The following is a 227,814-nucleotide window of genomic DNA, read 5'->3' as shown; positions in this document are numbered from 1 at the left end:
GATTGATTCTAAACAACGTTTGCCATGTTTCTGTCGATATTATGGAGCTAATTTGGAAAAAAGTTTGGTGTTGTAGTGATAGCATTTTCCAGTCGATTTCTCAGCCAAGCATGATGAACAAACGGGAGCTATTTCGCCTACAAAAATAATATTTTGGGAAAAAAAGAACATTTGCTATCTAACTGGGAGTCTCCTGAGTGAAAACATCCGAAGTTCTTCAAAGGTAAATTATTTAATTTGATTGCTTTTCTTATTTTCGTGAAAATGTTGCCTGCTGCCAGCAGAGCCTAGCATAGCATTATGCCATGATAAACTTACACAAATGCTTGTCTAGCGTTAGCTGTAATGCATATTTTGAAAATCTGAGTTGACAGTGTGATTAACAAAAGGCTAAGCTGTGTCTCAATATATTTCATTTGTGATTTTCATAGGAACATTTTCTAGGGGTATTTATGTCCACTGCGTTATGCTAATTCGTTTGAGGCCATGATTACGCTCCCGGATCCGGGATTGCTAGTCACAAGAAGTTTAATACCAATAGATTTGAGTTCCTTTACAACTTCTGAAAGCTCAATCTCGGTAAAATGAAAAAGATTAACCATTGGCCGGCATGTGGTAGTTTCATTCACAGCCTCATTTGAGATGTTAGGAAGGACTTCATTATCAAATAAATGCCCAGCTTTAGCAAAATGTGCATTAAACATGTGAAGCAGTTTATTCTTGTCAGCCACATCCATAGAATTAAAGATCATATTCAGCGAAAGACCAGAGGAGTTTGTGTTAGCATTCAAGGATTTAATTGTTTTCAATAATTTCGTCAGGTTATTGAGATTTGCCTTGGTAGATTTGTAATATAAGCTAGATTTGCATTTCCGTACTAACTAGGTGCACTTACTTCTCAGTTCCCTGAATAACTCACATTCAGTATGGAAATTACCCCTTCTGGCTTTGGCCCATTGTGTATTTCATTTATGGATCAAATCAGATAATTCACCTGTAAACCAGGGTTTGTATCTACCTCTTACCTGGTACTTTTTGAGAGGGGCGTGTTTATCACAGATAGTGGAAAACATAGAATGAAAATAGGAGAATGCCTCTTTGATATCTGGAATATGTGCAATCCTATCCCAGTTGCATGCATAAAGTTCATGCAGGAATGCCTGCTCACAGAACTGCGTAAAATTTCGTTTGACTATGAACTGAGAGGGAACTTTGGGGATTTTGGTGTCTCTAATGCAAGCAACTGTACAATGATCACTTAAATTGTTAGTGAAATACCAACAGCTGAGTATTTATGCGGATTGTTTGTTAGAATAACGTAAATAAGTGACGACTTAGAGATGTCTTTTGGATTGAGTCTTGTGACTGCATTTATCATTTTAGTAAAATGTAATATATTGCACAGTCCTCTTATGGCCTCAGAGTTCAGAGATAACCAATCCCAGTTTAAATCTCCCTTAAGGACCATTTCATTTTTCCCCCAACCACACATCAGTTTAACCAGAGAATCAACGGATTCTACTTTTGCAGATGGAGGTCTATAAAATCCTATCAAATCGAAGTGCACACTGTTGATAACCAGTTTCAATGCTAAGGGCAAGTACATTAGAGTGCCTAGTTTGAGAAACAGATGCCTCACAAGTCCTCAACTGGCAGCTTCATTAAATAGTACCAGCAAAACGCCAGTCTCAATGTAAACAGTGAAGAGGCGACTCCGGGATGCTGGCCTTCTAGGCAGAGTTGCAAAGAAAAAGCCATATCACTCACTCAATCACTCACTCAAATCATCAAGGAACCCACCAGGTACAACCCTAACTCTGTAAACAAGGGCACCCTCATTGACGTCATCCTGACCAACTGGCCCTCCAAATACACCTCCGCTGTCTTCAACCAGGATCTCAGCGATCACTGCCTCATTGCCTGTATCCGCTATGGAGCCGCAGTCAAACGACCACCCCTCATCACTGTCAAACGCTCCCTAAAACACTTCTGTGAGCAGGCCTTTCTAATCGACCTGGCCCGGGTATCCTGGAAGGACATTGACCTCATCCCGTCAGTTGAGGATGCCTGGTCTTTCTTTAAAAGTAACTTCCTCACCATTTTAGATAAGCATGCTCCGTTCAAAAAATGCAGAACTAAGAACAGATATAGCCCCTGGTTCACTCCAGACCTGACTGCCCTCGACCAGCACAAAAACATCCTGTGGCGGACTGCACTAACATCGAACAGTCCCCGCGATATGCAACTGTTCAGGGAAGTCAGGAACCAATACACACAGTCAGTCAGGAAAGCTAAAGCCAACTTCTTCAGGCAGAAGTTTGCATCTTGTAGCTCCAACTCCAAAAAGTTCTGGGACACTGTGAAGTCCATGGAGAACAAGAGCACCTCCTCCCAGCTGCCCACTGCACTGAGGCTAGGTAACACGGTCACCACCGATAAATCCATGATTATCGAAAACTTCAACAAGCATTTCTCAACGGCTGGCCATGCCTTCCGCCTGGCTACTCCAACCTCGTCCAACAGCTCCCCCCCCCCCGCAGCTACTCGCCCAAGCCTCTCCAGGTTCTCCTTTACCCAAATCCAGATAGCAGATGTTTTGAAAGAGCTGCAAAACCTGGACCCGTACAAATCAGCTGGGCTTGACAATCTGGACCCTCTATTCCTGAAACTATCCGCCGCCATTGTCGCAACCCCTATTACCAGCCTGTTCAACCTCTCTTTCATATCGTCTGAGATCCCCAAGGATTGGAAAGCTGCCGCAGTCATCCCCCTCTTCAAAGGGGGCGACACCCTGGACCCAAACTGTTACAGACCAATATCCATCCTGCCCTGCCTATCTAAGGTCTTCGAAAGCCAAGTCAACAAACAGATCACTGACCATCTTGAATCCCACCGTACCTTCTCCGCTGTGCAATCTGGTTTCCGAGCCGGTCACGGGTGTACCTCAGCCACGCTCAAGGTACTAAACGATATCATAACCGCCATCGATAAAAGACAGTACTGTGCAGCCGTCTTCATAGACCTTGCCAAGGCTTTCGACTCTGTCAATCACCGTATTCTTATCGGCAGACTCAGTAGCCTCGGTTTTTCGGATGACTGCCTTGCCTGGTTCACCAATTACTTTGCAGACAGAGTTCAGTGTGTCAAATCGGAGGGCATGCTGTCCGGTCCTCTGGCAGTCTCTATGGGGGTGCCACAGGGCTCAATTCTCGGGCCGACTCTTTTCTCTGTATATATCAATGATGTTTCTCATGCTGCGGGCGATTCCCTGATCCACCTCTACGCAGACGACACCATTCTATATACTTCCGGCCCGTCCTTGGACACTGTGCTATCTAACCTCCAAACGAGCTTCAATGCCATACAGCACTCCTTCCGTGGCCTCCAACTGCTCTTAAACGCTAGTAAAACCAAATGCATGCTTTTCAACCGTTCGCTGCTTGCACCCGCACGCCTGACCAGCATCACCACCCTGGATGGTTCCGACCTTGAATATGTGGACATCTATAAGTACCTAGGTGTCTGGCTAGACTCTAAACTCTCCTTCCAGACCCATATCAAACATCTCCAATCGAAAATCAAATCAAGAGTCGGCTTTCTATTCCGCAACAAAGCCTCCTTCACTCATGCCGCCAAACTTACCCTAGTAAAACTGACTATCCTACCGATCCTCGACTTCGGCGATGTCATCTACAAAATTGCTTCCAACACTCTACTCAGCAAACTGGATGCAGTTTATCACAGTGCCATCCGTTTTGTCACTAAAGCACCTTATACCACCCACCACTGCGACTTGTATGCTCTAGTCGGCTGGCCCTCGCTACATATTCGTCGCCAGACCCACTGGCTCCAGGTCATCTACAAGTCCATGCTAGGTAAAGCTCCGCCTTATCTCAGTTCACTGGTTACGATGGCAACACCCATCCGTAGCACGCGCTCCAGCAGGTGTATCTCACTGATCATCCCTAAAGCCAACACCTCATTTGGCCGCCTTTCGTTCCAGTTCTCTGCTGCCTGTGATTGGAACGAATTGCAAAAATCGCTGAAGTTGGAGACTTTTATCTCCCTCACCAACTTCAAACATCTGCTATCTGAGCAGCTAACCGATCGCTGCAGCTGTACATAGTCTATTGGTAAATAGCCCACCCATTTTCACCTACCTCATCCCCATACTGTTTTTATTTATTTATTTTTCTGCTCTTTTGCACACCAATATCTCTATCTCTACCTTTACATAACCATCTGATCATTTATCACTCCAGTGTTAATCTGCATAATTGTAATTATTTGCCTACCTTCTCATGCCTTTTGCACACAATGTATATATAGACTCCCCTTTTTTCTACTGTGTTATTGACTTGTTAATTGTTTACTCCATGTGTAACTCTGTGTTGTCTGTTCACACTGCTATGCCTTATCTTGGCCAGGTCGCAGTTGCAAATGAGAACTTGTTCTCAACTAGCCTACCTGGTTAAATAAAGGTGAAATAAAATAAATAAAAAAAATATCCAAGACTGGCCAATATAAATAAAATATTAAGATGGGCACAGACACTGGACAGAGGAACTATGCCTAGAAGGCCAGCATCCCCGAGTCGCCTCTTCACAGTTGACGTTGAGACTGGTGTTTTGCGGGTACTATTTAATGAAGCTGCCAGTTGAGGACTTGTGAGGCACCGGTTTCTCAAACTAGACACTCTAACGTACTTGTCCTCTTGCTCAGTTGTGCACCGGGGTCTCCCACACCTCTTTCTATTCTGGTTAGGGCCAGTTTGCGCTGTTCTGTGAAGGGAGTAGTACGCAGCGCTGTAAGAGATCTTCAGTTTCTTGGCAATTTCTCGCATGGAATAGCCTTCATTTCTCAGAACAAGAATAGACTGACAAGTTTCAGAAGAAAGTTCTTTGTTTCTGGTCATTTTGAGCCTGTAATCAAACCCACAAATGCTGATGCTCCAGATACTCAACTAGTCTAAAGAAGGACAGTTTTATTGCTCCTTTAATCAGCACAACAGTTTTCAGTTGTGATGACATAATTGCAAAAGGGTTTTCTAATTAACCTTTTAAAATGATAAACTTGGATTAGCTAACCCAATGTGCCATTGGAACACAGGAGTGAATGTTGATGATAATGGGCCTCTGTACACCTATGTAGATATTCCATGAAAAATCAGCCGTTTCCAGCTATAATAGTCATTTTCAACATTAACAATGTCTACACTGTATTTCTGATACATTTGACGTTATTTTAATGGACAAAAAATGTGCTTTTCTTTCAAAAACAAGGACATTTCTAAGTGACCCCAAACTTTTGAACGGCAATGTAGGTGGCTATACCTCCCCGCGTCACATCAGTAAACATTATAACGATCCAAGCCTATAAACTGATTTATAACAGATTTCTTAAGCCAGGTCTCGGACAGTACTAACACATCTGGGTCAGCAGTGTGACTTTTATCATGTCCAATTTCAGCATCAGACTCCTCACATTAATGTGCATCAGTGCCAACCCTGATCTAGTTTTTAAATCATTTGAAGTGGGAAGTTCATCCATAGCCGATGGGCCTGGGTTTGGATGAATGTGTCCAGACACCAAAAGCAGAAGAATAATAAAACACCTTGATTTGTTTCTAGCCAGACCAAACCGTGTAGATGAGAAAGCTTTATGAGCATGTCACAGTAGGAGTCAAATGATAACACAATCGGATCCCTCTGAAAGATGAAAATTGCTAAACCATCAGTCAAGTAGGGTTTAGCGGTATCTCAGGGATAGGGAGATGAGATTTTTACAAATCAAAAACAGAAAAATTGGGCGTGCAAAATTATTCAGCCCCCTTAAGTTAATACTTTGTAGCGCCACCTTTTGCTGCGATTACAGCTGTAAGTCGCTTGGGGTATGTCTCTATCAGTTTTGCACATCGAGAGACTGAAATTTTTTCCCATTCCTCCTTGCAAAACAGCTCGAGCTCAGTGAGGTTGGATGGAGAGCATTTGTGAACAGCAGTTTTCAGTTCTTTCCACAGATTCTCGATTGGATTCAGGTCTGGACTTTGACTTGGCCATTCTAACACCTGGATATGTTTATTTTTGAACCATTCCATTGTAGATTTTGCTTTATGTTTTGGATCATTGTCTTGTTGGAAGACAAATCTCCGTCCCAGTCTCAGGTCTTTTGCAGACTCCATCAGATTTTCTTCCAGAATGGTCCTGTATTTGATTACACACAGGTGGATTGTATTTATCATCATTAGTCATTTAGGTCAACATTGGATCATTCAGAGATCCTCACTGAACTTCTGGAGAGAGTTTGCTGCAATGAAAGTAAAGGGGCTGAATAATTTTGCACGCCCAATTTTTCAGTTTTTGATTTGTTAAAATAGTTTGAAATATCCAATAAATGTCGTTCCACTTCATGATTGTGTCCCACTTGTTGTTGATTCTTCACAAAAAAATACAGTTTTATATCTTTATGTTTGAAGCCTGAAATGTGGCAAAAGGTCGCAAAGTTCAAGGGGGCCGAATACTTTCGCAAGGCACTGTACATCTGGAAATAACTACATTTTCGACCGCTTGATCAGTTTGCACTCTGTATATATGAAAACAATAACTGAGATATGACCATTGAATCTACAGCAGCAGATGTCATTTTCAGGATATGTTAATAGAGCACAGAAAGCTTAACTGTCACGTGTGCTCCCTCTCCGGTCTCTAGGTCACCAGCCTGCTCGTTATGGAGCACACCTGTCACCATAATTACACGCACCTGCACGTCATCAGACTCCATCAGACCTGGACTCCATCACTTCCCTGTTTACCTTTCATATACAGTTGAAGTCGGAAGTTTACATACAGTTAGGTTGGAGTCATTAATATTTGTTTTTCAACCATTCCACAAATTTCTTGTTAACAAACTATAGTTTTGGCAAGTCGGTTAGGACATCTACTTCGTGCATGACACAAGTAATTTTTCCAACAATTGTTAACAGACAGATTATTTCACTTATAATTCACTGTATCACAATTCCAGTGGGTCAGAATTTTACATACACTAAGTTGACTGTGCCTTTAAACTTTAACTGATGTCTTGAGATGTTGCTTCAATATATCCACATCATTTTCACGCCTCGTGATGCCATCTATTTGGTGAAGTGCAGCAATCCCTAATGCAGCAAAGCACTCCCACAACATGATGCTGCCACCCCCGTGCTTCATGGTTGGGATGGTGTTCTTCTGCTTGCAAGCCACCCCCTTTTTTCTCCAAACATAACAATGGTCATTATGGCCAAACAGTTATATTTTGTTTCATCAGACCAGAGGACATTTCTTCAAAAAGTACGATCTTTGTCCCCATGTGCAGTTGCAAACTGTAGTCTGACTTTTTTATGGCGGTTTTGGAGCAGTGGCTTCTTCATTGCTGAGTGACCTTTCAGGTGACATCGATATAGGACTCGTTTTACTGTGCATATAGATACTTTTGTACCTGTTTCCTCCAGCATCTTCACAAGGTTTGCTGTTGTTCTGGGATTGATTTGCACTTTTCGCACCAAAGTACGTTCATCTCTAGGAGACAGAACACGTCTCCTTCCTGAGCGGTATGACGGCTGCCTGGTCCCATGGTGTTTATACTTACGTTCTATTGTTTGTGCAGATTAATGTGGTACCTTCAGGTATTTAGAAATTTTTCCCAAGGATGAACCAGACTTGTGGAGGTCTACAATTTCTGAGGTCTTGGCTGATTTCTTTTGATGTTCCCATGAAGTCAAGCAAAGAGGCACTGAGTTTGAAGGTAGGCCTTGAAATACACCCACAGGTACACCTCCAATTGCCTCAAATGATCAGAAGCTTCTAAAGCCATGACATCATATTTCAAAAAAATTCCAAGCAGTTTAAAGGCACAGTCAACCTAGTGTATGTAAAATTCTGACCCACTGGAATTGTGATACAGTGAATTATAAGTGAAAAAATCTGTCCGTAAACAGTTGTCGTGCACGAAGTAGATGTCCTAACCGTCTTGCCAAAACTATAGTTTGTAAACAAGAAATTTGTGGAGTGGTGGAAAAACAAGTTTTAATGACTCTAACCTAAGTGTATGTAAACTTCTGACTTCAAGTCTAGCTATGTACCCTTAAAGGAACTCCCAGGCCAAGATCCAATCAGATCAAGCATTAACTGGCGATAGCAGACAGCTGCATAGCGAATGTTTTTGCGGTGTTGGAAGTGGAACTGTGTTGGAACATTCAAATCGGTGTGCTCTTGCAATAATTGTCAAGAAGCCACACCTGCCACACCTGCCACACAATAATTACACTCAAATTGAAAAATCATTCAACTAAATAATGAGGGTTTCTATCAGCCTAATCTAGGTGTAGAGTAAATCTCACATTCCAGTGTTAGAACTTGTAAACAAAGCTGCATGGAATTTCTGTTAATGCGACTCTATGCAGTTGTAAAAGCAAATTATTGTTAATATATGTCATATTCTTATAATATTTTGTAATTCCAGTTCAAATTTGATGACAAAATTCCTGAGATGAATATTGTACACTATATAATGTTATGGTTATAATAGCATGATAAAACTTGCACTTTGTTTTCGAGTTTGATTCATATTATATCACTTGTTCATTTCTCTTCCATTTGTAATATGTTTAGGTGCATATACACCAAGTGTACAAAACTTTAAGAACACATTCCTAATATTTATTTATTAACTATTATTCAATCAGGGGAGCCCAAATGCGACCAGGGTGTCTTTTTCAATGGTGCCCTGAGACCATAAAGTAAATTAAAATATATATATAGCACAATACAATAACATACAATAACATCACATTAGAACATCACTAACATCACATCCATCATAAACAAGTTTTTACATCAACCATTCAAAACAATTGCACACCTCGGTGAACTAATTTATCATCAGAGTTTTAAAATGCCCTAGTGGCACCAGGGAATCCAAATGTAATGAATTTTGTAAGTGATTCCAAAAAAGAAGCTTTAAAACTTAAAGCGGGTGTACCTAATTCCGTGGAGACCTAAGGAATCGGAAGAGTTAACCAATCCTTTGTTGTGGTATTTATTAGGGATCCCCATTAGCTCCTGCAGCAGCTACTCTTTCTGGGGTCCAAACACATTAAGGCATTTACATCCAACATAAAAGAAAAGATAAAACAGTACATCATATAACATTATTGCACCATCTACAATACTAAATGTATAATACCACCATACAACAATATTACAATGTAAGTGTGTACAGAGTGCATGTGCTTGCGTTTGTGTGTGTGTATTTTATACGTTAGCAACAAAGTTAGGTAAGTTGGTAGCTTTTGAAGTAGGGCTTTGTAAACAAAAAGGCAGTAATGAATTGATCAATTGGACTTTAATGAAGACTAGCCAACCTTTTTATACAAGATGAAGTGAGTATTAAAACTCTCATTCGTGATAAAACCAATGGCGTTATGGTAGACAGCATCCAAAAGTTTAATAGTAGTGGCTGCTTCAATCTGACAGGAAACTGACAGGAAATTAGACTGTACAATCTGCTTCCTGCTATTTAGGGAGAGGCAATATCTATTTCTAAAAAAAGATGCCCACTTTAGCTCATCCCTATGTTTTCTAAACATGACGTTTATGTCAATCCAGTTGCACAGATATTTGTAGGCGGGAACCCGATCAATGGGGAACCATCCGATGAATTAATATGTAGTCCATCTGAAAAATGTTTGTGAGAACAAGTTTTAAACCAACCAGGGTTTTCTGTAATGTAACAAGGTCAGATTGCAGCTCTAACAGCCTGATCAACAGTTTGGACAATGGCATACAACGGTGTCGTGTGCATACAGGTTAATATTTCAAGTTTAAACAGATAGAGGAAGATTATTTATATAAATAGTAAAGCGTACAGGTCTCAGTTCTGACCCCTGCGGTACACCTTTTGTATATCCAGAAAATTAGACTTAACAAATGTGGTGGTTAATTTCTGTTTCATCAAATGAGGAGAGACACACATCACACAAGTCAGAGTTTTACTTAAACTGAATCTTTATTAGTGAGAGCTCTGCAATAGCGATGGCTGGTCAACGAACCACTCTCAGATGATTCGTTGAGAGCCACCACGCAAAGGCTACTGAGATCTTTTGTAGCAAAGATCCACCCCCTAGTCTACATAACAACCAACAGATGTGTAGAATGGGTCACAATGTGAGACTTGATAGATGAGAAAGGAGTATCCCGCAGCCAGATAGCATTTGCTATAAATTCTGTTCTTATTGTTCAGTTTGGCCCCTAAGACAAGGCTCCGATCTTGTTCCTGGTACTTCATGGCACATAAACACCAGCTCATTCTATGGCATAAATCAATTGTCAACTCCAGATACTGCCATCTCAAGTAAAACCCCTTCTTGACCACACGCAAGCTCACTGAGGGGAGGGAGCCTCTAGGTCATACACTATCCCAGAAAAAAAATGCAACATCAGACATACAATGGTTCCAGACACTAACCCACACATCTGTTGTCTCAAACCTTATCTCCCCCAAGGCCAAAGGAGGGAGTGACTGGCGCACAGACATTGTGGCGACAAGTAATTGGTTCCCTATTAATCACGCCATCCCTTCACATGGTTTAAGAATAGGTAAAAACACATTCACATATGATGACAATCCGGTGAATCCTAACCCGAGGTCCACTGGCTCAGGTGTTGTCTCTAGGTGTTGTCTCTACAGCTCTAGTTGTCTCTACAGCTCTAGTGGACTCAGATGCCGCAGGTAATTTCATCTACTAGGCCCTCGCCTCCTCCAAAACATCCCCTCGTATCTGCTCTCCTCCCCTTTTCTGGTTCAAGACACAATCACAGCACCCTTCACCCTCACTGTGGGACCCATGCACCAAGAAATAATTAACTTCCTCATCATCACCGCACCCATACACAAAGTAATCCTTGGCCACCCGTGGCTCCAATGCCATAATGCCCACCATCTCCTGTTCGAGGTTGACAATCACCGCCTGGGCACCAGGATGCCAGAGGACCTGCTTTCCCTTACCCTGTGGTTCCACGTCAGTTGAGAATCCTGTAGGTGACCTCCAACCCATCATTCCATCCTCCTGGATCATTGGCCCCATGTTTTGGGACGTAAATGTGGACATCGGCCAGGCTCTGGAGAGGGAACCTGCCCTCCTGAGCGCACCTATGTCCCAATGGGGGTAAGGGATCGGCTGTTGACCTGGACGCACACATTCCTTACCGCTGGACACCCGGTATCAATCCATCCACGCAAAGTAATGGTGGCCCACCTTGGAGCAGGGCGTCGCCTGCTATGCCAACTCCTGCTCCATATGTGCCTAAACAAAATCTCCCTGGCACGCTCCAGCAGAGAAACTCCTTCCCCTTCCTGTGCCTCAGTGGCCTTGGTCCATAGATTTAATTACTGATCTCCCTCCGTCTGATGGTTTCACCACTATTATGGTTGTTGTGGACAGATTCTCTCAATCCAGCCATTTTATCCCTCTCTCTGGTCTCCCTAATGCTCTCCAGGTCACTGAGGCAGTGTTCCAGCAGGTCTTCCAGAGGACATTGTCTCCGACCCTGGCCCCCAATTCACGTCACGGGTATGGAGAGCCTTCATGAAGAAGCTTAGGGCCCTGGCCAGCCTCACATCCGGGTACCAGCCTCAGTCCAACAGGCAGGTGGAGAGGATCAACCAGGAGCTGGGGAGGTATCTTAGGAGTCACTGCCAGGACTGGCAAGGGGAGTGGGCCCGGTTCCTTCCCTAGGCTATTATAAACAACTTGCAGATTGGTTTACTTTGCTACCTGACAACTCTACTTTTTTTCTTTTTAACTACCGTTTATATTTCTAGTTTTTCCCTCACTCAACTTTTTTTAATTAAACTTTTTCACTCCGGACGCGTTATCTGGACAAGATAGGGCTGACTACTGCCCCCTTTGGAGGAATTGCGTGCCCATAGTAAACAGAAAAAAAATCTGTCAAAAAATTATAATATATGCATATAATAATTATTATTGAATAGAAAACACTCTAAAGCTTCTAAAACCGTTCAAATTATGTCTGTATGTAAAGCAGAACTCTCAGGGCAGCCATTCTCCCAAACTCTCTCTTGTCATCATGAAAGTTGGGCCAACTTTGACGTCATCGCCCACACCCTTCCCAACCAGCTACAGATCTGGGAACAGTTTCTATTTGTTCAGCGCGGTGTCTTCTTTCAGTGGGGCCTGTCTTTGTGAGAATCGCGCGCTCCCTCGACTTTTGGCGGGCTGAAACCTTCAGGTCGTGCGAAAATATGTGTACTTTCATGCGCGCGTCGGGTCCGGCTCTCTCTTTGTTCCAGGACTGACCAAACGATGTCGGGTTGTCTGTTCGAGACAAGGATTGTTTTGCACGTTTAGAATATGCTAAAGCTTGATTCTGCACTTAGTTTGACCAGTTTAGTCAACATATAATATGTAATTTTGAAGTTTTGATGCGCGTCCACTAGAATTTTGGTTGCGTTTCAACCGGAATTTGTCGCGTTTGATAACCTAAAGACACAGACTTGAAAACCAAACGCATTTTTTGGTAAGTATAACTCCTTCCACGTCTTCTGATCGAAGAACATCAAAGGGAAGGGAATATTTCTGTGGTTATTTTGGGTTTCTGTGGACTCCAAGATAGAGGAGACATAATGCTAATTTCTGAGCGCCGTCTCATATTATAGCCTAGTGAACGAATTCTGTAACGTTAAAAATGAATGTAACACAGCGGTTGCATTAAGAAGAAGTGTATCTTTCTATCTATATGTAGAACATGTATATTTAGTCAAAGTTTATGATGTGTATTGCTTGTTATCTGACGTTATCTGCCTGAGCTATCATAATTTCTCCGGACATCCGAGTAGCATTTTGTGAACATGGCGTCATTGTAAACAGAGATTTATGGATATAAATAGCATATTATTGAATTTTTTTTAAATGTACTGTGTAACATGTCCTATTACTGTCATCTGATGAAGATTTTCAAAAGGTTAGTGAATTATATATTTTTTTATTATTCTTTTTTTTTTTTTAACATGTTGATAGCATGTTTTGGCTATTCAAATGAGCTGTGTCTTTGGTGGTGGTTTGACATAAATATGTGCTATGTTTTCGCCGTAAAACATTTTAGAAATCTGACTTGCTGGCTAGATGAACAAGGTGTTTATCTTTCATTTGAGCTATTGGACTTGTTAATGTGTGGAGGTTAAATATTTCTAAGAATATTTTTGCATTCCGTGCGCCACCGTTCAAGCAGGACGTGGGAGGGGTTGTTCCCAAAAGGGAACCATATCCTGGAGAGGTTAGGAGTCACTGCCAGGACCGGCAAGGGGAGTGGGTCCGGTTCCTTCCCTAGGCTATTATAAACAACTTGCAGACTTGTTTACTTTGCTACCTGACAACTCTACTTTTTTTCTTTTTAACTACCGTTTATATTTCTAGTTTTTCCCTCACTCAACTTTTTTTAATTAAACTTTTTCACTCCGGACGCGTTATCTGGACATGGTTCGTCAGGACCTCCAACAGCCGGAGCTAAGTAGTAACATTAACATGATACCTTCTAATTGCAGTCGCTGTACTCATAATATACAGGAGAATGATCGCCTTACGGCGAGGATTGCTGTGCTGCAAGCCCAGCTTCAGACGCAATCGTTAGGCATGGGTAATTTCAGTGTAGGAAAGGATGAAACAGTGTCTGTGCCACCAGTAAGTACAGATAGTAGTATAAATCCCCTCGCACAGTCCCTGCAGCCGGACAACTTTCTCATGGCTTCTGAGGGATTAGTGTTGTTCTCCACTTTCTGGAGGACCGAGTTTTGAAATCAGTGGAAGTATGATAGCTAAGGAGATGGAGAAATGGAGAGATGGAGAAAATTATGCAGAGGGAGTCGAAAAGAGAACACACAGAAGGCTATTGCATAAAACACCTGTCTCCGGATTGCATCTTCAAACTAAGGTAACCATGGCATCCGTGACAGAGAGGGAGAAGCGTCCATCCATGTACATAGGTAAGATAGTCTAGCTGGCTACATTTTCAGATATTACACGTTTCGAATTTTGCCAGAAAGTCATTTTCATTTCAAGTTAAAGTGTACTGTTAGCTATCTACATAACGTTAGCTGGCTGGCTCGCTAGCTAATGGTACATGTATGATCTGTGTCGTAATATTATTTGTATCTCAGATCCATTTGCATTGTAATGATAGCCTAATGTTAGCTAGCTAGCTAACAATGAACCTGGTGGGTTAGCTACATGCAGTTTATTTTTTGGGCTCCAGAGACGGGCAGTGGTCTAAGGGACTGCAGCGCACAATTGTTCCAGCGTCGTCCGGTTTAGAGGAGGGTTTGGCCGGGGTAGGCCGTCATTGTAAATAAGAATTTGTTCTTAACTGACTTGCCTAGTTAAAAAAAGGTTACATAAAAAATAAATACAATTCATGCAGGGTAGTAATGTTATGAGCTGGGATTATGGTTAATTGTTTAGCTAGCTGTCTAAACAAAAGACTCCCCAATGCAAGTAACCAATTTGAAAGAATGTCCATGATGTCACTGCGACAACTGTCGATAGATGGACTGTAGCTGGTAAATTTGTTCTGGCTAACTACTCCGATTTCAGAGCACTCTCGTCTGAGTGTGAAAGAGCGCAGAACAACTGACGAATAACTGACGAATTTACAAAACACCGGTTGAATATGGCTGATGTCAGTAAACATTGGCAAAAAAAATCGTAATTAAATTGTTGTCAGCATTACAGTAACAGTCACCAACACTCTGGATAAAATAAAAACAGCCTAACCAGCTCTGCTAGGGCAAATAAAATAGTCAGTGTGAACTGTTCTCTAATTTGTGTCTGGAAGTAGCTAGCCAACGTTAGCCAGTTTGGGTACTTCAAATCAAATAAAATCAAACTTTATTGGCTACATGCGCCAAATACAACAATTGTAGACTTTACCGTGCAGTTCAAGAAGAAAAATATAAGAAAATATTTACCAAGTAGGCTAAACTAAAAAATAATAATAAAAACACAGTAAGAATAACGAGGATATATACAGGGGGCACCGGTACTGAGTCAGTGTGCAGAGGTACAGGCTAGTTGAGGTAATCTGTACATGTAGGTGAGGGCGAAGTGACCATGCAATGTAAATTGTCCGGTGGTGATTTTTTATGAATTGTTCAGTAGTCGAATGGCTTTTGGGTAGAAGCTGTTGAGGAGCCTTTTTGTCCAAGACTTGGCGCTCCGGTACCGCTTGCCATGCGGTAGCAGAGAAAACAGTCTAGAGCTTGGGTGACTGGAGTCTCTGACAATTTTCTGGGCTTTCCTCTGACACCGCCTATTTTATAGGTCCTGGATGGCAGGAAGCTTGGCCCCAGTGATGTACTAGGCCTTTCGCAGTACCCGCCTTACGGTCAGATGCCGACCAGTTGCCATACCAACTTGACTGCTGTTGTTAGGTCAGAACGCTCGGATCAACCCTCCTCCACAGCCAGAGCATCCACTCTGCATTCTGAATTCTCAGAGAGTGAAAATCTGACAACTTTCAAAGCAGAATTACTTTCCCATTGTTTCCTCAACTGTAGTGTATGACATAACATTCTCTAGCTCTGAGTCTCTACTTTTATTCAATATAAAAAACACAATTTCAAACTTTGCATACATATTACGGAATCGAGCCGGTCGGTCACAAATAATCTATTGGCTGAAAACATTTAAGAGGCATCAGTTAGAATCATATGTAATAGAGTAGATTTTTCGGGGTGTTTGAAGTTGAGGCTAGTTGGTTTAGTTATCAGCTGAGTTAGATTGATCTCAGTACAAATATCTTTCAACCCAGATATTGGCATCAACCAATCTCAATTAAGATGACCCACTATCAGTAATTCAGATTGATCATTGTTCAACAGTAGGTTAGACAATTTTGTGAGAGCACATATGGAGGCCGTGGGAGGGCGATAAAGTTTCACATTTAGGACTAGACATTCAAATTGCTTAAGGACAGAGGTGGTGATGGATATAGAAACATTTAGATAGCTTTTTATCTATATGGTGACACCCCCACTCTACCAACTCTATGAGATCTAAAAACATTCTAACCAGTCAGATACACATCAGAGTCCTGAAAATAAAAGAGAGCCGCACACTCTAGGAGCTCAGATGCCAAAATGTTAATACCAACGTTTCGACAGCCAAGCTGTCTTCATCAGGGTATAATCACAAACACTGCGGGATGACTCATTTATATAGTGTCAAAAGACACAGGTGTCTGTAATCATGGCCAAGAGTGGCCTAATATCATTGGTTAATAATCAAATATTAAAATGTCATACAAAGAACAGCATACAAACAACAAATGGATAGCATACGATCATAGATTCATTTGACTACACAAGTTTACAAACAATTACAATGGCAAAGTCAAAATAATCACAAGAATGGCTTCAGATCAAAGTCTACGTTGAGACCGAAGGGCGCAAGGGTCTTTAAATTAAAGATCCAGGCAGCCTCTCGTTTTAACAATAGATTATCAAGGTCACCCCCTCTCCTAGGGAGAGACAAAATCGAGTGGCCTGCCTCCAAGATGTGGGCCGCAACTGGATAAGTAAAGTTTTTACACCTAATGGTGCTATGATGCTCTGAGATACGTATTTTTAATTTGCGCTTTGTTTTACCAACATCATTTTCCACAAGTCTGCAATGTTTACAGAACATTCCATAGAATTCTAGAAAAATACCACCGGTCAATAAAACTGCTGTAACTCATTCACAGTAAAAGGAATTATCAATCCATAGAAAAGAAGGAAGCCTCAGTATGCTCTTCATTAGGAAGTTGTGTAAATGGCAGTTGTTTTGCAAAAAAGCATATAAGATGGTGTTTTTTCTTGACTGATTGCCATTTGATTGATGTGGTGCTATTATATGCCATATCATTTGAAAGGGCTGTTTTTCAGCGTTACAAATATGTATAATGTTTTCATATGTGGTTTGACACCAGAAAAGTATGCTAATTAATGTACACAGAGGTCATGGTCTCAGTAAATTCAGGAATTCCAAAACTCTTCTACCGATGATGCAAAAATACCAAAATGGCGATTTACAGTTAGTCATAGAATTAGGAATTAGAATAAAAATATATATACAAAAAAGGTAATTTAATAGGATCTCTATGGTTACAGTTAGCTGGTGTTCTAAAGCCTAGTATTTCCATTTCCCTTTAACAGAAATTCTGCAATAACCTTCATGACCTAGTAGTGGACCAGAAGAGAGAAAAGCCTAAACATTCCATATATTAAGAATGACATGAGGCAGGTTATTTCACTGACAGAAATCTATTGAAAAAGTACATATTGTAAATAATGTGGTTGAGGAACATTCCTGATTAGTATTTGTATTTGTGTATTTATTTTTTGTATTTATTATGGATCCACATTAGTTCCTGTCAGGGTCAGCTACTCTTCCTGGGGTCCAAACACACCAAAGCACCCACATTGCATATAAAACAAAAGATAAAGCAGTGAACTATGTTTGTACTGAATGAGCTAAAGATAAAACAGTACATCATATAACATCCCTACACCACTACATATCCACAGCACAAAAAGTTTCAATACCACCATACAACAATATCAAAAATGTGTGCCTATGCATGTGTCTGTACCTTTGTGTGTGTCTCTCCACAGTCCCTGTTGTTCCAAAAGGTGTATTTTGTACCTTTTTTTTTTTTATTTACCTTCTTTTTACATTTTTAAATCTCTACTGCTTGCATCAGTTACCTGATATGGAATAGGGTTCCATGTAGTCATGGCTCTATCTAGTACTGTGCGCCTCCTATAGTCTGTTCTGGACATTGGGACTGTGAAGAGACCTCTGGTGGCATGTCTTGTGGGGTATGCATGAGTGTCCGCGCTGTATTTTCAACAGACAGCTCAGTAACGCTTGATACATTCAGCTTGTCACCTCTCACCTCTTACAAAAACAAGTAATGATGAAGTCAATCTCTCTTCCAATTTGAGCCATGAGAGATCGACATACATGTCATTAATGTTAGCTCTCCATGTACGTTTAAGGGCCAGTTCTGAGCCAAGTCAGTGCAAAGAATTCCTCATCAGTAGCTTTGATTGTTTAATAAATGTTTAAGATTGGTCTAATAATAACCAAGTTTTTGAAAATTACAAGACTTATACAAAGGAAATTAGCACTTACATAGAGTATATCACAATAGCAAATCTACCACACACAATGTCCTAACACAAATTAAATGGAACTTATGATAACAAAGTACATTTCTCATATAGATGTTTCATTCTCCGTCTGATCCTTATGCACTTGTTAACTGTTCATCCATTTACGATGAGCGTACTGATCTGTCCAGGGAGCGTGTAGAGGATGAGGATGAGAAAAACCAGCAGGATTGCCAGGATGAGTAGAGCGATGATGTACTTCTTGTATTTTTTCCAAATGAAGAAGATGAAGGTCTTCATGGGGTTGATAAACCAGTTGAAGGTTGTCTTGGGGCGACTAATATAAGGTAGAATGAGGAAAGAGACAAAATGAACAAAAAAGTTAGTAATGTTTCCCAGTTTCATGGATTTGTTTAATTACATTTTTTAATACAGTAGGCAATGACATAGTGTGAGCAGTAGGACTCATTAATAAGGCATTAAGGTAAATAATAAATGAATAGATGTTTAAGCTTTGTTTTCAGTGTAAACTTAGCGAATTGCACAAAGTGTGCCCACGGATCAGATTCAATCAAACCTTCTAAACTGTATCAATGTTTAAATGCAGTCTATGACCCCCATTTACAACTTCTATAAAAAATGTGAATGGTATGTCCATTTGTATTCACTTAACAACAAACACATGTTAATGCAAGATCAAATGCACTCAATGGCCCCGATTAAGCACAAGTAAATGTAATATTATTCCCTTTTTATGCACTCTATACGTATTCTGACCTTGATCTTAAGCTATTCACCCGCTATTCGTTCAGGGTGGAGATCTAAGAAATGAAGATGTGGTAGAGGTGTCTTCAGATAAGCTGTATTCTGACTTTAACTTAATTCCACCACCTTTACGCACAAGGAAACCATGAATAAGGTTTTGCGAACCTACCGGTTCCAAGTGGAAAAAGCATATACTTTATATTTTTTTACGAAAGAAATAGCATTCTCCATGCACTGTCATTTATAAATGGTTAACAGTTTGGAGAATGGGGATAAAAAATACACATAGCAATTGTTTTAGATGATTTTTCCTTATGATCACTGTGAAACTAGACATATGGAAGCAAACTGAAAATCATATCAACACGACATGTATTGTGGCCCCTTTTCTACAGTGAAATTGGCAATACAGTGCCTGTGGTCAATTCAATTGATTGGACATGATTTGGAAAGGCACACACCTGTCTATATAAGGTCCGACAGACGACAGTGCAAGTCAGAGCAAAAACCAAGCCATCAGGTCGAAGGAATTGTCTGTAGAGCTCCAAGACAGGATTGTGTTGAGGCACAGATCTGGGCAAGGGTACCAAAACATTTCTGCTGCATTGAAGGTCCCCAAGAATACAGTGGCCTCCATCATTCATAAATGGAAGACGTTTGGAAGCACCAAGAATCTTCCTAGAGCTGGCTCCCCGGCCAAACTGAGCAATCGGGTGAGAAGGGCCTTGGTCAAGGAGGTGACTAAGAACCCAATGGTCACTCTGACAAAGCTCTAGAGTTCCTCTGTGGAGATGGGATAACCTTCCAGAAGGACAACCATCTCTGCAGCACTCCACCAATAAGGCCTTTATGGTAGAGTGACCTGACGGAAGCCGCTCCTCAGTAAAAGGCATGTGACAGCCCGCTTGGAGTTTGCCAAAAAGCACCTAGACTCTTAGTCCATGCAAAACAAGATTCAACAAAGATGGAACTCTTTGGTGTGGGGGCTGTGCTTTGGAAAAGTGGGTGGGGTTATATCCTGCCTGTTTGGCCCAGTCCGGGGGGGATCATCGGATGGGGCCACAGTGTCTCCTGACTCCTCCTGTCTCAGCCTCCAGTATTTATGCTGCAGTAGTTCATGTGTCGGGGGGCTAGTGTCAGTTTGTTTTATCTGGAGTACTTCTCCTGTCTTATCCGGTGTCCTGTGTGAATTTAAGTATGCTCTCTAATTCTCTCTTTCTTTCTCTCGGAGGACCTGAGCCCTAGGACCATGCCTCAGGACTACCTGGCATGATGACTCCTTGCTGTCCCCAGTCCACCTGGCCGTGCTGCTGCTCCAGTTTCAACTGTTCTGCCTGCGGCTATGGAATCCTGACCTGTTCACCGGACGTGCTACCTGTCCCAGACATATTATTTGACCATGCTGGTCATTTATGAACATTTGAACATCTTGGCCACGTTCTGTTATAATCTCCACCCGGCACAGCCAGAAGAGGACTGGCCACTCCTCATAGCCTGGTTCCTCTCTAGGTTTCTTCCTAGGTTTTGGCCTTTCTAGGGAGTTTTTCCTAGCCAACGTGCTTTAACACCTGCATTCCTTGCTGTTTAGGGTTTTAGGCTGGGTTTCTGTACAACACTTTGAGATATCAGCTGATGTACGAAGGGCTATATAAATACATTTGATTTGGCCTTGATGAAAACCTACTCCAGAGGGCTCACGACCTCAGACTAGGGTAAAAGTTTACCTTCCAACAGGACAACGACCCTAAGCACAGAGCCAAGACAACTCAGGAGTGGCTTTGGGACAAGTCTCTGAATGTCCTTGAGTGGCCCAGCCAGAGCCCGGACTTGAACCCAATCAAACATCTCTGGAGAGACCTGAAAATAGCTGTGCAGCGACCCTCCCCATCCAACGTGACAGAGCTTGAGAGGATCTGCAGAGAAGAATGGGAGGAACTACCCATATACAGGCGTGCCAAGCTTGTAACGTCAAACCCAAAAAGACTCCATGCTTTAATCGCTCGATGCTGTAAGGTGCTTCAACAAAGTACAGAGTAAAGGGTCTGAATACTTATGTGATATGTTTTTTATTTTTAATAAATTAGCAAACATTTCTAAAAACTTGTTTTTGCTTTGTCATTATGATGATTTTTGTGTGTAGATCGATGACGGGAAAAAGCAATTTAATCAATTTAAGAATAAGGCTGTGACGTAACAAAATGTGGAAAAAGTCAAAGGCACTGTAGCTGTGCCGGTATGGAATTTTTATTGTGTGCCCTCATAATTTGAATGGATGAAATCTGGACACCCAAGCTATAGGCTTCTGTCGGGCTGAACCTGCCAAATTGATGTATGCACTTTAGAATGTTTTAATAAGTCTACAGTATGCCCAGGCTTTTCTCCATTTAATTTTACAATTTGTATCATACAATTTGTTAAATACTAGCCACCATCAGTAATACCCACATATATTTATAACTGTCACTTTAGTGTTCATTTTCTTCATTTTGTAGATTACATTTAGCATCATTCCATTCTGTTGACCTTTTACTTGCTTTGTCACTTCCGTGTAAATTATTCCTGTGGATCGCTAGCATTACTGGATTATATTAGGCTAACGTTGTGCAATAATTTGGGACAAGTAGCCTATTTGAATCATTACGGAATTCAAGATCACATGTAGCAGGTTAAACCTGAAGCCTGGTTTACCACAACTGGACCCTTGTCCTATAGTTCCATGATTAGTGAGAATTAGGGCAGATTTAAATGACTATTGTACACTTTTTTCCATTTCCAATATTTAATGGATTGAACTTGAATATGACAACTTTCAGGATGAATCAAACCACTGTTTTTGATTCAACAATATATTTAGTGCGTAAAGGCTCTGCAAACCAGTTTTTTTTTATGATTCATACATACTTTCCTAACCCTAAAATGTGCGTAAATAATCTACAAGATCAGAGTATTTTTGTTGGCTATTATGCCCGTGTGCAGTGAATTTGCATGTTTGTACAATTGTGTTTCATTGGGCTAAGCCAGGTTTACAGTGAATAGTAGTAGAATCTTGGATGTTTTATTACTTTTTGAATCAGGTGTGGGTCTCTGGTCCGTGTGTAAACTTCCATGACCCTGTGTGCCGTGAATTTGCATTTTTTTTTTTACAATTGTGTTTCATTGGGCTAGGCCCGGTTTGCAGTGAATAGCAGTAGAACCTTGGATATTTAGTTCAGTTCTCCTTAACACACTGATGTGCGTAGTGTCACTTTTTAGCACCTTCTTTGGGTCATAGCAGCACTTCTGATAGGGTTACAGAGATTGCAGGAATTTAGTAGGTCGTCTAGTATTTCATGCATGCTTTCTTATGAAAGTGTTTAGTTAATAAAGATAATTGTTTGTTGTATCTGTATTGAGTTTTGGTGTCCTATACTTTGATGCTGGAACCATACCGGTCAAACAAAGGTGGTGGAAGCATCACTCTGCTCAATACAGTACTTGCCCCACCTCTTGGGTGGTCTAGTGAGCTTTCTTACAACACTTTGTCTTCACATTATCCGGTAGGCTATTGGCAATGTAATTTCAGATATTTCGATATAGGCATTTTTGAAAGAGTATAGACTAGGCCTACTGCAGATGATCTTGTCACAATAAAAAAATATCAGATTATGAAATGACAGGTGCATTGTGTGAGGTCTCCAGGCTGCACTTCCAGACCGATAAAACTCCCCTACTGATTAGGCCTACGTTTTTCGGGACAAGACAGTTATCCTACCTATCCTACCTACAACAACACACTGCAATGAATATTAAAATATACAACCGGTTGTGATAATTGCGTTGTTTTCTCTATAATACATTACAATTGCATTCATACACCACAGTGATAAGTAAGGCCGACAAGCCATACATCATCTAGAGACCTATCTAGCTCTCAGTCTCACATCAGAATTAGATGTTCATCCATGTTACTCAAATTTCAAAGTTGTTGCAAACGTCACATTTTGTAGTGTTCAAGCTTAGGTTTAGGCATTAACTCCGAATTGTTAAGGTAAGAGTTAGGTTTGGGATAGACTTAAAATAAAAATCTAAAAAACAACTTTCTTTTGCTGGATTCAAACTTGCAACAGAGGCAAATGCATCCACCATCCCTGTCCACAATGCCCTAGCAAAACCAAAACCTACTTGAAGGTAACAGTGCTTACTGTTGCCCCTACTGGATTGTTTCCACATAATTTCCTGACATCCACAGGCATGGATGGACATCGAATACTGACTTTTATCACAGGTAACCTGGCTTTTACAGACACTGTTCCAGTTGGTCTAAACAGTGGCGGAATAAATTCAACCACATAGACTAGGCTATTTGTGTATATCACAGTTAAAACCGGAGAGAAAACATGCAAATATTGCATGTAACAGTTACGTGACCTACACAGCATGATCAAATGCAAGATCATATAATATTAATATTGCTGCAAATGTCACTATTGGTTTGCTTGTAGGCTAATAAAGTCCTCACTAAAATGTTTCCAAAGCAGCAAGATTATTATAATGGGAAATACAAAGGCAATGCACTTCAACTTTGACATGTTGCAGACTAAGTATAGGGAGAAGCACCCAGATTACTGATGGTAACCCTACATTAAAAAGGCGCACACCTATTATGTTAGGACCACAGACATTTCCGCACCATCAGCTGGGCTGGGTACTGCGCGCAACGAGCACGTTCATACTCATCACAATAGGCAATAAACCTATGCAGAATATATGCCCGCAGTTTAGTACACAATAAGTAAATAATTATTGCAATATTGTGGCGAAGATGGTAGCATGTTCATTCCGAAATAGCCCAAAATGCTTAATTGAATTAAATGTATTTTAATCAGGACAGTCAAAGGGATGTTGGAAATTAGAAAACAGTTAATATGAATAAATGAAATAGCACTGGAAAATGACATGTAATGTCGCCAGTGCACTTTGAAGAAGAAACAATGTAGCCTAACAAAATTTCTCGCAATAGGGGGGGTGGGAGGTGGTACATTACAGCACAGTAGAGTACAGTAAAGAAAAGTAGTGTATAGTTCAGTATGGTAAATAAAAGTAGAGTATAGTTCAGTACGGTACAGTCCTGTAGAGTGGAGTTCAGTATAGTACACAGTGGATCACACTAGAGTTTAGTACACTATAATGTACTGTACTGAACTATACTGTACTGACCTCTACTGTACTGAACAATACTGTACTTTACTGTTCTATGCTGTACTATTCTGTGCTGTATGTTGATGTCAAAACTTGTGAAACATGGACATCTATGATTGGTTCAGGTTTGGTTCGGTCTGTACCAACCAAATTTGGTCTTGTTTGGTGGCGGAGCTCATTAAAATAAACCATTTTGTAGAATAATACCCAAATATGCAAGGAGGATATTGCAGATTTCTGCCTTGGTGTACCCATTTATGACATTCCTATCCATAATTATGGATTACAGATCAGGGACCCATGATGAAATTCCGTTAATGCAATTCGGTTACCCGGGTGTAAAAATTACATTACCATGGAATTGCACGGTGGCCATACAATCATGCCAAGCATAGGGTTGTCTTGGAATATGGAAATGGGAAAATAACAGACCCGTGAAAAAACATTGAAATAGCACTACAATACCCTGATGAAATATGCTATATTTCATTTGACTTTCTAGAACTGTGACCACAAACAAATCTGCATCAAATTGAGATCCGAAAACAATGCAGACACAATGCGGCCAGAGTGCACGCATTTTAATACCAGGAGTAAGAGGCCGGTGTTCGGAATGTCATCCTATCACACCTGTTAGGATAGGGATAATACAAGGTGTAAATGCTTGTTTCCAGGTAGCTTGGGTCCTGGATGCTGATTGAATGAAACAGCATTCCAGCCATGTGTACATCAGAGAATGTACCATGGGTATTACGCAAAACTACTTGTTTACAGTTATATTTAGGTTGGTAACCAGTTTATAATAGCAAAAAGGCACTTCAGGGGTTTGTGGTATATGACCAATATACCATGTCTAAGGACTGTTCTTACACACAACGCTACACGGACTCAGCCCTTAGCCGTGGTATATTGGCCATATATCGCAAACCCCCGAGGAGCCTTATTGCTATTTTAAACTGGTTACCAACATAATTAGAGCAGTAAAACTAAATGTTTTGACATACCACGGCTTTAAGCCAATCAGCATTCATGGCTCGAATGACCCGGTTTATAATGGCCGCTTTGTGTCGTTCCTAAGAACAGCCCTTAGCCGTGGTATATTGGCAATATACCACACCTCCTCAGGCCTTATTTCTTAAATATACCACACCCCCTTGCACGTTATTGCTATAAACTGGGTGTTTCGAGCCCTGAATGCTGACTGACATGGTATATCAGACCATATACCACGTATATGACAAAACATATTTTTACTGCTCTAATTAAGTTGGTAACTAGTTTATAATAGCAATAAGGCACCTCTGGGGTTTTGTGGTATTTGGCCAATATACCACGGCTAAGGGCTGCCTTAGCCGTCGTTCCTAAGAACACGTTGTGCCTAAGAACAGCCGTGGTATATTGGCCATATACCACAGCCCCATATACCACAGCCCCTCAGGCCTTATTACTTAAATACACAACATCCCCTCTGGCTTTATTGCTTAAAGGTCTGCCCACGCACTCAGCACTCACACATTCTAAAAAAGGAAAGCATTTAATTTTTTATGACCATGAGAACTTCTTGCACAATTATTTTGATTGAATAACATAATTTTAGTCACTTACTCTGGTTTATCAAGTGGCTCAGGTTCCTTGCGGGCTTTTCCCACAGGAGTCAGCTCTGCCTCCTCGAGTGTCACCAACTGGAACTCTGCCTCCACTTTTCCCTAAACAAAAAATAAAATACAAAGAGTTATCAAATAGGGCCCTGTGTCTTGCACAATCATGTGACATGCCTGGATTTAAAGCTTTTTCCACTTTTCATTTTATGTCTGATGGTCCAGCACCATCCTCAGACAATTGGTTTCATTTTTTTGTGTAGTTCAAACTTTTGGATAAGGCTTAAAATACAGGATACAATCTTACTATGTCAGATGATTGTGCAAAACACAGGGCCCTAATCACAACACGCATACAGAAAGATTATATTTAAGTCCTACACTTATCACTACCACCAATTCGAGACTAAACCATACCCTCACTCTAATCTGATTCCACTATAGTCATTGGAGGCTCAAGGTGCTGGAAGTCATTAACATTCAGCTATTTGATTTGGAATTTTCGGACCATTTCAAGTATAAAAATATATTTATTTTTAATTTGGCCTTTACTACACTGAACAAAAATATAAATGCAATATGGAAAGTGTTGGTCCCATGTTTCATGAGCTGAAATAAAAGATCCCAGAAATGTTCCATACACACAAAAAACTTCTCTTAACTTTTGTGCACAAATTTGTTTACATCCCTATTAGTGAGCATTTCTCCTTTGCCAAGATAGTCATGCTGAATAAACTGATGGATTTTGATGTGGATTTTTAAAATGATGTTTCTTAGAATGACGCACGGGTGTCGATAGACTCTTAAGGATAACTGCCATGCACTTTAAAAGTGTCTGGAAAGTTCAACAATGGCACAATTAAGTGGACGACAATTAAGAGGAAGGTAATGTATAAAATACCAAACTTGCATGGAGTTTGGGCTAACTAGGATCTTCCCCATAATCTCAGTTATTAATGTGTGACCCACACCAGGATTTAATCCTGCCCAACCCTCCAGGTCAATTATAATCTCATAATGCATTACCATGAGGAGATAAGTGCTCCCACTGCTGTCTACAAACTGAAGGTCCTCCGGCTTCATGTTTCTGTGCTTGCTATTTTTCTTTTTCTTCTTGTTCTTCTTTGCCTCTTCAGCCTCCTTCTCCTCCCTCTCAATGTCCTCCTGACTCTTGAGCTTGATGAGGGGCCACCATCCTTTCATCCTTTTGTTAAGGAAGATAGAGAAGCGGGGACTGGCCTTGTCCTCTGCCATCTTTATGCTGCACTGCCCTGAGGTCTTGGCTGCCCGCACCATGTCGTTCAGACGCAGTTCAATGGAGCCTGGGAGAGAGGTGACAGAGAGGCCAGAGCAACCTTTAGCAGCTGAAGAGTATCAAGCTAAGCAATAGTTTTCCTGCCATTTTAATATCTACACACCCCAAAAGGAGTCGACATCACAGCAATAACGTCCGGCTGGATCGAACCTGTGTCTCTAGTGACACCTTAAGCATGCCTTAGACCATTGCGCCACTCGGGATGGCCCAGAGGTCATGTTTTTAACAATGGTTTGTTTGTGTGTAAGCCTAACGAAGCCAACAAGTCGAGGAGTGAAGTCGGGGGAGGTGCATTTGCGACAGCCATTAGTCGGACACTGTAGTGGTTTTCCAACAGCAAGGCTCAGTTCAATATGGCAGTTTCAACATATCTGCTATTGTTTATAAAAGCGTATCTGTATAAATGTTGAAATAAACTTTTCTATAGCCCCATATCACAAACTGAAAACATAACATGTCTACAATGAATTGGTTAGAGAGAGGTCTGAAATATCACTTTCATTTGGATCTGCTGTAGCTTTAGAACAGCTGCAAAGTTGGTTCCTGTTTCAGTCACCTTTTTGGCCACGTTCGAATGGGTCAAACAAAACACACTAATGATTTGGTTGACAAATACTGCCTCCCACAATATAGGTGATGGGTGCAGTTGGTGAGAAGCACCTTGGCTTAATCGAAAACTGCATGACCTTTGATCACATGACTTTTGTAAAGGTCATGCTGGACAATTTTTATAACCATAAATAAACCCACTTTGAAAAGGGGTGACCAACGATGGTCACCAACGATGGCCTTTTCAAAATGTGTTGCATTATGGTTATAAAAATTGTCCTACCTTAAAAGACCTTCGCTTCAAAAATTCAAAAAAAGTGCCAATAGTACTGTTTGTCCATTTTGAGACGCCGTAGCCAGTATACACTTCCTCAAAATAGTCAGAATGAATCTAAGATGACTCAAGAACTGTATCATTAATTGCCGTTTTTGCCAAAGAGATCTTAGTCGTGCAACTTTATATCTAACTAAGATGTTTGGTGCAGTATTTCTCAATGAAAAAAAGTTGCTTGAAAACTAGTCATCTCTCGTTGAATGACAACAGAAGAATCCCTACTGTTGACCAATCACTGACAAAGGGGTGTTACCTCCAAAAATTATGTTGTGTGCCTGAACAGCCAAAAAGGAAACTTCACAAAATGTAGTCATAATATATACACGAACACAGAGAGCCTGTTCTAACGGAAAAAGAGATATAGAAAGCCTTTATTACAGCAGACTGAAAATAGTTGCATGCATTCGTGAATTGCGGTTTATTTATTGTGTAGGCTAATTATTCAAAGCTCCCTTTATTATTTCATTTTAAAACTAAAATGCTTGATTGCATTTCAAAGCATGAATGTCTCGTATGCTGTGTGATGGAATTATTGATTGATACAGTAGCCTATATATTGAAATATATGCCTAAGTAAGTTACAGTGTTACAACTAAACAGGACACGCTCTTTGGCCTACAGCTCGATGGTGGTTATACAAGGCTACTATACAAAGCCTACTAATGATAACGACATGGCCTATTATGATTATCATTATAATAATAATAAGTCATCTTAAGAATAAGATGGAGATCAAGGAAAAGGAGGGGTTAGGAGCGAGAGCTGCATGTATATTGTGTGCGACAAATAGGTGCTGTTCGATTACAATATAATTTTTCTGATTGTTTGGAACAGTGTAAACAACACTAAATAAATTATAAGTAATACCAGTCTGTTGAAAAGGAAAACATTTGTAAAGCCTTTATTGCAGCTAGGCAAAGGTTGATTTTTTGTACACGTTTTGTTTTAGTAGTGACGTGAATGAATGGAAACCAATAGGATGCTAACATTCAATGTGTAACAGGGTACAGTAAAAGCAGCCTTGTGCCTTCGTCAGTGCCAGGTGTGTGAGATTGCAATTAATAAGAGTGTGGCCTTCATTATAAAAATTGCTGTTTGTTCAGCAGATCCCATTGCTGGATAGGTTGGCGTGCACAGGGGAAACAAGAGAGGTGGTCGATTGAGTATGTTACCATGCACACTAGTAATTTGATATTAAACTGATAATGGCAATAGGCCGAGTATGGCATTAGTCATGTAAACCCCTTACTTTGCTTATCTTAAATCGGCATAATGTCATAATTGAATTAAGCATACACTGATAAAACCTGTTTTTCTGAGCATTCTTTCTTTTTATTAGGTCATGTAAACACCTTACTTTGCTTATCTTAAATCGGCGTAATGTCATAATTGAAGTAAGCATACACTGATTAAAACACCTGTTTTTCTGAGCAATCTTTCTTTTTATTTGGTCATGTAAACAGCTTAATCGGAGTTCAAGCGATGTCTTTGATCTGCGCATGTGCCAGCACCAGCAGCGCAAGCCTCCGTCTTATGCATGATTGAAGTGAGTTCGGGAAAAGTATGCATTTTAGAATATACAAAATGTATATTTACAGTACCAGTCAAGACTTTGGACACACCGAATCATTCAAGGGGTTTTCTTTATTTTTACTATTTTCCACATTGTAGAATAATAATGAATACATAAAAACTATGTCATCAAGGCAAAGGTTGGCTACTTTGAAGAATCTCAAATATAAAATATATTTTGATTTGTTTAACACTTTTTTTGGTGACTACATGATTCCATGTGTGTTATTTCATAGTTTTGATGTCTTCATTATTATTCTACAATGTAGAAAATAGTACAAATTAAAATAAAAACCTCAACTAAATATTGAAATGAATAATGTGGAAATTGGTGACTAAACTGCCTCAAGTAACTCTGGATCAGTGGTAGAAAAAGTATCCAATTGTGATACTTAAGTAAAAGTATAGATACCTTAATAGAAAGTTAGTCAAGTAAAAGTTAAATTCACCCAGTAAAATACTAACAGAGTCAAATGGAAATGGAAAATGTATGGAGTAAAAAATACATTATTTTGTTTAGGAATGTAGTGAAGTAAAAGTTAAGTACAGATACCCACTACTTAAGTTGTACTTTAAATTATTTGTCATGGTCAAAACATGTTGATGCAATAGTAACTAAGATGGGGAGAAGTCTGTCCATAATAAAGAGCTGCTCTGCCTTCTTAACAACACTATCAATAAGTTAGGTCTTACAGGCCATAGTTTTGTCGCACCTGAACTACTGTCCAGTCGTGTGGTCAGGTGCCACAAAGAGGGAAAATTACAATTGGCACAGAACAGGGCAGCACGGCATTAGTAAACATTACAAGTAACATTAGTAAAACGCATGTCAATCTCTCATGGCTGAAAGTGGAGGAGAGATTGACTTCATTACTACTTATTTTTAAAGAAGTATTGACATGCTGAATGCACCAAGCTGTCTGCATAAACTGTATAAACTACTGTCACACAGCTCGGACACAAATAGGTGCATACCCCACAAGACATACCACCAGGGGTCTCTTCACAATCCCCAAGTCCAGAACAGACTATGGGTGGCGCACAGTGCCCAGACTATGGGTGGCGCACAGTGCCCATGGATTTTGTATTGTAGATATGTGGTAGTAGAGCAGTGCCTGACTGCAGAGACTTAATGTGTTGTGAAAAGTGTTATGAAATGTAATATTTGTAATTGTATATAACTGCCTTAATGTTGCGGGACCCCAGGAAGAGCATACTAAATAAATACAAATGTCCAAACTCAGAATCAACTAGGCTTTCCAGCTTGGTAGAACGGTTTTTTTTTGACTGGCGATTTTCTGCATTTATCAAAGTCCCATCAGGTAGCCTGATTTCAGATGTGTCCATGTAAACAGGATTATTAGAAAATGTGTTATTCTTGCAAAGCTTATAAACCTTTAAATATAACTATTATATTAATCTGACTATTCACACTAATCTTAATATTGTGTGTATGTGAACGTACTCAATGTTGCATAGTCCAAACAGAGAACTAGCCTAACAGCTGTAAGTATGTCTGTATATGGTGTAAGTGCCCATATGCCATTGACCTTCCCACCTTCTCACTGGGCACACCCTCCTGTGAATGTGAGTGCTGCACAACATATTGATCTGAGTTACATATACTGACCGGTGATTTAATTGTTGATCTATATGCTATGTTTTAATATTTGTCCTGGTTATAGGCATATGTACCTGGAGCTGAAGATGAAAATATTGTTCTGTGTTGTGTTACTCAGCAGGAAAAAAAATACTGTTGTTGATCGCTATTCCCATGTGCCACCTCCAATTAAAAGAACCTGTGTGTGTTAGTTTAATCCTGAGGTCACCTCATGAATAGAAAAAAGTGGCGTAGTATCGGCAACATGTTACATTTGGCGTAGTCGGCAGGTTGAGCTGACTGTCCCGGGGTAACCCTGACTGGCTTGGCTGTGCAAACCCTGGATCTTGTGGAGTGCTTTTCCTATATGCTGCCAAGGCAGCAGCTACTCTTCCAGGGGTCTAGCAAAATTAAGACAGTTATACCATTTTAAAAGCATTACAATACATTCATGACAGATTTCGCAACACACTATTGTGTCACACATTTAACATTTCCTAATGGTATTGAAGATTTGATTTCTTAATATTTTGCATGCATATTTTATTATTGTCCAAAATGTGAGGACACATTTTGAAATTGCAGGGGGAATGTGTGACAGGCGTCACATCTAGACTGATTGCGCTCATTTGCATCTTATTATTGGGTAGTGGGGTTTGCCTTAGAAATGCCAGTGTTTCCATGTGCTCAGCAGTTTCACTTTACCTGTGAAGGTTGACGTGCCTCGGGAGGACAAGAGCGGTGACTGTGCCTTTAGTCCAAATTCCAGTGTGGCAGCTTGGTAGCCTAATTGTATGTCGAGTATGTGGTTGGCAAGATTGTGCCCTTCAGCCAGGATCCGCTCACCTTCTCCTTGGGCACTTCCTCATCTACTTACTATGTATAAAGTTAACTATGGCGATAGAATAATTGTGCGCATGACAACACTGAAGATGTGGTTATTTATGCTTATATGCTGAGCACTCCGATGTTGATTATTGATGTGGGAAACTATGAATCTATTGAATACAAAGCTGATGCTAAAACTATTAATTGCTGCTGCTGAAAATAAAATGACTTCTATTGCAATCTCGTTGTGTGCTTGTTATTCCCACGTTCCACCCCTGTTGATAAAGAACCTGTGTGCTTTATAGTGTTTTAGATCTTTATGCAATTATCAGAGGACCGATCACCTCTCCAAAAAGGTGATGTAGCGGCTACAACCTTCAACGGGTCACATTATGCTAACGTGACAAACTATTGTAATTAAATACATTAGTTGATTGCTGAGATAAATCGTTCTTGGTCTCCTTCTGAGGTAAGAAGATGGTTAAGATGTCAGGAAGCTGTCACTTTAAGGACATTTTTTTGTATAACTATTTATGAATTTCTGCTTGGACAGTATGAAAGAAGACCAATGTTTGTCATGCCAACACTCACGACTGAGATCAAAACCTTAGCAGCCTTTGCCTTAATTTCTCTATTAGTATATGTTTACTTGTAGGGATATTCTGTGTTGAATTCTACTAAACAATCTAGAAACAAACCATTATGTATTATGAAAAACATACCCTAGTTAAAGGATTGTGTGTGATTGTTTTTGTCATCAGCACCATTAACTCTTCATATTTGCTTTTGTTCTTCTTCATTACAAGCAGATAATACTTGATTAAGTCATCATTAAAAGACCTGGGCCAGTGAATCATTTAAACTGGATACGTTAGTGCCTGGGCCAGTGAATAACTTAAACTGGATACGTTGGTGCCTCTCGGGCAAATAAAAATGTAGAGGACCTCTGTATTGAGAAATGTGATTGTTTTTCTTGAATCCATCTATACTTTTGTATTTTCCTGTATTTTGTAAAAGGTGTAACATTGTAAAATGCAGGGATCCCTTGTGAAAAAGACCTTGGTCTCAACTCCCTGTTGAAATAAAGGTTAAAAATAAATATATACAAAAGTGAAGTGCTAATTTATAGTTCATGTTTACTAGCAATTGGTACGTTCATCAGTCGTTCTGGTATTGTTTTCGTAGCCAATATGAACTGAGAAGAGGAAAACTAAAAATCTAAATAATTGAATACTTATGCCATTTAACAGGCACTTTTACCCAAAGCGACTTACAGTCATGTCTGCATAAATTATACGTATGGGTGGCTCCAGCGTAATCGAACCCACGACAAGCTCCATGCTCACACAGTACAACAGAACCACAAAGATACAAACTCATCATGACCTCTCACCCAGGAAGTCGTTTGCGGCGATGAGGTCATAGTCCCAGACCTGAAGCACAAGAACGGCAGGCTGGCGGAACTCAGATTCCTCCAGAGAGAAGATAGACTCCTTTTTTGTATAGGTGATCTCTTTCTCTGTGGGGAGGTAGTCAAACCGGAAGACAAAACGCCAGTTGAAGTTCCCCTCCCCAGTCAAGGAGTTGAAGTGGACATCAGTCTCCTGTTTGTTCCCATCTAAGCCTTTAATCCAGCTGTATTCAGAGTGACAAACAATTCAACGTCAATTCACACAACATCTTTCTACAAATAATCTTTATATATTATCCATAAAATCCGAATCCAGTTACTGTACATCTTGAGAGGCACATCTGGTAAGAACAACTCAAATGTCCCCATTGTTACATCTGGCATTTCATCACCAAAATGATTTACAAAATAATTAATCAATTTGGTTTTCTAGGTTGTGTGTGTGTGTGTGTGTGTGTGTGTGTGTGTGTGTGTGTGGTTTTTACCAACCCTTTCATGTATATATCACTGGATTTATTTCCAGTGAAGGGGTTGACATCATCCAGGACGACGTCATCAGTATTCCATATGATCACGCGCAACTCATAGCTTTAGTGAGAGAAAAGTGGGTGTTGCTGAGTTATCTTTAGGTTGTGGATCCTAGTATGTAGTAGTATGACATGGTGTCTCACAGACACTAACTTTGAACACTAGTCTGGATTACCTTACAGGCAGCCGTGGTTTGATATCGATAGGTGGAGGTGCTGGTACGTCCATTGGAAACATATCGATCCACATGTGAGCGTAGCCCTGAAAGCACCGGGCACAGAGCAGTCAAGACAAGGACTCGTGAAAGAAACCTGAACCAGTGTTCAGGGGTAATCACTGGAACACCAATATTGCCATGTCTAAAACTTGTGGTTACATTAAACACAAATCAGGACATCCACTACCTCTGGTCCAGGCTGTCATGTGCAGCTTTGTAGCTGTTTCCTGCAGCCAACTGGCCCTTGGCCTCATGGGTGTAATTGTATTCATCCTTTCATATTTAATAAACATATAAAAAATGTAAAACGCCAAAAATCTAGTGTTTCTATGTCAAATGGTTTTGTTATATTTCAGTCTTCTGTGATGTATATAAAGTGTAATATTGGGATGCAAACTAAAAATTCAATATATTTCAACTCTATATCTGACATGGTGCAGTTGTCTTCTATTTTTATCCCATAACCATGTGTGTGAGGTGTATACTTTTGTTTCAAAATATACATGTTTAAGACTACCAAGAAACACTGTGACCCTGATTTAGCCCACTGCAGTAAAAGGTTAGTCTCCCAGGCAACATGAAGCACCGAGTGTGATGCCCCATAGAGGAATTTTGTTTTGGGACTGAATTCACTCATAAGATACTGGACACTGTGTATCACGGGACGCTTAGATTTCTAACAAATGCAAGACCACACACCCATCACTGTGATCTATCCGACATGGTGAAGTGGCCCTCCCTTCCCACAAGAAGGACTACTGCAAGAAGGACTCTTTCACTGTTCCTAAGGCCAGGACTAAATATGGGACAAATAAAATGTTCCTTGCTGAGTTTAAAGCTCTGATTGAAGAAAAAGTTGTTGACAATTAAGACCATGTATTGTATTGTGTTCTTGTGTTAAGTACACCCTCAAGGGTTTTTTCTGGTTAAATAAATAAAACGTTGCTAGAGTGCTGACAAACTTTTCTATCCAAGCGCTGGGGTGTCATTTCTCAAAAATACAAAATAAACAACTTTTGAGCACTTTGTATACCGCCTCCTGGATCTGTTCATGTGACCAAGCAAGGCAGCCATATGCAAAGTTCTTAAAAATAGTTTATTTCTGTCACAAAATTCCCAGAGAAGGCTTATTTGCATTGCAATTTTCACTTTGTTTTCGTGGGAAGAAAGCACACCAGCACTTTGTTTCAAGATGATGTATTTGAATACATGTCTGATATGCTTTAGTTACATGTGACCAAATTGGATTTGTGTGTGTTCAGACTGTAGTAATTTGCTGACATGGCTACCCTACATGTCATGGTACCTGGTGGTGTGTGCAGTGGTGTAGGCTGATTGATGGTGGTGCTCTCACTCAGAATTTGTTGTGTAGCAAGCTAAGGTGACAACAATGCCTGCCATGGAAGTTTCCCAGTTGCGTTGCATGTTCGAAAACATAGTGTAAAGGCCTTTGCAGACTGTATGATTTTTAGCCGTCTTATGCAACATTTTGCTGTCCCAGCCAAGATGTCTCTGTCGTAGGCAAATCTTGGCTGGTCAGTGTAGGTCTGCCGACGAAGTACCGACACGTGCAGTCGTAGGCACCGACAAAGTTATAGCAGTGTCAGAATTTTTTTGCATTTTATCGTGTAGTGTGGCTGGTGTTGAGATCCGATTCCAGTGACTGACCAATAGGAACACGGTCGGCACTGAGTATGCGCACAATAATACGATTAAAATGAATAGTCAGATTAATATAATAGTTTGATTTAAACGTTTAGCCTACATGCTGTGCCCGAATAACCATTTCCCTAATAATCTTGTTTACATGACCCATCTGAAATCAGGCTACCTGATGGGATTTTGATAATGTACAAAATCAGCAATGAAAATAAACATTCTACCACATGTTATTTTGGAAAAGCCTATTTGATTCTGAGTTCGAACATATAAGATGCATACTTTCAGTTTTTCCAAACTCATTTCACTCACCCGTAAGAATAGAGTGAGGCTTGCACTTCTGGCACATGTGCAGATCAAATACATCGGCTGACGTAGCCTTGCAAGCCAATCGCCGACAGAACTGACCAGGTTGATAGCAAGATTTTAATTTGGTAGCATTGCAGAGTGTGATGTGACAATAGTAAAAGATTGAATCCGACATACAGTCTGCAAAGGTCTTAAGATCACTTTTAAAGCTAGCTATTTAGCTTGCTAGAACATTCACAAATAGTTAGCTACCACATGTTCTTGTCAAACTGTCGACAGAGTAGCTAGCAAGATATGCCAAATAACAGTAAAAAATTTAAAAAAAAAACACAAATCAGATTTGACAGTTCAGACAAATCGTATTGACAGGAATCAGACTTGTATTTGATTTCAAACCACCTATGAAGGTAGTTTAAAATGTGGCTTGAAATATCTGATTACATGTGCGTTTTGGCTGTTCATACTGCAGGAAAAAGTTCAGATTCGAATCAGATATGCAAAAAAGATAGGATTTGAGTTACTTCAAACTGCCAGTGTGAACAAGGATTAACAGTGAGCTCCAAAAGTATTGGGACAGTGACAGATTTTTTTGTTTGTTTTGGCTCTGTACTCCAGCACTTTAGATTTGAAATGATACAAAGACTATGATGTTAAAGTGCATACTGTCAGCTGAGAAAGTTAGACACACAAATATCATACCCCCAAGACATGTTAACCTCTCACCATTACAATAACAGGGGAGGTTAGCATTTTTGGGGGGGTGTGATATTTGAGCATCTGTAACTTTCTCACTCATCATTATTCATGATTCATTCAGGATTATCCGTAATCATGGTAGCATCCACATAATTGTATAAGTGTTTAGAAACATATTCCTATTTTGAATAAAAGTGACTCCAAAATAATTTACCATTCCTTTCTATTGGGCACAAAATAATCTGAAACAAAACCAAAACAAACAGCAAATACTTTTGTAGCTCACTGTACGTGCCTAGTCGGTCCCTCAGATCCCCTGACACTGAATTTTGTTTTTGTTCCAAAGCCAGAACAAAAACTTTTGGTGAGGCTGCCTTTAGTCACTATGGTCCTAGCCTTTGGAACAGCCTGCCAGATAGTCCATGGGCCAGCCGGCCAAATTTCACATATTGGTTATCCCCCAAAGTGGACACATTTTTCCACTGGCCCCTGGACTAATGAGGATTTTGATGGCTTCAGAAACAATAAAAAATAAAAAAATAAGAACAAATAAAAGCTTCTCTTTAGCTGTGCTTTTACCAAGGGTGTTCTTAGTTGTCTTAGCCATATTATTTACTTTATTGATTTTATCCCATACTGTATATCTTATTTATTTTATCCCCTTTCATTTACTGCTGCATTAGTCTCTCATATTCACTGTTATTTTACTATTGTTATACTATTGTAATCTTGCCTATCTTAATTTTATATTTGTCTAGAAACGTAAAGCTTTTGTTATATTTCTCACCTTTTATTTTATTTGTTGAACTGCATTTGTTGTAAGAAATGTGCCCTCACCTGAGGCAGTCCTGGTTTCTCAGGGTTGAGGAGGGAGCGTACCTCCACGTGCTCTGGTACAAGGGGACAGGCTCCCTCACAAAACTCTCTCATCTCCCCCCACCGGTGCAATACACTCAGGGCCTTGTGCTCATCCAGCTCATGCAGATCCTCTTCTGTCTTCTTGTTCTTCTTCAGCAACTCTGAGGACACAAAGGAAACATGATTGTGATAGTGCCACTTGTTTATGTTATGGATTAGTCATTAACATGCTTATAATGCAGCTGCAAATATTGTCAATTGGCACATGATTGCTATCTGTGTAAATCAGTTATGGGTTTTTCCACACGAAAAAAAAAAAAAAAAAAGCAAATTACTTTTTGGATCAATCTGAAATGTAATACATGAAAATGTCCTCTGGAGCAAGGATATTTGGTATATGCTGTATATTTGATGTTTGGATCTAGACTCTACAACATTTAATTTCCTTACAAGTTTGAAAACTGGAATGTGTGATGTAATCCTTATTATAAATCCTTATTAGTTTGTCTAATGATTTTCAATATGAGAATCATTGTCTCTATATAGCCTACACTTTCTCGTTCTAAACTTCTAACACTGGTGGAATATAAGGACGACTGTGGTTTCGTGACAACGACCACAAGAGCAACTGCTCACCGATTTGACAGTTCCAACGCAATTACACTTCCGACACTGCCTAAACAAAAGCAATGAAAAGCCATGCATTTGTCGGCTAACCCGGGTTACCGCTGATCTGATTGAATCCTGGACACGGTCTTTTCTTTTCTTCAGTTTCGTACAGAACGACCCACATGATAAAGGAAACATACCTTCAGGAAACGCTTCATCAGGCACTTTGAAGATCTTGTTTAGAACTTTGATTTCCAATTCACGGTATTCCGGAGAGGGAATCGCATTATTCCTGCAGAGCTCTGCCAGAATGGCAGATGGTTTCTTGGCATCTCTCCACTTATTGTATCCGTCTCTGCAATCACAGAAAACAGCTGCCTTAAATTATGCTGCAAAGACCAGTGATGAGGTTATGCCAATCTGATGCACCTTAATATCTTGTGCACATTATTGAGATGTAAGGTCCTGTATGGACAGGAATATCAGACACACTTGTCATAGTAGAGGGCGATGCCACAGCCTGCGTGGTGGTGGCTGTAGAAACGGTTCTCCAGGTCGATTCGCGTCTCTCCGATGAGGTCATCAGAGCCCACCAAGTTGTGGTCAAACACCATCAGAGTAATTTCCGTCTCCAGTGGGAAGGACACGGTCAGCTCAAACACTCTACAGGAGAAGTGCAACATGTAAAAACTCCATACATGCAGAAACGGTCGTAAAATAACGCTAATCATATTGTCACACCTTCACAGATTTTTCAGCTATTGTACAAAGAGGATATGAATCTGAATTTCACTGCGCTGGGCCTTTAATGTGTTTGTTAAATAGTGATAGTTTCTGCAATACTCCTTGCAAATGGTTCCGCCTTTAAAAAAACACAATGACATCATTCATGTCGGCTGTTCGACATGCAAGAGTTTTTGGTTTAATGTTTAACTCTGCATAATCATATTCGGTAGTTGAATGTTTATAATTCTTCCTGTTGCCACTCACTCGCCAAACACTGGGTTGAGCTGTTTGGGAATATAGCTGTCCTTGTTGTCCATGCTCTGTCCACCAACTTTCACCACCACATAGGGATCTGCCTTCCCATTAGGGTCAGTAGGGGCCAGGTTGGTGGCCTGGAAATTCATGGGGGAGATTGATAACATTGTTCCTTAATTTGCTCTTATGTAGTAAGGTTGCTATTAGAGTAATAACATTGTATTAACATATTAGTAATTTATTAATTACTTTGAAATTGCATAGCAATGGAGTTGTGCTGAGGTTTTTCGAATTCAGTTCACATGTCTTGAAAACATAAGCAACAAAAACATGCTAGCTTATAAGCCTACCTTCACAACATACACCCGCACTAGTACTTTAATGGGTGTATTTTGGGGAATTCCTTTGGTAATCTGGCGCTCTGCATGTTCGTCCTCAGGTGAGATGGGATAAATCAAAAAAGAACCCTGTGGTAACAAAAAACACTTTTTTACTAACACTGTCTCAACCAACCACACAGTATCAGTACTGAAGACTGGTTTGACACAATAGTGTGACTCTCTAAGACACTTATGACAGTAAAAATCGCTCTGATTTTTTTTTTTGAGGGAGACACATTTCTCTTAGATCTAGAGTAACAATGTGTTCTTATCTCGCTCACCTTGTATTTCCCCATGCTTCTCTCCTCTTCATCCTCATCCTCTTCTTCATTGGCTTTGCCTTTGTAGATGGGGAATGTGTGCAGCCAATCCATGAATTCGCTAAACTCATTCTCCAGTTCTGATTTATAGAGCTGAGAAAACACCCAGGTTATTAATGTAGCCTTACTGTATTTTTTGCTCACATTTTCAAGTATATTGGACAGACACAATGAGGAGATAGAAGAAAGTAAGGAGGAGGTATGGTGTGCGAGAAGGCGTGGACCGGATTTGAATCTACACCCCCATCCACACCTGCCACATAGTGCCGTACAGGTTTCATCCAATTCTCACAGAGAAAATTCTCACCTGGAGAGTTGCTATCTTTTTCCGTTTCGGTTTGGGCGGTGGCTCCATCTCCACTATCACAGCATCCTCCTCCTCTGCCTCTAATGTTCCAACATCTGTTGAATAAACATGACCTTTAACTCAGAGATTACAATTGCTCTGTGCATTGAAGCCTTCAATGAGATACAGCGTGTGCAGATTTCCACACTGAGGTGGGGAAAGGATCACTTGGCACACGAGGCTGATGCATCACTGCTGTTGGGTTCTGAGAATATGAAACATACTTATTCATGTCACTGAGGGAGAGAGGGTAATGTATAACGTTTACATTATATCAGCGATCTTATTGAAATATTGAGTGCTTAGGGTTATATATCTTCCTCTGTAGGAGGAACGTACATAGTGTGTGCAATTGAACTTGGAATGTGCTGAGTGCAGGGAAACGATCACGTGGCAGGCATTGATAAGGGCAGAGAGCCATGGATTAGTGATGAAGGGGGTCGAGGTCAGGTCACGTTATTAAGGGAGAAAGAAAAGTTTAGGGCCTATTACTTAGTTTACTGCCTAGCAGTAAATATGTTTGTTCAGAAGGGTAGGAGGAGACTCACCCTAGGAGAAAGGGTTAAATATCAGTGCTTGTATGAACATGTTAGTCTAAAGCAGCTGTTTGATCCTTCTGGAAGAATAAACATGGTTGAGTTTTCATAGTGTCCGTAGAGTTTTTACTCTGAAAACATTGTATTAATGGATGCTGGGAATGTCATTATATTAAACTCTTGTATAAAAGATTAGAATCCCCAAAAATGTATGAAGAGCAGGGCACAAGTAAGAAAGTAAAGTATACATAGAATTATTTAATTTGAAAAGCTCTGGGGTGATTTTACCAAAAGCTTCGTACGTAAAAGGTACTGCTTTTCTTGATGAACCACACCTACATCACTGGTAGAGCAGCAAAGTACTTAAGACTTCATTAAGATTGACAGTCAAATATTGATTTTAAAATGGTTGCATTTTCCATTGTAGCTATGAGGTTTTGGGAAACTCACCCCAGTTGAATTGAACAATTGTAAGGAGGAGTTCACACAATATAGACTTGCAATTCTGAGCATAAGTGGTACGAATAAAATCAAATAGTCTGTGATGATTTTCATTCCCCTATGCATCTAACTAAGACCGGGCCGTAGACATCTGTATTAGACAGACAACAACTCTCAGCTGTGTGGAGTACCTGTTTCCTGTTGTTCATCCATGTCCTCCTCGTTCTCAGTCTGGAAATAATAAAAAATATGTCTCACTATCATCAAAACAGATAAACATTACTGTAGATACACAGATAAACAGTACTGTAGAAAAACCAAATATTGACATTTCCTATGAATGAAAAATGTATTGCAAAACAAATTAAAATAGTGATTTGATTGTAATGCTGATGCTGTATACAGTTGCAACAAACCTGGCCCTCAACAACACATGTTGGTTTGGCCCACCAGAGACTTCCAGAAACAGCTGATGTAATTATGAACCATGTCTTTTTTTTGTTGGATTACATTTCAGCACACCAAGCCCACCCTTGGTATAAAAACATTGCTTAGTTACACTCACTATATACTGTACCTGGTTTCTAAGCTCTTCCAGTGACGCATAGTACTTGGACCACCAATCCAGCTCCTCTTTCTCTGGGGTCTCCTCTTCAAGCTCCTCCACTTTGTTCTTCTTGAGTTTGTTCAGTGGAGACTGAGGATGATAAAGTTGATTTGAAATGGATTTATTCTGTCACAAATCTCATACTGCACTATAAGACCCCATGCCTTTTCAGTAAAATATGTACAGAGGAAATATACAATACTACAATATTGCTGCTTTGTATTATTCAAAACAAGCAATAGTTGGAACATTTAACCTTATCAGTCCCAGGAAATCCCAGTGAAATTAACTTCTTTCATTCATTGCATTGCTTACATTTCACCAATGATGTCAGCAAAAACCTGATAAACAAATATACATTTATAAGAATGCCTTACGTAAATACACTGCTCAAAAAAATAAAGGGAACACTAAAATCACACATCCTAGATCTGAATGAAGGAAATATTATGTTTAAGTACTTTTTCCTTTACATAGTTGAATGTGCTGACAACAAAATCACACAAAAATTATCAATGGAAATCAAATTTATCAACCCATGGAGGTCTGGATTTGGAGTCACACTCAAAATTAAAGTGGAACACCACACTTCAGGCTGATCCAACTTTGATGTAATGTCCTTAAAATAAGTCAAAATGAGGCTCAGTAGTGTGTGTGGCCTCCACGTGCCTGTATGACCTCCCAACAACGCCTGGGCATGCTCCTGATGAGGTGGCGGATGGTTTCCTGAGGGATCTCCTCCCAGACCTGGACTAAAGCATCCGCCAACTCCTGGACAGTCTGTGGTGCAACGTGGCGTTGGTGGATGGAGCGAGACATGATGTCCCAGATGTGCTCAATTGGATTCAGGTCTGGGGAACGGGCGGGCCAGTCCATAGCATCAATGCCTTCCTCTTGCAGGAACTGCTGACACACTCAAGCCACATAAGGTCTAGCATTGTCTTGCATTAGGAGGAACCCAGGGCCAACCGCACCAGCATATGGTCTCACAAGGGGTCTGAGGATCTCATCTCGGTACCTAATGGCAGTCAGGCTACCTCTGGCGAGCACATGGAGGGCTCTGCGGCCCCCCAAAGAAATGCCACCCCACACCATGACTGACCCACCGCCAAACCGGTCATGCTGGAGGATGTTGCAGGCAGCAGAACATTCTCCACGGCGTCTCCAGACTCTGTCACGTCTGTCACGTGCTCAGTGTGAACCCGCTTTCATCTGTGAAGAGCACAGGGCGCCAGTGGCGAATTTGCCAATCTTGGTGTTCTCTGGCAAATGCCAAACGTCCTGCACGGTGTTGGGCTGTAAGCACAACCCCCACCTGTGGACGTCGGGCCCTCATACCACCCTCATGGAGTCTGTTTCTGACCGTTTGAGCAGACACATGCACATTTGTGGCCTGCTGGAGGTCATTTTGCAGGGCTCTGGCAGTGCTCCTCCTTGCACAAAGGCGGAGGTAGCGGTCCTGCTGCTGGGTTGTTTCCCTCCTACGGCCTCCTCCACGTCTCCTGATGTACTGGCCTGACTCCTGGTAGCGCCTCCATGCTCTGGACACTACGCTGACAGACACAGCAAACCTTCTTGCCACAGCTCTCATTGATGTGCCATCCTGGATGAGCTGCACTACCTGAGCCACTTGTGTGGGTTGTAGACTCCGTCTCATGCTACCACTAGAGTGAAAGCACCGCCAGCATTCAAAAGTGACCAAAACATCAGCCAGGAAGCATAGGAACTGAGAAGTGGTCTGTGGTCACCACCTGCAGAACCACTCCTTTATTGGGGGTATCTTGCTAATTGCCTATAATTTCCACCTGTTGTCTATTCCATTTGCACAACAGCATGTGAAATTTATTGTCAATCAGTGTTGCTTCCTAAGTGGACAGTTTGATTTCACGGAAGTGTGATTGACTTGGAGTTACATTGTGTTGTTTAAGTGTTCCCTTTATTTTTTTGAGCAGTGTATAAATATCCAACTAGTCAAAGACAATGGTGGAGTTTGTGACAGCAACTAGGTGAACTTAAAGACACTCTGTCCTGGGATTTCCTATGATCATCAAAAAAGGTTAAAGGTCAAATAGGGGGTGCTCATATTTTAATTGTGTACTGTCGAAGAACCTCTAACCTAACCTGCTACAGGTGTTAAAGAAACACTTGAAACTAGATCGCCTACATAATGGTCTTGACAAGAAGGGGAAAAAAAACTTTTGTTGGAGGTTCTCTGCTGCACTGATCAGCCAATCCAGTAAATGTGGAAGAGGAGCTAAGATTGAGTGTCGCCTTGTTAATAACAAGCTCTCTTTCCATTTCCCCTGAAAACAGGAACTTCTGGCTGTGGGTACTCGCCTCTGCCGAGTCCCCAACAACCGGCAGTGGTGAAGTACTTAAGTAAAAATACTTTAAAGTACTACTTAAGTAGTTTTTTGTGGTATCTGTACTTTATATTTTTGACAACTTTTACTTTTACTCCACTACATCCCTAAAGAAAAGAATGTAATTTTTACTCCATACGTTTTCCCTGACAGCCAAAAGTACTCATTACATTTTGAATGCTTAGGCGGACAGGAAAGTTGTCCAATTCATGCACTTATTAATTACAAGAACATCCCTGGTCATCCCTACTGCCTCTGATCTGGCAGACTCACTAAATACTAGAAAGTCACCCATTTAAATAAGTGCTTGAAAGTCCCCCAGTAAAATACCATTTGAGTAAATGTCTAGAAGTATTTGGTTTTAAATATACTTCAGTATCAAAAGTAAATGTAATTGCTAAAATGTACTTACGTATCAAAAGTAAAAGTATAAATCATTTCAAATTCCTTATAATAAGCAAAGCAGATGGACACATTTTCTAGTTTTTTATTTATTTACAGATAGCCAAGGGCACGCTCCAACTCAGACATAATTTATAAACAAAGCATGTGTTAGTGAGGCCACCAGATCAGAGGCAGTAGGGATGTCCAGGGATATTCTATTGTAAAGGTTGTGAATTAGACCATTTTCCTGTCCTGCTAAGCATTCAAAATGTAACTAGTACTTTTGGGTGCCATGGAAAATGTATGGAATAAAAAGTACAATGTAGTGAAGTTAAAGTAAAAGTTGTCAAAAATATTAATAGTAAAGTTAAGTACAGACACCCCAAAACAACACTTAAGCAGTACTTGAAAGTATTTTTACTTTAGTAAAACCTAGCAAAAACTTTTTTTTTGTAAATGATGTCTGAGTGCTGGTCTAAGGCACTGCATTGCAGTGCAAGCTGTGCCACTAGAGATCCTGGTTTGAGTCCAGGCTCTGTCACAGCTGGCCGCGACCAGAAGACCCATGGGGCGGTGCACAATTGGCCCAATTGGTCCGGGTTAGGGGAGGGTTTGACCGTTAGGGATGTTATTGTCCCAACTCGCACTAGCGACACTTGTGGTGGGTTAACGGTGTTTCCTTCGACACGTTGGTGCGGCTGCCTTCCGGGTTAAGCGGGCATTGTGTCAAGAAGTAGTGCGGCTTGGCTTGGCTGGGTTGTGTTTCGGAGGACGCATGGCTTTCGACCTTCGCTTTCGACCTTTCAGTCGAAAGTTGAGTTGCAGCGATGGGACAAGACTGTAACAACTACCATGAATACCATGAAATTGGGGAGAAAAAGGGGTAAAAACAAATTATATTTTTTGTATATATATATATATAACATTTATAAAGCAAATCGTGCTGTCTTGTTTGCTTAATATAAGGGATGCGAAATGATTTATACTTTTACTTTTGATACTTAAGTATATTTAAAATCAAATACCTTTTGACTTTTACTCAAGTAGTGTTTTACTGGAGGACTTTCACTTAAGTAATTTTCGACTAAGGAATCTATACTTTTACTCAAGTATGACAATTGGGTATTTTTGCCACCACTGAAAACTTTTGAGCGTTCATGAGTCTCAGCTTTTCATAGATGGGTCATGATTGTTTGTAGCTTAAACCGTTACGAATTTACAGATGTTTTTGGGAGAATAATAACTGTTTTTGGGATCCGCCCTTCTCTCAAACACGGCTCTAGCTCAGCCCCTGTTAATCACACATAATGAAATCAGTGGATGAAGAAGTAATAGCTAGTCTGTAGCTCAAACACACAATGTTAAAAAGGGTTAGAATTCCAAAATGTGCCAGCGTCACGGTGGGACTACCAAAGCTCCAGTAAATAAACAAGCATTGACAAAACTGAGCACAGATACCCAGCCGAGGTGCAGGGCGGGAGAGTGTGAAACAGATTGACTGCTCCTCAGCAGGGAATCAACAGGACACCTGCTGTGAGCATGTTGTGCATTTAATCCAACAGTAATCAGTGGCCTCTGAGACAAACGTCTGGCACTAGTATTACATCAAACCCCATTGCACAACGTTTGCCTGGCTAGCTCAGGCACACGTTTGGGCGCAATCAGAATGTGGACAGGATCAGGACAAAGGATGTATGTTAGCACCAGGCAGAAACGGGGCTTTAGCATAAATGGAAACCTTTGTCTTTTTAGTCTTTATGGAGGAGGGAAAATGCATTTGTAGGTGGGTTGATTGATCAGTAAAGAGAGGAGCTGCAGAAGGCTCAGTTGAGCAGAAAGATGAGATAGGCTAAGGTACAACTACTCACGGTGAAGTTTAGGGGGTTGATGGGAATCTTGGAGGTTTTGATCGGAAGGCCTCTCAGGTCCATTTGCTTCACTGTATTGAGAAGGGATGTCCTCAGGGGGGGGTTATTTTCTGAAGGCAATAAAGAGAGGACATGGGACTGATTATTTTTATTTATTATGGATCCCCATTAGCTGCTGTCAAGGCAGCAACTACTCCTCCTGGAGTCTGGCAAAATTAAGGCAGTTATGCTATTTTAAAAACATTACATTACATTCATTACAGAATTCACAACACATTAATTGTGTGCCCTCAGGCCCATACTTCACTACCACATATCTATAACACAGAATCCATGTGTACTTGTGTGTATAGTAAGTATGTTATCATGTGTGTGTATGCATGAGTCAGTGTCTATGTTTGTGTTGATTCACAGTCCCCCCCTGTTCCATAAGGTCTATTTTTATCTGTTTAAAAAAAATCTGATTCTACTGCTTGCATCAGTTACCTGATGTGGAATAGAGTTCCATGATGCCATGGCTCTATGTAGTATTGTGCTAGTCGTTTTAACAGAGCTCGGTGCTTTCAACATGTCAATAACTCTCACAAATACAAGTAGTGATGAAGTCAATCTTTCCTCTACTTTAAGCCAGGAGAGATTGACATGCATATTATTAATGTTTGCTCTCTGTGTACATCCAAGGACCAGTAGTGCTGCCCTGTTCTGAGCCAATTGCAACGAACACTAGTCCAGATGCGACAAAACTAGAGCCTTGCCTTGTTGATAGTGCTGTTAAGAAGATAGAGTAGCGCTTTATTATGGACAGACATCTCCCCATCTTAGCTAGTCAATATGTTTTGACCATGACAGTTATCTACACAATGGAATCATGTAGTAACCAAAAAAGTGTTAAACAAATCCCAAAATATTTTAGACTCTTCAAAGTAGTCACCCTTTGCTTTGATGACAGCTTTGCACACGCTTGGCAAGCTTCACCTGGAATGCTTTTCCAACAGTCTTGAAAGAGTTCCCACATATGCTGAGCACTTTTTGGCTGCTTTTCCTTCACTCTGCAGTCCAACTCATCCCAAACCATCACAAATGGGTTTGTGGAGGCCAGGTCATCTGATACAGCACTCCATCACTCTCCTTCTTGGTCAAATAGCCCTTACACAGCCTGGAGGTGTGTGTTGGGTCATTGTCCGGTTGAAAAACAAATGATAGTCCCACTAAGCACAAACCAGGTGGGATGGTTTGCTGGTTAAGTGTGCCTTGAATTCTAAATAAATCACAGACAATGTCACCAGCAAAGCACCCCCACACCATTATACCTCCTCCTCCATGCTTCACAGTGGGAACCACACATGCGAAGATCATCCATTCACGTACTCTGCGTCTTACAAAGACAAGGCAGTTGGAACCAAAAATCTCAAATTTGGACTCATCAGACCAAAGGACCGATTTCCTGGGGTCTAATGTCCATTGCTTGTGTTTCTTGGCCCTAGCAAGCCCTTTCTTCTTATTGGTGTCCTTTAGTAGTGGTTTCATTGCAGCAATTCAACAATGAAGGCCGGATTCATGCAGTCTCCTCTGAACAGCTGAGAGTTGAGATTGAGATGTGAGATTGAGAACAGTTGAGATGTGTCTGTTACTTGAACTCTGTGAACCATTTTAATTGGGCTGCAATTTCTGAGGCTAGTAAAATGAACGTATCCTCTGCAGCAGAGGTAACTCTGGGTCTTCCATTCCTGTGGAGGTCCTCATGAGAGCCAGTTTCATCATAGCGCTTGATAGTTTTTGCGACTGCACTTGAAGAGACTTTCAAAGTTTTTTTCATATTGACTGACCTTCATGTCTTAAAGTAATTATGGACATGTCATTTCTCCTTGCTTATTTGATCTGTTCTTGCCGTAATATGGACTTGGTATTTTACCAAATAGGGCTATCTACTACTGTATACCACCCCAACAATACAACTGATTGGCTCAAACACATTAAGAAGGAAAGAAATTCCACAAATGAACAAGGCACACCTGTCAATTGAATTGCATTCCAGGTGACCACCTCATGAAACTGGTTGAGAGAATGTCAAGAGTGTGCAAAGTTGTCATCAAGGCAAGGGTGGCTACTTTTAAGAATCTCAAATATAAAATATATTTGGATTTGTTTAACACATTTTTGGTTACTACATGATTCCATATGTGTTATTTCATATCTTTGATCTCTTCACTATTATTCTACAATACAGAAAATAAAGGAAACCCCTGGAATAAGTAGGTGTGTCCAAACATTCCATCATTGGTTACTCAGAGTTCCTCATACTGACATTGGCTGCGGCCTCAGGCCCCATTGGTGCCAACCTTGAAAAGTAATTTCAATGTCTCCTCTATTACAAATAGGAATAAACCAAATGGTGCAGTTGCATGCAACCTTATAGCCATACCAACATTATCAATATCAACCATCATTAAGTTGGAGACTCCATGTGACTATAAAAATCGTAAAGAACTTGGGTTGATGCATTTGAACGTTAGGAGCTTACTTCCTAAACTGGATTACATCAAGATCTCGGCTATGCAGACAAATCCGGACATTCTGGTATTGACTGAAACTTGGATATCTGTGGATATACTGGACTCTGATATTAATATTGAGGATATTCGTGCGTTCAGAGCTAACAGGGTAAAATAATTTCTGTCTCTTTACTGAAATCCAAAAAATGATTAGTGGAGCTGACAGCGTTTTAACTACTTTGCAGATATTAAACATAGAGACAATCATAATATCAGTAAAAAAATATCAAAAATATCAAATTCCAAATTTCAAAAGAGGTTTTAAAAATAGGTTGTATCAGACTTAACATTCCATGACATACACTAAGGCATTGTTGGCAGAATAGATGGCTGCTGTTCAATGCATGGTTGATATAATTCACCAATACATATCTTGGAATTCCAAAAATTATTGCTATCAGGTTGCAAATCACAGCTGGCCTGGTACATTGTTTCCTGCCTCCATTCGGGATGCACTGTTTCAGTTTAATTTACTCAATATTTTGGACAAAAACAGACAAATGTGCAGTAAATAAGGCTGAGAATGTCAATACAATCAAACTAGCAAGGGCAATGATCACAAGTCAGTCATAATGTAGCTAATCAGCTAGCGTATCTATTTATGTAGCAAGCTAAAAACACGGAGCCTAACATTAGCTAGCTATCTAGCTGCTAGGAGGATCATGTCATGTCATTGGAGGAGTGGGTGAGTTACTGACTTTTTCCCCTCATTGTTTTTCGGTGGCTATACACAGCTAGAGATGCAGATGTCAATTGGTCAGCTAGCAAGAACTTGAATGACTTATCCAGATAGCATATCTCTTGCATTCACAAATTCACTCTGGCTATCTACTCGGATTTCAGAGCACTCTCGTCTGAGTGTGCCAGAGCCTAGAATCATTTATACATTTACGAACATGCAACATCCACTGAATATGAACGTGTCAGTAAACACAGGCAAAAAAAGTTATGAACGTTCTAGATAACAGTTGGTAGAGCATGCCACTTGCAACACCAGGGTTATGGGTTCAATTCCCATGGGGGACCACAAAAATGTATGCATTTACTACTGTAAGTTGCTCTGGATAAGAGCATCTGCTAAATGACCAATTTTTATATTTTTATTAAATGTAAACAGCCTAGCTAACCAGCTCTGCTAGGGCGAGTAAAATGGCCAGAGTGAGGTGTTCTCTCATTTGTGTCTAGAAGTAACTAGCTGGTCAGTTAGCTTGGTTGGTTAGCTGCTTGGTTGCATGCAAGCTGCAGAAGGACGAGTAGGCTACAATTCCCCATTGTTTATTAGTGCAATTTTTACAGCCAACTAGCTGAAAAAGTTTGAGAGGTTTCATCTAATGTTCCTTCGTTAGTTTTTAGCTCATCTTACTCTGGCTAGCATTAGTTGTTGATCTTGTTGATGTGCATACAGGAAAATACATTTTTATGGTTGTATGGTCAGTAGGACTTTAAAGTTCCCAAATGTAAGAGGACTCCCATGGTATTGTGGCTTTTGGCGAATGCGTTCGAATGATCTAAAGTCACGCAACTGTGTGGCAAATGGCTTGCTTACGAAAAAGCCTACTTTAGTTCTGGTTGGCTATGGTGCACTGGTCTGCGTAGACTCCGGTAATGGATGAGATAGATGTTTTTATTAAGTTTTATTTACTGCAGTGTCTAATAATTGTCCAAAATTCATGGCCGCTTTCCCACTTCATACTGTGATAGAATTTTCACAAATGCCTTACTATACGTATGTAAAACCCCAAATTCTAAGAATTTCTGAAAACGTGAAAATTAACATATATAAGTGCTCGCTTGTCAGAAAATGATCAAAAGTGTCTTGGGGGTGTATATCAACAGATTTTAGGGGTTTTATACTGCAAAAATGCTGTCAGTTCTACTTTAAGGCTGTGTCTGGGGAAAAAATAACAGTTATAGGGGTCTTACCATCCTCCCTCGGCTAGCCTTTGTCTAGTTCACTAACCTCAGCAAAGTTCACTAACCTCAGTAAAAAAACAAGTGTCCCTTTTCCAGGACCCTGTCTTTCAGAATAATTCGGGGAAAAAAACAGAAAAACTTCACAGATCTTCATTGTAAAGGGTTTAAACACTCTTTCCCATACTTATTCAATGAACCATAAACAATTAATGAACATGCACCTGTGGAAACGGTCGTTAAGACACTAACAGCTTACAGACAGTAGGCAATTAAGATCACAGTAATGAAAACGTAGGACACTAAAGTGGCCAACTGACTCGTAAGAACACCAAAAAAAAGATGCCCACGGTCCCTGCTCATCTGCATGAACATGCCTTAGGCATGCTGCAAGGAGGCATGAGGACTGCAGATGTTGCCAGGGCAATAAATTGCAATTCCCGTTCTGAGTGACACCTAAGACAACGCTACAGGGAGACCACGTGTAACAACACCTGCACAGGATCAGTACATCAGAACATCACACCTGCGGGACAGGTGCAGGATGGTAACAACAACAACCCGAGTTACACCAGTAACGCACAATCCCTCCATCAGTGCTCAGATTGTCCTCAACAGGCTGAGAGAGGCTGGACTGAGGGCTTGTAGGCCTGTTGTAAGGCAGGTCCTCACCAGACATCACCGGTAACAATGTCGCCTATGGGCACCGGACAGGACTGGCAAAAAGTGCTCTTCACTGATGAGTCGCGGTTTTGTCTCTGACTTGGATTCGCGTTTATCGTCGAAGGAATGAGCGTTACACCGAGGCCTGTACTCTGGAGCGGGATCGATTTGGAGGTGGAGGATCCGTCATGGTCTGGGGCGGTGTGCCACAGCATCATCGAAATGAGCTTGTTGTCATTGCAGGCAATCTCAACGCTGTGCTTTACAGGGAAGACATCCTCCTCTCTCATGTGGTACCCTTCCTGCAGGCTCATCCTGACATGACCCTCCAGCATGACAGAAATGTCAGTGTTCTGCCATGGCCAGCGAAGGGCCCGGATCTCAATCCCATTGAGCATGTCTGGGACCTGTTGGATCGGAGGGTGAGGGCTAGGGCTATTCCCCCCAGAAATGTCCAGGAACTTGCAGGTGCCCTGGTGGAAGAGTGGGGTAACATCTCACAGCAAGAAATGTCAAATCTGGTGCAGTCCATGAGGAGGAGATGCACTGCAGTACTTAATGCAGCTGGTGGCCACACCAGATACCAGGAGGTGTGGACTCGAGTCACATGACTTGGACTCGAGTCACAAATATGATGACTTGCACCTCGACTTTGACTTTAACACCAATGACTCGTGACTTAACTTGGACTTGAGCCTTTTGACTCGACTTGATACCCTCCCCAATCACAAATATGAAAAAGTATGCTATTTAAAAAAGTGTGCAGTGCATCAACTCTTTATTTAACTGATTACAGTTTGAATCTGACAGCAGCCAATCAAATTGTGCCAGCTGAGAAAAACTTGTGCATGGCAGTGCAGAGGTACGTCGGCAGGTGAATTCAGATGGAGCCCTTGGAAAGATAATACCCCAAATTATTATTTTCGAAGATAAAGACAAAAAAACAGATTGCAACTTGCAAAACATGCGGGAAGAAAAATATAGATTGAGGGCAACAATTTACAACTTTGTTTGACATTTGAAGCTGCACAAAGAACGGTAAGTCGTGGCTAATATTGGCAAAAAAATGTATAACTTTGCTAGTCTAGCATGTAGACTAACATAACGTTAAATCAATGAACCTCCACACAGTCAGTCAGTGAGGGAACGTGATCATTTCACCCAAGATTGAGCTACAAATGGCTAGGCAGTTGGTAGCCTAAATCCTGCCTGATGTTACTGCTGTTCCTAAAAACCATTAACATACGTTAGCCTACTGTAACCACACACAGAGAGTGTGTGTGTGTGTGTGTTAAGGTTGGGCGATTGTGTACAAGCCTACATCTCCCGATTGCACCCCATAGCAATTCTCAATAGTCGATCACTATTGGGGGGGTCTTTCAAATGGCTACCCATGTATTTCCATGGAAATATAACGTTTAAGTAATAAATACATAGATATTTTTAAAAGCATTCATGATTTGCATTAATGTAATATTCTAACTATTATTTAAATATGAAATGGTATTACATTTGGTGAAGAGCACATTATGACTTGTTTCGAAACTCAAAGTTTAGGACTTGAGACTTGACTTAATACTTGACGGTCTTGACTTGAGACTTGACTTGGACTTGAGTGCTAAGACTTGAGACTTACATGTGACTTGTGAAACAATGACTTGGCCCCACCTCTGCCAGATACTGACTGTTACTTTTGATTTTGACCCCCCCTTTGTTCAGGGACACATTATTAAATTTATGTTAGTCACGTCTGTGGAACTTGTTCAGTTTATGTCTCAGTTGTTGAATCTTGTTATGTTAATACAAATATTTACACATGTTAAGTTTGCTGAAAATAAACAAAGTTGACAGTGAGAGGACGTTTATTTTTTTGCTGAGTTTAGTATGTTGTCTTTTTTTTTACTAAATCAGAAGTTATTATCCTGGGTGACCTAAATTATGATTGGGAAATGCAGGCTTCAGACAATCTAAAAGACGTGTAATGACCTAAACCTAACCCAGCTGGAGACTAAGCCTACACGGCCCAACCCTAAAGATCCTTCAAAGTCAACTCTGATTGATCTGAGTCATTAATAAAATAAATTATGCTTGGGTCAAGGCTAGGAACACAGGCTTAGGACGGGACTGGCAAGCTTTTAAGCAACTGAGGAATAATTGTGTAAGACAAATCAGAAAGGCTAAATGTAACCGCTCTTTCGTATTGTAATGGGAACCCTGCTAAGTTCTTGAAAAACTGTCAAATCACAAGGTTTCTACTTCCTCCTCTCTGCCACAACAAATTATTTCAGACACAGGCCTCATTCTGGACAAAAATGCCATCATTGATGCATTTAATAATTTTATTTCAGCAGGCTCTCTTAGAAAGAACTGCTAAGTTCACAATGATACTGGGCTGGATGCTGATATGGGAAACTTGTTGAATGATCAGAGAAATGATAGTTAAAGCTTTTTTGGGGGGGGATATTTACAGAAAAGTAAGTCATGGATGCTTTGCTAGCAATAGACAACAAGAAATCAACAGAGAACAACCAATTGGATCCGGTCTGCTTAAGTGTGCATCGTGGTTGGCTCAATAACCCATATATTTAATTTAACATTGTTATCAGGAAATATTTCCAAATGATGGAAATCAGCTCTTGTGCTGCCACTCCACAAGGGCGGGATAGTATTGATCATTATCGTCCCATTTCAAGGCTTTCCTGTCCAGTTAAGATTGAGTCCTTGGTAAATATTCAACTTTGCCCTCAATCAGGGTTTTGGCATGGGCATACACTATTATAGCAACCACTTTAGTTATTAATGATCTTGTCAGTGCTTTAAGACACTAAAAATAAATGTGCTGCTTTGTTTGAGGGCCTGTCAAAAGCTTTTGATATTGTTGAATATTTTGATTGAATAAGTATTTTTTATTGTGAAACAAACAAGAAATAACACAAAAACTGAAAACTTGAGCGTGCAATACTTTGTAGAGCCACCTGTAATAGCAATTACAGCTGCAAGTCTCTTGGGGTATGTCTCAATAAGCTTGGAACATCTAGCCACTGGGATTTTTGCCCATTCTTCAAGGCAAAACTGCTCCAGCTCCTTCAAGTTGGATGGGTTCCACTGGTATACAGCAATCTTTAAATCATACCACTGATTTTCAATTGGATTGAGGTCTGGGATTTGACTAGGCCATTCCAAGACATTTAAATGTTTCCGCTTAAACCACTAGAGTGTTGCTTTAGCAGTATGCTTAGGGTCATTGTCTTGCTGGAAGGTGAACTTCCGTTCCAGTCTCAAATCTCTGAAAGACTGAAACCGGTTTCCTTCAGGAATTTCCCTGTATTCATGATGCTGCCACCACCATGCTTCACTGTGAGGATGATGTTCTCGGGGTGTTGGGTTTGCACCATACATAGCGTTTTCCTTGATGGCCAAAAAGCTCAATTTTAGTCTCATCTGACCAGAGTACCTTCTTCCATATGTTTGGGGAGTCTCCCACATGCCTTTTGGCGAACACCAAACGTGTTTCATATTCTTTACTTTAAGAAATTGCTTTTTTTCTGGCCACTCTTCCGTAAAGCCCATCTCTGTGGAGTGTACGGCTTAAAGTGGTCCTATGGACAGATACTCCTATCTCCACTGTGGAGCTTTGCAGCTCCTTCAGGGTTATCTTTGGTCTCTTCCGTGAGCTTTGGTGGGCGGCCCTATCTTGGCAGGTGTGTTGTGGTGCCATATTCTTTCAATTTTTTAACAATGGATTTAAATGGTGCTCTGTGGGATGTTCAAAGATTCTGATATTTTTTTAGAACCCAACCATGATCTGTACTTCTCCACAACTTTGTCCCTGACCTGTTTGGAGAGCTCCTTGGTCTTCATGGTGCCGCTTGCTTGGTGGTGCCCCTTGCTTAGTGGTGTTGCAGACTCTGGGGCCTTTCAGAACAGGTGTAAATATACTGAGATCATGTGACACTTAGATTGCACACAGGTGGACTTTATTTAACTAATAATGTGACTTCTGAAGGTAGTTGGTTGCACCAGATCTTATTTATTGGCTTCATAGCAAAGGGGTGAATACATATGCACGCACCACTTTAATGTTTTTACATTTTTTTAAAGTCTTTTTTTTCATGTCGCTTCACCAATTTGGACTATTTTGTGTATGTCCATTACATGAATTCCAAATAAAAATCAATTTAAATGACATGTTGTAATGCAACAAAATAGGAAAAACGCCAAGGGGGATGAATACTTTTGCAAGGCACTGTATATACTGTATTCTTTACTATCTATTGCATCTTAGCCCATGCCGCTCTGACATTGCTCATCCGTATATTTTATTCCATTCCTTTACTTTAGATTTGTGTGTATAAGGTATTTGTTGTGGAATTGTTAGATATTACTTGTTAGATATTGCTGCACTGACGGACCTAGAAGCACAAGCATTTCGCTACACTCGCAATAACATCTGCTAACCATGTATGTGACCAATAAAATTTGATTTTGATTCATCCCCTATGTATTTTTACCTGCGTTTTCTGTTTGTCTGTTGCCAGTACATCTTGTATTGTCAGGTTGTCCCAGCGTGTTTCCTGTTTTCCCTGCTCTCTAGTTTTTTGTTTCTAGCTTTTCCGGTTCTGACCTTTCTGCCTGCCCTGACCCTGACCCTGAGCCTACTTGCCGTCCAGTACCTGTCGGACTCTGATCTGGTCACGAACCTCTGCCTCTTCGACCTGCCCTTTGCCTGCTGTTATAATAAATTATCTGAGAACTGAACCATCTGCCTCCTGTGTCTGCATCTGGGTCTCATCCTGAGTCCTGATAGGTTTATCTGTAAACAAAAAAAGACCTAGGGTAAAAGATAGGACTAACATGTTAGTCACTCGTACCCCAACTTTCAGGCTCCTCCTCATCGTCTCCCCATTCCTCCAGGTTTTTTGGTGCAAATTGCATCAGACTTTGGACCACGTGTGTGCCCACCAGTACCAGCCTGCCGAATGCCCGCTGCTCCATCACAAAGATGGTGAGAGGAGGGTGAAGGTATGTCAGCTCTGGAAGGTCCTATAGGGGGATAAAACAAGAAACTGGAGATCAGGGATGCACAACTCTAGTTGGGGGCTCCCGAGTGGCGCAGCGGTCTAAGTCACTGCTAGAGGCGTCACTACAGACAGTTCGATTCCAGGCTGTATCACAACCGTCCGTGATTGGGAGTCCCATAGGGCGGTGCACAATTGGCCCAGCGTCGTCCGGGTTAGGGTTTATTTGTTCTTAACTGACTTACCTAGTTAAATAAAAGTACAAAAATAAATAATCCCTTGAGGGCCACAGTTCTGTTTGTCATTTCTCTATGAGACTTAATTGATCAATTTGTGTCATTGATCGGTATAATTTGGTCTCTGATTGAAAGATGCCAGACGGGGACAAAAACCAGCATACATTCTGATCATCAAGCATCAGACTTTTGTACTCTTACACTAAATGAATGGCTGGACTAAAGGCAGCAAATGTGTCCAACCCCCCTTGAAGTAATCCTTCTGGTGAATTTAGCTTGTACTACAAGTACTCATGTTAAAAATTCACATCTAAAAACTGGAGCTACAGTTCAATATTAAACACAGTGGGCCAGTTTTGTCAGTGGAAAATAAGTACTTACCACATCAAAGTGTTTGACAACCTCTTTGAAGTTGGGAAGGACTTTGTAGCCCTCGATTTCCTCTGACTCGATCCTTTGTCCCGCACACTCCATTCTCACTTGAGGCCTCTCCACTTCAAACAGGTTGACCCTCTTCAGGTCTCGCACACCCCAGTACAGCACCTGAACACAATCAATCAATTGTATTTATAAAGCCCTTCTTACATCAGTTGATGTCACAATGAGCTGTACAGAAACCCAGCTTAAAACCCCAAACAGCAAGCAATGCAGGTGTTGAAGCACGGTGGCTAGGAAAAACTCCCTAGAAAGGCATGAACCTAGGAAGAAACCTAGAGAGGAACCAGGCTATGAGGGGTGGCCAGTCCTCTTCTGGCTGTGCCGGGAGGAGATTATAACAGAACATGGCCAAGATGTTCAAATGAACACAAGCATCACAGTGGTTTCAACTGACACTCAACACACCATAGCACTGAGGCAGCAGCATCACATGATAGGAAACACACTCAACATACTGTAGTACAGCAGCCATCAAAATGTATTGATATAGTTCAGTTGGTAAGTGTTGCGCTAGCAACACCAATGTTTTGGGTTCATATCCCACAGGGATCACATACACATAATACTGTATGCACTCACTGTACAAGTCACTGGATAAAAAGCTTTTTTAAAGTGACATATGTTATAATGTCATACACATTTTATAGAGGAAAGGTTTTCACCTACTTCTATACGAAATTTCTTCAGTACAGGCCTAACCCCATCTGGGATGATGTAATACTTCTCTTCCTTTAGATACTCAGGCTCCCTGGGGTACACATCAGCAGGTAGTGATGGCTGGGTAGATAGAGAGGAGAAAAAAAGTCAGAAAGAGTATACTTTCCCAACCACAGCAGCAATGCTACCTTCGTGGAGCCTATATACATCTAAATTATTAATATATTTAGCACACCATAAGTGTAAACATAGTGGCTTAATAACGTATAAGATAGTCTCTATTTGCTTTGACATTCCAATCTCTCTCTCCATCTCCCCTGTCCAGTCTCACTCACTCATTCACTCACTTGCTATATTGTTTTCCTTATAAAGCAGGGCTTCTGACCTTTCTATTTCCATAAGAAACTAATGCTTTAAGTGTCTGACCTCTCCAAAGCTTGAGTAGTCCAGCTCTATCAGCTCAAAGGCCGCCAGGAGCTCCCCCGCTGAGGCTTTGCCTCGGCTAATGTCAAAGAACTTCAGCATGGGCTTCTTATATGGCTCCTCCACAAACTTCAGCTCCGGCTCAGCGAACGCTCGGCCCAGGGGCTCAGGACTCCCCTGTGACATTGTTAACACAGAGAAATACATGAGACCTGGGTGAAGTGCCTGATGACCACCTGTGTATGCATGTTTTCAACTGATAGTTATTTTTAAGGGATTTTATTGACAAACTGTTGTCCTAATTGGATATTAGGATAACTTATTTGGCATCATGATGTCCTGTCATTTTAGGGTCAGCAAATGGCCTTGTATATGCGAAAGATGTAACAGGGTAGAACTGCTGAATTGTCTTGAACCCATAGAGATCCTATTCTAATTCCTAATTGTATGATTGAACCGGTCTCTTGGCCTGTTGGTTCCCAGGTGTGCCCCGTTGTAATTAAGAACGTGGCCCAAGGTATAAATGTTTGTCAGTTTCATTCATTTAGGGAATCCCCTTACTATTTGCAGGCTGGCGTGCCTTGGAAGGACAAGTGCGGCGACTGTGGCCTACACCTGGGGTTATCAAACGTTGAGTCCTTTTGTGATAACAAATTCATTAGAGACCCCTCAGTCATAATCAGTACACAACTCAAATGAGATAAAAAATAGCATACAAAAAGTTTTACCATGACTTCGGCAGAGCATGGCCAGACAAATCAAGTCTCGGGCCCGGGAAAGAAACATTTTAAAGACCCACCTCTTGACATCAGAGAGAACGTTTTGCAGTTTTCAAGCTAATTTCCTGCAATTCTACACATTTTGCCAGGGGGCAGAGATTTTTTGTTGTTGCAACTTTAAAGCTAATACCCTGCAATTCTACACATTTTTCCACGAGGCAAAGAGAAAACGTTGCAGTTTTAAAGCTTAAATTACAGTGCATTTATGTGTTAAAAAAATAAAGCCAGTACTGTGGAAAGCAATATGCCTGTGAGCTTCCAAGGCCCATGTTGCCCAGGGTTAATAACATAAATTGTAGATTAATATTACATTGTATTACACCCTCTAAATGTATTCCATGGATACATTTGTTTAATATGTTAGTAATATTCATTTAATAAAGTATATATATATACTGAGTATACAAAACATTAAGAAAACCTGCTCATTCCATGACATAGACTGACCAGGTGAATCCAGGTGAAAGCTATGATCCCTTATTGATGTCACTTGTTAAATCCACTTCAATCAGTATAGATGAAGGGGAGGAGACAGGTTAAAGAAGGATTTTTAAGCCTTGAGACAATTGAGACATGGATTGGTGTGCAATTAGAGGGTGAATGGGCAAGAAAAAATATTTAAGTGCCTTTGAACGGGGTATGGTAGTAGGTGCCAAGCACACCGGTTTGTGTCAAGAAGTGCACCGCTGCTGGGTTTTTCACACTCAACAGTTTTCTGTGTGCATCAAGAATGGTCAACCACCCAAAAGACATCCAGCCAAATGCCAACTACACACAACTGTGGGACCCATTGGAGTCAACATGGGCCAGCATCCCTGTGGAACTCTTTCGACACCTTGTAGAGTCCATGTTCTGACAAATTGAGGCTGTTCTGAGAGCAAAAGGGGGGGGGGGGGGTGTTCCTAATGTTTTTGTATACTCAGTGTATATTGAGATCTGGCCACAGACCCCTTGCAGTACATTGTACACGGACCCCACTTTGAGAACCTCTGGCCTAGACCAAATCTATGATGAGAATGAATTGTGATTATGTTTATGGCACACCTCCCTAGGTATGTTGTGTTTCAATATTGCTGAGCCAGAAACCATAGTGTTTATTGAAACTTCCTGATATTGAACACTTGAATAAGTTACTTATTGTATACCTTTCTGTGATGAAGTTGATTTGTGATAACAAACTGTAACCTGTTGAACCCAAAGCTATGGTAGTTACTGACAGAGAGAGCTCTCCTTGAGTTGCTCCAGTTTCTATGAATAAAACGTGTATTTTTTTATCATATCTGACTGGTTATTCCAATGCTTCCCTCCCTGTGTGAAAGATAACCTGTGTGGTAGAATAGTCCAGAGAACCTCCCACCTTGTGTAAAAAAAAAGACGGGGTAGAATCGGCTTCAGGAACAGTAAAACCTCAGACATACTGGTAGGATTGTCAAATGTTTGCCTGCCGACAATAATTAGCACTTCTGAACAGAATGCATTTTGTGTTCACACAGCAAAGACCTTGGAGGTCGTCAGCCTTGTTAAAATACTCCAAACCAGAAGGTGGCAGTAGCGTTTTTTGGCAATGCATGTCTGTCTGTATTTCTTATGGTCTAGAGCACGTGTCAAACTCATTCGACAGAGGGCTGCGTGTTTTCACTCCTTCCTTGTACTTGATTGATGAATTAAGGTCACTAATTAGTAAGGAACTCCCCTCATCTGAATGTCTAGGTCTTAATTGAAAAGGGGAAAAACTCAAAGCCGCAGACACTTGGCCCTCCATGTAATGAGTTGGACACCCCTGGTCTAGAGATTCCAAGCTATCTGAGATAATTTTGCCAAATGTTTAGCTAGCTAGATGAGCATTGCGAAGTAGAAACAGTAGGTTCGTCATTACCGGGTCGGCATGCAACAGGTACCGCTTTTGTTCTAGCAAGAGAAGAAACGGCCTCCGGCTGTGATTATTGCTTATCGTCAGTCTATCGACAGTGAGATTCTCTGTGTCTTTCATGCTTTAGGCTATACAAATCCCCCATGTTACATTTGAAGATAGTCGCCAGGATCAGTGACCGGAAACCGGAACATGATAATGTTATTGGTTTTAGTAATTAACTTATTTATTGGTACGGGCTCTTTAACACATGCATTGGTGCATTTAGTTTTAGTATCCCACCCTGGATAGTCTTAGTTTTAGTGTAACCTCTGAAGCCTGGTATGTTTTTTGGGTAGGTGGGATGGAGGTGTGAGAAGGGGCACTCGCCCGGCACTATTGTGACCGCAATGGCTGTGCCCTCCTCTGCCATCCCGGTGTATGTAGTGTGTGGCATTGCTGCTGGATAAGTACAGTACCAGGCAAAAGTTTGGACACACCTACTCATTCAAGGGTTTTTCTTTATTTTTACTATTTTCTACAATGTAGAATAATAGTGAAGACATCAAAAGTATGAAATAACACATGGAATAATGTAGTATCCAAAAAAGTGTTAAACAAATCTAGATATATTTTATATCTTAGGTTCTTCAATATAGCCACCCTTTGCCTTGGTGACAGCTTTGCACACTCTTGGCATTCTCTCAACCAGCTTCATGAGGAATGCTTTTTCAAACATCTTGAAGGAGTTCCCACATATGCTGAGCTCTTGTTGGCTGCTTTTCCTTCACTCTGCGGTCAGACTCATCACAAACCATCTCAAATTGTGGAGGCCCGGTCATCTGATGCAGCACTCCATCACTCTCCTTCTTGGTAAAATAGCCCATACACTAAGCCCAAACCAGATGGGATGGTGTATTGCTGCAGAATGCTGTGGTAGCCATGCTGGTTAAGTGTGCCTTGAATTCTAAATAAATCACAGACAGTGTCACCAGCAAAGCACCCTCACACCATAACACCTCCTACTCCATGCTTTACGGTGGAAAATGCACATGTGGAGATCATCCGTTCACCCTCAACGCATCTCACAAAGACATGGCGGTTGTAACCAAAAATCTCCAATTTGGACTCCAGACCAGATGACAAATTTCCACGGGTCTAATGTCCATTGCTTGTGTTTCTTGGCCCAAGCAAGTCTCTTCTTATTATTGGTGTCCTTTAGTAGTGGTTTCTTTGCAGCAATTCAACCATGAAGGCCTGATTTTCACACAGTCTACTCTAAACAGTTGATGTTGAGATGTGTCTGTTACTTGAACTCTGTGAACCATTTAATTGGGCTGCAATTTCTGAGGCTAGTAATATGAACTTATCCTCTGCAGCAGAGGTAACTCTGGGTCTTCCATTCCTGTGGAGGTCCTCATGAGGTCACCCTAGGTGTTCTAAAACTTTTGACCGGTAGTGCATATAGTATGTATAAACTGGAAGAATAAGCCTAAGTGTTGTCCATTAGATTAAAGCCACGATCTATCTGCAATATTGAAGCTGACCTTCCCCCTAAAAAACATCTTAGTTGGTGGTTTACGTGCGGCTGTGCGTTTTGTTGCTAACCTTACTTCGCTACCTGACAACTTTACGATTTTTACTTTTAATTACCGTTTATATTTGTAGTTTTTTCCTCACTCAACTTTTTCACATTCAACTTTTTCACATTCAACTTTTTCACTCCGGACGCTTTATCTGGACGTGGTTCGTCAGGACCTCCACCAGCCGAAGCTAAGTAGTAACATTAACATGATGCCTTCTAATTGCAGTCGCTGTACTCATAATATACAGAAGAATGATCGCCTTGCGGTGAGGATAGCTGGGCTTGCAGCACGCAATCGTTAGGCAAGGGTAATTTCTGTGTAGGAAAGGATGAAACAGCGTCTGTGCCACCAGTAAGCACAGATAGTAGTATAAATCCCCTCGCACGGTTCCCGCAGCCGGACAACTTTCTCATGGCTTTTGGAGGGAAATGCTGTAGGAATGCTCAACCGGTGTCGCTAATTCAGCCGACAGAAACTTTCAACCAGTTCTCCCCATTAAGCAGCGAGTCGGAGTCAGAGGCCAAGCCTTCTCTGGTCTCTACTCCTCCCGTTACGGGGTCTGAGACGCCAAAGCTTCCCACCATTAGCTCTGACAAATTGAAAACCCTAGTCATTGGTAAGTCCATTACCATCAGTATTAGACTTAAAACAAATCATCCAGCGATCATACATTGTTTACCAGGGGGCAGCGCTACCGACGTTAAGGATAATCTGAAGATGGTGTTGGCTAAAGCTAAAACTGGCAAGTGTAGAGAGTATAGGGATATTGTAATCCATGTCGGCACCAACGATGCTAGGATGAAACAGTCAGAGGTCACCTAGCGCAACATAGCTTCAGCGTGTAAATCCGCTAGAAAGATGTGTTGGCATCGAGTAATTGTCTCTGGCCCCCTCCCAGTTAGGGGGAGTGATGAGCTCTACTGCAGAGTCGCTGGTTGAAAACTTTTTTCTGCCCCTCCAAAAAGATAACATTTGTAGATAATTGGCCCTCTTTCTGGGACTCACCCACAAACAGGACCAAGCCTGTCCTGTTGAGGAGTGACGGACTCCATCCTAGCTGGAGGGGTGGTCTCATCTTATCTACGAACATAGACAGGGCTCTAACTCCCCTAGCTCTACAATGATATAGGGTGCGGGCTAGGCAGCAGGCTGTTAGCTAACCTGCCAGCATAGTGGTGTCTGCCACTAGCACAGTCAGTGTAGTCAGCGCAGCTATCCCCATTGAGACCGTGTCTGTCCCTCGACCTAGGTTGGGCAAAACTAAACATGGCGGTGTTCGCCTTAGCAATCTCACTAGAATAAAGACCTCCTCCATTACTGCCATTATTGAAAGAGATTGTGATACCTCACATCTCAAAATAGGGTTACTTATTAATGTTTAGACCCCTCACTTCCAAGGCAGTTATTGTCAATGAACTAATCACTGATCACAATCTTGATATGATAGGCCAGACTGAAACCTGGCTTAAGCCTGATGAATTTACTGTGTTAAATGAGGCCTCACCTCCTGGTTACACTAGTGACCATATCCCCCGCGCATCCCGCAAAGGCAGAGGTGTTGCTAACATTTACGATAGCAAATTTCAATTTACAAAAAAAACAAAACGTTTTTGTCTTTTAAGCTTCTAGTCATGAAATCTATGCAGCCTACTCAATCACTTTTTATAGCTACTGTTTACAGGCCTCCTGGGCCATATACAGCGTTCCGCACTCAGTTCCCTGAATTCCTATCGGACCTTGCTGTCATAGCAGATAATATTCAAATTTTTGGTGACTTTAATATTCACATGGAAATATCCACAGACCCACTCCAAAAGGCATTCGGAGCCATCATCGTCTCAGTGGGTTTTGTCCAACATGTCTCCAGACTTACTCACTTCCACAGTCATACTCTGGACCTAGTTTTGTCCCATGGAATAAATGTTGTGGATCTTAATGTTTTTCCTCATAATCCTGGACTATCGGACCACCATTGTATTACGTTTGCAACAAATAATCTGCTCAGACCCCAACCAAGGATCATCAAAAGTTGTGCTATAAATTCTCAGACAACCCAAAGATTCCTTGATGCCCTTCCAGACTCCCTCTGCCTACCCAAGGACGTCAGAGGACAAAAATCAGTTAACCAACTAACTGAGGAACTCAATTTAACCTTGCGCAATACCCTAGATGCAGTCGCACCCCTAAAAACTAAAAACATTTGTCATAAGAAACTAGCTCCCTGGTATACAGAAAATACCCGAGCTCTGAAGCAAGCTTCCAGAAAATTGGAACGGAAATGGCGCCACAACAAACTGGAAGTCTTTCGACTGGCTTGGAAAGACAGTACCGTGCAGTATCAAAGAGCCCTCACTGCTGCTCGATCATCCAATTTTTCCAACTTAATTGAGGAAAATAAGAACAGTCCAAAATGTATTTTTGATACTGTCGCAAAGCTAAATAAAAGCAGCATTCCCCAAGAGAGGATGGCTTTCACTTCAGCAGTAATAAATTCCTGAACTTCTTTGAGGAAAAGATCATGATCATTAGAAAGCAAATTACAGGCACCTCTTTAAATCTGCGCATTCCTCCAAAGCTCAGGTGTCCTGAGTCTGCACAACTCTGTCAGGACCTAGGATCAAGGGAGACACTCAAGTGTTGTAGTACTATATCTCTTGACACAATGATGAAAATAATCATGGCCTCTAAACCTTCAAGCTGCATACTGGACCCTATTCCAACTAAACTACTGAAAGAGCTGCTTCCTGTGCTTGGCCCTCCTATGTTGAACATAATAAGATTCCGTTTTAGGACAACTATTGTTTTCACTATATATTTTACCTCTTGGGGATGTCATTCGAAAACATAATGTTAACTTTCACTGCTATGCGGATGACACACAGCTGTACATTTCGATGAAACATGGTGAAGCCCCAAAATTGCCCTCGCTGGAAGCCTGTGTTTCAGACATAAGGAAGTGGATGGCTGCAAACGTTCTACTTTTAAACTAGGACAAAACAGAGATGCTTGTTCTAGGTCCCAAGAAACAGAGATCTTCTGTTGAATCTGACAATTAATATTGATGGTTGTACAGTCGTCTCAAATAAAAGTGTGAAGGACCTTGGCATTACTCTGGACCCTGATCTTTCTTTTGACGAACATATCAAGACTGTTTCAAGGACAGCTTTTTTCCATCTACATAACATTGCAAAAATCTGACATTTTCTGTCCAAAAATGATGCAGAAAAATGAATCCATGCTTTTGTCACTTCTAAGTTAGACTACTGCAATGCTCTTCTTTCTGGCTACCCGGATAAAGCACTAAATAAAATTAAGTTAGGATTCTAGCAGCTGTATTTAGCACTGACTAGAAGTATTACTCCAGTGCTAGCCTCCCTACACTGGCTTCCTGTTAAGGCTGTGCTGCTGCTCCAGTTTCAACTGTTCTGCCTGCGGCTATGGAACCCTGACCTGTTCACTGGACGTGCTACCTGTCCCAGACCTGCTGTTTTCAACTCTCTAGAGACAGCAGGAGCGGTAGAGATACTCTCAATGATCGGCTATGAAAAGCCAACTGACATTTACTCCTGAGGTGCTGACCTGTTGCACCCTCGACAACTACTGTGATTATTATTATTTGGCCATGCTGGTCATTTATGAACATTTGAACTTCTTGGCCATGTTCTGTTATAATCTCCACCCAGCACAGCCAGAAGAGGACTGGCCACCCCTCATAGCCTAGTTCCTCTCTAGGTTTCTTGCTAGGTTTTGGCCTTTCTAGGGAGTTTTTCCTAGCCACCGTGCTTCTACACCTGCATTGCTTGCTGTTTGGGGTTTTAGGCTGGGTTTCTGTACAGCACTTTGTGGCATCAGCTGATGCAAGAAGGGCTATATAAATACATTTGATTTGATGTACTTTTGCGCGACTAAGACCTCCTTGGCAAAACTGTCCAAATGTATTACAGATTTCTTGAGCTATATTAGATTAATTCGGACTTTTGAGGAAGTGTACAGTATACTGGCTACAGTGTCTCAAGAGGGACCAACAGTACTATTGCATTTTTAAATAGTTTTTTAGGCAAAGGTCATTTAAGGGTTATATGAGAGGCATAGGTTTTCACTTCGACTCACCGAGTTCTGCTAGGAGCAATCCAATCTAGTATGCAGGCACCTTTACTATTTTGGTTTGGCTTAGTTCTTGGGCATAATGTATTGCTTTTGTTCCTGACAATTGAACATAGACTGATAGGAGTTATTCAGGCATCATACTGTCATCAGTTTTGTCTGTGTTGCAGTTCTTTATGCAGATGTTGCGGGTGGTATAGACGCGTCACCCATAGAACTCTTAACTCTTGCCACGGCCCATTCCTTGAGTGCACTACTGCTAATCTTGACCACAGCCTAGATTACAGTGGCAGCGTCAACAAGGATTTAATATTATTGTATTTTCATTGTTTCATATAATTATTTTTCCTTTGCCAATCATTGAAATACTTTCTATACATTTCATGAAGAGACATTCTGTATAATAAATATCAGAACGTCATTCCAGTCTCAGCCTCTTCCCTCCCAACAGATCTAAGAACCTGTATTGTATGGTTAGGCAAAGCTCCCCATTCTCTGGTTTAAATATGGGGTGGCATAGGATCGGCTACACTTATTTCTCTACCACCTCACATATACAAAAGAGGTCAGACATTTAGCACTCAACCCAGGCAGTAGAACAAATAATTCACAACAACACTAGTTTACAAAAATAGCCATACTTGATTCATAGCATAACAGAGTTTACCATTGTGTCGTAATCATAGACATTAATGATGATTATTGGGGGGTCGTCTCTTAATTGGTCCTTACTACCCTCCATGAGGATCTGGTCAAACAGGAGCAGCTCACACCAGGTCGGGGAGAGAGTCTCCTCCATCACCTAAAATACAACCACAAAAAACAATGAAGGAAGTCATGTAAGACCTACTGTACATACATGGGTACTTATTTGTGCATGTTTGCATTTAATTAATAAAGAGATCATTACTGTATTATTATGGGTACTGACAGACTTCAAACACATCGTCCAAAAGCAAATTGTAAACTGCATTGTTCCAGATTGTTCCATTGCATGTGTGACAGGTGATTTTGAAGGTTGATTTGGGATTTTGTTAGTGCACGAACTGTTGCTTTTCTATGATAATCCATGATAGTAGATCATGATAGTAGATGTAATGGGGAATATAAAAAAAGAAAGTTCATATTCAGTTAAGAATGATTAAAACTTATTATGGCTGCAATCCCGTTGACGGGATCGATATGACAACAGCCAGTGAAAGTGCAGGGCGCCAAATTCAAAACAACAGAAATCTCATAATTAAAATTCCTCAAACATATACCGTTTTAAAGGTAATATTGTTGTTATTAATCCCACCACAGTGTCCGATTTCAAATAGGCTTTACAGCGAAACCACCACAAACGATTGTGTTAGGTCACCACCAACTCACAGAAAAACACAGCCATTTTTCCAGACAAATAGTTGAGTCACAAAAAGCACAAATGGAGATAAAATGTATCACTAACCTTTGATGATCTTCATCAGATGACACTCATAGGACTTCATGTTACACAATACATATATGTTTTGTTTGATAAAGTTCATATTTATATTAAAAAAATCTCAGTATACATTGGCGCGTTACGTTCACTTGTTCCAAAAACATCCGGTGATATTGCAGAGAGCCACATCATTTTACAGAAATACTCATTATAAATGTCGATGAAAATACAATTGTTAGACATGGAAATATAGATATACGTCTCCTTAACTTGTTATGGCTGCAATGCCCCTATCGGGATAAGTGTCATCAACAACCGCTGAATAGCATAGCAATACATACAATAAATATTACTATAAATATTCATATTCATGAAATCACAATTGCAATATAGGAAAACACAGTTTAGCCTTTTGTTAATCCACCCGTCGTGTCAGATTGTGAAATTATGCTTTACAGCGAAAGCAATCCAAGCGTTTGTGTAAGTTTATCGATCGCACGATAAAACATTAAGTACACTTAGCATCAGGTAGCTCGGTCACTAACATCAGAAAATAAATCAAATTAATCGTTTACCTTTGATGATCTTCGGATGTTTTCACTCACGAGACTCCCAGTTACACAACAAATGTTCCGTTTGTTCCATAAAGATGATTTTTATATCCAAAATACCTCTGTTTGTATGTCGCGTTATGTTCAGAAATCCACAGGAAAGAGCAGTCACGACAACGGACGAAAATTCCAAATAGTTTCCATAATGTCCACAGAAACATGTCAAACGTTTTTTATAATCAATCCTCAGGTTGTTTTTAAAATATATAATCGATAATATATCAACCGCAAATGTCTTTCACAGTAGGAGAGGGGAAAACAATGGCTGTCCAAATTCTGTTGCGCAAGCAAAACTCATGTGACCACTTGAAGCGATGTTATCGTTCTGGCTCCTTTTTCAAAATAAAAGCCTGAAACTATGTCTGAAGACTGTTGACACCTTGAGGAAGTGATAGGGAAAGGAATCTGGTTCATATCCCTTTAAATCCAGCAAAGGGAGGCTATGGAACATGGGGATTTCAAAATAGAGGCCACTTCCTGTTTTGATTTTCCTCACTGCAATATCAGTTCTGTTATACTCACAGACAATATTTTGACAGTTTTGGAAACTTTAGAGTGTTTTCTATCCAATACTAATAATAATATGCATATATTAGCAACTGAGACTGAGGAGCTGGCCGTTTACAATGGGCACCTTTTCAACCAAGCTACTCAATACCCCTGCAGCCATATGAAGTTAATGCAACTGCTGTGTCCGATTTTTTTTTTACTTTACGGAAAAAGGAAACCATGCAATAATTTGAGACGGCGCTCAGAAAAAAAAAAATACCTGCCATGTTGGAGTCAACAGAAATCAGAAATAACATTATAAACATTCTCTTACCTTTGATGATCTTCATCACAATGCACTCCCAGGAATCCTAGTTCCACAATAAATGTTTGATTTGTTCGATAATGTCCATTATTTCTGCCAGACACCTTCTGCCAGACACCTGACTCATTCAGCTCCCATTCAGCCCCACACCACAGTAGATTCAAGTTTCTAAAGACGGTTGACATCTAGTGGAAGCCCTAGGAAGTGCAACTTGATCCATATCCCACTGTGTATTCAATAGGGGCTGGGTTGGAAATCGACCAACCTCAGATTTTCCACATACTGTTTGGATTTCTTCTCAGGTTTTTGCCTGCCACATGACTTCTGTTATACTCACAGACATCATTCAAACAGTTTAAGAAACTTCAGAGTGTTTTCTATCCAATACTAATAATAATATGCATATATTAGCAACTAGGACTGAGGAGCAGGCCATTTACTCTGGGCACCTTTCATCCAAGCTACTCAATACTGCCCCTTCCAGCCATAAGAAGTTATTAACACAATGCTAAGCATATTTGTTTTCCCTTTCTGTAATACACATGATTTCCAGAGTTCTATTTGTGATTCTCAGGGTTGATGTTCACTAGACTCGATGCAGTATGTTATGTATTAAACTAATATCTGTTGATAGCGATTGACGCCAGACTGTACAAGGACACCGATTTGTGATTGTATTGATGACCTTGTGTGATTCTGAACACTCTGATTCTGTAGCAGCTGGCAAAGTTGTCAGTGTCTTTTGTTTTGATTGTGTTCAAACCTCTCGGGCTGATGTTTACAGAACATTGGTACTGTGAGATTAAAATATAAGGGCCTGCTGAAAGAAGGCGAGTTAGACATTTTCTCTGCTTCAGTGCTAGAGGTGTCTCCCTGTTGCAACTTGTATTAAAACAGGTTGATTTATGATTTACAATATATTTTGTTCACCTGAATATCCCCTTTACAGTAGATCATGATAGATCATTTATATGATAGTAAACTGTTAAATTATTCCTCTATTCTGTCTAGCCCTCCTATAGGTGTATGTTCCACAGTATATTATCTTCTATCCCATAAGTATATCAACTCCATTCCTCCCATTGAAACCCAGGTGGTACTCCAGTGGTGGGTTAACAAGTGCCTCCAGTTTGTTACTCACTCACCCGTGAGACCTGGCATTGTGTGGAGAACACCACCTTGGTGAAGGGGTCAGACAGTCCATTGTCATCTGCTGCCACGATGCCACGCGCCTGGTAGATATGGGCACGCAACTGGAAATAGCGGCTGTCTGGAAATACAGAAAAGCCGGAGAAACTCATTAAGATGTCAGATTCAAATAATGGGTGTGTAGTTTATCCACTTTGTGAGTGACAAATTGCAACAGGTTTGTGTATATAGATATGGTATTTAATTTGTTTTACTTTGTTGTTGCTGAGAATTTTCCTGCACCACAGTTCTCTTTGTCTCAATAGATCTCAAACTATAGCCTACTATAGCCTATAAAAAGTAATTTCCAGTTGTTTTAAAAAATAATCAAATCCTACTGCAGGATTATTTTACTTGTGCAACGAAACTGGTCAAATTAAGAGCCGACATCTGTATGTGTGCCCATCCGTGCATGCCAATGTAAGAGTGTGTGGGTAAATAACAATATCTTGACCATTACTCCAAGAGGGAATTCCCCCTTAGGCCGAGGGTGACACTGATTTTGAAGTCGCAAGGCGGGGCTACCTCATCACGAGACCAACTCATGTCCACTACATGTGTCAGGCTGCATATGTGTGTGAGTGAGTTTGAGTGTGTGTATTGCATCCGAGGGAGACAGAGGTAAAGGTGGAACTCTTACCCTCGCAGGAGAGTTTGATGGGGGCCATGTTCATAGGGACAGGGATGATGCCCATAGCCTCCTCGTACACAGGCTTGAACTCAGCTGGCAGGCTGGTAACACAGTTCTTGGAGTATTTGGTGATACCAAGCCATAGATACACCTCCAGCTTAGCAAAGATCTCCCCCACTGGGCAACCTGGAGCCTAAAGACACAAGAGAACTTTGATTTGGAGTTTATTCCACACAGGAATACAAAGTTCTCGAAATTCCATAGAATAACATTCAAATGTAATATGATACTTGTATGAATTAAATTAACCAGTGATACATATTGTACATTAATACAGTTAGTATAGAACACCATATAGAGATTTGGGAGATACCTTCAAGTACATGGTGGTGAGTTTCCCACAGTCTTTCCCCCTTTCCTCCTCCACCAAAGAGAAGAGGATGGAGTGGGAGGGGATCCTGGCAAAGGCCACCCGTTTCCCTACACTCATCATCCACACAAACACATCTGGCAGGGTGCTCTGAGGCTGCAGATAGAGAGTGAAAGAGATAGAGGCAGACAGGCAGAAAGACAAAAATAAAAATAGAGTGAAAAAAAAGTCCCACATAGAAATAGTTAACATCTAAATGTCAGTAAGAGCTGTTGATCACGTGAGCACTTCCTCACTGTCTCCTTACTTCACCCCGGGTGCTTTATCTGAACATAGATCTGCAGGACCTCCTCAGGCCGAAAAAAATAAGCTAAGTATAACATGATGAAGTCTCACTGCAGTTGCTGTACTCTTAATATATAGGAGAACTATCGAAATACGGTGAGGATAGCCGAGTTGCAAGCTCGGCTTCAGATGCAGTCGTTAGGCAAAGGCAATTGAAGTGTAGGAAAGGATGATACAGCGTCTGTGCCACCAGTAAATACAGGTAGTAGTGATAATCCCCCTGCACAGTCCACGCAGCCGGACATGCTGTCGGCATGCTCAACTGGTGTCAAAGAGTCGGTTTCAGAGCCCGAGCCTTCTCCACCCATTACGGGGTCTGAGCCACCGAAGCCACCCACCATTAGTTCTGACACTGAAAACCCTAGTCATTGGCATCTCTATTACCCGCAATATTAGGCTTTTAAAAAATCATCCAGCAATCAACATTGTTTACCAGGGGACAGGACTACCAACATAAAGGCTAATCTGAAGATGGTGCTGGCTAAGCCTAAACTGTCTGACCGCAAGGCACCGAGCCCGTACGGGAGTTGTAGCACTACACCAGACGGTGTCAGAGGAAGGCCCTAAAAATTATCAAAGATCCCAGCCACCACTTCATAGACTGCTCTCTCTAATGCCACATGGCAAGCGGTACCGGAGTGCCAAGTCTAGGACAAAAAGGCTTCTCAACAGTTTTTGCCCGAAGCCATAAGACTCCTAAAAAGGAAATTGCCACCCGGGTGACGCAGTGGTCTAGGGCACTGCATCGCAGTGCTAGCAGTGCCACCAGAGACTCTGGGTTTGCGCCCAGGCTCTGTCGCAGCTGGGTGCGACCGGGAGGTCCGTGGGGCGATGCACAATTGGCCTAGCGTCGTCCGGGTTAGGGAGGGTTTGGCCGGTAGGGATATCCTTGTCTCATCGCTCACTAGCAACTCCTGTGGCGGGCCGGGTGCAGTGCACGCTAACCAGGTCGCCAGGTGCACAGTGTTTCCTCCAACACATTGGTGCGGCTGGCTTCTGGGTTGGATGCATGCTGTGTTAAGGAGCAGTGCGGCTTGGTTGGGTTGTGTTTCGAAGGCTTTCGACCTTCGTCTCTCCCGAGCCCGTACGGGAGTTGTAGCGAGAGACAAGATAGTAACTACTAACAATTGGATACCACGAAAAAAAGAAAAAAACTCCTGAACAGGTAATCAAATGGCTACCATTGGCTACACAATTTGTATTGTGTGCCCCACCCAACTGCTACTCTCTGTTTATCATATATGCATAGTCACATTAACTATACATTCATGTACATACTACCTCAATTGGGCCGACCAACTACTGCTTCCGCACATTGGCTAACCGGGCTATCTGCATTGTGTCCCACCACCCGCCAACCCCTCTTTTAAGCTACTGCTACACTCTGTTCATCATATATACATAGTCACTTTAACCATTTCACTTTAACTACATACTACCTCAATCAGCCTGACAACCAGTGTCTGTATGAAGCCTCGCTACTTGTATAACCTCGCTACTGTATATAGCCTTTCTTTTTACTGTTGTTTTATTTCTTTACTTACCTTTTTTCACTATTGGTTAGAGCCTGTAAGTAAGCATTTCACTGTAATTCACTGTTGTATTCGGTGTACATGACAAATAAACGTTGATTTGATTTGATTTAAAGAACTGATTTTAGCATTAATAGTCTCCAAATTATTTATTTTTTTAAATGTATTTTAATGCAAATGGTCCAGTACCATCGTTGGGCCGTGGCTGTGAAAGATTCAGCAGACTGTTGACATTACACATCTGGCCAAAAGACTACTGTAGCTCTGCTGGAGTCACTTTAATTGATAACTTTGACACCTTCTGGAAACAGATGATTCTCTCCAGGAATGATGGAGTCCATTCAAATCATCTTGGCTCCTGGAATCGTGTCCACGCACTTCAAGGCTGCGTTAAAACAACGACTGGTAAATGATCCAAGACCAGCTCAGTTAATCCCTACCATTGTGACAATGAGTCATCATAATGCTGCATCAAATGTACATGATCTTAGGGGCATTGGAAAACAATGTAAGTAATTTAATTTATGTACCCCTAATTGCACCATTCATCCTACAGCTATTGTAAGCAGTAATCATGAGCATATAAACCAGAGTTACATTGATAGCACTGAGGCAGTGTGCAATAGAAGGAAGACCACTTTATACAGCTCACCCTGCACTATCAGCTCCAACATAAATAACATGAGTAAGTCTACCTCTGATAAGCTTCTCAGTAAAGCAATAAAAACAATCAAGCAACCCAGTAAAGTGCTAAAAATAGCCCTTTTGGCTAGGGGGCAATATTTTGACGTCTGGATGACAAGCGGGCCCAAAGTAAACTGCCTGTTACTCAGGACCAGGAGCTAGGATATGCATATAATAGGATAGAAAACACTCTAAAGTTTCTAAAACTGTTGAAATAATGTCTGTGAGTATAACCAAACTGATATGGCAGACAAAAACCAGAGGACAAACCATCCAGAAATTCAGCCAACCACTGATTCCAATGCCTGTCATTTTTAATATGAAGGGAAAACCTCCCAGATTGCCATTCCTATGGCTTCCACTAGATGTCAACAGTCTTTAGAAAGAGTTTCAGGCTTGTTTTTGGAAAAATGAGCTAGAATTTGTCGTTTTTCTCGGTGGCTCCCATTTTGGCTGTAGTGTTTTCACGCGCGAGGATTAGAGCGAGTACTTTGTTGTTTATCTCCGGTAAAGACAATAACGATTCTCCGTCTTAAATTTGATCATTTATTTACGTATTAGGGTACCTGAGGTTTGATTATAAATGGTTGTTTGACTTGTTTGGAGAAGATTATTGATAACATTTGGGATTCATTTCGTATGCATTTTGAAGGAGGTAAACCAGTGGATTATTGAATGAAGCGCACCAGCTAAACTTTGGGGATATTTTTGGGGATATAAAGAAAGACTTTATCAAACAAAAGGACCGTTTGTGATGTAGCTGGGACCTTTTGGAGTGACAACAGAAGAAGATCTTCAAAGGTAAGGCATTTATTTTATCGCTATTACTGACTTTCGTGCCTGGCTGATTGGAAAAAAGTTTTTGTGTGCTGGATGCTGTCCTCAGATAATCACATAGTGTGCTTTCGCCGTAAAGCCTTTTTGAAATCTGACACAGTGGCTGGATTAACAAGAAGTTACACTTTTTTTCTGATGTATTTTCATGAATGTTAAATATTAAAATTTCTGTAATTTTAATTTCGCGCTCTGCAATTTCACCAGATGTTGTCAAGGTGGGTCGCTAGCGCCACGTCTAGCCCAAAGAGGTTTTTAACATATGTAGTCTAAGAAACAAGGTCCATGAAGTCAATAACTTGCTTGTAACAGATGACATTCATATTCTGGCTATCTCTGAATCTTACTTACAGTAGATAATACCTTTGACAATACAGTGGTAGCAATACATGGTTAAAACATCTACCCGAAAAGACAGAAATGCCAACGGAGGCGGTGTTGCGGTCTATATTCAGAACCACATTCCTGTAAAGCTTAGAGACGATCTAATGTTAAATACTGTTGAAGTAATATGGCTACAGGTTAATCTGCCTCACCTAAAGCCCAGTCTTGTGGGAAGCTGCTATAGACCACCAAGTGCTAACAGTCAGTATCTGGATAATATGTGTGAAATGCTTGATAGTGTATGTGATATCAACAGAGAAGTATATTTTATGGGTGCTTTAAATAGAATGGCTATCATCAAGCTACCCACTCAGGAAAATACTTCCAGCTGTAACAAGTGCCTGCAACCTGGATCAGGTTGTCAGTCACCCTACCAGGGTATTTACAAACAGCACAGGAATGAAATCAACATGTATTGATCACATTTTACTAATGCTGCAGATATTTGCTTAAAAGCAGTATCCAGACCCATAGAATGCAGTGATCACAATATAGTAGCCATATCTAGGAAAACCAAGGAGACGAAGGCTGGGCCTAGTGTATAAGAGGTTATACAATACATTTTGCAGTGATTCGAATGTTGTTGTGTGTAATGAGGAGCAACCAGACGTTGCACTTGACACATTTATGAAACTACTTATTCCAGTTACTAATAAGTACACACCCATTAAGAAAATTACTGTAAAACGGTTAAATCCCCTTGGATTGATGAGGACTTGAAAATGGTATGGTTGAGAGGGATGAGGCAAAAGGTATGACAATTAGGTCTGGCAGCCCAACTGATTGGCAAACATACTACAAATTAATAAATCATGTGACTAAACTAAATAAAAATGAACTACAGTATGAAACAAAGATAAATTATATAAAGAATGATGGTAAAAAAGTAAAAAAGCTTTAAATGAAACTAGGAAAAAAGGCCAACTCGGCTGCTTCATTCATTGAATCAGATGGCTCATTCATCACAAAGCCTACATGCTATTACAAACTAATTACTTTTTCATTGGCAAGATAAGCAAACGTATGGATGACATGCCAGCAACAAACGCTGACACTACACATCCAAGTATATCGAACCAAATTATGAAAGACAAGAATTGTACTTTTGATTTCTGTAAAGTCAGTCTGGAAGAGGTGAAAAAAATATTGTTTTCTATCCAAATTGACAAGCCACCGGGGTCTGACAATCTAGATAGAAAATTGACGAGGATAATAGCAGACGATATTGCCACTCCTATTTGCCACATCTTCAATTTAAGCCAACTAGAGAGCATGTGCCCGCAGGCCTGGAGAGAAGCTAAAGTCATTCTGCTACCCAAGAATAGTAAAGCCCCCTCTACTGGCTCAAATAGCTGACCAATCAGCCTGTTACCAACTCTTAGTAAAGTTCTGGAAAAAAATTGTGTTTAATCAGATACAATGCAATTGCAAGTCTATCAAATATAATCCAGTTAGAATCAGGAATTCCCCAGGGTAGCTGTTTAGGCCCCTTGCTTTTTTCAATTTTTACTAACGACATGCCACTGACTTTGAATAAAGCCAGAGTGTCTATGTATGCGGATGACTCCACACTATACACGTCAGCTACTACAGCGACTGAAATAACTGCAACACTCAACAAAGAGCAGCTTTTAGTTTCAAAGTGGGTGGCAAGGAATAAGTTAGCCCTAAATATTTCTATAACTAAAAGCATTGTATTTGGAACAAAACACTCACTAAACCCTAAATCTTGCAATAAATAATGTGGAAATCGAGCAAGTTGACATGACTAAACTGCTTGGAGTAACCCTAGATTGTAAACTGTCATGGTCAAAACATATTGATGCAGTAGTAGCTAAGATGGGGAAAGTCTGTCTATAATAAAGCGATGCTCTGCCTTCTTAACAACACTATCAACAAGGCAGGTCCTACAGGCCCTAGTTTTGTTGCACCTTGACTACTGTGCAGTCGTGTGGTGAGGTGCCACAAAAAAAGGACTTAGGAAAATTGCAATTGGCGCGGCTGGCCCTTGGATGTACACAGAGAGCTAATATTTAGAATATGCATGTCCATCTCTCCTGGCTGAAAGTGGAGGAGAGATTGACTTCATCACTACTTATTTTTAAATAAGTATTGACATGTTGAATGCACCCAGCTGTCTGTATAAACTACTGTCACACAGCTCGGACACCCATGCATACCCCACAAGACATGCCACAAGAGGTCTCTTCAGTCCCCAAGTCCAGAACAGACTATGGGAGGCACACAGTACTACATAGAGCCGTGACTACATGGAACTCTATTCCACATCAAGTAACTGACGCAAGCAGTAAAATTCGATTTAGAAAACATTTTAAAAAACACCTTTTGGAACAGTGGGGACTGTGAACCATCACAAACCCTGGCACACGCACGCACGCACACACGCACGCACACTTAGTACTGTAGATATGTGATGGTAGTAGTGGAGTGGGGGCCTGAGGGCACACATTGTGTTGTGAAATCTGTGAATGTATTGTAATGTTTTTAAAATTGTATAAAGTGCCTTCATTTTGCTGGACCTCAGGAAGAGTAGCTGCTGCCTTTGAGAAAAACAATGACTGCATTTTTGTCTTTTGAGTTTCCAGTCATGGAATCTATGCAGCCTACTAGGCCATATACAGCATTCCTCACGGAGTTCCATGAATTCCTTTTGGACTTCGTAGTCATGGCAGATCATTTTGAGGACTTCAATATTCACATGAAAAAGTCCACAGACCCACTCCAAAAAGCTATTGGAGCCATCATCATCGGACAAAACCCACTGTCTCCAAACCTACGCATTGCCACATTCAAACCCTGGATCTAGTGCCGTCCCATGGAATAAATATTGTGGATCTAAATGACCGGTAGTGTAAATACAAAATTATGTGGAGTGATGTAAAGCTTGCCGCTATTGGACTCTGGAAAATGGGAAACACGTTCTCTGAAGTGATGAATCACGCTTCAGCATCTGGCAGTCCGACTGACGAATCTGGGTTTGGCGGATGCCAGGAGAACGCTACCTGCCCAAATTCATAGAGCCAACTATAGTTTGGTGGAAGAGGAATAATGGTCTGGGTCTGTTTTTCATGGTTTGGGCTAGGCCCCTTATTTCCAGTGAAGGGAAATCACTACAGCATACAATGACATTCTAGATGAGTCTGTGCTTCCAACTTTGTGGGAATAGTTTGGGGAAGGCCCTCCTCTGTTTCAGCATGACAATGCCCCTGTGCACAAAGCAAGGTCCATACCGAAATTGTTTGTTGAAATCTGTGTGGAAGAACTTGACTGGCCTGCACAGAGGCCTGACCTCAACTCCATCGAACACCTTTGGGATGAATTGGTAAACCGACTGCGAGCTAGGTCTAATCGCCGAACATCAGTGCCCGACCTCACTAACATTCTTGTGGCTGAATGGCAGCAAGTCCCCGCAGCAATGTTCCAACATCTAGTGGAAAGCCATCCCAGAAGAGTGGAGACAATTATAGCAGCAAAGGGGGCACTCTTTATTAATACCCATGATTTTGGAATGAGATGTTCGACGAGAAGGTGTCCACATACCTTTGGTCATGTAGTGTCTCTCTTCGATTTGGTCCTGCCGTACATACCGACACGTAAACTATGATCACAAGACACATGCCTCCTTATTGTCCCTCGAATTTCTAAGCAAACAGCTGGAGGCAGGGCTTTCTCCTGTAGAACTACATTTTTATGGAATGGTCTACCTATCCAGGTGAGATATGCAGACTCGGTCTCGACCTTTAAGTCTTTACCGAAGACTTATCTCTTCAGTAGGTCCTATGACTGAGTGTAGTCTGGTCCAGGGGTGCGAAGGTGAATGGCAAATGACGAACCACCCTTGCTGTCTCTGCCTGGCCGTCTCCCCTCTCCACTGGAATTTTCTGCCTCTGAACCTATTAAGGGGGCTGAGTCACTGGCTTACTAGTGCTCTTCCATGCCGTCCCTAGGAGGGATACATCACACCAGGTTTTCTTCACTATACTCTACTTGAGTGGGTTGAGTCACTGATGTGATCTTCTTGTCCATTTTTGTGCCCCCTCGGGCTAGTGCGGTGGAGGAGATCTTCGTGGGCTATACTCAGGGTTGTCTCAGGGAAGTAAGTTGGTGGTCCTTTTAGTGGTGTGGAGGCTGTGCTTTGTCAAAGTGGGTGAGGTTATATCCTGTCTGGATGGCCCTATCCGGGGGGTATCATCAATCTCAATGTCCACAGACCCCCCCTGTGTCTCAGCCTCCAGTATATATGCTGCAATAGTCTATGTGCCGGTGGGCTAGTGTCAGTCTGTCCTATTTGGTGAAATTGTCCTCTGCCTTATCTGGTGTCCTGTGTGAACTTAAGTATGCTCCTAATTCTCCAATTTCTCTCTCTGTCTCTCCCCTCCCAGAGGACCTGAGCATTAGGATCATGTCTCAGGACTATCTGGCCTAATTACTCCTGGCTGTCCCCTTTGTGGCATCTGCTGATGTAAAAAGGGCTTTATAAATACATTTGTTTGAATTAGATTGAAAGACCCAATCCCACCCCTGCAAAGTCCTCGCTTCGACTCACTTCTTTCGTCAGGAGTTGTAGCCTCTTTAGGATCCTCTTGGCGTCTGTCAGTCTTTCCTTCACTGTACGTCTGGTCACCTTCCGCTTCACTCGCAGAGACTGCTTGGCTAGGACAATCTGGGGAAAGAGATATGTATATATTTACATAAAAGAAAATATAAAACAGTACATCATATAACATTATTACACCACTACATATCTACAATACAAAATGTATAATACCACCATATAACAAAATTACAATGTATGTGTGTAGAGAGTGTGTATGCATGTGTCTGTCTCTTCATAGATACCATATCACAGGATAGAAACATAGTATCAATATAATCAGTGAGAATTGTGTTTGTAATGTGGATTGAGATAATAACGGATGAGATTAGTGGCTCATGTTTAAGCCTCACTCACAATGTTCTTCTTGATAAACTCCTTGCGGAATTTGTCCAGGTTGTTGCGCTTCGCTGGTGTCTTCCTATCTGAGTTGGAGTTGTACTGCCTTCAGGGCAGGGAGAAACACAGTTATTTTTTATTATTACATTGTTTTATTTATTTAACCCTTATTTTACCAGGTAAGCTGACTGAGAACACATTCTCATATAAAGCAACGACCTGGGGAATAGTTACAGGGGAGAGGAGGGGGATGAATGTGCCAATTGTCAGCTGGGTATGATTGATAATGTCAACTAGGTTGTTGTGGTCAGAGAGATGTCGTAAATTCCTGAGGATCTCCTCATGGACACAGTATAGAGAGAGTAGATTTTCGTGGAGAACAAAGGAATTCCTTCCACCTCACAGAACTTGAGGTACGAACAAATTTCAAAAAAGTATTAAAAAAAAAGTATAAAAGATCGGTTAAGAATCCAGCTATGAACTGGTCCGTTTGTCACAACTTGGGGAAGCTCATTGGAGACGGTGTGGCCACATTACCATAACGCTGTTTATATAATAGCCTCAGATATGAGGTTTAGATCTAATTGTTGTATAAGATGAATGAGTGAGTATGATACTGTTTGTAAAATTGTGTAATGTGATTTTGGACTGTTTAATGAAGGAAAAAGGGGATTGGAGAAAACTAAATCAGAGGACCGCCCCTGAGCGGGTCAGGCGTCCTGGGACAGCCCTTTTCTGTCTTCCGAATAAAACCCCCACTCGGGTTTTCGATCAGCAGACCGAGCTTACCTCAATTACGAGATGGCTAAAGGTTGCAGACCATTGCTGAATCTTTTAACCATACCACGTGGTTAAACTCTTAGACTATCGATGCCGACAGAATAAGAACAAGTCTTTGATATTAATTACTAGTCTGCAGCTAGGAATTCGGTATCATTGAACGCGAAGAACGACAACCACCGAAACATCCATTCTATAACGAAACGAATGAATGTCACTCTGAACTATCCCCTCTAACCACAACCGAGAGAGAGAGGGGGAGAGAGACGGACAATTCTACAAAAGAAACAAACTTTTCACCAGCGATCAAGACGACACACTGAGCGTAAATATATATATATTGATTGCAATTGTTCCCGAATTAGTGAGCGTTCATCTGCAAAGGATTAGCATTTCAATTGTTATAATTATCACTCTGTAGTGACTTCTTAGTCGACCCCCACTTCTCCTTTTGTCTAACAAGCCGCCATGCCAGTTTAGCCCACTAGGGCACATTCTCCTATCATTTCATGTAACCATGTTTACTGTTTGCTTATGCATTTCTGTGAATTACTTAGTTAGTAATACATAAATGATTTAAGACAATTGATGTATGGATGACTCATAGTGAAGACTGGGTTCGTGCAGATAACCAACAATTTACGACGTTTGGAATGAGACTAACGTGAGGTAAAGTAAATAATTAATTAATTTGAAGACTAATTGATCAGATAAAATATCTGAAAAGTTATTTTAGGAAATGATAACTTTGTAATCTGAATATTTTTCCTTGGTGCCCCAACTTAGTTAATTACATTTACATGATTAATCAGTTGATCGCGTAATACTAATTACAGAGAATCTTCGATGAAAACTATGTCTTCAGTTTAATGATAGTAAAGACACGACAATAAACATTTAAAAGCATCATGGTAACCTACTGTAAGCAATTGACTAAAAGGCTACAGGTTGTCCACTTGATGTTTCCAAATGCTGAGATGGTATTGTAGCAACTCACTTGCAACTCGTGACAAACTCCAAAAGCACCTCCCCTAAGCGCTCCTTGGCATTGCTCCTTGGTCTCTTTAGAAGTTTCTCCACCTCATCAATGCCATATTCCTAATGAAGAGGGAACAGCCCTCAACATCAGTATCTTTGCGGCTTCCAGGGAACCAATGGAGATCAGGTCACAAGTTAAGCACAGGTTACAGTATTTAGATCTGAGCACTTACCAGCCTATCAGCCATCTTGTGCAGCCAGTTGACATTGTGGTAACGGAAGCAGTGGTCCTCAAAATGGGTCCACAGAAACATACAAGGCTTCTCATATGTCATTGGGACACAGCTAAATGATCTGTAAATGTAAAAAATAAAAATAAAAGATTTACACTGCCCTGGTATCTATCTGGAAGATTGGCTGGGGTGCATCCATTGTTAGTTTGTCTGTTGATAATTTATCAGATGAATAAGACTTTGAGTTACCTGTCATACTCAGTAAACTGTGGTCTTCTTGGAGCAGTGATAGAACTGTCTTGTGACCCAGGGATTGGAATATCCTCCCTCTCCAGTTCATCTTCTGATGATTCCAACAGAGACTGTCTCTCACTGCTTAGATCCTCTCTGCTCTGACTCTTCTTTGGATTCACCACCACCTCTGCTGCCTTACCGTAGTTCCCTGTTCACATCCAAAAATACACAACACACAGAATATATCTCAGTGAAAATACCTTGCAAAATCCATGTTTGATAGAAAAACAATTATGGGCACTGAAAAGTTAACCTGTATTGCAACACTTCAAGGTGGATGTAACTGCACCACCAGGGGCAGATTTCAGTAATGTATTTCATTACATAGGTTATAGTTAGATGATTCCTAATTAACTTGGCACTAATCGCACTAATGTCTAGTTTCTTATCTTGAAAAAGTGGGCAAAATGTCACAGTATTACCAATGGACAACTCAAAGGTCACTGGCTTGCTTCCAATGATGGGATCAATCATGGTCACTTCAAAGAGGGATGTGAATAGCAAAAATTCATCCTTTTCTCCAAAGAAATTCTGTAAGACAAAATAAGACAAGTTGTAACAAGAACACAAGAAGAGGGGTCTTAAATACTCAAACTTAAACAATCAGGCAGTAATAATGCAGCAAATGGTATGTCAGCGTGGGTTTATTATCGTGTTAGGTTTCTGGGGGATGTAGGCGGTGCTGACCTCAGGCAAGGGATGAATCTCCTCCACCTCCACAGTCACAGCCCCGGGTACCTCTGTACCTGCTTCCTCAGACTCCTCTGTAGGCCCACTAGGGCCTGGTGCTGCTACACATCACACCAACAACAACAAATCACCAAAGCTCGCAGAACAACCTATCCCTTCCTATACTTAGCCTTTAACTGATGGCACTGCACTACACCATAAAACAACATTGCACAGATCAACTAACAACATACTACACTGCAATCCAAAATACAACAACCATTGTAAATTGTACAATAACTGTTTGCTACCTTCTTGCTTCTTTTCCTTGGACTTCCGGCTCTTCTTCTTGAGGGAGAGCTTGCCAAGGGCGCTCCTGGCACCGGCTGTGGCCTTGCTGTTCTCCACGGCAGCATTGTTGGGGGAGGAGTAAACCTCCACACTGAGGGACAGTAGCATGCGGCCCCGGTAGAAGATGCCCTCGCTCAGACCTTCGTTCAGAAACTGGTGGATGTCGCCCAGGGCAGAGTTCTGGGGGGAGCCGTACAGGTTGATCCAGGACGGGCCAAAGGTGGGGTTGAACCCTGGAGAGGATGGAAAGGATGAACCCAGGGAGACCACACCAGAGAGAGGGGAAGGATAATGTCATTACTGAGAGATACAGTATAATTGACAGATGGATGTTTACATAAAATTTGTAATAGACAGGACCAAAGACGGTAACACCTCCTACAAATACCATCTCCATAATGCATTATAAGTGCATTAATGTCATGAGCTATGCATAATGCAATATAATACACAGCATAATAATACCGTAATGTAATTATATCATACAGCATTATGAACGGGTAAAATGTTGCCTAATTAACATTGTGATACATATTTGTTGACGAAGAGGGTGGAATGTGAATATATCCCTTGATTATCATTTTTATAAGGCATTGTATTATACAGTGGGGCAAAAAAGTATTTAGTCAGCCACCAATTGTGCAAGTTCTCCCACTTAAAAATATGAGAGAGGCCTGAAATTTCATCATAGATACACTTCAACTATGACAGACAATGAGGGAAAAAAAATCCAGAAAAACACATTGTAGGATTTTTAATGAATTTATTTGCAAATTATGGTGGAACATAAGTATTTGGTCAATAACGAAAGTTTATCTCAATACTTTGTTATATACCCTTTGTTGGCAATGACAGGGATCAAACGTTTTCTGTAAGTCTTCACAAGGTTTTCACACACTGTTGCTGTTATTTTGGCCCATTCCTCCATGCAGATCTCCTCTAGAGCAGTGATGTTTTGGGGCTGTTGCTGGGCAACACGGACTTTCAACTCCCTCCAAAGATGTTCTATGGGATTGAGATCTGGAGACTGGCTAGGCCACTCCAGGACCTTGAAATGCTTCTTACGAAGCCACTTCTTCGTTGCCTGGGTGGTGTGTTTGGGATCATTGTCATTCTGAAGGACCCAGCCACATTTCATCCTCAATGCCTTTGCTGATGGAAGGAGGTTTTCTCTCAAAATCTCACAATACATGGCCCCATTCAGTCTTTCCTTTACACGGATCAGTCGTCCTGGTCACTTTGCAGAAAAACAGCCCCAAAGCATGATGTTTCTACCCCCATGCTTCACAGTAGGTATGGTGTTCTTTGGATGCAACTCAGCATTCTTTGTCCTCCAAACACAACGAGTTGAGTTTTTACCAAAAAGTTATATTTTAGTTTCATCTGACCATATGACATTCTCCCAATCTTCTTCTGGATCATCCAAATGCTCTCTAGCAAACTTCAGACGGGCCTGGACATGTACTGGCTTAAGCAGGGGGACACGTCTGGCACTGCAGGATTTGAGTCCCTGGCGGCGTAGTGTGTTACTGATGGTAGGCTTTGTTACTTTGGTCCCAGCTCTCTGCAGGTCATTCACTAGGTCCCCCCGTGTGGTTCTGGGATTTTTGCTCAACGTTCTTGTGATCATTTTGACCCCACGGGGTGAGATCTTGCGTGGAGCCCCAGATCGAGGGAGATTATCAGTGGTCTTGTATGTCTTCCATTTCCTAATAATTGCTCCCACAGTTGATTTCTTCAAACCAAGCTGCTTAACTATTACAGATTCAGTCTTCCCAGCCTGGTGCAGGTCTATAATTTTGTTTCTGGTGTCCTTTGACAGCTCTTTGGTCTTGGCCATAGTGGAGTTTGGAGTGTGACTATTTGAGGTTGTGGACGGGTGTCTTTTATACTGATAACAAGTTCAAACAGCTGCCATTAATACAGGTAACGAGTGGAGGACAGAGGAGCCTCTTAAAGAAGAAGTTACAGGTCTGTGAGAGTCAGAAATCTTGCTTGTTTGTAGGTGACCAAATACTTATTTTCCACCATAATTTGCAAATAAATTCATAAAAAATCCTACAATGTGATTTCCTGGATTTTTTTTTTCTCATAGTTGAGGTATACCTACGATGAAAATTACAGGCCTCTCTCATCTTTTTAAGTGGGAGAACTTGCACAATTGGTGGCTGACTAAATACTTTTTTGCCCCACTGTACATGGGTGGAAATGGGGAGGAACCGGGTTCCTGGAGTGAAATCCCAGGGTGAACCCTGGGAAATCGTTTTGTCATGCAAAAATAAATGGCCATTTTACATTGAATTCAATTAGTGAAATAATTTTGATTCGTAAGAATTGGTTCCCAGAGTATTTTTTTCTCCATTTCCACCCCTGATGATACATCTTTATCACCAGTTATAAACACCTGTGTTGTGCATGCATAGCATTGTGCATAATACAATATAAATGTGCATTATAAAGAAGTTATGAGGTATTACTTAAGACAATTCCAATATTTTTATAGTGAATCCCTTCCCCCAAGAACAACCTGTATCATTCTGTCGATAGTAGCTTTGGACCGCAACATGGATCTTGACAAGACATTGGGCTTAGATGTATCATAGTTGTGCGAGGCTCCAGTGCCTGGCGTCTGAAATCAATACAGACCTAAAGTATACCGTTTCACCCCAAAAACCTTTCCTGTCTACAAAGGCATATTCATAATCTCCAAGAACAATACTTACCACCAGGCAACATGTTAAACTCTGACTCATTAGATACATTTAGATTATATAAGTTGTATCAAAACATGCTTAGTACTGTTAGAAAGGTAAGAACTGTGGATTCTGATACAGGTGTCACCCACAACTTGACTATTACAGAGCCAGAGCAACAGCAGGCAAAGAAAAGCATTTTATTTAAAAAATAAAAATGTTTTGTTATTTTGTCCCCATGTTGGGGAATAAAATATTTGAAAGTCTAGGTGTTAAATAAAATATCTCACTAATTTAGGGTGACCACATTTAAAATACCCAAATGGGGGACAGCAGGATGATATTGTGGGACATTCATTGTCCAGTGTATCCAACATTAATCATTTTCAGACGCAGCACTCCCCCCTTTGGAAGATGCATAAAATGCAGACATATATCGCAACGTCTGCCTATGCCCAAACAGTAAATCATTTTTTTAAATAATAGAAACCCTCAAACCCCAAACAAGGCATACCAAATTTCAAAATGATAATTCTTCACGTTTTGCTGTGAAACATCCAAACTACATCTGCATGCCAATCATTTTTATGGGAATATGCATTTAGATATTCTTGATTTACTGTTTTGTAAGCCAATTAGAGCAGATGGTGTTAACAAACTATATAGCCTTTATGTATGTTGTTTAAATTGAAGCACATTCTGCCAAGCTGTGCACGCTGCTGAGTTTGACGCACGCCAATCATTTTTTGACTATTCGGCTAACCATCCTAAAATATTATTAGAAATGAGGTGGTGTTTTTGATGTAACAGTAAAGCTATGCTATTATATCTGTTTCTGTTATGTAGAATACTAATAATGATTATGTGATCTTCCAAGACATTGATTCAGCTTTGATCTAACTTTACTAAATGAGCACCATTGTGAGGATGCAGTGCGCTCCAGCAGCATTACACCCCTGCAGCACTACACCCCTGCTCCTTCGGCACCAAACAAGCTAATTGATGAGCACCAAGTACTACTATTTTGCCTTGCGCAAAATGTGGTGATACAGAAACGAGAGACCACGTGTGGCTGTTTTATGAAAATCTGGGAATATTTAGCCAAGAAAATATTTCTGGTTGGTCTCAGGGAATGTAACAGTTAGGAATGGAGACGTTCAAAATTGAGTAAAGTAGCAGCAAATATGTTGAATGAGCAACTAATGAGCATGGAGAGCCTCACAAGTTTGACTAAATTAACTTGTCTTTCAGTCTAAAATGTACTTACTTTGGTAGCTCTTAGTCAGAAGTACACTTTTTGTAAGAAGTTAGCTGTCCTAACTGTCCTCTCCAAATTTTGCTGGAATTTCAACCTGGACTCAGGGTTAGGTAACATAGTAAACTATGGAATAACACATATGGAATCATGTAGTAACCAAAAAAAGTGTTAAACAAATCAAAATATATTTTATATTTCAGATTCGTCAAAGTAGCCACCCTTTGCTTTGATGACAGCTTTGCACACTCTTGGCATTCTCTCAACCAGCTTCATGAGGTAATCACTTGGAATGCATTTCAATGAACAGGTGTGCCTTGTTAAAAGTTAATTTGTGGAATTTCTTTCCTCCTTCATGCGTTTGAGCCAATCAGTTGTGTTGTGACAAGGTCGGGGTGGTATACAGATGATAGTCCTATTTGGTTAAAGACCAAGTCCATATGATGGCAAGAACAGCTCAAATATGCAAAGAGAAACGACAGTCCATGATTACTTCAACACATAAAGTTCAGTCACTACGGATAATTTCAAGAACTTTGTGCAGTCTAAAAAAAAACAAAGCGCTATGAAGAAACTGGCTCTGGGAAGACCCAGAATTACCTCTGCTGCAGAGGATAAGTTCATTAGAGTTAACTGCACCTCCGACTGCAGTCAAAATAAATGCTTCACAGAGTTCAAGTAACAGACACATCTCAACATCAACTTCAGAGATTGCATGAAGCAGGCCTTCATGGTCGAATTGCTGCAAAGAAACAACTAATAAAGGACACCAATAAGAAGAAGAGACTTGCTTGGGCCAAGAAACACGAGCAATGGACATTAGACCGGTGGAAATCCGTTCTTTGGTCTGATGATTCTAAATTTGAGGATTTTGGTTCCAACCGCCGCGTCTTTGTGAGACGCAGAGTAGATGAACAGATGATCTCCGCATGTGTGGTTCGCACCGTGAGGCATGGAGGAGGAGGTGTGATGGTTTGGGGGTGCTTTGCTGATGACACTGTGTGATTTGTTTACAATTCAAGGCACACTTAACCAGCATGGCTACAACATAATTCTGTAGCGATACGCCATCCCATCTGGTTTGCTCTTAGTCGGACTTTCATTTGTTGTTGTTTTTTCAACAGGACAATGACCCAACCCACCTCCGCGCTGTGTAAGGGCTATTTGACCAAGAAGGAGAGGGATGGAGGGCTGCATCAGATGACCTGGCCTTCACAATCATCCGACAACCCAATTGAGATGATTTGGGATGAGTTGGACTGCAGAGTGAATGAAAAGCAGCAAACAAGTGCTCAGCATATGTGGGAAATCCTTCAAGACTGTTGGAAAAGCATTCCTCATGAAGCTGGTTGAGAGAATGCCAAGAGTGTGCAAAGCTGTCATTAAGGCAAAGGGTGGCTACTTTGAAGAATCTCAAATATAAAATATATTTTGATTTGTTTAACACTTTTTTTGTTACTACATGATTCCATATGTGTTATTTCATAGTTTTGATGTCTTCACTATTATTCTACAATGTAGAAAATAGTAAAAAGAATAATAAAGAAAAATCCTGGGATGAGTAGGTGTGTCTAAACTTTTTACTGGTACTGTATATATTTTCATAATGAGACAGGTTGAAATGTCTGACTGAAATACCAACCTGGACTCAGGGGTAAATGTAACATAGTAAAAGTAAATATAGGGCATAAAGAGACAGGTTGGAATGTCTGACTTAAATACAATGTATTCATTGTCCATCAACCATTTCATATGACATGTTATGAATTACAATTTGTACAATATATTACAAATTTCAATTGGAACAATATGTTACGAGTTGCAATTTATACATTATGTACCATTCTCTAAGGCCCGGCCACCTTGGTTACTGTTGCCACCTTGGTTACTGTTGCAACCTCGGTCAACATTATCCCGGGAAGCCCATATCCCCATACGAACCACTGGCAAAATCCCATTGATCTCAAACTGTGTTTTTAATACACAATTAAATTAAACACTACCCCTTCAGGATACTCTCGGATAATCAGGAGACTCTCGGATATGTTGTGGTGGACTGTCATTACAATTGCTTCATGGGATCCTGGTTAAAACCACTAAAAGTATAAGCTGTTGGAGGAGGGATGGGGTACTAAGCTAACATACAGTATGGAATTGTTTTAAAGTTGGTCATACCATGGATCATTTAGCTATTTGATTTAGAATTTTAGGACCCCTTTAGGTATTAAACAAAAACATTTGATAAAATATTGAATTTGGCTCTTCACTACTATGGCCCATAGAAACATATTGAATAGCACATTCATAAATGGGAGAAAAAAAAATAATACGAAATAAGGTTTTGAAGTGTCTGCCCTATATCTAGGAGATCTAAGAAAGTTCAGGTAATATTTTTGCTTTTTTGGAAACATATTTAACCCCATATTTACCTCCATACTTTCATTCCTTTGTATGTGTTTCCTTCAGATGAGTCTTGTGACACTTGTGTGGTTCGTAGAGCCAAACCCGTTCGGATGTTAAGGACGTTTTCGTGAGAAGACCGATTTTCGGGATGTCTCATGGTCTGACAATCACTGCTGTAGCTCAGCCACCTTCCACCGCAGGCGCAAGGATGACATAGGCGGATGCGGTGGATTGCCAATGGAAAAACCCTGACATCTATAGCTTAAACTGACGGATTTTGATTGCGATTTTTTTAAATGTTACTTAGATTGATGTACGCGTGGATTTTAAATGAAGGACTTTAATTGAAGGTTGTAGTGTGGCTAGCCACTGGATGGCTCTGAATGCACTGTCAGCATGCAGCCAAAGTTAACTAACCACTTTTGGAGCTAACTGGGACTCTCAAATCGTATCCTAATGTCGACAGCAGATAAGAGTTGTATTCATAACATGAATAACTTAGCTAATATACATATATTTTTTAAATAAGTTATATTAACTGGCTAGCTAGCTAGTGTTAGCAACATTGGGTGGTCAATAAGACTGAGAGCTAGCTAACCAGCTGAGCTAGCAAACAATGTAACAAAAGTATAATTTCGGATTCTAAAAAATATTTCATCAACAGGCTCTGTATTTCAGGAATCCCAATAGCATGTACCCCTGGTGCACTGTTTAATTATTTAGCCATTTAAACAATTAGTTTTTGGATGAAAATGTATAAATTTTTGCAATGCCCTCAATGGCTTCCATGAGTTTAAAATGTAAGCTTGTCCAAGGTGTCGGACTCAACAACAGTTGATTGGTTGCCTCAAATTCTGGGGTGCGGCTTAGCAAAGGGAAAATCATCATTCTAAAAGGATTGTAGATTTTTTAAGAGGGAAAAAAGTTACATCTTTTAACTAATGGTGGCGCTCTAAACATGCACGGTTCCCATAGGTGTAGGGGTTGTACAACTAGCCATGCCTTCATTTTTCGGATTACAGGAATTACAGTACATAGAAGAAAAGCTAAAGTCGTAACCTTTTAACTGATGTAATCAGATCTCATGTCTAATTCCCAGTGCGTCCACTAACCGCAGTAGCAGATCACATGACGTGACTTGGCCACTTGAAACCAGATGTGTCTGGTTTGATCTGGTTTGGGTAGCGAACTGAACTGATTTTCAAGCCTTGACAACTTAAAACTGCCTGGTGGTAAGTATTGTTCCTAGAGATTATGGATATGCCTTTGTTGAAGGGATTTTTTGGGGGATGAAACCGTTCACACTTTAAGCCTGTATTGATTTAGGACGGCAGGCACTGGAACCTCACGCAACTAGGATTCATCTAAGCCCAAAGTCCCATCAAGATCCTAGTTGTGGTCAGGATCCAACTTGTGGTCAGAAGCTATGTCGATAGTAGTCTGCTAAAGGGAGAGTTTAGGTCTTCTGCTGCAGATGCTACCATTTCTGTTGGGGTTGGAGATTTGCTGCATGTCAAGAAAGTGTGTCCCCACTGCCACATCGCCAATGTTGGCATCATCCAGGATCTGCACTTTGATTCGCCGGGCAAGGGGAGGAAACTGCTCGATGAAAGAGATCTGCTCATTCCACTCAGGAGTGTTGGTGTTGGACTCCACTGACGTCTCACCCTTTAATAAAAAGCAGTATTTCTCAATTGAAGCAGTCCATTGATAAATTCACATACTGTAGGTCTTACAATTAAATTGTAAAAATCAGGCTAATTTCATTTTAGATAAAGGTTCATTATTTAATTTAACAAACTCCCAAAAGCCAGAGAGCGGTTAAGTGCTATTGTAATCCTATCCCTAGTCTTACAGTACATCAAGAGAAGGAATGCAGTAAAGGAAATATAGGGTTGTGCCGTGATGTGAATGAGGTGGCAGCCACAGTGACACACTCCATTTGTTTGGAAACAGTGGTGTGTTTGCCATTACCTTACCAGGAAAGACAGAGTGTACTGTACAAATAAAGGGACCACAACCCAGTAAACAAATAGTGGGTGTATTGTAAGAGTGAGTGTTGTTGGGAGTTGAGGCATAGAAACACAAGCATATCACAGGGAGGACATAGATGGCTTGTATGAGACCAGGCAGGTAGAGGTGAGATGAACTCAAATAAGGAAGAGACATCCCATATTAAAAAATATTACAATTTACTATATAACACTGCTGTACTTACTAGAGAAGTATGTAGTATACTGTAGAATACTGTACTACACACTGAAGTGTCCCTCGTTCATGTGTAGCACTTACTATTGACAAATTGGATCCTGGTCTGGTTAAGTGTGCAACGCCCATCAATGTTGGCTCAATAACCAACATTTTTTATTTAACATTGTTATCAGGAAATATTCCAAAAGTATGGAAAATCAGCTCTTGTGCTGAGACTCCATTATGTTTAATTAGGCAGCCCAGTTAAGAACAAATTCTTATTTACAATGAAAGCCTACCACAGCCAAACCCTAATCCGGACGACGCTGGGCCAATTGTGCGCAGCCCTATGGGACTCCCAATCATGTCCGGTTGTGATACAACCTGGAATTGAACCAGGGTCTATAGTGACGCCTCTAGCACGGAGATGCAGTGCCTTAGACTGCTGCGCCACTCGGGGCCCTAATTATAGCCCCATTTCAAGGCTTTGTTGTCTAACTAAGATTCTTGAATTCTTGGTAAATTAACAACTTTCCTCTTTTCTATCTGAGAAATGTATTTTGTATGTAAACCAATCATGGTTTAGGTATTAGGCATAGCACTATTACAGCAATCACTTTAGTTGCTAATGATCTTGTCAATGCTTTAGACACTCAAATTAAATGTGCTGCTTTGTTTGTGGACCTGTCAAAATCTTTTGATACTATTGAACATTTTATTAAATAAGTTGTCCTCGATAGGCCTGAGCTCTGACGCCTGTTCATGTTTTCATGATTATCTTAGTGACAGAACTCACGCCATCGTGATTGATGGGGTTAAAGGAAAACTCCACCCAAAAACAATCTTTTTCGATTTCTTTTGAAAACTTGATTGCTGACAAGCAAAACATTTTGGGACTATGTCAACAATGGACAAAATGAAACATATACCAAAAGATAGTTTTGGGTGGAATTATTGGGTGGAATTTTCCTTTAAGTCCGAATTTCTTGAAGTACGTAAAGGTGTTTCGTGGGGTTGAAACTAGGACTTCTTCTTTTCATTTTTTATATAAATGCTATTGGTCAATCAAAATGTAATTTAATCTATATGCAGATGACACTATTACGTACGCAATTTCCCTAACTGCTGACCTGGCTGTGACAAGACTAGTCTGATTTATCAGTTGTGCAGGAAGTCCTTACTGATTTAAAACTCGTACTTAATACGTGCAAAACAAATACGTTGTTTTTAAGTTCATGTAAGATTGTCTCAGCTGGATTACATCTTTACTCATCGGATGGTTCTTTAATCGAACGAGTCCCTGCATACAAATGCCTTGGTATGTAGAATGACAATGATTTATTGTTTAAAAAAACTTACGACTGACCTTGTTTACGAACTAAGATTTAAAGTGGCTTTTTTTTTTCAGAAACAGATCTGGTCTCTTTCTAAGCAGTAGGAAGCAGATTATTCAGTCAATCTTTCTACCTGTTCTTGATTATGGTGATACTATTTATCAAAGTGCAGCTGCTTTTAATCATAAACACTTGGATGCCGTTTTATCACAGGAGACAGTTATAGCCTAGTGGTTAGAGTGTTGGGCCAGTAACCGAAAGGCTGCTAGATCGAATCCCCGAGCTGACAAGGTAAAAATCTGCCGTTCTGCCCCTGAACAAGGCAGTTAACCCACTGTTCCTAGGCTGTCATTGTAAATAAGAATTTGTTCTTAACTGACTTGCCTAGTTCAATAAAAAAATGTAATAAAAAATGGACACCCTGTCAAAATAAAGGTTAAAAATAAAAACTATAGAATGTTGCAGTATATTGTAGAATATCCACACAAACAAATCACTGTAGAAAGATGACTACAGTAAGGTCCATAACCTACTTACAGGTTATGGAAAATTTGCTATTTTAGTATTTCTCCAGTAGGTTTCCTGAAGGAGAAAGCCTCCACTTCCATGTCACATATAATAAAACAAAAACACTACAGTAATTACTACTGTATACTACAGTCCACAAAAACACTACATTACACTATAGTATATACTACAGTTCTTTTATTTATTTATTTTATTATTTATACTATAGTTAACTGTAAATAGTACAGTATACTACACAACATTACACTATACTATATACTACAGTTATTTTATTTTTACATTTTATTTATTATTTATACTATAGTTAACTGTTATCTGTAAATACAACAGTATACTACAAAAACACTACATTAATTACTATAGTATACATTGCAGTTTTCTTTTATTTATTTATACTACAGTAAAGTTAGCAAAAACACTACCAACCCTGGTTAAATAAAGGTTAAACAATAATAATTGCATACTACAGTATTTTGTCATGTGAACTGGCACAACAAAGAAAACCCTGCACTAACGACTGACTACACAAAACCAACTAAACCATTTAATAGACTAATTGTTATATGAATGCGACCGAAATCGGTTTGATATACCTTATTTCTAGCATATATCCAACAGATTCGGGTCAATTCCATTTAAATTCAGTCAATTCAGGAAGTACATTTTCCTCATGACAAAAATGAATTAGAATTTCAGTTTACTTTCTGAATTAACTGAATTTAAATGGAATTGATCAAAGCCTTGTTATTCAACATTAAAATAACCTGCACCTGTACCTGTTGGCCTGCGAATGTGACCTGTACGTAAGGGTCAATGAAGACCTTCTTGTCCCCCATCATCTTAGAGAAGCTACCCAGGAAGCCAGCGCTCATACTGGGTAAACCTTCTGCCTTGTAGATCTTCACCAGGAACTTAGCCCAGGGCCTCTCCATTGGCATTCTCTTGGGCAAGAGCAGGTTCCTACACAGAGAGGAAAGCAACAACAGCCCAATTTCAAATCAAATCAGTACAACTTAACTTATCCCCTCAGAGGCAATTAAGAAAGGCAAATTCAGGAATAGTGAGCAGTTAAAGCTTTCCTGCATCAATATTTTGTTGTTGTTGAATGAATGAACAATATGGGAAGCAGAAAAATAAAATGGGAAATCAGCCAATGATTTCAAGTAATAAACTCAGCAAAAAAAGAAATATCCCTTTTTCAGGACCCTGTCTTTCAAAGATAATCTGAATAACTTCACAGATCTTCATTGTAAAGAGTTTAAACACTGTTTCCCATGCTTGTTCAATGAACCACAAATAATTAATGAACTTGCACCTGTGGAACGGTCGGTAAGACACTAACAGCTTACAGACGGTAGGCAATTAAGGTCACAGTTATGAAAACTTAGGACACTAAAGAGGCCTTTCTACTGACTCTGAAAAACAGCAAAAGAAAGATGGCCACAGTCCCTGCTCATCTGCGTGAATGTGACTTAGGCATGCTGCAAGGAGGCAGGAGGACTGCAGATGTGGCCAGGGCAATAAATTGCAATGTCCGAACTGTGAGATGCCTAAGATGCCTACAGGGAGACAGGATGGACAGCTTATCGTCCTGGCAGTGGCAGACCACATGTAACAACACCTGCACAGGATCGGTACATCAGAACATCACACCTGCGGGACAGGTACAGGATGGCAACAACAACTGCCCGAGTTACACCAGGAACGCACAATCCCTCCATCAGTGCTCAGACTGTCTGCAATAGGTTGAGAGAGGCTGGGCTGAGGGCTTGTAGGCCTGTTGTAAGGCAGGTCCTCACCAGACATCACCGGCAACAACGCCGCCTATGGGCACAAACCCAACGTCACTGGACCAGACAGGACTGGCAAAAAGTGCTCTTCACTGATGAGTCGTGGTTTTGTCTCACCAGGGGTGATGGACGGATTTGCGTTTATCGTCAAAGGAATGAGCGTTACACCGAGGCCTGTACACTGGAGAGGGATCGATTTGGAGGTGGAGGGTCCGTCATGGTCTGGGGCGGTGTGTCACAGCATCATCGGACTGAGCTTGTTGTCATTGCAAACAATCTCAACGCTGTGCATTACAGGGAAGACATCCTCCTCTCTCATGTGGTACCCTTCCTGCAGGCTCATCCTGACATAACCCTCCAGCTTGACAATGCCACCAGCCATACTGCTCGTTCTGTGCGTGATTTCCTGCAGGACAGAAATGTCAGTGTTCTGCCATTGCCAGCGAAGAGCCCGGATCTCAATCCCATTGAGTACATCTGGGACCTGTTGTATCAGAGGGTGAGGGCTAGGGCCATTCCCCCCAGAAATGTCCAGGAACTTGCAGGTGCCTTGGTGGTTGAGTGGGGTAACATCTCACAGCAAAAACTGGCAAATCTGGTGCAGTCCATGAGGAGGAGATGCACTGCAGTACTTAATGCAGCTGGTGGCCACACCAGATACTGACTGTTACTTTTGATTTTGTTCAGGGACACATTATTCCATTTCTGTTAGTCATGTCTGTGGAACTTGTGCAGTTTATGTCGCAGTTGTTGAATCTTGTTATGTTCATACAAATATTTACACATGTTAAGTTTGCTGAAAATAAACGCAGTTGACAGTGAGAGGACGTTTCTTTTTTTGCTGAGTTTAGCTTAAAGTGAGTTATAAACACCACCCACCAAGGAGTAGTCTACATGGCTAATAAAATGTTAAGCATTTGTCTTAGGAGGCATATGACTTACGTCTCAATGTCATTGTTCTGACTGCCTAAAGGAGGCAAACTGGGCATTCCCATTGCGTCTCCTTTCATCACAACACTCAAGGTGCACTTCACAAAACCTTTTATCCCTGTCCGGGTGTCACTGGGATCAGTAAGGGGAGCCCATTTCTGGTAGAACCTGTGCTCTGTTGCGACAGAAAGAGAGACTTCTTTATGAGTAAAAAAATACAATGGCTGATATTTCTATTGAATAGTGATGTCAAAATGAATGACTATCCCAACTCCCTAAAATTCCAATATTGAAAGAATAAGGACTATTCCCTTTAACCTTTAAATCATAGTCTTATCAGGGCACCACAGAGTTTATCTTCCCTTTTATACATGCTTCCAAGTTTTTGTGTCATATCCTGTTTACCTTGCTGACTGTACACAGTGCTGATGTCAATTTTGAATGTGCCGATAAGTGTCATCATTAATCCCAGCATCTTTTTGTGAACAACCTATGTGGTAAAACAAAGGCTCAGTATATCCAAGGGTAACATTACATTATCTTAACTGATCCGGTAAGCCCAGGACATTATGTATCACACCACATGATCCTGTGGTTCCAGTGTGCAAAAGCTGCTTCAGGACAGCTTTCACTTTACACTGATATATATTGAATCAAATTCTGATTATCAAAAATGTCAAGTCGAGACATACAACTAACTAATTTTACAACTTACCGTTATCTCAATAACTTTATCAAACAGAACATCTTGTGTCTCCTGGAACTCAAACATGAAGTTCTGAGAGAGGAAAGAAACATTGAAGTAGCATGTGGGGAATTGAAACCTTAAGTAAAGAGTCTCTTGGATACCTCCACATATAAAGTAAATTATCTTATTCGATTACACTCAACATCATATGTATTTGGACAGTGAAGTAAACATTTTTTATTTGTCTCTATACTCCAGCATTTTGGATTTTGGATCAAATGTTGCATACGAGGGTATTATTTGAGGGTATTTTCACACATATCAGTTTTACTGTTTAGAAATGAAAGCATTATCTAGTCCCCCCATTTGAAGAAGTCATAAGTATTTGCAATTTGTTTTTAGGTTATGTTTTTCCCAATAGGAGCTGATCTGTGAATAATGACTGGAGTAATTTTTTTTCTAAGTTTGGAAGATAAGATGTTTCTGAACACAAATTAATCCTGATAATGTCATGATTAAGAAAAATCATGAATAATAATGACAGGGGAGTTTAGCATTTTCGGGGGGTATGTGAATTTGTGCCTATGTAACTTTCTCACTCATCCCTATTCACAGTTCAGTTTATCCATAATCATGGTAGCACTAGTATCCAAATTAATTTAGAAGTGTTCAGAAAAATCTTCTATTCTTACTTACAATAAAAGTGACTCCAAAATGACACAATACATTATTCACCATTCAGTTCCTATTGAGCAAAACATTATCTGGTGAAAAAGATATGCATGAAAATACCCTCAAATAAAAGGAGACATTCTGAAATGTCGCCTCATATGAAATATTTAATTTGAAATTCAAAATGCTGGAGTATAAAGACAAATGTAACATTTTAGCTTCACTGTCCAAATACAAATGGTGTTGAGTGTATATTCTACACCCCTGAGACTCAGGGTTAAATAGCCCACCTCATTGTAGAATGGACAGTTGGTGGACTTCTGTGTAGCGGTTTTCTTCTTCACTTCTCCCACTCTGATGTACACGGCTGGGTTTATGTTCACGCCCACCAGTTTCTGGGCCTCCAATACATTCACATTAACCTGAGAGAAAGAGCGACTTTAAGGTGCTGGTCTTGAAATTAAGTTTTTCATGGGACAAATAATGGTGTGATCATAAAGATTAGATGGACCCAACTTTGTCCCGCTTTAAATTAAGTGCAATTCATGAAGGCCTTATCAAGCATTAATAAAGGCTTCAAAATCACTATATTATTGTGTCACAAATCATCTAGAACTGTATGTCATGCTCTATCAAGGATTCATAAATGTGCCATAACTGTGACATAACCACCAATGTCAAATGTGACATAACCACCTATGTCAAATATTACATAACCCAGTGCTTTTTAAAGGGTGACATAAGCATCTCTTAATAATGGTGTTGGGGGAAACTTTTCCTTTGCCTTCTCCTCCATAACTTTCATCACTCACCTGGAAGCTCTGTACTCGAGGTGTGGCGGCAAGCACATGCTTTGAAAGAGGTCTGCAACGACTAAAACACAGACAACTCAGCATAAAAATATAATCGTGTCTAAAAATTCCTCTACAGAAACAAGATAAAAAAAACACCTTAAAAGGGGAGTGAACATTATGTTGGCAGACTCCATGTCTGATATATCATAATCGTCATCATCCTCGTCATCGTCTTCATCATCCTCGTCCCCGGTTTTGACCAGACCGCGCCCTAATTTCCTGGTCTCTCGGTCGAGTTTCTCGGGTCGCAGACCCTGTTTTAACCTGAGAGTCAGAGTATCATCATTTGGATCATTGTCATATGAAATACAATAAGAAATACAAATACAGGTGTCTGGACAATTGAACAAAATGTCTAACACTTGAGAAATCGTCCACAGAAACATTCCATATGACTATAGTTCACTGAATGTGATCTTATCTCAGAATGGCATCAATCAATCAAATTTGAGCACTCCTCAATAATCTCTCAATTATAGTGTCTAGGACTTACCTAGGTTCAGCAAAACCTGAGTTTCTGATAAAAAGACCTGAGCTGAGAAAGGGGGAAAGGAGAGAAATGAGAAGAGAGTTTGAAATGTGACTTGAAGATTTTTTTTTTAAATATAATGATATATTAATTAATCAACATTAGGAAGAATATAACAACGTCGGTGAGCATGCAATCTGTTATCAAATATAGACAAATATGGTGGACGAAATGGGGCAGTATTCTACATACTATTCTTTCACTCACTCATCATTGTCTTCCACATTGAGGAATTCCTCACCCTCCCATCCACCGGCAGCACCTTGCACAGGGTGGTATCGTACGTCCAGCTCAATGTATATCTGAACATATGAAGTATATAAAAAGTGCCTTTATAGATAAATAAACCTGTGTGTGTGTGTTGTGTTGTGTTGTGTTGTGTTGTGTTGTGTTGTGTATGTGTGTACCAGGATCATACATTTAAAAAATGCATTCCACAGTAAAGTGGAGGTTCATTCTCGGTATCCTCCCTGCAGAAGCCTCCACTGGGGTATGTGTTTGACTTACATTTGTCTGGCTGTGGTTGCTGTCTGTCAGTGGCTCTCGGAGTATCAGTCTCCCAGAGGTCACCACATGCTGAAGACTGATGATTAATTTACCCAGGAGCCTGAGGGAGACATCACAGTCAAACAGTGTTCGATCACCCCTCCATATATGCATATTATATATATCAATTGAATTAAACAATAGATTCAATTCAGCATTTGTCTTTTGTTGGGATTTATTTTTCCTCTCAGTGAAGAAAGGTTGGTCACAAACTCTACATACTGTAAGGTAGACAGGTTGGACTGCGGAGAGGTTTACTTGTGTGAGGTGCCGAGGAGACAAAAAGCTGGTTACTCCTCCTTAAAACTCTCCTCGTGTCCATATAGATGCGTAAAGTGTGCACTGGACAAAAACTGTTCTGTTCTTCCTCCAGAGAGGAGAAAGGCGGGGGGTGAAAAGCATTCTAATCTGAAGCAATTGTAGGACCGGATGTAGGGTAACCTTAGATAACCCCAGGGCAAATTGCAGGCACAAGTGATGAACTGCATGCAGCTCACACACTTCTTGATTTGCAGAAGTAAGGGCAAGTAGCAAAGCAGTTTTGAAAGAGAGGCACTCACGCTTTCCATCGGCTCTCAAGGCTGGTATGAAATACTGTAGCTTAGAGCACAATAGACAGGGGTGTGTGCTTAGTCCCTTCCTATACTGCTGTACTCCTTGTTTACACATGACTGCGTGGCCAAGCACGACTCCAATATCTTCATTACGTTTTCTGACAACACAACGGTAGTAGGCCTGACAACCGACACCGTTGAGACAGCCTATAGGGAGGAGGTCAGAGACCTGTCCGTGTGGTGCCAGGACAACAACCTCTCCCTCAATGTGATCAAGACAAAGGAAATGATCACGGACTACAGGAAAAGGAGGGCCGAGCATGCCCCCATTCTCATCGATGGGGCTGTAGCGGAGCAGGTTGAGAGTTTCAAATTCCTTGGTGTCCACATCACCAACAAACTATCATGGTCCAAACACACCAAGACAGTCGCAAAGAGGGCACGACAACACCTATTCCCCCTCAGGAGACTTAAAATATTTGGCATGGGTCATCAGATCGTCAAAAATGTTATACAGCTGCACCATCGAGAGCATCACCGCCTCAAAGTGCTACAGAGGGTACTGCGTAGGGCCCAGTACATAACTGGGGCCAAGCTTCCTGCAATTTAAGACCTCTATACCAGGTGGTGTCAGAGGAAGGCCCAAACATTTTTCAAACTCCGGTCACCCAAGTCATAGACTGTTTTCTCCGCTACAGCATGGCAAGCGGTACAAGAGCATGAAGTCTCGGTCCAAAAGGCGCCTTAACAGCTTCTACCCCGAAGCCATAGACTACTGAATAGCTAATCAAATGGCTATCCGGACTATTTGCATTGACTCCCCCCCCCCCCCCCCCCCCTTTTTTTTACACTGCTGCTACTCGCTGCTTATTATCTGCAGTTGAAGTCGGAAGTATACATACACCTTAGCCAAATACATTTAAACATTAACCTATCAAGAAGCTTCTAAAGCCATGACATCATTTTCTGGAATTTTCCATGCTGTTTAAAGACACAGTCAACTTAGTGTATGTAAACTTCTGACCCACTGGAATTGTGATTCTGGGAATTATAAGTGAAATAATTTGTCTGTAAACAATTGTTAGAAAAATTACTTGTGTCATGCACAAAGTAGATGTCATAACCAACTTGCCAAAACTATAGTTTGTTAACAAGAAATTTGTGGAGTTGTTGATAAACAAGTTTTAATGACTCCAACCTAAGTGTATGTAAACCTCTGACTTCAACTGTATACATAGTCACTTTACCCCTACCTACATGTACATATTACCTCAAATACCTTGACTAACCCATAACCCCGCAAATTGACTTGACCACTTCACTTTTTCCACAGTTTGTTATGTTAACGCCTTATTCTAAAATTAATTAAATTGTATATTGTCCTCATCAGTCTACACACAATACCCCATAATGACAAAAGAAAAACAGGTTTTTATACATTTTAGCACATTTATTATAAATAAATAAATAAAATATCACGTTTAGTATTCAGACCCTTTACTCAGTACTTTGTTGAAGCACCTTTGGCAGCGATTACAGCTTTGAGCCTTCTTAGGTATGACGCTACAGGCTTGGAACACCTGTATTTGGAAAGTTTCTCCCATTCTTCTGTGCAGATCCTCTCAAGCTCTGTCAGGTTGGAGGTGAAGCATTACTGCACAGCTATTTTTAGGGATCTCCAGAGATGTGCGATCGGGCTCTTGCTAGGCCACTCAAGGACATTGAGACTTGTCCCGAAGTCACACCTGCGTTGTCTTGGCTGTGTGCTTAGGGTCATTGTCTTGTTGGAAGGTGAACTTTTGCCCTAGTCTGAAGTCCTGAGCGCTCTGGAGCAGGTTTTCATCAAGGAACTCTCTGTACTTTGCTCCATTCATCTTTGCCTTGATCCTGACTAGTCTCCCAGTCCCTGCCACTGAAAAACATCCCCACTGCATGATGCTGCCACCACCATGCTTCACAGTAGGGATGGTGCCAGGTTTCCTCCAGACGTGACGCTTGACAGACGTGACCAGAGAATCTTGTTTCTCATGGTTTGAGAGTCTTGTTTTTTGGCAAATTCCAAGCGGGCTGTCATGTGCCTTTTACTGTTGAGTGGCCTCCGTCTGGCCAAACTACCTTAAATGCTTGATTGGTGGAGTGCTGCAGGTATGGTTGTCCTTCTGGAAGTGTCTCCCACCTCCATAGAGGATCTCTAGAGCTCTGTCAGTGACCATCAGGTTATTGATCACCTCCCTAACCAAGGCCCTTCTCCCCCGATTGCGCAGTTTGGCCAGCTCTAGGAAGAGTCTTGGTGGTTCCAAACTTCTTCAATTTAAGAATGATGGAGGCCACTGTGTTCTTGGGGACCTTCAATGCTGCAAAAATGTTTTGGTACCCTTCCACAGATCTGTGCCTCGACCCAATCCTGTCTCTGAGCTCTACGGACAATTCCTTCGACCTCGTGGCTTGATTTTTGCGCTAACATGCACTGTCAACTGTGGGACCTTATATAGACAGGTGTGTGCCTTTCCAAATGTATTTTACCTTTATTTAACTAGGCAAGTCATTTAAGAACAAATTCTTATTTTCAATGACAGCCTAGGAACAGTTGGCCAGTTTAGTAAGCACAAGGTTAGCTGTGAGGTTTTAGTTTTAGCTAAGCTGTTAGTTAGTTAAACTGGTAGTTAGCTAGCTGGCATTTGCCTCGTGGGCTAGTAGCCTAGCTTGAGCTAGCCGAAGAAAGTCGCGTGGGTGGCATCTTTCTCTGGTCTTGCATGTCCCTTTGGCTGTAGCACCAGTTGGACAGGGCAGTGAGCACAAAATGAGTGAATGCTAGGTGCGCTAAATAAGGGAGCTGGATAGCAATTCCACCATTGGTGGGTAGGACTAGCTAGAAGCGGTAACGTAAATTCACTCACTTTTGTACATCGTACAATTGACCTTATTTTAGCTCCCAATACTTGCAGATCAATTGTACAATACCATTGTAAAGCACAATTTTCCCCTTTCCAATAAAATCCATGTCGAGACCTCCACGCTGCCTGTTTCTGCATGATTCAGGAAGGCAATGAGCGCCGTCGGGTCTTTTTAAAAATGGTGTGTGGGGAAGCAAGACTACTGCGTGATAGTGAGAAGGAGAGATGTCTTGTGGGGAAACAGCTTTTTTTTCACTCGATCTGTCCAACTTATCACCTTATCGCCTCTACAATGTAAATAAATCACTATAAAGAGTTTATATAATGTGTCATTACATACCTATTTGAAGGTTTGTGTCGAATTTGAATCGGGTTTTTAGGGCGGTGCTAAAGTGATCTTCAGAAGTGAACAGTGGCTTTGAGAGTCCTGATCGCTTGCAGTGATGATGCAAAACATGACTAGGTATCCCCCCTTACCCCCGTCACTGTCCATCTCTTGTTTTTAAACGATGAGAGAAGTGCTACACCTGGTGGAGAGAGATTGTAAGACAGAAAGAGTTCCTTTATGTGTGCTGTTCGTTACGGCATGACACGTCACAATGTAATGGAGGGTCAGTTTTTTCAACTTTTCTTCAATACTATAGAGCCATTACCATGTCGATCAACGCTTGAATAGAAACGTAGTTCACACCCCAGATTTTGAAGTCAACACAGTCACTACAGTCCCATTCGTTTTCTTTGCAACCTCGTTTGAATGTCGCGGTTGCACACATTTGTACGGAATGGGTGGAGTTTACGTTAGCTAGTTTGCCTTGACGAGTTAGCTAGCTTGGTTAGCTCGCTTTGCAGTTTTAGCTAGCCTAGTTATTTAGCTTTGCAGTGTTAGCTAGCCTAGTTTCACACGCAACGACTTATAAAGGGGGAGGGTCGGGAGGGTCCCTCCCGGTCGCAGCGCAGCTTGTCTGTCTTCGACAGAAGTGGCGATACCCCAAAGAGAGATATCGTGAGATATCGAACAATTATTTAAAAGAGAACTACTATTGATATGTGTGGCCTTGCATTTCACAGTTACGTCATATGATCTGTAGACTAACCTGTTGCTGAAAACCTTGCTGCAGTTGTACACGCTGACAGAGAGTACCTCGTGCTTGATGACCTTCCCATAGGTTGGCCACCTGAAGTGCTGCAGAAATGGAGACATTCAAGAGTATGGAATAGCTGTTAATAATTTGTGAGGGGGCGATATTCTCTCATCAATCACACATTTGCTTGCCATTTCCAGGATCCCAGGACAGAAGTGAACAAAACACATAAAAGTCACCGATGACATCTATATTTAAAGTTTTGCTAAAGAGGGACCAACATGATTGGAATTTCTGCAAAACTTTTCAGGCATTCGTTCATTGTTGTTGCGCTGTAGATACATTTGTAAAAAAAACTTCAGGAAAACAGTAACACCATAAAATGGGATCATGCATGTGTCTGTTCAAATTGTATAATAGCATCAATCAAACATATCTGTAATTAGCAAAAAGATCATTTGCAGTCGATAACTGCCACTAACTAACCCTCAACAACTGCGAATGCAAACAAGAAACTGAATACGCTTCTTTACGAGTGACATGGAGACTCCTCATGTTGATTCAGTACCACCTTCAATTTGTGTTTGTGAAAGGTTAACCCCAGTCTGTATTTTGTGTGTGCATGCTTGTCACCCAGTGCCACTGTGAGCTTAGCACCCGTGTTTGCTATGTGTGGAGAATGTCCACCCATTACCGGTAAGGTAAATGACAACTTGATGACTCACAGAGAGAAGAATAGAGTAGTGATAGCATTGCTAATAAAATATCATACAAAGAACCTGGAGCAGTAAGAAGAGAGAGAGCAAGCTGTTCCTGGGGCTCTGTTCACAAACACAAAAAGACCCCACAGACCTCCAGGACAGCAACACAATTAGACCGAACCAAATAATGAGCAAACAAAAATATAATTACTTGACACATTGGAAAGAATTAACAAAAAAACTGAGTAAACTAGAATGCTATTTGGCCCTAAACAGAGAGAATACCTGACCACTGTGACTGACCAAAACTTAAGGAAAGCTTTGACTATGTACAGACTCAATGTGTCACGTTCTGACCTTAGTTCCTTTGTTTTTGTCTTTGTTTTAGTATGGTCAGGGCGTGAGTTGGGGTGGGCAGTCTATGTTTGTTTTTCTATGTTAGTTTTTGAGTTCGGCCTAGTATGGTTCTCAATCAGAGGCAGCTGTCAATTGTTGTCCCTGATTGAGAATCATACTTAGGTAGCCTGGGTTTCACTTTTGGTTTGTGGGAGTTTGTTTCTGTGTGAGTGTTTGGGCCCCATGGTACTGTTTCGGTTTTTACTATGGGACAGCAGGAGATCGAATTTGAATCTTGAAACAATGTTGAAAATGTCGGAGACAGACAGCAAGGTTTATACAAATCTCCGCTGTTGAAAACTAAATGTTATTCTAAAAGAAATGTGAGAGAATGTCTAGATGTTTTTTATAGTGGAGATCAAGTTAATAAATTGCTTGGCTGATGGATTAAGCTGTATTTTGAGGCTTGGTTGGAATTGTGGTTGGAATTGCAGTATTTATTTTGTTTGAGGATTAAAACGTGAGCTAGCAACTTTTGACAAACTGGTTTCGTCTGGACAAGCAAATGGTTGCTTAGCGCAACCAGATACCAACATGTTCTGTGGAGAAAAAAATTAGGAAGTAAACTGAAATTCCATTTAGGAAGTAAACTGAAATTCCGTTACAATAATTGAAAAAGGGCATCTCTTTTCAATAAACTGAAAAGGAGATTTAAAAAAAAAAAAGTTAAAAAAAAATCATTTCCTGAATTGAATGATTCCAACTCAAATTGACTACAACCCTGATACTGGGCCAAATATTTAATTCAAGAAGGATCTTACCTCATTGAAAATGGCAAAATTTTCACACTGAAGAATCTTGGTTTTGTGGGTAAAACCTAAAAAATGGATAAATATGCTGAGAAGACTGGACACATATTACACACATTGTATGAATATACTGTAGGACAGAAAACAGTAGACATAATTACACTTGCAAAAACTTGAAAATAAGTAAATTAACCACCGTAGTTTTAATAAGACACTGTTTTCTTGAAATTGAATGGGTAGTTCTTGAATTGCAGTGGCATTTGCGCCCCCCTTCTTTGCAAGCATGAAACACACTTTAAAATGGCAAATAGTTACACATCATACATGTTATTGTTTATATTGAACTGTTTACCATTGATACAACATAATGCAAGTCCTTTATTCTACAAAACATTATGATTTGTTGAAAGTACTTGGCTCATCCCAGTAGTCATCCAGTACAGTTGTATTGACATTAGGGAATTTATAGTATATCTATAATTTTGAATGCAAGAAAGTAAGTATTGTACAGATCAATAAAAACAAAATCCTATTAAAAATATATATAAATCATTCCTACATTTTGTTGTTGGTGTTATCGCCTTGAAAATCACTTATTACAAAGATATTCAAAGATCCTTGAGGGCAAACTGTTATCGGGGGAGGTGTCTATATTAAAGAGGATTACTAGCTATCTCATGACTCCCGCCGAAGTTGGCTCCCCTGCCTGTTTCGGGCGGTGCTCGGCGGTCGTCGTAACCGGCCTACTAGCCGCCACCAATTCCTTTTCCCTTTTAAGTTAGTTTATTCTTATGAGTTGCACCTGTTACTATTTGTGTTTTCTTGATTTGCTTACTTCTTTAAGCTTGTGAAGCCCACCCTTGTTTGTGCGGGATTATATTTTGTTCACGTTTTGCGGAAAACACTGACCAATCCAAAGCACAGGGTAACTTTATTCCAGCACAAACACTGACCAATCCAAAGCACAGGGTAACTTTATTCCAGCACAAAATGGTCATGCCCAAAACGGGCATGACCATTTTGTGCTGGAATAAAGTGCATTTCTCCGTGAACCCTCTGCTCTCTGCACCTGATTCCTACTTTCCCCTACTAGTCATCCGTGACAGAATCCCGCACCTTGTCATGGAATAAGCAGGAGCAGCCACACCTCTCCCATCGATGGAGGAGAGGGTCTCCATTACACCACCATTCTTCACCGGATTGGGTCAGCAATGGATCAGCTGATGGAGAGGATGGACCGATGGGAGAGGAGTGGCCTTCCCACCTCTCCTCCAGCGCCCCCTCCACCAGCACCACCTACCCCTGCTTCAGCGTCCGACTCCGGTGCCCTGCGTCTGGTGGTCCCCAGGGAGTACGATGGGTCGGAGGCTGGGTGTCAGGGGTTTCTCCTACAACTGGAGTTGTACCTAGCTACCGTCCGTCCGACTCCCTCAGGGGTGGAGAGCGTGAGTGTCCTCGTCTCCTGTCTGACTGGGCGAGCCCTGGAGTGGGACAACGCAGTGTGGAATGGCCCAGACTCGGCGAGGGATCACTACCCCGAGTTCGCCCGCCGATTCCGGGCTGTGTACGACCACCCACGGGAGGGCTGGTCCACCTGCGACAGGAGACGAGGAGCGCGCAGGACCTTGTCCTGGAGTTCCGGACCTTGGCCGAAGGGACGGGGTGGAACGACAGGGTTCTGATGGACCACTATCGTTGTAGCCTCAGGGAAGACGTCCGCAGGGAGCTAGCGTGTCGGGACACCACCATCTCCCTGGATGAACTGATAGACATGTCCATTCGTCTGGACAACCTGCTGGCTGCCCGGGAGCGTCAGAACGGGCCCTGTCGATTCCACCTCCAGGCCCTCCTGCTCCCATCCCCATGGAGTTAGGGGGGCTGCATCGAGGGGGACCGGAGGAGGAGTTTCCTACTGCACAAGTTGTGGTCGGCGAGGACACACTGCCGACCAGTGCTGGAGGAGCTCGTCTTGGAGTCAGGAAGGCAGGCGGAGCACTACTCGTTCACCCCAGGTGAGTCAGCACCAGACTCACCCAGAGATTCCTGTCGGCCATATGTTTGTGCTAACGTCTTTCCCTGGGTTCTCCCTCTCTACAGCATAAGGCGCTAGTCGATTCAGGCGCAGCTGGGAACTTCATGGATCGTGGGCTCTCGCTAAGGCTAGGGATTCCCCTGGTGTCGTTAAACCAACCTTTCCCCGTGCACTCCTTAGATAGCCAATCATTAGGGTCAGGGCTGGTCAGGGAGGCCACGGTGCCACTGGACATGGTAACGCAGGGGGATCATAAGGAGCGGATTAGTCTATTCCTTATCGATTCACCTGCGTTTCCAATGGTGCTGGGAATTCCCTGGCTAGCTCATCACAACCCGGTGATTTCATGGAGACAGGGGGCTCTTCGAGGGTGGTCAGAGGAGTGTTCAGGCAGGTGTGTAGGAGTTTCTGTAGGTGCGACTACGGTGGAGAGTCCAGACCAAGTTTCCACTGTGCGCATTCCCTCTGAATATGCCGATTTGGCTATCGCCTTCTGTAAAAAGAAGGCGACCTAATTACCACCCCATCGTCGAGGGGACTGCGCGATAAACCTTCTGGAAAACGCTGCACTTCCTAGGAGTCACGTGTACCCATTGTCCCAGGAGGAGACAGTGGCTATGAAGACATACGTCACCGAATCTCTGGGACAGGGGTACATTCGGCCCTCCACGTCACCCGTCTCCTCAAGCTTATTTTTTTGTGAAGAAGAAGGAGGGAGGTCTGCGTCCGTGCATTGATTATAGAGGTCTAAATTCCATCACAGTGGGGTTTAGCTACCCACTACCTCTCATCGCTACGGCGGTGGAATCATTTCACGGGGCGCGTTTCTTCACAAAACTGGACCTGAGGAGTGCATATAACCCGGTGCGTATCCGGGGGAGGAGATGAGTGGAAGACCGCATTTAGTACTACATCTGGCCATTATGAGTACCACGTCATGCCATATGGGTGGAAGAATGCTCCAGCCGTTTTCCAATCTTTGGTAGACGAGATTCTCCGAGACCTGCACAGGCAGGGAGGGGTAGTGTACATCGATGACATCCTGATCTATTCTGCCACACACGCCGCGCACATGTCTCTGGTGCGTATAAGGTACTTGGGCGACTGCTGGAGCATGACCTGTATGTCAAGGCTGAGAAATGAGTGTTCTCCAAACAAGCCGTTTCCTTCCTGGGTTATCGCATTTCCACCTCCGGGGTGGTGATGGAGTGTGACCGCGTTACAGCCGTGCGTAATTGGCCGACTCCGACCAAGGTAAAAGAGCTGCAGAGGTTTTTAGGGTTTGCCAATTACTACCGGAGGTTTATCCGGGGTTTTGGTCAGGTGGCTGCTCCCATTACCTCACTGCTGAAGGGAGGACTGGCGCGCTTGCGCTGGTCAACAGAGTCGGGGCAGAGATTTCAGTCGTCTGAAGGAGCTGTTCACCAATGCGCCCGTGTTGGCGCATCCGGACCCCTTTTTAGCGTTCATAGTGGAGGTGGATGCGTCCGAGGCTGGGGTAGGGGCCGTGCTGTCCCAGCACTCGGGCGCGCCACCGAAGCTCCGCCCTTGCGCCTTTTTTTCGAAGAACCTCGGTCCGGCAGAGCGAAACTATGACGTGGGGGACCGGGAGTTGTTAGCTGTAGTCAAGGCTCTGAAGGTGTGGAGACATTGGCTTGAGGGGGCTAAACACCCTTTTCTCATTTGGACTGACCATCGTAATCTCGAGTATATCCGGGCAGGGAGGAGACTGAATCCGTGTCAGGCTAAATGGGCCATGTTCTTTACCCGGTTCCGTTTCACCATCTCGTGCCGGCCAGGCTCCCAAAACACGAAGGCCGACGCGCTGTCCCGCCTATATGATACCGAGGAGCGGTCCATCGAGCCGACCCCCATCCTTCCACCTTCATGTCTCATGGCACCGGTGGTACGGGAGGTGGACGTGGAGATAGAGGGCATCACGGTTGGAGCCTGCACCCCCTCAGTGTCCAGCAGGGGCTCAGTACGTGCCGCGGGGTGTCCATGACAGGTTAATTCGTTGGGCCCATACTCTACCCTCCTCGGGTCATCCTGGCATCGAGAAGACGGTGCGGAGTCTTAGGGGGAGGTACTGGTGGCCCACGTTGGCGAAGGACGTGAGGTTTTATGTCTCCTCCTGCTCGGTGTGCGCTCAGAGCAAGGCTCCCCGACACCTGCCTAGAAGGAAGTTACAGCCACTCCCCGTTCCACAAAGGCCGTGGTCACACTTGTAGGTGGACTTCCTCACCGACCTACCCCCATCCCAGGGAAGTACTACGATCCTGGTCGTTGTGGATCGGTTTTCGTCTCATCCCGTTGCCCGGTCTCCCTACGGCCCTGCAGACTGCGGAGGCTCTGTTTACCCATGTCTTCCGGCACTACGGGGTGCCTGAGGACATCGTCTCTGATCGGGGTCCCCAGTTCACGTCCAGAGTTTGGAGGGTGTTTATGGAGAGGCTGGGGGTCTCGGTCAGCCTGACCTCGGATTTCCACCCGAGAGTAATGGGCAGGTGGAGCAATTAAAGCAGGATGTGAGCAGGTTTCTGCGGTCCTATTGCCGGGATCGGCCAGGTGAGTGGGCGAGGTATGTTCCATGGGCAGAGCTCGCTCAGAACTCCCTTCGCCACTCCTCAACTAACATGTCTCCCTTCCAGTGTGTGTTGGGCTACCAGCCGGTCCTGGCGCCATGGCATCAGAGCCAGACCGAAGCGCCTGCGGTGGAGGAATGGGTGCAGCGCTCAAAGGACACCTGGAGAGCCGTCCAGGAATCGTTGAGACTGGCTGGGGGATGACAGAAGAAGAGCGCTGACCAGCACCGCAGTGAGGCCCCCGTGTTCGCACCGGGGAACCGGGTCTGGCTCTCGACCCGAAACCTGCCCCTCCGCCTGCCCTGCCGGAAGCTGAGGCCACAGTGTGTGGGGCCATTTAAAGTCCTGAGGAGGATAAACGAGGTGTGTTATAAGTTACAACTTCCTACTTATTATCGTATTAACAGCTCGTTTCATGTGTCTCTCCTCAGGCCGGTGGAGGCTGGTCCCCTACAAGAAGGTGAGGTGCCAGAGGTCCCTCCGCCCCCTCTGGACATCGAGGGGTCCCCGGCGCACACAGTACGTGCCATTCTGGACTCGAGACGCCGGGCGAGGGGCCTACAGTACCTCGTGGACTGGGAAGGGTACGGTCCGGAGGAGAGGTGCTGGGTACCGGTGGGGGACATTTTGGACCCTTCACTCCTGAGGGACTTCCACCGCCTCCACCCGGATCGCCCGGCACCTCGCCCCCCGGGTCGCCCGAGTGCACCAGTCCCTCCTGCAGCAAAGCATCCCTACAACATGATGCTGCCACCCCCGTGCTTCACGGTTGGGAAGGTGTTCTACGGCTTGCAAGCCTAACCCTTTTTTCTCCAAAACCAATGTGTTTTTGTTTCATCAGACTAGAGGACATTTATCCAAAAAGTACGATCTTTGTGCAGTTGCAAACCGTAGTCTGGCGTTTTATGGCGATTTTGGAGCAATGGCTTCTTCCTTGCTGAGCGGTCTTTCAGGTTGTGTCGATACAGGACTCGTTTTACTGTGGATATAGATACTTTCGGACCCGTTTCGTCCAGCATCTTCACAAGGTCCTTTGCTGTTGTCCTGGGATTGATTTGCACTTTTCGCACCAAAACACGTTCATCTCTAGGAGACAGAACGTGTCTCCTTCCTGAGCGGTATGACGGCTGTGTGGTCCCATGATGTTTATACTTGCGTACTATTGTTTGTACAGATGAACGTGGTAACTTCAGGCATTTGTAAATTGCTCCCAAGGATGAACCAGACTTGTGGAGCTCTACAACATTTTTCCTGAGGTCTTGGCTGATTTCTTTTGATATTCCCATGATGTCAAGCAAAGAGGCACTGAGTTTGAAGGTAGGCCTTGAAATACATCCACAGGTACTCCTCCAATTGACTCAAATGATGTCAATTAGCCTGTCAGAACCTTCTAAAGCCATGACATCATGTTCTGTAATTTTCCAAGCTGTTTAAAGGCACAGCCAACTTAGTGAATGTAAACTTATGACCAACTGGAAATGTGATACAGTGAAATAATCTGTCTATAAACAATTGTTGGAACAATTACTTGTGTCATGCACAAAGTAGATGTCTTAACTGACTTGCCAAAACTATAGTTTGTTAACAAGAAATTTGTGGAGTGGTTTAAAAACTAACTTTAATGACTCCAACCTAAGTGTATGTAAACTTCCGACTTCAACTGTATATAGCCATTGATTCTTAAAGAATATAACTTGCGAAAAACAACTTCAAGTTCAACTGTCTAACTTGATCAGAACCCAAAAGCTTGTGGATAAATTGCATTCACTCCATTGTTTGTTAACAATGTATTTATAAACAAACACTTTATGGCTTCAAATGTCACCAGAATTCAAGAACTGTAATATACTTGTGGATCTACAAGATTACTAAATGTACACCACCACCCAATATGAAACTATCCTCTTTCATCTAGTTGAACCTCAGGTTTCATATCCAGGTAAAGCAAACATTTACTTTCATGTCAATCAAATACAATACATGTTCAGAGGATAAGTTGCATCCATGGCAGACAATCACATCAAACATATTCATGAAAGCTGAATGTCTGAAAGCTCAACATAACTGCACTTATGTACCTCTAAAGGATAACTCCACTTTTCGATCGTACGTCCCAGGTAAATTGGTGATCCTCTTCAGGTTGACAGTGATGGACATGTTTCTGTTTGAGTATGTAACTGTATCCAATAGATATCATCGTACAGCTCTGATCTGTTTGAGTGTGGAGACCAGTAGCTCACATGCTGTCAACTGAACCTCTAACAAAATCTCCTATCTACATAGGTGTTGATTCAATGAGGGACAAAAACAGTGTTTTGTTTTCTAAAGGGGAAGTTCCTAATGTTTGAGGAATGTGAGGTAGGAGTTGCCCAGCCTGGTTAGTCACAATCAGACAGAACGCATAGGCTACGTTTACACAGGCAGCACAATTCTGATCTTTTGCTCAATTATTGACACAAAAGCTGATCTGATCAGTCAAAAGACCAAATAGTACTGAGTTTACTGAGTTACAGTTCATTAAAGGAAATGCATTAGGTCCTAAGCTATGAATTACACATGACTGGGCAGGGGAAGGCCCGCCCACTTGGGAGCCAGGTCCACCCAGCCAATTAGAATAGGTTTCTCCCCACAACAGGGCTTATGACTGACAGAAATACTCCTGGGCACCCCCCTTCCCCTCCTCAGACGATCCCATAATTCTCTGGCAATAACTCTGGTGGACATTCCTGCAGTCAGCATGCCAATTGCAAGCTCCATCAAAACTTCAGACATCTGTAGCATTGTGTTGTGTGACGACAACTGCACACTTGAGCGGCCTTTTATTGTCCCAAGCTCAAAGTGCACATGTGTAATGATTATGCTGTTTAATTGGCTTCTTAATATGCCACACTTGTAAGGTGGATGGATTATTTTTGTAAAGGTCAAATGCTCACTAACGGGGATGTAAAAAAAAAATTGACAAAATGAGAGTAATAAGCTTTTGGTGGACATGGAAAATGTCTGGCCTCTTATTTTAGCTCATGAAACATGGGACCAACACTTTACATGTTGTGTTTATATTTTTGTTCAGTAGAAGCAAAATGGATTCCCTTTAAATTAAACAAAACACTTTGTATTTACTGTATATATACACAATGCCTTGCGAAAGTATTCGGCCCCCTTGAACTTTGCGACCTTTTGCCACATTTCAGGCTTCAAACATAAAGATATAAAACTGTATTTTTTTGTGAAGAATTAACAACAAGTGGGACACAATCATGAAGTGGAACGACATTTATTGGATATTTCAAACTTTTTTAACAAATCAAAAACTGAAAAATTGGGCGTGCAAAATTATTCAGCCCCTTTACTTTCAGTGCAGCAAACTCTCTCCAGAAGTTCAGTGAGGATCTCTGAATGATCCAATGTTGACCGAAAGGACTAATGATGATAAATACAATCCACCTGTGTGTAATCAAGTCTCCGTATAAATGCAGGTGTGTGCCTTTCCAAATTATGTCCAATTAATTGAATTGAATCCATTTTAGAATAAGGTTGTAACGTAACAAAATGTGGAAAATTTGAAGGGCTCTAAATACTTTCCGAATGCACTGTGTGTGTATCACAAACAACGTCAAATCCACTTCTTTGGCTTCAAAAGCACATTGTTGTAACACGGAAATACTCTTGAATACAGGGTGGGTGTAATTTCAATCCGACAAATATAATTCACAGATTGGACCTATCCTTTCAGACCCTAGCTGGTACGCCATTGAAATTGAAATAGCATTGACATTTTAACTTCCAACTACTACCACAAAGATGGCTGCCGGTGTTGTGCGGAAAATCTCCCCCTTGCCAGAATACACTTCCCTTTGCGTTCTTCATTGCTGCGACTTGCTTTCTGCTCATTACTCAGTTGTCAGTTTAGCTTAAATTTTTTTTTTACCTTTGTCTAACTAGCCAAGTCAGTTATTAAGAACAAAATCTTATTTTCAATGATGGCCTAGGAACAGTGGGTTAACTGACTGCCTTGTTCAGGGGCAGAATGACAGATTTTTACCTTGTCAGCTCTGGGATTCGATCTAGCAACCTTTCGGTTACAGGTTACCCCCCAACACACATTAACTATTAATTTCGGTTGCCTATCCTGACGTGGAGTTTGTTCTATAGAAAGTATTTGACTCTAGCCACAAAATTAAGGAAATTAGATGGGGAAATTCTGGCAGGGGGGAGATTTTCAGACCAACACCCGGTCCTCCCACTGTTGAATGTCAACTTGAATGGGAATGTCAATTCTATCATATGTTTCCTATAGAAGTTTGAGATTATTATTTAAAACCTCAAAATGACCTCAAAATCAACGTTTTGTCTTAATCAATGACCAAGATATTGATGTCTCATGGTAGTGTGGGGGGAGGGTCCAAGAATAGGCTAAAGGGTCCAACTTAGAGGACCGATATCTCCTGAACGGTTGTCATTCATGTCAAATATTAATATTCAGACAATTTCTATCATGGGTAAATATTAGAGGTGAAACGGTACATGTATTTGTATAGAACCGTTCGGTACAGAGTCCACGGTGCAGTACAATAATCATATATAGGAAAATATATACACTGCTCAAAAAAATAAAGGGAACACTTAAACAACACAATGTAACTCCAAGTCAATCACACTTCTGTGAAATCAAACTGTCTACTTAGGAAGCAACACTGATTGATAATACATTTCACATGGTGTTGTGCAAATGGAATAGACAACAGGTGGAAATTATAGGCAATTAGCAAGACACCCCCAATAAAGGAGTGGTTCTGCAGGTGGTGACCACAGACCACTTCTCAGTTCCTATGCTTCCTGGCTGATGTTTTGGTCACTTTTGAATGCTGGCGGTGCTTTCACTCTAGTGGTGGCATGAGACGGAGTCTACAACCCACACAAGTGGGCTGTGGCAAGAAGGTTTGCTGCGTCTGTCAGCGTAGTGTCCAGAGCATGGAGGCGCTACCAGGAGACAGGCCAGTACATCAGGAGATGTGGAGGAAGCCGTAGGAGGGCAACAACCCAGCAGCAGGGCCGCTACCTCCGCCTTTGTGCAAGGAGGAGCACTGCCAGAGCCCTGCAAAATGACCTCCAGCAGGCCACAAATGTACATGTGTCTGCTCAAACGGTCAGAAACAGACTCCATGAGGGTGGTATGAGGGCCCGACGTCCACAGGTGGGGGTTGTGCTTACAGCCCAACACCGTGCAGGACGTTTGGCATTTGCCAGAGAACACCAAGATTGGCAAATTCGCCACTGGCGGCCTCTGCTCTCACAGATGAAAGCAGGTTCACACTGAGCACATGTGACAGACGTGACAGAGTCTGGAGACGCCGTGGAGAACGTTCTGCTTCCTGCAACATCCTCCAGCATGACCGGTTTGGCGGTGGGTCAGTCATGGTGTGGGGTGGCATTTCTTTGGGGGCCGCACAGCCATCCATGTGCTCGCCAGAGGTAGCCTGACTGCCATTAGGTACCGAGATGAGATCCTCAGACCCCTTGTGAGACCATATGCTGGTGCGGTTGTTTAGTCTCGTAGCTGTATGTAGCTCCGCTCATGAGTTATTTCACTCTAGCAAGAACAGAGCCGGGACCGTCGTAGCAGCAATTATCTTATGAAGGAATTAGCAGTTAGCTAAATGTTAAGGAGCAACATGGCAAGCATTGGTGAACCAGAACTAGAAGACTCCCCTGTATCATTCAGGTCTGCCGTCTGGGAACATGTCCGTTTGCCTGTAAACTAAAACGGAGATTGCCAACAAGTGGTAGATAAAACCTATACAAAATGTAGGCTCTGTTTGTCGATACGAGTTACTCATTTGCACCAACATCACCCCAAAGTGTCAATCGGTGGGACTAGGTGAAAAAATGAAATGGCAACCACTTCTTCCCACAGCCAACAATATTGAGAGTTGCCAGATGGAAGCCAGTCCTCAGTAAAAGGCACATAAGATAGCTACCAAGAGGCGCAGCGGTCTAAGGCACTGCTTCTCAGTGCCTGCGGCATCACTACAGAGTCTGGTTCGATTCCAGGCTGTACCACAACCGTCTGTGATTGGGAGTCCCAAAGGGCTGCGCACAATTGGCTCTGCGTCGTCCGGGTTTGGCCGGGGTAGGCAGTCATTGTAAGAATGTGTTCTTAACGGACTTGAAACAGACGCCTCAAGTCCTCAACTGGCAGCTTCATTAAATAGTACCCGCAAAACACCAGTCTCATTGTCAACAGTGAAGAGGCGACTCCGGGATGCTGGCCTTCTAGGCAGAGTTGCAAAGACAAGGCTATATTTCAGACTGGCCAATAAAAATAAAAGATGGCCAAAAGAACAGACACTGGTCTTATTTAGACTAGTTGAGTATCTGGAGCATCAAGATTCGTGGGTTCAATCACAGGCTCAAAATGGCCAGAAACAAAGTACTTTCTTCTGAAACTCATCAGTCTATTCTTGTTCTGAGAAATTAAGGCTATTCCATTTGAGAAATTGCCAAGAAACTGAAGATCTCGTACAACGCAAACTGGATCTAACAGAATAGACAGAGTGGGAGGCCCCGGTGCACAACTAAGCAAGAGGATGAGTACATTAGAGTGTCTAGTTTGAGAAACAGACACCTCACAAGTCCTTAACTGGCAGATTAAATAGTAAAAATAGTACCCGCAAAACACCAGTCTCAACATCAACAGTGAAGAGGCAACTCCGGGATGCTGGCATTCTAGGCAGAGGTGCCAAGAAAAAGCCACATCTCAGACTGGCCAATAAAAATAAAAGATTAAGATGGACAAAAGAACACAAGACACTGGACAGAGGAACTCTGCCTAGAAGGCCAGCATCCCAGAGTCGCCTCTTCACTGTTGATGTTGAGACTGGTGTTTTACGGGTACTATTTAATGAAGCTGCCAGTTGAGGACTTGTAAGGCGTCTGGTAGCAGAGTTTTCAGCTGTGCTAACATAATTGCAAAAGGGTTTCCTAATGATCAATTAGCCTTTAAAATTATCAACTTGGATTAGCTAACACAACGTGCCATTGGAACACAGGAGTGATGGTTGCTGATAATGGGCCTCTGCACGCCTATGTAGATATTCAATTTATTATTATTTTTTAATCTGCCGTTTCCAGCTACAATAGTCATTTACAACATTAACAATGTCTACACTGTATTTCTGATCAGTTTGATGTTACTTTCAAAAACAAGGACATTTCTAAGTGACCCCAAACTTTTGAACAGTAGTGTATATATATATATCACACACACACACACACACACACACACACACACACACCACCAGTTAAACAGTTGTTGTTACGTGAGTAGCCTACTTTATTCCATCAAATGTTTTGAAGGAGCATTTCATGAAATGCATTAAAGCCCTCCTTTTCCCCAATTTTGGATCATCACCATTGTTGAACTCCTTGTTAATTCCTGACTCGGAGGAATGAAAGAATAATAAGAAATATCTATGATTGTTGAAAATAAAATAGAAAATACAGTTACATGTGGTACATAATTGGTATCAAAAGGTACAATGAGCATTGACACAGTAATTCCAGGATGTGATTTACACTTCTGATAATTTCCCTGTGTGGTGTGTTGGCTCCCTCGTGTGGCTAGAAGGGTGAAGCACTGCAGTTCTGCTTGCTCCACTAAGTCTTGATGGCAGCAACATTGACTGGATCTAGTTTCAGCATTTTGAAGTAGGACATAAGTTGATTTGGCACTTCAGCCAAGACGCTCTGGGCGAGGGCTTCCTTAGGATCCTGCAGAGGACGGAATAACAGTGTGATGGGATGAGTGCCAACAGCGGGGCAACAAAACAAAAACTCAAGATAGAAAAGTATGTCAAATCTGTCAATATTTTACCAAAGTGGTATGGAATGGTGTTTCACTACCCACGGATACTATTACAGACTAGACTGATGTAAAGTGATGTTCCATCGTGAATCTTCTCAGTGGTATTGACAACACACTGCACAATAACAACCACAGACTAAAATAAACATACATTGGCAAACTGTCTGAAGGGCACAAACTGTACAATGTCCCTGGCCACGGGTTTGCCACTCAGGGACTTGAGAATGCCTTCGTCTCCATCTAGCAGCTCCATTGCCTTGAAGTTGGCTTCGCCCACCCCGATGATGATGATGGACATGGGCAGGCGTGAGGCCTTGACGATAGCGTCCCGGGTCTGGTCCGGGGTCTGTGATCTCCCCATCGGTGATGATGAGTAGGACAAAGTATTGCTGAGGGAAATTAAAAGCAGAGGACAGAACAGTTTGTTAAATTTCATTCAGTTTGCAATGAACACAATGAGGTAGACAAGGCAAATTCTTCCTCTATCCAGTGTTCATTCTGAGAGACTATTTTCAAAATGGTTGAGTAGCCCGTCTACTGCAAATGTCTGATTTGTATAATGTTCGTACATTAGGGCCGTCCCCAACAACAACAAAAATCTTAGGTCAACTACATATGCACTGAGCTTGTCCGATGCTTGAAGCACACTGTTTGTTTAAATAATTGTCTTGCTCTCCTCCCTACTGCAGCAAAAAAGGCACCACTGCAAGTGTTTATTGCGCTGTCCATGCTGAAGCTGCAAAAAATTCCAAATGGCAGTAATTCCTATTCCCGCAATCCTCAGCTCTTTACGTGAAACATGTAAGCGTCGCATGCATGTGACCAACAGGTCCTGACCTATATATAGCCTATCATAATCACATCAATAAATTGGTTATCAAAAACTTCAAACACATTAACAAATGACAGCAAAATGGATGTGGAGGAACGTGACCCAGAGGAGTGGGATGCCCCGGTGCACAACTGAGCAAGAGGATAAGTACATTAACGTCTAGTTTGAGTAACAGACGCAAGTCTCAAGTCCTCAACTGGCAGCTTCATTAAATAGTACCCGCAAAACACCAGTCTCAACATCAACAGTGAAGAGGAGACTCCGGGAAACTCACTATAGATAATACAGTGATCGCAATACATGGTTATAACAGCTACAGAAAAGCCAATCCGTTGCAGTCTATATTCAGAGCCACATTCCTGTTAAACTTAGAGGATCTCATTAAATACCGTTGAAGTAATAGGTTCACCTGCCTCACCTAAAGCCCATTGTTGCTATACACCAAGTGCTAACAGTCAGTATCTGGATAATGTGTGTGAAATGCTTGATAAATGTATGCGATATCAACAGAGATGTATATGTTCTGGGTGACCTAAACATTAAGACTTTTATCAAGCTGCCCACTCAAGAAAAAGCTTCAAACTGTAACAAGTGCCTGCAACCAGGGTATTTATGAAATCATCCACATGTATTGATCACATCTTTACTAATGCTGCAGAAATCTGTATTAAAGCAGTATCCAAATCCATCGATGGTAGAGGGCCTAATATAAAGAGGTCACACAATACATTTTGTAATGATTACTATGTTGATGTAAATAATATTTGCTGGTCTGTGGTGTATGAGGGGCAACCAGAAACCCCACTTGACACATATGAAATTGTTTATTCCAGTTACTAATAAGCATGCAGCCATTAAGAAAATGAGTAAACACTGATATCCCTGTGGATTGATGAGGAATTGAAAAGGTGTATGGTTTAGAGGGATGAGGCAAAAGGAATGGCAAATAAGTCTGGCTGCACAACCGATTGGCAAACATACTGCAAATTCAGGAATCATGCAAATAAACTGAAACAAAAAAAATCAACTATACAACAAAACAAAGATAAATGACATAAAAATTGTAAAAAGCTTTGGAGCACCATAAATTACATTTTGGGCAAAAAAGCAAATTCAGCTCCATCCTTCATTGAATCAGATGGATCATTCATCAAAACCTACTGGATATTGCCAACTACTTTAATGATTTTTTCTTTGGCAACATTAGCAAGCTTAGACATGACATGCCAGCTACAAACACCGACACTACACATCCAAGTATAATTGACCAAATTATCAGAGACAAGCGTTGAAATGTTGAATTCCGTAAAGTGAGTGTGGAAGAGGATAATTTTTTTGTTGTTGTCTATCAACAATAACAAGCCACCTGGGTCTGACAAGTTGCATAGAAAATTACTGAGGATGATAGCTGACTATATTGCCACTCCTATTCGCAATCTCTTCAATCTAAGCCTACTAGAAAGTGTGTGTCCTTAGGCCTGGAGGGAAGCAAAAGTCATTCCCCTACCCAAGAAAAGCAAAGCCACCTTTACTGGCTCAAATTGCTGACCAATCAGCCTCTTACCAACCCTCTGAAAACCTATGGAAAAATTGTGTTTGACCAAATACAAATTGACAGAATTTAAGCATGCTTATAGGAAAGTCCACTCAACAAGCACAGCACTTACACAAATGAACTAATGATTGATTGAGAGAAATTGATTAAAAAGATTGAGGGAGTTTTTTTTTTGTTAGACTTCAGTGCGCTTTTGACATTATTGATCATAGTCTGCTGCTGGGAAAAACATGTGTGTTATGGCTTTACACCCCCTGCTATATTGTTGATAATGAACTACCCGTCTAACAGAACAAAGGGTGTTCTATAATGGAACTTTGAGTAAAGCCAGTGTGCCTGTGTATGTCCAGAGGACTCAACAGTTAACACTTAAAGAGCTGCAGTCAGTTTCAGAATGGGTGACAAAAAAAACAGTTAGTGCTACATCTAAAAGCATTGTATATGGGACAAATCATTCACTAAACCCTAAACCTTGAAATAAATAACGTGGAAATTGAGTAAGTTGGTGTCTAAACTGCTTGGAGTAACCCTGGACTGTAAACTTTCATGGTCAAAACATGTTAATGCAATCATAGCCAAGATGGTTTGTTGTCTCTGACTTATTGTTGTCTCTACCTTCTTTCCCTTTGTGCTGTTGTATGTGCCCAATAATGATTGTACCATGTTTTGTGCTACTACCATGCTGTGCTACTACCATGTGTTTTCATGTGTTGCTGCCATGCTATGTTGTTGTCTTAGATCTCTCTATGCAGTGTTATGACATGTTGAATGCACTGTGCTCTCCGTTTAACGACAAGACATGCCACCAGAGGTCTCTTCACAATCCCCAAGCCCAGAACAGACTATGGGAGGCTACTATGGGAGTATAAACCTCAGCAAAGAAAATAAAAATCCTCTCACTGTCAACTGCATTTATTTTCAGCAAACTTAACGTGTAAATATTTGTATTTGAGCCTGCAGGAAGGGTACGACATGAAGGAGGAGGATGTCTTCCCTGTAACGCACAGCGTTGAGATTGTCTGCGATGACAACAAGCTCAGTTAGATGATGCTGTGACACACCGCCCCAGACCATGACAGACCCTCCACCTCCAAATCGATCCCGCTCCAGAGTACAGGCGTCGGTGTAACGCTCATTTCCTTCGACGATAAACGCGAATCCGACCATCACCCCTGGTGAGACAAAACCGTGACTCGTCAGTGAAGAGCACTTTTTGCCAGTCCTGTCAGGCGACGTTGTTGCCGGTGATGTCTGGTGAGGACCTGTCTTACAACAGGCCTACAAGCCCTCAGTCCAGCATCTCTCAGCGTATTGCAGACAGTCTGAGCACTGATGGAGGGATTGTGCGTTCCTGGTGTAATTCGAGCAGTTGTTGTTGTCATCCTTTACCTGTCCCGCAGGTGTGATGTTCAGATGTACCGATCCTGTGCAGGGGTGGTTACACGTGGTCTGCCACTGCGAGGACGATCAGCTGTCCGTCCTGTCTCCCTGTAGCGCTGTCTTAGGTGCCTCACAGTACGGACATTTCCCTGGCCACATCTGCAGTCCTCATGCCTCCTTGCAGCATGCCTAAGGCACATTCACGCAGATGAGCAGGGACCCTGGTCATCTTTTTGTGTTTTTCAGTAGAAAGGCCTCTTTAGTTTTCATAACTGTGACCTCAATTGCCTATCAGCTATCTGCCTAGCTGTTAGTGTCTTAACGACCGTTCCACATGTGCATGTTCATTCATTGTTTATGATTCATTGAACAAGCATGGGAACGTGTTTAAACCCTTTACAATGAAGATCTGTGAAGGTATTTGGATTTTTACGAATTATCTTTGAAAGACAGGGTCGTGAAAAAGGGACATTTCTTTTTTTGCTGAGTTTACATAGAGCAATGTCAGGTATTCCAGGTATTTTAGAGAATTACCCATAAAGACTCACAGCTGTAATCGCTGTCAAAGGTGATTCTAACATTTATTGTCTCAGGGGTGTGAATACTTACGTAAATATTCTTCTGTATTTCATTTTCAATAAATTTGCAATGTCTAAAAATATGTTTTCACTTTCTCATTTTGGGGTACTGTGTGTAGCTGGGTGAGAAAAATACTGTATTAATTTTGAATTCAGGCTTTAACAAAATGTTGAATAAGTCAGGGGTATGAATACTTTCTGAAGGCATACAAATAACCTCGATACAAATAACTTGGTAATGATCCTTTGGGCTAAACATTTCCACGACCGATATCTACCCAACCAGGAAGGCAAGCCAAGTGCTCCGTTGCTGTATTCTGATTCTCTTCGCATCCCCCCAAAGTGTGCACTGTCCCTCTTCCTCTCATAAATTTAACAGCATTTGATTGGTGTTAGCATTGGCTCGAGTGTATCCACCAGATTTCTTAAACAAGATAACACATTTAAAATAAATTAGGTGGCGGGTGGAATTCATATATTCATTTACTCATGGCCTTTTTCCTCTTGGGTGTTCTACAGAGCAGAAAGAGAGTTATTCTTACGTTTCATAGTCCTGGACCACCAGGCCCACTGACCAGGTGGCCGCCAGGTAGGGGTTCAGAACGTCAGGACTCAGGTAATGCAGGGACTGTGGGGATCGAGGGTCGCCGTTCGACCCAGTGAAGTCAATGCCCACCTTAAGAGAAATATAGGAATCCTGAGTGATGAAGACCAACTGGCACAAAAAAGCTCAAATAAAGACTAATTTAAAATAAGCAATGTTTAAAAGATGTAGCCATTGATTTAAGGGCAATTCCACCACATTTCATACTCATTTATCTCCAGCACCAAACCAGTGTCTACATTTGTGAAAACAACACGGTTCTATGATCTGTGGTTAGAAGTCAAGTGGCTGCCCTCCACAAGATAATCAGCAGACTTCCTCACTGGGTTACTGCGGAAAGACACATTTCAGTTGAATGCATTCAGTTGTACAACTGGCTAGTTATCCCCCTTTCCCTCCATTCCTTCCTTCGACCAGCTCACAGGGTAGGATTAAAAGTAAGACAGTCGTCCCACTTAAACAGTGACTTTCAAAACCTGCAACGGGTTTCTTTACAGAGCTAGGGTATTTTCTTGCTCCCCATGTTACAGTGCTTCTAAAATGTTTTAACTTTTGATGGTGTCTTTGGGTAGAACTTCATATTTTTTCGGCACAATGTAGAAATGCACCGTTTTCACATAAGTAAACACTCGTATTGTATTGTGAAAAATGTTGAAATTGCTCTTTAAAGAATATAACGTGTAAATACCATTTGTCAAACCCCATCAGAACCCAAAATATAAGCCTGTATTACTCCATTGTTTATAATCAATGAAATTGTCAACAAAAACTGTCCTCAGTCTATGAATTTAAGAGTGGTTACATTTCTACATGTCTCAGCTGCTTACCAAGACAAATGGTGGGGTGTTTTTTTGTATCTCGGATTGCCCCTTTAACTTATCTTCATTAGTGAATTTTCAATCCATCAAAGATAATGCTTGAGTTTTGAACATTAACTAATAAACACAACTTCAACCTATTATTTCTGATTGTGTCCGAAGAGTTACTTACTTACACTTACTGTAAAATGTATTCGGCAACCTCCCATGACATAGTCCAGGAATGTGTACTTTGCCTGTATCTAGGGGGAAATTACAGCTTCAGAAGTAACAAAATTTAGAAGAAATCTAAGGGCTAACGATAAGCTACTGTACAATTAATTATAACCTACCTGGCAGCACTTGACACGGATTACTCCAGAGTTTTTGTAACTCTTCTTCTTCTTCTCTGGATGGACAGTCAAACTCCACCTGATTAAACGTCAATAAAAAGGTTTAATATAAACATTAATTCAAATAATAAACTACCTTCACCATGATTAGAAAAATGAGGTGGAAACCCTTTACATTAAGTTGCTCAGATCTTATGCATGTAGTTAATACAGTGCATTCGGAAAGTATTCAGACCCCTTCCCCTTTCCACATTTTGTTACATTACAGCCTTTTATGTTCCTCATCAATCTACACACAATACCCAATAATGACAAAGTGAAAACAGGTTATTCCTTTTCGCAAATTAATATATGTATGAATACATATATTAACATGTACAGTGGGTCAAAAAAGTATTTAGTCAGCCACCAATTGTCGAAGTTTTCCCACTTAAAAAGATGAGGCCTGTAATTTTCACTTCAACTATGACAGACAAAATGAGGAAAAAAAATCCAGAAAATCACATTGTAGGATTTTTAATGAATTTATTTGCAAATTATGGTGGAAAATAAGTATTTGGTCATCTACAAACAAGCAAGATTTCTGGCTCTCACAGGCCTGTAACTTCTTCTTTAAGAGGCTCCTCTGTCCTCCACTCGTTACCTGTATTAATGGCACCTGTTTGAACTTGTTATCAGTATAAAATACACCTGTCCACAACCTCAAACAGTCACACTCCAAACTCCACTATGGCCAAGACCAAAGAGCTGTCAAAGGACACCAGAAACAAAATTGTAGACCTGCACCAGGCTGGGAAGACTGAATATGCAATAGGTAAGCAGCTTGGTTTGAAGAAATCAACTGTGGGAGCAATTATTAGGAAATGGAAGACATACAAGACCACTTATAAACTCCAACGATCTGGGGCTCCACGCAAGATCTCACCCCGTGGGATCAAAATGATCACAAGAACGGTGAGCAAAAATCCCAGAACCACACGAGGGGACCTAGTGAATGACCTGCAGAGAGCTGGGACCAAAGTAACAAAGCCTATCATGAGCAAGGGCATTGAAGATGAAACGTGGCTGGGTCTTTCAGCATGACAATGATCCCAAACCGCCCGGGCAACGAAGGAGTGGCTTCGTAAGAAGCATTTCAAGGTCCTGGAGTGGCCTAGTCAGACTCCAGATCTCAACCCCATAGACAATCTTTGGAGGGAGTTGAAAGTCCGTGTTGCCCAGCAACAGCCCCAGAACATCACTGCCCTAGAGGAGATCTGCATGGAGGAATGGGTCAAAATACCAGAAACAGTGTGTGAAAACCTTGTCAAACGTTTTCTGTAAGTCTTCACCTCTGTCATTGCCAACAAAGGGTATATAACAAAGTATTGAGAAACTTTTGTTATTGACCAAATACTTATTTTCCACCATAATTTGCAAAATAATTAATTAAAAATCCTACAATGTGATTTTCTGGATTTTTTTCACTAATTTTGTCAGTCATAGTTGAAGTGTACCTGTGATGAAAATTACAGGCCTCTCATCTTTTTAAGTGGGAGAACTTGCACAATTGGTGGCTGACTAAATATTTTTTTGCCCCACTGTATTTACATACATATTCTGACCCTTTGCTATGAGACTCGAAATTGAGCTCAGGTGCATCCTGCTTCCATTGATCATCCTTGAGATGTTTCAACTTGGGAGTCCACTTGAGATAAATTCAATTGATTGGACACGATTTAGAAAGGCACACACCTGTCTATATAAGGTCCCACAGTTGCCAGTGCAAAAACCAAGCCTTGAGGATGAAGGAATTATCCGTAGAGCTCCGAGACAGGATCGTGTCGAGGCAAAGATCTGGGGAAGGACAACAAAACAATTCTGCAGCATTGAAGATCCCCAAGAACACAGTGGCCTCCATCATTCATAAATGGAAGAAGAGCTAGCTGCCCAGACAAACTGAGCAATCAGAGAAGGGCCTTGGTCAGGGGGGTGACCAAGAACCCAATGGTCACTCTGACAGAGCTCTAGAGTTCATCTGTGGAGATGGGAGAACCTTCCAGAAGGACAACCATCTCTGCAGTACCACCAAATCAGGCCTTATGGTAGAGTGGCCAGACGGAAGCCACTCCTCAATAAAAGGCTCATGACAACACGCTTGGAGTTTGCCAAAAGGCACGTTAAGGACAAGATTCTATGGTCTGATGAAAAAAAAGATTGAACTATTTGGCTTGAATGCCAAGCATCACGTCTGGAGGAAACCTTGCACAATCCCTACGGTGAAGCATGGTGGTGGCAGCATCATGCTGTGGGGATGTTTTTTAGCAGCAGGGACTGGGTGACTAGTCGGGATTGAGGGAAAGATGAACAGAGCAAAGTACAAAGAGATCCTTGATGAAAACCTCCAGAGCACTCAGGACCTTAGACTGGGGCGAAGGTTCACCTTCCAACAGGACAACAACCCTAGCACACAGCCAAGACAATGTAGGAATGTTCGAGGGGCCCATCCAGAGCCCGTAATTGAAACCGATCTAACATCTCTGGAGAGACCTGAAAATAGCTGTGCAGCGACACTCCCCAACCAACCTGACAGAACTTGAGAGGACCTGCAGAGAAGAATAGAGGTCGACCGATTAATAGGAATGGCCGATTAATTAGGGACGATTTCAAGTTTCCATAACAATCGGTAATCTATATTTTTGGACACCGATTATGGCCGATTACATTGCACTCCACGAGGAGACTGCTTGGCAGGATGACTACCTGTTACGCGAGTGCTGCAAGGAGGCAAGGTAAGTTGCTAGCTAGCATTAAACTTACCTTATAAAAAAACCATCTTAACATAATCACTAGTTAACTACACATGGTTGGTGATATTACTAGTTTATCTAGCTTGTCCAGCGTTGCATATAATCGATGCGGTGCCTGTTAATTTATCATCGAATCACAGCCTACTTCGCCAAACGGGTGATGATTTAACAAGCGCATTCGCAAAAAAAGCACTGTCATTGCACCAATGTGTACCTAACTATGAACATCAATGCCTTATTTTAAAATCAATGCACAAGTATATATTTTTAAACCTGTATATTTAGTTAATATTGCCTGCTAACATGAAATTATTTTAACTAGGGAAATTGTGTCACTTCTCTTGCGTTATGTGCAAGCTGAGTCCGGGTATATGCAGCAGTTTGGATCACCTGGCTCGTTGCGAACTGTGTGAAGACCATTTCTTCCTAACAAAGAGCGTAATTAATTTGCCAGAATTGTACATAATTATGACATAACATTGAAGGATGTGCAATGTAACAGCAATATTTAGACTTCGGATGCCACACGTTAAGATAAAATACAGAAAGGTTCCGTATTTCCCTGAAAGAATAAAAGTTTTGTTTTTGAAACAATAGTTTCCAGATTCGACCATATTAATGAACTAAGGCTTGTAGTTCTGTGTTTATTATAATTATAATTAAGTCTATGATTTGATATTTGATAGAGCAGTCTGACTGAGCGGTGGTAGGCAGCAGCAGGCTAGTAAGCATTCATTCAAACAGCACATTCCTGCATTTGCCTGCAGCTCTTCGCTGTGCTTCAAGCATTGCGCTGTTTATGACTTCAAGCCTATCAACTCCCGAGGTTAGGCTGGCAATACTATAGTGCCTATAAGAACATCCAATGATCAAAGGTATAAGAAATACAAATTCCTATAATAACTACAACCTAAAACTTCTTACCTGGGAATATTGAAGACTCATGTTAAAAGGAACCACAAACTTTCATACGTTCTCATGTTCTGAGCAAGGAACTTAAACATTAGCTTTCTTACATGGCACATATTGCACTTTTACTTTCTCCAACACTTTGTTTTTGCAATATTTAAACCAAATTGAACATGTTTCATTATTTATTTGAGACTGAATTGATTTTATTGATGTATTATATTAAAATAAGTGTCATTCAGTATTGTTGTAATTGTCAATATTACAAATATATCTCGGCTGATTTAATCGGTATCGGCTTTTTTTGGTCCTCCAATAATTGGTATCGGCGTTGAAAAATCATATTCGGTCGACCTCTAGAGAAGAATGGCAAAAACTCCCCAAATACAGTTGTGCCAAGCTTGTAACGTCATACCGAAGAAGACTCGAGGCTGTAATCGATGCCAAAGGTGCTTCAACAAAGTAACGAGTAAAGTGTCTGAATACTTATGCAAATGTTATATTTCAGTTAGATTTTTAAGAAATGTGCTAACCTAAAGAACAGTTTTTTTCTTTGTCATTAAAAACTATTTCATCTATTTCAGAATAAGGCTGTAATGTAACAAAAATGTGGAAAAAGTAAAGGGGTCTGAATACTATCCAAACGCAATGCAAAGCATATGATATTTATACTGTAAAAGGCACATAGAACAATAATTCAATTGCAAACAGAAACTGGCCCAATTTGTAAATAGTGAAGTTTGTGTAATTATACAGACAACTTTAAAAATGCACTTAAACATGGTATCTTTACAACTTAATGTCAAGTGGGACCCATAAAGAGACAGAAGCTTAACAGTAAGGTAACCAAAAAGTTTAAGATTGCTAGAAGAAAAAGGAAGATATGGTCTCACCGGCAAACCAGCTTTCTGTATCTCCGACACATTAGTTTGGAAAACACCGATATGTTCATGCGAGCCATCACTATCATAATCAGAGCAGTGGACCTGGCGAAGAAAGAGGGACAGGAAAGGGATTTAAGAGAGAAAAAAAGGACGGAGAGGAGTTCCCTTAGGCTCGCCGGACGGTCTTTAGCATGCAAAAGCTGGGCGGTTGTGCAAGTGAACTCGCCTATAATATCTGAACTTGTGTCTTTGTCCTTATCGTAACACGTGACCTACCAGTAACAGACACGTAGGTAAGCCCTGGGGCTACAGAGATCCCATAACAATAGGGCTGTAGGTTATGTCAAGTCAAAAAGGCACACAACTTTGAGGAACTCTTTTAAACTATTCATACCTTGATTGGTTTGCTCATGTCACAATAGTAGAATGTTTGCAAAGCCACACTGAATTTATTCCATGATGGACTCAAAGTATTCTTGATAACCTAAAAAAAAATTTTTTTTAAAAAAAAGACATGAGAGCAACACGTCACAACAAATAGAAATTACAAATTGTACTATGCCAAAATAACAATACAGACAAATTAGAAGGTCAGGCACGATACGCTTTCCATAAAACAACTTCCACTTTATTAGAGAATGTTTCAAGCACACCGTTCAGGTCAAATTAACTTCATCAGAAAGATAATAAAAAAATACAGTATAGGTAGCTGTGTCCCTGATTGGTCTCGGAGTAATGGGCGGGTGGAAAGAAGTGGGTGTATCAAAATAAATGGGCGTGGCGAAAGCGCACCGTTATTGGATGGTCTCTTGATTGAACATTGCCATCACTGCGCAGAAGAGTATCCCATTTTGTTCCCTCTCCTTTAGGAAATGCATGGAGGTTAACTGCCAAGGCAGTTCTAATTACCTACACAACTCAATCTTTTATGAAAGCAAACATGACAAATTATTACCAGTACACTATTCATCATGAACATCCGAAGAGTATTTTATTCAGCCTCCTAGTCAATTTCCTTGAGGAAATGCATGACTGCTAAAGAAGTTGAGTTCACATGCAAAAAAAAACAACAAAAAAACTCAATCATGACGAAACATGAGGATGTGTAATCTAATTTTAATTTCCTGATATAATAACGTCTTGATATCAGATGGTAGGCTATTTCTGCCAGCAAACTTCTAGCCGGGCAGGCAAACCAATAGGTCTGCCCTTGCGCAAGCTTGCTATTGGTGTTTAGAAATGGGACATTGACAAGTTTAACCATCGACATTAGACACAGTGACCAACACAACCGCAATGAAACGTGATAATGTAAAATGTTCACAACACAAAAAGCATGTTAGGGTACGAGCATTTACAAATTGGGCTGCCCTGACAAAAGAAAATAATGTTAGACCGAAAGTCGTCTGTTCTTTCGACCCATCAATTTCTGTACATTTAACGTGTAGTTTTCCATATAAAATAAAATCAACTATATGCATTGAGCTTGTCTGACAATTTAAGCTTACCGTTTGATGCCTCAAGAGGGCACCAGAGATCTAGATAACCAGAAGAAAAAACCTTAACCATCTATTCTCCTACCGCTCCTGTTGGCTTTCACAGACTCTGCTATTACTCTCCTGAAGTTAATAAGTAGTAATAAGCTAAGTAATAGGCTACATGAGGAGTTGGCAACCTTCCTCATGTGAACACCAATTTATCTTACCATTTCTACCGATCTGCGTGCCAGTTATAGTTTTCATTAGCACATTTTCGTGAAACAGTTTAATTTAAATGTATAATAACATTATTGTCATGTGGTTATTCAAAATTATATCAAAAATGAAATACCTAAAAAAATAACATATTGCCAACTATGTAAAGATAGCCAAACAAATACATTGCAGGCTGCGAGTAGAAAATATCCTGAAGAAAATAAATATCCTATAAATAACATTAGCTATACATGGCCTGTCTGCAAAGAACTTGAAACTTGGGTCCAGCCTGAAGCTTGCAACATCACATAAAATATTCTGTGCCCTCAGAGTTTAGCATGCCAGTGAGCTCTGGACAGACACAGCTGTAGGCTGTTTGCTCAAGAGATAAGAATCAATGCTTGAATTTGGCAGGAGCTCATCGGAGAATCTTATAGAATATTAGCTAAAAAGTACTGTGGAGCTCCTGCACCTAAATATAAAAACAGTACCAGTACCCAAAATGAGTACCGGAACCTATTTCAGTCCAAATCATGCACTGATAAGACGCCTACTTTATGACGTTTCCACTGGATCAGGGCATGACATTTTTCACTTTCTCGCTGAGTGGTTATCGAAGAGAGAGTTTTCAAAAACATTGAGGAACTACTGTAATTCTCAATGGATGGAAAAACAGACTTTGTTTGTTTGCTGTTTGAGGTGAAGAAAACATTACTTTGAGAAGCTCCACAGGTAAGCCCATCAGTAACACTATCAGATCCTCAAATGGGCACATTTAAATGCCGACATTTGTGTGCAGGCCAGGTAGCCTATAGGCCTACTTCTATGCATCAACATTGACAGGAGCACTCCAAACAAAAGACAATGACTAAATTGACAGAACTTGTAAATTAAATTAAATAAAAACAAAATTTGTTTCTCACAAGTGTTGCATAGGTTTTGCACTCTGCAAACAATGTGTCCACTCAGACAATGAGAACAGGAAGACTAATAATAACAATAATGATAATAATATTGAATGCATTAAAATAAATTACCATAACCAAGGTAGCAAACATTGTAGATTACAAATTACAGGAATTAACAGTAAATGTATGTACGACTGGTGATATATGTAATGAGGAATTGATATACACTAACAATGAAATGCAAACAATTCACACCACGGAGTTATTAAACAATGAATGTGCACAAATTGGTGGGAGAGAGCGCATTCTGGAGAGGGAAGTGCATTCTGGACGTGTGGTCAATCCGACGTCTGCATTGGCCATGCAGCATTTACAGTGTTATGGCCTAAGCAGAAGTCAGGGCATTCATACTTCTTGTGCTTCGCGGAGCAGTGCAGGGCCGTTGTCAAGGAAGTGAGTTTGTGTTTATTCAGGATGTACCACCCCCAACCAATCATGTCAATGCGGAGCTATACAGAGCCCTCCGCATTATTACAACATTTAGGAGGCACGTGGCAATGCGGTAAAGAGCTCGATTTGGCCTCCGCATGCGTCTAGAGGCTCCGCAATTGCATCACACCCTTCATATGGAGCCTCCGTCCACATTTTTGAACCGTACATAAATTGGCTTTTAGTCTAGGCTTCCGCAATGCATTAGTTCAGAGAGAGAGAGAGAGATAGCATATATATACATACACACACACACACACAGTACAAGTCAAAAGTTTGTACACACCTACTCATTCAAGGGTTTTCATTTTTACAGTTTCCTACATTGTAGAACAATAGTGAAGACATCAAAACTATGAAATATCACATATGGAATCACACAAGTGCTAAACAAATCAAAATATATTTTATATTTGAGATTCTTCAAAGTAGCCACCCTTGCACAATCTTGGCATTCTCTCAACCAGCTTCACCTGGAATGCTTTTCCAACAGTCTTGAAGGAGTTCCCACATACACTGAGCACTTGTTGGCTGCTTTTCCTTCATTCTGCGGTCCTACTCATCCAAAATCATCTCAACTGAGTTGAGGTCGGGTTTTGTGGAGGCCACGTCATCTGATGCAGCACCCTATTACTCTCCTTGGTCAAATAGCCCTTACACAACATGGAGGTGTGTTGGGTCATTGTCCTGTTGAAAAACAAATTATACCCCCACTAAGCACAAACAAGATGGGATGGTGTATCGCTGCAGAATGCTGTGGTGGCCATGCTGGTTAAGTGTCCCTTGAATTCTAAATACATCACAGACAGTATCACCAGAAAATGCACCCCCACACAATCACTCCTCCATGCTTTACGGTGGTAACCACACATGCGGAGATCATCCGTTCATGTACTCTTCGTCTTACAAAGACACAGCGTTTGGAACCAAAAATCTCACAATTTCGACTCATCAGACCAAAGGACAGATTTCCACCAGTTTAATGTCCATTGCTCGTGTTTCTTGGCCCTAGCAAGTCCTTTCTTCTTATTGGTGTCCTTTCGTTGTGGTTTCTTTGTAGCAATTCGACCATGAAGGCCTGATTCACGCACATCACCTCTGAACAGTTGATGTTGAGATGTCTGTTACTTGAAATCTGAAGCATTCATTTGGGCTGCAATTTCTGAGGCTGGTAATGCTAATGAACGTATCCTCTGCAGCACAGGTAACTCTGGGTCTTCCTTTCCAGTGGCGGTCCTCATGAGCCAGTTTCATCATAGCGCTTGATGGTTTTTGTGACTGCACTGGAAGAAACTTTCAAAGTTCTTGAAATTTTTTGGATTGACTGACCTTCGTGTTTTAAAGTAATGATGCCCTGTCATTTATCTTTGCTTATTTGATCTGTTCTTGCCATAATATGGACTTGGTCTTTTACCAAATAGGGCAATCTTCTGTATACCACCCCAACCTTGTTACAACAACTGATTGTCTCAAACGCATTAAGGAAAGAAATTCCACAAATCAACAAGGCACACCCGTTAATTTAAATGCATTCCAGGTGACTAACTCATGAGGTTGGTTGAGAGAATGACAAGAGTATGCAAAGGGTTGCTACTTTGAAGAATATCTTATTTAAAATATTTTTGGATTTGTTTAACACTTTTTTGGTTACTACATGATTCGGTGTGTTATTTCATAGTTCTGATGTCTTCACTATTATTCCACAATATAGAAAATTGTCACAAAATAAAGAAAAACCCTCGAAGGAGTAGCTGTGCCCTAACGTTTGACTGGTACTGTATATAAACCAGTCAACTAATTGGGGTCAGTGCTAATTTACATGCTTGTTTTTCCACAGTGAGTGATTTTATGACAACTTCATTCTGAGTTTCCCCCAACTTTATTTTGATGCGCCTTTCTCTCTACAAGCCTGGTCTCCACAAATTTCTGCACTCGCTGGCAAGAACTGACAAAGTCAGACCAATTACATTTGCGCATTCCATAGACTTGTATTCTACACCCCCATTTCTTTCGACACACCCAGTCAACGGTAGCCATTGGGTACTTAAGACAAACAAATATTGTGATAAGTACCTCTGTTCTGTGAACCAGCTGCCACCTGCCATCATCTTCTTGCTTAAAGAACTCTAGGAATGGATAAGATTTCCCAAACAAGTCCTGCAAGAGAGAGAGAGACAAATAGGAGCACTGGCAAATGAATAATGGGCGGGAGAGAATTTAGAAAATTGTTTATTACTCCATAATAAATGTAGAACATTTATTGTACCTTCTTATCCAGGCCTTTAGCCTCCAACTCCAGCACAATGTCCCTGTTATCCTTTATCTCCTCAGCAGTAATCTTTAACACACAAAATATAGCACAATTTAGGGAATTCATATGATCATCTCAAGACACTGTTTGCATTTGCCTTATGGTTGTTATCACAACATTTACCTAAGTGGGACCATTTTACATTTACACAGCCACTTAAATACTTACAGTAATGATGCCTTTGCCTGCAGGCTTACCCTTCTTCATTTGTAGAGGTCTGGTAAGCTTCTTGCTGGACACAATCTGAAAGGCAAATGGTTGTTCGTTGGAGGCACAACACCATTCATAGAGAAATTCAAAAACAACATTGGGTTAAGTTCACAGGAGTTTGGTGGCACCTTATGTGGGAGGACGGGCTCGTGGTATTGGCTGGAGCGGAATGGTATGAAATACATCAAAAACATGGTTTCCATGTGTTTGATACCATTCCATTTGCTCCGTTCCGGCCAATTTTATGAGCGGTCCTCCTCTCAGCAGCATCTACTGGTTAAGTTAATACCTGAGAAAATAAAAGTATCAACACAAGGACACAATGATGTGAGAATAATTGGTCCACACTTTCTTATATCCTAACCTGTCCCAGTGTGCACTCAACCCCCCCCAGGAAGTCATCATCATTCAGATCAACAGATTTGTTGTCTATGTCAGACACCCAGCTTCAACTTCTGCACTCTCTCAAAGTGGTAGTCCAGGAGCAGCTTCTTGGAGAACTCAGGGTCCTGGCAGTTCTTCACCCTCTCCGTGCGGTCCAACTGTATAGTGAGACAGAAAGCATCTGCATGAACAAACCATAGGCCAATTCATTATGCACATTAACAATTAGATGTTTCAAATAGTTAGTGCTTTCTCCCTACCTCGGTCCACTTGTCATTCCCGATGCTCTGCATCATCACGCAGAGGGGGTCGGACTTGGATCCAACGTCTTTGTTGAGGAGATTGCTGCATGAAATGGAAAGCTTTACTTTTGACACACATTGAGTATCCACCTGAAAAACACAGGGGGAAAAAATTTTATGACTGTATATTAAAGCCACAGTCTTCTCTGCAATTAAAAACAATAACAATGGGGCCCCTGCCACTTGTTTTGGTATAAAGCTGAGGGATAGGGCCAGGGAAAGGAAAATCCTCTCAAATTCATAGATAGTATGTGGACACCTGCTTGTCAAAAATCATGGGCATTAATACGGAGTTGGTCCCCCCATTGCTGCTATAACAGCCTCCATTCTTCTGGGATGGCTTTCCACTAGGTGGGAACATAGCTGCAGGGACTTGCTTATTCAGCCACAAGAACGTTAGTGAGGTAGGGAAATGATGTTGGGCGATTAGGCCTAGCTCGCAGTCGGCATTCCAATTCATCCCAAAGGTGTTCGATGGGGTTGAGGTTAGGGCTCTTTGCAGACAAACAAATTCTGGAAGGACCTCCCTATGTGCACAGATGCATTGTCATGCTGAAACAGGAAAGGGCCTTCCCTAAACTGTTGCTACAAAGTTGGAAGCACAGAATCGTCTAGAATGTCATTGTATGCTGTAGCATTAAGATGTATCTTCACTGGAAATAAGGGGCCTAGCCCGAACCATGAAAAATAGCCCCAGACGAGTATTCATCCTCCACCAAACTTGACAGTTGGCACTATGTAGTCGTGCAGGTATCATTCTCCTGGCATCCACCAAACCCAGATTCACCCATCGGACTGCCAGATGGTGAAGCGTGTTTCATCACTCCAGAGAACACTGTCATTGAACAGCGCACAATTGGCCCAACTTCGTCTGAGTTTGGCCGGTGTGGGCCGTCATTGTAAATAAGAATTTGTTGATGAATTGAAATTACCATTAAAATAGCTTCCCATATCCCCGGCTAAGCTTTAACGTACACTACTCAGTAAAATCGCAATTTTGCAAATAAACGCTTCTCACCCTGATAAGCACAGGGACAATTAAAACTGGACAGGAAGCCTACTAGTTCACACCTGTCAACTTGTTATTGAACCAGACACCTTGCATGCAACCTACCAAGTGCGTATTTTACAGTAAAGACTCGACTTGGAGGAGAGAGAGCTTTCTATGAAGGCAACAACCATTTTTCATCAAAAGCCCATTTTGAAGACACTGACAAGAATTCCATGGGCACATGAACGCCCATAAAATAACAATCCCCGGATTTGCCTTTTCAAACTCAAATCAAGCATTGGTTTACTTTAGAAAAATAAGTAGGCAAATGTTACAAATATTACCTTGTCGCACGAAACGGCAATATATCGGACGGGTGTCACTATGAAACAGTTGTACTTGCCATGCAACTCAAGTGCACTCTGCAGTAACGCGATATAAATGTCGAGCTAAGATGTCCTAAATTTGCTATCTGACAAAAAGGTGTGGCAGATGGTCAAGTGAGCATGATAGCTCAACAATTGGATAAGCAGCCAGCATAAAAACGTTCCTATTGGACAAGAGGCAACGTGACTCACGCTGTGCCCCCAGTGCAGGAAGTGACTATACATACATACACACACACACACACACTTTGTTCAGGCTGCACTCAAATATTTTTTTACACACCTAGAGATAATACAAAATGTAGCCTTTTTACAATTAGCCGATACAGCTGATGTTCCGGTATACAATGTTAACGTATAAACTCCGCTCAATAAACAGCCATAACCACCGTTGGAAACGTAGCTAACTAAAACCAGATAAAAATGTATGCGTAACTGCACAATATTTACTTTAGTGTTAGATCATTCATGCTTTGCGAATTTGCAAATGAATTCGGTCCTTATCAAAATCATTAATTCAAATAACAGTGAACGTGAAACTACACATTTCTGCACTACTACTCGTCTTGATGTTAAAAACAATCTTAGCACATTTCAATAAAGGAAAATATTCACACTTACAAATAACAGTGTTATGTTATACCACACACAATGGGCAAACAATTCAATTCCTGTATATAGCAGGGCTTCATTTCCTATGTAGGCCTACTAACATTCCACACATTTTTTCTCTCAAATTCTGCCTATCCATTTCTCCACACCTACAGTATACATCTGATAGCTATACATACATTTCTGCACATATCCTTGGACAGGTGGTCTATTCAGCTCTCATGATACAGGGCAACAGACAGTGCAGCAAGTTTAGCACATACATTATTTTACAAATAAGCATAGGAATTAAGTTAATGACACACAAGCAATGGTGTAGTGTTAGCCTTTCACTGCATTACTGAGGAGGTGAATGATTTTTCTCAATAATAATTACCTAGCCATTTACAACCCAACACATCCAACCTTCTAGTGTAGTAGGCCTATCAACTTCGCTCAATAAACAGACAAACATTGTTGGAAACATTGCACAATGTATACTTGAACAAACATATAAAAACGCAACATGCAACAATTCCAAAGTTACAATTTACAGTAAAAGTTGGAAGATTAAATGTATTGGGCTAAGGTGTATGTAAACTCATTGTTCACAATTCCTGAAATTTAATCCTAGTAAAAATACCCTGTCTATGGTCAGATATAATAAAGTAATGATCCTAAGAATGTGAAATGTCAGAATAGTAGAGTGATTCATTTCAGCTTTTATTTCTTTCATCACATTCCCAGTGGGTCAGATGTTTTACATACTCAATTAGTATATGGAAGCATTGCCTTTAAATTGTTTAACTTGGGTCAAACGTGTTGAGTAGCCTTCCACAAGATTCCCACAAGAAGTTGGGTGAATTTTGGCCCATTCCTCCTGACAGAGCTGGTGTAACTGAATCAGGTTTGTAGGCCTCCTTGCTCACACACGCTTTTTAAGTTCTGCCCACAAATTTTCTATCGGATTGAGGTCAGGGATTTGTAATGGCCACTCCCAATACCTTGACTTTGTTGTCCTTAAGCCATTTTGCCACAACTTTAGAAGTATGCTTGGGGTCATTGTCCATTTGGAAGACCCATTTGCGACCAAGCTTTAAGTTCCTGAGATGTTGCTTCAATATATCCACATACTTTTCCTACCTCATGATGCCATCTATTTTGTGAAATGCACCAGTCACTCCTACAGCAAAGCACACCCACAACCTGATGCTGCAAACCCCATGCTTCACAGTTGGGATGGTGTTCTTCAGCTTGCAAGCGTCCCCCTTCTTCCTCCAAACATAACGATGGTCATTATGGCCAAATAGTTGTATTTTTCTTTCATCAGACCAGAGGACATTTCTCCAAAAAGTACGATTTTCGTCCCCATGTGCAGTTGCAAACCGTAGTCTGGCTTTTTATGGCGGTTTTGGAGCAGTGGCTTCTTCCTTGCTGAGCGGCCTTTCAGGTTATGTCGATATAGGACTCGCTATACTGTGGATAGAGATACTTTTGTACCTGTTTACACCATCATTTTCACAAGATCCTTTGCTGTTGTCCTGGGATTGATTTGCACTTTTCGCATCAAAGCATGTTCATCTCTAGGAGACAGAACGTGTCTCCTTCCTGAGCGGTATAACGGCTGCATGGTCCCATGGTGTTTATACTTGCGTACTATTGTTTGTACAGGTGAACGTGGTACCTTCAGGCGTTTGAAAATTGCTCCCAAGGATGAACCAGACATCTGGAGGTCTACATTTTTTTTCCTGAGGTCTTGGCTGATTTCTTTTGATTTTCCCATGACGTCAAGCAAAGAGGCACTGAGTTTGAAGGTAGGCCTTGAAATACATCCACATCCACTCAAATGATGTCAATTAGCCTATCAGCAGCTTCTAAAGCCATGACATCATTTTCTGGAATTTTCCAAGCTGTTTAAAAGGTACAGTAAACTTAGTGTATGTAAACTTCTGACCCACTGAAATTGCGATACAGTGATAAGTGAAATAACCTGTAAACAATTGTTGGAAAAATTACTTGTGTCATGCACAAAGTAGATTTGCCAAAACTATAGTTTGTTTAAAAGAAAATTGTGGAGTGGCTTAAAAATGAGTTTTAATGACTCCAACATAAGTGTATGTAAACTTCCGACTTCAACTGTATATATCAATTTAAATACATTCACATGGCCCTAATTTTTTGATTTCACATGACTGGGAATACAGACATGCATCCGTTGGTCACAGATATCTTTTTTAAAAATGGGCTTCACAACAGGCCTCAGGATCTCATCACATATTTTTGTGCATTAAAATTGTCTTTGATAAAATGCAAATAGAGTTTGTTGTCTGTAGCTTATTCCTGCCAATACCATAACCCCACCATGGTGCACTCTGTTCACATCGGAAAACCACTCCCCCACATGACGCCATGAATGTGGTCTATGGTTGTGAGGCCGGTTGGACATGACGTTAAATTCTCTGGCAACAGCTATGGTTGACAATCCTGCAGTCAGCATGCCAATTGCACGCTCCCTCAAAACTTGAGACATCTGTGGCATTGTGTTGTGTGACAATACTGCATACTTTAAAGTGACCTTTTCTTGTCCCCAGCACAAGGTGCACCTCTGTAATGATCATGCTGGGATTTTTTTTTTTCAGTTCATGAAACATGGGACCAACACTGTTACATTTATTTCATTGTAGATTTGATTAAGACTTCTAATAGGGAACGACACAAATTAGGAAAATAATTTACTGAACAAAAATATTCGTAAAAGAAAAACCCCATTTGAAATCCAGTGTCAGTTGTAAGTGATGGAACTGTGGCTTATTCTGCAGAAGGCTGTTTTAGTGTCCCATGTCAGATTCAATCAGGATTAAGGATTGTGTGGCCCTCTATTATATCAACAAATACCAGCTATATGGCAAATTTGATATACACTACATGACCAAAAGTATGTGGACACCTGGTCACCGAACTCCAAAATCATGGGCATTAACAAAAATGTATGCACTCACTACTAAAAGTCGCTCTGCATAAGAGTGTCTTCTAAATGACTAAAGTGTAAATGTGAAATTTTAACATGGAGATGGTCCCCCCTTTGTTGCTATATCAGCCTCCACTCTTCTGAGAAGGCTTTCCACTCTGTGTCCACACTTTCCATACTCGGCCTTGTCTCAGGATAGTGAATTGGTGGTTGAAGATATCCCTCTAGTGGTGTGGGGGCTGTGCTTTGGCAAAGTGGGTGGGGTTATATCCTGCCTGTTTGGCCCTGTCTGGGGGTATCCGACGGACGGGGCCAGTGTCTCCTGACCCCTCCTGTCTCAGCCTCCAGTAGTTATGCTGCAAAAGTTTGTGTCAGGGCGCTCGGATCAGTCTGTTATATCTGGAGTATTTCTCCTGTCTTATCCGGTGTCCTGTGTGAATTTAAATATGCTCTCTCGGAGGACCATGCCTCAGGACTTCCTGGCACAATGACTCCTTGCTGTCCCCAGTCCACCTGGTCGTGCTGCTGCTCCAGTTAACTGTTCTGCCTGCGGGTATGGAACCCTGACCTGTTCACCGGATGTGCTACCTTGTCCCAGACCTGCCGTTTTCAACTCTCTTGAGACAGCAGGTGCGGTAGAGATCCTCTTAATGATCGACTATGAAAAGTCAGCTGACATTTACTCCTGAGGTGCTGACCTGTTGCACCCTCAACAACCACTGTGAATATTATTATTTGACCCTGCTGGTCACCTATGAACATTTGAACATCTTGGCCATGTTCTGTTATAATCTCCACCCGGCACAGGCAGAGGACTGGCCACCCTTCATAGCCTGGTTCCTCTCTAGGTTTCTTCCTCGGTTCCGGCCTTTCTAGGGAGTTTTTCCTAGCAACCGTGCTTCTACACCCACATTGCTTGCGGTTTGGGGTTTTAGGTTGGGTTTCTGTACAGCACTGTGTGACATTAGCTGTTGTAAGAAGGGCTTTATAAATACATTTGATTGATTGTTAAAATAATGCTGCAGGGACTTGCTTCCATTCATCCATCCACAAGAGCATTACTGAGGTCAGCCACTGATGTTGGGCGATTAGGCCTGGCTCGCAGTCAGTGTTCCAATTCCTCCCAAAAGTGTTAAATGGGGTTGAGGTCAGGGATATGTATGTCCAGGTCAGTCAAGTTCTTTGACACCAATCAACAAACCATTTCTGCATGGACATCGTTTTTTGCATGGGGGCATTGTCGTGCTGAAACAGGAAAGGGCCTTCCCCAAACTGTTGCCACAAATTTGGAAGCACAGACAACACTTAGCATTGCACATGATAATCTTTTGTCCTAACGTTGCTTCCTGAGGCAGTTTGGAACTCGGTAGTGAGTGTTGCAGCTGAGGATATTTACACGCTACGTGCTTCAGCACTCGGTGGTCCCGTTCTGTGAGCTTGTGTGGCTTACCACTTTGCGGCCGAGCCGTTGCTGCTCCTAGACGTTTCCACTTCACAATAACAGCTCTTACAGTTGACTGGTGAAGCTCTAGCAGGGCAGAAATTTTACAAACTGACTTGTTGGAAAGGTGGAATCCTATGATGGTGCAATGTTGAAAGTCACTGAGCTCATTCTAAGGCCATTCTACTGCCAATAATTGTCTATGGAGATTGCATGGTTGTGTGCTCGATTTTATACACCTGTCAGCAACGGGTGTGGGTGAAATAGCTGACTCCACTAATTTGAAGGGGTGTGCACATATTTTTGTATATATAGTGTAGCTTATTGCTTTAGGTAACAATCCGGTTGACTGCTTAATTTCAAGAGTGTGAGAACTATATTCCTGCTTTTCCCGTCTTAAGTCAAACCACAATAAAGCAAGTCCAGCAAACCTAGATTTTAGCATAATGGCTCAAATACTTCATTTATTACACACCATGTATCACCTCGCACAATTCATAAAAATAACTAGTACTTACCTTTGCATGTAAATCCAATAGTGAACCAAGTGGCTCTCATTGCCTTACACCCAACAGCTTGGTACCCAAAAAGTAGGTGTAATGCATAATATTCAAAAAGTTAAATCCAGAAGCACACTCAGTGACTTCTGTTGTGACTTTGAAAGGAAGCAAACCAAAATAGGTATGTATGAATACTAAATGACAGGTAAGTCCCAACTTGTTTTGCATCGCAAATCATCTGCTCTGTCCATCGGCTCTCTCTAACAGACACAAAGGCATCTTTCAGGCCAATTTAGTTCACACCATGCCCTAGGTTGTCATGTCTGACCCCAACAACCCACCACTTCACCCCAGTGCTGAAAACTAGGGCCTTCTCATGCCGTGGACTCGTTAGAACCCCCAGCATTTCACTCTTCTTTCAAACGTGACAAAGTAAACAACTTATTTGATGACCACCCTATATGATTACTCTGCCTGATTTATAGAGACTGAAAATAAAACAAGGCTGTATAGCTAATGACATTTAAACATATATAATTCATGTTCAGAGAACTTATATGAACTCAGTCAATAACTTTCCATTAAACCGCATTATAAAAACAAGACAAATGTAGGTTGAGCGGTAGGCTAGCTTGTAACACAAGAAACAAAGACTATCTTAGCCTTACAGTAGGCATGTTTGCCACTAGCATCTATAGTGGAATTGAAAGTGAGCCTTGTGACAGTACACGATTTATTCCACTCTCAACAAACACAGAGACAATTTATGAACAGAATTATATTCAGTGCTCCACCTTGACAATTTTACTGCTGTAATGTAACATGTTTGGGACCATATCAAGTGGCCTACTGAACAAAATACTTTAAAATAAAAAACATTTGAGTGAAGTGATTCCAAGAGATACTTTGAGATTTTGACAATGAAGCCCTTTATCTACCTCCCCAGATTAACAAACTCATGGACGGATATCACTTGTGTCTCTCTACATCCAGTATGAAGGCGGTTAAAGGTAATTTGTCGAGCAAATGCTAACTAGCATTAGCACAATGACTGGAAGTCTATGGTAACTACTGGCATGCTAGCAGTTACCATTGACTTCGTCATTGCGGCAACATTAGTTAGCAATTGTGCTAACGCTAGTTAGCAACTAACTTCAAACTGCACGCTGAGACAAAAATAGTATCCACGGCTTCATCTGACTCTGTGGAACTAGACAGGGCTTAATGGCCAAGATCCCGAAGTATCCCTGTAAAGGCAAGGGTGTCGAACTAAATTCCTGGAGAGCCATGTTTCTGATGTTTTTTTTTTATTCTTGTACAATTAAGACCTACACAACCAGGTGAGGGGAGTACTTAACTAGTTAACTAATCAATGACCTTAATTGATCAATCAAGTACAAGGGAGGAGTGAAGACAAGCAGAACTTGGCCCTCAAGGACTGGATTTTGACATGTTTTAAAGTAACTGTCCAGTGTTTCCAGATTTCTATGAAATTTGACTAATTAAATTACAATATGAGCCAAATAGTTCTGTCCAAAAAAAAAAGTACTTGTAGGCCCAGTGCAGTCAAAAATGTAGATTTTCCTGTGTTATATATTTCCACACTATGAGGTTGGAATAATACTGTGGAAAAGAGAATGCCCTTTTAGCGTAAGAGCGGTTTGAAAAGACCTCTTGAAATATCATGCTTTTTTTGGTGGGATGGAGTTTTAGCCTGCCTGGTGAATTTCCAGGTGGTAAATTAGTTAACAGACCAATAAGGGAGTTCGAAAACTCTCTGCCAATAAAAGCTAGTTTTCAGTTTTCCCCTCCACACTCCTAGCAAAATTCTTGCTTGAGAAATTGCGCTTGCTAAGAAGCTCTTTTTGACCATTTTAATTGAAAACAGTCACAGTAATTGTTAATCAGAAATGATTTGATAGTGAGCTAAAAACAGCTACATTGGGCCTTGCTAAAATGCAGCTTTTATGGGTTTGGATGGTCCACCACAAGGCCATTGTACTTGCATACGGAGCAGCAAAAGCAACTGCCCCTCCCTACCGTCAGGCAACGCTCAAACTCTACACCCCAACCAGAGCACTCCGTTCTGCCACCTCTGGTCTCTTGCGCTCAGCCCAGTCCAAGCTCTTCTCTGTCCTGGCACCCCAATGGTAGAACCAGCTTCCCCCTGAAGCTAGGACAGCAGAGTCCCTTCCCATCTTCCGAAAAAATCTGAAACACTACCTCTTCAAAGAGTATCTTAAATACCCCCCCTTCTCAAATATTCATGGAAGTAGTCCGCTGATTGGCCAGCTCAGCCAATGAGCCAACATGACATGTTCTATGAGGAAATAGCAAACATTTTTTAAACAGTCTGTTTGAGATACAACTTTGAGTTGGAGATGACGTTTTTTTTTTCTAATATTTGCTTTGGCCACAAATAAGACGGGTCAACAACATTATTTGGGTACAAGTTAACAGAATGAACTTTTAAAAGTGAGATTTTCATTGGCGAGTTACTTTAAAGGATGGTTTCTAAAACAGATGAAGCTTGGTCCTGTTCTAAAAATGATCCTAAACAGAATTGCCATGAAAAGGCATTTTAGTCCAGGAATAGGCTTAATCTGGGTCTGGGAAACCGGGTATATAGGTTTCTTGGTAAGATCCGATTGAATTTCCCATTCAACCCGTATATATCCTATATGTTCACTTGCAAAAACCTAGATGTAGCCAAGCCTATATGACCCTTTAAGGTTAACCTAACCATCCCTAACAGCAATACTTAGGCCTATCTAAAGTTTTTCATACCTGGAACATGTTTGGGAAAAACTTGGTGCCTTCCCTTCCAAAACCATTTTAATTGTTCATATGGAAAATCAGCAAGCAGTGAAAAAGCATTGGAGAAAAATAGAATGCCTTGTAGATAGAGCTATGTCAGGAATGTCATTTTATTGACAAAAGTGTAAGCTAAACAGTAGGCTATATACACACACTTGTGAAATAATAAACTGGAACGTCCCCAAAAATGAAACATAAAAATGTATCTTGTCAGGCAACACTACAAAACTAAAGACATTCCAAACAGCTCATAATTTCAAAAAGAACATATCGCAGTGGGAGGGTTGGCAGATTACAAAACGTTCTAAAGAGCTCTGCAGACCATTAAACCAAATGCAAAGTTCTAAATATTTTTCTCAGAAACAAGCAGTACAATCTCACATCATAGCTAACATTAACATTTGCATTTATTAACAGTGAAAAACAGCATAGAGCAAATAAGAAAATGCTTTAACCATGGCACAATAAGTGTTCTCTGTACTAACACCATGCATGGCAGCATTTGGTGAGTACCCCCTTTAGAATATCGTCACAAAGCACAGGTAAAAGTAAAGAGAATGTTAAATCTATGGAAGAAATACAAGAACACAAAATGTGTCAGGGCATTTGAAAATGATACATGCTTCCAAGTGAAAGTGATGTCTCAGCACAGCAATAAGAGACTATCCTCCTCCTAACCATATTATTTTGACTTTTGAAATGAATTTCAGCGCTCTTGCTCGAAACGGGATTGGACTCAAGCTGCATCAACATGGCAACAGTTGGCTTTTTGCCATTTGAAAAGCCACACCCTACTTTTGTAATCATATCATACATCAAATAGATATAGCAGTTTTCCATTTCATTCCTACGCTACAAACTTTGGTAAAGGAACTAAAGATAGTTGGGAGATTAAATGCATCCTAAATGCAAGTTCTTACCTTTGCATTAATGAAACCGCATGTTTCACTTAATCATTATTGGTAGAGGGGAAAATTGGGAGTCTTATCCTAGGGTTATCTTCACTTTCCTAGCCCCAATAGGCCTATCATTTAAATCCATGACAGCAGATGTTGCCTCCTTGTGTGACTCAAAGGCAACCATTGCCTCACCGGTGGGCAGGCCCTTTTCACTGAACTGCAGACAGACTGAACCAGGCAGCACCTGATACCCATAAAAGAAATCGAGAATCTCATCAACTGTTACAGTGAAAGGCATGTTTTGAATCTTTACAATGGTAGGTCCACGAGGGTTACCAGGGCCTCCGGTTGATTGTCCTCTCAGAGGGTCAGAGCCAGGGCCAAAGGCAGACTGAGGACACCCTCCTGATTGCCCATGGCCACCTCCTCGGTTGTTGTGGTTGAGGCCTCTGCTCTTTCTAGGGCCATTGTCAAAAGGTGGCATGCCCCTCAATCCCTCTGGCCCAAAGCCAGGTGGGCCATTGTTGCTGCCTGGTCGGAAGCCCGGGGGTTCCAGAACTGCTCCAGGCAAGTGACCGGCAACCATGGGTGGGGGTATGCTAAGGGCTACATCCCCAAGACTTGCTGCAAGTGGGGGTGGAGGGGGCCCCGCTAGTCCATTACCTGGGACAGTAAAAGGCGTAAAAGGACCATTGCCTAAATTGCCTACAGTATTTCTGAGGAAGTTGAACTCATCTCCTGTCATACCGGCAAAGGGGTGACCTTGAACTGGATTCTGTGCCTGAACATGGCTGTGTGCCTGGCCTTGAGTGTTCCCTTGTGGTTTCTGGCCTCTTTTAACCTGTGGTGGTGGGTTTCTCTCAATTTCCTTCATCTGCTCAAAGGTGATCAAATGTACAAAGGCATCTCTGCCATTTAACTTCTGCCTGTGTAGTCTCTCAGCATTTAGTGCATCCTCCTCTGCCCTGAACTGCATAACAGCCTGACCTAGACCGTTACCACTGCTGTCAACCAGAACTTTAAGACTTTCGTCAAATACTGAAATGCCATCTAGAAACAGACGGACATCTTTCTTTGACACATTATATGGAATATTTGAGATGTGAGCACAGTTTCTAGGGCTCTTGACTGATTCTGAGTTGTTTTTCTTATCACCACCCTGCATCCTTTGACGAATGGAACCAATCTTTTCAAACATAGCATTTTTACTGATGGGGTGAACTTGTATGAATCGGCTACCCATATACTGCATGTGACAGCCAAGTGCAACTTTGTAGTCCATTTCATTTTTGAACTCGACAAAGCCCTCGCCTGTAGCTCGGCCAGTGGGTCCATAAGCAATGTAAATGCTGTCTTCCACAATATCCAAGTTTTTGAAAAACTCACAGATCTGTTTGTTTACTGCTTCGTAGGGCAGGCCTTTCAGGTAAACACAGAACTCCTTGTTGTGAGGGGAGCGGGACCTCGCACGGTCTCTGGTTGACGGGGACGCTGAACTCATGTTGCTGCGGCGGTGCTGGTCTTGCGGCTCATTATTGAATTTTGAGTGGGCTTGCCCTCCAACCCCGATGCCACCACTGCTGACACTCATCCACTGCCTTTCTGTGGCCGGAGAGATGTCAACATACCTTTGCCCTAACATTCCGGTGCTTCTTTTGAGTGCCTCAAAAGTGTCCTGAGGGGAAAAGAACTTGGCCAGCGCCCTGCCGCTACTCCGGCCCATGTTGTCCCTGACCAGTCGGATGGAGTCCACCGCTAACCCACGGAAAAACTCCCTAATATCCATTTCTGTACCTGAGAAGGGCAGGCCTTGAAGGTGGACATATAACTCGTCTGAATTACCTATTGCTGCCTTCATGTGTGCCTGGATATTTAACAGAGGGTTCATATGGCCCAGAAACATGTGGTTTGGTGTTCCTAGAGGCAGCCCTGAGGCCAGTCCACCAGGGGGTGGGATGCCTGGGTTAAATGGTGGCATTGAGCCCATGTGGGACAGATGACTCATGGGAAGGACAGGGGGGCCTTGGGTTAAAGGTGACACAGTGGGAACAGGAGGCATAGAGGACACAGGTGGTGGAAGTGGCATGGGGGGTATGGAAGGCATGGGTGGAAGGGATGGCATGGTTGGCAAAGGGGGGATAGGTGGTGGTACAGAGTTGAGGGAGGACATGGCTGTTGTCATAGTGGATCCCATGGTAAGATTTGGGCTGCTGAAGTTGTTGCTGAAACTGGGGGGCATGTTTCCCATGCTAGTTGTGGCAAACGTGGACACATTTTTGTTGCTTATAGTTTCATGTGCAGATGCAGCTGTGGTGACTGTGGTTGGTGTGGTGTTGCTGAAGCCTTGTAAAGTGGTGGGTAAACTGCCCCTCCCACCTGTGCGAACCGTGGGGCCTGGCCTGCTACCGTTTCCTGCGGCTCCCTCCACATTGCCTGTTTCGAAACGCCTGCGGCTAAGTTCGATCATATTCTGCATCTCTGTCTTGCTGCTCAGCAAAAGTGACACTTTAGAACCTTTGATTGCTCCCCCTGTACGCATCATACCAAGCCTGGCATCTTCATCTGTGGCGAAAACAATAAAAGCCTCACCATGTTCACCCCCTACAATATGCACCCCACCATCCGGGATAGTCAATCCAGAGAAGAAATGGCGTATGTCCATGGTGCCCGCCACTATCGGGAGACCCTGCAAGCGGATGACCACAGCCATGCTGCTGAGGCGAAACAACACACACCTGCAGGTGAAAAAAGGCAACCACCGTAAGACTAGAGGAAAGAGTAAAGAACAGACAAAACAAAAAGAGCAGGAGACAAACCATGATTTAGAAAACAGCTTACGTTTGGAGGTATTCGATGAGAGCCCAATGCATCAATAGAGGAATTCAAAATACATGTGCAAGTATTAGGCCGTCTGTCTACTCATCACCACTCTTACACAGCCATCCACACATTGCTTCATTTACCACATACATCAGCCTTGGCTCAAGGAGATTATGTCAGCCCAAGGTCTAATATGCAAATCTTGGCCGAAATTTAGCTCGTAGGCCTAAATCTTGCTCATAATTAGACCCAGAGTACCACACATTTCAACACTGTAAATTGGATGAACCTGTAGCCCAACTTCCAATTTATCAATCTGATGCATCATGAGGTCTATGACCAGTAAAGGTCAGGTGGAAGAAGGTGCCTGAATTTAAAGGCTGAGTAAGTCATTTTCGAAGCTTGCAGGATGCATTACTTACCAACAACAGCTGACAAATCCTAATAAAAACTACATCACGTTCTGAAGTTGACTTTCCTTTGTCTAACTACACTATCTTGAATGTAGCAAAGGCCTGTACAGGAAATTCACAGTTCCTCGAAAGGGAGACAATGCTGGCAGAGTGAACATTTTACATGATTCTATGCTAGATTTGTACCGAACAATTAGCGAGACAGCTAAAATGGCTTTGAAAAAGTAAGACATCAGCTAATAGACCTCAACAAAATAACTACACTATGGCAGTCACTAACTAAATTATTTACATACTATAGGAATTTGGGTACATTTGTGGACAAAAACCCAACTTACTCAACCTTTAAAATATAAAAATGTGTCAATTTGATATTACCGCAATGCAGTATCCCTAAGCAATTGGACGACACTGTGCCATCTCAGTAGCAACTGGTAAACATAAAAATGCATTTATGAATCATTTAAATACCAGTCAGAAATGTTGTTTTATCATCACGACACCAACCATATTAAAACATTAAAAGAGCAAAACAATTAGCCTATGCTTAGGCCTGAGTCTCAAGCATTGTTTAGAGCAAGTGTTGGACAAAACAGCCTATCAAAAAGCAAGTAGAGAGAATGTGGTCCACAGAAGGCAGTCAAGTCATGAAGTGGAGACATTTACTTAGGGCTTTGTGGATGCGGTATTTTGCCAAAGAAAGCCACTAACATACCATGCACTCCCTCTATACCACTCATACCTTGGTAGGTCATTCTCAGCTCTCCACACCTTCAGAGGTTTCCACAATGGAGTGAACATTGAGCCCAAAGGGAATCAATAAGGTCCATGAACATAGCCTAACAAAGCGAATAATTACTGGTAAAAACCACCAAGAGCCCACAGGAGGTTGTGAAAGTCGGACTGGCAGTCAATTGAATGAACCTATGTTCAGGACATATTTACAAGCTTACCTGTAATAATAAGTGGTGCTTCGTTAAAACTGTGGCACAGGATATCCAAGCCAATCCTGACGGGCAAGCAATTTAAATCAATTCTAGACTGTAACAAAAGAATAGGAAATGGAAGCAAAAACATGAGCAGGCAAATTTAGGCATCCTTAGTGAACAACATGTACAAAACACTCTTGATTCAGCCCCAGCACCATATCAGCTCTTTTGTGTCAGTAGATGGTCAGAGAAATGTAGTAAATTGGCATCAACAATAAGAGCAAAGTCTGAAATGGCTGCCTTGCCAAAAGCCACACAATAATAATAAAAATCATGCATCTCATAATTTCTCATGTTGACATCAAGCATAGAGACATTTCATTCATCACAGCAATCCATAACAGCAAAATAAACATGCATGCCATTGAAAAACTTCAGCAGTGAAATACAGAATTTCCCCAATTCTAACGGAATAGCTTATTTAGGTACATTTCTAAAGTATTCTATATAAAACGATAACATCTCTAAATGTTAATGAGGGATGTGCAGTTCACCTAGCAATGTGCAGATTGCCTAGCAATCAAATGTACATTGTTTAAAGCAGTTTTGCAAGTCTAAGTCACAAGTGACACCTCTGAAAAAGCCCCCTACGAACAACAGGTTTGTAGAACCATGACTTTTTCGAGTTTTCAGTTCATTGTTCACTGGTAGGGATGTGCATTTTACCTTTTGTGGCTGTTTGAGTACTTGCATGATTTTTGTTGTTTACTAAATTACAAAAAATATAGTAAAGAAGCTGTTTTTAGAACGATGATAGAATCTCTCACTGGAAAATTGTTTGCGCATTTATCTACAGCAGTTGAGGCTTGTGGGAGTTATATGAGGACGGTCTCATTGTAATGGCACGGTATCAAACACATCCAACATATGGAAACCACACGTTTGACTCCGTTCCATCAATTCCATTCCAGCCATTAGAATGAGCCCATCCTCCTATAGCTCCTCCCACCAGCCTCTAGCAATATACAGTATATGCCAACAGTGAGCAACAATGCCTAATTTATCATAACCATTACTGATAACTAAACCTAATAGCTAAATTGCCTCAATTTAAGATTAATTGAATTTACTAAATAAACCCTTGCTCAACAGAATAATGTAATAGATCAAAATAATAAATGCTTTAATCAAGTTGACATTGGTAATCTGACATCGGTCATCTTTTGTGGAGCAAAGACGTTTGGGGACGGGGAGAAATTACAATAAAGCAAAAACAAACAGGAAAGATTCTCTGTGCAAAATGTCCAAATGACAGTTTGGCTGGTTGTAAGGAAAAAGAAAGTTGTGAAAACGACACGTTTCTGATAAGATTTCAGTTCAGCTTCGATGCATATTTTATGTGGTTGAAATAGTATCATCTTTTATGAAGAAAGCACCTCTGCAGAGCGTATCTAACTGAGCACTGCATTCTCTCAAGATACAGAAATAAAATTATATTTTTCCACTCCTGTTCCCAAGTCCAAATTTTGCCTACATTTGGTGTATAATTTTTTCTGCAAGAAATGCTTAATTCTGCAGGAGTTAAGGCTATAGCCCTATTCGCACGTGAGTAGTACTATTAGACAACGTTGGTTGTGTGTTTATTACCCCAGAATGTCTGCCATTCCAGCGAACGGTTAGGACGACACGTTTCTTTCCCAAACTGCCCCCTTTAATTATTATTTTTTTTTTAATAAATTGATGGAAGCCTGGAGATTTTTTTTCTAAGTGTTTAGTTATTTCAAAAAGTCCAAGCCACAACAGGCTACACTGATAACTTGGGAACCAAGCTCAAGTTCCTAAACCATCACGGTTTAGTGTCACCATAAAATTTGAATTGAGGAAGTGTGATCATAATCATTATGATATTTTAGCGATCCGCAGTAGAAGACTTCCTAAATGCCCCCCAGCCTTCAGATATGAGCTAAACAGCTAACTTGCACTTAATGCTTTTTTTCGGTGGGCTATGATTGAGAAAATGAACTTGTTCCACACGTTTAGCTCAGTTCTATGCCGTTTTGCGATCCATTAACAGCAAGGTTTGCATTAAATAGGCGCAATGTTTTTTTTAATGATGCATTTGGTGATGTTCAATTAATTTGCACAAAACGTATAAACAAAAACATTCACTGTAAAAGTTAATACATGTAGGCCCTTCATATATATATGCAGCACTTCGTTCAATTTATTGAATCAGTTATTGTTTTCTTGCTCAAACCGCGAGCAACCCCTATCAAACCACAAGGATGTCGATTCACACTGGGCTAGTATTAGAGGACTTTGGAGTTTGCCAATAAACAGTAAGTCATTCTGGTTAGTCAGTTTCCATTTAACCCATCTAAACAGTAGGCCAATGTTTCCTTGAAACGCCACAGGCCTATTTGAAGTCCTGTCTTGTGACTGTCTAATTTGTAGAGAGCCTCACAACCATCACACATACCATGATCCTCTTTTACCACTTCACAAAATATTTTCCAAACATGACTTTTCTGTCCCCCCCCCTTCTCTTTATTTTATACTCTCCATTCACAGCTTGTCTTATTGAATTAAACTTTAACCATGTCCTTTTGCCACCGTGGATTGAAGTTAACTTTTTCTGCCAGTTAAGCCCTAAAGCTTATGCACTAATACTAGATAACCTAAAATAAAGAAAAACATTCATGTAGGCAAAATAAATTGCACAATAATGATACATTTATGGATTATTTAAGGCATTGTTTCTCTACATTCAACTCGCCTGCCAGCCACCTGCCCTTCAGCCACAAAATTGAATGACCAACCCTCCCCACGGATATAACCACAGGGACTTCGGGTTATGAGTTAACCCGCACATCACTATCGCACATGAGTCGGTTTTGTTGCTAAACAACCAGCCAGTCTATGGACAAACACTAAATCAGGCCCGTTGTGTCAGTCTCGCACTGAGGATTGTATTCAGAGCCTGCCCCATGAAAAAGATAAGCCTGGGCCTACAATGAAATGCAGCCTTCCATATTCCTTATATCGTATACAAAATGTTAGAGAAAAAACAACCACCCGCACATTAACACTCATCAATGTAACTTCAAAGCTCCAGCACACTACAATCTCTCAATTGTGTGGGAATCTTTCTACAAAAGATACAGGACACAAAGGTCACTCCTGAGAGCACCTAGCCACTTCGTACACATCAGCAACAATGGACGTGTGCACTTCAACATGACAAAGCAGAATATAACCCTTCGGATGACAAAATGTGAAATCATTTGCAACAATAATAAAGCTAGAAATAAGCTAGAAGAGAGAAAGTTCACTTCAACACACATGCCATATTAGCAACAGATTAATATTAGCTGCGGTTAATATTTAAGGAAGTATTGCCAAGTAAAGGTTTGTTGCACCATAAAATAATCCATCTATGCATATGCTACCATTTTGGGGGGAGTCAATATTCTCTCATTATGGGAGTTCCACCGCTGCTGGAAACACAAGTCAAGACAACAGTGCCTTCCAAATCGAGAAAAAGGAAGTATTGTTTTTTGGAAAATGTTATGACCATGGAGATCAAAAGAGAAGCTATAACAGTCTATTCAAGTATGACTTCAGTCAGCACACTGGTGCATATCCACTGTTACGACTTTAAAAAGACTGCTAATGCCATATGGCAGGGTTCGACATTCAGGGCTGTCGGCTGGCCCAGAAACATCTGCCGAGCTCACCGGGCCAGTTAATCAAGCTTTCATATGGCCCGCTTGGGCCAGTACATTTACACACTCCAAAACAGAAAATAATGGGGTCTATTTAATCTTCCCTACGTGACACTTCACACTTGTTATCAATCAGCATACGGTTTCTAAGCGGAGGCAAGAATGTCAAAGCCTTCCCTCTCCGTCTCGAGTGAGCCCCGCCTTAGTACGGCCTGGATACTCGCTCCAGACCCGCAGAGTTGAACAACGGCACACACATTCCATAATCACAGAATAAAAGTCCTCCACCAGCCATTTTTCATATCATACATCCTACAGAGCAATGTCTTTATTAACAAAGAAAGGTTTTCGCAGGCCTAGTCATATACTATGTAGCTGCCTGATTGTCAAAACATGAAAATGATTTACACAATCACTTGTTGGTAAAAATAAAAAAACAGGAAATAAATACAAATATATTTTCTAATGCTGCTCTCTGTGGTCTATAGAATTGTTTAAAAACCAGATCAAATTTACAGAAGCTGTTAATGAGCTGTCGTACATCCGCGGAATATCCACTGTCGGGTGGCAAGAGCGTGCAGCTCCTCATACAGCCGATTGCTGAATGGAAAGAAACGTGTTCGAATAAACCCAGTCACTGTGTAACATTCCTAAAATGCAATCTAGAGAAAATATCATTTAGATGGCAATTATTGAAAAGAGCGGGATTCCAGCTTTCCCATACAGTTTTATTTCGCAACTCCAATTTTTGCACAATTGCAGCGTTTTACAATCCGAGTGTCTGGCATGACAAAAAAAGTAACTGCAGGAAGCACGTCATGGTCATTAGTGTGTAAACAGTAGGCCTAGAATGTAAAATTCACACAATTACACTATTTAAACACTGTCAAAATCACATGATTGTATTGGGCTAGTGGTATTTTAGGATATTAAACTAGATCATATTTAGAGTCTGATATCTAGCTAATGATCGGGGTAAATGCAGATGAGCATCCCCATGCTTCAGCCATGTGGCCACTATGCTGAACACGGTTTTAAAATGTAATATTCCCCTACATGTGATAATGCTCATTGCTAAAATGGCACACCAGCCTGCAATATGGACCATGTACAGGTACCTAAATATATTACTGTTGATCAATATGTTACTGGGCTCAGGAGGGTGTATTTTTCTTTTCCAAACAGTTGTTTGGATTCATTTTTAGAAAAAAATGGACTGTAAATTAAACATGAAAAAAACCATGATTGAAATTCTGGTTCATAACTTGCTTTCCTGTGAACTTGGCCTGGGCAAGTTAATTTCTCATTCGGGCCATTCGTTTTCACTTGGTACTGGCCCAGTGTGCCATTGGCAAATGTATCTGAATGTCAAGACCTGCTTTTGGGCTTTTCTTCTAGTCTTGCCATTCAAATGAAATAATTTCAAAATGTTGGCCTATTCTTCAGGTAACTGGAGGGATACATATTGATTCAGATGATCCACATACCAGTATGTGTCTATCTGTATTCCATCTTGATGTTAACTTGGCCTAGAATAGCCTGTGTACGTAACAATTAAACATCAAGGTTATTGCCCATACAAATAAGTGGTAGACAACAACCCAGACTTGAGGTCTCCAAAGGACGCATTAGAGTTGACGTTAAAACCTCTTACATTGAAGAGGGACCTGGGCTGCCCTATTCATGCTTGTTGTTCCCCAATCTCTACACAGGACAAATAGCACACACAGGTAAGTTGATGAAATAGCAGCAATGAAATTGTATGTGCACAAAAACGCTGTCAACATGAACAACGCTGCAAGACTTCATTGTAAAACACATTCGCCAGTAACGTACCGTTAGCTAAAAGCTCAGTCCGTCAGAGTACAAAAGCAGTTGCCAATCTGAAGGGCTGCAGGTAGACAGCAAATTCTGCAAAACTACAGGAAGACCGCATACAAATTACATCCAGTATTGTTTAATCATTGTAGCCATTATTGTCCAGTTGGATGTGCACCACTGATATGTACTTGAGGAAAAGCGTCATGCTAGATAGCTAGTGTGATTCATGTAAAAGAGCACAGTCAAGATGGCGCTGGTGGCGAAAATGCTTTATAGAAGCTAGCTAGTTAATTAACCAGGGCCTGGTTTCCCAAAGGTATATTACGGCTAAGATCATAGTTAGAACCATTCAATGGTTCTAACGATTAACTGAGCCATAAGATCCTTATGGGAAGCTGGGCCAAACAAGATTGGTAGTTACTAGCAGCAACATTTGCTAAAAACATAACAATTGCACTTCAACGTACTTCAGATTAGTAACATCACAGTAGCTAGCTAGCTAAACAACCAAAACAAGACAGAACAGCGAACCTAAATGTTTCTCCACAACCGTTCTAAACTTAAACCATGGCTAGGATCAGAGTGGTAGTTAACATTATATATAGCCTGTTTGCTAAAAACATAGCTAGCTACCCCATTTGGGCAGGCCAACCATCTAAAATGCCGATAAAAAACGACAGTTAGCTAGCTAACCATTCATTCTCGCTATAGTCCCCGCATGTCTGCAGGATTATATTTCACTGATGGATAACCATTTCAACATTAGTGGCATTTGTTTGCTGTTTCTCTTTTGTCCTTACCGAAATATCTGTTAAAAGATCTTTATTTTATTTTGTGTAGCGTTCTCTCCATTCCGTGCTCTTCTCTCTTCTTGTAGCTGGTAGTAAAATGTCGGTCGCGGTGACGTAGAACTCCTCAGCTCCCATGATATAATGACGCCATCTACTGGACTCAAACATGTTTTATAACATTTGATATGCGTCAAAATGCTGTACTAACTCAATATACTATAATTCAATCAGAGCACGTGGAGAATAATTTAAGAACCAATCGACCAACTACATAAAATACTAACATAATAATTCAGGGTCAGGCCGAATCAAATTTTTATTGGAGTGCTAGCTACAAACATATGCATGTATGTATGTATTATGTGAGATTAGATTGCTGTTGGACATTATGGAAAGACATTTTGGGAAGAGTAATGAGTCTGTACATGCAGCAGATGGCACAGCAAACAGAAACAACAAGCACTGTAAATGTTCAGTCACGGTGGTGGTAGATTATACTGATGTCATAAAACAGCTGGCCATGTAAATGGTTTTGCATACTTCCCTCACAATACATTTTCAAATCAGTTTAAATGATAACATGCAAGATTCATACAAACAATACACATTTTGCCAGAGACTGTATACAAACCAACTGGGGAGAATTTCCATGATTGGAAGACTGTTAACCTACAAGATTGGCATTACATTTCACACATTGAGATAAAGGAAATATTTAATCAATTTCCTCCTTTAGTGACATGAAACCTGTACTTTAACCTTGTTAGCATGCTGTCAACGTATAATGACTTATCCATGAACTAAATGGAATCTTGCACATGCTACATGAATTAACCATTCTGTAACTTGCTCTCAGTCATGGAATCCCATGGTCAAAGCAGCTGATAAATTATGTTAAGAGCACTTGTAAAGAACAGGAAGGTATGCACACAAATTTATGCTCCCAATTAAATGCTTTAAGGGACTTTGTTCTTTACAAGGTTTCTTTATTAGCCCAGCACCTACATTTTTAAGGATGTGCGTATGAACAAACTTTAACTACTGCACAATATATGCATCAATAATAATACTTTGTCAAATACAAAAGGAACCAATTATTCAGGTCTACCAATACAAAATCTAGTCATAAGCCTACACTAAAGTAAGTCAGGAAGTTGTGCGTGTTTCTTGACAGTAGAAATAATTACCACTCATCACAGGAGTGGCATAGTATGCAGCAAACTAAACAAGCTTAGTATTCACAATGCTCTTAGGTATGTTTCCTGAAGGCTTTCTTTAGTGCTGCGTCCATTTGATGCTCTTCAGATCGATTCCTTCTTGCACCATCTCCCACAAGGGGCTGAAGAGAAAAAGTTGGACAACAATGAATACATTAACCTATGAGTGCATTGATAATATTGCAAATTAAAAGGCTATTTATTATAAAGTATTTCATTAGATCATTAACACTATTTTGTACAAAAAATATTACAATCTCTTTCCACCAGTAAATTCCTAGTTAAGTGACATTCAGCATGTACATTTTACAGTGGTTTCCTAGACGCAGATTAGACACAGATTAAGCCTGGACAAAAAAAGCACGTTCAATGGAGATTCTCCATAAATCTTGATTTGTAGTCCAGGACTAGTCTTAATCTGTGTCTGGTAAACCACTATGCATGCTATTCCACTCTTTTTCACTCACCTCATCTCTCTCAGGCGTTTGACCTGCTGAATGCACTTGTCCGCTGTATAGTCCACTTCTGCCTCCGTGCTAAATCGTCCGATTCCAAATCTTCAGGTATTTGGAGTAACAACAAAAACAGACTAGGTAAAACACCAAAATAATACCATTCAGCTGCAACATGTTTTTCTTGACCCTGCTCTTTTGTAATTAGGAATGATAAAAATAAACATTTAAATCTTTCAAATCCCATGACCATCCATTTGATCTTCTTGAGTTGTGTTCCTAACCGTTACTCACCTGATTGAGGAGTGGGCCAGGTCCTCATCTGTTCCAATAGCTCTCAAGACATATGAAGGCTCCAATGAAGCAGAAGTGCAGGCACTGCAGGAAGATGGCATCATCAACGTACAGTATTTATTTGGATCCAACTTAATAGCTGTTAATCCATTTGATATACACTACTGTTCAAAAATTTGGGGTCATTTAGAAATGTTCTTGTTTTTGAAAGCAAGGCAATTTTATAACATAAAATTGATCAGAAATACAGTGTAGACATGATTAATGTTGTAAATTACTATTGTAGCTGGAAACTGCAGATTTATGGAATATCTACATAGGCATACAGAGGCCCATGATCAGCAACCATCACTCCATTGTTCCAATGGCACGTTGTGTTAGCTAATCCAAGTTAATAATTTTAAAAGGCTAATTGATCATTATAGAAAACCTTCTTGCAATTATGTTAGCACAGCTGAAAACTGTTGTGCTTATTAAAGAAGCAATAAAACTGGCCTTCTTAAGACTAGTTGAGTATCTGGAGCATCAGCATTTGTGGGTTTGATTACAAGCGCTGTTCTTGTTGAGAAATTACCAAGAAACTGAAGAGCTCGTACAACGCTGAGGCAAGATAGCGCCGGAGAAGAAGCAGACGTTTTACGGGCCCACAACCGATTGTGTTTTTTGTTTGTTTATTTGCATTGTTTGACTTATTTTTAAAATGATTTTGTACATAATGTTGCTGCTACCGTGTCTTATGACCAAAAATAACTTCTGGACATCAGGACTGTGATTACTCACCACGGATTGGCAGAATCCTTTTTTTCCTTTGAGCAGGCCGACGCGAATGATGTACTGCTTTCTCAGGAACAGGCCCAGATCCCAGTGATTTGCATGAAGAGGAGGCAGAGAAAAAGGGTCCGGATGGAGGGCTGCCTTCTGAGAACCCGTAGGCGATCTAATAAACCCCCACTTCCTTCCATTCTGCTAGCAAACGTGTAATCTTCAGACAATAAACTAGATGACTTACGAGGAAGATTAAACTACCAACGGGACATTAAACTGTAATATCTTATGCTTCACGGAGTCATGGCCGAATGACGAGACTATCAACATACCGCTGGCAGGTTATACTCTGCACCAGCAGGACAGAACAGCGGCGTCTGGTAAAACAAAGGCCAGTGGACTATAAGGAATTCTTGAGCTATTGCTCGCCAGAGATAGAGTATCTCATGATAAACTGTACACCACACATACTTAGAAAGTTTTTGTATTTTTCGTTGCTGTTAACATACCACCACAGTCAGAGGCTGGCACAAAGACAGCATTGAATGAGCTGTATTCCACCATAAGCAAACAGGAAAACGCTCACCCAGAAGAGGTGCTCCTAGTAGCTGTGGACTTTAATGCAGGGAAACTTAAATCCGTTTTACCAAATTTCGATCAGCATGTTAAATGTGCAACCAAGAGAGAAAATATCAACCTCTAACACCTTTACTCCACACACAAAGACGCATACAAAGCTCTCCCTCACCCTCCATTTGGCAAATCTAACTATAATTCTATCCTCCTGATTCCTGCTTACAAGCAAAAATTAAAGCAGGAAGCACCAGTGACTTGGTCAATAAAAGTGGTCAGATGAAGCAGATGCTAAACTACAGGACTGTTTTGCTGGCACAGACTGGAATATGTTCTGGGATTCCTCGAATGGCATTGAGGAGAACACCACATTAGTCTTTAGTCCGACGAACCATCAAACAGGCAAAGTGTCAATACAGGACTAAGATCGAATCGTACTCCATCGGCTTTGACGCTCGTCGGATGTGGCAAGGCTTGTAAACCATTAGACTACAAAAGGGAAGCACAGCCGAGAGCTGGCCAGTGACACGAGCCTACCAGACGAGCTAAACTACAACTATGCTAGCTTCGAGGCAAATAACACTGACACATGCATGAGTACCAGCTCTACCAGAGACTGATCACGCTCTCCTCAGCCGATATGAGTAAGACCTTTAAACAGGTCAACATTCACAAGGCCGCAGGGCCAGACGGTTTACCAGGACGTGTACTGCGAGGATGCGCTAAACAACTGGAAAGTGTCTTCACTGACATTTTCAAACTCTGCCTGTCTAAGTCTGTAATACAAAGGAGTTTTAAGCAGACCACCATAGTAACTGTGCCCAAGAACACTAAAGTAACCTGCCTAAATGACAACAACTGACCCGTACCACTTACGTCTGCAGCCATGAAGTGCTTCGAAAGGCTGGTAATGGCTCACAGCACCATTATCCCAGAAACCCTAGACCCACTCCAATTTGTATCCCAATAGACCCACAGATGATGCAATCTCCATTGCACTCCATACTGCCCTTTCCCACCTGGACAAAAGAAACACCTACGTGAGAATGCTATTCATTGACTACAGCTCAGCGTTCAACACCATAGTGCCCTCAAAGCTCATAAGTTAAGGACCCTGGGACTAAAAACCTCCCTCTGCAACTGGATCCTGGACTTCCTGACGGGCCGCCCCCCAGGTGGTAAGGGTAGGTAACAACACATCCGCAACGCTGATCCTCAACACGGGCACCTCAGGGGTGCGTGTTCAGTCCCCTCCTGTACTCCCTGTTCACTCATGGCTGCACGGCCAGGCCCGACTTCAACACCATCATTAAGTTTGCCGATGACAACACTGTTCAGACAACGACGAAACAACCTATAGGGAGGAGGTTAGAGACCTAGCCGCGTGGTGCCAGACTAACAAATGTCCAAGCACACAAAGACAGCTGTGAAGATGGCATGACAAAACCTATTTCCCCTCAGGAGACTTTAGCATGGGTCCCCAGATCCTCAAAAGGCTCTACAGCTGCACCATCGAGAGCATCCTGACTTGTTGCGTCACTGCCTGGTATGGCAACTACTATGCCTCTGACTGCAAGGCACTACAGAGCGTAGTGCGAAAGGTCCAGTACATTACTGGGGCCAAGCATCCTGCCATCCAGGATCTCCATACCAGGCGGCGTCAGAGTTAGGCCCTAAAAATTGTCAAAGACTCCAGCCACCCTAGTTACATACTGTTCTCTCTGCTACCGCGCGGCAAGCAGCAGCATACCACCCTGCATACCACTGCTGGCTTGCTTCTGAAGCTAAGCAGGGATGGTCCTGGTCAGTCCTTGGATGGGAGACCAGATGTTGCTGGAAGTGGTGTTGGAGGGCCAGTAGGAGGCACTCTTTCCACTGGTCTAAAAAAAAATATCCCAATGCCCCAGGGCAGTGATTGGGGACACTGCCCTGTGTAGGGTGCCGTCTCTCGGATGGGACGTTAAACGGGTGTCCTGACTCTCTGAGGTCATTAAAGATCCCATGGCACTTATCGTAAGAGTAGGGGTGTTAACCCCGGTGTCCTGGCTAAATTCCCAATCTGGCCCTCAAACCATCACGGTCACCTAATAATCCCCAGTTTACAATTGGCTCATTCATCCCCCTCCTCTGTAACTATTCCCCAGGTCGTTGCTGCAAATGAGAACGTGTTCTCAGTCAACTTACCTGGTAAAATAACGGATAAATAAAAAATAAATAAAAGCGGTACCGGAGCACCAAGTCTCGGTCCAAGAAACTTCTAAACCTCTTCTACCCCCAAGCCATATAACTCCTGAACAGCTAATCAAATGGCTACCCAGACCATATGCAATGTCCCCCCCTCCCCCTTACACCACTGCTACTCTTATAGTCACTTTAATAACTCTACCTACATGTACATATTACCTCAACTAACCGGCACATTGTACCGGTACCCCCTGTATATAGTCTCGCTATTGTTATTTTACCGCTGCTCTTTAGTTACTTTTATTCTTAACTGTATTTTTTTTAAACTGCATTGTTGGTTAAGTGCTCATAAGCCCTTAAGTAAGCATTTCACTAAGGTCTGTTGTATTCCGCGCATGTGACTAATAAAATTTAATTTGACTACTCCTTCATAGAACAGCACAAACGGGCTCTAACCAAAACAGGAAGAGTGGGAGGCCCCGGTGCACAAATGAGCAAGAGGACAAGCACATTAGAGTGCCTAGTTTGAGAAACAGACGCCTCACAAGCCCTCAACTTGCAGCTTCATTAATTAGTACCCGCAAAACACCAGTCTCAACATCAGTGAAGAGGCGACTCCAGGATGCTGGCCTTGTAGGCAGAGTTCCTCTGTCCATTGTCTGTTTTTTTTGCCCATCTTAATATTTTATTTTTATTGGCCAGTCTGAGATATGGCTCTCTTTGCAACTCTGCCTAGAATGCCAGCTTTCTGGATTTGCCTCCTCACTGTTGACGTTGAGACTGGTGTTTTGCGGGTACTATTTAAGAGTTGTATGAGATCTTCAGTTTCTTGGCAATTTCTCACATGGAATGGCCTACATTTCTCAGAACAAGAATAGACAGGCGAGTTTTTCAGAAGAAAGTCTTTGTTTCTGGCCATTTTGAGCTGTAATCGAATGCCCTAATGCTGATGCTCCCGATACTGAAGTAGTCTAAAGAAGGCCAGTTTTATTGCTTCTTTAATCAGACAACAGTTTTCAGCTGTGCTAACGTTATTGCAAAAGGGTTTTCTAATGATCAAATAGCTTTTTAAAATGATAAACTTGGATTAGCTAACACAACATGACATTGGAACACAGGAGTGATGGTTGCTGATAATGGTACGCCCATGTAGATATTCCATTAAAATAAAATAAATTAAATCAGCCATTTCCAGCTACAAGTCATTTCCAACATTAACAATGTCTACACTGTATTTCTGATCAATTGTTTTGTTGTTAACTGGACAAAGTGCTTTTCTTTCAAAAACAAGGACATGTGACCTCAAACTTTTGAACGGTAGTGTGTACATACACAGTACCGGTCAAAAGTTTGGACACCTACTCATTATCAAATTTTTACTATTTTCTACATTGTAAAATAATAGTGAAGACATCAAAACAATGAAATAACACATGTAACAACCAAGAAAGTGTTAAATAAATCAAAATATATTTGAGATTCTTTAAAGTAGCCACCCTTTGCATACTCCTGACATTCTCTCAACCAGCTTCATGAGCCAGTCACCTGTAATGCATTTCAATTGACAGGTTTGCCCTGCAAAAAGTTAATTTGTGGAATTTCTTTCATGCATTTGAACCAATCAGTTGTGATATACAGAGGATAGGGCTAGCTGGTAAAAGACCAAGTCCATATTATGGCAAGAACAGCTCAAATAAGCAAAGAGAAACAACAGTCAACAATCACTACTTTAAGACATGAAGGTTAGTCAATACATTTCATTTCAAGAACTTTGAAAGTTATTCAAGTGCAGTTGCAAAAACCATCAAGTGTTATGAAACTGGCTCATGAGGACCACCGCAGTAAAGGAAGACCCAGATTTACCTCTGCTGCAGAGGATAAGTTCATTAAAGTTACCAGCCAAATTGCAGCCAAAATAAATGCTTCAGAGTTCAAGTAACAGACATCACAACATCAACTGTTCAGAGAAGATTGCATGAATCAGGCCTTCATGGTCGAATTGCTGCAAAGAAACCACTAAAAGGACACCAATAAGAAGAAGAGACTTGATGGGGCCAAGAAACATGAGCAATGGGGCGGCAGGTGGTTAGAGCGTTGGACTAGTGACCGGAAGGTTGCAAGTTCAAATCCCAGAGCTGACAAGGTCGTTCTGCCCCGTTCTTCCCCTGAACAGGCAGTTAACCCACTGTTCCTAGGCCGTCATTGAAAATAAGAATTTGTTCTTAACTGACTTGCCTAGTTAAATAAAGGTAAAAAAAAAAAAAATTAGACTGGTGGAAATCTGTCCTTTGGTCTAAGTCCAAATTTGAGATTTTCTGTTCCAAACGCCATGTCTTTGTGAGATGCAGAGTAGGTGAACGGATTATCTCCGGAAGTGTGGTTCCCACCGTGAAGCACTTTGCTGGTAACTGATTTATTTTTAATTCAAGGAACACAACCTGCAGGGCATTATGCAGCGATACGCCATCCCATCTGGTTTGTGGGCTAGCTGGTAAAAGACCAAGTCCATATTATTATTGTTTTTCCAACAGGAAAAATTACCCAACACACCTCCAGGCTGGGTAAGGGCTATTTTTTACCAAGGAGGAGAGTGATGGAGTGCTGCATCAGATGACCTGGCATCCACAATCAGCCAACCTCAACCCAATTGAGATGGTTTGGGATGAGTTCGACCACAGAGTGAAGAAAAAGCAGTCAGCAAGTGCTCAGCGTATGTGGGACCTCCAAGACTGTTGGAAAAGCATTCCAGGTGAAGCTGGTTGAGAGAAGACCAAGAGTGTGCAAAACTGTCATTGAGGCAAAGGGTGGCTACTTTGAAGCATCTCAAAATATTTGGATGTGTTCAACACTTTTTTGGTTACTTCATGATTTCTTTATGAAGGAGAGAACGGACATACAGGATGTTAGGCCGGCATCACCTGATTTCTTTATGAAGGAGAGAACGGACATACAGGATGTTAGGCCAGCAGCACCTTATTTCTTTATGAAGGAGAGAACGGACATACTGGATGTTAGACCAGCAGCACCTTATTTCTTTATGAAGGAGAGAACAGACATACAATCAGTGCTGTTCATTTGATTTGTTTACATAGTGTTATTTTAATGTCAACACCTGAACATTGGATTTGTTTACATAGTTGTATTGTTCTTACTTGCACATTGCTTTACTTGTGTTTCTTTTATATGCAAATTTGATTGCACTAGGGAAACTTAACTCTCATGACCACATGGTGCCATCTTTAATGTTCATGCACAAAGTGCATAGTGCTGCTAATTTTATTTGTTGTTTATTGGCTTTCAATATAACTTGTTGAAATTATTTCAGTGTGTCACCTGCGTGAACAGTTGATGTTGAGATGTGTCTGTTACTTGAACTCTGAAGCATTTATTTGGGCTGCAATTTCAGAGGCTGGTAACTCTAATGAACCTATCCTCTGCAGGATACATTTTCCAGATTGACTGACCTTCATGTGTTGAAATAATGATGGACTGTCGTTTCTCTTTGCTTATTTGAGCTGTTCTTGCCATAATATGGACTTGGTATTTTACCAAATAGGACTATCCCTATACCATCCCTACCTTGTCACGACACAACTGATTGGCTCAAACGCATTAAGGAAAGGAATTCCACAAATTAACAAGGCCCACCTGTTAATCGAAATGCATTCCGGCTTCCTCATGAAGCTGGTTGAGAAAATGCCAAGAGTGTGCAAAGCTGTCATCAAGGCAAAGGGTGGCTACTTTGAAGAATCTCAAATATATGTAACACTTTTTTGGTGACCCATGTGGGTTATTTAATAGTTTTGATGTCTTCACTATTATTCTACAATGTAGAAAATTGTAAAAATAAAGAAAAACACTGGAATGAGTAGGTGTCCAAACTTTTGATTGGTACTGTATATAAATAAAAACATCTAATAGCTTTTTATTTGCTACTGACCTGCCAGATGATAGAGCGACATCCTTCAGGGCCATCAACAGACTCTCTCCCTCCACGTAGGCAAAGGACAAATTAATGCATCCTGTGTCAGGCAAAGATTCAAGTTAATAATAGAGCATCAACATTTAAGGAATTCTTCACCGATTCATCAACTGACTAAAGTATAATCCACAAACTATTGTGTTTCACTTCATCTGTAGGCATATGCAAAATGCTATTGCTCTAATGTGATTATGATAATGTACAGCACAGTACTTGATTTAACTCATACACAACTCATAAGCAATAAAGTGATTTATTTAACAGATTACCAGCCAATTACATCTAATGATTATTATGAAAAATATGAATTCCACTTCCACCCACTTATATGCCTGTGTCTATTATTCTGTCCACAAATCCCTTGCTCTGCGCTTCACCTGGGTATCTTTGCTCCGGGTCACCATTCATCACAACATCAGGGATCTCTGACATGATTTTGCGCACAAGGCGGTTTGCCAACATGGACACCCGGCTGTGATCATACTGGAAAGGAGAGAAGATCAATAAGCAACAAAAATAATAATAATAATAATATGTGAACTTGTTCTTTCACTATAAAGAATTCACAACTACAGTAAACACTCATTTACCCATCAACACAACATGGAGCAAAAAATATATGATGGACCCTTTCATATAAAGCAGTGGGGATTGGTCAGATAAAAGAACATTATCAGTTTGCTGTGCAAGCCTCAACATTCTGACTGTTTTTTTCCGATGTCTTCTGAACTCAAGCTATAAAAAAAAATGAAAACAGTAAAAACAAACAGAAGCAAGCATTGATGAACAACATCCTGTGTAAGTTTGTTTCCGGCAGTAATGAGTTGTCTACCTCTAGCTCCTGCTGGGCTATATCACAGGCTGCTCCCAGTCCCACAGCCAGAGGAGTGGGCACTGTCCCTGAGCGAAGCCCCCTCTCCTGGCCTCCACCATTCTGCAGTGGCTCCATTCGAACCCGGGGCCGGCGCCGCACATACAGTGCCCCGACCCCTGTCAAATCATAAACATACTTCACTTGTAATTATTTGTAGTCACTCAATTGCTCGCACAGTTCTTACATAAACACCAACAATTAAAGGAGTTTAATATGTGGCTACACAAAAGAGTTCACTCAATGTAGTAGTCAGGCTTGTGGTCAATTCCATATCAATTCAGGAAGTAAACCAACATATCAATTACATTTTCTCTGCTTGCTTTTCAGTGATGAAAACAGGAATTTCAGTTTTGTTCCTAAATTAAAATGGAATTGAACTCCAACACTGTGATAGTATCTGATATTCAACAATGTACCTTTAGGACCATATATTTTGTGCCCGCTGATGGACATCAGGTCTACCTTCCAGTCAGATACATTGATGGGGATTTTTCCCACAGCTTGAGCTGCATCAGTGTGGAAGAACACGTTCCTTGACCGGCAGATTCGACCTGGAGAAGTGTGTGTGAAAATAATAGCGGATTAATAAAGATAAAATGAAATGTCTCAATTTCATAGTGGATATACTTCTGAATCTATTTAGGCTAAAAAGGTTACCTATGTCTTCGACAGGCTGCCTCACACCAATCTCATTGTTCACGGTCATCACAGACACCAAACTTGTGTCTTGACGAATTGTTCCCTCCAGTAGCTGTAAAAAAAATACAAAAATAAACATTTTTATATCAGCATGTGAGGTATTCAAGATATACAAACGTATTGAAGAAATACGTTAACAATTGATCTTATTCTTGGTACAAGAGCAGATTGTGGAGTGGATTCATACAATGGGGCTGTATAAAACATAGCACATCTGCCACATTTAGATAAAACAACCAAACAATTGAGCTTGCCTGTAGGTCAACCAAGCCATTAGTCTTCACGGGAAGATAGGTTATGTCAAAGCCCTCTGCTTCCAAGACTCGACAGGAGTCCAGCACACACTTATGCTCCGTCTGAGTGGTGATCACATGCTTCTTCTTAGATTTGTAAAATCGGGCCACACCCTAGGAGGAATACATTGTACAAACAAAAACAAAAACAACCACTCAATTCCTTTTCCTCTTAATTGTTAGCATGTATCCTCATTTACAAATACATTACACAGCAGAACAGTTGATTGACCTTAGCTCATTCTTATGTCTTAATCTTTCCATCAACTGGCAGTTCTTGGCATGTATTGTTCACCCTCCCAAATCCTTGCCGTTAATCTGATTACTAAAGCGGTAAAAGGGAGACTTACTTTGATTGACATATTATTGGATTCAGTGGCACCACTTGTGAACACGATCTCACGAGGATCTGCAGCAATCAGGTCTGCCACTTGCTGTAAGGAGAAATCAAATGAAGATATGTTAGCCTTATCATATAATGACATGATGCAATAGCTACTCAATTAATTGTAAATTAATTACCTTTCTAGCTTTTTCCATTGCACTTTCACTTTCCCAGCCATATGCATGTGTTCTGGAGTGAGGGTTACCATAATAATTAACTTGATAGGGAAGCATTGCATCCAGAACTCTTGGATCCTAGAGTCATGAGATAAAAATATACTGAGTTGAAGATTATGTGCAGGTGGCAGTTCTCAAAGATGGCATTGGATCTTATTAATTCGCTTCAATGCAATGTTTTACAGACTTGACATGCCACCAGTTTGGTATAATTATCGTGGGAGAGGCTATAGGCTGGCAGCTAACGTTAAAGAGCCACATACCATTGGTGTTGTTGCTTGAAAATCCATGTACAGAGGTCGCAACTCATCGTTCTCCAGTTCCCTACTTTTGATCAATTCTGTAACAACACCATAATATTGTGTCATTTGGGTTCAGAAAGCATACACATTTATCTGGGAATTAATTGGAAAACGTCTTATATGCATTCAGGGCAGAAAGACACTGTCACACGGATGTGATGTAACGGCATAAAAGTTGGAGAACTGGTTACGGCCGGGATGCCACGTTCAAAACAACTGAGAAATCGGACAAATACGATCTTCAAGTCGGACAACCTGAGCTCTAAAAAGAGGCCAGAGTTCCCGAGTTGGATGACCGTTGAAATCGATTTTTTTCCCAGTCGCAGCTCGTTTATTTCCAAAGTTCCCAGGTATTTTAAACACGGCATTATCTAACGAACTTGCTGCGTCATCGAATGAGTATCATTAGCTCGTGAGCTAGCTAGATGATAAGTAGCTAATAAAACATTGTGTAAAAAAGCCGCATAAACTAAAATACCTCTCGCAACAGCATTCACCGCATAGTTTACTCGGTGGCTTGGGAACCCTCGCAGGGATCCCAGAAGCTTCGTCGTAACAGTCTTCCTCATCATCTTCACAGTAATGTTTTGCTAACCTTGCTATACAGTTGTAGCTAACCTTCACCAGTGACAAACAGGATTCGCAGCGAGGAAAATAAACTTGCAGATCTCTATGTTTGCCTGTTTTGTGAGACCCGGGTATAACAATGTATTCGATTAACAGGCTGGTTTAATTATTAAGACGCATCAAATCCTTGTCGACACGGTCATCATGTGAGGAACCGTCAAAATGGCAGCGAGGGAGTTCTATTAACCCGAGTCTATGGCCAGCGACAGGAATGGGCAAAAGCGGCGAGGGAGGAGCGCCATTCTCAAATAGAACAGTAATCTGCACCGTTTGGTCATGTTGTAATGAAGGCAGTAGGGTGCATCGTCCAGAAACACAACATCTCTTTTCCATAAACTATATGTTCGTATTTTAATTGGGAAGGTAGATAAAGCCTTTATATGAAAAGCAATCACTTTTGCAGGAGTAAACACAGATTCATGCTCATTACCATACTATGGAACGCCATTTGGGGTTTTGGGTGTCAAAAAAAGATACACATCAAATAATCCTGTTTGACGTTCCAAATAAACTTGTTGACCAATCAGGACCGGAATATGACTGCACGTGACATAATTTAACACGTTCATAACATTTTTACGTAGATATTACACAATCCCTCGTATTTCATAACGATTGTTATGATGCTGGTAAAGTTTTGTCTAACTCACTTGCTGCGCTTGAGCTCAGACACACTTCCCCAAACTCTGGGAGAGTGCTGGGAATAAAATAAAAAAAAAAGGTAGCTAGCTGATGTATGCAAATAATGTTCTTCCCCAAAAACAAAACGACATAATCTGTTTCAGTAGTTATAGTTAACTAGGTAACTATCTAGGTAAGTGTCATAATCTAAAATACCCCTAACATGTTTCAAACAGACCACCATAGTCCCCGTGCCCAAGAAAGCGAAAGGTAACCTGCCTAAATGATTACCGCCCAGTAGCACTGAGGTCGGTAGCCATGAAGTGCTTTGAAAGGCTCGTCATGGCTCACATCAACACCAATATGCCAGAAACCCTAGACAAATTCAATTTTATTTGTCACATGCGCCGAATACAACAGGTGTAGTAGACCTTACAGTGAAGTGCTTACTTACAAACCCTTAACCGACAATGCAGTTTTCAGAAAATACAACAAAAAATAATAAATAGATAAGAAAAACTAATAATTAAAGAGCAGCAGTAAATAACAATAGTGGGGCTATACAGGGGGTACCGGGTACAGGGGCACCGGTGTAATTAGGGTTATTAAAGTGGCTATGCATAGATGATAACAGAGAGCAGCAGCAGCGTGGTGGAGGGAGGGAGGGGGGGGGGTGCAAATAGTCTGTCAACCTGCTCCACTACAGCCCTGTCGATGAGAATGGGGGCGTGCTCGGTCCTCCTTTTCCTGTAGTCCACAATCATCTCCTTTGTCTTGATCATGTTGAGGGAGAGGTTGTTGTCCTTGCACCACACGGTCATGTCTCTGACCTCCTCCATATAGGCTGTCTCATCGTTGTCGGTGATCAGCCACTGTTGTGTCATCAGCAAACTTAATGATGGTGTTGGAGTTGTGCCTGGCTGTGCAGTCATCAGTGAACAGGGAGTACAGGAGGGGACTGAGCATACTCCCTGAGGAGCCCCCGTGTTGAGGATCAGCGTGGCGGATGTGTTGTTACCTAGCCTCACCACCTGGTGGCGGCCCTGTCAGGAAGTCTAGCATCCAGTTGCAGAGGGAGGTGTTTAGTCCCAGTGTCCTTACCTTAGTAATGAGCTTTGAGGGCACTATGTTGTTGAACGCTGAGCTGTAGTAAATTAATAGCATTCTCACATGTGTTCCTTTTGTCCAGGTGGACAAGACCCACTCCAATTGGCATAACACCCCAACAGATCCACAGATGACGCAATCTCAATCACACTCCACACTGCCCTTTCCCACCTGGACAAAAGGAACACCTATGTGAGAATGCTGTTCATTGACTACAAGTTCACCCACGACTGCATGGCCAAGCACGACTCCAACACCATCATTAAGTTTGCAGATGACGCAACAGTCATGATCACCGACAATGATGAGACAGCAAGACAAAGGAAATGATCGTGGACTACATGAAAAGCAGGACCGAACACGCACCCATTCACATCGGCGGGGCTGTAGTGGAGCGGGTCGAGAGTTAAGTTCCTTGGTGTCCACATCACCAACAAACTATCATGGTCCAAACAAACCAAGACAGTTGTGAAGAGGGCACAACAACACCTTTTCCCCCTCAGGAGACTGAAAAGATTTGGCACGTGTCCCCAAATCCTCAAAAGGTTATACAGCTGCAACATCGAGAGCATCCTGGTAGGTTGCAACACCGCCTGGTATGGCAACTGCTTGGCATCTGACCATAAGGCACTACAGAGGGTAGTGCGTACAGCCCAGTACATCACTGGGGCCAAGCTTCCTGCCATCCAGGACCTCTATACCAGGTGGTGTCAGAGGAAGGCCCTAAACATTGTTAAAGACCCCCACCCCCCTTTTTTTTACACTGCTGCTACTCGCTGTTTATTATCTATGCATATTCACTTTACCCCTACCTAGATGTACAAATTACATCGACTAACCTGTACCCCCGCATATTGACTCGGTACTGGTACCCCCTGTATATAGCCTTGTTATTGTTATTTTATTGTTCCTTTTTTTAATGTATTTACTTTAGTTTATTTAGTAAATATTTTCTTAACTCTGATTCTTGAACTGTATTGGGCTTGTAAGTAAGCATATCACGGTAAGGTTTGATTTGATTTGATTCCATAAATGGTAAACATTTGCGTCACATTCAAAGGGGTACTTTTACTTTGAAGGCAAGCCGCCAATTCCACTATTGTGGTTAACCCTTATTGTTGCTACCTGTACAACACATAACCCGGTAGGGTCAAGCCTCACTGAAGCTGACTGCTTATAACGTTAGCTTGGGTTAAAGGGTTTAGTAGCTGGCTAGGTAGTTATTTTTATAAACTGAAGTTCAATTTCCATAGGAGATGGAAGTGGCTACCTAGCTAATACTTACGTGGATTCCTAAATCATTGCTATGAACATTGAAAATGACTGCAGTTTCTTGTCATTGTTTTCAGGCTGCTTGCATTGGTGCTAGCTAGGATGGTACCACGCATAAACTAGCTACCCCAGAAGTTTCTAATAACATCTGTATAAACTATATTTGTAAATTTTTTAAAATCCTGCTCTTATTTCAAATGCGCACACAGACGTTTTCCCATTCGATCGAACAAATAATGCCTTATTACCAACACGATATTGTAAACATATCATGCATGACCTGTGTGTGTGTGCACTTTTCTTTCTACATCTTTGACAGTGCTACTGATCATAGTGGTGGCGCTTGGCTTGCACGTGCAAATTCAGCACACACGACATTCTATAATAGAATTGTGTTATTTGACTTGTCAAATGAAAAGCTTATTTAACGGGTCAAATGGTGTTTCTTTTGCACGCAAAGACCCAAACGGCGTTCCATACCTTTTTTATATTTTTTATTATTAAATACATTTTTACTCATATTTACATTTACTACATATTTACATTGCTACATCAAACATGTCTAACAAAACAGGCATTAACAACAAAATACTAAAATATACAAAATATGTTAGTTTTTTAAATTAACAATTCTAGTGCAATTGTATTCACTCTGAAAAAATCTCATTGTGTTTTTCTTGTTGTTATTCACTTGGGATAATGTCTTAAGATAATTCAATTCAATAAAAAATTAGTAATTTTGGTATAGAATTGTGGAATATTTGTTTGTGTATAAAGTATTTGGCAACAAGAGTAAAAAAAAATCACAATTTAATTTGACCTTTATTTAACTAGGCAAGTCAGTTAAGAACAAATTCTTATTTTCAATGACGGCCTAGGAACAGTAAGTTAACTGCCTTGTTCAGGGGCAGAAAGACAGATTTTTTTTACCTTGTCAGCTCTGGGATTCTATCTTGCAACCTTTTTGTTACTAGTCCAATGCTCTTACCACTAGGCTACCTGCAGCCCCAATCATTTCAAAGGTCTTGTTGTCATTGCAATAGTAACATATTTAATATATATTTATATCCTGCATGCCAAAAACATGGGTAGTGTTCATAATGGTAAATAAGTATTTTGCAAGGTTTTCCCAAAATTCTGACACAAATAAACATTCAAAGTGAGTCAGATTCTCACCTTTTTCACAGAAAACGCAGACATCATCAATAGCCACAAATTTGGACAACATAGAATTCCATGGATATTTCTCACGTAGAATTTTAAAGTGCACTTCCTTAAATTTGTTTGGTCTACAATATTTGTAAGGCCTTAACCAAGCTTTTCTCCAAACAATGTCAGGAATAAGCATGTTCCAGAAAAATGTTCCTCTAGGCGTAAGTTGTTTCTGTTAATGGAGAATTTGTCTTATATATTTATTACAACAAGATCTCTCAAGTAAGCGCTCACCTTCGAAATTGAGTTTTGGATAAGCTTTGTGATCATTACCAAAGCTAAGATGAGTTTTCATTAGTGTAGTTAGACCAATGGCTTTGATCACAGAAATAAACTCTCTGAGGAATTGGAAACTCATTCAATGTTATAAATTGTTCATATGTAATAATAATATTTCCCCTGTTGTCAAAAACATCAAGAACAAAGTCAATATTCCTCTCATGCCAGCTGGGGTAGAACAATGACTTATTCCTTACAGTTATGTCTGAATTATTCCACAAAAGAGCTTTATGCGGGGAAAAATTGTGCAGAAAACATATTTTCCAGGCCATTAAAGCTTGTTGTTAAAACCTAGCCAATTTAGCGGTTTTCTTTCAGGAATTTAATTACATTTCAGAAAAAAATGAAGAGCTCCTAACTTATTAAACATATTATTTGGAATGAAATACCATATTGAATCAGTATTGATCAAACATCTTTTCAACCAGTTGATCTTGAAAGTGTTATTTATGCCAACAAAATCCAACACTTCCAGACTGCCTTAAGCTCTTTCATTAAAGAGGACTGACTTTTTTTAGTTTGTGAGACTTATTTTTCCAGATGAAGTCTTGTTGATCTCTTTACAAGTAGCACGATTAACAAATAAAGATAATGAGATGTACACAAAGTGAGACAGTCTCTCTGCCTTGGACAGAAGTATTCTCCCAAGTATAACAATATCTTTGTAACATATTTTTTGTTTTCTTAATTTTAGGAGAGAAATTCATGTGTTGTCTGACTAAGTGTTTTTTTGTTGACAGATCTATTCCTAAATATTGAACAAAGTCCTTTACAGGAATATTTTCTATTTCTTTATCATCACAGTCAAATAAACATAAGATTTCACATTTAGAAACATTCCGTTTTAATCCTGATGCAATAGAGAATGCAGTGATAGCATTAAGGGCATGGGCGACCTGGTCTTCATCAGCCAGTTGGGAAATTTTGATTTGTTTGTTAAAAATGGTTAAGCCATACAGAGTTACATTATTCAGAATATCTGGAGATAAAAGTTTCACAACCAAAATTAATAAAAATGGCAAAATTGGGCATCCCTGTCATACACTTCTGTTCATACTGAATATTTTGGATGGGTTAAGGTTCAGTAACACAGAACTATTTATATCTTTGTAAACATGCAAATGACTTTGATAAACTGTTTGGCTTTGGTGAAAAAGTGACCTAAAGAGAAATCCATGTTCAATTGTGCCAAAGGCTTTACAGAAGTCCAAAAATAAGACAACCGCATTTGAGTTAATTGCATCTGAATAATCCAGAAGGTCCAAGACTAAACGAATATTAGAGCTTATGTGACGGAACTTCATAAATTCTGTTTGAGTCTCATTTATAATGGTATCTATTCCTTTCTTTAATCTTTTGGCAAAACCCAGAGCAAACAATTTGTATTCAATATTTAATAAAGTAATTGGTCTCCAATTGTCGATGAGAGAAGTGTCTTTATCGGGCTTCGGAATCAGTGAAATAAGGCCGTGTTTCATAGTGGAGACCATTTCCCCATTTTCAATGCAATCTTGAAACATATTAAAAATAGGGTCTTCAAGTAACTCCCAACACTGTCTATATAATTCAACTGGCAGGCCATCAGGGCCAGGTGATTTCCCTTTTTTCATTGAATTCATGGCCTCTCTAATTTCTTCAATTGACACAGGTGAATCGCAAACTGAGTGGAAATCATCCTCAATTACAGGGACATAATTCTGAATGTGGCAAATGTAGCTTTCACAACCATCTTCCGGAAATTGTGGGTTGTAAAGGTTTTCATAAAAGGAATTGACAAATGTTGATATTGTAATGGGATCTTTGCATAACACATCATTTATTTTGAGTGCAGTTATAGATTATCTTTTGAAGTTCCTATTTTCAAGTGCAAAAAAGTAACTAGTGTTTCTTTCCCTCTCTTCAATCCATTATGCTCTTGATCTGACAAAGCCACCCTTTGCCAGATCTGTGTAAAGCTGTTCTAATTCTAGTTGTAAAGATTTAAATACAGACTCTTCTTCTTGAGATAGATTATCTTTCTTTAGAACACTGTCAAGCTTGCTCATCAACTCTTTTTCTCTAAAGTTCTTTAAGTGCATCAGCTCTTTGGCACGTTTAATGGCTACATCTCTGAGTTTATATTTGAAAAATTCCCATCTACTTCCAGTCTTTTCTTGCAAAAATATCTTTGATGTTTTCAATGAGAGTAGTATCTTTAAGAAGTGTGTTGTTTAATTTCCAATATCCTCGAGTACCTTTTGATTTTTTAGTAGCTTGTAAATTCAGGGAAATCAAGTGATGATCAGAAAAGAGAGCCAACCGACCTACATCTATAACAAATTGTAACAAAACGGGGGAAATTAGGAATAAATGTATTCTATATTTACGTGACATAGTTTTGTTGGTCCAGGTAAAACCCTTTGTATCTGGATTGAAATAACGCCAGGCGTTATTAGAAAAGCCTCTGAGTATTTGTTGCTTAAATCCTGTAATTTTCTGGTAAATTGGGTAAAAGGGGTCTTATTTGGAGCATGTCCATATACATTACAAATGATGAAAATAGCATTGTCAAGTTTAACCGTTACTATGACCCATCTCCCATCCTGTGAAGATGTTGATTCTAGAATGTTACCTTTAAACTTGTCAATAAGTGTCAAAACACCACCAGAATGGTTTGATTAATGATTGAAATAGGCCATGTCTCCCCATTGTGATTTCCCAAAAATGTCACCACTTTCACACGAATGAGTTTCCTGAAGGACAAAATCTGCATTACTGCGTTTACAATTTGTAAGATCTCTCAAACCCCAAGCATTCAGACTAACGATACTGAGTGAGTTGAAAACGAACTCCTGCATAAAAAAAAGAAAGAACAAAAAATAGATACAGTAACAGAAGTAGTAACGTGAACAATAAAACAAACAGTGAACCAGAGGATAGGTAGAATAACAGAATAACACATCTATTTACTTCCTTTTTTTTTTGTTGGCAGTGTTCATAAATTGAAGTTCGCACGGTACATTACCCCGTGGCAGTACATTAAATGTACTCTTGGCAGTACTCACAGTTCCAGTATGGTTCATGTCAACAGAGTTACCCAGTAATCAATCTTCCTTCGATAAATGTATGCGGGCCCTTGAACCCAGCCTTCTTTCCCTCTTGTCGTGCCTTCTGTATAAGCGGCCACGGTGTCTCCCTGGCAGTCTGATCCTGCGGTATCAGAGCCTCTTTGATGCGGAGCTTCTTCTCGTCCAGAAACGTATTCCCCTTGGCCATTTTCCAGATGATGTCCCTAAATGGTGCATAGTTAAGCGCAAGATGACATTGCGAAGGGGTCCATCAGATCTTTCGTTTCCCTCGTTTCCCAAGTCGATGTACCACATCAATCACGTCTCTTAGCCTGTCTTTGATGCGCAGAGCCATCTTTCCTGGGATATTAATGAGTGCTTCCCTAATATCCTCTCCCTCTACCTCTTTTACACATTGGATTTTCAGATTGCCTGCGAGAGTACCTTTGAAGTTCAGCTACATTCTCACACAGCTCATTATTTTGTGATTGCAGTTACTTACGCTCATTCTCTAGGAACGTTATCTTTTCCTTGTTCTCGCTCATAATTTTGTGAAGCTGATTGACAGTTTCTGACAAATTATCTGTCACGTCCTGACCTTAAGTTCCTTTTTTTATGTCTCTATTTTAGGTTGGTCAGGGCGTGAGTTGGGGTGGGCATTTATGTTTTGTTCTATTTTTCTATTTCTATGTTTTTGGCCTGGTATGGTTCCCAATCAGAGGCAGCTGATTATTGTTATTTTTGTTCTAGTGTTCAGGGTAATTAAAAGATCATGAACACGTACCACGCTGCACCTTGGTCCTCTCCTTCTTCCACCTACGACAATCATTACAGAACTACCCACCAAAAGAGGACCAAGCAGCGTGAGAAGGAGGAGAGGAGCTATCTGGAGGAATGGACATGGGAGGAGATTTTGGACGGTAAGGGACCCTGGGCACAGGCTGGGGAATATCACCGCCCCAGGGAAGAGCTGGAGGCAGCTAAAGCCGAGCGGCGGCGATATGAGGAGTTAGCCCGGCAGCGCAACAGGCACGAGAAGCAGCCCCAAAAATGTATTGGGAGGGGGGACCTCACGGGGGGTGTGGCTAAGTCAGGTAGGAGACCTGAGCCAACTCCCCATGCTTACCGTGGAAAGAGGTTGACAGGGCAGGCACCGTGTTATGCGGTGAGGCGCACAGTGTCCCCAGTGCGCACGCATAGCCCGGTGTGCTACATCGCAGCTCCTCGTATCGGCCGTGCTAGAGTGGGCATCGAGCCAGGAGGAATGAAGCCGGCTCAGCGCATCTGGTCTCCAGTGTATCTCCTCGGCCCGGGTTATATGGCACCATCCCTACGCATGGTGTTCCCGGTTCGCCAGCACAGCCCAGTGCGGTCTGTTCCACCCCGCTGCACTTGCCGGGCTACAGGGGGTATCCAGCCAGGACAGGTTGTGCAGGCTCGGTGCTCGAGACCTCCAGTGCGCCTCCACGGTCCGGTCCATCCGGTGCCTCCTGTGGCAGCCCCACGCACCAGGCTGTCTCTCCGTATCCTCCTTCCTGGTGCTCCCGCCTGTCCAGCACTTCCAGAGTCTCCCTCTTGTCCAGTGCCTCCAGAGCCTCCCTCCTGTCCGGTGCCGCCAGAGCCCCCGTCAGTCAGGAGCCGCCAGAGCAGCCCGTCACTCCGGTGCCGCCAGAGTCGCCCGTCACTCCGGCGCTGCCAGAGTCGCCCGTCACTCCGGCACCGACAGAGCCGCCCGTCACTCCGGCGCTCGCTGAAAGGGTCCCCAGTCCGGGGTCGGCGGCGAGAGTCGCCGCTCCAAAGGCGCCACCTAAGTGGGCCCAGACTAAGGTGGAGTGGGGTCCACGTCCTGCGCCAGAGCCGCCACCGCGGACAGATGCCCACACAGACCCTCCCCTATGGGTTTAGGTTTTGCGGCCGGAGTCCGCACCTTTGAGGAGGGGGGGTACTGTCACGTCCTGACCTCAGTTCCGTTTTTATGTCTCTATTTTAGGTTGGTCAGGGCGTGAGTTGGGGTGGGCATTCTATATGTTTGGCCTGGTATGTTTCCCAATCAGAGGCAGCTGTCAATCGTTGTCTCTGATTGAGAACCATACTTAGGCAGCCTGTTTTCGCACTTGAGTTGTGGGTAGTTGTTTTCTGTCTCTGTACCAGACATGACTGTTTAGTTTGTTCCGTTTAAAAAAAAAATGTTATAGTGTTCAGGGTAATTAAAAGATCATGAACACGTTGCACCTTGGTCCCCTCCTTCTTCCACCTACAACGATCATTACATTATCGACCTTCTTTGATGTTTCTTCGGTAGCCCGCTCTATGATGGACACTTTGGAGAACGTGGCGTTTTGTTTAGTGGACCGGGACTGGATTGCAGAGAAAAGTTCAGACATAGATGTCCTTTTTCACTTTTTTTCATTTTGAAATGGGGTCTGAGGTAAAGAGGTTGCAAGGATTTCATCCTGGTCAGTTTTGTTCTTTCTCTTGCTTGAGCTCGCAACATCTTGTGTATCCATGCTGTTCTGGCTCTCGTCGTAGCTAGCTAGCATGCCTGCCGTCTTCTGTGAGGCTTGGATATTCCGTCTACTGTTGTCTTTCTGTCTTGTTCTTCCCATTCAACTTGACAAAAACAAACTCTAAATTTGTCTTATGTTGCTCGCTAAAACAAGTTATAGTTAGTTTCTTTCAACATTGATAGCCAATATTAGACTGTTAACCACCTAACTAACCATCAATGTTGCTTTGACAAGTGTTGTACACTTGTACAATGGCAAACCGGGGCGTAGGTTGAACTACTTTTAACATATACTTCAGATAGAAAACTCATTGTTTAGCCATGCAAGGCATTCTTCAAGCACCTGCCCTGCCCCCCTGAGGTATTATTATTATTAGTATTTGTTCAACTAAATATAGTCTGTCCAACAATACTCGATTGTGGCTCTATTTATTTTCACATAAACAAAACATTCAGTCCAGGTGCCCCTTTTTTGTCCTTTTTGGTCGTTCTGCTGAAGTGCTTCCTGAAACAGTTGGACAGCGTTCATTGTCAGTCAGGGTGTTCTGACTGAATTGTCCATTGCTAAAGGCATTTGACGCTTCAGCAGTATCCCCCTGATGATCCTCAGTCCCCTGAGTGAATGGCTGAAGCCTTAAATCCACTCTGTTTCGTCTCAGTTGTGATCCATGCTCCATTTGGATCTCATTGGATTGCGGTGCTACTTCTTTCTGCACACACCCTTGCTGCATCCAGGTTCCTGTAGTGATGTCTCGGAGTCGTACATGATCTTTCCCGGGGTATAGCTTATCTTCACATTATACTTTTGCAGTCTGATCAACATTCTCTGGATTCTCATTGGACAATCATTCAGTGGCTTAGACATGATTGACACCAATGGTTTGTGGTTGATTTCTACTTCAAAGTCTCGTCCGTAGATGTATTGGTGAAACCTTTCGCAAGCGTATGTGCTCGCCAGTAGTTCTTTCTCTATTTGTGCATACCTTGTCTCTGTGCCTGTCAAGGCTCTGGACGCATAAGCGACGGGTTGCCATGTGTCGTCATGCTTTTGCAGAAGAACTGCTCCCAGGCCAAACTGACGCATCTGCAGAATACCTTGTGCTTTTCTCTGGATCATAGAACCTGAGCACTGGCTCTTCTGTGATTGTCTTATTTAGATTTTTGAAGCAGTTTTCCTGTTCATGGGACCATTACCATTCATTTTCTATTCCAGAAGACAGTTGAGGTATGAACTTTGCAAGGTAGGTGATCATGCCCATGAAGCGTCTCACGTCGTCCTTGTTCTTCGGGGGCTCCATGTTGTTGATGGCTGATGTTTTCCTCGGGTCTGGTTTGACTCCATCCTCTGAAAGTACGTCTCCCACAAAGGTAAGTGTTTTCACACCAAACTCACATTTGTCCTTGTTTAGTTTTAGGTTGACTTTCCGTGTCAGGTCCAGCACTTGTCTCACTCTCACATCGTGTTCTTCTTTTGTGGACCCCCAGACGATGATGTCATCCATCATGGTCTCCACTCCTGGAATGTGCTCAAAGATCATGTGGATTGTCATGTGGTAGACCTCTGGCGCTGAGAGAATCCCATATGGTAGACGAAGAAATCTGTACCTACCCTCAGGTGTGTTGAATGTGTATAGCCTTGAGCTTGCATCGTCTAGCTTTATTTGCCAGAATCCTGATGAGGCATCAAGCTTACTGAACCACTTTGCTCCAGCAAACTGCGACATTATCTCTTCTCTGGTTGGCTACTTGAAATACTGCTCTTGATTGCTTTGTTGAGATCTCTCGGGTCTAGACATATCCTGAGATCGGCGTTCTTTTCCCCCACAATAACCAGTGAGCTTACCCAGTCTGTAGGTTCATCCATTTTTGTGATGACATCCATCTTTTCCATGCATCCGAGTTCCTCTTTGAGCTTTTTCCTCAGTGCAAATGGAACTTTTCTGCATGCATGCACAACTGGAGTAATTTTGTCATCAGTACATATTGTGTTCTCCTGGTAAACATCAAATACCCTCAAACATGTCCTCATACTCAGCCAGTAGTGATTCTTGGTCAGTTCAGTCTGTGATGTCACTACATACTCTTTTCAACAAATTGAGCTTTTCACATGCATTGATTCCAAAGAATAGGCTGTACACTCTTTTCCACGATCAGCAGCTGTGCTTTGAACTGTTTTCCTTTGTGCTGTAAAGTTACTATGCAGCTTCTTTTGGCTGGTACGTTCTCCCCAGTATAACCAGTAACCTTAATTTTCACCTGGTGTATTTTGCTCTTCACTTTCAGTGTTTTGTAGTGGTCCAGAGACAATAGGTTTACCTGTGCTCCAGTATCAAGCTTGAATCGTATTATAGTTTAATTCACAGTCAATGACACAATCCATTCAGCTTTTACTGCATTGCATATTTCCACAGAATCATCAAAGAATTCTTCAATCTCCTCCTTGACTGTGTGAACCTTTTTCTTTGTAGCCTCAGCTTTGCAGCTGAGGGGCGGCAGGGTAGCCTAGTGGTTAGAGTGGGGCGGCAGGGTAGCCTAGTGGTTAGAGTGTTGGCCTAGTAACCGGAAGGTTGCAAGTTCAAATCCCCGGGCTGACAACATCTGTCGTTCTACCCCTGAACAGGCAGTTAACCCACTGTTCCTAGGCTGTCATTGAAAATAAGAATTTGTTCTTAACTGACTTGCCTAGCAAAATAAATAAAATTTTGAGAAATTATTATTTTTCCCACGGTTGTTACATGATTTGCCATATGCAGGGCAATTTTTTGGCATGTGGTGCTTTGATTTCTCTCTTTATTGTTTTTGTTTTTTAAGGCTCTTTTTATTGCATGCACTGACATCTCATCCCTGCTCTTTAGCTTGTGCTCTGATGGTTTCAGCTTCTCAACACGTTCACTGCTTTATCCAAAGTAAAATCTTGCTCACGCAGCAATCTCTCCTTGAGTCCATTATCAAGAGTGCCACAGACTATCCTGTCTTCCACTAGTGAGTCTTTCATATTTGCAAATTCAGACGTTTTGCTCAGTGTGTTCAGCTCAGCCAAATTCTGGTCAAAATTGACTCCCAGTTTCTGATCATGAGAGAAAAACTTGTATCTCTCAAACGTGACGTTCTGGCTTGGTAAAAAGTATTCCTCAAATTTAGCCATTAGTACAGTCAATGTCAAGTTTGCCTCATTTTGCAGAAAGCTATTGTTAATGTTCAATGCATCCACTCCAATAACATGCAGATAAATGGAAGCTTTCAATTTGTCATCATCTCATCTCTGCCTTAAAACCTGTTTGGGTGCATGAACCGCTAGTGGGACACCTACGACAACATCCGGGGAAATTGCAGAGCGCGTAATATTATACATTCATGAAAATACAAGTGTCATACATCATTTAAACGCTTAACTTCTTGTTAATCCAACCGCGTTGTCAGATTTCAAAAAGGCTTTACGGCGAAAGCATACCATGCGATTATCTGAGGACAGCGCCCCACATCAAAATACTTTTTCAACCAGCACAGGCGTTACAATATCACAAATAGTGATTAAATAAATAACTTACCTTTGATGATCTTCCTCTGTTTGCAATCCCAAGGGTCCCAGCTACACAATGAATGGTTGTTTTGTTTGATAAAGTCCATCTTTATATCCAAAAAAGTCTGTTTAGTTGGCGCCAATGATCTCAGTAATCCACTCGTTCAACATGCATCCAAACGAATCCAAAAAGTAACCGGTAAAGTTTGTCCAAACAAGTCAAACGATGTTTCGAATTAATCGTCAGGTACTCTAATATCTAAATAAACAATAACATTTAAGACGGAGAATAGTATGTTCAATAGGGAAGTTAAATAACGAAGATTGCGCACCTCATTCACACGCCAACAAGACTACTTTTCTAATGAGAGACACCTTGTAGTTTTTCCAACTACTTGCTAATTTTTTCAAAAATCAAGCCCGCAACCCTTTCTAAAGACTGTTGACATCTAGTGGAACCCATAGGAACTGCAATCTGGGTCCTATCTATTTGTATTTACCATAGGCTAGCATTGAAATGGCCTGTGACCTCAAAAACAATTATGGGTTGTATTTTCCTCGTGTTTTAGCCTGCCATATCAGTTCTGTTATACTTACAGACATTATTTGAACAGTTTTAGAAACTTCTATCCAATGCTACCAGGTATATGCATATCCTAGCTTCTGGGCCTGAGTAACAGGCAGTTTACTTTGGGCACGTCAGTCATCCGAAATTCTGAACAAAAACCAGTCTCCAAAACAGGTTAAACATTTCCAATTGTCAGCTAGATTGCCTGTTAACTGCATAGGAGTAGGAGGACTAAGCCTATCAATGACGGGGAACAGGAACAGTGTCAATTTCTCTTACTTCAGTATGTTGCTCATCAACTTGCTCGTCAACCGATTCCAATGCAGCCTCGCTCTCGCTGCTGTCACTCTCGCTGCTGCGGCTCGTTGCCTTCTCCTTTCTTTTCTCTGTCTCGTCTTAGCTACTACCAATCTGACACCATGCTATGTTTGTTCCTTGTATAATGGCAAACAGGGCTTTTGTTTAACTACTTTGAATGAACATATAATTCAGCTAGAAAATCCAAGGGTTCACATATGTTGACACGGTGTGTTCAATAAAGACATGAAAACGTCTAATTGTTTGTGTGTTTTTAGTTTAAGCACACTGTGTTTGTCTATTGCTGTGACTTATGATGATCAAATTTGATGACCAATTTATGCAAAAATCCAGGTAATTAAAAAGGGTTCACATAATTTTTCTAGCTACTGTATAATTCAGATGTCATACCCTCCTGAGCTACACACTGTGTTCTGTCAGAAGGTAGTTTTGGAACCAATCCAATGCATCAACACTTAAACCAACCTTTTTTAGTCTATACAACAGCAAGGCATGGTCAACAGTGTTGAAGGCCTTCAAAAAGTCAATAAAAAGTGAAACACGTCGATTTTTATTGTCCTGAACATCTAGAATATCACCTACAACCTTACTATGGCAGTAATTGTACTATGCTTGGCTCTAAAACAAGACTGGAATTGAGATAAAACTGAGTTAATATGAAGAAAGTCATTCAACTGTGAGTTCACTAGGTTTTCCAAAACTTTTACCAATGCAGACAGTTTATATGGGACGATAGTTTTCCAACTGGGTCGGATCTCCATCTTTATGTAAATCACTTTGATCATTAGCAAAAATACCAACAGCCGAGTATTTATGCGGATTGCTTGTTAGAATAACATCAATAAGTGTTGACTTAGAGATGTCTTTGCGATTGAGTCTTGTGACAATGTATAATTTGAGTAAAATGTAATGTATTGCACAGTTCTCTTATGGCCTCGGAGTTTGAAGATTACCAATTCCAGTTTAAATCGCCCATAAGGACATTTCATTTTTCCTCCAACCACGCATCAGTTCAACCAGAGAATCCAGGGATTCTACTTTTGCAGATGGAGGTCTATAACATCCTATCAAATCTAAGTTCACAGCTTTCGATAACTGCAGTTAAAATGCTAAAATGGTTTAGATAAAGACCTTAGTTCAGTAACCACATATATGTCTTTAATATGCATGGCTATACTTCCACCCTTACTTTGTCGGTCACATCGATAAACATTATAACCATCCAAGCCTATAAACTGATTTAGAACAGATTTCTTAAAGCCAGGTCTCGGACAGTACTAAGACATCTGGGTCAGCAGTGAGGACCCAGACTTTTATCATGTCCAATTTTGACATCAAACTCCTCACATTAATATGCATCAGTGCCAACCCTGATTTAGTTTTAAAATCATTTGAAGTGGGAAGTTCATCCATAGCCAATGGGCCTGGGTTTGGGTGAATGTGTCCAGACACCAAAAGCAGAAGAATAATAAAACACCTTGATTTGTTTCTAGCCAGACCAAACCCTGTAGATGAGAATTTTTTATGAGCATGTCACACTAGGAGTCAAATGGTAACACAATCGGATCCCTCTGAAAGATGAAAATTGCTATACCATCAGTCAAAGTAGGGTTTAGCGGTATCTCAGGGTTAGGGAGATTAGATTTATTTTAATAATTTAGACTATGCAATGAGCCATACCCCATGTAGGCAGCAATTAAAACCATTTGTACAAAAATACACATTTTTACCACTGAATCCAACAATTCACCAAAACAAAAAGATAACAAATGTAAACATGTACAATGTGTCCACATGTCAATCTTTTGAAACCTTATATTCCCTAAAAATGTTCAGCTTTAGCCTACAGGTCTAGTAGAGTTAGAAAGCAAGTGTGTGCCAGAGCGTTGTTGCCTTAGAACAATCAGCGCATTCAACAGCCGCTGCAGGAATGTACAGACAGGGATTTCGCCCAGTGTGTGGATCTGGTCGATGCTCCCAGTCGCCTTGCAGTAGGCTACCGCACAGTGAGGCAGAGCGGCCCAGCACAGTGAGGAAGAGCGGGCCCAGTAGACCGTCTAATCACCGGTGGCTAGTCCACTCAGCAGGGGCATCCTGGGCTAGGAAGGCCAGCTCATCTAGATGATATGTCACAGCGCAGATACCGACCTCCGTCTTCCACCGCACAGCAAGGCAGGAGAGGAGTCAGAAGACTCCAGTAGAATGGCGAAACACAGATAAAAAACCTGACCGTGCAAACGTGTCTAGACGTCAGTCACAGCACAGATGTATCCTCTCTCAGCTTTCAGGGAGGGCACCACAACAGCTTTATCTCCTCATGCAGAAACCAGCAGATGTCAATGTAACGCTTTGATTGCTTTGATCCTGTAGGATTTTAGATTTTACCTGTTTTTTAATGACAACTCCCGCAGCCTTGTCATTAAATAAAAACTTGAAACAACGTGTGACACAACACGCTCAGCAAAACTGCCCTTGCCGCCCTCTTGAGAATGACGCTACAAGCTTGGTACACCTGTATTTGAGGAGTTTCTACCGTTCTTCTCTGCAGACCCTCTCAAGCTGTCAGGTTGGATGGGGAGCGTCGCTGCACAACAATTTTCAGATCTCTCCAGATATGTTAGATTGAGTTAAAGTATGGGCTCTGGCTGGGTCATTCAAGTACATTCAGAGACTTGTCCTGAATCCACTCCTGCGTTGTCTTGGCTGTGTGCTTAGGGTTGTTATCCTGTTTGAAGGTGAACCTTCATCCCAGTCTGAGGTCGTGAGCTCTCTAGCAGGTTTTCATCAAGGATCTCTCTGTACTTGCTCCATTCATCTTTCCCTCGATCCTGACTAGTCTCCCAGTCCCTGCCACTGAAAAACATCCCCACAAAATGATGCTGCCACCACCATGCTTCACCGTAGGATGGTTCCAGGTTTCCTCCAGACGTAACACTTGGCTTTCAGGCCAAATAGTTCAATCTTGGTTTCATCAGACCAGAGAATCTTGTTTCTCATGGTCAGAGTCCTTTAGGTACCTTTTGGCAGCTCCAATCGGGCTATCATGTGCCTTTTACTGAGGAGTGGTTTCCGTCTGACCACACTACCATAAAGGCCTGAATGGTGGAGTGCTGCAGAGATGGTTGTCCTTCTGGAAGTTTCTCCCATCTCCACAGAGGAACTCTGGAGCTCTGTCAGAGGGACCATCGGGGTCTTGGTCACCTCCCTGAGTGTGACGGAGAAGTCCGTCACTGGCCGTGGGCAGCGTTTGGTACACTAACACACACACATTCATTGCGCCTCCCTGCTCCATTATCAGCTACGTTAACAATGTGGGTCGACACACATGTTAACTTCTCTATCTCAGTACATACATTTCACACTTTATTCTTACCTCCCGTCAGTAACAGTTTATGGTATAAAGAATATACAGACAAGCATTCGTGTTTAATTTAAGCAACGTTTATTGTACTTATCAATGTTATGGATGAGCACGTTGTTTGTTTGGTTCTGTTTCTCTCTCTCCATCTCTGTAGCTTCCGGGTATGCTGGGATAAGGACCAGAGCTAGGGTAATTGGGCTGGCTTTGTACAGTTGTGGCCAAAAGTTTTGAGAATGACACAAGTATTAATTTTCACAAAGTCTGCTGCCTCAGGTTGTATGATGACAATTTACATACGGTATAATCCAGAATGTTATGAAGAGTGAGATGAATTGCAATTCATTGCAAAGTCTCTCTTTGCCATGCAAATAAACTGAATCCCAAAAAAACATTTCCACTGCAATTCAGCCCTGCCACAAAAGGACCAGCTGACATCATGTCAGTGATTCTCTCGTTAACACCGGTGTGAGTGTTGACGAGGACAAGGCTGAAGATCACTCTGTCATGCTGACTGAGTTCGAATAACAGACTGGACGCTTCAAAAGGAGGGTGGTGCTTGGAATCATTGTTCTTCCTCTGTCAATCATGGTTACCTGCAAGGAAACACGTGCCGTCATCATTGCTTTGCACAAAAAGTGCTTCACAGGCAAGGATATTGCTGCCAGTTTATTTTTATTTTACCTTTATTTAACTAGGCAAGTCAGTTAAAAACAAATTCCAGCAAGTGCCAGGACCATCTCCTAAAGTTGATTCAGCTGCGGGATCGGAGCATCACCAGTACGTACGTTGGGGCATCCGGGAAAAAAGCTTGTCCAGAGAAGACAAGGTGAGTGCTACCTACCATCAGTCCTGTGTCATCCCAACAGTAAAGCATCCTGAGACCATTCATGTGTGGGGTTGCTTCTCAGCCAAGGGAGTGGGCTCACTCACAATTTTGCCAGTGGGCTCACTCACAACATCCTCCGAGAGCAACTTCTCCCAACCATCCAGGAACAGTTTGGTGACGAACAATGCCCCTTTTCCAGCATGATGGAGCACCTTTGCCACAAGGCAAAAGTGATAACTGAGTGGCTCGGGGAACAAAACATTGATATTTTGGGTCCATGGCCAGGAAACTCCCCAGACCAATCCTCAAGAAACGGGTGGACAAACAAAAATAAACAAATTCTGACAAACTCCAAGCATTGATTATGCAAGAATGGGCTGCCATCAGTCAGGATGGGGCCCAAAAGTTAATTGACAGCATGCCAGGGCAGATTGCAGAGGTCATGAAAAAGAAGGGTCAACACTGCAAATTTTGACTCTGCATCAACTTCATGTAATGAACACTCATTAAATGCTTGTAATTATACTTCAGTATTCCATAGTAACATCTGACAAAAATATCTAAAGACACTGAAGCAGCAAACTTTGTGGAAATTAATATTTGTGTCATTCTCAAAACCTTTGGCCACGACCATAGTGCCTGTCCCGAATGGCTCGTTCATGTGAATGGGCATATTGGAAGACTCCAAGTCAGTAGGGATGAGATTGTGTAAATGTGTTATATTGGTTTATTGTATCATGAGAAATGTGTTGCAATGTATATAATTCAATATGTTTAGCTGAGTGGAAAATGTAGGCTTTGATGGTAATTGCTTAATTAATTAGTGCTTGGTATGCTCTGATGGGAGGAGCTTCCCCTACAAAAGGAGCCTCTCTTTCAGTTCAAGGGGCAGTATTGTTTTTAAGCTGTCCCCATAATGTATACTTCGGATTGCAGTACCGTTGTTATTCTTCCTGATTCACTATGTAAATAAACACCCTCGCACAGAAGTACTTTTGCGGCTCCGACATATTTTTATTTGATAGAGATTAGGTTTTTCAGTTTAGCCTTCTGGCCTACTCTACATGACACTGAGCAAGGCCCTTCTCCCCCGATTGCTCAGTTTGGCCGGGCAGCCAGCTCTAGGAAGACTAATTCCATGTAAGAATGATGTGTTCTTGGGGACTTTCAATGGGGCAGAATTGTTTTGGTACTTTTCCCCAGATCTGTGCCTCGACACAATCCTTTCTCTGCGCTCTAGGGACAATTCCTTTGACCTCATGGCTTGGTTTTTGCTCTGACATGCGCTGTTAACTGTGGGACCTTATATAGACAGGTGTGTGCCTTTCCCAATCATGTCCAATCAATTGAATTTACTACAGGTGGACTCCAATCAAGTTGTAGAAACATCTCAAGGACGATCAATGGAAACAGGATGCACCTGAGCTCAATTTCTAGTCTCATATCAAAGGGTCTGAATACTTATGTAAATAAGGTATTTCTGTTTTTTATTTTTAATATATTTGCAAAAACTACTAAAAAACTGTTTTCGCGTTGTCATTATGGTGTATTGTGTGTAGATTGTAGAGGAAAATAGTATAGATTTCATCCATTTTAGAATAAGGCTGTACCTTAACAAAATGTGGGAAAAGTCAAGGGGTCTAAATACTTACCGAATGAACTGTACATACGTAATTAATAAGATACATAATGTAACATATTTACAAATGAACATTTCTGGTTTTGATGCAGTTATTAATGCTAAAACAGACTGAGGAGTCAGTCTTAACTTACAATAATGTTGCAGTGCAGATATGGCCTTCCCCTTAAAGCCAAGGTAACTTATGATCCGCCCTGTGGGTACTAAGTGGTCATCATCCAATCCTGCCTATAATAAGTAGACCTAGTCTACTTACCATACCTGCTCCTAAACCTGTAGCTATGTTGTAGAGTAATTATATAGCTAGCCTACCTGCAACAGGACAGTAGACACTATTCAACCATGTTCAACCAAGTCCAACACTTACAAACCCTCCAGTGTATTAGTCCTCCTAGTGTTAGCTGGGACAGAAGACTTCACACCCCATGGCTCTCCAGGATCAGGGTTGGTGACCAATGTCCTACATACCATGACAGGTCAGAAAAGCCTGATCCCTACTAACCCTAGTATAGGCAGGCCTACTATACTTAATAGCACATATTGTCTCTTGTTATTGTGATGTTGGCCATTAGACCACATAGATGCAGTGTTGATCTGGGCCTGGACTCATAGCCCAGGGTCTTGTTCCATTGGCACTATTTCCTGAAACTTAAATAAACGAATTGAAACATTGTAGAGAGCATTGCATCTTACTTATTCTGAACTTGATGCCACGGCCTGCCTCCAAAATGGTAGATATGTGACATATCTACCATTTTGGAGGCAGGCCGTGGCTCCCGCTCATCCTCTCTGGTGCTCAAGGGCGCCAGGCTGCCCTTCATTACGCACACCTGTCACCATCATTACGCGCAGCTGCGTTCATTGGACTCACCTGGACTCCCTTCCTTTGTTGATTGCCCCGTCTCTAACTGTCTGCTTACCCGCTTGTTCCCTGTGTCAGCATTAATGTCGTTATGTGTTCATGTCCAGACGCTGTCCTGTCCTATGTCCTGTTCCATGTCTGTTGATAATTAAATGTTCACTCCCTGTACTTGCTTCTCGTCTCCCAGCGTCTGTCCTCACAGAATGCAGTTACCACTAAAAGAAGCATCAGGGAGTTTTGATTGGTGACGTCGGGTCCGGGTGCCATCGCAGAGGGAACGGGGGTGCCTCAGCTAGCTCCTTAGCTGGCTCAAGAGGTCGTCTTTCCTCGGTGGGCTTGGCAGGCGCCCACTCCACGTCATGCTTCAGCCAGCCCATCAGGCTCCCACACCTCAAAACAGTTTGTTGGGCTCCCACGCCTCAGCGGGATCATCAGGCTCCCACGCCTCAGCGGGATCATCAGGCTCCCACGCCTCAGCTGGCTGGCCAGGCTTCCACGCCTTTGCCGGTTCGTCGGGCTTCTACACCTAAAAATGCTTATAGGTCGAAAAGACTGAAATCCTTCAACAAGAAAAATGCCTGTTCTCTGTATCTTAAATCTGTATCTCAAATCTATCTCCAACTATCAAATACATTACTTTTTTAAAGTAAAAGTTTCAAAATATCATGACTTACTACTGTGACCCTATATATTGCCAACATTGATTTTAACTGTCCTTTTTAATTTGTTTGATTTTTTCTTTAGCCCTTTTTCGTGGTATCCAATTGGTAGTTTACAGTCTTGTCCCATCGCTGCAACTCCCGTAAGGACTCAGGAGAGGCGAAGGTCGAAAGTCGTGTGTTCTCCGAAACACAACCCAGCCAAGCCGCACTGCTTCTTGATACAATGCCCGCTTAACCCGGAAGCCAGCCGCACCAATATGTCGGAAGAAACACCATAAACTTGGCAACCATGTCAGCGTGCACTGCACCCGACCCGCAACAGGAGTCACTGGTGCGTGATGGGACGAGAACCTCCCTGCCGGCCAAACCCTCCCCTAACCCAGACGACGCTGGGCCAATTGTGCGCCGCCCCATGGGTCTCCCGGTCGCGTCCGGCTGCAACATAGCCTGGACTCAAACCAGGATCTCTAGTGGCACAGCTAGCACTGTAATGCAGTGCCTTAGACCACTGCACCACTCTGGAGGCCCCAACTGTCTTAAATAATCTTTGACTTTTAATGGCTTCAGGTTCCCCTTCAACTCCTGACCTCCTGTAGGTAGCTTGTCTGCCACCTCACTGTAATAGGCTTTTGTGGCCAAACCTGCCCAAACCTTTAGCTTTAAGGTGGTCCCTCATAAACAGGTTGTAAGCTGACATAGCATTTGTAGAGCTTAGTTTACAATTCTAGAGGAAACAATAGGAAAACAACACAATAGTAAAGAATCAGAGTAATTGCACCAACTCAGCTTTTTATCAAGCATTTGATTGAAAAGGGAGCCCATATATACTATGAATTATCTTTATTGTGTCACAGAGGGGCAGTGAAGGGTAGTTTGAATCTGGATTTAACCAGGCAATATGAAACTAGAGGCAAAACACATAGCTACTGGAAAATATCAAATAATATAAGAATCAACATTATTATCACAACAGCAGAGAATAGGATCCAGGATTTGATAGTTAGTCAAGGGAAAGGGTAGGGAGTGCATTGGGACCAGGTAAGGGAATCCAACAGCCCGACAACAATGGATGAATAGATACTTAACTGTTCCATAGAGGAATTTGTTTGGGAATAAATGGCACACATATAACACATCACAGGACATTCAACACTTCACTTAAATACAACATAAATATAACAGGACATACTTCACAAGACAAGGTCAGACAGACAAATAGATAGAGGTATACTGTAGGTGCTGTGTTGTGATAATAATGTCATGATAATGTCATGATGATGAAAGCGGGTAAGCATAACACTGAAGCTTTGTCTCAACTTCTCAATCGTAGTGTATGATGTGGACGTGTTCATGGGGTAAACATCCATCCATTTAGAATGAGGGTCCAGCGTAGTCCACATGTAGTCATGTCCATGTTTTTTCCAGCCATTCCCATGGATGTAATGGCGGGGTGGTGGGGGGTGACTTCCTGTTACTCTGACAATCTGCACAACGGCTGACCTTATTTTCCACATCGTGGTCCATCTTTGGCCACCAGACTTATGACCTCGCTAGGCCTTTCATTCTCGACATACCTGGATGCGACAACTGCAGTAGTTGCCTTTGTGGTGGGATGACTACTCTTGAACCCCACAGAACACATCCATCTTGAACACTCAAGGCCAAGCGACGAACGTAGTAAGGCATGATCTGAGGCTCTGTCACTGTAGGCCATCCTCTCAGGATAAAGTCATGCACTTGTGATAGCGTCACATCCTTTGAAGTCCATTGCCTGATTTGTGCTGTGTTCACCGGTGCATCATACAACACATCGATCATCAAAACCTGGTCATTTTCTTTTTCCTGAATGATGATTTATGGAACGTGCAGCCTACTCAGAGCATCAGCATTCCCATGGTATCTACCTGGTTTGTAAATTATTCTGTACTCGTAGGCCCTGAGCCACACAGCCCATCGTTGAACTCTTGGAGAGACCATTTGTGGTACTGGCTTTTATTCATGGAACAGAGAGATCAGAGGCTTATGGTCGGTCACAATAGTGAATGTTCTCCCGTATAAGTACTTGCGGAATCTCTGTTTTCCGAATATGACAGCCAGTCCTTCCTTGTCCAGCTGAGAGTACTTTTTCTCCGCTGGCGTCAACGTTCTTGACATGAACCCAATAGGTTTCTCTGCACCATTCTCCATCCGGTGGGATAGCACCGCCCCCACACCATACGATGAGGCATCACACGATAAGATGAGATCTCTGTCTGCTGAGTAGTGCACTAGCACTTCAGCTGATTGCAGTAACACATTTGACTTTGTAAATGCTTCTTCCTGTCTTTCTGACCATTTCCAGGCCACATCCTTCCTTAACAGTTGATGTAGAGGAGCTAAGAGGGTAGAGAGGTTCAGGAGGAAGCAATTATAATAATTCAGTAAGCCTAGATAGGCTTTCAGCTCTGTAACGTTTGTCAGAGCTAGAGATTCCACAACAGCCCTCACTTTAGCTTTGACAGTGTGTAACCCCTTGGCATCCACCTTGTGACCCAGTTACTGTACTTCATCAGCTAACAGTGTACACTTGCTCCTCTTCAGCCGGAGACCGGCGTCCTCCATCCTCCTCAAAACTTCACCCAAGTTTCTGAAATGTTCCTCATTCGGGACTCCCGTGACAAGAATGTCGTCGAGGTAAACCGCTACCTTGGGTATCCCCTGCAGAACTCCCTTCATGGTTCTTTGGAAGGTAGCTGGTGCAGAAGACACCCCGAAAGGTAAGCGTTTATAGGTAAACATCCCTCTCTGTGGGTGTTTATGGTCAAGTACTTATGTGAAGCTTTATCCATTAGCACTTGCTGATATGCATGACTCATATCCAGTTTTGTGAACTGTTGCCCCCCGGTTAACGTTGAAAGCAAATCCTCCACTTTGTGTATGGAGTACAGTCTTGCTACTAAAGGTTTGTTTTGTTTCCTCTCAAAATATCAACATTTCCTGTCTTTTTCTCCTCACTTTGAAAACATCTACAGTCCTATTGATCTGATTGGTTACTGATCTGATTGGTTACTAATAATATCATTTAAAATCCCTCAAATTGTGTCCCATATGTGTCTAGACACAAAAACATTGTTCTTCAGACCACACACACACTCTTGGTAACCTCTTATAACTGCACTAATATCCCAATTTCTTCAATTATCTACCTGGTCCAAACTCTGTGGAACACATACATATTTATATCGCTATACATATAAAAACCAAGATAAGAACAGAAAGAGCAAATTCCAGTTTGTAAAAGGATCAATGGCTCAATGGTGAACGTTCATATCTGTCAATAACAGTAGCCCTTTCCCCTTTAAAACTCTTTAAAGGCCACAACATGATATCCTTCTTTCCATCAGAGACATCTCTAATTGAAAAGTGAAAGACTAAAGTTACATACATGGGATGCTTTAGTGAATTTCAGAATGTCTGGAATAGAAAAGGCAGAAATAAAACAATTCAATAAACATTCGCAGCCAGTCATCCAAAACATAGCCCTATGCAGTCGTTAAATTCCTATAGAGGGTGGCAAAGGCTGAGGATGTCAATTTCCACATCCACGTTAGGCTTCATGGCATATGGAACTGATCTTGGCCTATAGAATCTTGGAGTAGCATCGGCAGTAACATGAATGGTAGCTTGGACCCCTTTTAATGTCCCTAGCTCTTCTTTGAAAATACACTCATGCTTTGAAAGCACCTGCTGTAGTGTCAATGTCTCTGTGGTGACATGTTTGATTTCATCCCAGTTCAATTTTATTTCCTCCAACCACCCTCTCCCTAGTAAGCTGGGACCAGTACCTTCCACTACTAAGAGAGGCAGACTTTTCTTTTGTCCTTGATATTCCACTTGAACATCAGCAACTCCAATCGCCCCTGTGTACGTTTTGAGTTTAATGGGGGTGTCTCTCAGTTTAGGTACGGTTTTCCACTTCCTATAGAATTGGGACCTGTTCATCAGTGTGACACTACATCCTGTGTCTATTTCAAACGGTACCTTAAATCCATTTATTCCCATTTCCACAATGAAAGGCTTCACCTTTTTCATATTTGCCTCCTGTACACTGCACATTGAGAATGCTTGCTCTGTGTCCACGCATTTTTCCCTTTCTATGACTTCATTAGAGGTAGCTAGAGCGGAGGTATTCCGTTTTCTGTCCGTTCTCTGTTCTCTTTTCTGTAGCCCGTGGCTTTTTTTTTTATTGCGGCACGCCCTCGCCATGTGGCCTATTATCCCACATGCATAACACTTTTCATGTTTGAATTTACAGTCAAACGCTGCGTGTTTGTATTTGCAATTGCTGCCCCCCCGGCTTTCCGTTCTTTGAAGTACAGCACGCTCAGAGCTGCTCTCGTTTACTGTATGGCACGCAGTTGCGCCCCTTGCCTGCAAATCCAGTGCATTTCTATTCGTGGACTCCATGGCCTGGGCCAGTTTGAGTGCATTCTCAAACGTGAGATTAGGCTCTGTTAACAAGCGTATTTGTATCCTGTCATCATTAATCCCACACACCAGCCGATCGCGTAGCATTTGCGATAATGTAATCCCACAGTTACAGTCCAATGCTAGTTTTCTCAACTCAGCCACATATTCCCCCACTGATTCGGTAGGTTTTCTCATGTGTGAATCGAACTTGAATCTTTGTACTATCTCACTGGGTTTGGGGTTTAAGAGATTTTTGAATAACTTGACTAAATCTGTGAATGACTTTTCTCCTGGTTTATCTGGGCTCAACAGGTTTCTCATTAAGCTGCATTCTGTATAGCGGCATCAGTTATTTAATGAACAGCAAATCAATGTTCCATTATTTCACCATAGTCCTCCCATTCCTGATTTTTAGGATCAAATGATGGGCCTATTGTTGCCAAAAACATCTGTTCCAATTCTCTCTCCCCTCACACAGTCAATAATTTGTCCTACCCGTCTACCAGATTCCATAGTTACCCTCGTCGCCAAATATGTGTTATCCTTAAAGGCTTCTTAGGTTGATGACTCATGACACGTAAGTACGGTTAGTATTTAATTGTAATTTAGAATAACATTCTCTAATGCACCTGGCTTAAACTACCTGAAGCTTTCTTAATCACGGTTATATAGGCAGACATAGGAAATGGCTACGGATAACGGAAAGCAAACCCTTGTCTTGAGTCAATACTGCCATCTACTGGTAAACATAAATATACCAGGTTACTACACTTATTTTCACAGAATACAAAACAGAATATTATTGACCCCCACCTCCACCACACTCTCTTTGTCATTCCCTGGTCAAATAAGGCTTTCAAGACCTCTCTTTCATCATGAAAAATGTACGATCTTCTTTGTCCTAAGAATAGAATGACACTTGTTAATTAAGATATATCCTAATTCAGTGTTATATATAGATCAGTATACATATCACAGACTTCATATGAGAGAAGTGGGCCATAATCAGCAAAGATATCCCTAAGGCATAATACAAGATTACACAAGTCCAATGGCAGATGATATTGACCGTATGATGCAATAAGGCATGTTTCAGTATAAACTCTGTGCCCTTAGACATTAACACACTAAAAACCTACTCCACTAATTATTGCTAGGACTTACTAGTGAGGTTGTTTCCATGATATGTTGGCTGATGCAGTACACTATTGTTATGTGTTGTGTTGCTATTGACATGGTGATTTTACTTCTGTTTGTAAATAACTTTGTAACAATGGGCTGTAAAATCAGAACAAACTTCACCGATAACATTTACATGTACCAGGAATTTGACCTGGTGACATGGTGCTGATATACAGTATATGGATTTTAAGAATATTATAAGAATATTACAAGTGTTCATGTATTCTAGTATGCTGTGCTGGAGTATGGTGATGTTCAGCTTGTCAGCTGCACCAAAGACTTGGAGAAGGAGCTTGAGCAAGTACGATGCAGATGGCGATATGTTGCCACCCTGCTCCCCAGCTCTACCCTCAAGTTTTTGGCCATGAATGGTGACTTTAACGGAACACCTCAAAGACAATCGCACCATCTTCACGACCTCCCTCCACTTAGAGATCACTGACAGTTCACAGCTTCTCAGTTCCACCTGCTAGGACAAAGCCATTCCAACTATTTCCTACATTCTGCTATCAGACTCTATACTGGTAGATACATTAGATTTGATCTGAATTTACCATTTACATTATTCTATGGTAAATTCAAATCAAATTTTATTGGTTGCATTCACATTTTTAGCAGATGTCATTGCGAGTGTAGCGAAATGCTTGTTTCTAGCTCCAACAGTGCAGTAGTACCTAACAATTCAACAATACACCCAAATCTAAAAGTAAAATAACTAAATTATAAAATATATATTAGGATGAGCAATGTCGGAGTGGCATTGACTAGAATACAGTAGAGTACAGTATATACATATGAAATGAGTAAAACAGTATGTAAACATTATTAAAGTGACCAGTGTTCCATTATTAAAGTGATCAGTGAATCCATGTTGATGTAGCAGCAGCCTCTATGGTGCAGGGTTGAGTAACCGGGTGGTAACCTGCTAGTGAAAGTTCAGGGAAGGGTACTTTTGGAGGCCGGCTAGTGATGGCTATGTAACAGTCTGATGGCCTTGACATAGAAGCTGTTTTTCAGTCTCTCGGTCCATGCTTTGATGCACTTGTACTGACATCGCCTTCTGGATGATAGCGAGGTGAACAGGCCGTGACTCAGGTGGTTTATGTCCTTGTTGATCTTTTTGGCCTTCCTGTGACATTTGTGTCCTGGAGGGCAGGCAGTGTGCCCCTGGTGATGCGTTTGACCCTCCAAGTTTGTGAGGGTCTAGGGGCCACGCCAAATTTCTTCAGCCTCCAGAGATTGAAGAGGCGCTGTTTGTACCTTCTTCACCCCATTGCCTGTGTGGGTGGACCATTTCAGATTGTCAGTGATGTGTCCGCCGAGGAGCTTGAAGCTTTTCACCTTCTCCACTGCTGTCCCGTTGATGTGGATGGGGGCGTGCTCCATCTGCTGTCTCCTGAAGTCCACAATCAGCTCTTTTGTTTTGTTGACGTTGAGGTTATTTTCCTGGCAAAGCTGTATAATGTCTGTTTTTTCACGTATCTTTGCTGTTCTATAATATTTTGTTAATTGCAATTCAAGAGTCAATGCAATTCACACTGTGCCTTAAAATCATGCTGTACCAAAATCAATTACCATCAATTCTAATTGTGTGGCAATAAAGAGTCTTGCTGTGACCAGTGTAACAGACCAATCTAAAGACACTACACACAGACGAGATGGGAGGCCACACCATTCCGTCACATTATTCCTTTTGATCTTTCCTGTGAGCAGTCTTTCTGAATTCATAGTGTAGAATCTGGGTCAGACATGCTCTCTACACAAAAACAAAACAGAAACTATAGAAGTGCAAATGAGCTGTTGTGGGGCAGTGTCCACAAAAGCCTGGGACTTGGTTGGAGGCAGTACAGGGTAGTTCGTATTCACAAGGCACCAAACAGAATGAAAGCGGACTGAAATGGCAAGGCACTACCTGAACTTGTCCTAAAAGAAACGCTTGTTTTTAGTTTTCCATTGCAAAAGGACATTTTGTTAAGGTCCGCACCAATAAATACAACTTAATACTTACATAGGTTACAACAGAGCTACCTAACCCTCTTCCTGGAGATCTACCATCCTGTGGGTATTCAGTCCAACCCTAACCTAACATATCTGATTCAGCTAGTTGAGGGTCATGTTCCAGGCCCTGACCAAATTGCAGATAATGCATTGCATTAACCAATAGTTGCATAGCACGTAATTTGCATGCCATGTCATCGACTGCGCAGTCGGGCATTAGATTGCTATACCGCTATATCACATGGGTGGCACTCCTGCCTGACTACATTGCAGACGCCTGCCAGATCTTGCAAAGCTTGGACAGGTGTTTAACCTATCAGCTAACCACATCATATGATATAGCAATGTAATCCCCGACAGTCGATGACTTGGCTCACAACCATTGGTTGTGCCATGTCTTCAACGTAATCAGGCAGGACACCACCTGTATGTGGTTAGCTGCTATGTTCAACACTAGCCTCGCGTGGCCATCCTTCCAAATCTTGTCTCGTTGAATCGTGTTGGAGGTCTGGAGAAATCCAGTCCCAGCTAGCGATGAGGAATTGGCCCAGAAAAGTCCCTCTTCCTGTGGGCTGGAACTGATTGAATCGGCCCGGAAACGGGGTGTCGGACTCGGCCCGGAATCGAATGAACGACTGCTCAGAATCATATAATTTTTTTTTTTTTTTTTTTTTTTTTTTTTTTTTTACCCCCTTTTCGCCATATCCAATTGTCTCGTCCCATCGCTGTAGGACTAGGGAGAGGCGAAGGTCGAGAGCCATGCGTCCCCGCCAAGCCGCACTGCTTCTTGACACAATGCACATCCAACGGGAAGCCAGCCACTCCAATGTGTCAGAGACAACACTGTACACCTGGTGGTCTGGTCAGCGTGCACTGCGTCCGGCCCGCCACAGGAGTCGCTAGTACGTGATGAGACAAGGATATCCCTGCCCGGCCAAACCCTCCCTAACCCGGACGACGCTGGGCCAATTGTGCGCCGCACCATGGGCCTCCCGGTCGCAGCAGGCTGCGACAGAGCCTGGGCTCGAACCCAGAATCTCAGTGCCTTAGACCACAGCGCCACCCGGGAGGGGAGGCCTTAAATAATAATTTTTATGTTAATTTTATTTTTTGATCACAGAAACAATGAGAAAATATGGAAAAATACATAAATAATGAAATGTTAATTGTATAAAGAAGCCTGTGTAATCATCTACCAGAGAGTAGCCACATTTGGGCCAGATAACTCACACCGGAATCGGCCTGAGCCACAAGTAATACATTGGGGCTAGATAACTCACACCGGAATCGGCCCGAACTCAATCCCCGCATCCTAGCCATAATTAATACTGCCGAAGGAGGCCCAGACTCGGGCCACATGACATCGGCTGAGTCTGACTCTCAGCCGAGTGCCCCGAATCTCAGCTGGAATCAGCCCAGATCTACTGTGCTAGCTGGGGTATAGGATTCTGGGTTTGAATGGGAGTGTTTGTTCAAACCCTTATCTAGCGCACCTAACTAGCTGGTTGATAAGCTGAATCACGTTAGTTACTATTGGGTTTGGTGTGAAAACCTACAGGATGGTAGCTCTCCAGGAACAGAGTTGGTAAACCCTGTAACACTGATAAATAAGAGTAGAGGCCAATAAATCATCAAATAATCTGAACAAATTATGCGAATATGTTCTGTTAACTCTCCATTGTAATACACCCATAAATGAAGAAGCAATGAAGTCCACCTGGAACGGGCTCGCGGGCTAGCAGCGCGATTACAGGCTAGCCTTAGTCAGTCAAGGTAGCCAGCTGAGCCACGAGTTGCAGTAGCTCGTTCAGATTAAGGAGCTGCAAATGCAATGCTCACTTATTCTTTATTAATTACCATATGCTTCCTATGGCGGGCAAGGGAGGTCTGGTTTTCGGCCGTGCTGGAAATGTGATCTTGCGTTATTGTGTCATTTTCAATGCAGTTCATCTACACCACGATATGAAACATTGATTTGAACTTTCTGACCAACTGATTGCAATTGTTTGGGGTGGACCGTATTCACCTAAATTTCGATGGAAATATGGGCAGGGTCGCTATAACTTCTCACAACTTCCCAAACATGAATTCACAAAAAATGGGCATTTTATGTTCGGTAAGGGGATGCCACAATAACTGGCAAAAACGGAAGCTGTTTATGGAGCAGGAGGGTTTTGACCACCAAACTTTTTTGAGATTGGAGTGCAGTTGTGAAGCGCCTTTTGTTTTGCACCCACCTCCTAAGGATGAGGAGTCTCTTGGCTTTGAGCATTGAACTTGAAGAAACAACCAAACCGACCCTATCTGTTCCTATCACTTCGTGGACAAGAGGCCAACTGAAGAGCATCCTTTCTAGGCTGGACAATAGAACGAGTCAAAATTCACCCAAGGCTGAAAAACGGCTTCAGAACGTTGGCTAAACTGGAACACTAGCACGAGCCCATAGAAAATGAATGGAATCAAATGTTTGCAGAGCCTGTTTTGACTGGAGTGATGCTTAGAATTCTATTTCGCCTAAATGGCACAAAAAAAAATTATCACTTTTTATTTTACCACAACAATCTGTTCGTAACATCCGCACCTCGATGGTGTCAACTGTGCTTATGCTTGCGTAATGAGAAAGTAGGGGGAAAATGAAAACTTCGGACTATTTCTGGTCTAGTGATCGATAACAAACGAGCTCTCTGCCCAGACTTACATAATTACAAAGAAGAGATTATCTTGATTAAAATGGTGCTCAACTTGAAAAATCAAAATATACACATGAGATATTTGAGAAATAGACCGGCATGCCTCTACCTAGGAAAACAATGGGGGGAGCTCAGCGTTCCAAGGGCTAAATGTATTTTGGGGCTAGCATTTGATGACAACCGAGCTCGCTGCCCAGACTTACATAATTAGAAAGAGGAGATTCTCATGACTAAAATGTCGTCCGACTTGAAAAAATCCAAATATGCACATTGCGAGATATTTAGCGAAATAGACAGACATGCCTATATTTCTCCTATAGGAAACAATGGGACGACCTCAGAGTTCCATTAGTATTTTTTGTTGTTGTTTACATTTGAACTATAAATAACATGAGCAGGTCTCCTTACCAACAATAACGAAGCAGGCATTGTGACGTAGAACAATAAGCAGGGAATTGAGCGTTCGAAAGGCGAGTTGGTGCCAAGGTGCTCAATATAAATAATAGGAGCTGGCAGGGGGAAAAATGTCCTAAAATAAGGCCTGCTGTTTCGTGACTACTTCAAAAAGATGACAAGCAGCTGGGAAATATGGTCATATTATGAAACTGGGCTGCACGGCGGATGCAATGAACTAGTTTTTATTTTTTTAAAGCTTTAAAAATGTAATGTGTCCATTCTATCCTTTCCCTGAGAAGTGGCTGGGGTATGATGCTTCAGTACAGACCAGAAGGCGACATATCATCAGGACATTAACAAACACAGGTACTGTACAGCTGTCAGCTAGCTGCTACTCACGTAAGCTATCGTCACAGATGGGGTGTCCTGAATCAGGCAGAAGTTAGCTAGCTTAGCTAACTATGTTAGTAGTAGGTAGCCACTCCAAACTTGCTGACCACACTGGTCGCTTTCACGAGCGCTGCAAAATAAATTTACACATACATGTTATTCAATCATTGCACCCACACTGCTCGCACGTGCAAACGAGTGTCTGATTTGCCAGGCTCTAAAATAGAAGTTGGTTCTATTTGTGATGCAGAACGCGCTGCAAGTCCTGCCTCTCCCATCTCCTCATTGGTTTTTAGAAGCATATACCCACATGCCATCTTCTCATTGGTTTTTAGGAACATATATCCATGTGGGTGATTGGAAGATGAACTGAGGTCGGTTGTGGTAATGCACCTTATTATGAAAATTAGTTGCCAATCGCCATATGAAGTCCAAAGAAGAAAAAGAAGCCTGGAAGGAGGAAAGATGACTAGAAACGATTCGGTTGATCGTTTTATCTGGATTCATTTTCGGAGTAGAGGACCTTGTGCATTTCAGGTAAAATAACAACTCAATGTTTATATCACAGGACAAATTAGCTAGCAACAGCAAGCTATCTATCTAAATTTCCATAATTGTTTAATGCTTTTCGACCTGTCCCCAAATTAATATATTAGGTTGAGAGTTTGTTTTGATATTTAAACTTGCGTGTCGTGATCGTGTTTGGTGTGGGGGGACAAAATCAATTTGCGCATGATGGCGCACACGCACATCTGTTTTGGGCATGGTGTAAGTCCTAACATACTGTAAATAGCTAACTGTTGCCTAACGTACTCACATAGCTAGCTATACAGAGTTGATACAGAGTTGCTTGCTAACTAGCCTAGCTAGTTAGTCCTCACAGTGTTAGCTATCCAACAACTTCTGTTTGACAATGTCTCCCCAATGCCATGATTATCTCCATCATTGCTGGCACGCCACTGTGGATGCTCATGAATCTAAATTATTAAGTTCAAGTGTTTTCTTTTTTTTTAACCAGTTGCATCTCTAGGGGCGCTATTTCATTTTTGGATAAAAAACGTTCCCGTTTTAAGCGCGATACTTTGTCACGAAAAGATGCTCGACTATGCATATTCTTGACAGTTTTGGAAAGAAAACACTCTGAAGTTTCAGAATCTGCAAAGATTTTGTCTGTAAGTGCCCCAGAACTCATTCTACAGGCGAAACCAAGATGAAACGTCAAACAGGAAATGAGCAGAATTTCTGAAGCTCTGTTTTCTAATGTCTCCTTATATGGCTGTGAATGCGACAGGAATAAGCTTAGACCTTCTGCCGTTTCCCCAAGATGTCGGCAGCATTGTGACGTATTTGTAGGCATATCATTGGAAGATTGACCATAAGAGACTACATTTTCCAAGTGTCCGCCTGGTGTCCTGCGTCGAAACTGGTGCGCAAAGCCAGGTGCAAGTATTTTTCCATTTGATTGAGAGGAGAAACCATGCTTCCACGAACGATATATCATCGAAGAGATATGTGAAAAACACCTTGAGGATTGATTCTAAACAACGTTTGCCATGTTTTCAGTCGATATTATGGAGTTAATTTGGAAAAAAGTTCGTGTTTTGAGGACTGAATTTTCGGGTTTTTTTGGTAGCCAAATGTGATGTACAAAACGGAGCTATTTCTAATACACAAATAATATTTTTGGAAAAACTGAGCATTTGCTATCTAACTGAGAGTCTCCTCATTGAAAACATCCGAAGTTCTTCAAAGGTAAATTCTTTTATTTGAAGGCTTTTATGTTTTTGTTGAAATGTTGCGTGCTGGATGCTAACGCTAATGCTAACGCTAAATGCTACGCTAGCTAGCTACTTTTACACAAATGATTGTTTTCCTATGGTTGAGAAGCATATTTTGAAAATCTGAGATGACAGTGTTGTTTACAAAAGGCTAAGCTTGAGCGATGGCATATTTATTTCATTTCATTTGCGATTTTCATGAATAGTTAACGTTGCGTTATGGTAATGAGCTTGAGTCTGTATTCACGATCCCGGATCCGGGATGGGGAGATCAGAAAGGTTAACCTAACCATAACCTAACCGTAGGCTGTCTGTGTATTATATTTTGTTAAACTTGTGGTCTCTCTCATGTTTGTTTGACAGATGAAGACTACTGTGGTGATGCAGATTCTGATCTGAGTGTACCAATGCCACAGCAGCATAAAGATGCTGATACTTAATGGGAGGTTCCAGCACTGACTGATCACAGTTACGTGTCAAGAGAACCAGTCAACAAGCCCACCTGCCACAAACAAATCCAATGTGGTGGTGCAGAGCCATTGACCCACACCATCCTGAAGAATGACACTAGCTCAGTGTTGTATACTGGCCTTCCTCTTGGTGTTTTCTTTGACCATGTAGCATTTCTGCAAAAATCCTTAACGGCTAACTTCAAGATGCATATCACTGATCAAATACTGATAACCTTGATGAAGCAGAATCTACTCCAGGGTGATTTTGCTGAACACTTTGCTGTGTCCCAGGGAGTAGTGAGCAGAATCCTTTCCTATTGGATTGACACAAGTGGAGGAGCACATGAGGATCTACATTCCATGACTTCCTAGGGAGACAATCCAGAACACAATGCAGACCAGCTGTCTGACGAGGATATCACAAGCACGAGAAGGATAGCTAATGTGCGTACACATGTTGAGAGTTATCAGTGTTCAAAATCCTCTCCCAGACTGTTCCCATCAACCTGACACACAAAATTTACAAATTAATTAGAATCTGTTCAGCATTTGTTAACATGCAGGGTGAGATCATCCATGAGGATCCCGACTGAACAGTGAGATTGTTCATAGAACTGAAATGTAACTTTATACACTATAATTTTATCCACATAAGATACTGTGTGTGTGTGTGTGTATATATACAGTGGGGCAAAAAAGTATTTAGTCAGCCACCAATTGTGCAAGTTCTCCCACTTAAAAAGATGAGAGGCTTGTAATTTTCATCATATGTACACTTCAACTATGACAGACAAAATGAGAAAAAAGATCCAGAAAATCACAGTGTAGGATTTTTAATGGATTTATTTGCAAATTATGGTGGAAAATAAGTATTTAGTCACCTACAAACAAGCAAGATTTCTGGCTCTCACAGACCTGTAACTTCTTCTTTAAGAGGCTCCTCTGTCCTCCACTCGTTACCTGTATTAATGGCACCTGTTTGAACTTGTTATCAGTATAAAAGACACCTGTCCACAACCTCAAACAGTCACACTCCAAACTCCACTATGGCCAAGACCAAAGAGCTGTCAAAGGACACCAGAAACAAAATTGTAGACATGCACCAGGCTGGGAAGACTGAATCTGCAATAGGTAAGCAGCTTGGTTTGAAGAAATCAACTGTGGGAGCAATTATTTGGAAATGGAAGACATACAAGACCACTGATAATCTCCCTCGATCTGGGTCTCCACGCAAGATCTCACCCCGTGGGGTCAAAATGATCACAAGAACGGTGAGCAAAAATCCCAGAACCACACGGGGGGACCTAGTGAATGACCTGCAGAGAGCTGGGACCAAAGTCACAAAGCCTACCATCTGTAACACACTACGCCGCCAGGGACTCAAATCCTGCAATGCCAGACGTATCCCCCTGCTTAAGCCAGTACATGTCCAGGCCCGTCTGAAATTTGCTAGAGAGCATTTGGATGATCCAGAAGAAGATTGGAAGAATGTCATATGGTCAGATGAAACTAAAATATAACTTTTGGTAAAAACTCAACTCGTGGTGTTTGGAGGACAAAGAATGCTGAGTTGCATCCAAAGAACACCATACCTACTGTGAAGCATGGGGGTGGAAACATCATGCTTTGGGGCTGTTTTTCTGCAAAGGGACCAGGATTACTGATCCGTGTAAAGGAAATAATGAATGGGGCCATGTATCGTGAGATTTTGAGGGAAAAACTCCTTCCATCAGCAAGGGCATTGAAGATGAAACGTGGCTGGGTCTTTCAGCATGACAATGATCCCAAACACACCGCCCGGGCAACAAAGGAGTGGCTTCGTAAGAAGCATTTCAAGGTCCTAGAGTGGCCTAGCCAGTCTCCAGATCTCAACCCCATAGAAAATCTTTGGAGGGAGTTGAAAGTCCGTGTTGCCCAGCAACAGCCCCAAAACATCACTGCTCTAGAGGAGATCTGTATGGAGGAATGGGCCAAAATACCAGCAACAGTGTGTGAAAACCTTGTGAAGACTTACAGAAAACGTTTGACCTCTGTCATTGCCAACAAAGGGTATATAACAAAGTATTGAGATAAACTTTTGTTATTGACCAAATACTTATTTTCCACCATAATTTGCAAATAAATTCATAAAAAATCCTACAATGTGATTTTCTGGAAATGTTTTCCTCATTTTGTCTGTCATAGTTGAAGTGTACCTATGATGAAAATTACAGGCCTCTCTCATCTTTTTAAGTGGGAGAACTTGCACATTTGGTGGCTGACTAAATACGTTTTTGCCCCACTATATTTCCTGTTTAATCTGAATCATTTTAATGGTCCTACATTTGAAATGTACTGTAACTTTGCCTGTTCCTGATAATTACAGTTATCCACTAGGTGCCACTATCATGCCTTCTAAAATCTATTTAAAATACATTTTCTTCAACACCAACATGTCTAACAGACCAAGAAGGAAGACAACTGTTTATCAAGTGCCACACTGTTTTGTTCATTTGTGACCTTGAAAACCAAACCCAGAATCAAACTGAAAACACATTTTAAACTCTTGGAGATGAGTTACGGTATGCTTAGGTAAGTTCATGGACTGCCATATGAGAAGAAAGAGCTATACAAGGTACAATAAATATATGTATAAATCATAAGGAGTTATCCTTAGGCATTAGATAAACATGTATGAAGCAAGCTGTACAAGGCAAGACAAAAAAAACAAGAAGAATTATGCTAATATTATCAGGTAAATGTGCACATGAAGAGAACTTGCAAGACAAAAAAAACACCAAGAGTTATGCTTCGATAATAAGGTGGAGCTGACAGAGTGAGCTTTACTAGGCACAAAATAAGAACTATTCAAAAACAAAGTATTATGACCCAAGCCCAGATACCACAAATTAACATGTTTGAAGCACAGAGTTAGTCTGCCTGACTGGAACTCCTATTCAATTCTTGGCAGCATATCTATGAAATAGAATGCCTTCAGTTTAGGGATAACATCATCAGTTCAGCCAGGCTCACACAGTTCAGTCAGACTCCCACTTCTTACTCAGAACAGGTCATTTGATTTCTAGAAGTTCTTGAGAGTTTAACACTCCATCGGGGCTTGCAGAAAGCCATGGCTCTTGACACTCACTACTATGCCTCTACTCTCCAGACTAAACCCACAGCTCTCTATCCATGTGTAGGCCACCTGCTTGTTCTCATTGCCATATGTGGTTGCTGAGTTCCCATGGAACCTTGGGAAGAGATGCTCCCGCACAAAGTTGTCAGGATATGCAGATTGCAGCTAGCTAGCTAACGTTCGCAAAAAGACAAGAATGCCACAACGGAAGTCCTCCACAAAACAGAACATTCGGACATTGTTTTTGTGTTGTTATGTGTTAATAACATTTAGACTACGTTACCCAGTATAACCGATGTGAAATGGCTAGCTAGTTAGCGGGGTGCGCATTAATAGCATTTCAATCGGTGACATCACTCGCTCTGAGACCTTGAATCAAATCAAATGTATTTATATAGCCCTTCTTACATCAGCTGATATATCAAAGTGCTGTACAGAAACCCAGCCTAAAACCCCAAACAGCTAGCAATGCAGGTGTAGAAACATGGTGGCTAGGAAAAACTCCCTAGAAAGGCAAAAACCTAGGAAGAAACCTAGAGAGGAAACAGGCTATGAGGGGAAGTAGTTGTTCCCCTTGCTACGCAAGGGCTGTGGCTTTTGTGACACGATGAGTAACGATGCTTCGAGGGTGGCTGTTGTTGATGTGTGCAGAGGGTCTCTGGTTCGAGTCCAGGTAGGGGCGAGGAGAGGGACGGAAGCTATACTGTTACACCAGCAGGCTATGCGGGGGACAGGTGGTTGAAGAACGCCTTGCATGGCTAAACATGGAGTTTTCTAGCTGAAGTATATGTTCATTCAAAGTAGTTAAACGTAAGCCCCATTTGTCATTATACAAGGAACAAACATATCATGGTGTCAGATTGGTAGTAGCTAAGACGAGACAGAGAAAAGAAAGGAGAAAAGAAAGGAGTAACTGCAAATTTCAGAGAAGAAAATTGAACATTCTACCACAAATCAAGTGACATGAGTAGTCGAAGATGCTAGCTTGCAAGAGTGAGAGCAACGAGCCGCGAGAGTGACAGCAGTGAGAGCGAGGCTGCATTGGAATCTGTTGACGAGCAAGTTGATGAGCAACATACTGAAGTAAGAGAAATTGACACTGTTCCTGTTCTCCTTCATGGATAGGCTTAGTCCTCCTACTCCTTTGCAGTTAGCAGGCAATCTAGCTGACAATTGGAAACATTTAAATTAGACTCAATGTCTATCTAGCAGCCAGTGGTGCAGGGGGGGATGATAACAAATGGAAAGCTTCCATTTTTCTTAATGTTATTGGAAAGGATGCATTGGACATTTACAATAGCTTTCAGCAAGACGAGGCAAACTTGACATTGACTGTGCTAATGGCTAAATATGAGGAGTACCTTGTAACAAGTCAGAATGTCACGTTTACCAGAAGAACACAAAATATGTACTGATGACAAAATTACTCCAGTTGTGCCTGTATGCAGAAAAGTTCCATTTGCACTGAGGAAAAAGCTCAAAGAGGAACTCGGACGCATGGAAAAGATGGACGTCATCACAAAAATGGATGAACCTACAGACTGGGTAAGCTCACTGGTTATTGTGGTGAAAAAGAACGCCGATCTCAGGATATGTCTAGACCTGAGAGATCTCAACAAAGCAATCAAGAAAAAGCATTTCAAATTGCTAACCAGAGAAGAGATAATGTCGCAGTTTGCTGGAGCAAAGTAGTTCAGTAAGCTTGATGCCTCATCAGGATTCTGGCAAATGAAGCTAGATGATGCAAGCTCAAGGCTATACACATTCAACACACCTGAGGGTAGGTACAGATTTCTTCGTCTACCATATGGGATTCTGTCAGCGCCAGAGGTCTACCACAAGACAATCCACATGATCTTCGAGCACATTCGAGGAGTGGAGACTATGATAGATGACATCATCGTCTGGGGGTCCACAAAAGAAGAACACGATGCGAGAGTGAGACGTGCTGGAGATGACACGGAAAGTCAACCTAAAACCAAACAAGGACAAATGCGAGTTTGGTGTGAAAACACTTACCTTCGTGGGAGACGGACTTTCAGAGGACGGAGTCAAACCAGACCTGAGGAAAACATCAGCCATCAACAACATGGAGCGCCCGAAGAACAAGCATGATGTGTGACGCTTCATGGGCATGATCACCTACCTTGTAAAGTTCATACCTCAACTGTCAGCACAGTCTGCTTTTCACGACTTCTACCGAAGGTAGCTCCTATCCCTGTTCGGGCGGCGCTCGGTGGTCATCACCGATCCCTTTTTCCTTTTCTGTTTGTTTTGTCTTTGGTCTTTTTTACACCTGGTTTAATTTGCGTTAATTTCTGTGTGTATTTATGTACCCTGTTGCCTGCCTAAGTTTGTGCGGGATTAGTATTTCATTGTGATGTGCTCGGTTAGGTTATGCCGTTATTTGTTTTCACAGATTCTTAAGTGTATGATTGTCGGAACTTTGTTTGTTCCTTCGTGCGTTTGTACGGGTTCTCTGTTGTCGAGGGAGTTGTACCTTTTCGATTGTGCCATTCCTGTGTTGGTGGACTTTCCTATTAAAACACACTTCTCAGACATCCCTGCTCTCCTGCGCCTGACTCCTACACCTACCACCTAGACGCAACAGTATCACACCACTCCACTCAGATGTCTTCTGGAACAGAAAAACAAATGGGAATGGTCCCATGAACAGGAAAACTGCTTCAAAAACCTATAGAAGACAATCACAGAAGAGCCAGTGCTCATGTTCTATGATCCAGAGAAAAGCACAAGGAATTCTGCAGATGAGTCAGTTTGGCTTGGGAGCAGTACTTCCTCAACTGCATGACGACACATGGCAACCCGTCGCTTATGCGTCCAGAGCCTTGACAGGCGCAGAGACAAGGTATGCACAAATAGAGAAAGAACTACTGGCAAGCACATACGCTTGCGAAAGGTTTCACCAATACATCTACGGACGAGACTTCGAAGTAGAAACCGACCACAAACCATTGGTGTCAATCATGTCTAAGCCACTGAATGATTGTCCAATGAGAATACAGAGAATGTTGATCAGACAGCAAAAGTATTATGTGAAGATGATCTTGACCCCGGGAAAGTTTATGTTCGCCGGCGACACTCTTTCTCGAGCAGTCGACAAGAAGGAGAGCCTCGACACACAGAAAAACACTGAGGTTCAGGCCTATGTTGACATGATCGTATCATCACTTACGGTGTCTTCTGAGAGAATGGAGAAGATCAAAAGAGAGACACAACACTGATAGGATGGCCCGCACAGAAAAACAACTGTCCAAGGAGAATACAGGATTACTGGATGTGCAGAGCAGAGCTCACCGTTGTGGATTACATAGTGTTGAAAGGCAACAAGATTGTCATTCTCATAACACTACGCAAAGAAATGCTACAGAAAACACACAAGGGCCACTTGTGTGAGGAAAAATGCAAACGACGAATACGATAAGTAATGTGCTGGCCAAGAATGAACCAGGAAATCAGCCAGACCACTGCTTCATGTGAAATGTGTTTGACTTACAGGCCAAAGCAGCAAGCAGAGCCGCTAATGCCTCATCCAGTACCCAACAGACCCTACTACAAAGTTGGAGTTGACTTTTTTGACTGCAATGGCAAAAGTCACACTGTTGTTACCGACTACTACTCAAACTACCCTGAAATAGCCACACTGCCAACTACTTCCCGCAGAGCTGTAATCACCTACCTGAAATCAGTCTTCGCAAGACATGGGGTTGCGTCTGAACTGTACTCGGACAATGGCCCGCAGTTCTCAAGTTCAGAATTTTTGATCGTTCGCTAACGACTTGGGATTCCGACACAACACCTCTAGGCCCAACTACCCAAGTTCCAATGGCTTTGCAGAGAGTTCAGTCAAAATTGTCAAAGGTCTGATGAAAAAGGCACACGATGGAAAGGAGGATTTCCTAAAAAATATGATGATCTACCGCAGCGCACCGCTGCAGAACGGACTTTCACCTGCACAAATGTTGATGGGACGTCGCATCAGAACCAACCTACCCATCAATGAGGACTTGCTAACACCCAGAGGTACTCACAAAGTCAAACTCGAAGGAAAAACAGAAAGACAGACAAAAACAGCGACACGACAAAAGTGCAAGACACCTACCTGAACTGATACCCGGAGATCATGTACGACTCCGAGACATCACTACAGGAACCTGGATACAGCAAGGGTGTGTGCAGAAAGAAGTTGCACCGCAATCCTATGAGACCCAAACGGAGCATGGATCACAACTGAGACGAAACAGAGTGGATCTAAGGCTTCAGCCATTCACTCAAGGAACTGAGGATCATCAGGGGGATACTGCTGAAGCGTCAAATGCCTTTAGCAATGGACAATTCAGTCAGAACACTGACAATGAACGCTGTCCAACTGTTTCAGGAAGCATTTCAGCAGAACGACCAAAAAGGACAAAAAAGGGGCACCTGGACTGAATGTTTTGTTTATGTGAAAAGAAATAGAGCCACAATAGAGTATTGTTGGACAGACTATATTTAGTTAAAAAATATATATTAAAAAAAGAAAAAAAAGAAGAAAAACATTGGGGGAAAGAAATGTGTGTTATTGAAAATGGCATGTTATGCAGGTTGATTAAACAAATGTGATGTGACGTGTTGTTACATGGAAAAGTAGTTTTCTTTTAAAGGAAAGAAGATGTGTTGTTATGTGTTAATAACATTTAGACTACGTTACCCGGCAGGCTATGCGGGGGGCAGGTGGTTGAAGAATGCCTTGCATGGCTAAAAATGTTGTTTTCTAGCTGAAGTATATGTTCATTAAAAGTAGTTAAACCTACGCCCGGTTTGTCATTATATAAAGAACAAACATAACAGTTTTGTTTCCGGGTCCTTAAATAAGGTGAATCGCCTCTCCCAACACAAGACGGAAAGGACAAGACATGGGTGTTCTGACTGCTTATATGTAGACACTTAATTGGTCCATTCTCAATGTTTGTACATTTACGGACGTGGCATTTAACGGAAGTTTATTATATCCACCAATTGAAATAGAGGTCATATGGATTCGTCTAGAGTTTGCAAACCCCTTTGTTTGTTTGGTCGTCCTTAAATATTGGCCAAATTGATCATTTTGTGTGTGTGAGTGAAGGAATAAATGTGTACAGAAGTAGAAAAGAGAAGTAAAGATGTCAGAACTTTGGGATGATATGAGGCTTTTAAAATTCATTATGATATTCTCTTACCTGCCATTCATCCATTGTTCCATGGATTTTATGCAATATTTACAATGCATGTCTTTCAAGCTTCCATTGGTTTATAGATTACCTATTTGTAGACCAGATATGAATATGCTCATTTCAAAGGTCACACTTTATTGCACATGTGATGTTCTGTATACTCAAACCGATTCTTACAATTGAGAGCCTGTCTATAGTCACATTTTGGGGAGGAAATATCAGCTTCTGACAGCACATTATAATCATCCAAAACAGATTCATCCTACAATATATTAAGCATGGGAACAAAGTAGTCTACCCAAGTTAAAATATAACCTAACTGTTCTGTTCTCAAGAACTGCTCAGAGTAACTCATCGGCTACAGCAGGTAAGGTGACAAAGTATGAGCCAAATGTCTAAAGGTGTTCTTGTGTATACTTGTATAAATGTATAAGGACATTTAAAACATGAAAGTTGAAAGTTCAAGCTCTGTGGTCAATTGAAAATTATGTGGAGAGGATGGGTACAGAACTTCAACTTCAAACAGTAAAATAAAGTGCTGTAACGGTACACAGAACTGTCAATTGTTGTCTGTTGCACCGGTTTACTACTACAGTCTACATGTAGTCTAGTATGTAATAGTCTAATCATGTCTCAAGTGTCATTATCAATAATTAACACATTCTTTCAATGAAATAAGATCGAGAACAAATAGTTTGGATAGAAAACAACTTTTGGAAAGAGTGTACTTAAAAGATGAATGCAGTGGCTGTGTGACCTGATTTTGTTGAAGCCTCTTCCCAATAGCTGAACAACTGTACCTTCTGCACATGTGCTACTTTACGGTGAAAGGCACGTTGTTCAAACTTCTTTGTCTACTGTAACCACAGAGAATGAGAGAGGGCTCGAGTGGCCATTTTAGCAGGGGCAGTGTCATTGAGGGCGTCCACCATGCTTCAGGCATTTTAAAGTAGACAAAGTAGTCAACTGGGTCGGGATTCTAATGAGTTGTAGCCTCAATGGCACTGCCACGGCATTTTTCAATTTAGGTGAACCCTCAGAGTACTGTAAATCACATTCAATTCAATTCTATTGACATGCTTGCTTTATTTACAGGTGGCGTTTGAAAACTCCAAGTTCTAAAGATGGTACCTCCGCTTTGCTTTCAACACCTCAAACAATACTGGGCCATGTACAGGTTAAGACTGATAAGGAAAAGCTGCTTGACCCAAATTAAATTACTTGGCTTTGATACTAGACTGTGTCATTCTTCCAGACCTCCAGTAGATTTGATCGGTATCAACTACCCAGCAGAAACAATCAATGGGAGAAAATACAGAGACAACCATCAGACCAGTCAGATGCCTCTTTCTAAAATAAACCACATCTTAAAAGCTAATGAGTACAGTTATAAAGTCAATGGATATGATGGACGAAATTCTGTTAACTCAATTTTAGGGTTAGATAGTAACATCTTGGCATCAAATGCTCTGAATGAGGACCGCAGGAGTGCAGCGACTTGTCTCCAGAGTAAGGGAATGCTTTTGGGGGTTTTCGATGGACATGCAGGTTATGCGTGCGCCCAGGCAGTCAGTGAAAGGCTCTTCTACTACATTGCTGTGGCTCTACTCCCAGTGAAGACCTTAATGGACATTGAGGATGCAGTTGAGAATGAAAGGCCGGTGTTACCCATGCTACAGTGGCACAAGCACCCAAATGACCATACCAGCAGAGACTCTGGGAAGCTTTACTTCAACAGCCTTAGGACGTACTGGCAAGAGAGGATCGATCTAGAGGAGGATGAGGACAGGGACGTCCAAACGGCTTTGATGAATGCATTCAAGAGGTTGGACAATGACATTTCACTTGAGGCCCAGGTGGACTTTGGGGACCCCTTTTCCCACTTCACCCCTCTTCGGGTGGCTCTGTCAGGGTGCACAGCATGTGTCGTCCATGTGGATGGAGATGACCTGCATGTGGCCAACCTGGGGGATAGCAGGGCCGTGCTGGGAGTCCAAGAGGAGAACGGGACCTGGTCAGCACACACCATCAGTAACGACCACAATGCCCAAAACGCAGACGAGTTGCAGAGGGTTCTATCGGAGCACCCTGCGCTCGAACACAAGACGGTAGTCAAACACGACAGGCTACTGGGTCTTCTCATGCCCTTCAGAGGGTTCGGAGACATGAAGTTTAAATGGAGTGGTGAAATGTTGAACCGGGTGTATGAAACAAGATCAGACATCTTGTCGGCCAATGAGTTTAAGATGCTCCCACCTAACTACCACACCCCACCATATCTCATTGCTGAGCCAGAGGTGACAATCCACACACTGAGGCCAAAGGACAAGTTTCTGATCATGGCAACTGATGGACTATGGGAGCTGATGCACAGGCAAACTGTGGTGCAGGTCATAGGAGAACATCTGACTGGTCTACACTGGCAGAAACCTGTATCTGGGCTGTCTTTCACACTGGGACAGATGCACAGGTTGCTCCAGGAGAGGAAAAGCAGAGCCATTTTTGCTTTAGATGATGAGAACTCTGCAACACATCTGATCCGACATGCTTTAGGGAGTGATGGCTTTGGTACTGTGGACCCAAGGCGCTTGTCGAAAATGCTCAGCTTGCCTCAGGACCTGGCAAGGATGTACAGGGATGACATAACAATTGTTGTAATCCATTTAAATAGTGCCAACATGTAAGCCAATTAAAGATCAGACATTAAGGGGGATAAGGGGCTCTATTTTTGGCTGGCGCTAAGAATGGCGCTCTTGTCAAACTGGGGCTCTGACATTTTCCAAGAGAGATATTATGATGCCGGTGACCCTCATATTTTGAAATATTTCAGTTGTTTTCTGTTCTATTTGATTAGAAAGTCCTCTGTAGGCTTACCAACTATAACGAAGCCGAGTTCAACAGCAAGGCTTCATTGCGTCTTTTTTATCCTGGCTATGCATATGCCAAGCAGCCTATCAAGATTTTTTTATTTTTTACTCGTGAGTGCAGTTTTGGAGGTTTAGACAATTTTCACACCTGCATAGCCTTCTTCATTTCGCGTGTTTCTGTATCTATCCCCATTTTCACATACAGTGCCTTGCGAAAGTATTCGGCGCCCTTGAACTTTGCGACCTTTTGCCACATTTCAGGCTTCAAACATAAAGATATAAAACTGTATTTTTTTGTGAAGAATCAACAACAAGTGGGACACAATCATGAAGTGGAACGACATTTATTGGATATTTCAAACTTTTTTAACAAATCAAAAACTGAAAAATTGGGCGTGCAAAATTATTCAGCCCCCTTAAGTGAATACTTTGTAGCGCCACCTTTTGCTGCGATTACAGCTGTAAGTCAGTTGGGGTATGTCTCTATCAGTTTTGCACATCGAGAGACTGAAATGTTTTCCCATTCCTCCTTGCAAAACAGCTCGAACTCAGTGAGGTTGGATGGAGAGCATTTGTGAACAGCAGTTTTCAGTTCTTTCCACAGATTCTCGATTGGATTCAGGTCTGGACTTTGACTTGGCCATTCTAACACCTGGATATGTTTATTTTTTAACCATTCCATTGTAGATTTTGCTTTATGTTTTGGATCATTGTCTTGTTGGAAGACAAATCTCCGTCCCAGTCTCAGGTCTTTTGCAGACTCCATCAGGTTTTCTTCCAGAATGGTCCTGTATTTGGCTCCATCCATCTTCCCATCAATTTTAACCATCTCCCCTGTCCCTGCTGAAGAAAAGCAGGCCCAAACCATGATGCTGCCACCACCATGTTTGACAGTGGGGATGGTGTGTTCAGGGTGATGAGCTGTGTTGCTTTTAAGCCAAACATAATGTTTTGCATTGTTGCCAAAAAGTTCAATTTTGGTTTCATCTGACCAGAGCACCTTCTTCCACATGTTTGGTGTGTCTCCCAGGTGGCTTGTGGCAAACTTTAAACGACACTTTTTATGGATATCTTTAAGAAATGGCTTTCTTCTTGCCACTCTTCTATAAAGGCCAGATTTGTGCAATATACGACTGATTGTTGTCCTATGGACAGAGTCTCCCACCTCAGCTGTAGATCTCTGCAGTTCATCCAGAGTGATCATGGGCCTCTTGGCTGCATCTCTGATCAGTCTTCTCCTTGTATGAGCTGAGAGTTTAGAGGGACGGCCAGGTCTTGGTAGATTTGCAGTGGTCTGATACTCCTTCCATTTCAATATTATCGCTTGCACAGTGCTCCTTGGGATGTTTAAAGCTTGGGAAATCTTTTTGTATCCAGATCCGGCTTTAAACTTCTTCACAACAGTATCTCGGACCTGCCTGGTGTGTTCCTTGTTCTTCATGATGCTCTCATGACGCTTTTAACGGACCTCTGAGACTATCACAGTGCAGGTGCAGTTATACGGAGACTTGATTACACACAGGTGGATTGTATTTATCATCATTAGTCATTTAGGTCAACATTGGATCATTCAGAGATCCTCACTGAACTTCTGGAGAGAGTTTGCTGCACTGAAAGTAAAGGGGCTGAATAATTTTGCACGCCCAATTTTTCAGTTTTTGATTTGTTAAAAAAGTTTGAAATATCCAATAAATGTCATTCCACTTTATGATTGTGTCCCACTTGTTGTTGATTCTTCACAAAAATATACAGTTTTATATCTTTATGTTTGAAGCCTGAAATGTGGCAAAAGGTCGCAAAGTTCAAGGGGGCAGAATACTTTCGCAAGGCACTGTATACACCCCAGCTAGCACAGTGGATCTGGGACGATTCCGGCTGAGAGTCGGGGCACTCGGCTGAGAGTCAGTCTCGGCTGACGTCATGTGGCCCGGGTCTGGGCCGCCTTCGGCAGTATTACTTATGGCTAGGATGTGGGGATTGAGCTCAGGCCGATTCCGGTGAGAGTTATCTGTCCCAAATGTATTACTTGGGGCTCGGGGCGATTGGGGCTACTCTCTGGCAGATAATTACATGGGCTGCTTTATATAATTAACATTTCATTATTTATTTTTCCATATTTCCTCAGTTTTTGTGATCAAAAAATACCTTTAACATTTAAATGAAATTCTTTTAGAGTCCTGTGTAGTATTTTGATACTTTGTGCAGGGCAATTGATAAGCATTAAACACTTCGTGGATGGAGCCTCCCGAGTGGTGCAGTGGTCTAAGACACTGCATCGCAGTGAAAACTGCATTTCTACAGATGCTGGTTCAAGACCCGTGCTGGCCTTGACCGGGAGACCCATGAGGCTACGGACAATTAACCCAGCGTCGTCTGAGTTAGGGGAGGGTTTGGCAGGCCGTGATGTCCTTGTTCCATCGCATTGTAGTGACTCCTGTGGCGGGCCAGGCGCATGCACACTGACATGGTCACCAGGTGTATGGTGTTTCCTCTGACAAAATGTTTTTTTGTGGATGGGTATAATTTATATGTATAAAAGGTATAATAGTAATATTTAAAATGACAAAAATCAGGTAATTTTTGTATACATTTTTTTTATTTGTATCGGGCTGCTTCTAGGGGATTCTGGTAAAATGCCGGCAAAGTCAGCTGAATTCCGATAGACGGAAACGGCCCAACGTACTTAGCTGATTCTGTGCAGTCATTTATCTTGATTCCGGGCGGAGTCCGACACCCGATTCCGGGCCGATTCAATCAGTTTCAGCCCCCCGGAAGAGGCTTCTGGGCCGATTCCTCATTGATAGCTGGGGCTCATCCAACTTATTTACATTGTTCAGTCCTATAATACCATATCAACAGCAGATATCTTGCCTATTAAGTATGTACCTCACATATACAATACCATTTATAGAAGCATAATATTTTTACTTTTGGAGATGCGTGAATGTAATGTGTAAAATACCAACAGTACATGATGAAGCCATCTAGAACAGTGTGGACTGCAAACACCAAACATATTTAGCAAAACTGGATGCAATTCTACTGTTGCTATTATTCGTTACTGTATGCTATTTAATAAAGGCATCAATCCACTAATATGTGAATATTCCGTGCCCTCAAGCCAAATTGGAGTTGATGATAACGCAAACCGCCAACAGCATACACAACTTGAGACAACCGCGAATCAGTATTACAGTTTTTTTTATCGTTTGGTACTATTTTCAAGTATATGGTGAATTTTCAAAACTCTTAGTACAAAACTCCAAACAGGTAACACTTGTACTAGCCACTCTTACATTCAAAACCTTTCATTGTGCATTCATTTTCTTTGTAGACATCTTTCATCACACATCTATTGATCCAAAACATATTTTTACTGTGAAATATAATGAGTACATTGGTTTATTCACCAAAACAGAATATAATGCCATCAGAGGTCTTTTCACAGTCCCCACGTCCAGAACAGACGATGGGAGGTGCACAGTATATGGAACTCTACTCATATCACATCTATTCCACATCACTATTCCACAAGTAAATCATGCAAGCAGTAAAATTTGATAAAAAAACAGATAAAAATACACCTCATGGAACAACAGGGAATATGAAGAGACACACAGTCACAGACACACGCATATGACAACATGCGCACTATACACACATGTAGACATGGATTCTGTGTTGCAAATATGTGACAGAGTAGTGGCCTGAGGGCAAACAGTTAATGTGTTGTGAAATTTGTTGTGAAATGTATCGTAATGTTTTTAAAATGGAATATAACTGCCTTAATTTTGATGGACCACAGGAAAAATAGATGCTGCATTGGCATTTGTAATAAATAATAATACATATTAGATATTTTGAATTAAGTTATTGTAATAAACAATAAATCCAACAGCAAAACATTATCTATATTGGCCTTTGAAAGTAGTATGCTACAGCACTGTAAATTACAGTACATTACACCATTTTCAAATTAGGCAATACACGAACTACCCATACAAATTTACTGAGCATCACATTTCCATAATGATCATTGAAGACATCTTTCACGATGTAATCAAATGAAATAAATTAAACTATGTTTAACAGGCACTAGTTTGAATCAAGCCTGTCTCGAGCCTTTGGCCATAGGTTCTTATTGAAATCACAGTAAATATCCTCATTGTTCATGCACCTGGGAAAAAATATTTTGGCCTGGTGAATCTAAGCCTGAGATAGATCTTGATTGAAGTCATTGCATGCCTCATCCATGGCCTGAAGGAGGGTGGTACACTCATGGGGATGGCAATCATACAGTGCATTCAGAAAGTATTCAGACCTCTTGACTTTTTCCAAATTCTGCTGTGTTACAGCCTTATTATAAAATGGATTGAACAGCCCCCCCCATCAATCTACACACAATACCCCATAATGACAAAGAAAAAACAGGTTTTTAGAAATGCAAATATCACATTTCCGTATGTTTTCAGACCCTTTACTCAGCACTTTGTTGACACACTTTTGAAAGAGATTACAGCCTTGAGTCTTCTTGGGTATGACGCCACAACCATGGCACACCTGTATTTGGGGAGTTTCTCCCATTCTTCTCTGCAGATCCTCTCAAGCTCAGTCAGGTTGGATGGGGAGCATTGCTGCACAGCTATTTTCAGGTCTCTCCAGAGATGTTAGATTGGGTTCAAGTCCGGGCTCTGGTTGGGCCACTCAAGGACATTGAGACTTTTCCTGAAGCCACTCCTGGGTCATTGTCCTGTTGGAAGGTGAAACTTCGCCCCAGTCTGAAGTCCTGAGCGCTCTGGAGCAGGTTTTCATGAAGGATCTCTCTGTACTTTGCTCCGTTCATCTTTCTCTTGATCCTGACTAATCTCCCAGTCCCTGGCATTCAGGCCAAAGAGTTCAATCTTGGTTTCATCAGAGCAGAGAATCTTGTGCCTTTTGGCAAACTCCAAGTGGACTGTCATGTGCCTTTTACTGAGGAGCGGCTTCTGTCTGGCCACTCTACTACCATAAAGACCTGATTGGTGGAGTCCTGCAGAGATGGTTGTCCTTCCGGAAGATTCTCCCATCTCCACAGAGGAACTCTGGAGTTCTGTCAGAGTGACCATCAGGTTATTGGCGCTTCTCCCTCGATTGCTCAGTTTGGCTCTGGGAAGAGTATTTTTTAGTGGTTCCAAACGTCTTCCATTTAAGAATGATGGAGGACACTGTGTTTTGGGGGACTTTCAATGCTGCAGACATTTTCTGGTACCCTTCCCCAGATCTGTGCCTCGATACAATCCTGTTTCTGAGCTCTACGGACAATTCCTTTTACCTCATAGCTTGTTTTTTGCTCTGACATGCACGGTCAACTCTGTAAAACTTTTTAGACAGTGTGTGCCATTAAAATTTATCACAGGTGGACTCCAATCATTTTTTAGAAACATCAATGGAATGTTTCTAGGCTGATCAAAAAGCTGATCAATGGAAACAGGATGCACCTGAGCTCAATTTGGCATCTAAATACTTATGTAAATAAAGTATCTGTTTAAAAAAACTAACATTTGCAAATATTTCTAAAAAACAGTTTTTGCTTTTTCATTATGGGGTATTGTGTGAAGATTGACGAGGCTTTTTTTTATTTAATAAATTTTATAATAAGGCTGTAACGTAACAAAATGTGGAGAAAGTCAAGGGATCTGAATACATTCCGTCTTGTAATCGTGTATTGTATCTTACAATATTGTACTTACAGTGCCTTCAGAAAGTATTCAGACAATGTTTATTTAACCTTTATTTTAACTAGGCAAGTACGTTAAGAACAAATTCCTATTTACAATGACGCCCTGCCACGGCCAAACCGTAACCCGGATGATGCTGGGACAATTGTGCGCCGTCCTATGGAACTCCAAATCACGGCCAGTTGTGAAACAGCCTGGAATCAAACCAGGGTCTGTAGTGACACCTCTAGGACTGAGATGCAGTGCCTTAGACCACTGCGCCACTCGGGAGCCCCTAAAACTTTTTCCACAATTTGTTGTGTTACAGCCTGAATTTAAAATGGATAAAATTGAGATATTTTTTGTCAATGGCCTACATACAATGCCAAAGTGGAATTATGTTTTTCCTTTTTACAAATTAATAAAAATTTAAAGCTGAAATGTCCCGAGTCAATAAGTAAGTTGTTATGGCAAGCCTACATAAGTTCAGGAGTAAAAATGTGCTTAACAAGTCACATACTAATTCCATGGACTCACTCTGTGTGCAATAATAGTGTTAAACATGCTTTTTGAATGACTACTTCATCTGTATTTGTATTTATTATGGATCCCCATTAGCTGCCAAAGCAGCAGCTACTCTTCCTGGGGTGCAGCAAAATTAAGGCAGTTAATACAATTTTAAAACATTACAATACATTCACAGACTTCACAACACACTGTGTGCCCTCAGGCCCCTACTCCACCACTACCATATATCTATCTATATTACTAAATCCATGTGTATGTATAGTGCATATGTTACTATGTGTGTGTGTGTGTGTATATATGCATGTGTCTGTTTTTTAATCTGTTTTTTTAAATCAAATTTTACTGCTTGTGTCAGTTACTTGATGTGGAATAGAGTTCCATGTAATCATGGCTCTATGTAGTACTATGTGCCTCCAATAGTCTGTTCTGGACTTGGGGACTGTGAAGAGACCTCTTGTGGCATGTCTTGTGGGGTATGCATGGGTGTCCGAGCTATGTGCTAGACAGACAGCTCGGTGCACTCAACATGTCAATACCTCTCATAAATAAAAGTAGTGATGAAGTCTATCTCTCCTCCACTTTCAGCCAGGAGAGATTGACATGCATATGATTAATATTAGCTCTCTGTGTACACCCAAGGGCCTGCTGTGCTGCCCTGTTCTGAGCCAATTGCAATTTTCCTACGTCCTTTTTTGTGGCACCTGACCACACGACTGAACAGTAGTCAAGGTGTGACAAAACTAGGGTCTGTAGGACCTGCCTTGTTGATAGTGTTGTTAAGAAGGCAAAGCATCACTTTATTATAGACAGACTTCTCCCATCTTAGCTACTACTGCATCAATATTTTTTGACCATGACAGTTTACAATCTGGTGTTACTCCAAGCAGTTTAGTCATCTCAACTTGCTCAATTTCCACATTATTTATTACAAGACTTATTGAGGTTTAGGGTGTAGTGAGTGTTTTGTTCCAAATACAATGCTTTTAGTTTTGGAAATATTTAGGGCTAACTTATTCCTTGCCACCCACTCTGAAACGAACTGCAGCTCTTTGTTGAGTGTTGCAGACATTTCAGTTGCTGTAGTAGCTGACGTATATAGTGCTAAGTCATCCGCATACATAGAAACTCTGACTTTGCTCAAAGTCAGTGGCATGTCATTAATAAAAATTGAAAAAAGCAAGGGGCCTAAACAGCTACCCTGGGGAATTCCTGATTCTAACTGGATTATATTTGAGAGGCTTCCATTAAAGAACACCCTCTGTGTTCTGTTAGAAAAGTAACTATTTAGCCACATTATAGCAGGGGGTGTAAAGCCATAACACATCCGTTGGGGGCTGCATCATGTTATGGGTATGCTTGTATTCGTTAAGGACTGGGGAGCAAAACAGAATGGAGCAAAGCACATGCAAAATCCTAGAGGAAAACCTGGTTCAGTCTGCCAGACACTGGGAGATGAATTCATCTTTCAGCAGGACAACAACCTAAAACACAAGGCCAAATCTACACTGGAGTTGCTTACCAAGAAGACAGTGAATGTACCTGAGTGGCCGAGTTACAGTTTTGACTTAAATCTACCTACAAATCTAAGGCAAGACCTGAAAATGGTTGTCTAGCTATGATCAACAACACATTTAACAGAGCTTATGAAAGAATTTTGAAAATAATAAATGGGAAAATCTTGCACAATCCAGGTTTGGAAAGCTTTTAGACACTTACGCAGAAAGACTGGCAGCTGTAATCGCTGCCAAAGATGGTTCTACAAAGTATTGACTTAGGGTTGTGAATACTTACAGTACTAGTCAATATTTTTGATACCACTACTCATTGAAGGGATTGTTGGATAATAGTAGACATCAAAACTATCACATTACACATGTTATCATGTATCATGTAAAAAAGTGTTAAACAAATGAAAATGTATTTTAGATTGTTCAAAGTGGCCACCCTTTGCCTTGATGACAGCTTTGCATTCTCTCAAATAGCTTCATGAGGTATTCACCTGGAATCCTTTTCCAACAGTCTTGAAGGAGTTCCCACATATGCCGAGCAGTTGTTGGCTGCTTTTCCTTCACTCTGCAGTCCAACTCATCCCAAACTATCTAAATTTGGTTGAGGTCAGGTGATCGTGGAGGCCAGGTCATCGGAAGCAGCACTCTATCACTCTCCGTCTTGGTCAAATAGCCCTTACACAGCCTGGAGGTGTGTTTTGGGTTCTTTTCCTGTTGAAAAACAAATGATAGTCCCACTAAGCGCAAACCAGATGGGTTGGTGTATCACTGCAGAATGCTGTGGTAGCCATGCTGGTGAAGTGTGCCTTGAATTCTAAATAAAATCACTGACAGGGTCACCAGCAAAGCACCATCACACCATGCTTCACGATGGGAACCACACGTGGAGATCATCCATTCATCAACTCTGCGTCTCACAAAGACAAGGCGGTTGGAACCAAATATCTCAAATTTGGACTCCAGACCCAAGGACAGATTGCCTTGGGAATAATGTCCATTACTCGTGTTTCTTGGACCAAGCAAGTCTCTTCTTATTGGTGTCCTTTAGTAGTGGTTTCTTTGCAGCAATTCGACCATGAAGGCCTGATTCACGCAGTCTCCTTGGAACAGTTGATGTTGAGATGTGTCTGTTATTTGAACTCTGTGAGGCATTTATTTGGCTGAAATTTCTGAGGCTGGTAACTCTAATGAACTTATCCTCTGCAGCAGAGGTAACTCTGTGTCTTCCTTTCCTGTGGCAGTTCTCATTGGAGCCAGTTTCATCATAGTGCTTGAAGGTTTTTGCGACTGCACTTGAATACACTTTTACAGTTCTTGAAATTTTCCAGATTGACTAACCTTCATGTCTTAAAGTAATGTCATTTCTCTTTGCTTATTTGAGCTGTTCTTGCTATAATATGGACTTGGTATTTTACCAAATAGGGATATCTTCGGTATACCACCCCTACCTTGTCACAACAGATCTGAATGGCTCAAACATATTAAGAACGAAATACATTTTACAAATTAAATTTTAAGAAGGCACAACTGTTAATCAAAATGCATTCCAGCTTCCTCTTGAAGCTGGTTGAGAGAATGCCAAGAGTGTACAAAGTTGTCATCAAGGCAAAGGGTGGCTACTTTGAATATATTTTGATTTGTTTAACACTTTTGTGGTTACTACATGATTCCATATGTGTTATTTCATAGTTTGGATGTCTTCACTATTATTCTACAATGTAGAAAATAGTAAAAATAAAGAAAAATGTTTGACTGTTTGACTCTATGTAAATTCGATATTTCTCTATTTCATTCTCAATAAATTTGCTAACATTTATAAAAACATGTTTTCACTTTGTCATTATGGGGTAGTGTGTAGATGGGTGGAGAAACGAAAATATATTTAATCCATTTTGAATTCAGGCTGTAACACAAGAAAATGTGGAATAAGTCAAGGGGTATGAATACTTTCTGAAGACACTGCATGTATTGTTGTGGTCTGATTTTGACTCACTTGATAAGAGCATGGCACGAGCAACACCAGAGTTGTGGGTTTGAATCCAACTGGGGTCACATACCACAATGGTGGATTGTTGTCACTTGGATAAATGTGTCTGCTAAGTAAATTGCATATATTACAGTACTGTATTGGCCAATTCAATTTTAGGAAAGCAGTGTGGAATTTTTGGATTATTTGCGTATTGATATTGTGTTACTGCACTGAATGAGCTAGAAACACAAGCATTTCGTAACATCAGCTAATCTCTGTATGTAACCAATAAACTTTGATTTAATTTGTTACATCCAGTGCATCTCTAATCTTTTCAATATCACATTTTTTAAAAACATTTACTGTGAAGTTAAATCATCATAGTAGTACATTTGAGGCAATTACTTTATAGGATCATGTATTGCAATGTGAAACATGTATTTCTAGATGAAACACTGATTAAGATGTGAAAAAGTGACTGATTTGGTTTGATGTACTTAGTCAATTGAAAATGTGCTTAGAGTTTTAAGCAACTGCCTTTTTGATAATCTGTTTTGAGTTTTTTGTTAAGAGTTGTGAAAATTGCACCAAAGTGATAAAAAAAACTAAGCCATAGAGGGTTCATTGGCCTGGAAGTGGTCAAGCAATCATCAAACTAACTATTGCGCCCATTATTAACCCGCTTTGAAAATAGCAAATACATTTGACACCCACAACTCGACAGTGCTGCAGTAAGATAGACCATTGCGCTAGGTTTGTTAATATATATACATTGGGGAGAACAAGTATTTGATACACTGCTGATTTTTCAGGTTTTCCTACTTACAAAGCACGTAGAGGTCTCTAATTTGTATCATAGGTACACTTCAACTGTGAGAGACGGAATATAAAACAAATATCCAGAAAATCACATTGTATGATTTAAGTAATTAATTTGCATTTTATTGCATGACATAAGTATTTGATACATCAGAAAAGCAGAACTTAATATTTGGTACAGAAACCTTTGTTTGCAATTACAGAGATCATACGTTTTGTGTAGTTCTTGACCAGGTTTGCACACACTGCAGCAGGGATTTTGGCCCACTCCTCCATACAGACCTTCTCCAGATTATTCAGGTTTCACTGGGCAATATGGACTTTCAGCTCCCCCCAAAGATTTTCTATTGGGTTCAGGTCTGGAGACTGGCTAGGCCACTCCAGGACCTTGAGATGCTTCTTACGGAGCCACTCCTTAGTTGCCCTGGCTGTGTTTCGGGTATTTGTCATGCTGGAAGACCCAGCCACGACCCATCTTCAATGCTCTTACTGAGGGAAGGAGGTTGTTGGCCAAGATCTCGCGATACATGGCCCCATCCTCCCCTCAATACGGTGCAGTCGTCCTGTCCCCTTTGCAGAAAAGCATCCCCAAAGAATGATGTTTCCACCTCCATGCTTCATGGTTGGGATGGTGTTCTTGGGGTTGTACTCATCCTTCTTCTTCCTCAAAACACAGCGAGTGGAGTTTAGACCAAAAAGCTCTATTTTTTGTCTCATCAGACCACATGACCTTCTCCCATTTCTCCTCTGGATCATCCAGATGGTCATTGGCAAACTTCAGACGGGCCTGGACATGCGCTGGCTTGAGCAGGGGGACCTTGCGTGAGCTGCAGGATTTTAAGTGTGTTACTAATGTTTTTTTTGAGACTGTGGTCCCAGCTCTCTTCAGGTCATTGACCAGGTCCTGTCGTGTAGTTCTGGGCTGATCCCTCACCTTCCTCATGATCATTCATGCCCCACGAGGTGAGATCTTGCATGGAGCCCCACACCGAGGGTGATTGACCGTCATCTTGAACTTCTTCCATTTTCTAATAATTGCGCCAACAGTTGTTGC

At 41.5% G+C, this 227,814-nt stretch overlaps 4 protein-coding genes, 1 non-coding gene and 1 pseudogene across 8 annotated transcripts; 2 read left to right on the top strand and 4 right to left on the bottom strand.

Annotated features, from left to right (window-relative positions):
- Nucleotides 1-17,560: 17,560 nt before the first annotated feature.
- On the bottom strand, nucleotides 17,561-114,370 carry fer1l4 (fer-1 like family member 4). Its single transcript, XM_036983157.1, has 46 exons — nucleotides 113,231-114,370; nucleotides 106,548-106,603; nucleotides 104,702-104,790; nucleotides 100,121-100,220; nucleotides 99,821-99,915; nucleotides 99,578-99,619; nucleotides 99,181-99,348; nucleotides 99,043-99,103; nucleotides 98,521-98,652; nucleotides 97,586-97,648; nucleotides 97,276-97,360; nucleotides 96,883-97,045; nucleotides 94,927-95,110; nucleotides 91,580-91,766; nucleotides 83,708-83,980; nucleotides 83,415-83,518; nucleotides 83,150-83,258; nucleotides 82,683-82,875; nucleotides 82,434-82,554; nucleotides 82,220-82,320; nucleotides 80,461-80,548; nucleotides 80,056-80,172; nucleotides 71,713-71,865; nucleotides 71,349-71,532; nucleotides 70,666-70,790; nucleotides 67,340-67,474; nucleotides 58,358-58,531; nucleotides 57,941-58,051; nucleotides 57,218-57,379; nucleotides 56,454-56,625; nucleotides 46,457-46,566; nucleotides 41,812-41,931; nucleotides 41,426-41,465; nucleotides 40,219-40,313; nucleotides 39,873-40,004; nucleotides 39,562-39,678; nucleotides 39,221-39,348; nucleotides 38,723-38,893; nucleotides 38,431-38,585; nucleotides 37,601-37,782; nucleotides 34,058-34,143; nucleotides 33,844-33,942; nucleotides 33,337-33,578; nucleotides 26,772-27,067; nucleotides 25,753-25,853; nucleotides 17,561-18,541 (listed from the first exon to the last, which is right to left on the bottom strand). The coding sequence occupies exons 1-46, from the start codon at nucleotides 113,307-113,309 to the stop codon at nucleotides 18,361-18,363; spliced, it is 6,081 nt and encodes a 2,026-aa protein (XP_036839052.1). The 5' UTR covers nucleotides 113,310-114,370; the 3' UTR covers nucleotides 17,561-18,360.
- LOC118965410 lies at nucleotides 94,168-94,222 on the top strand. The gene has a single exon (XR_005052736.1). It is a non-coding gene; the product is annotated as a U7 small nuclear RNA (small nuclear RNA).
- A 4,097-nt stretch (nucleotides 114,371-118,467) lies between the features above and the next one.
- LOC110527660 lies at nucleotides 118,468-149,313 on the bottom strand (annotated as a pseudogene).
- On the bottom strand, nucleotides 145,776-157,244 carry rbm12 (RNA binding motif protein 12). 3 transcript variants are annotated; one of them, XM_021609079.2, is made up of 4 exons: nucleotides 157,097-157,244; nucleotides 156,312-156,394; nucleotides 150,775-150,862; nucleotides 145,776-149,323 (listed from the first exon to the last, which is right to left on the bottom strand). In XM_021609079.2, exon 4 carries the CDS (start codon nucleotides 149,296-149,298, stop codon nucleotides 146,674-146,676), a length of 2,625 nt encoding a protein of 874 aa, XP_021464754.1. In that variant the 5' UTR covers nucleotides 149,299-149,323; nucleotides 150,775-150,862; nucleotides 156,312-156,394; nucleotides 157,097-157,244; the 3' UTR covers nucleotides 145,776-146,673. The 3 variants fall into 3 exon arrangements, with proteins under 3 accessions (XP_021464754.1, XP_021464755.1, XP_021464756.1); XM_021609080.2 differs by lacking the exon at nucleotides 156,312-156,394 and having other exon boundaries at nucleotides 157,097-157,238; XM_021609081.2 differs by lacking the exons at nucleotides 150,775-150,862; nucleotides 156,312-156,394 and having other exon boundaries at nucleotides 157,097-157,228.
- A 141-nt stretch (nucleotides 157,245-157,385) lies between these two features.
- Nucleotides 157,386-170,167, bottom strand: nfs1 (NFS1 cysteine desulfurase). 2 transcript variants are annotated; one of them, XM_036983155.1, is made up of 14 exons: nucleotides 169,762-170,167; nucleotides 169,245-169,321; nucleotides 168,943-169,059; nucleotides 168,771-168,854; nucleotides 168,382-168,534; nucleotides 168,086-168,179; nucleotides 167,845-167,979; nucleotides 167,387-167,544; nucleotides 166,932-167,037; nucleotides 166,513-166,594; nucleotides 159,831-159,884; nucleotides 159,051-159,134; nucleotides 158,772-158,861; nucleotides 157,386-158,426 (listed from the first exon to the last, which is right to left on the bottom strand). In XM_036983155.1, exons 1-14 carry the CDS (start codon nucleotides 169,853-169,855, stop codon nucleotides 158,363-158,365), a joined length of 1,392 nt encoding a protein of 463 aa, XP_036839050.1. In that variant the 5' UTR covers nucleotides 169,856-170,167; the 3' UTR covers nucleotides 157,386-158,362. The 2 variants fall into 2 exon arrangements, with proteins under 2 accessions (XP_036839050.1, XP_021464757.1); XM_021609082.2 differs by lacking the exon at nucleotides 159,831-159,884.
- A 43,362-nt stretch (nucleotides 170,168-213,529) lies between these two features.
- On the top strand, nucleotides 213,530-216,516 carry si:ch211-15p9.2 (uncharacterized protein LOC562650 homolog). Its single transcript, XM_021609077.2, has 2 exons — nucleotides 213,530-213,740; nucleotides 214,469-216,516. Exon 2 carries the CDS (start codon nucleotides 214,498-214,500, stop codon nucleotides 216,055-216,057), a length of 1,560 nt encoding a protein of 519 aa, XP_021464752.1. The 5' UTR covers nucleotides 213,530-213,740; nucleotides 214,469-214,497; the 3' UTR covers nucleotides 216,058-216,516.
- The last annotated feature ends 11,298 nt before the right edge of the window (nucleotides 216,517-227,814 follow it).

Source organism: Oncorhynchus mykiss, chromosome 7 (genome assembly GCF_013265735.2).
Source record: "Oncorhynchus mykiss isolate Arlee chromosome 7, USDA_OmykA_1.1, whole genome shotgun sequence".
NCBI classification, from domain to species: domain Eukaryota; kingdom Metazoa; phylum Chordata; class Actinopteri; order Salmoniformes; family Salmonidae; genus Oncorhynchus; species Oncorhynchus mykiss.
This window is presented reverse-complemented; position numbering and strand designations above follow the sequence as displayed.

Excerpts from the sequence above, each read along its gene's own strand:
- fer1l4 (XM_036983157.1), bottom strand. The coding sequence starts at position 113,309 with ATGTCCATCACTGTCAACCTGAAGAGGATCACCAATTTACCTGGGACG. Across the intron at positions 83,259-83,414 it reads AGATTCATCCCTTGCCTGAG|AATTTCTTTGGAGAAAAGGA; the intron begins GTCAGCACCGCC and ends TTTGTCTTACAG. Across the intron at positions 41,932-46,456 it reads TCAACCCCCTAAACTTCACC|TCTCCACTGAACAAACTCAA; the intron begins GTGAGTAGTTGT and ends TATCATCCTCAG.
- si:ch211-15p9.2 (XM_021609077.2), top strand. The coding sequence starts at position 214,498 with ATGGTACCTCCGCTTTGCTTTCAACACCTCAAACAATACTGGGCCATG.
- nfs1 (XM_036983155.1), bottom strand. The coding sequence starts at position 169,855 with ATGATGAGGAAGACTGTTACGACGAAGCTTCTGGGATCCCTGCGAGGG. Across the intron at positions 167,980-168,085 it reads GCAGCCTGTCGAAGACATAG|GTCGAATCTGCCGGTCAAGG; the intron begins GTAACCTTTTTA and ends ACACTTCTCCAG. Across the intron at positions 167,545-167,844 it reads CAAAATATATGGTCCTAAAG|GGGTCGGGGCACTGTATGTG; the intron begins GTACATTGTTGA and ends ATGATTTGACAG.
- rbm12 (XM_021609079.2), bottom strand. The coding sequence starts at position 149,298 with ATGGCTGTGGTCATCCGCTTGCAGGGTCTCCCGATAGTGGCGGGCACC.